The 274,342-nt window shown below is 41.0% G+C and overlaps 18 protein-coding genes across 41 annotated transcripts in view; 10 read left to right on the top strand and 8 right to left on the bottom strand.

Moving 5' to 3' along the window:
* Positions 1–3,448: 3,448 nt before the first annotated feature.
* Positions 3,449–28,252, bottom strand: clocka (clock circadian regulator a). 3 transcript variants are annotated; one of them, XM_034230065.1, is made up of 23 exons: positions 28,105–28,252; positions 19,651–19,725; positions 12,398–12,627; positions 12,203–12,294; positions 11,813–11,872; positions 11,092–11,240; positions 10,917–11,008; positions 10,274–10,363; positions 9,987–10,107; positions 9,730–9,843; positions 9,530–9,648; positions 8,679–8,761; positions 8,009–8,115; positions 7,775–7,922; positions 7,599–7,674; positions 7,361–7,502; positions 7,162–7,262; positions 6,579–6,698; positions 5,923–6,084; positions 5,600–5,803; positions 5,332–5,492; positions 4,570–4,846; positions 3,449–4,080 (listed from the first exon to the last, which is right to left on the bottom strand). In XM_034230065.1, exons 4-23 carry the CDS (start codon positions 12,220–12,222, stop codon positions 3,817–3,819), a joined length of 2,610 nt encoding a protein of 869 aa, XP_034085956.1. In that variant the 5' UTR covers positions 12,223–12,294; positions 12,398–12,627; positions 19,651–19,725; positions 28,105–28,252; the 3' UTR covers positions 3,449–3,816. The 3 variants fall into 3 exon arrangements, with proteins under 3 accessions (XP_034085956.1, XP_034085954.1, XP_034085955.1); XM_034230063.1 differs by having other exon boundaries at positions 3,817–4,080; positions 6,579–6,701; positions 7,361–7,505; XM_034230064.1 differs by having other exon boundaries at positions 3,817–4,080; positions 7,361–7,505.
* A 5,855-nt stretch (positions 28,253–34,107) lies between these two features.
* nmu (neuromedin U) lies at positions 34,108–37,613 on the bottom strand. Its single transcript, XM_034229808.1, has 8 exons — positions 37,496–37,613; positions 36,631–36,686; positions 36,499–36,546; positions 36,339–36,392; positions 36,119–36,148; positions 34,912–34,986; positions 34,241–34,294; positions 34,108–34,143 (listed from the first exon to the last, which is right to left on the bottom strand). The coding sequence occupies exons 1-8, from the start codon at positions 37,611–37,613 to the stop codon at positions 34,108–34,110; spliced, it is 471 nt and encodes a 156-aa protein (XP_034085699.1).
* A 26,128-nt stretch (positions 37,614–63,741) lies between these two features.
* On the top strand, positions 63,742–78,212 carry exoc1 (exocyst complex component 1). Of its 5 annotated transcripts, XM_034230049.1 has the most exons (20): positions 63,742–63,808; positions 68,212–68,343; positions 68,419–68,549; positions 68,664–68,823; positions 69,124–69,141; positions 69,832–70,019; positions 70,149–70,376; positions 70,662–70,794; positions 71,012–71,121; positions 73,533–73,682; positions 74,043–74,151; positions 74,794–74,838; positions 75,189–75,352; positions 75,448–75,561; positions 76,094–76,173; positions 76,308–76,536; positions 76,618–76,801; positions 76,898–77,097; positions 77,251–77,445; positions 77,755–77,907. In XM_034230049.1, exons 2-20 carry the CDS (start codon positions 68,220–68,222, stop codon positions 77,905–77,907), a joined length of 2,715 nt encoding a protein of 904 aa, XP_034085940.1. In that variant the 5' UTR covers positions 63,742–63,808; positions 68,212–68,219. The 5 variants fall into 5 exon arrangements, with proteins under 5 accessions (XP_034085940.1, XP_034085942.1, XP_034085941.1 ...); XM_034230051.1 differs by lacking the exon at positions 74,794–74,838 and having other exon boundaries at positions 77,755–78,212; XM_034230050.1 differs by lacking the exon at positions 69,124–69,141.
* Positions 78,213–78,635: 423 nt separating this feature from the next.
* cep135 (centrosomal protein 135) lies at positions 78,636–89,598 on the top strand. Of its 7 annotated transcripts, none has more exons than XM_034229939.1 (26): positions 78,636–78,892; positions 79,489–79,616; positions 79,717–79,907; positions 80,016–80,183; positions 80,581–80,722; positions 80,851–80,935; positions 81,026–81,154; positions 81,342–81,557; positions 81,641–81,706; positions 81,856–82,003; positions 82,084–82,313; positions 82,405–82,560; positions 82,642–82,779; positions 83,131–83,208; positions 83,369–83,520; positions 84,204–84,319; positions 84,440–84,594; positions 85,159–85,214; positions 85,309–85,477; positions 85,559–85,669; positions 85,769–85,954; positions 87,521–87,730; positions 87,838–88,040; positions 88,152–88,256; positions 88,795–88,932; positions 89,133–89,598. In XM_034229939.1, the coding sequence occupies exons 2-26, from the start codon at positions 79,504–79,506 to the stop codon at positions 89,176–89,178; spliced, it is 3,507 nt and encodes a 1,168-aa protein (XP_034085830.1). In that variant the 5' UTR covers positions 78,636–78,892; positions 79,489–79,503; the 3' UTR covers positions 89,179–89,598. The 7 variants fall into 7 exon arrangements, with proteins under 7 accessions (XP_034085830.1, XP_034085828.1, XP_034085827.1 ...); XM_034229937.1 differs by having other exon boundaries at positions 78,637–78,892; positions 79,502–79,616; positions 81,853–82,003; XM_034229936.1 differs by having other exon boundaries at positions 78,637–78,892; positions 81,853–82,003.
* A 10-nt stretch (positions 89,599–89,608) lies between these two features.
* chst14 (carbohydrate (N-acetylgalactosamine 4-0) sulfotransferase 14) lies at positions 89,609–92,572 on the bottom strand. Its single transcript, XM_034229943.1, has 2 exons — positions 92,140–92,572; positions 89,609–90,981 (listed from the first exon to the last, which is right to left on the bottom strand). The coding sequence occupies exons 1-2, from the start codon at positions 92,431–92,433 to the stop codon at positions 90,154–90,156; spliced, it is 1,122 nt and encodes a 373-aa protein (XP_034085834.1). The 5' UTR covers positions 92,434–92,572; the 3' UTR covers positions 89,609–90,153.
* A 1,194-nt stretch (positions 92,573–93,766) lies between these two features.
* On the top strand, positions 93,767–118,186 carry cracd (capping protein inhibiting regulator of actin dynamics). 6 transcript variants are annotated; one of them, XM_034229983.1, is made up of 10 exons: positions 93,767–93,922; positions 105,043–105,211; positions 105,458–105,590; positions 105,682–105,837; positions 107,386–107,601; positions 107,718–109,923; positions 112,221–112,271; positions 115,048–115,229; positions 115,333–115,495; positions 116,642–118,186. In XM_034229983.1, the coding sequence occupies exons 3-10, from the start codon at positions 105,549–105,551 to the stop codon at positions 116,800–116,802; spliced, it is 3,177 nt and encodes a 1,058-aa protein (XP_034085874.1). In that variant the 5' UTR covers positions 93,767–93,922; positions 105,043–105,211; positions 105,458–105,548; the 3' UTR covers positions 116,803–118,186. The 6 variants fall into 6 exon arrangements, with proteins under 6 accessions (XP_034085874.1, XP_034085875.1, XP_034085872.1 ...); XM_034229984.1 differs by lacking the exon at positions 93,767–93,922 and adding an exon at positions 96,770–96,923; XM_034229981.1 differs by lacking the exon at positions 93,767–93,922 and adding an exon at positions 101,148–101,706.
* A 65-nt stretch (positions 118,187–118,251) lies between these two features.
* aasdh (aminoadipate-semialdehyde dehydrogenase) lies at positions 118,252–125,976 on the bottom strand. Its single transcript, XM_034229988.1, has 14 exons — positions 125,493–125,976; positions 124,991–125,111; positions 124,123–124,421; positions 123,854–124,046; positions 123,542–123,783; positions 123,361–123,467; positions 123,104–123,276; positions 121,618–121,948; positions 121,421–121,533; positions 120,084–120,786; positions 119,842–120,005; positions 119,506–119,631; positions 119,284–119,415; positions 118,252–118,689 (listed from the first exon to the last, which is right to left on the bottom strand). The coding sequence occupies exons 1-14, from the start codon at positions 125,717–125,719 to the stop codon at positions 118,270–118,272; spliced, it is 3,351 nt and encodes a 1,116-aa protein (XP_034085879.1). The 5' UTR covers positions 125,720–125,976; the 3' UTR covers positions 118,252–118,269.
* Positions 125,977–126,237: 261 nt separating this feature from the next.
* Positions 126,238–131,810, top strand: si:dkeyp-117h8.4 (uncharacterized protein LOC572032 homolog). 2 transcript variants are annotated; one of them, XM_034229990.1, is made up of 10 exons: positions 126,425–126,484; positions 126,648–126,711; positions 127,293–127,359; positions 127,632–127,687; positions 127,826–127,859; positions 127,956–127,981; positions 128,068–128,140; positions 128,301–129,836; positions 129,952–129,985; positions 131,404–131,810. In XM_034229990.1, the coding sequence occupies exons 3-10, from the start codon at positions 127,347–127,349 to the stop codon at positions 131,414–131,416; spliced, it is 1,785 nt and encodes a 594-aa protein (XP_034085881.1). In that variant the 5' UTR covers positions 126,425–126,484; positions 126,648–126,711; positions 127,293–127,346; the 3' UTR covers positions 131,417–131,810. The 2 variants fall into 2 exon arrangements, with proteins under 2 accessions (XP_034085880.1, XP_034085881.1); XM_034229989.1 differs by lacking the exon at positions 127,293–127,359 and having other exon boundaries at positions 126,238–126,484.
* Positions 131,811–131,825: 15 nt separating this feature from the next.
* ppat (phosphoribosyl pyrophosphate amidotransferase) lies at positions 131,826–141,860 on the bottom strand. The gene is made up of 11 exons (XM_034229992.1): positions 141,572–141,860; positions 136,894–136,960; positions 136,279–136,485; positions 135,897–136,009; positions 135,675–135,817; positions 135,419–135,485; positions 135,178–135,329; positions 134,488–134,615; positions 134,151–134,372; positions 133,810–133,930; positions 131,826–132,936 (listed from the first exon to the last, which is right to left on the bottom strand). Exons 1-11 carry the CDS (start codon positions 141,697–141,699, stop codon positions 132,761–132,763), a joined length of 1,524 nt encoding a protein of 507 aa, XP_034085883.1. The 5' UTR covers positions 141,700–141,860; the 3' UTR covers positions 131,826–132,760.
* LOC117555197 lies at positions 137,400–141,254 on the top strand. The gene is made up of 6 exons (XM_034229991.1): positions 137,400–137,811; positions 138,030–138,500; positions 138,878–138,937; positions 139,022–139,648; positions 140,120–140,197; positions 140,511–141,254. The coding sequence occupies exons 1-6, from the start codon at positions 137,415–137,417 to the stop codon at positions 140,744–140,746; spliced, it is 1,869 nt and encodes a 622-aa protein (XP_034085882.1). The 5' UTR covers positions 137,400–137,414; the 3' UTR covers positions 140,747–141,254.
* Positions 141,861–142,089: 229 nt separating the features above from the next.
* Positions 142,090–145,347, top strand: paics (phosphoribosylaminoimidazole carboxylase, phosphoribosylaminoimidazole succinocarboxamide synthetase). Its single transcript, XM_034229993.1, has 9 exons — positions 142,090–142,371; positions 142,470–142,667; positions 143,394–143,572; positions 143,672–143,851; positions 143,965–144,078; positions 144,163–144,246; positions 144,521–144,701; positions 144,784–144,942; positions 145,025–145,347. The coding sequence occupies exons 1-9, from the start codon at positions 142,356–142,358 to the stop codon at positions 145,189–145,191; spliced, it is 1,278 nt and encodes a 425-aa protein (XP_034085884.1). The 5' UTR covers positions 142,090–142,355; the 3' UTR covers positions 145,192–145,347.
* Positions 145,348–147,328: 1,981 nt separating this feature from the next.
* Positions 147,329–154,889, bottom strand: LOC117555058 (GTP-binding protein REM 2-like). Its single transcript, XM_034229740.1, has 5 exons — positions 154,336–154,889; positions 151,645–151,954; positions 151,440–151,513; positions 149,640–149,817; positions 147,329–147,969 (listed from the first exon to the last, which is right to left on the bottom strand). The coding sequence occupies exons 1-5, from the start codon at positions 154,387–154,389 to the stop codon at positions 147,677–147,679; spliced, it is 909 nt and encodes a 302-aa protein (XP_034085631.1). The 5' UTR covers positions 154,390–154,889; the 3' UTR covers positions 147,329–147,676.
* Positions 154,890–155,678: 789 nt separating this feature from the next.
* Positions 155,679–171,363, bottom strand: nrl (neural retina leucine zipper). The gene is made up of 5 exons (XM_034229977.1): positions 171,230–171,363; positions 159,399–160,204; positions 159,022–159,306; positions 157,758–157,973; positions 155,679–157,329 (listed from the first exon to the last, which is right to left on the bottom strand). The coding sequence occupies exons 2-5, from the start codon at positions 160,011–160,013 to the stop codon at positions 157,168–157,170; spliced, it is 1,278 nt and encodes a 425-aa protein (XP_034085868.1). The 5' UTR covers positions 160,014–160,204; positions 171,230–171,363; the 3' UTR covers positions 155,679–157,167.
* An 11,805-nt stretch (positions 171,364–183,168) lies between these two features.
* On the bottom strand, positions 183,169–212,856 carry LOC117555201 (capping protein, Arp2/3 and myosin-I linker protein 3-like). Of its 4 annotated transcripts, XM_034229997.1 has the most exons (40): positions 212,748–212,856; positions 210,092–210,186; positions 207,635–207,685; positions 207,474–207,533; positions 206,092–206,213; positions 205,867–205,961; positions 205,105–205,175; positions 204,907–204,980; positions 204,753–204,828; positions 204,279–204,367; positions 203,772–203,866; positions 203,586–203,672; positions 202,960–203,069; positions 202,792–202,869; positions 202,595–202,671; positions 202,033–202,137; positions 201,820–201,889; positions 200,464–200,545; positions 200,229–200,325; positions 199,535–199,589; positions 198,897–199,069; positions 197,049–197,117; positions 196,573–196,666; positions 194,796–194,894; positions 194,590–194,709; positions 194,395–194,508; positions 193,040–193,215; positions 192,831–192,918; positions 192,268–192,387; positions 190,166–190,232; positions 189,691–189,878; positions 189,233–189,312; positions 187,356–187,535; positions 186,587–186,785; positions 185,759–186,503; positions 185,519–185,616; positions 185,242–185,368; positions 184,850–184,921; positions 184,587–184,694; positions 183,169–183,758 (listed from the first exon to the last, which is right to left on the bottom strand). In XM_034229997.1, exons 1-40 carry the CDS (start codon positions 212,803–212,805, stop codon positions 183,718–183,720), a joined length of 4,605 nt encoding a protein of 1,534 aa, XP_034085888.1. In that variant the 5' UTR covers positions 212,806–212,856; the 3' UTR covers positions 183,169–183,717. The 4 variants fall into 4 exon arrangements, with proteins under 4 accessions (XP_034085888.1, XP_034085889.1, XP_034085891.1 ...); XM_034229998.1 differs by lacking the exon at positions 184,587–184,694; XM_034230000.1 differs by lacking the exons at positions 206,092–206,213; positions 207,474–207,533; positions 207,635–207,685; positions 210,092–210,186; positions 212,748–212,856 and having other exon boundaries at positions 205,074–205,175; positions 205,867–205,949.
* A 4,584-nt stretch (positions 212,857–217,440) lies between these two features.
* Positions 217,441–222,478, top strand: LOC117555030. Its single transcript, XM_034229686.1, has 8 exons — positions 217,441–217,637; positions 218,760–218,792; positions 218,898–219,203; positions 220,180–220,485; positions 221,338–221,604; positions 221,710–221,751; positions 221,991–222,075; positions 222,189–222,478. The coding sequence occupies exons 1-8, from the start codon at positions 217,607–217,609 to the stop codon at positions 222,340–222,342; spliced, it is 1,224 nt and encodes a 407-aa protein (XP_034085577.1). The 5' UTR covers positions 217,441–217,606; the 3' UTR covers positions 222,343–222,478.
* An 18,488-nt stretch (positions 222,479–240,966) lies between these two features.
* LOC117555047 (GTPase IMAP family member 8-like) lies at positions 240,967–246,953 on the top strand. 2 transcript variants are annotated; one of them, XM_034229711.1, is made up of 6 exons: positions 240,967–241,121; positions 243,266–243,982; positions 244,169–244,864; positions 245,176–245,961; positions 246,054–246,230; positions 246,322–246,953. In XM_034229711.1, exons 1-6 carry the CDS (start codon positions 241,106–241,108, stop codon positions 246,510–246,512), a joined length of 2,583 nt encoding a protein of 860 aa, XP_034085602.1. In that variant the 5' UTR covers positions 240,967–241,105; the 3' UTR covers positions 246,513–246,953. The 2 variants fall into 2 exon arrangements, with proteins under 2 accessions (XP_034085602.1, XP_034085601.1); XM_034229710.1 differs by having other exon boundaries at positions 244,166–244,864.
* A 1,042-nt stretch (positions 246,954–247,995) lies between these two features.
* rabggta (Rab geranylgeranyltransferase subunit alpha) lies at positions 247,996–258,307 on the top strand. Its single transcript, XM_034230037.1, has 17 exons — positions 247,996–248,092; positions 248,425–248,457; positions 248,610–248,720; positions 249,349–249,473; positions 249,593–249,780; positions 249,903–250,160; positions 250,371–250,454; positions 250,582–250,664; positions 250,911–251,006; positions 252,160–252,265; positions 252,352–252,403; positions 252,481–252,569; positions 252,724–252,812; positions 254,732–254,848; positions 254,939–255,052; positions 255,211–255,298; positions 257,171–258,307. Exons 2-17 carry the CDS (start codon positions 248,455–248,457, stop codon positions 257,317–257,319), a joined length of 1,752 nt encoding a protein of 583 aa, XP_034085928.1. The 5' UTR covers positions 247,996–248,092; positions 248,425–248,454; the 3' UTR covers positions 257,320–258,307.
* A 1,839-nt stretch (positions 258,308–260,146) lies between these two features.
* The window catches only part of LOC117555187 (protein-glutamine gamma-glutamyltransferase K-like), a gene marked incomplete at its 3' end in the record, with an annotated part of 19,505 nt that continues 5,309 nt past the window's right edge, over positions 260,147–274,342 (top strand). Inside the window, 9 exon segments of one of the 2 annotated variants that reach the window (XM_034229975.1) lie at positions 260,147–260,239; positions 264,250–264,533; positions 264,611–264,802; positions 270,327–270,578; positions 271,410–271,528; positions 271,610–271,717; positions 272,187–272,364; positions 272,479–272,617; positions 273,211–273,403. In XM_034229975.1, coding sequence (XP_034085866.1) covers positions 264,251–264,533; positions 264,611–264,802; positions 270,327–270,578; positions 271,410–271,528; positions 271,610–271,717; positions 272,187–272,364; positions 272,479–272,617; positions 273,211–273,403 — 1,464 coding nt within the window. 2 annotated transcript variants of the gene reach the window in all.

The raw sequence follows: 274,342 nt of genomic DNA, 5'->3' as shown, positions 1-274,342 counted from the left end.
AGGGATCCCCTCTCTTCAGATAACAAAACATGTTTCCCACCTGTGTTTTCTAGCTTGGAAATTACCAACAAAAAATAACTAGTGTTGTCTTTTAAAAAGCTTGGGTCAATTTAAATTCCCTGCATCAAGGAAATCAACTTGATAGGCTGGAAACAAGTCTTTGCATAACCATCAACTCTCTAGTAACCAGCCCTTTCTGGGGGGAAAGGAGCTCAACAGTCTTTGTGTTAACAGTTCGTTTAGATCCTTCATGCTCGCACATTTGAAAGATGTGCCGTTACCTTCTTTAATGTCATGAGTCTATGCAAGCTCAATTAGGTTTATCCCGGTAATAGAAAAATAACTATCATCTCTTCTTTTACTGCATGTCTTATCATACATTGTGCAAAGTCTCTCACAGCCACACGTCTCATGCTAAATACTTACATTCTTGTAGGTATAGTGCCCACCTATACCACGCTCCAGAGGGCTGTTTGCACATGGAGGTTCCCTCTACATGTGGAGAACTGTTGTGTGTCTTTTTTATATATTGGATTTATACATGGATTTCAAAAAGAGGAGTGTAAAGGTTGACCTATACTCTAGCTACTGTATATGCACAGGAACAACACAGTGGAGAAAGCAGGTTTGGGAGTTGTTAGTGGGAGGTAGGTTCAGAAAAGGGGGGAAGGTTATGAATTATTTCTTTGTTTCTGAAAGGAGGGCCTTTCATTTTTCCATGGCTAAGGTTTTTTAAATGTCATGGTTCTCTCGCCTAAATAGTTGCCCTGTGATGGTTCCATGGATCATAAGTTTGCGTCTGCCATAAGCAGAGGACAACAATCATATCCTCCCTCAAACTCCCCATAGCAATATTTTTCTGTATAATACAGAGTTTTTAAATACATTTTGAAAAGTGTGTGTAAGTGTATGGAATGGGGATGCAATATTGACACGATATAGCATGTCGATGACTATAATGTAGTCTAGATCAGCTACACACTAAACATGGGCCTGCATCATTAAATACAGCTAGATATGAAATAACTTTAACCAAAAAACATGAAAGCATCTTTAAAAAAAACAATTACATAAATAATGCAAGCCAAATGTACTTGGAAATGAGTGATTAAAACTTTAAATACACAATTTACAGATAGCAACAATCTAATAATGTGAAACCCACTGGCTAACATTTGAAACAGATGACAACTTTGGAGTCAAACTAAAACATAATAATTGCAAGGCCATAATTTAGGTTAAAATATATATATATATATATATATATTTATATTACATACATATATATATTTTCTACATGTTCAAACTAAATGAGCGGGACTTCAGGGCAGTAGAAACACCAGCTGTTACATGATGAACTCAAGTTATTGGACTTCTTCCATGGTGTAATCATTATGAACACCAAATTCAAACTTCATTACACGCATGCTATGTAAGCACACATGGTATCACCAGACAACTTGGGCCAAAGGTCCAACACCGACTCTATATTTCACTGGACCAGCGACCATTAGTTGTTCTCAGCCATCTGACGGTGGACTCGGTCAGATGGTGAGGAGGCTGCCACGCCGACCTGCTTACATGCTGGTCAGCATTTTGAAATGGTAAAGTAGGAAAGAAAAATCCACCTACACAACTCCAAACAAAGTTTCTCCTCTTATGCTTGATGCGTAAACAGGCAACTGTTTGCTAAAAAAGTTCACTGTATTAACTTAATAATGTGTTGGGTTCACAGCTGGCTTCCACTGCAGCCAAGTAGCCAATTTAAACAGTGATTGCGGTTTTAGGTTAGGGTGAGTCAACATGTAGAGAATTAGCTGGAATTGAATCTGATTTCTCAAATCAAAGCCTGACTGGGAACATAAAAGCAAGGCAGATTTAATTCCAACCACTTAAAGCTGGTTTGAAGCTACAGCACTCAGGCTGCAGAAAAGAGGTTGGTGACGGTTCTCTCTCTTCCTGAGAGTGCGAGGAGTTCACAGATATGAGGGGACCTTTGAGCTGCTGCCTCACTAGAGCTAGTTAAGGGGTTTGTGATTCCTGCAGTTCCCACAGGACCGACTGGATGTTCCACGGAAAAAGGTGCAGGAGGGAGCCTGGGAGTCTGGGCTGCTCTCCTCACTCTGCTGACCCAGATAAGGGACTTAAGGCTGGATGGATGATCAGACTGCCAATTACAACACTGTTTGATCAGAGCCATGCTAACACAAATCATTTCACTCAAGCTTAGTGTGAGATTGTCAGCCTCAGGTTACCAGGTCTGACTTTCACATTTCAAATATATTTGAAGGGGTAAATATCTAGATGTTGAATTTCATTTCATTTCAAACCTTTATTTATCCAGGTGTATCCCATTGAGATCATTGATCTCTTTTTCAAGGCAGACCTGCTCAAGTAGGTTCCACATGAAACATAAAAACATAAACAGAACAACAAAAAGGACATCATACAGCATCATTACAGGCATTACAATTTACAATAACTATCCACATGAGCAGGTACCAACTGAGATTGCTCAGTTTCCAAATAAATCCATACGTACATCATATATAACTCTGAAAAGGAGGGTTCTCAGCGGAAGTGCTAAACATGAATAAATAAGAAAATAAGTGTTGTGTTGTTCAGCATTATTGTTTGCTAACATTTAGCTTAACCTTGGTAGGTTTAAGTTAATTCACACTATTTAAGTTGTATTTATTTTTTGGTGTGCAGACTTGAAGCACATCTTAAAAAGCTTTTTTAAATACTTAAAATATCCTCTATTATGAAATCTGTGAAAATACGGTTCAAGGATTAAACAAACTGTGACACAACAAGCAGCATCGGCAGTGTTGACTGTTGACACACAAACATCTCCCCGGAGAGGGGGGTCTGTGAGAATATCAGCCACTTTAAGATCTCTTTTTCTTAGAGCACTAGAATTAAAGCATATTCAAAGCTTCAAAATAACTACACATTTAATTTCATGCATCATATAAAATATTAGTTCCTTCTTTTTCATTATATTTACATCATATATTACACCTGGTGTTCTGTACAGTTCAAGTCCAATGTACACCACATTTTCAAAAATATTTTCTGACATAATTATATTCAACAAGAAAAAGAGAAAACATCCAAAACAAGGACGTCCTTGAAGCTCGACAGAAGATTCTCTGCATCACCTCAATGAACCAGAGAGCCCTGCATAACTCAATCCTGTGAGGGTCACACACACACAACACACACACCACACACACACACACACACACACCACACACACACACACACACACACACACCACACCACACACACAACACACACACACACACACACACCACACACACACCACACACACACACAACACACACACACACACACACACACACACACACACACACACACACACACACACACACACACACACACACACACACACACACACACAACACACACACACACCCACACACACACCACACACACACCACACACACACACACACACACACACACACACACACACACACACACACACACAGAGAGGGCCAGGGGAGGGTGTGAGGGGTCTGTGGCTCCCTGTTTTCTTTGAGAAAGGCCCTTGTCCCAGACCCGGTTCTCTGCAGCTCTCAGTGCTCAGATGTTGAGTGCAAACAGCATCAGATCTCTGTGGGGGGGGGGGGGGGGGGGGAGCCCATCCCATCCCATCACTTCTCAGCCTGAGGCGTGGTCTTAGTGCTCTTAGCAGGACTTCTCTTTAGCCCCCTGTCACAAAGACACCCGTCACAATGACACCCACACTTGGGTTTGGCTCAGTCCACTTCTGATTGGCTCCCCCTAGCTACTGTTGCTGCGAAGAGGAGCGGTCAGACAGACTGTCGGCCCGGTGAGGCGCCAGCTGCTGCTGATGATGATGATGATGATGATGATGATGCTGTTTATGCTGCTGTAGCTGCTTCTGTTGATGATGATGATGCTGCTGTTGTTGTTGTAACTGTTGCTGCTGTTGTTGGGGTGTGGCAGTGAAGGCACCCTGCTGCTGCAGAGGGAAGGCCGCCTGCAGGATCAACTGGGTGGACTGGTTTCCATGAAGAAGCCGAGAAGCCTTGTGTGGAAAAATGTGATTAGCGAGTTGATTGGATGGAAATTAACCTGTTTATTTAAGTGACATTTGTAATTATGGCCTTTTCTGATTCACTTGATTGTTGGTTTGTAATAAATGTTCTTAATAAATAACAAAAACACCAAATAAATTGTCCAAACAGTTACCATTAAGTATGTGTATGTTTCTACCATTTTATGGGAGTTGGTTTTTCCAAGTAAATGCAAAATGCAGATTCTGATTGGTGCGCATTTGTCTTTTTCTTCCATGCAAAGTGACATCACATGACCAGGACTTTATTTGACTGAATTCAATTATGATATGATGTGTTTGGTCCTTACCACATGTTTAAATACATTGAAACATACAAACAAGGTTGTAGCAGGCTGTATATTACTATACTGAGCTCACATAAAGGGTCTTCATCAGTCTCTGTCATTTGGAATCATTAATGTGCAAAGTTAGTTCATGTTCATTCCCCCCGAGCGTTACCTGAAGGAACTGAGTCTGCTGCAGTGGAGCCTGCCCTAGCTGCATGGCTGCGACCTGAGACTGCTGCTGTACCTGCTGCTCCTGCTCATGATGCTGCTGCTGCTGATGATGCTGCTGTAGTGGCTGCTGGGAAATGCTGATGGTCTGGGTCTGGCCCTGCTGAGGAGCGAAGGCAGTCACCACTTGGCCCATAAACATGGTTGTGGGGACCATGACGGCCCCACATGCCATCTGCCCTGCCATTAGCTTGGTGAGCAGCTGAGGACTGGCAGGAAACCTGTGGGAGACAGGAAGTGGGCAAAAGGCTGGTTAGGATCACTGAATCACATGGAAATGGTGTCAGGAGTCTTCTTGGACGAGTTATTGGAAATGTTTGGATTACAGAAGTTTGAACTATACGCAGACACCATTGAAATCCAAGTCTACTTGGCAGTATGATACTAATAATATTAGTTTAGCCAAATATTTATCTGCAACTATGCAATTTGTGGTTTAGACAGAATAAATAGACATGCAAAAAAAGAAATACAGCTGTCAACATTGGAATGTTGAGTTCAAATGTTGATGTTTCAATGTTAGGAATGAAGCTTCAAACTATTCCATTCAGCCCTAAACTAAATTGTAGAGACACAATTAAAGAGGTAGGCAGAATGGCAGTGCAATCAATGATCTTACAGTACTTAATAACAAGCTCACTTTGTGTGATGATATGAAATGTAATCATGACAGCAATGGGACCAGTTTTTAAATGAGGGTACAAACCTAATTTGAGCTGAACGGTCCTGTGCAAATGTGGCCACAGCAGGAGTGTTGGGTCCAGTATTCTGAGCCAGGCTGGTGGCAATCTGGAGCACGTTGGCTGGGCTCTGCTGAGGGATCATCATTGTGTTGTAGAGAGACGAAGGCAGTGGATTTTGTTGAGGCTGCAAAATGAGAGACGAGCGTTGAGATTGAAATACACAGAACAAGATGAAGATGTGTTGGATGTTTTTATTGGACAGCACAGGGAAAACTGTTTAGTTTGTCAGACCTGTGAGAGTGCTGTGCTCTGTTCCTGCAGCAGCATTTGTTGCTGGGGCTGAACAGCATGTTGGGTTTGAATGCTGCTCTGTAGAAGTCCTGCAGAGACCACCTGGCCCTGCATGCTGAGGGTCCCGCCCTGCTGCACAGCGCTCCCCTGGGCCATCTGAACAGAGCTGAGACTCAGTCCGCCAGCTCCTTTCGGCAAGAACATCTGAGACATGCAGAAACGATTCTTACTACAACAGCAAAATCCTCCACCCAAACCGAAAATACATTTTTAAAAGAACAACAAAAAAACAGCAAAGCAACAACACTTCTCCCCAGTCTCACCTGCAGGCTCTGGCCCTGCACTCTCTGCAGCTCGTCCTGGATCTGCCGCAGCTCGTCCTGCTGCCGCTGAATGTTGGCCTCGATCAGCCTGGTCCTCTGCTCAAGCTGCCCCTTCAGGCTATGCATGACCTCGAGCTGGCTGGAGAACTGCACCATGGCCTGCTGAAGAACAATGACACGGGACACAGAGGGAGGTTAAATGGTAACGGCTGAGGTGATTTAAATGCGTGTATCTAGCATAGCATAAGAGGAGCAATTTTAAACAGTGATTCAATGGCACCAAAATGGCACTTACAAATCATTGTCACAGATTACTGATCCAAATCCATTATACATTTGGTTTAAAAAACATTTTTAAAATCACATTTAGGTTGCAAATACATGTTAGCGACAGAGCACTAGAAATGTTATGAGGAGAAATTAAATATTTGTTACGAAATTAATTGATAATCGGAATTGGTTAATGAAATCATTTCATTGATACACAGCCCTATTTATCAGAGAAGCCCAAAGCACAACTCCACTTGACTTTTTCCTCCAGTTTTTTCTTGAATTAAACCAAAGCATACTATAAAAAGGTGCCGGAAAAGCTGTCTGACTGGCACAGAAGAATAGTTGTGAATTAAGTATTGAAACAATTGAGATAGTTATCTTACCTGCCCACTGATCTGAACTTGTTGCTGTTGTTGCTGTTGTTGCTGTTGTTGCTGTTGTTGCTGTTGTTGTGAAACCACGGATGTTGCCATGTTCTGTCCTGTAGTCTGGGAGCTCATTGACTGCTGAAATAACATACAACATAACATTAAACACCAGAAAAAAATTGGATGAAGATCATTTCAAAACAAAGCATTTGATCTCTCCCTAACGGTACGTCCACAGCGTCGCATGCTTCAACGGAGACGCTTCCCATTCACTTTGAATGGGGTGACGTCAATCTTTGCCGAACTGCATTGTGGTTCCGTCGCGTTGCTTTGCCTCCGTTGCTCGGTTCGAAATTTGAGAAAAGTTCAACTTTTCAAGCGTCGACGGAAGCGCCAGCCAATCGAATCATATGCCAGTACAAGCATTAGCCAATCAAACCGCGTGCTTGTGTGTCCGGGGCGGGAGATTCATGTGATTGGTTGTTGGTCGCCCACCAGACACGCCCACCGGCAAGCTTCAACGCGACGCTGCCGTGTGGACGTACCACGTAAATGTCCACTAATTAAAGCCCTTTTACAGACTTTGTCCTTCACTGACCTGACTGCTGATGGATGATCTTCGCACTGACGTCATCTCCACAGCACAGACAGACTGGCGCCCTGGTGTACTCCTGTCTCCCTGAAGCTTCACCTGCGATGCTGAGAGGGAAACATAAACGGGATTCTCAGGTTTAAAAAACGAGAAGGCCACCTGGTATAAACTAGTTTCAGTCACAGAGATAGTAGAGCGTGCTTACAGGCTGGGTCAGACACAGCGGTGTGCGAGGATTTGTGTGAGCTGTGAGACGAGGCCGAAGGTGACCGGCTGTGGTTGAAGCGATCCAGAGCCTCCTTCAGGCTGGTGGTGTTGAGCTGGGACTCAGACTCTGAGTCCTGGGACTGCTGTGAGGCGAGGGGGAAAGTCAGATCTGGGTCTCCATGCAAATCATTGTCACAGATTACTGATCCAAAATCAAGTAATCAATCAAGTCTCACCTTGTCTGCTGTGATCTCAGGTTGTATTTCTTCGATTCCAAGCTCTCTGCGCTGTTCTGCTCTTACTTCAGCGTAACTGTAGAACAAGGCAGTGAATGTGGTATAAAGATTATGTGTTTTTCTATTTTGTTCCCCTTTTAGAAATGTAGAAATCTCCGGGTAAATCTTTGATGTACCTTACAACAGTGTGTGTGCAGACAATAAACTCTGGTCTGGAGTTCCACTGGTGGTAGGTGATGTAGTAGTGAGTCTGAAGCCAAATCCACTGCTGCCCTTTGGTGAGGAATCGGTAGTAGCAGGACTTTCCTTTGCCATATTGCATTACTAGAGAAACACAAGGAAAGGGAGCTTGATTAAAAGCTGAAAAGAAGCTGATATATTTTAGTGATGCCTGAGAAAGATGTACTCACAGTGTTCGTGGCATTTGGCCAGTGTCTCCAGGTCATCTACATGGTAGTAGTCATATCCTGATGTACCCAGCACCTCAAATGGGAGGTAACCTATGATGGGTGGAGCTCTGGAGAAACACAGACAATGTTGTTGCAATGAATATTTGCCTAATTAAAAAATGGAGCAGAAAAATAGTCAATTTTAATTAAAATGATATGGGAATAGAAATGATATTGGAAGTGCTGGAAGTGCTAAACTACAATGGACACAATCTCAACACGGAGAATTTACATTGCTTTGAAGATTGTGAAGTGGCTTCATTGACATTTCACTACAGCATATGCATTTAATATAAGGCAAGGCAATTTTATTTATATAGCACTTTTCAGAACGTGGCGATTCAAAGTGCTTTACAAAATAAAAACAAAAAGACATTTAAGAACAAATACAGAATTAAATGGCATTTAAAAACAGGCATAAACAAAGATAATGAAATAAAATAAATAAACAAACACAGCAGGTACAGAATACATGACTAAAAGGCATACTGTAGTGTGAGTATGAGCAGCTCAATTAAAAGCAGCTTTGGAATCACTCATTGACTTTATCACAGACCTGTCGTAGGTTTTTTCTAACAGCAAAACACAGGGAAAAACAAACTGGAACAAAGATACTGTTTGATATCTGTACCTGTGGTCCAAGAAGAGAAATTTCCACTCCAAACTATGTCTGGAGGTGAATTCCTCATTTGGCTCCTCGACAGTGCACATCTCCTGTGAGGGGAAGGGGGGAATTTATTTTAACATTATTAACATGTATCTAAAAATACATGAGATAAATACTTACATTCTAAGAATGATGCACATGCAGGAAATAATGTCAGTCTAAGGATGTAGATATAAGCATTCACATTCTCCTAAAGTGCTGTGTTCATTGTTAACCAGAATTACTTACTAGCATCACAAGTTTAAATACATTTCCATTATGTCTTTCATACAGGAACCACTGTCATGATTTCAGTGCCAGAACCTTCATTCCATAATACTTTGGGGTATTGTTTAATCTTTATTCCAAACTCAATGCCACTTAATTTCGGACCAATAAACCGCAAATCAAGAGCAGCTCTTTAACTCAGTTGAACAAAAGATTTAACACAATGGGAAAGAGACCATACAGTGTTTTTCAAGTCAACAGGGGACTGCCTTTAATGGTTTACAGGAGCCCAAATGTGTTTGCATGGAGTGACTGGGCAAGGCAAGGCAAGTTTATTTATATAGCACTTTTCAACACAAGGCAATTCAAAGTGCTTTACAAAAAATGAAAGACATTAAGAAAATGGCATTTAAAATCAGTCATTAAAAAGAAAATCTAATAAAATAAACATTAAAAGAAAAAATACATGGATAAAAGTATTTGCATTGCCGGTGGTTTCTTTTCTAATTAAATTCATTAATCAATTCAAACCCTGAAGTGTGAAACTGAATGTGTTTTAACCGATGAAAGGAGAAGTGTGAAGTGGAATAACGGCTTATGATTATTACCTTGATAAACTGTGGTTTGGCCAGCCTCACAGTTGCTATCAGACACACTCCGTCTTCATAAGCAGAGTGAAGCGATCTCTGGATCACTCCTTCAAAACCGTTTCTGTCACAGTTAGGCACTGGGGACAAATAAAATAACAGAAACTTTACGACTAGGAAACACAGCCCAGAGCTCAGAAAATAATTGGAATGTAACCTACCATTATTCAGGGACTTGAAGTTTCCGATGAATTTGACATATTCGTACACAGGGGGCTCTTTGGGGTCTATTGTCCCTCGGAGCATGTGGCAACAGAACTCCAGCTGATTGTTTGCTGGAAAAAAACATCCCAGTATTAAATAGAAAGAATGAAAGGAAATAATTGACACTTGGGATGACTACATATACATTACAATTATATAATAGTTGAATAATACAAATGTAAATTCCACAATGCAAGTCAAATATTCTACTTACTTTTCAGATATTCAGGCGTCAGTGCCTCTCCCTCCATGATATGAGAGGACAGAGCCTTGTACACATCTGAATGCTCCCCCATGGGCAGGAAGTTTAGAAGGTTCTGGTCCACAAGATCCGACTGTAACACATGTAAAATATCACAAATACATCTATGAGCAGCAGTTGCTTTACACAGAAAAACTTTATTAAACAGGTGGCGCTATCGACATGTTGGCTTTGTTATAAATATTATGAAAATGTGATACAGAGTCTACGACGTTATTATTGATTTGCGTTATACTCACAGGCAAATGTTCAAGTAGGGACGTCACACTCTCAGAGGCATAAATGATATTTCCATCAGTCATAATTGCAAGAAAAAATCCATCCAACGCCTGACAGAAACAAAATGTACTCTTGAATTAGAAAAAAGGAAATTCAAAGACTACAGCATTCCACGTTTAGTTAAAGATGGGCAATAATAACAAATGATAATTTAGGATTTTACAAAGGGAATGATACCATGATGAAATCATATATACAGAGATGTCACAATACCCAACAATGTCGTCTGAAATGATAATAACAAGTGGATATTAACTCAAATTTCACAGAAAATCTGAAGTGAAAATTATTTGAAGATTGTAGCTTTTAAAACTGGACTCCATGCATGTAAACATAGTCAGGGTATAGATTGAAATATATATATTTATATATAATTTTATTTCACTTCATTTTGCAGTAAAGTTGTAAATAAAATAAAAAGTATTTAAATAACAAAGGATTATACAAAAATAGGTTTTACCATCGGATTTTCCAATAAAGAAACAATATTTAATTACCAGAAAACATGTACATATGTATATATATATATATATATATGGAATTACCAATATTGGGATAAAGGATGTTGGCCATATCGCCCAGTCATATATTTTTTTAGCTCACCTCCAACATCAGCTGAGTGAACTCTTCATTACTGAGGAAAGGAGGCTTCCAGTCCTGTCGGATCTCCGTTGACTCTGACTGAGCTGCGATCTCTGGTGGACATAAAACATTAAACAGGTTCAGCTGAAGGGTGTGATCCACAACTCTGAATCTTGATCACACACCGGCTGCTTACCCTTATGTTTGTGCAGAAAGTCGATGCTATTTTGCAAAATAGTGGACTTGTCCATCTTGCGGGTGTTGCCCGGCAACATGGTGCCCAGCTCTTTGATGAGGACATTGAACTGATCTCTGCGTTTCTTCTCAGACTTGTTACGGGACACACTGTCGGTAGAATAAGAATAAGAACACACTTTAAATGTTGTGTACCATCTTAAACTGGGGAGGATTAGGTATACGGTCAGAGGGTTTATTTAGTCATTTTAAGCAGCTTTTTGTAACCTTTGTGTAGGATATGGAAGCTGGACCGAATGACAATGTAACCAATATCTTGGTACGTTTTTGTATTTGTATTTATTGCCCTTTTATGGATGTCTGAAATGTATCACATGAAGCTCTGTTTGTCTGGTACATGTGTATCTTGTGATAGACTTGTTTTAAACTGTGATATAATGTGAACACAATAAACAGACTTAGAAAAAGAGTAAGAAGAGGTTTTGTCTTTATGTATTACAGTAGTTTGGGCATTGGTCAGAGCTACATTAGCAATGCTACCTTGTTGCGAGTGCTCTAAAATACCCCAACTGTATTTATATTGTGCAAATAAACTCTAACTACAACAACTATATTAGGAACTAAGGCCATCTGATGTATAATTACTCTATGATTTAAGATTCATGATTTAAAAAGTAACATGAAGCTTTTTTTTATCTCAACACAATCCAAAGGGATCGTACCGTTTAGCTTTGTCCTTTTCATCTTCTTCCATTAACCCATCAAAGATACTGCTGTCATCCCTGCAGAGCAAATACAACAACAGTTGAAGAAGATGCTCTTATACTCCTTCTCTATTCATCTATTCAACACTGGGTTTAAACACTAATCCTAAGTTTCATGTTAAAGCAGGAAACTGGACACAGTATCCCAAAAAGTGACTATCTAATGCGGCTGAGACAACTAGATATTTGAATTGAAATCAACCAATGGCAATTTTGATAGGCGATTGCCTTAAATCGTCATAAAGTACGAAACATCACAGATCATTTTATCTCAAAATCTGTACTGTTGATCAGAAAAAAAAGACAATAATACAAAGCCAAGCCAAATGCAGGTAACTCATAACTCACCGATCAATGCTCGAGGTCATTTTGTATCCTGTTCAGGGTCGCAGTGTTGGAGAGGGGTCTTTTAATCGTGAGGTAGACATTTGTGAAAGAATCTTGAAGGAAAATAAACAGCACACGGTAAGAACGTGCACCAGCTTCCTCTCTTCCCAGTGATTGAAAACAGTAGTAATGTCAGATTGTCAAAGTGAATCTCACCTTACTGACAGTACAGCCAGTCCTGTAAGAGGATGAGGAAGTTGCTGCTGGATGAAAGAAGGGTGTGGGTGGACACACTGTGGTGATGGGGCTGGTGGAGCTCTGTGAGTCTTGGAGGAGAGTCACTGAAAACGTCCTCAATCAGAGGGCAAACAGCCGAAAAGAAGTCTTCAATGAGCCGAGTTTTTCTTCTGCTTTGGGTGTGAGACTGGCTCATGGCACATCTGAGTCTATAAGAAAGTGTTACAAAAAACACACACGTCAGTAATAAAATACTAAAACAAGATGAATGTCCATGAGGCCAGCCATGAAAGACTGCAGAGAATCAAAGCAGAGAAAAGATTGCAGATAAAATGTGATTATTATAACCATGCCACATATATGAAGCTGTCTAATTTGGGAGGTGGTATTAACATGTTAAATAAAGTGATGAATCAGTTTGAGTGCATTTAAAAACAAAAACGAAAATGCACTTTCTTTTAAAGATGGGATGTGTGCTTTCAAGCCACATGCTCCAAAGAAATAGGGGGCAGCATTGTGTCCTCTATTACTGTCTCCATATAATATAAACCAACAGCAGGGCAGGAATAAGCATACTTCCACCAAAGTGCTGAGAAAACAACTATTGGGTACAGCCCCCATATTTTGGATAGAAACGTCAAATGTTTGTAAAATGTTAGTCTTACTGTGTTTAGAAGTCAGTTTATTTATCATTTTTTACCATAAGATCTTGGAAATACTCTGGGATAATAATAAAAATAACACATACTATATTCTGTACAGTTGGGCAGTAGAGCCACATTTTCCCATCACCGTCACCCACTTCAACTCGCAGTGGTCAGTGTAGGACGCTGTAAGAAAAGTAATGAAGCCTCATGTGATGGCTCAATGCAACTACTGATGGTGTGCATATTGCTTTTAAAGTTAAACTATTGCCTCTTGTGTATTACCCTGGATGCTGATGAGGCAGACACATAATAGCACCTATTTTAATCAGCCAAAAGGAAAACAAAACCACATCAGTCATAGATTCTGCACATCTCTGAGAGAAATGTATTCTTCCTCTCTCCTGACTCTTTGTTATTGCGCAGGTAGGCCTACAATAGATTGTCAGATTAAAATGAGAAGGCCCACTGGGTCTCTAGCATAAAATATTTGACCTATTTATTTCATAAGCCAGTTACCGCCAGAACCTGTGGGAGGGTTTTTGGCCTTTTTCTGTCTGTGAGAAAATCCCTCCTCTCAGTGTATCATGGTACACATAACACTTTTATTATTACAAATGTTTCGAATGAAATTGTATTGAAGTTTTAGCTATTTTAGGGATTTATGCTTAAGGTATAATAACTAATATATACAAATATGGAGATATATTATTTAGCGAAGTATCTGTTTAAGCCAAACAGCATAAAACACACCTGCTCTTATTGATATAACTGGCATTATAACACATTCTTGTTCAAGGTCCTAAATATACGAAACCAAGCAACTCCACACACACTCCGTTTCTCTGTGGAACTGTGTCTTTATTCGTGTTTATTGTTAATGCTTTGTTTATTTTCCTTTTTTATTATTATTTAAAAAGCACCCAAGTTTATTGTCTCAGTTTGAGAAGCAAAATAATATGTTTTAAAAAGATCTGTCAATGTGTCAATGAATGATTTGGCCTCTGAAATACTTTTTAAATGTGAATACATATTTTAATTCATAAAATATGACCAGGGATCAGTGTGTAAATTAAACCACAGTCAGCATGTATACTGTTATTTAAAAAAAAAAGTAAATGAACCTACAGTCAGGTTCAACAAAACAAGGAAAGCAGTCGTGTGTTTTAACATGAAGGAAGTATTTACACCTTCATGTTGTCTATGGTTAAAACACGCAAAGGAACAAATGACAGTAAGAGGAGGAGTAGGTTCTGTTGCAGCCCATTGACCTCCAGCTATGCAGTGTTATTTTGACTTCTGACTGCATGAGACTCTTTTCACACAAATTCAAAGGACGGGTGACTTATATGAGATGACTGTTTTGTCAAAACAAGAAACCAAATAACCTTTGCAGCAACATAGCAAAGTGAGTGGAGAGTTTCAGTACAGAGTTTTCTCTACACAGATTTACCTTCTGAACCAGAGAGTATCAGTATTTATGCATCTTGAAAAGTCAAGCTAGCTGGTAAGCAGACGGAAAAAATATAAAAAGAAACACTGGTCCTGACTGAAATGAGCGCAAAATACAAGGAGGAAGGAAAATGTTGACACTAGTGTACCAGCAGCAGCTGCAGCAGTAGCGCAGAGTGAGCGTTGTATAACTGGGTGAGCAGAGGTTGTATAACTGTGATGTCATCCTTGCTTCACTGACCTGCTGGCCCAATGACCTACTTTCTTCCTCCTCCTCCAATCTAACTTAATCACAGCTCCACAGGACAACACCTTCATGCTCTTACTAATAACACTGCGCTCCCTGGCAACCCAAATCCTTTAAAGCCACACATTTTACACAGATGGCACCTTCACAAAAGACGGCAGTATGGCATCCCACTGTCTGCATATCAGATTTCCCTATTTATTCACATTATTTACAAAAGGTGTCCTGGTGTTCCCTGAGCCTCAGCGGGCACAGGCGTCGCGGGCACAGGCGTCAAGGAAACAGCGCCAGACATGTAAACAGCCAATTTTCATTTTAAAGCCAAACATAATGTCAACCGTACAAAATGTCAACAGTACACAATGTCAACCATATAGACTAGCACAGACGTATTCAAATGAAAACAACGACACAAGTGTTTTTCACCCTGACACACATCAAATCACAGACTGAAAACACTTTTTAATAATAATGTTCCTATTGTTTACACAGTATAGTTGAAGGTCTGTTGATATTGTGTGTGCACACGTACTGAGATGTAGGGCAGCAGAGCTGTGAGGAAATGAGTCCCTCTGAAGTGGATCTGTGGCGCTGTTCATCACGCACCCGGCTGCACCCCTCCACACCCGGTGCAGAGAAGCCAGCACAGCAACAGTGTTAATGGGCAACACCATGGCAACCATCCTCACCGTGCGGAGCTAAAATAGCCTGGCTGAATTCCTGCACAGATCGCACTTCCTTCGTCATACACTGAGAACTATTACACTAAAGTTTGAAGTCTGTGCATGTAAAACAATGGCACCTCTGCATCCTCGTCATGTAAACATTAATGTGTATTTTCTGATGGAGTGGCCTGCTTTCTGCATCAATTAGACAAAACCAATCCCTCCCATTGTTATTGTATTATGAAGCAGATTCTCAGGGAGTGTTTCTAGTATTGAATTAAGAGACACTGTTAACTGAGAGAGAGTACAGCAGAGCTAAAAAATATATATATATATGTAGGCTCAGACATTCATTAAGGTGACATAACATGTACCCTGTGATGATAATCCAAATGTTTACTAAAGGACCAGTATTTAATATTCACCAGCAGGTATACAACTATTCTCATACACCACACAGGACAGGATAATATCACTGCATATTAGAAAACCTGTTTAATGTTGGAAGGAACTACTTGTTCTTAAGGCTGGACCAGCAGTTGACAATACAGATGCAGGATAAAGCCTCAAACAGCTCTTTGAAATTCATCAGGATGCATCCCTTATAACCAATATGCTGCAGTGTTTCCCCTAGGATGGAGTCATAGCAGCGGTGCTAAGGCACGTGGGCCCAGCATAATGTGAGCGCGGAGCGCGTGGAATGTTTTAGTGTGTGCACTAAAATTGTTTCTATGTGTCTGCCAGCACAAGAAAGGCTCTTGAGGCCTAGTACCAGGGCCAGTTTTAGACAATTTGCTGCCCTAGGCGAGATTTTATATATAAAGAATAAATGAAAAATCTCTACAGACAAATACACTACAAAAACAGAAACTTATTGACATACGTCAAAATGACTTCAAATTTATTCAGTATTGTATGAACATGTTTTAATTGGGGGGTGGACGTCACATCCTCCGGGGGGTCCGGGGGTATGCCCCCCGGAAGATTTTTTTGAACATTTTAAAGTAAAATGCTTCAATCTGGTGCACTTTGAGCACACAATTACTAGAGACCTGATCTAGGGGGTACAACTCTAAAACACCCATATGAAAAAGATCGGTTTACATTTTAATAATCAAATAAGTATGTGAACATAACCAATAACCTACCATAGCCAATAACAAATAAATGTAACTTATTTTAGTTGTTCATTTATATCTTATTTGACCTAGTTAACATTTATTTATTCATTCATATTTTTGTATCTCTCCAACTTTAAACGATATTTTTGGTTTACTGTCCTATAGTATACATTGGAATGATTTCAAACCTGTTTTTATTTATCCTAATAATGATAAAGGAGTGCCTTGGAAATATGTGTTTACATAATTTGTAAACACATATTTGTTTGAGACACACTGAGATAACTTAGACTAAAATTAACTATCTAAACACTCAGAGTCCTTTACCTCACTGAGCCTCTCAGTCTGACAGGAGAGCTCTCCTCCACCCTGGTTGTAGAAACATCTACTTCTTATATCTAGCACCAGATTCTAATAACAACAGCGCCGGTACCGGTGCGCCCTCTCTCTCTCTCCCTTGCTCGCTCTCTCGCTCCCACGCTCGCACTTTGGCTGTGAGCTGCAGGCGCCTGATAAGCCCAACATCCCCCACTTTCATCACTTACAGCGCCTATGTCAGAAATCGGCCCTGCCAGTACATACAGTGGCAATGTCTCAAGATTTAGCAAAAATAGCTGCGCCGCCGCTATTTGTATATAGGGGAAACACTGTGCTGCTATACCAAGCTTTTATATTATGCTGAAGCTGTCTGGTAGGGCTTGTATCACATGGTTAGCTAAATTGGTGTCATAGAAACCCTTGAGTTTCTTCATTAGTTTTCTTCTACGTCATACCCTGAAACCCGAGAGTAGGTGAAGGATTAGTGAACCTCTAAAATATCCCAGTGTTGAACAAACATTCCTAGAAAGACAAGTAACTTCAGTCGGCCGTTTACAATTTAAAATCACTAGAACATTAGACATCAATACAGCCTCTTGCAAAACATACTTGGTACACAGGTGAAGGTCAAATCCTGCCCTAAGTGTTAGGAAATATCTATGATAACTATATTCAGAGCCCCAAGTGTGGGAAATATCGAGAATTCAGATGTTTAACAGCCGGTAGGCAGAGGTCACACAAATCCACAAAAACACATGAATGAATAAATGAGTCTCACATCCTGTCTGAAGCATAATCTAGGCGTGCACATCCAGGCAGCATCTACAAAGAACATGAATATGATAGTGTTTAAAACCACATACTGCAAATCCAATCTAAATCTTCTGCATAACACCTACTAAATAAAAAATGAAACATGCCATTACCAGCCGACTAAAGTATAATCAAGCAAAAGGTACATTCTGCATCACAAGACAATATTGATCATAATGTCATTTGTGCAAGAATAGTAAATAAACAATCCCTCTTTCACTCAATTGTATATGTTTCTGTATTTTATGAAGGCAAATAGAAATGATTAAATATCTATGCGATTTCAAACACAGCCTATACATCAAATATTGTGTGTGCCTTTTTATATATGTTGTCACCTTTGCTGTAACATTGAAGAACAAATAAAGGATTTTTGTTACAGGTTCAAAGGTAGAGAAATAGGCATAGAGGTTTCCTCGTGACTAGGATGTGAGATCGACCATGGATGGTTTTAATAATGTCATGGTCACTTGCCCTTTAAGTATTAAAACCCACAACAAGCTTGTCAACAGGGCCCACCACACTGCGGTACCACCCAAACCCTCGACTGGAGGCAGCAAGCTGTGTTTCCTCTTAAAGCACACATCCACAGGCCCAACAGCACAAAATGGTCTTTGTTTTGCTTTTTCCCTCCACAGCCCACAGACAGGAATGTTTGAGGGGCTAGCAGCAGCGGTTGGCAGGGGCCCCCTCAACTGCCTCCTGTCCCAGAGGAGAAGAAAGTCGGTCAGGGGCCTCAGTCATACCGGTGCCAAGTAGGACATTTGAGTTCAGAAGGAGTACTGGCGGCAAAATAGAAGCATCATGAAGGACTACAGACACGCAGCCCTGTCAGACAGAGCCTATGTTCAAAATATATCACTGATACTGTATTTGACCACCAACACTGAATCTGGTATATTTAAAATTATATTTATGCTAAACAGCTACTCAGCTAGCCTTATATTAAGAATCAACATGTTGTCCCTACAATAAACAGTAAAACAAGTATGAACCATTAGAAACCTTAATAACTAAGGCCTTAACTTGACTTTGCGTTATATGAGTAATGGCCTTGTAGTGTCCGGGAAGACTTTGCACGATATGTATTATACTCTACAGATGAATGTGTCAAAGTTAGAATCACACTTTATTGACTGCAGCTCATCTCAGATAAAGAGAGCCCTTCCATACCGTGCCACTGCACGATCCTAAATTAAACACCATTCATCATGCATATATTTGAGTGTTGTATGTCTTGTAATAATGGACCAAGAGTCTCTTCAAATAAAGATGATGATGATGATGATGATGATGATGATGATGATGCAGAAGTAGACAGCTGATCCAGGATCTGCCTCCTCAAGAGACCCATTCAAACATGCATTGTAGTAAATATTCAAACGTGTGGTTATTATTGCTGAAACAATGAGACAGTATGACAACTAATAAATCATCAATCAAGCAAAATGCACCATTCTAGTTTCTAATGTTAGGACTTGTTGCTTTTGTCTGAACTGCAGACTAAACATATTGTTTTTGTTGTAAATCAATAATGAAAATACTTGTTGGTTACAGCCATAGTTACAATAGTGTTTTAACCTTACATTAAGAAATCATGCTACCTAATGTCCAGAATATTGTTTACACTTCTCAAGTATCATCAAAACAAGTTAGTTATATTTAATAGTAAATAATAATGTTCAAGCTGCAAATATGACTTGTGTAGAGACACTTAAGGAGCTACATTTCATAGTCTGCTGTCCATTTACACTTAAGACAAGATAAGAAAATAACTAAGCAGTAGGTTGCAGTTCACAAACATCCATTCAACCCTCACATCATATGCATCACATGCGCATTCAATTCCATTTTCATTATATTTATGTGAAACATCGGTAGACTGAAGAACAAAAATAGAACATTACTGAATTGGTGTATAACGTCCAAAAGCTCTAGATAATTATAATTATCCAAGTGTACAATCCCTTACCTTGTTTCCTTGAGTGGTGGTCAATTAAGGAACCGCTTCACCTCATGATGGATGAGTCAACTCTGAATTCTTCATCTGTTGAACGGAAAGAGAAAAGCTAGAATAGTTAAATAGTAACTAACGTGTGGCTTAAAGCGAAGACACTCACATTGTGAATCAGAACTGAAGCGTCTGGGTTACCATAAGCCTCGTACAGCACTGCAGAATAAGAGAACAGCTCTAAACACATGCACTGTCAAACACACACCCACGCACAGACTCACGCGACTCTAGGCAGTTCATTCATTAGCAACCCGAGCCCCCGGCCATCAGCTGGGAAGGACGTTTACTTCCAGGAAGCGTAAACAAGCATTTGCTCCGAGAAGTGCATTAATGTGAGGTTACTTTGTGTCATTATTGTAAAAAGGGTTGCTTAGGTGTGAGTGTACATGTGAGTGAGTGTTTCAGCAAAGGCTTTGGAAATGTAATAACTAGGGCTGTCAGTCGATTAAAATATTTAATCGCGATTAATCGCATGATTGTCCATAGTTAATCGCGATTAATCGCACATTTTTTATCTGTTCTAAATGTACCTTAGAGGAATATTTTTCAAGTTTTTAATACAAATATTCTCATGAATATTAAACACAACAACCTGGAACCTCTCTCATACAATAATACAATACAATAGGTGTGTGTGTGTGTGTGTGTGTGTGTGTGTGTGTGTGTGTGTGTGTGTGTGTGTGTGTGTGTGTGTGTGTGTGTGTGTGTGTGTGTGTGTGTGTGTGTGTGTGTGTGTGTGTGTGTGTGTGTGTGTGATGGATCGTTGGAGCTATGTGCAACTCAAGGCATATGCTCGAACGGGAGCTGCCTGGACGCTGCAATCATGTTGCACACTATCCGTGCTGAGTGTGCTGACTTTTCGTACAATGTCCCACTGTCTGGCTTCCTGCATAAAGTCAAGTGCTCGGCGCAGTTGTGGCGAAATGTCGCTCCTCTGTTTTCATTTAAACAGCTCCATATCCGTTAGCACAGCTAGCTAGCACCAGATGCTAACAACAACAATGCACGTAAGGTCTCTCGCTCGCTCGGGTCACACATACACACACCCTCCCGGTCCTCCCAACAGCCAGTCGGTGCCTGCCGGTGAGCGTGGAAGTGTGGTCTGCCACAAGCGGGCGGCAGGAGCGGGGCTGTCAGCATCAGCTTGTAGATGGTATTTTAAACTCGATGCGCTCTGAAACTACGGGGCGGCCGAGGAAAAAAAGTACACATGCGTTAATCGCGTTAAAATAATTAGTGGCGTTAATTTTTTTTTGCGTTAACGCGTTATTAACAGCCCTAGTAATAACCCTTGTACTGATAAAGAATCCATGTAAAGAATTCTATCACACTACTGAGTTAAGTCTCATCCAGTGATGATATATTGGCCTCAAATAAAAAAAAAATAATTAAAAACATTTATTGGTAGGATAAGTATCATATTCTTATGACAAACCTCTTGAATGTATTGGTATCTTTTAGTTGAATGAGTAGTAAATACCAATCACAGGTTCATGAAATGGAGCCTTTAAACTAATGTTGTTGTACAGACTTACTTCCTATTGTGTTCATAGCATGTTATCTGTATGTAAGTAAAGTTAAAATAAATTATCAATAAAAGGTTCCCTGAACTCAAAATGCATCAAATCTTTGATATGAGAGGCTGGATCTGGCAAACACATTTATGTTTTTATTGATCAATGATTTAAACAGATAAAGAAATACAATTGAAATTGTTATAAATGAATAACAAGTATTGCTAAGTAAAAGCGTTGTTGGTTAATTTCCTGTTACATTATTATTTTTGTTATATGAATGTTTTCTAGTTGACCTCGTTTATTTTGTAGGCCAAGCCACTTAATTGCAGTGACATCATGATGTTGTTTTAATGACAACTCATCACATCGTTTGGTAACACAATCAGTTGCAGCTTCCAAAACAATAAATTAATTCGCTAATGCTTAATTTGAGTACTGAGGAGCTATCAATGATGCTACAGATAAAACTGATGCAACTCTACTTTCATCCCTTTTTAGGGGAAACCCTATAGACTTGACCCAATTGTTCATCATCACAAAAGCAGAAAGCGTTATTATAAGACTTTGATTGCAAATCTACTGAATGTAGGTCAGCTTGTTCTCCATTTTTACAAGAAACAATAATACTTCTCACTGAGAGACTGTTTTTATTATCTATATTTAGGTGAGACATATTCTTTATCTTACTAACTTTATTTCTGTTTGCACATGATGGTGTTGGAACATTCATGATTTTGTATGTATGTATGTGTGTGAGCTTTTCCAATACATTACCTAATCTTTGTCCATCATGAAGAGGGTTGGCCATGAGATCAGTGAATGAATTCACTAGTTTAGATGCACGAGTGACTGGACCCTACACTCTTCCATAAGTGAGTCTAAAAGGACACGTATTAGAATAATATGTGTTTTTGGTGAAGAAAAACCACTTGTATAATATTTAGTATTATATTTTGGTTCACACTAGAAATATTTTATATTTAATTTTTCATAATTTTAGACATTTTTTTTACATTTTGAAAAAAAACGTTTAAATCATATTGTCCCAAAGATCTCCGCTATTCTGAGACCCTCACAGTATTCCAGTCCCTTTTCAAAACTCATCTCTTCTCCTCTTGTCTACGTCATAGCCCACTTCCCATCAATCCATGCCGGTTGATCAAGTTTGATAGTCCTATACCCCCCACCCTAACCTTCCCTTATATTGTAAAGCTATTTTGAGTCCTTGAAAAAAGCCCTATACAGATATAATGTATTATTATTATTATACTGACAGGTATCAGATCTTGCTGTGTAAAATAATCTTCCTGAGAGGTGTCACTTGTGATGTAGTCTGTGTGGTCTACAGTGAATGTATTCCTGACAGCCACAGATGATAAGAATCAAAGGTTCCCATAGGATCCCATAGAAAATGCATGCGGGTCATTTTTTACCCACTTATGGAAGCTTAGCAGGCCCGGACTGGCCATCGGGAGGACCGGGAGGTTTCCCGATGGCCTGGCCTGCTAAGTGGCCTGCTGGCCTGAGGATTCTTTTTTTTATGTATTGTGAACGCAACGCTGCGCAAATGTGGGTCTGACTCTGCCTCACAGAGGGTGACTGGCGGTCTACATGATGTGGCCTGCCGACATGGCCACTTTCATACAGATCATACACTAATGCCCTTGATTGGTCTCTGTGTGTCATTAAGCTCGGGAGGGTATGTGTATGTGTGGCGCGAGCGAGCGAGCGAGAGAGAGAGCGCGCGCGCACCGGTTACGTGTATTGTTGCTGTTAGTATCTGATGCTAGCTAGCTGCGCTAACGGATATAAGGAGCTGTTTCAACAACAAGGTGGAGGGAGAGTCCTCTCCTGTCAGACCGAGCGGCTGATAAATACAGCTCAGGTGAGGTTTAGATAGTTAACGTTAACGGTTTGGTCACCATTTATGTAAACACATATTTCCATTTGAGAAGGTAGTGATTAGTGAAATATGCATGAATAATACAAAACAAATGTTAACTAGGTGAAAAAAGGTAAGATAAACTTTTAAAACTTGTTGAGGGCTAAAACTAGTCTTTGCTTCTGCCTCAAAAAGGAGCAGGGGAGAGAGGAGGGAGAGGGGGGAGAGGAGGGAGACAGGAGAGGCTGATTCAGGAGCCCAGACACACTCACAACTATAAATGAACCAAAAACAAATAAATAAACAAGTTTCAGTGTTTCTAAATATTGGATATGGTATGTTATTGGTTATGGCCATGTACTTATGATTTTATGATTATTTAAATGTATACAGTTCTGTTTCATATGGGTGTAGTCTCTTTATTTCCCCCTCAAAGTGCACCAGCTTGATGCATTTAACTCCAACATTTAACAAACAAATCTTACCGGGGGAGCATGCCCCCGGACCCCCCAGAGGATTTGAGGTCCACCCCCACTTAAAATATGTTCACATGAATAGATTCCTAAATAGATTTTCACAATTTTTTAAATAGCGACCCATGTCCATATGTTTATTTTTGGGTAGTAGATTTAAACTATAGGGCTATCACTATGGGCAGCAACGCTGTAAATATTGACAAATAAATCTAGCAAAATGGCACAAAACAAAACTGGTAGTGGCCTGGCTGGGTGTTTAATTCCCGGCCTGATTTATTGTCCCAGTCCGGCCCTGAAGCTTAGGGTAGTAATACAAAAACTACAATTTCGTAAAATGTAAATTTAAAATGTGAATGGCATGATATCCAAAACATGTTTTTTGAGGAATAGCTGGAATATGAAATGATAAAAAAATGTAATTACAAAGATACTTCAAGAAAACCACCTCACCGGGTCCAAAAAGACCTACTTATGCATCTAAGGGTTAAGAGTTTCGACAAGTAATGGGACATTATTTTGATGATTTGGTTGGTGATTCAGTGCATAAGGCCACCCAAAGATATAACTGCTGAAGATCCTCTAAACTCTCAGAGAAAGGTCAATCTGACAGAAATAATCCTGTATGGATGGTAAAGGATTACTCAGCTCATGTTCCTGTCAGTGGATAACTCAATAACCTTATGCCATTAAACTATATTGGAAAAAAACACGTAAATCAACACATTTAAGGGTCATACTACAGCTGCCTTGGGTGGGAACATAAATATATAAAGCTGACAACATATTCCTTCATAACAAGAATAAATGGTCAGTAATGTCAGTTGGTCTGGAAGTGAGTGACAAGTCTGTTAACAAATCAGCTCTGTGCTGATTTGATGGGTTACTATGGTTACTACAGGCGTTTTGGGCATACGTATGTTGTATGTCAATAGATCCTTTTAAATTTAGCAACAACAAAAAAGCGAGCCATAAGTATGAACTAGATGTCTGCTAAGGCCAGATTCAGATGGTCTCACGACAAACACATTTTTCTTTCAAAAGGCAATATATCTCAACAAACAGTTAGCAGCAATTACTGTGTGAAGCAGACTGAATATTGCCAGCAGGAGATTAGTCTGTAGCCACAACAACAGGGCTCCAGTGGTGAAGGGGGCATGTTTGATTGTTGCCATGACACAGTCACATGCCGTCTATTAAATCTGCATATAATAAGTAAGGGATAATGTGCAGCGAGGCGGTCATTATGGGTAAAAGAACACCCGACAGGCAAATTAGGATCCCGATGAGGACTGCATGCAGTTTGCTTTTCAGCCAAACTGTATACAGTTAAATCGAACGGACTTCTTTGTGCAGATGTGAGCGTCCTTAACAACGGTCAATAAATCCTTGACAGCGGTCTGTCTGTTCTGGATTAACAACGTGTCACGTGTTCTGAATTGACCAATCAGAATCGAGTATTCAACTAAACTATGTAATAAAAGTAGGGATGCACCGAATATTCGGCCACCGAAAATTATCGGCCGAAAATGGTTAAAAAGGCCCTTTCGGCCGAAAGGGTTTTAGCACCGAAAAAATATCACCGAATGTCAGAACAGGCTTACGTAACGTTGGTAACCTAACGTGTTGTTGTGATGACGTAATAAAGACGCGGCGACCATGCTCGCGGCTGGCTCACAGGGGGGGGGGGGGGGGGGGGGGACATTGACCTTTGTCATCGAGATTGCCCTGAGCCTTTAACAAATCGTATTAAATAATCTGATGATAGACTGTAAACAGAATAGCTGACATTTTAACAAACTAAATAACTCAGTTACCTCTAATCATTAACCCATGTTTGTATAATGTAGTTAACTCCGTGTGTTGCTGCTAGCATACATAACACCTGACGTGGAAACGTTACTCGTGGATGGGGCTACAGAGCTGCTAGAAAGACGGTCGAACCCCGGTACATTCCTCCGTCTGCATGCGGTGCACTTTTGCTAAATGTTTAGACAAATTGCTCGTGCTTACATGCTAAACTCTTATTGCACTTATGGTAACAAGTATTCTCCACATCGAGACGGGTAAAGTTTAACCACACCTCGGAGCGCGTTCTCTCCGCCATCTCCGCAGTGTGCTCCGCTGCATGTAGCAGCTGCGTGTGTGTAAACTGCCCCGCCCCCTCGCACACAGACGGGGGAGAGATCTCGTCTGATCGAAAATACATCATAGACGCATTTGTTGTCTTTGCATATTAGAAACGAGTTGGCGACACTAAGACTGCGATATAATGTTTTTTAGCAATAATACATGACATATATAAATGTACTGTATGCATTCAAAAGTGCTGAATAAATGTTTTATGGACCCATAATAGTGATTATTATTTAAGTTAAGTTTTGCCATAATCATGTCTATTTCCATAATCAGGTAGCTGAACAACATTGGTAAAAAATGTATACATTATATATATATATTTCTATTAATCATTTTCGGCCTTTCGGCATTCGGTTTTCAGCCAACTGTTTCCTATTTTCGGTATCGGTTTCGGCCAAGAATTTCCCATTCGGTGCACCCCTAAATAAAAGGAAGAAAATGCTAAATGTAGTTAATCTGATAGTCATATTTAACAAAAAGTACTTGGAAAAGGATGTTTTGACCTTAATATTACATTATAAGGTGAAGGCAGAAAAAAAGACTCACTGTTGAGAAAGGACCAATTTATGAACATATTCTGCATTCAATAACGACCTCATGTGTGTGACGCATCATAAGCTTATTTTAAACATGACGATAAGTAACAGGGATTCAACTGCAAAAGAGTCCAGATGACTTCAGAGTCAGGGTCACGTGTCCTTAACCTCATGATAGCCGGCCCTTGCAGACTGTAGCTACAAATCCTGTGGTCTATATTAGAAAACAGGATTTCAAGGGTTATAAAGCGTGATAGCCTTCTGCTTGTAAATCTGGAATTTGAATTGTGGATGTTGCAGCACATGAAATGTCTCATTGCGATTTAAAACGGCTGCTAATTGCCAATCTTCAGCATTCATGAACAGGTCTCCAAGCTGACTAGAAATTGTTATTGTATAGACAGTCTATAGTATAGTATGGGCTGATTGTTATTTGGTAATCTGCATATTATTTTCTAGCAAGCTACAATGAAACAGTTAGTGGTAACAGTCTGCCAAACACTTTCTTCTCCTGACCTGCAGCCAGCCCCAGTGCCAGGCTGGCAGCTACATAAAAAGGTGTGAAACTATTTCTACATGAGCACTATTAGCAACAACAACTCTGAGCAATAATAAGGTATCACCAAATAAAAAATGCCTGCAAGGTATTATTATGGCCACTTTGAAAGAATGAGGTATAATAGTCATAAAATACTTAACAATTATTTCCCAAATAGGCCTACACACTTTTAGCTTAAAACCTCCACTGGGTAATGTGTAAAAGTGTCAGAAGAAACTTTTCCCTAGTACTTGCTTTAATTTACCCATAGAGAGCAATAAAGTTGATGTCTTGAGTAAATTATAAAAACATAATTTATTTGACACAAAACTAGACATTCAACATCTCAAGTTTCAATAAATGACTGTGACAAATAATTGAAAATAAACCAAATATTGTCCTGTACACCTATTTTGCTGACAATTTGGGGAAACAAGAAGCAGCCATTATTTTTTCATACACAAGAGGCAGCAGGTTCAGAAATAAAACCAATAAATCAGGCTGCATAACCATCTATTTCCTGTCATGTTCACATGTATGATCCAGGAACTATTCAGCTGCCTGACATGTAGATCAGCGACTGAGGATTTAGTGACATTGTGATCGATTTCATGTCCGTTGAATGGAAAGCAGCAGAATAGATCCGTGCGAAACCAGACTTGGTTTGAGAGAAACGCAGCTGCCACAGAGTTTGTAATTAACACCGGGGGGAAAACATTCAAAAAAGGCATTAGATGTAGAAAAATATTTTGCCGGTGAGATGTGAACGGTTTTCCAGTATGTAAAGTCACCTGAACTAAAGCCAGCCTTGAAGTGACAGAGGTGGGTTCAGCACGTCTACCGCCCCGCTGCTGCCATTGCCAGGTAACACCGGTCGGTAAACCGGGCAGTGATTGCTAGAAAGCTAACTCCGCCTAGCATTCTGACTTACGTTTATTACAGAAACATAACAACAGCTTAATACATTTGAAAAAACTTACTGCGACATGAGACACACACTGACATGGCACCTGTATCCGTGACACATTGGATAGCCGCAGTCTTTCTCCGTTTTCAGGTGTAACGTTAACGTAGCGTGCTTTCAACTCGTCTGCAACAGTCTATGACTCTAACCCACTTTTAGCTGGAGCTAGCTAGCTAACATGCAACGTTAGATAATAATGTGGGTCACCGGGCCTCTGGCCAGACTCTGTCACTAAACACACACACGCAAAGCTGTTCCCTGTGGCAGCTGTTGTGTGTCCACAATAGGCCTACACAGATTGGTTGCAGATATGAAATATTTAAAATACGCAGCGGAGTTCGCCGGTAGAGATGTCACACTTACCCCGAACAGTCTCCCCCTTCATCGGGATATCCCTGCACCCAGTGGCGCTGACTGTGCAGGGCAGGCGCACCGGGCTGGAGCTGGAGCCAAAAGGGCCGACCTACGGTCCACACTCCCCGAGAATCACACATCACATGCCCGGTTAGAGAGAGCTGGGCGACAGGTTACATTACCTGGATTGGACTCAAGCGAACTTTTAAGTGTGGTCTGTTTTTATTTGATATAGTAAAGCTTACATGTGTTTCATCAAATTGAGCCACTTGTGGAAAGGAAAATGTATTAATTGAATACCCCTTATTCAGGTCTGTAATTATACATGATAACTTGATTCTTCAATTTTACATTACAATCAATGCTATACATTTTATAAAATGTGTGTGATTTGTAGGTCATGATTATGTCTTGAAATGCACTTCTGATTTTGTTGAAAAAGTGTTAAAAATAGACTATTTCAAGTTATTCTAAGGGACAGACATGAGGGGGCCCTCTCGGTTATATTGTGTAAGCTTGGGCCCTCAGCTGAAAAACAATTGAAAACTCTAGTTTTCTTTTTAAATGTAATTTCTCACTTTTTATAATTAAAACGATTGTGAAATACCACAACTTTCTAAATCCCTTTGGAAACATTTTTATGATTAGAAGAGGCACTTAAAGGTAGGTAATTCACTTCAGAAACACTTTTTGTTATATTCCATGGAATGCCCTTAACATCCCGATAGAAATGAATAAATGATATGCTTTGACAATAAATATATACAAATATTTCATCTGTGGAAGCCGTGGTGCTGTAAAAAGCAAGTCCAATTATCTGCCTCGGCCCGCGGCAGATAATTGGATGGCCTACCTGCCTGTCAGCCTTCCTGTGCACAAACTTATCTCGTGCCCTCATTGGTCATGTGCGGGTTCGTGTGTGTTGGAGGAGAGGCTCTGTGAGGAAGTCTGAAGGAAGGGGCAGATTTTTTTCGGTTGTGCTCAAATTCTAGTTTACTCGAGCTGATTTCTCCATTCTTACCTACCCTACCTTTTAAAAACCTGTTAAACCCCAAGGTCCCCGTCAGCGGGGACCCTGTTTTTTTTTTCACGACACTGTGTCTCAGGGGATCTTAATATTTAAGAACCTATTAATGTGTTATACCAGATTAACGGAAATAATCTCAGCTAACTGACGATACAAACCATTTTTACCAAAACAAAACAAAAAACACAAGTCTCATAAGAAGCATCTAAATGACCCCTTAGCGAAAAATGCTAACGGACATTGGCACAGAACTCAAGATAAAAGTACCCTTATTCTTTCACACACACATACGGGTTTTGGGCCGAGGGCGACACCGTACTTCCGGTATCAACTATTTCACACGAGGTGCATACAGAATATCATAGTCGATTGCCTTAATCAATATAGTCAACTCTAAAATACCACATATATGCATTGGCATGATAATATTATTGTGACAAGTGGGGTATTCACCTGGTGTTTCCAGAAGATAGACGTAGATGCAGCCAAAATCGACCGAAGGCCACTTTTGAGGGTCGTAATTCCATACATTGTACATCCAACAACCCACACAGCTCTAGTTTACGCTGGTAACGACCTAGAGCACACCCCTCAAATCCAGAGATGTAACCCGAAGACATGCAGCGATTTCTTCGGTCGTTAATTCAGAAAAAAAACCTAGCGCGCTCTGCCTGGCTACATAAGCTAGCTGTTTATATTAGCATTCCCAGGATTTTTGCACCTCCAAAAAAATGGCGTCTTTATAAAAAATATATGGCGCGCGTTCGATTGTGGGTAGCTGTGACGTCACTGTGTGTGAAAGAATATTACTTATCGTAGCTGCACATACAAGATATCCGATTAAAACTGAGGTTCCACAGATTATTTAGGTATATAGTATCATCACTGAGTGATCCGAACTCGCGACAGGGAAGCAAACACAGACATCACAACACGTACCTTTACGGAGCTTAGGGAGATCGTCTCACCGTAGCTGTCAATCTGATCAAAAGACGTGCATTAAAACGAGAAAAAAAGCGGCTGAATCGGTTAATCCATAGGTTTTTAATGTCTCTGTATAAACAAATTATTTCATTTATAATCCATAATTCCATTTGTATGTAAAAATCGGAGAGCAAAAGTTAGCTGCTAATGGTAGCCACCAGAGTGGCTGCTGCTTCCGGTCTAGGATATGCGGTAGTCTAACTCACACACATTACCAAATAAGCACTATGTGGGAGTTCCCCTCGATTCCATTGGCTCTGACGGTCAGAAAGAGATGTCACATGTCAAAATCCAGCAAGGGGGGCCAGAGATATGAAAAATCCACCCAAATGGCCCCAGAAGAGGGTTTTTTTTGCTAAATCTGTCTAAAAAGGTCAAATATCACTTGTTTTGCATCAATCTTGATACAGGGTACTTATTATATGTTGTACTTTGGATTCCTAAAGCTTTTAGTCTACTAACCCATCATCCAAGGTTAGTTTTCACTATAAGTACAACATATTTTTTCGACGGACACTATAATTTACAGTTTTTTACCATGTTCAATCTGAATTTTCTTTAAAATAAAAAACATCTATATTGAATCTGACTTTTCTACATCCAACTCACAGGTTTATCATTACTTCCCTTTTAGAAGGGAAGATATGGTCATTTGTTCTGGGAATGTCATTTTCGAGCCTGAAACCTGCAAAACAGGCTCGGGGTTTAACAGGTTTAACCCCGAGCCTGTTTTTCAGCTGGATTTTGACATGTGACATATCTTTCTAACCATCAGAGCCAATGGAATCGAGGGGAACTCCCACATAGTCCTTATTTGGTAATGTGTGTGTATTAGACTGCCGCATAGCCAAGACCGGAAGCAGCAGCCACTCTGGTGGCTACCATTAGCAGCTAACTTTTGCTCTGCGATTTTTACATAAAAATGGAATTATGGATTATAAATGAAATAATTTTTTTATACAGAGACGTTAAAAACCTATGGATTGACCGATTCAGCCACGTTTTTTCTCGTTTTAATGCCATTGAACACGTATTTTGATCAGATTGACAGCTACGGTGAGACGATCTCCCTAGAAGCTCCGTATCAGTTCGGATCACTCAGTGGTGATACTATATACCTAAATAATCTGTGGAACCTCAGTTTTAATCGGATATCTTGTATGTGCAGCTACGATAAGTAATAAGGGTACTTTTATCTTGAGTTCTGTGCCAATGTCCGTTAGCATTTTTCGCTAAGGGGTCATTTAGATGCTTCTTATGAGACTTGTGTTTTGTTTTGGTAAAAATGGTTTGTATTGTCAGTTAGCTGAGATTATTTCCGTTAATCTGGTATAACATATTAATAGGTTCTTAAATATTAAGATCCCCTGACACAGTGTCGTGAAAAAAAAACCAGGGTCCCCGCCGGATTTGGGATTTTTGCATAAAGTTGTGATTTTTTAATGTATTTATTGGTGGTTTGTTTTCTGTTAGCCTTTTCAATGGTAATTCAGAATAGCTAAAGACTGTGTATGTGTTCTCTCTGCTGTGTTCAGATGAGTGTCTATGGATTAACCATCAGATTGTTTTTGTATTTTCCTCATCTCCAGCGTGGTGCTCATTACCATAGCAACAGCATAAATTGCTAAAACTGCAGTAGGCCTACTATGTATTGACCACATGGATGCAGGGAGAGATTAAAAGGCTGAAATTGTTTTTGCAGTGAATGGAAAAAGTGACACATACAATGCAAATGTAATGCCCTTATTATCTGTTACAAAGTATACTATTGTTGAGTTTTCAGTTCATTCTTTCCAGATCTGACCTCAGGTTTTTCTTAGCACCTTTGTGTAGGCCTATGTGGTGTTAAATGATTTGAATGCATCTAGTTTTACTCCTGCTGCAAGCCTCTTTTTACAATTGCAGCAAATTATTAAAGGTACTTTTGGGGCAGCAAAGCACACTTTTTTTACTTTTGTTAGCAATCAAAACGGTATGTTGTTAAATATAAAGCCCTCAAATAATGATACGATTGTATAGTGTTTTATAGTGATCTCACCCTGTAAGGATACCAAATTGACAGTGACAGACATACTTTACTATTACCCAGTTGTAACACTATATGTTTCAGTCAACAATCTTAACGTTGTTTTCAGGTGATATAAGGCACATGATTGCTCACGGAAACAATTTGGAAGATAGCGTAACTTTGTTGAATCAAGTCCAACATGAAGTGTTGCAGGCAGCGTTGTTTTATTTTACTGAGTTGGCCAGCGGAACCCATGATTTTAGCTCATTCTGTTGGAGAAAAAAAGGCCCTCAAAGGAATTTAAATGTAGGCCTGGCCTACTCTGAAAACTCTTAAAGGCATTGTTATTTGTGGCAAAAACCAAAATGTATGGCTGGAAAGTGGAAATGCAATAACTCCACCTAGAGGGGGCATTGAGAAACAGCCAAATAAAAAAATCTGTCTGTTCTGTAAAATGTTCATATGCAGTGTGGTGTTTGGTTTACTGTTTAAATATTGTATTTAACCGATCACTTGAGAAATCTACTTTTACCTCAGCATGACCTCAACAAATCCACACCCTTTGGGCTTCATCTTCTTATCATGCCTGTTAATGTGATACATTATCTAAAGGGAAAATACAACTGTTCATACATGTGAAGCTTGTCCTATATGTCAATATGTCTGAACCTGCCTTGGATTTTAATGCTTAAAAAAATGTGTATCTACTGTTAATGAAATTAATTACATATTCGGGGTAGAAAATAACAAATATTAAAAGGTTCCTCATTTCCTTTTTGCAAGGAGAAGGAAACAAAAAGAAAATGATAAATATGTGTGATTGGTCATTAAGGCTCTTCGTTTTCGTATTACGTCTCATTTAAAACAGTGTCAAATAATATTATATTCCAAATAGTTCTTATATTCTTGCTTACATTTATTTATTATGAAGGACACAAGTGTGACACAAAAAAAGGAATAAAAAAGGTGGCGTTTTTATTTTATATTGATTATGATCATTAAAACATGTGTTCATAAAATAACTGTTTGTATTACTTCAGTAAATATAACATGTCATTTAAAATAAAATGCTTTATTTTTCTTTGTAATATTCCCGATGTGTGTTTATTTGACAATATGCAAGCGTTTATGCTTGTATCTTAATTTATGCAAAATTCCTGTTGCACAAATGCAGTGAAACAGTCATATTCATAATGTGTAACGGACATGGTACACAACAACACCTGACCACATTGTAGCAGTTGTAATGCAAATGACACATGAAACACAAAAAATGATCTGGACAAATGAATAGTATTTTATTCATTTTCTTGGTGTACATTTAGACATCACTATACATCAGTGGCGGATGGCTGTGGGTAAGGTCTGGATCTCTCAGTCGTGGTGCAGCAGCTCGGGTCTCATGTTTGTTGTCTCTGTACATTATGCTTCAGACTTTAACACACATTAACACACATGGTTAGATTACAAGAATAAACACACTTCCCTAATATTTTAGTCACATAATTTAATAGTTAGCGCTCTATGTATATATCGGATCACTACTGCCATTGAGATAATAACAGGATATCGATGGCATTAAGGGATTGTCTGAAAATTACTGGGTGGTTAGGGGGCATAAACTTAGTTTTTTAAAAAAAAGATCCACCCTAACATTATTATTTTCTTTCCTTTCTTAAAATTGACGGGCTGTTTTAGAGGATTTGTTTAATCACGAACAAATAAAAAAGTCAATGTGTATGCCATGTTTTATTAAAACTGGGACAGTAGCTACTTTATATTAGCTACTAGTTGATGATGGGAGTGAGTTAAACTGAATACTGCAGTGCTGTCCTTTGCATAGACTCAATTATCCCACCTGGAAGTTATCTGTTATAAACTATGTCATTGTCATTTTCAAGCTTATTTATTTTTAAGTGATCAAATGTCATTGTAACATGTATATTTCAGTCAGCATGGTTAAGTTGCCAAAAACGATGTATTACCTTTAATTTTAATCATACTCCAATGATCGTCTTCCATTTCGTGGCTGGAAATGAATAACAAAATTGTATTGAATTTCATCATATTATCCTTTGGGAATTCGTTTTTTTTTTATTTATCTCCTGACATTAACAAGTTCATACCCGATAGAGAAAGTAACCTCTGCTCTGGATTACTCCAGGTCCCTGGACTTCACCCTGTATAGACACAAAACCCAAATAATTGAACTGGAATTAGTTCAACTTTAGTTTCAACTTTTTTTCCGTGTTACCTCAAATGTTCTCCCTACAACGTAAACATTACACATAAAACACTCACATCCAAAACAAACACTGTCCACGTTTCTCACTCACATTTCCTGTGTGTCCAATTGGTGAATGTCAGCGCTTGATAGCAATGACGAATACGTTCTCCTTTTAGATGCACTCATTTTAGACCATAATCGCTCGCAGCTTGGGAAAGAACAACTAATGTAGACTGTAGTCGTACAGAGGGTGAGTAGAGCTGCCCGCCATAACACAGCATTATTGGCTTGTAAGCAGGAAGGGGAAAACATGTAACAAACATACTTCAATGGCAATATTTGCTATTTAAGAACAATGCAGTTCCAATGTGGATGTTACCATTTTATAATTTCGATTGATCTGATCTCTCTGTATTTTCAACCAAGGAACCTATTAAGAGGTCTGAATCAAACCAGAAATTGTAAGGGATAGCACTATTTGCATACATCTTTTTGTGTGCTAATCAGTGACTTAATTTGAAAAGCAACAAAACGAGTAATGGAAAGTTAACTGATGTGGGTGGTACATACGTGCATTGAGAGTCCTCTCTCTCTTCTGATATGGAGTTGAGAAACTAGACGCAGGAGAGGGTGCAACACAGGGGTCTGACAAACACACAAACACAGATAGAGCCAGACAGCTCCGTATGGAGTCGAAAGAGGCTAAGAGATGATCTCTGTTTCATCTCCAGTAAACACAGGAAAACATGCAACTCAAAAGTACAAAAATATAAAATGCTTTCCAATGCAGCCTCAGCATCACATTCTGCATTATTCGTAAACCAGCCATGGAGCAGCATAAGACAAAATGGATTCACATTTCATTTAAGAAATATGGTTTGTGGCAATAGGAAAGTCAATGTCAATGTGGATCCTGGGGTGTTTTTATCTAGATGCACATAAATAAAAATGAAAACAATGCATGTATATATTCCAAAAATGTTTAACCATATATATGCATAATCTTTGCTTTCACTTCACAAACAGATACTACTGACAAATAAAAATATCAAGAAGGATACTTTTTAATTGTCAAAATGTACATAATATATCTAATTACCTTAATCGTTAGGGAACTTAAATACTTATTCTGAAAGTAAACAACTGCTACCACATTTTGAAGTGTTAATATTATGTTTCTGCTGTGTTCCTTTGTTTCTTAAATATTTATTCTTTAAATAAAACTTGATTTGATTTGATTTGATTTCCTTTGTTTCTTGATGTTTTCTTGACATTTCTGTGTGAACAGCCAGAGGTATACAGACCTTATTTAACTAAACATGCAGAGCACAGATCACATTTAAACCCTGAAAATGTGAAAATATTTTCATTTATTAGCTGAGGACAGTTTATGTGGGGATATCCATGTTGCAGTATTTGTCTGCATGCATTGGTGCTTTAGAGGTAAATGTTTACCTCCATCATGCAATGTGATTTGTGGAATGGTGTGCTCATGTCTTACAATAGCTCTGCGCTACATGTGGGCATTTGAAAAGTACTTGGCACACAAAAAATGCAGGAAATATATTTGTAAAACAATCTGAGGCACTTTCCTAAATCAGGCCACATACTGTGACGGTGGCGATTTGTCTATTAACTTACTTATCGCGCCCTCTGACAAGGCAGGGCCTTGTTATAGAGTAATTAAATAAAAACTGCACATACAGTGCATGACATGAAACACAAATAAGCCGACACATTTTCAGGGTTTAATTGTGTTGCTTTGTTGTTTACATACCCTTTTACTTTGTTCTTGCACTTTCATCTCCTGAAAAGACACAACATGTGTATTTTAGTTGATGTAAATCCTTGTGCTGTAGTATCTTTAGTCAAACAGTATGGACTATCATTGTTTCAATGTGCCATTTTGTATTGAATTAAAAAATAATAATAATATATAATAATGTTATATAATGACATACTGTCCCTATTAAAAGATAATCAAGTATTGAGTATACCTTTGACTTCCGAAACAGCATCAAGACACAGAGTTCTTCTAAGACACCAGATGCCTGATTCCAGAAAGAAAAAATGGCTGTTAGACAATGTTTAAATAAGTACATTAACCTTGTAATATACATGTACAAAATAAGAAAAGAATAAGAAAAACAGAATCACCCAAATCTTTATGTCTGCAGAGAGGTAGGATGAGCACGCAGCGTCTATCTGTGGAGCATCACAGAGGATGATGGACAGGCTCGCAGACAGCAAGGATAAAGAAGGAAGATAGAATAAAATGACGCTGCGTACCTGGCTGAGTAGCTGCCTCTGATCTGTTAGGGCTTGCTGAAGTTCTGCTGGAGCACCTTCAGGTTTTTTTTTACACAAAAATACAGTTATTATTATACAGCTAAAACTTCTATGTATATGAATGATCCTTACACAATACAGTACATTTACATCTGAAGGTAACAGGGATGCTATACAGCCGAAGCTTTGCTGGAATGATCAACAGAATCTCTTGTATAATTTTCAGCTTTGACATGATTGCAGTGGATGTCATATTAGCAGCGGTAAAAGCGTTACTGTAGAATATGTGAGGGAGTTAAAGTCAAACATGTTGATGTAAGAAGATAAGTCAACAGCATCACTGCGCCAAAACTGATGTTTGATCTAAAAAGCTCATATTTATATTTATGCAACTTTGACATCATGACATCTCTGTTAAAGCCCATCTAAATTAGATCCGCAACAAATAGTCTACTCATGGATTTAAATAGAAAAATAATGTCTACAAATATTTAAATACTGTATAAGTTATTTTTCATGCCAAAAATCCACTAAACAGCCTCCATTGTATATTATATAAATATATATATATTTGGGTTCTGGACATACAACAACAGCAATGATTTATAGACCAAAACAGCTTTTGAAAACATCTTGTTAACCATATTATTAGATTATTTAGTATTTGTTCAAACTAAAATGTTATTACTTATTTGATTTATTTCTGTAGTTGTGGTTTTCCAAAATTCCAAACTTACATTTGAGAAGAATAGGCAAACAATTAGATAGATAGATAGATAGATAGATAGATAGATAGATAGATAGATAGATAGATAGATAGATAGATAGATAGATACATACATACATAATGAAATAAATGACTTACACGTGCACACTGGGATGGTGAGTATGAGCAGGGCAGTGAGCGTACCGCTGGCCGTGCTGCTGACGCTGCTCGGGCTGCTGGAGGCAGAGCTCCGGCTCTGGCTCTGGAAGGTCCTCATCTCCCTCTTCCTATCTCTATCTCGCTCTCTCTGTGGCCTTTGTTGTCTGTTTTTCTGGTTGTGTGCGCTTGACTTCTTGCTCTTCTGAGAGTTTCTATCTCACGTCAGATAAATATGAAGGCTTGGGTCACACACCCCCCTCACGTGCTGACTCTTGGCTGCGTCATTAAAGCCCCCTCGCGCGTAAAAAGTGTTGAGCTTTGATCAACAGGTTGGCTGAACGTAAAAGCTTCAGTGAGCTGAGAGCGGTGATGAAGAGATAGAACATTCAGAGTAAGGTAACTTGGGACCATAACAAAGGATCAAGCAAATACATGAATTAATCATGCTAAACATCCTCATGGAACATGCTTATGTTGTTTATATCTTCACATTAGCTTTGTTCACATTTGCTTACACTACTTTTGATTTATCTTAACTTATGGCTATAAATGCAATGTGTGGTATTGAACGGTATGTTTGTTATGCTTGTTCCTTGTCTTTTAGGACTACCTGTGTTTACACCTTATGTTCACTTTTTCATTGTTTAGCTTTGATGATCAAGAAACATAATTTCATTATATAAAATATAATGTAAATCTATTACACACTTCCTTTTGTGATCGTTACGCTGTGGTTGAACCTGGGAGAGATGTTCATACAATACTGTGTTGCTGTGGTTTGTTTTGTTGCATTGCATTGTATTTTAAGTGTATGGATGTTATTTGAGGCTATTTCCCCAACTTCATGTCAGAAAAGCAGCTATACATGCAGGGCCGTTTCTAGCTTTTTGGGGGCCCTATGCAAGATGCTGTTTGGGGGCCCTAGTTTTGACTACAATGGGGGGGATTCCGAAGCCTTTAAAGGTCCCATATCATGGCCATTTCCACTGATCATAATTCCATTGTTGAGGTCTACTAGAATATATTTATATTGTGCAATTTTCCAAACTCACATTGGTTCCTCATACAGCATCTCTGTAAACTACGTGTATTCACTGAATTTCACTCTCTGCCTTTAACGGCTCGTTGTAGCTCCAATAGCTCCAGCCCCCACCCTCCCTGTGAGCACAGTGTGCTCTGATTGGTCGGGACGTTGTGAATCGAGCTGAGCTCCGTGGAGGTGTGTTTTCCTTGTTTAGCGATACACAGCGAAACACAGCCAAACTCACCCTGAGCACACACAAAGTCACAGCCGAAGTAAAAACAATAAGTGTGGCTTGATATTGAGTAAGAAAAAGGTTGATAAACGCTGAGAGAATGGGTCTGCAGAGAGAATTTCGCCACAATCCCAACTGTCTGTTATCAGCCTGCAGCCAGGGAGGAGAGATCAGCAGAGCTGCCTGCACTGAGTGTGTGAGGAAGTCCGTGGATTGGTCAATTTGGACCAATCAGTGGGGGCTTAACGTAACGGCTCCGCGGACGTAACTTAACGGCTCCACGGATTGGTCCATTTGGTTCCGGGTAACGCATGACATCATGAGTTACCCGGAAGAATCAATGGACAGTGACGTATCTCCAACGAGGCGTTTTGGGGAGGTATTTTCTGTGTTAGAGTTTTACTCGCTACAGGGTGTACTTTAAGGGTTTTGACTCTGCAGACCGTTTACATGCATAAAAACCTTCATAACACACAAGGGGACGGGTAATAACCGGAAAAGCATGACATGGGACCTTTAAGATGATCTGTGGAGATGCATCAATCTGTTACACTTTAATAGGAAAACAGGCTAATTTCACGAAAACCAAGCAATTGAAAATTACAAAAAATGATATTAAAAAGGTAAACAATAAGGCTCCTCTATGTCAATAAATGCAAGAGATGCAGCATTTTCTCAGCTGTCAGCCCAACGATGATTTGGACTTTATTACCCCAAAAACCCAAGCCACAGCTTTGCTATCATTGCAGTTTAGTCGTGTTTATATCCTACAATGGATTTGTAAGCATATAATGCTTCACCGAACACTCACAGGAGGGGGCTTGGCTGTCTGCAAATAAAGATGGCTCATTTGAATTCTCCCCAAATATATTGAGGCTGAACCTGAACTTTGAATTCTCTGCTCCCATCATAATCTTGGCGATCTTGTTAAAATTGTTAATGCAGAATTAACTGTATGTAACTGGTTTGCAGTTAATAAATTATCCCTTAATGTGGCCAAAACAAATTACATGTTATTCAATACAAAGTCTGAGAGTAGAAATGACTGCATTATACGGATTTGCAATACAGAGATAGAAAAAGTTGGTGCATGTACATTTTTAGGACTGCTTGTTGAAGAAAAACTCAATTGGAAGCACTATATAAATTATGTACAGACTAAACTGTCAAAAACAATAGGTATTTTGTATCATACTAAGAACATTCTTGAAGAAAATATACTCTTTATAACAGTCTATTTCTCCCTTACCTTTAATACTGCTCCGAAATATGGGGAAACACGTACTCAACAAATCTACAAAAAATAATAACATCCCAAAAAAAAAGTATTACGAATAGTCTGTGGTGTTGGTAAATATGAACACACAACTCCCATATTTAAAAAAACTCAATCTATTAAAATGTGTTGAGATAGTACAGCTTAAAACAGTACTGATTATGCACAACATTTTCCATAACAAAATGCCTAATAACATTCAAAAGCAGTTCCAAACCACAGCGTGAACATATGAATGTAAAAAAAGTCACTTGAAAATAAGTGTTCACAATGTTTATATGCAATTATGCATATATTATTATTATTATTATTCATTTGCCAAGTACATGTGTACCTATGTATATATTTATGCATAGTATTTTAATTTCCAAAAAAAGATAGTTGAAACTGCTATTGACATGTGCAGAAAATGACCCTATATCTAGTTTTCGTATATATATGCATTTATTGTTTTCCTGCCCTAACTTTTATTTAATTTTTTCTCTTGTTTTCTTAATTTTTTTGTACTTCATTTCTATACATTTTTGACGCAATAATGCCGCTGTATTAGGATGATGCACGGGAGGGCTACTTTCCACAAGCTATGCTTCAGCCCTCCCGCTTCTACTAATTTTGTTCATCTTTGTGTGTATGAATTCAACTTTTTGGGTTTTTCGGATGAATACAAAAAAAATACTTTCAGCTTGGGGGCCCCCTAGTGGCCGCGGGGGCCCTATGCCCCCGCATAGTCCGCATATAGGAAGAAACGGCCCTGTATACATAATATACTTATCTTGAAGGGCAATTTTGGCTCTGATTCATACTGAAGCCATATTTTTCTGATTAAGTTGTAATGGTAAAGAGTGGGGCAACAATCATACCTGTAAGATGTCCTGCTGTCATTTATACTCTTACTGTGAGCTGAGTGCAGGAAACGTGTGGGAAATCACAAAAGTAGATGTGCAACGATATGGTTATTGTCATATTAAGGACAATAATTATTTTTTATTTATACCAAAGCCATTTGAGCCACATTATAATGATCAAGGTGAAATGCAAATCTTTTAGAAACTCACACTTTCTGAATCTGAATTCTTCAAATTCAGATTCAATTTCAAAATAATATAAAAAATACTTCATCAATATGCTGTCATCCACCATGGTTGCCTAATTGTAGCACGCATAAGAAAATGAAGACAATAATGGATGTATGATGTTTCTGATTAACAGCCATGATGTATTTACCTTTACCGAACCAGGAGATTACATGTAAAAAGGGAAACCTAAATGTGTCTTTTAATTTTAATCATGCTCTTACTTTAGAAAAAAAAATGTTTCCAACTTTCAAAGCTTTGGATATTACAGATCATGAAAATTACGTGAATGTACTGATTATTTTTTCATGAAATGTGACTTTAATTTCAACTTTTGTCCATGCATTCAGACTATAATGTCAATTTAAATCACCCTTCTTATTTGAGACACTCATTAGGGATAATTATTTAACTACATTTGCTCTTAAAAATCAGGTAATGTGTTGGTCTTTGTGTGAAGCTGCTTGTGTGAGGGTTTAGATATTACTAGGCACTATAATTCCTTTAGATCTGTTACAATAGACCAGAAGACATAATACTATAACAACCCCTGATGCTTTATTCAGCTAAAGATTTACCGGAAAAATATGTGACGCATTGCATTGTGGTCCTGGAAAGGCATATTTTGTTGCTTATGCACAAATAAAACATGTTTAAATCTTGATTTATATTCTTTATTATCTGCAATGAAAGCAAAAACATCATATTCTATTACTGCACAAGACAGATTTTAAAAAGTTTCTGTGAAAACAAACTTTAATAAATAACAGTCTTGCTTTGTCTTTGGAATTCTGATATTACTTTGTTTGACAGATCATGAGCAACACAAGTGGACCGCATTGATAATCAATCAATTCCTGGGAGTCATCACACTCATCCCCACCCATGTCATCCTCCTACACTAATCTCTCTATCTTCTATAATCTTCCACTTTTCTTTATTATTATGAATGAAGGCTCAACAGTGGAGATCAGGCAATAAGCAAGAGGAACGCAAGATAGCCTATTGTTTTTGCAGTTTAGTCGAATTGTTAAGGCAATTGAGGTGTTGATATCAGTGTAACAAATGTAAACAAGACTGATGACTGATCGAAATGGTCACAATAATCTATGATAGTTAGTTACTTAAACTGTGAGATATGAAACAAAAGTATGTCCTTGTGCGACTGCTCACACATGCACTGGCATTATCTCAACTCCCAAAGGAAGCATTGAATAGATAATGGAACGCCCTTAAACATCCGTTAACATGATTCTACGAATGGCAGCTTCCCTCATTAGACCTGTCAATGAGAAAATCTGTCAAAACAAGCAATTGCACAAATTGTGTTGCATTATCAATGTTCTCCAACAGCAACAGCACAGTCACTAGCATTATGCATGGCTGTGGCTATTTGTAGCTCAAATACCTTTAATTCATCACATTTAGGCCTACATCTAAACCATCATCCAGGAGATAACTCATTCATTATATGTAAGATGTATTTGTAGCACTCATGTTGTAACAGATTCTACAGAATGCTTCACAATCCAAGTGTTGGAGATGCCTTTGCTTGGATTCTGTGTGTGGCCCTACATATCATTTACACATGTAGTGACTGATGTTTTTCTTGTCTCCTAAAAGCTCTAGAGAAAGCTCCCCTTGGTCCAACATTATTTAGAAATACTGAAATGTCGTGCCCTTTGAAGAGTTGTCATTTAATATGAGCCTGACTTGCATTTGCATGCACTACTTTAATTGGTTTGTTTGAGAGGAAACCCAAAGGCATTGAGGGAAGGTTACTGTCATGATTCACACTCTGTCGAACCTTGATGCAACAACACAGATTAAAGTCTTTGTTGTGGTTTAATTTGAGGATATTTTCAAAATCAATTAATATAAGGCTTTGATTTATTTTGTGGTTTGACAGCCTGGCTCTGTCCAAAGGTAACATTACCACACATTTTGATTGATTAATCTATTAAAAAATGTTACTGTAAAAATGTGAATTCCTAGTTTACACCGGGCTTGCTGTTTACTCCTGTTTCAAGAAATTGTGCTAAACTAGGTTAACCTAATGCTAGCAGTTTAAATGACAGATGTGATGGTCATTTTGAAATTCTCATCAAACTCACCTCAGAAGAGGTCAAAGGTCAAACTTTCGCTTAAAAAACTGGGCCCAGTGTCGTAAATTACAGAAATGTTTATCTGCAAGCTTTGACTGATGTTCATGTTTGGAAACCAAAGGAACATTAGCAGGGAGAGTAATCGATTACAATGTCACATCCTGCAACAAAGACCATTAGTTAACCTTATAAAACATGACAAGCCTCTGAGTTGATTGTTTTTCCACATTGTAGAAATCATGAAAACCAATTGTTGTGCATTTGGCTCATATGGCCACATCCTACATCCATTTCTTAATTATGTTTCCATCTTGTGCATGAAATGAAGGATGCAACCAGAACTTGAAAGTATAATATTCACTGTTAATAATAAGGAATCACGCAATAACTTCAATCGTGAAGCTATTGGGTAACATAAACCTAAATGAGATCACTGTTGTGAATCTGATCATTTTGGAATCTGCTTAAAATCTCTAGATAATAACATGTTACTCATGCAGATTGTAACAGGAATCCACTTTGAATTATATTACGTGAGTAATTGTGCAATTTTGACATATGATGTTTCACTGTAAGTATCATTGTATTATCACTGTACAATATAATATTAGATTATATCCCAGCACATTTACAATTTCCTGTGAAGACGGACTCTTGCTAAATGTAGGCAAGCATGCAGTAAGAAAACCTCTTACTCTTATGAATACTGTATGAAATGAACATGTTTAACAAAGATCCTTTCATCCCACCTGCAGTTTTTTTACAATAAACTATTTATTAAATTGTCATAAAATACTGCCTCATGGTGAACCAGGAACATTTAGTCATCTCTGAGGGTCTGAAGCCTGTTTACCCAGCTGGTTATCCAACTTTACGGAGCAAGTTTTCACACAGTCAAATGTTTGAATTGAATCCATTATATACTGAAAAAGTGATGAAGAGCCCTTTCCCCTACATTATGGAATGGAGATAAATATTATAAGTGAACGCTTTTGCTAATGTCAACTGAATCCATGAGCAGCAACGGCAGTTAAAGTTTATTTCTCAGCTAATTTCAAGTAATTTCTCTTTTTGAATTTGACTTCATCAACATTTGCAAATCATTTTGGTCATCATGCATTAATAATTGTCATCTGTCTTTATTTCCAGCCCTCACCCTAACCCTTACCTAACCCTACCCCTACTAAAAACAGACAGGAAAGCACTCCTGCAAGAGCACTCGTACATACATGCGCACACTTCAAATTACATGATTATTTTAAAACAAAATCGCACACATGATCGACCCTCCTAACAAGCAAAGAGCTTTACACTCAGCGCTGCTTGTGTAATAGCAGCTTTCATGCTTACTTCAGTTTGGATAGCTGGTGTGTTGTTCTTTGCGAGTAATTTGGCAGTAATGGAAGGCCTTACCTTGGGATGAGGTTACCAAAGTGAGTCGAGCGTCCACATAAAGTTTTCACCCAGCTGCCCACAGCTGTGTTTGTGTTTGCTTGTATTGATGCTGTCAGACATTATGACTATAATGTACTGTACCACTGAGGAAGACACGTCATAAGAGTCAACAGGAAATTCCATAACAGCGGCAGAAAGACAATAAAGTCAATTACTTTGTGAAGAGGCTTTGTGTTTACTGTTGGCTGTTTGAAAGGCTCCAAACAGCAAAAGAGACGACCTCACTATGAGTCAAAGATGCTACAGTACTTTATCAAGTCAGCCTGTACATATGCAGATGTATTCATTCCTGTGTTTATTTTTGCCATGCTGACTGTGCAACAAATATGATTCTAAAACAACACCGATGATGCCTTCTTAAAGGGCTGCCATAAATGCCATCTAGATATCAACTCAAATGTTTCTAATTTCAAACCAAAATAGAAAATGCTATCAGCCTTTAATCACCAGTGTTAATGTCAAATGTAGATTACACAGATGTAATCACCTCCCCCTGACGCTGCCCCTCCGGTGTGAAAACCCCCTTTTGTTTGCAAGTCACACCTACCGTGCATGTCACCGGGGCTCCCTCAGGGCGGATTGCCCTCCTGACACAAACATTTTATTCAGTGGGAACCGGTGGGAACACTGCTAACCTGCAATTAATACTGTATCGTCCTATCTCATTCATGCTTTGCCGTTAATCAAACAGTTTTTTCTGCAGATATATATTTTTGTGCACATATGAATCTGTTGTAAGAACACAAACGTCAGCGCTGCCTACAGACCTTTGACATTCACAAAGTATAGACAGTAAAAGCCAGAATAGCAGAAACTGTGGGTGAATCAGAATCACGACTGCTGGGCTCAGAACAGTCTCATAATACACACACACTGTAAAATATTACCATGATTTCACAATATTTAGCTGTAATATTTTACAATAAACTACTGTTTTACCACTTTACAGTCTTTACCTGTAATGTTCACAATATAATACTGTAATTTTGAATTTCACAGTGAAATCAATACAGGTACAGTTAATCACTGTGAATGCACAGGATAAATGATTACCAGGATTTCACAACATGTTACTGTATTATTTCATAGTAAAATACTGTATTCAGACCATCCTCTACTAATAACACAACAAATTAAGTGATTTTCTTGCTTTTATTGCTCTTGCTTGGCTTACTAATTTCTTTCTTTGGTGCAGATTTTACTTAAATTGAAAGGGGCACCACTGCATGTGCCTTAAAATAAACGATGCAACATATAAATCTATGTAAAATTGAAATTGTTGTCTTGGTTTATTGTTTTCAGGTGCTTCCTGGGCATTAATCCTGAGACAGGCTCGAAAGCCAAAAAGAGGCATGGCAATTCAAACCCCAGCACATTCTCCAGAAAAATTGTTGACTTCGAGTGGATTTCTGTGTAGACATGTATTAAGTGCGTGTGTGTCCTTAGAGGTTTCTCAATACTATATATAGTAATAATTTCCCCTCCTCGACTCGGTACAGTGTGTAGGTGTGTGTGTGGTACAGTGTGTAGATGCGGCGGACAGACGGGTCTCAGTTGGTTTGGTGTCCTATGCTTACTTTTAATACTTGTACAACTTTTGGCCCGTAATTTCAATTCCCCATTTCAGCGACCAGAGAGAGGGGGAGGATATATCCAGTCTCTGATTGTGTTACGTTATGATGAGAGTACTCTCATACTTGTTTGATTCTGAAATTGTATATATTTATATAAATATATGTGTGTGTATAAGTCCGCATCTGTAGCCTGTTATTGTCTATGTTATTGCACTGACAATGAATTAAAAGTAAATATATAAGTCGTCATGAATACATCTGTCCATCAGAGAGAGGGCTGCTGTGCCTCCTGTCATCATTAATGGACGTCTCTTTAAAATGACCGCTCAGAGGAGAGGAGTTCTCATTTCTCTAACCGCCTGCTGCTTCCCCTCCTCTCTCCTCCTCTCTCCTCCTCTCTTCTCCTCGGCTCCTCCGCTCGCATCTCCTGTGGGCGGGACTAAGTCTCGAGGATAGGAGTCGAGGAGGGGAGTCGAGGAGGGGAATTAGTGAAATGAAAAAGGGCCCTAGTCTGCCCCTGGCTCCGCCTCTGCCCAGGTGTTCCAAATTCCACTCAGCCGTGTATATACACTGAACAAAAATATAAACGCAACACTTTTGTTTTTGCTCCCATTTTTCATGAGATGAACTCAAAGATCTAAAACATTTTCTATATACACAAAATAACCATTTCTCTCAAATATTGTTCAAAACTCTGGAAAAATTTGTGATAGTGAGCACTTCTCCTTTGCCGAGATAATCCATCCCACCTCACAGGTGTGGCATATCAAGATGCTGATTAGACAGCATGATTATTGCACAGGTGTGCCTTAGAATGGCCACAATAAAAGGCCACTCTGAAACGTGCATTTTTGCTTTATTGGGGGGGTCTGGGGGGGTCTGAAAACCAGGCAGTATCTGGTGTGAGGGGTAGGGGTAGGGTTAGGGTTAGGGTAATGTTGTGAATTGAGTGGCCTGTGATCGTCGTCCATTACATACGCCTGCCCATACCATAAACCCACCACCACCATGGGCCACTCGATTCACAACATTACCCTAACCCTACCCCTACCCCTACCCCTCACACCAGATACTGCCTGGTTTTCACAATATTTGAGAAAAATGGTTATTTTGTGTATATAAAAAAATGTTTTAGATCTTTGAGTTCATCTCATGAAAAATGGGAGCAAAAACAAAAGTGTTGCGTTTATATTTTTGTTCAGTGTATAAAGAGAAGCTGGAGGAGACGGATGTCTCGCCTATCCTAATGCCGGGAGACACTCTCCTTAGAATACCTCTTTGCCATTTTGAGCTGTAGGCCATATTTTTGCAGATGTGTTTATGTTTAGCCTGGAGGACCTGGTAGTCCAGTTTTCGTGGCTTTATTTTGTTTCCCATAGTGTTTATAATTGATTTCTGGTTAGGGGAGGGAAGCTCTGGGTCCTACGGTCCATGGTGTGGCTGGCTCGGGTTCCCTCCTTCTGTTTGTTCCTTTTGGCCAGTCCTCCAGACCTCTTTTTGTTTCCCGTTTCGCTTGTGTGAGCAAACGGCTGATTATCAATAAATGCTCGTTACCAAGTACCGGTTATTGCGTGTATTCTTTCTTGTTGCGGGTCTCAGCACGAGCCACTACCGCGGAGTAGAGGTTGGGGCCGTAACAACATTTCCAAGACACTGTGAAATGTACTTTGCACTTCAATGGAGTAATACAAATTTAAAATGGGCATTTTCTTTGTTTTTCTTTGTTGATTGAGCTGATTGAATTGTGTAGTTATAGTAAAATCCCAGCTAACTAGTCAAATTTACAATATATTATCGTATTATTTACATTTGTATATTTACAGTAAATTACTGGCTACTGTGTTGCATTACTTTTACAGTAAAAGTGTGAAAATACAGGTAATTACTGTAATTTATGTACAGCAAGGTACCATAATACCACAGCTCTGTACTGCTATATCACAGTAATTCCATGGGCATGACAACTGTAAAGTCACAGTATGTAGTTGTACTTTTATTCTAATTTACTGTAAAATATCTATAGTAAATTACTGTGAAATATTTACATTAAATTACTGTGAAATCCATGCAACTAGTAGCCAGTAATTTACTGTAATTGTACAGCCAAACATTTTACAGTACATGCACACAGAAGGATTCACACTTGTATTTCATGATCCGCAAAAGGATTCACACTTGTATTTCCGGATCCACACTTGTGTTTTTCAATGCACACACAAATGTGTTCCGTTTCATATACATGTAAATAAAATCAAAATACTGAAAAAGGTTTTACAGATGTATTTTTGATCCTCACATATTTGTTTTCCGTTTAAAACCTCTGAACCTGCAAACACAAACCCCTTTCTGTGCACGGATCGCTGTGCATTCGTGTGTGGGTTTTTTGAGACTCCCCTGACGGTCAGCCGATTCGTACTTGTAATTTTTTCTATCTATAGCCAATCAGATGTCTCCTCAATTCTAAGCCAATCACATGAGCACGCCCCCACGCACGAGGGTAGATTTCTTGTGTTCATGACGTAGCGCTTCATGTAGGCCTACGCATTTTGCGCAGTCCGGAGCTGACAGGTCCATGGAGTCTGCCTGCAGGCGCTAATCTCAGGACACCTCCACTCTCAGTACATTGCCACTTTCCGAACAGGAAATGCACGCAAATACAAGCCTTTATATTATTAAGGTACAGCGCCACTTTCCGAAACATTGATGAATGCTTGTGTACACAAAAACGGCAGGCAAAACCGTTTTAAATGTGTGTTTCCTGTATGGCGAATACAGCTGCTTTATTTATGTCTGTATGAAGTTGTTGTGAGTGTGGAGGGAGCAGCTATAGGTTAGCTTAGCCTAATCGATCAGTGCATTACGAAGCCAGTGCTAGACAGTGAACTGTCAACGGGGGGGAGCCCCGCCGGTCATTATCGGCCTCGACCCAAAACCTGTATGTGTGTGTGAAAGAATATCTTTCTCCTCTCGTCTGGACTACTGCAATGGAGTTCTGTTCGGGGTCACCAGCAAAGCCCTGGACAGGCTCCAGTACGTCCAGAACTCTACAGCCAGGCTCCTCACCCACACTAAGCCCTGGCAACACATCACCCCTACCCTCATCCACCTTCACTGGCTCCCGGTCAAGTCACGCATCCAGTACAAACTCCTCCTGCTAACTTACAAATCTCTCCACTCCCTAGCCCCTCCATACATCTCTGACCTCCTTCAGCCCTACACCCCCTCTCGTCACCTGCGGTCCTCTGACAAAGGGCTGCTCTCCATCCAGCGCTCCAAGCTGAAAACATTTGGCAACAGAGCCTTCAGTGTCGCAGCCCCCACCCTCTGGAATTCTCTCCCCTCTGCAATCAGGATTGCAGACACTCTGGACACCTTCAAAAAACACCTCAAACACCATCTGTTCACTCAGGCCTTTGGCCTCAACTAATATACAGTACTCAGCAACCTGTTCCTGTTTTGTTTTCTTCAGCCTATGTATCTGTATGATTATTATTACTTTTTGTTGTGTTACTTCCCATTGTAAAGCGTCCTTGGGTTTCGTGAAAGGCGCTATATAAATTGAAATTATTATTAGGGCCCGAGCACGAGAGTGCTAGGACCCAACGGCGTCCTAGCACGAAGTGCAAGGATACCTATTGTTATTCGTGGAATTATTCTTATTTTTCTGCTGGCGTTTCCTGTTTTTGAGGCCTTTAGGACGCTGAAAAAGTTGTATAATTTTGCACAGATTCCAGAATCGGTGAAAACTACAATATTCTGGACTCAATGTGTTCAAATTGTCCAACATGCTCTCTAGCGCCACCTATGGCCATTTCCGTTTTTGGAAAGATGTACAAAGTCGCACCGTAACTCCAAATGACCTGAAATTTTTCACACTTACTCGGGTGGACCTGCTCTACATATAAGGTCCAAGTACCCGTAAGCTCCGCCTACTTTTTTTTTTTTTAAATTAGCATAATTTGAAAAACAGTTAAATATTCACTTAAATTTCAAATTTTGGTTTTTCAACACCAAACTCAGTATACAGTATCGCCGGAGGGTCAGACACATTATCGTAGGAAATGAGCATGTTCAGTCGATAAATGTGGCCCTCATTACTCTAAACGTGTTCGCAAAAAGGCGGGGCTTAGATAGAAATGCTCATAACTCATCAACAATGTACAAAAAAAACACACATTTTGGTGGTAATGTTCAATCTGTATTGGGGAATAGGCACAACAAGTAATTTCCATTTTGGACTATAGGGGGCGCCAAAAACATGACAAATGTATAACTCATGAACTGATGGACGAAATATATATTTTTTTTTTTAGACATACTCTGGGGATGAGTATGGACTTATATTTAAATTGTCACAACGAATGACAAATGTGGGCGTGGCCTGTACTTTTTTTTTTATGACGATGTGCTAAAATGTGTTTCGGTACGCAAAACTTGGTACACACGTCACAGCCCACGACCTTTTCAAGAATGTAAAAAAAAAACGTAATTTTTCTAAAATACTGCTCACTAGCGCCCCCTATTGTGTGGTAGTCTCATAGTTTCTCAGAACTTCACGAATTTTGGCACAGACATTCCTCATGGAATTGAAGACATATTTGTACATACATTCCATTAGCCCCGCCCCCCAACAAGTCGGCCATTTTGAAATATGTGCGTTTTTCAGCCATTTTAAGCACATTCTTGCACACTTCTCCTAGGGGAATGATCGGAACAATTCCAATCCAGGACACGTTCAGCCCCTATCCAATATGAAACTTAATTGAGAAGCACATTTTTGAAAAATTACTCGTGGAGGTCGTAAGCTAACAGCGAATACACCATTTTTGACGATTTACATGTCGCAAATTACTCCAAACTTCTCGGATATAGTTATTCCGATATTCACGAAACGCTGTATACATATTGCTATTATGATTGCACACATATTTCACATTGCCTTCCATTAGCCCCGCCCCCCAGAAAGTGGGCCATTTTGAAAAATGTGCGTTTTTCAGCCATTTTACGCACGTTCTTGCAAACTCCTCCTAGGGGAATGATCAGAAAAATTCCAATGCAGGACACGTTTAGCCCCTATCCAATAGGATACTTAATTCAGGAGCACATTTTTGAAAAATTACTCGTGGAGGTCGTAGGCTAACAGCGAATACACCATTTTTGACTATTCACATGGCGCAAATTGCTCCAAACTGGTCGCATATAGTTTTTCCGATATTCACGAAACGCTGTATACATATTGCTATTATGATTGCACACATATTTCAAATTGCCTTCCATTAGCCCCGCCCCCCATAAAGTCGGCCATTTTGAAAAATGTGCGTTTTTCTGCCATTTTACGCACGTTCTTGCAAACTCCTCCTAGGGGAATGATCAGAAAAATTCCAATGCAGGACAGGTTTAGCCCCTATCCAATAGGATACTTAATTCAGGAGCACATTTTTGAATAATTACTCGTGGAGGTCGTAGGCTAATAGCGAATATACCATTTTTGACGATTTACATGTTGCAAATTACTCCAAACTACTCGGATACAGTTGTTCCGATATTCACGAAACGCTGTATACATATTGCTATTATGATTGCACATATATTTCAAATTGCCTTCCATTAGCCCCGCCCCCCATAAAGTCGGCCATTTTGAAAAATGTGCGTTTTTCAGCCATTTTACGCACGTTCTTGCAAACTTCTCCTAGGGGAATGATCAGAACAATTCCAATGCAGGACAGGTTTAGCCCCTATCCAATAGGATACTTAATTCAGGAGCACATTTTTGAAAAATTACTCGTGGAGGTCGTAGGCTAACAGCGAATACACCATTTTTGACGATTCACATGTCACAAATTACTCCAAATTACTCCTAACTACTCGCGTATACTTTTTCCAATATTCACGAAACGCTGTATACATATTGCTATTATGATTGCACACATATTTCAAATTGCCTTCCATTAGCCCCGCCCACCAGAAAGTCGGCCATTTTGAAAAATGGCCGTTTTTCATGCATTTTAAGGACATTTCTGCAAACTCCTCATAGGGGAATGATCGGAACAATTCCAATCCAGGACAACTTCAGCGCATATCCAATGTCATGCTACATTGAGAAGTAATAGTCCTTCGCTCAAACGGGTAGCTCGTAGGCTAACGGAGAATGTACCATTTTTGACCAATTATATGTCAGATAAGCTACTGAGGCCTGCCTGTTTGCCTGGCACATCAACTCTCACACACACACACACACACACACACACACACACACACACACACACACAAACACACACACCTACTGTTAGTCCAACAACGCCCTTTGCTGGCGGCATATTCATTACAAAAGACACTCGCTAACCCTAACCCTAACCCTAATGTTTATTTGTAGATATCTCCTAAAGCCTACAAATACAGTGTGACATGTAGGCCTGTTACATTTGTTATTGAGCGATATATATTATACACACTGTTCTGCTTTCTGCACTGACCTCAGCAGCTGTTCTCACTGTAACATCACCTAACATCCAGGGGACATTTGATTAGTGAGTAAACAAACGGTAAAGGGCAGAAAGTCTGATGCACATTTGATCATCTCAAATAACTTATAATCACAACGGGAACAGTTTTCAGAGCTGTGCTTCATTTGACAGAAGTCCAGTCATGCGTCACGCCTCTTTTAAACATCACTGTTGGCTGAAATCGTCTCAGGAGAATACTTCAGTGTACCCTCGGTTATAGCTCCTCCAGAGACACTCCTCTCTCCTCTAAATCAGTGTATCCTCGGTTACGGCTCCTCCAGACAGCCTCCTCGATAATCGATCCTCGACGACCCTTTAGAGAAATTTGTTTTCCTTCGACATCCGTTTCCGGGTCGCTGCCGGAGCACCTTGGAGTCTGGGACGCGGAAATTAGAGAAATGACAAACGGCTCATTTCCCAGGACTCGCGCACGTCTGCTTGACGCCGGGACGACCTGCCGCCCTCCCCGACAGGCGCACGGACGCGAGGGCCCGCTCATCACTGCGCGCACAAGTGCGACCGCAGTTTTAATTATTATTATCTTTCACACACACATACGGGTTTTGGGCCGAGGGCGACACCGTACTTCCGGTATCCGCCATTTCACACGAGGTGCAAGCAGAATATCATAGTCTATTGCCTTAATCAATATAGTCAACTCTAAAATACCACATATATGCATTGGCATGATAATATTATTGTGACAAGTGGGGTATTCACCTGGTGTTTCCAGAAGATAGACGTAGATGCTGCCAAAATCGACCGAAGGCCACTTTCGAGGGTCGTAATTCCATACATTGTAAGGGCAATCCGACAACCCACACAGCTCTAGTTTACGCTGGTAACGACCTAGAGCACACCCCTCAAGTCCAGAGATGTAATCCAAAGACATGCAGCGATTTCTTCGGTCGTTAATTGAGAAAAAAAACCTAGTGCGCTCTGCCTGGCTACGTTAGCTAGCTGTTTATATTAGCACCTCCAGGATTTTTGCACCTCCAGAAAAATGGCGTATTTATATATATATGGCGCGCGTTGCATTGTGGGTAGCTCGTGACGTCACTGTGTGTGAAAGAATTCACTCTTAATAGTTTGATCGGTGCTCTCTATAAGGGCCGATCAGGAGAGCTGGCTCTGATCGATATGGACATAAACGCGAGTGAAGTATAACCGGACGCGAGAGAGAGATCAGCTGCTGAGTCTGACCAGGTCCGGTTACGCCTCGCCCACGGAGGCGGAGCAGCCGCAGCCGTCTTCGTTGCCCCAAACACCGCCACCCCTCAGCGGCCCGCAAGTGCCAGAGGACCTCGGCAAAACAGAGCCTGCCCAGGTATATTTAAAAAGTACCCAACTCGCCTGTACAGTGGGGTAAGGCGCTCTTTTTGCAGCTCATGGTTTCAAAATAGAGATTGGCTGGAATATTCATGTAAAAAGATGCCATCTTCTGCTATGCATGTAGACATTTCGGTTCAAGTAAGTCAGATGCCTTCACCACAACTGGCTACTACAACTGGCGCCATGCTCTTATGGCTACGTGATAAGGGACTGGGAAGGCATGAATCAAGCAAAGAGCACATAGATCCATAGATCTCTTAAATTAATGTTGCTCTCAAAATGCACCAGATTGATGCTTTTAACTTTTAACTCGGGTGGTACTTCCTCCCAGGCACGAGGATTTTGACTATGGGTGAATACTGGGGCGGCTTGTGTGGTGATTGACATTATTCACCCACGGATCTATGGGTTGTAACTAGCTTGTAACTTTGGTGACCCCGACATAAGTCTCGTTGAAGGATCCGAGCATGGTAAGTAACGCCGTTTTTTTCAAACTGCCGGAGTTTTGGGAGACATCTGCGGCTGCATGGTTCGCTCAGGCGGAGGCTCAGTTCGCCCTCCGCGGAGTGACTGACGACGCAGCACGCTATTTTCACGTCATTTTGGCGCTGGGGAGCTCCACTGCGACCCGGACGTGGGCTTTATTACATCTCCTCCTGCCCAGGATAAATATGCAACGTTCAAGGCTTTCCTGCTAAAGACTTTCGAGCTGTCACGGTCGGAACGGGCCCGACGCCTGCTCGCTATTCATAGCCTGGGGGACAACAAGCCTTCTGACCACATGGAGATGATGCTCAGCCTGCTGGGTACAGAAGAACCTAATTTTTTGTTCATAGAACTGTTTCTTCGGCACATGCCGCCGCATGTACAGACAGCGCTCGCTAACACGGCTATTACTGAGCCCCGTGCTTTGGCTGAAGAAGCAGACCGGTTCTTCCTGGCTACCCAGCGTTTTGGCCCGGAGGTGCTGGCCCCGTCACGCAGCAGCACCTTCCCTGGTACAGGCATGCCACCTAGAAGAAGCTCCGGGGCCGACGGCAGCAACTCCAGCCCTGGCCTGTGTTGTTACCATGCACGCTACGGGGCGAAAGCGAAGATGTGCCGTCCCCCCTGCACCTACAAGGTAACGGGAAACGCCAAGACCTGCTTACGGTAGTGGCCGCGAGCGTGGGCACATCCAACCTGCTCCTGTTCATCAGGGACACCCTCTCTGGTCGCAGACTACTTTGTGACACAGGAGCCCAGCGGAGCGTCCTGCCGGCTACCGTGGAGGACGCCGCAGGTAGAGGCCACGGCCCACCTTTAACGTCTGCTAACGACACCCCTATTCGCACCTATGGCACAAAGACAGTGGACCTGTGCTTCGAGGGTCAGCAGTTTAAGTGGGATTTCGTCACGGCTGACATCTCCTTCGCCCTCCTCGGCGCAGACTTCCTGTGCGCTCACGGACTGCTGGTGGACGTCAAGAACAGCCGCCTGGTGGACGCACTGACGTTTGCCTCGTTCACGTGTACCCGCGGCGAGGCGTCATACAGCGGGCTCTCCAGCTCACTCTAACAGGGCGACAAGTTCCAGCACCTTCTCAGTGAGTTTCCCGACTTGACGCAGCCCACCTTTTCCGCTGCCACTACCAAACACGGGGTAGAGCACCACATTGACACTGAAGGCCCCCCTGTCTACGCTAGGGCCCGGCGGCTCAACCCTGACATGCTGGCAGTCGCCAAGTCGGAGTTCGTCAACATGGAGCGTCTGGGCATCATCCACCGTTCAGACAGCCCTTGGGCTTCCCCGCTTCACATGGTCCCTAAATCAGCCGGTGGCTGGCGACCGTGTGGTGACTACCGCCGCCTTAACGACGCCACTACACCAGACCGCTACCCGGTCCCTCACATCCAGGACTTCTCTGCACACCTGGCGGGCAAGCTGGTTTTCTCCAAGGTGGATCTGGTGTGGGGCTACCACCAGGTTCCGGTGCACCCCTCGGACGTCCCCAAAACTGCGGTGATTACGCCGTTTGGGCTTTTCGAGTTCCTGCGTATGCTGTTAGGACTTAAGAACGCAGCTCAGTCCTTTCAGCGGCTGATGGTTTCAGCGCTCAGAGACATGCCATTCATCTTCGTCTATTTAGACGACATCCTGGTCGCCAGCTCTTCCTCCGAAGAGCACCAGGCACATCTCCGGGTCCTTTTCGCGAGGCTCAACGGCCTGATTATCAACCCGGCGAAGTGTCAGTTCGGGTTGTCCTCCATCCATTTCCTCGGGCACCTCATCAGCAAGGATGGGGCCGCCCCCCTCCCGTCAAAAGTGGAGGCCGTGTCTGCCTTTCCACGACCGCCTACAGCTCGGGCGCTCCGAGAGTTCCTCGGATGGTGACGTTTGGTGACGGCCCACACCATGCGCCCGCTGTACGAGGCCCTCAGGGACAAGTCCCCCCGGCCAGGCCATAGACTGGACGGCTGAAAAAGAGGTCGCTTTCAACGCCACCAAAGCCGCCCTGAGCGAAGCCACCATGTTGGCTCACCCGTCACACAGGGCCCCCATCGCTATCACCACCGACGCGTCTGACTACGCAGTGGGCGCGGTGCATGAACAATGGGTCGACGGCGCCTGGCAACCGCTCGCCTTTTTCAGCCGCCAGTTGACTCCCAGGGAGCGCAATTCCAGCGCTTTCGACAGAGAACTCCTTGGTCTCTATTTGGCGGTTCGCCACTTCCGTTTCCTGCTGGAAGGCCGGGAGTTTGCAACGTTCGTGGATCACAAACCTTCTGCATGTCCAAGGTAGCCGAGCCGTGGTCCGCCCGACAGCAACGCCAGCTTTCGTACATCTCCGAGTACACCACGGACATACGACACATCGCTGGCAAGGCTAACGTGGTCGCGGACTGTCTCTCCAGAGCGGTCATCGGAGCTGTGCAGCTGGGCCTCGATTACCTCCACATGGGCGCTGACATGGGCGCTGACCACGGGGTCCAGACCCTCAAGGCCTCGGTCACGGGATTACGCCTGGAGGAGGTCACGGTCGGTGACTCTGGCGCAAAGCTGTGGTGTGTCTCCACGGGCCAGCCTCGACCGCTGGTCCCTGCGGACTGGCGCCGACCTGTTTTTGAGGCGGTTCACAATCTTTCCCACCCCGGTAGGAAGCCGTCCGTGAAGTTTTTGTCGCAGAAGTTCGTGTGGCAGGGGCTTAAGAAGGACATGAGGTCCTGGGTCAACTCGTGCGTGCCCTGTCAACGGGCCAAAGTCCACCGCCATACTAGGGCCCCTTTTGAACTTTTTGCGGTTCCTGAGAGGAGGTTTGACCATGTCAATGTCGACCTCATAGGTCCGCTTCCCCCCTCTCACGGTTTCACCTACCTGTTTACGATGGTGGACAGGACGACCCGCTGGCCCGAGGCCGTTCCCCTCACCTTGACGTCAGCTTCCGACGTCGCCCGCGCTTTCATCGGCACGTGGGTGGCGCGCTTCGGGACCCCATCTGACCTCTCCTCTGACCGTGGTTCTCAGTTCACCTCGGAGCTGTGGAACGCTGTTGCTGTGGGTTTGGGGGTCAAGCTGCACCGCACCACCACATATCACCCCCAGGCTAACGGATTATGTGAGCGGTTTCACCGGTCCATGAAGGCGTCACTGCGTGCTGGCTTGACAGACGGCAACTGGGTGGATAAGCTCCCGTGGGTTATGCTCGGCCTCAGGTGTGCCCCCAAAGAAGACCTGCAGTCCTCTTCGGCGGAGCTCGTCTATGGCCAGACGCTACGGGTCCCCGGGGAATTCATTCCCACTGCCACTGTGCCCTGGTCTGTGGCCGGGCAGCGCTCCTCCCTGCTGGAGACCGCCGGGACATTCACGCCCGTCCCTACGTCGCAGCACAGCAACCCAGCTTTCCGGGTGTCCCCCGGATTACGGTCGGCGGATTTCATTTTTATTCGCCACAACGCCCACCGCGGCCCCCTTACGACGGTCCGTTCAGGGTCATACGTCACGGGGACAAGAGCCTGGTGGTGGACGTTGGTGGCAGGCCTGAGACTGTGTCCGTTGATCGGATTAAGTCTGCTCACGTGGACGTTTCCAGGCCGTTGGAGTTGGCTCTGCCCCCACGTCGGGGCCGCCCTCCCATGGCCCGCCCCCCGCCCCCTATGGGAATGCCCTCGCCCTCGTTGGCGCCCCTGCCCTCGCCTGCGGCCCCGCCCTCCTCGGCCCCTGTGGTCCGTACGCGCCGGAGTCGGGTGGTACTTCCTCCCAGGCACGAGGATTTTGACTATGGGTGAATACTGGGGGGGCTTGTGTGGTGATTGACATTATTCACCCACGGATCTATGGGTTGGGGTATTGTTCCGCACGGACATTTGAGTGAGCCGGACATCCTGTTTCCACCGGTCTTCGCTTCCCGGGCATGAAGTTGTTTACATGTGTGTTCAGATGCTAAATAAAAGTCTAGCTTGTAGACTCCCATCTCTCGGCACTACAATGTAAAACTTTTTTCTTTATTTGGATTTTATTTACATGTATATGAAACGGAACACATTTGTGTGTGCATTGAAAAACACAAGTGTGGATCCGGAAATACAAGTGTGAATCCTTTTGCGGATCATGAAATACAAGTTTGAATCCTTCTGTGTGCATGAGTGTATTATGAGACTGTTCTGAGCCCATAGAAAACACATGGCATAACATCAATGTTGAAGTAAGATAATAGTAGTGTGTGTTTGTGTTTGTGTGTGTGTGTGTGTGTGTGTGTGTGTGTGTGTGTGTGTGTGTGTGTGTGTGTGTGTGTGTGTGTGTGTGTGTGTGTGTGTGTGTGTGTGTGTGTGTGTGTGTGTGTGTGTGTGTGTGTGTGTGTGTGTGTGTGTGTGTGTGTGTGTGTGTGTGTGTGTGTGTGTGTGTGTGGGTCTGTGGGTGAGAGAGAGCATGCCTGTGTATCTTTGTGATAGAGAGTGTGTGTGTATCTGTTTTATAATATGTGTGTGGTGTACACATGTTGGGCCGGAAAACGATATTATCTTTATTGACGTAATAGGCCGAAAGCAAGAAATATAAAAATGTTGAATTGAATAACATGCAGATATTTGTTATAATATTAAATTGAACTGCATGGAAATACATGAAGGTAAGGCCAATTGAGTAATTTATGGTAAATTATTTAGCTCTTAATAATGACATTTGATAATTCTGGCTGTTTTCAAACAGACTTTTCCCGTGCAAACCTTGAAAATATGTAACTTATTTATGTTGCAGTGAATATCCATTAAAAAGTATTTCTCAAGCTATTAAAATTCTATTCAAATAAGACATTTACTGGCTGGACCACTTTAAATTCCTACAACATCTCTGGAGGCAAAATATAATATTGTTTGTTTATTTCCACATTCAAGCAATTCAACATGTTGAATTATGATATCCGTGAGCTACAATCCCAACATGATGCTATATACTTGAATAATGATATGTTTAAATAAGATATTACTGTTTGTGTTGTGTTTGGAAGCTTTTGTCACAGGAATCGGTAAACCATGAATTTGAATGTTGATGACAGACAATGTCTCATTCACCAGCTGGGAAATAAAGTAATGTATTTTTGCACAATAACTTCAACATTGACAGTGTAAGCTACCCCAAGGCGTTGTGTGCAGATCAGTTGTTAATCTGTGACTTTCTTCTTCATCAGATGTCTGATTCACTGGGCTGACATTCATTCTCAGTAGCCTCTATGGGCTTGTACTGTGCTGTAGATAGTTATCACCTTTATTGCTACAATACAACATAAATATGCAGCTAAAAAACTGTGTATAAGAACACAACACACAAAGAAGGAAAAATATAGTGGTTAGAAATATTTTATGGAATAACAATGCCATCTGGTGTCTTAAAAAGATCATGTATATGTGCAGCATGGCATGTTGAAGCATAATCTGAAATAGCCAATGTTAAAAATGTAAACCAACTTTCTTACCTCAAAACTCAAAAGAACACAAGAGTCTACATTTTAATCTTGCACTTCGCTATCCATATTTATTTTCCTCCAAAAGTCCAAATCCAAATGTATTAATTTAGAAATGCTTACGTTAAAAAAAAATGTGTTCCTCAAATTCTAAAATGTGGTTGAAGCGCTTATTTATTTGCAACCTTGAAGTTCTATAAAGATTTTCATTATAATTGATGTACACCATACAGCTGCAACCGCTGTATAATAAAGAATTTGCTAATGATATATTGTTGTTATTGACAGTAGATATTATTACCACAACAGAAATAGGGCAACGGACTTTCCTCTTTCTACGGTCAAATCAATCAAATCAAATCCAGTTTTATTTATATAGCACATTAATAAACGATTTTTGGTCAAGCCAAAGTGCTGTACATATAATAAAAATAGCCTACAGTAGAGACACTTTACAGCAAATACAACAACACAGATTGTTCAGAATATCCGTATGAGAAAAAACGACACCCTCTATCCTTAGACCCTCACATCGTACAAGGAAAAACATCCAGAGAAAACCCACAGTTTAAGGGGGAAAAATGGAAGAAACCTCAGGGAGAGCAACAGAGGAGGGATCCCTCTCCCAGGACGGACAGACGTGCAATAGATGCCGTGTGTAAATCGAAGAGATAATACATTTTACAGCATATACAGGGCCGCCTTAATGCACGGGCTGACCTGGGCTGAAGCCCAGGGGCCTACGGAGATCAGGGGCCTATCATGAGCCAATAAAAAAGTAAAAAAAATAAAAAAAATATTTCGGATGTTTTAAAAAAACATTTAAATAAACAAAGTCTTGGCTTTCAGAATATGAAACTTTTATTTCCAAAATCACACGATAAATACATTTTTGAAGCTTGTAAAGGGAAGATGACAGCTCTCACTCGCCACTCACTCCCCCTCCCTCCGGCTGAAATTATGAATGTAAGGCGTATAGTAATCATAGATAACACGGCAGGGTCCGTTACAGTTTGTTTTCATCTGGTTTCAAATAAACAAAGTCTTGGCTTTCAGAATATTAAACTTGTTTCGGCAAATTCCGATGATAAATACAACTTTGAAGCTTGTAACGGCATAATTACAAGCGGAGAACGGAGTAACTTGACGTCACAGCAGGCATAACAACAGCCGGTGTTTCTCGTGAGTGTTTTCCCCGGGAAACAAACACAATACACACAAACGCAAAAATATACACACACACACGTATACACATACACACACACACACACACACACACACACACACCAAAAGTTTGAGAGTGGCGTTCAGAAAAGGAAATTGTTGAGGGAAAAGTAGTTTCGAGACAAGCAGCTATTACAAAAAATGCCGAAGCTTACAGGTTATTTTAAACCTGTAGGCCAGGATGAGGAGGAAGGACAGATTAGTTCTGTACCGAGCGGCAGCGGTGCCGGCCGCGGGGCTTCGGAGCCAAGTAGGCCGTCTGGTTCTGATAGCGATGGAGTAGCGGGAGAGGAAAAACAGACAGGAGGGATGTTGGAGGAGATGGAGAGGACGACGAGGACTTGCTACGTGGAGGGGAGCCAACGGCAACCGGACAAATACATGAGGGAGGCCCGATACGTCACTCATCTGGAGGAGAGGACCAGGCGCGCGTAGAGCAGAGTGGAGAAGTGCGATCACAGAGCCTGCCGAGGCTATAAATGACTTTGATTTGTTGTTTAAATAGGGGGCCTACAAAACCATCAACCCCAGGGCCTGATGGCAGGTCAAGGCGGGCCTGAGCATATAGACCGAATGTTAGGAAATGCATGTGTCTGTAATAAGAAGATGAATCCACGAGGATGTCAGCTACAATCCTGTGGAAGCCATCAGGGAAGCAGCATGACGAGACCCAAGGCAGGACCGCAGAGACAGGTTCAGCCACGACCCGAAGTCCACGACTTAATCCAGAACTCAGCATAGAGGATCCAAGACACAGGACTACAGCAAGAGGATCAGCCTCGACTCCGGATCCCGGCGTAGATATAGATACAAAACAAGAAAAAATATTTGGCTGGGTTAATCGGAACAAGAGAATACACAGACACAGACAGAGAGGGAAAAGGTCATTGGATAAAAGTTATTCTTGATAACCCTCTAGAAAGATCTCATGAACTTCCCCACTCAATCTATCAAGACCCGAGCAGTTCTATTAGATATAGGATAAGAAACAGAGAGAGGGTCAGTATTATAATATGCATAATTCTTATATTATAGCACCCAGCTTGCAGTTTGCGCTTTAAAAGTAAGTTTAAAATGATATTTTTGAGTCAATTGCATGGAGGAAAGTCAGCTGATTCTGATAAATATGTGACATCACAGGACAAGTCATAATTCAAAGCCTCAACTCCTCTAAATGGTCACTTAGTAAAAATTCATGAGCTTTATTTAGTATATCACAACAAATGTATTATAAAAGGGATGAATATACAATTGTATATATACAAAAATATATTCAAACAGACGTGTGTATTAATATATACAATATTTTAGCGTCTATTAATATATGAATTAGTCATTGCCTCTGTAGGTGGATCATTGTTAGAACAAGTGGTGGCGGGGACAATTTAACATCACCATAGCAGAAGACAAATGATGTCCCTCCCCTGGGTGATGAACCTTGAGCACCTGCATGAAAAACCAATGCATAGTCCTCTGGCCCACCAATGTGTTTTTAAAATAAAGACACCCAACTAAAGGTCTTGCTGTGATGTGATTTGGAGTGAATTTGTACCTGTATGCACACAACAAGCACACAGGTATGGAGGACAGAACATGACATAAGTAACAAATAAATACAGGAATAAGAAAATACAAGCATAAATAAATGTGAAAAAAACTGAAATAAATAAATGTGGAAATAAATACAGGAATAAATAATAAACAAGAACAAATAAATAAATGTATGTATAAATACAAAAATAAAAGTCGAAAATATAGTAGGCTATTCTGTGGATACGACAACAAATAACAAATGTTTTCCATTCCTCTGAAAGTTTCAACAAGTGCACATGTCTCTAACAATATCTTTCAGTTGCTGTAATGTTTTTATTTCACTTCCTCTGACCATTCCCACTTTTATTTGGAAGCTTTGTGTCAAGTTGTACACGGTGCAAGGAGAAACACAGTGACTCTTCTCTCTTCAATACATAATTTCAAAAGCTTACAGCACCGGGAATTTCCGGCGTATTCATGTTCTGTATAAACTGTAAAGCCCCCTGAGACGAAAGTACAATTTGTGATCTTGGTCTAATTAAATAAACGTTGATTTACTTTTATTGATGTATTTGGCGCAAGAAGTACAACATGTTGTGAAAAACATGTTTGCAAACCGAACCGCTGCGGGGGTCTCCCACAGAAGATTTATTTTTTCTTTTAACATGTAAACTACGCATTCTGGTACTCTCTGACAATAAAATAAAAAGATACATTTAATTCAGGCGAACTGGCCAAACAACGTTGCCGCAATCATTTTAGAGTCAGCAGAGTAGTACATTTTCTATTAAAAGTTTACTAACATGTCCAAAATGGCACATCTTGACACTAAAGCATTGTTCTTGTTTATTATATTTCTTTGTGCAGAACATGTATAAGTTATACTTTTAAAAAGTGGTGGGGACAACATTGTCCATTTCAAAAAGTGGTAGGGAAATGTCCCCAGCTATGGTGTGTTGACAGTGTGACTGTCACATGACCGCTCCGCCTGTGAACAAGGAAGAGAGGGCGGTGCTTTGCAGAGGGCTGGTGGGCTGAGAAAACAAGGTAGTCGCTTATTATAAATATATTTACCGTTACCTGTCAAAAATACAGATAGAATACATTTTGATTTAATTAATTCACAGTTCATAATGTCGCTTATATGTTCACAACTGTCTGCCTGTTCTGTGTAACAGGCGTAAATGATGCTAAAGTAGCTAGCTCTCTCAAGCTAGCAGGGACGTTAGCAGCCAGCAAGCTAACAGTGACAGAGGACAACAAGGTGGTCCTGTGGTTGCTTCTTCATTATATAAAGTTACCATTTCCAGATGATAGCTGACTGCCTAAACGTATTTGTTACACTGTGTTGATCTGTTTTCTGACCGGTCTGCAATGTGTAATTGCACAGTGTAATATCAAGAGACTCTAGTAGCCTGTAAGCTAACAGAAGAGCTGGATGTATGATTACATCTGAACATATTTTAACTTGACATTTACATAGTCACAACGAAGATCACAATGGTTGTTCATTATGCGTCTGTTATTATGGAAACGTTATTCGTGTATCTGGATGTGTGTCTTGTAATAATGCAGGACTAGCTCTACGCTTAAATGTCCAAATGACAGTAAACAAATCTATTTTTTGTCCTTAAGTGGCTTTGGTTACCTTATACAACCAGATACAAAAATAACAGAGCTGGAAGAAGTACTCAGATTATTTACTTAAGTAAAAGTAACAATACTACAGTGTAACTCAGTTACAAGTACAAGTCCTGCATTCATAATTGTACCTAAGTAAAAAAAAAAGAAGTATCAGCAATAAAAAAATACTTCAAGTACCAAAAGTTTTCGTTTTGTAAAAATGTCAATTTTAAACACCAGATATTTATTTTAAAGGATTTTATTAAAATTATTGGTGCATTTATGTGTTAATCACTTCAATGTTGCACTTGGTAAAAGTGGAGTTTATATGATATACTTTATACACTTCTGGTTGGTTATTAATAACTTAATAAACTCCACTTGGTAAAAGTGGAGTTTATATGATATACTTTATACACTTCTGGTTGGTTATTAATAAAATCAACACATTATAATATAATATAATAGGATTACCTACAATCCTATTATATTATATTATAATGTGTTGATTTAATTAATAACCAACATCAGCAAAGTAACTACTAACTAAATATGTACAATGAATGTAGTGGAGTAAAACGTACCACATTTGCCTACAAAATGTAGTGGAGTAAAAGTGTAAAGTAGCTTTGTGAAAATACAAATGTCTAATTGTTGTACTTAGTACAGTACTCGAGTAAATGTACTTAGTTATATTACACCCCTGAAAAACAATATAGACATGAATTAGTCGGGTCTAGATTTGGCAAAACCTATAACAGTGTCTTAAAGAGTCTTTGGTTGAATCTAGTCCAGATTAGCCTTTGATCTAGAATAGATGTGAACAAACTCCCCTTTCTGCAACTTCACAAATAGAATTTAAGTTGAAATATTTGAAAGTTGGTTTCAGACAGCATTAAGGCTTTACCTAAAATGTCTTCACATACTTTCCCAACAGTAAGAGGTGCAACAAATAACGATTGGCAGTAGGGCTGCACGATATTGGAAACAACTGACATTACGATTCCCCCCCCCACCCCTGCGCTGGGACCCGAGAAAAAAAAGTGTCTTCCAATTTCCTTTTTTTTGTGATTTCCTACCTATTTAGGGTTAAAAAGACATCTTGCAATTTAGACTTTTTTTATTTTATTTTAAAATGTTACAGTATATCCACTGTAGAGGACGTCAGGACCATATTAGTTTGAAAAGACAGCCAAAATTAACAGATGGACTATGTAACGTATTATGGTTATAGAGTGATATTAATACAATAATACATTCACCTTTATTTAAAACATGAATAAGTAATTGATCTGAACATTGCTGTTTATTTGGTCAATACAAAACTAGCTTATTTTTTGGTGAATCTTTCCAGATCTTCAAAGACTTTGTAGTCAATGTAGTGGGAAAGTACCTCATTGACTCCAGTCAGCACGGGCTGTAGGGTCATCTTGACTAGTTTGATGGATGTGGTCTCCATTTGACCTGCTCATAGAAACAAAGCTTGCATTCCTGAGGCAATTCTCATTTGTCATGGCTCCACTTAAAATAAAAACAACAATAAGACATACGTGCTACTCTTGGCCCACAGAGGGCCATGTCTTTCCAGCTCGTCCCTGTCTCTATGTATCTATCTGTGCGCTCATGGAGCCTCCTGCATCTTTCCCCCCTTCTTCTTGACCCTCTTCTATCCCAGGTGTGAAATCCTCATCTCTCTCATCATCTGAGAGCTCAAAATCTTAATCTTCCTGAACTTTCTGGTACAGAAAATGTCTGCTTCAGTTCCGTCTCCTGCAACAATATTGAGTCATAAAGTCCATGAAGATAGTCCTGACGTCCACTAGAATGGACATTTATAAAAGGGCTGTTATTTGAAAACTTTAATTAATTGCTTTCAGAACTAATTATATAGTTCCTCACATGTTAATAAACAAGAATATATATGATTTTCATGGTAAAATTGACAATTATTCAACAATATTTGACTTCTCCTCCTGCTTCTATACAAATTTGTTTTTCGTATGCCAGTCATTTTGGATGAAAAGAAAGAGGAACTTCCCAGCATGCAATGTTAACCAATGACATATCACTGGAAAGACCAGGATGTCCTCTGTACAGTACACCAGGGATTGATAGAGTACCTCAAAAGAGTAAAAGGATATGCATGTTAACAAAATGTCCACTACAGTGGACATTTTAAATGGGCTGGGTCCCAGGAGGATAAATTGCGATATGAAAACATATAGGAATTGAAGAAAAGACAGTTTTTCGCCCCGCAAACCATCCTTTCTTGAACTTTAATGCTATACAATTGGTATTTTGATGTTGTATCTTTACAACATCAGGAAGATACGTCCCCAGCTGACTCAGAAAGCGACTCAGGTTCTGGTCCAGGCTCTCGTCATCTCACGCCTAGACTACTGCAACTCATGTTTTGTCCAAAGCGACTTACATACATTCAGTACTGTGGACAATCCCCACAGGAGCAATTTGGGGTGAAGTGTCTTGCCCAGGGACACAACGACATGCTGACTGCAGTGGGACTCGAACTTGCTATCCCCTGATTCGAAGTCCAGCACACTGTCCACCGAGCCACAGCCACTCCCTCCTGGCTGGTCTACCTGCATGTGCCATCCGACCTCTGCAGCTCATCCAGAATGCAGCGGCTCGTCTGGTTTTCAACCTTCCTAAATTCTCCCACACCACTCCGCTCCTCCGCTCCCTTCACTGGCTTCCGGTAACTGCTAGAATCCACTTCAAGACACTGGTACTTGCTTACCGTGCTGCGAATGGATCTGGCCCTTCCTACATCCAGGACATGGTTAAACCGTACACCCCAGCGCGTGCACTACGCTCTGCATCAGCCAAACGACTCGTTGCGCCCTCGCTGCGAGGGGGACCCAAGTTCCCATCGGCGAAAACACGTGGGTTTGCTATCCTGGCTCCAAGATGGTGGAATCAGCTCCCCATTGACATCAGGACGGCAGATAGCTTGCACATCTTCCGGCGCAAACTGAAAACTCATCTCTTTCGACTCCACTTCGAGCGTTAGAACGATTAACGAAGCACTTTTATACTAATAAAGGACTGGATTACCTAAAGCCAGTTGAGTAGCACTTGAAATGTTTGGCTCTATGAAACCTGATATACTTATATGATTCTGTTTTCTTCAAGGTTGTGTCTTCCTGGTCGAATGTACTTATTGTAAGTCGCTTTGGACAAAAGCGTCAGCTAAATGCAATGTAATGTAATGTAATGTAATGTAATGTATTTTCTTAACTATATTTAACCGGATGAAGGATTTTAGTCACGGACGTCTGGATCTTAAGTTATCAGAGCAACAAGCTGAGCTAGCTCGGTTAGCAGCGCCGAACTGCCCTGGAGAAACACATGAAAATAGTTTATTCAGTGTTTTTACCTTTAATCACCGGGTCCGTTTGCTTTGGAGATTTGATTGTGATTGGTGGTTTGCTGTCACTCACTCAAGTACCCCTGACATGAGAGCCGCGCAAGTTTTCTTTTTGTAGCAAGCAGCAAAATAATTGTAACAACATGATGTGTTTGAGTTAATTTGCCTACTTAATATCGCAAGTCCTAAAAAATAAATAAAAAATAAATGAAGAAAACATTTTGCATGCGCATATCGCGATTATCGTCACGACACGATATATCGTGCAGCCCTAATTGGTAGCATAGCAATATAAGTTAAGTTTCCCTTAACTTTACCCTTAACTGCTGAATCGGAAGCTACCTGTAACTTCAGCGCTATCAAGTGTTTATGCTCGTATGGATGGATGTATGTTCCTTATGTTCAAAATAATAAATACCTAATACTTTCTGTATGACAGCATCCACCATGACAGCCATCAAGCATGCTCTCCAGAGGGACATCTTCACACCCAACGACGAGCGTCTCCTCGGCATTGTTAATGTCTGCAAGGCAGGAAAGAAAAAGAAGAACTGCTTCTTGTGTGCGACAGGTATGAACCACACAGTTCTAAATGACAACTTAGGATATAAATAAACATTTTTAAATGATTGTTATTTTTTTCCAGTCACGACAGAGAGGCCTGTCCAGGTTAAAGTGGTTAAGGTGAAGAAATCAGACAAAGGGGACTTCTACAAACGACAGCAGACATGGGAGCTCCGGGATCTGACAGAAGTCGACGCAAAAGATGCAAGCAAGGTCGGAGAAATATTAAATCTGTCCTTTTTCCACCCATTATCTTGTTCAGCTCTCATTATGTTTCCTTCCTTCCTCATTTGTTGATCATATGCTTGCTTTTTATTCTTGGTTTAGGAAAATCCTGAGTTTGACCTTCACTTTGAGAAGGTGTACCGGTGGGTGGCCAGCAGCACAGCTGAGAAAAACTCCTTCATCTCCTGCATCTGGAAGCTGAACCAGCGATACCTGAGGAAGAAGGTGGAGTTTGTGAATGTCAGTTCTCAGCTGCTGGAAGGTGAGGAAACACTCCTTTATTACTGTGGACAACCCTGTGAGCGCATGCTTTGATTATATTTGTTTAAAGGCTTGACTCTTAAAACAATAGTGTTAAACCTTGTGTGCGTTGCTCCTGTTTGAGGTGTTCTAATTTAGCCCAGAAGTAAGAATCTTTCTTAGACTTTGGTTTGTTTTATTTATTAATGGCACGTTTTAATAAAGTATCCAACCTCGTCTCTGTATCTTGGTTTGTGGTATGGCTTTCTGTGTTAAATTCTTCTTTATTCTCACTTTTCTCTCTTAAACTTTCTCTGGCCAGAACTTCCTAAAGCGGAAGGTTGGTTGGACTTAACTTCCCCTTCCTCACTCCTCTCCATTGTTATCTCATTACCTTAAACCACCATTCTCATTAGAGACTCTCACATCCCCAAAGCTCTTTCTGTGTGAATATAAGACACTAAATACGGTTCGGCATGATTTCATTCTTCATAATCATAACGCATATCTAAGTCATGTTTACTCCACCTTTAGCTTTTTCTAAGTTTCCATTCCACCTTAATTCACAGGATTATTCACTGTCATGTGTTCTTTAATGAACTCTGTATCTAGGTTGACCGAAATGTATATTCCATATTATTTGTAACTCTTAAAGAGCACAATCCAGTGCAGTTGTCTGTTAAGTTGCTGTTTCATTAACAAAGGTCTATCAGTCTAGTTTTATCATATAAAATAAATATGGAAAAGTCTATTAAGATGATAGTAGCGATTTCAGATTGCAGCTATACTCCATCCATCCCCAGTAAAAAGTGAGTAGCTGCTGGTAAATGAGTTCCATTAATTGAAAAGGAGTTTAAAGACTCTTCTAAAAATGCTATTCACCATCACCCGATATATTTTCATCTGTAGTTGTTCTTCATGAGGTGTGTAATACCGTACGTGATGAAATATATATATATATAACAGTATGTCTTCAACTTATGATCATGAGATCTTCAACATACATTTCCATCTCTGTTTGTTGGATTAGAGTCTGTGCCGAGCGGTGAGAGTCAGAGTGTTGCCGGGGGCGATGAGGACGCTCTGGACGACTACCAGGAGCTGAGCACCCGGGAAGAGCAGGACATCGAGGGCATGATGGAGATGTGCGAGTACGCCGTCTCCAATGCTGAGGCTTTCGCTGAGCAGCTCTCCAGGGAGCTGCAGGTTCTAGACGGGGTGAGTGACGCACCTGCAAACTAAAACAGAAAGAAAATAATAAAAAGAGTTGTTGTTAATTATTAGCTTGGACAGGTACATTTACTTTTAAGAAAGTGTGTAATTGTATTAAACGTCCTCTACTTTCAGGCCAATATCCAGTCCATCATGGCGTCAGAGAAGCAGGTCAATATCCTGATGCAGCTGCTGGACGAGGCGCTGGGGGAGGTGGACACCATCGAGGGGAAGCTGAGCAGCTACGAGGAGATGCTTCAGAGCGTCAAGGAGCAGATGGACCAGATCTCACAGAGCAACCGCCTCATCCAGATCAGCAACACAAACAACGTCAAGCTGCTGGACGAGATCCAGTTCTTAGTGGTGAGGAACACTTGACTTCTTTGATTAGAGCCCATAGCTGATTTGTTGCCAGTTAGCAGAGATCCTCTCATGAAGTTTTCACCACTTTAGTCTTTAAATATGTGAATAAGGAGATATAGAGATAACAAACTACAACTACAGCTAACAAATATGAGTCTCAAATAACTGGGCGAAATATTTCCAAAAAATCATGTTTGTTACATTTGTAGGGTTGAAAATGCACTTCAATTAATATGTAATTGTTAGATTGTTAGACTGTTTTAATGAATGTCTTTCCTCATGCAGAACTACATGGACCTGTCAAAGGGACACATCAGAGCGCTGCAGGAGGGAGACCTGACCTCCCCTAAAGGCATCGAGGCCTGCATCAACGCCTCTGAAGCTCTTTCACAGTGCATGAACGTGGCCCTCAGACCAGGTTAGTTTACACTTCACTTATTCATCAACTAAATCAGCTGTTTGCCACTGTTGGTGTGAAACTCTCGGTGGTTGAAAACTTAGATTTCAATTAGCTTGATTTGTAAAATGATCCTCAGTGTTGTAACGAGCCGATTTTGATGTTGATTCCTTACAAATGCAGGTACATTTCCCCGGCCTGTAAATGGCTTTATGAAAGTGTTCCTCTCCTTCCACAGGCCACGGCAAGCTGATGGCTGTTACGCAGCAGCAGCTCCTGTTCGCTGAGCTGAGAGACACCTTCGCTCGCCGCCTCACCAATCACCTCAACAACGTGTTTGTTCACCAGGTAACCAGGCTCACTGCACTGACAAGGGACTGAACCTGTTTAAAAGCATTTAGTGTAGCTTGATTCCTTCCAAGTTATACTTTTAGGTGGTAGGTTATCTCACTAGGATATTAGGATTAACTGGGAACTTAATTAGGATATCAGATTTTTGTTTTTGTAGTTAAGAAGATAAAGTAGTATAAACTAGGTCTATCTATAACAGTAATAAGCTGCATACATACTTTTGCATCAGTATTTATAATAGTTATAATGTCTTGTATAACTAATATATCAGTTGCAAGCTCTGTAGTGCAGAATGAGTATTTTTATTTTTAGATACATTTTGCTGATCATACCTGCTGTGCAATTAAACAGGCTTTTATAAAACGTTATGGTTCTTTTGCTTTAAGTTTTTGTTTGCTTTGGCGATATCAGAGACTACAAAAGAAATGACTTAATACCTTCAAGTCAAGATATTTGACTTGTTTTTCTGAGCAACACATGGAGGAAGCAGGATTTCTCCGCAGATTTAAGAGGCGACATTTTGTCGTCTTCACAACTTGCCATTGCACCAGCCTCCTGTTCTATCCCAGGCTTTTCTCTCTCACTCTTTTTCTCTCCCCCACATTGACTTCCTGTTTAGCTCTGACTCTCTTCCTGGGCTGCCTCTTGTCATTTCCTTGTTGTGTCCCTCCTATTCTTGTCTCCTTGCTCACTTTGAATCATCCCACTCTGCTCTCTGTCTCTGTGTCAGTTCAACCACTTCAGTCACTTCAAAATGACCATCCCTCAGTTCTATAGGTCCTCCTGTCTGTCTCTTCCAGTGAGTACCTTCACAGCAACCCCCACTCGCCCCCTCTTTGCTAATGTTTGACCACGACTGACTCCCACTTACATGTCATTACCCCAGAGACCTCACGTCTTCCATATCCTAACATAGCCTATTATTTTCTGCATGGGATATGTTTCTAACTACTTAACATGTCTCATTTTATCTCAAAGCTGAAGAGGCACCGCTCGTCATTTTTCTCCTCCTTCATCAACGGCCTGCACTCAGCTGAGGGCTCTTTTTGTGTTTGGGTGCTAACTTTGCTTTGTTGCAAAAGGTCTCATATCATAAAGTGCCTGTCTGCTCTGAGTGCATGTCTTGTAGCACAAGCAGTAGCTACTGAAAAACATGAACAACAATAAGGGGAACATCAGTATGGCAGTAAGAGTTGCGCTTTCTTAAAATCTGTAATAAGTTGAGCTGTACAAGTGATCATCTATCTAAAACATCTGGTTTTGTGGTAATCTGAGGTAACATATCCAATCCCCAGATGTTTGTAGAGGGAAAGTAATTAGTGTGTTTGCGTGTGCACAGATGGAATGGGACTTAATATAAGGTTTGTCTACTCTATCCAGGGGCGGTTCTAGGGGGGGCAGGGGGGGGCCAGCCCCCCTAACACTGACTTTGGACCCCCCTGAAAAAATAAATAAAAATAAAAGTTTATGATTAAACGATTTCTTGGCTGACGGAATAGGCATAACTAACGCTATTTGTCTTTCTAGTCGGACCTATAGAGCGTAAAAACTGTAACTATAACGGCCCGTCTACACTACAGGCGTCAAAAAATGCTTTCAACGCTTCGCCCATTCATTTGAATGGGGTGACGTAGGATATTTTCAAACTTCGCCGAACTGCATTGTGGGTAGCATGGCAAGGCGTTGCAAGCATAGCGAGCGTCTATCGGCGTCAAAAGTTGAACAATGTTCAACTTTTGAGGCTCGATGCTTGCTCGAAGCTGGCGTCAGCCAATCAAATCCCGTTTTTGCAATTCCCGCCAGTACAAGCGCTAGCCAATCAAACCGCGTGCAAGCTGGGAGAGCCAGACCGCAGTTCATTTCCTCATATTCCAAACGAGAAATTACGGTAGCAAATCACCCGGTTCTTTCCGACCAGAACTATTTACCGGGATACAAACCGGAGGAACCAGGCATGGAGGGAGGTGGCAGAGACAGTGGGTGAAACTGGTAGGTTTTCACCTGTTTGGGGATTTTATATCCAGTTTACTTCGTTTTCACATTGCTATTGCTTTGTATGTCGGGGGCGGGAGATTCATGTGATTGGTTGTTGGTCGCGTTGCTCGCAAAGAATGGCCAAGCTTCAGACACGCCCAGCTTCAAGATTGTTTGATGCCTGTAGTGTAGACGGGCCGTAAGTATCTGAAATAAATATGTGTACTGAAACAAATACCAATAGCTGTATTGCATTGTTTTCTTATGCGCAATTACTTCCTACTGTCTTTGTCTTTTTCGTCCCGCATTTATTGTGCCCCCCTCAGAAAATAACTGGCCCCAGCCTGGCCCCCCCAGTCAAATTGGTCTAGAACCGCCACTGACTCTATCTCTTATTGAAAGTATTTATAATTGTGTCTCTGCTTGTTGTCCAGGGCCATGACCAGAGCTCCACCCTGTCGCAGCACACTGCCGAGATGAGCCTGCCCAAACACAGCCCGCTCCACAGAGACCTGCTGCGCTACTCCAAGCTCATGGAGTGGCTTAAGAACACCCACAGGGAGAAGTACGAGGGCCTGTCCAGGGTCAGTACTCTTCTCAGACAACATGTTTTAAGAAATTGTGAAGATACATTCATGCGCTAAATCAGAAAGTAGATAAGACGATTGATACCACAGCGTGCGTTCATTTGAATCCTTTAGATTTGTATATTGGTTGATTTAGTGACAACCCTGGAAACAGTGGTAGCAACAACTACCATTTTATAATATGCAGCTACAGTCAGGTAGCTGCTTGCTTTAGCTCCGAAGCCAAGTTCTTACTCACAAAGACATGAGCAGATCTTTTATTTAATCTTCAGCAAGAAAGCAAATATGTTGTTTCAAAATGTTGAATTATGCTTTTAAAACTGAATATTTTGTGTTTTTCTTCTAAAAAAATTGTAGACCTATGTTGACTACATGAGCAGATTATATGAACGAGAAATCAAAGACTTCTTTGAGGTGGCCAAGATAAAAATGGCGGGGACAACCAAGGAGGCCAAGGGCAAGTTTGGTAAGAGCTTTGATTCACTGCCCTGTTGGAGCGTGGGCATAAAGCATGTTTGTCTTCTGCAGTTGATGTTATTATGAGTGTTTTAGGATTTTCAAGTAACATCTGTTTTGCCTCTTTCTAAAAAAAATTGCAACATGAAGTACTCAATTACAATAACAATTTCCCAGCATCCTTAGATTATTTTGTCCATTGTACTATTTCACAGAGGTTAATGGAATATTAATGTATACAAAAAGGACCATTTCTGCTGCTCCACATCTGTTACCAGGAGCATATCTTCCCAACGTATGTGTGCTTCCAGGTGCTGAAGTCCTGCATTATGTTTTACCTTCTTATGAAATCTATTTTTTTACCTTTTTAAAAGGACCTTACATGTTGTCTTTTTAATAGAAAATGCTGAAGAGGACTCTTGGTTGAGTTTTTGTTTTTGGTAGAAGTGCTTTCAGCTTTTCTGGCTGAAAACAAAAATGTATTGTTTTCCAAAAGTTTGGCTGAGCTACAAGCATACCTAAGCCACTGCAGTGCACGTCAGCATATACGTGACTTTGTACCTCATCTAACATCTTTCCCCCCCTCTCATGCTGCATGTTGTAAGCCTAACCTGTCTCTGTCTTTGATGCCTGCCTTTCTAACTGGCTGCAGCTACGCTTCCGCGGAAAGAGAGTGCACTCAAACAGGAAACAGAAAGTAAGTATGACATTTGGATAGCTCTATTCCACTGTCTGCTTCTTGGATAGCTGCACTAAAACAAATCTTTGGCTCAAACCTTTCGCTGCCCTGATTTATATCCACATTATGCTCTGCCAACCATGATCTGTCCATGTACCTGGTTGGTTTGTGCTAAATCTTCACAATGCAGCTCATGACATATCCTGAATTCAATGCGACATGCCTACAAAAGCTAACCGTTGATGTTTTATTTGATCATTTGACTATGCAAATGATCGAATCGTGTCTTGATTGACTTTCCTAATCCTTCTGTTTGACTCTCACTGAACACATGACACTGAATCACTGTATTTGTTGTGCTGTGTTAGGCCTTCATGGCAGCTCTGGGAAACTGACAGGCTCCACCTCTAGCCTGAACAAGCTGACGGTGCAGGGCGCCAACAGCCGGCGCTCCCAGTCCTCCTCGCTGCTGGACATGGGAAACATGTCTGCCTCCGACCTGGACGTGGCCGACAGGACCAAGTTTGACAAGGTGAGATTCAGCAATTTTCATCAAACCACTCAATTAAAACGCTGTGAGTACATTAGTTTTGCATCGAGGGATAACATTTTCTTTTCTTTCTGCAGATATTTGAGCAGGTTCTCAGTGAGCTGGAGCCTCTGTGTCTTGCGGAACAAGACTTCATCAGCAAGTTCTTCAAGCTGCAGCAGCACCCGACCGTTACACCCCCTCTTGCTCAGGTAAAGTACTGGACATCAAATATACACTTTTTACCGACACACATACATGTAAATATATCTAATATGTATATATGACCTAAATATGTATATGTGTTCATTTTAATTCATTTCTTATTTTAAAGTTACTTAACTGTATATCATTTTTATTTTATCTTTAATTGTATTCATCTTTAATCTGTGTGAATCTGTGCTGTCCTGTTTTTCAATCTAACCCTGTTGCTGTTTGAACTACTGAATTTCCCCACGGGATTAATAAAAGTCCATCTTATCTTATCTTATCTTAAACATGTCATCAAAGATTGGAAATAGCTAAGGGGTCATACATTATACCACCTACTGATGTCTGGTCTTTAATAACACATGAAATTGTCTTCAATTTATGTTAGTAGCTTTACTCGGCTGTCCTGGCATTTGAGTGTTTTCTTTCCTTAGAGCATGATATAATACAGGAATTACAGGTGCAGCATCATTCGTATTTATGTGTCAGCGGATTTTTTCCTTGGTTTGTCATGTCTTGTGTATTTTTTGCCAGCCTGAAACAGAGGATACAGACGGAGGCACGCAGTCAAGAATTCCTCCCCAGGCTGAACACAGACAGTCTTTGTCATCAGAGTGAGTAGTTTCATATTGCCATTTTCACTGGTGAAAACATTATATATATTTTATATGAATTGCTCCCTTCTTCTGGTTTCACTTGTGTATTAACTCAAGTTCCTGTCTTGTTCCCTTCTTATTCGTGATTGAAGGAAAGACCTTGTGCGGCTGATGATGAATAAGATCTTCCAGAGCATCGAGACGGAGCTCAACAGTCTCATCGCTCTGGGCGATAAGATCGACAGCTTCAACTCTCTCTACATGCTGGTGAAGATGAGTCACCATGTGTGGACGGCTGAGAACGTTGACCCCGCCTCTTACCTCAGCACCACTTTAGGAAATGTGCTGGTCACTGTCAAGAGGAACTTTGACAAATGCATTGTGAGTAGAGTCTTTTGAAAGAATGGTTAAGGTCTTAATGCAGAGATATGATGCTTAATACCATCTGTCTTTTTCTCACAGTCTGGTCAGATCAGGCAGATGGAGGAGGTGAAGATATCAAAGAAAAGCAAAGTGGGCATCCTGCTTTTTGTAGCCGGGTTTGAGGAGTTTGCTGAGCTGGCTGAGACAATCTTCCGTGTTGCAGAGCGCCGAGGGGACCTGGATAAAGCTTACGTCAAACTGATCAGGGCTGTCTTCATGAACGGTGAGACCCCTGATCGCCTAATTATCGGCTTTATATAGATGATGTAATTCTTTATGGTGATGCTCAGATACAAACTTCTGAATATTATCTTTTCAGTGGAGAAGGTAGCCAATGAAAGCCAGAAAACCCCACGGGACGTTGTGATGATGGAGAATTTCCACCACATCTTCTCAACTCTGTCACGCCTAAAGATCTCCTGCCTGGAGGCAGAGAGGCGAGAGGCCAAGCACAAATACACAGACCATCTGCAGTCCTATGTGATCAACTCTCTGGGGCAGCCTCTGGAGAAACTCAATGTAATTCAAAATACCTTTTTGAGTTATCACAAAGTTTCTACATCTGCATCTATTTCTACATTTCTACAGTACTGATGTGTTGGAATTGAGCATTTACAGAGAGGTTGTATTCGATGCATCATAGTGAAACTGTGCTAAATGTCCCTCCTGCAGCATTTCTTCGAAGGAGTCGAGGCCCGTGTAGCTCAGGGTGTTCGTGAAGAGGAGGTGAGCTACCAGCTAGCCTTCAACAAACAAGAGCTGCGCAAAGTTATCAAAGAGTATCCTGGCAAAGAGGTGAAAAAGGGACTTGACAACCTCTACAAGAAGGTGGACAAACATCTGTGTGAAGAAGAAAGTCTGCTACAGGTGAGGAATCAACGTTTTATAATGGGAAATTGCTTATCTTGTCAGCGGTGTCACAATCTTCATGGTTATTCATTTAAAACGGAAAAAAAAATGCACTGCCAGACACAAAAATGAATTAGGAAATATAGAAAATAACACAAATACTTCAAACTTGATTCAGACAATAAACGCCATATTGTTACTGTGTGATCAAATCTATGTAATTAAAGGTGTACATGTGTATGTAATTCTATTGTTTTAACTGTAGGATGTGTGGATAATAAAGTTGATCTGAATCTGAAGTTTTGTACTTGATGATTTCTCCACCAGGTGGTGTGGCACTCCATGCAGGACGAGTTCATCCGTCAGTACAAGCACTTTGAAGACTTAATCGGCAGATGCTACCCTGGCTCTGGAATCACTATGGAGTTTACCATCGGGGACATGTTGGAGTACTTCTCCAGCATTGCTCAGTCTCATTAGCCTCGCTGCTATGCACTTTCACGACTGCCTCACATTGACTGATGATAAACTAGCTAGTCACTAACTCCCCGTATATACTATACTGTTTTTTTTTATTGATAAACATTTCCTTTGAGTGTGTCTGTATGTTCATGAAAGGGATTGGTGCATTGGTAAGTGGTCCAGATATCTCTGCAATGTGTGTGCCTGTTCTTCTGAGATTCATCAACTCTTCTCTTAAATACTTAATTGTTTATTATATTTGTATTGTTTCATTATGCCATATGTACATAATAAATTCGCTGCTGCTGACCCATTCAATGCTATATCGAATATGTGTCATTCTTTTTATTGTTGTTCATGTGACATTTGTGTAATGCCTAATGTAATTATGATCATTTCTACTGCAGTATTTTGTATATACCCAATATGCATACATGTTAAAGAGGCACATTTAGCTTATTTAAAATAGCTATCGTTGAAAATCCCAACATTTTCTTGTTCAAGATCCCTGTGATAATTTTAATGTAGTTTACTGCAGAATTGTTTGATTATAGATCATATCATAATCGTAGTTCAGTTTAAAAAAGGCACATTTAAAAAATAAAATATTTATCAGCTCACTTTATATTTGAATGCAAGAATTGTTTTATATATAGTCAGTCATATCCATTCAGTGCCAAACAGTCCGACTTTTACAATAAATACCCATTAACGTCCTTGTCTCCGCCCTCCATCCTGACAACGCCGGCTCACAAAACGAGCTCCCCCAAATGCTTTCACTAACTTCCATGGCGACGAATCCAAACTGGAGATCATCGGCGCTCTTTTCAAACCCCTTTACCGCGAGAACATGTTAAAACCAGAGCTGATGATTATCAAACTTTAACTTAAATACCACAAGTCTATTGCAAGTTATCGAAACAAAGATACATTTAAGTCGGTGATGTAGAAACACGTTAACGTCCGTTAAGCTAGCTGTCAGCAAAGCGGTGTCCACTACCCGGTAAGTTGTGACTCTGCTAACGCTAGCTAGGTTCATTAGTTAACATTAGCTGGTTAGTGGTTGTTGTTGTTGTTGTTGTTGTTGTTATCGCACAAGCTAGCTCAATAGCTAGTCAACCACACATAAGGCTAATGTCAGCTTATTAGCATGTAAGCTAGCTAAGTAACGTTAGCTATCAATAAATACCTGGCTAACTTTGTGAGCTTCTGTCATTTAGTTTACACTCTTATGGAACTCTTATGGATACAGAGTTGAAGAGGTGGGTTTTGAGGCGGGACAATATAAGTCCTGATAATAGTCATGGGCTGGCCTATCAAAGTACACCGACTTCAATTATATTTGTTAATCGTTATATTAATATTGTATATTCAATAGAGATACTCTAGGAGCTATATATATTTCACTGTTAATATATACATATGTACTGTTCAGTTTTGTTTATTGTTTACAGTTTATACATATTTGCTTTTTATTTTATATTTTATTCAGTTTTGAATAAATCCGCAATGCTTGTCTACATGCTGATGTAATGAAATACATTCCCAAAATGGGTTCAATATAAGTTTATCTTTATCTGAAGTTAATGTAAACGTCAGTGTCACATCACAGCCATGAACAACAATGCAGAGAGGAAGTTTGTCAATTTGAGGAAGCGTCTGGATCAGCTGGGCTACAGACACCCACTAGGAATAGAGTCACTGCCTCTAGTGGAGAAACTATTCAGGTAATACCTTTAATCCTCCTGCATTTGCTCTTTCCTTATTATCAGCCAGTCTGTAGAGGTTTATGAGATGTTCTTACATTTGTTACATGTGTTATTACAGTGACCTGGTCCACACAACTGAAAGTCTGCGCAATGCCAAACTGTCAGCGGGGAAAACTGAAAAAGAAACTCGAAACTTTGATGCTCTTCTGGAGCCATACAGGGCAGAGAATGCCCGGGCAGTCAGGGAGAACAATGAGCTGCACCTCGAACTTCTCAAGCTGAAAGAGGAGAAAGACCGTGTCAGCAGAGGTAAGCTGCGATAACCAGTTGTCCCCCTCTTCAGTACAAATTGAAACAGTTTCCCTTATCCTTCACCAGCACACACAACATTATTTGACACTATCTTGTTTGTTTTAGAACTCAAGACCCACATCAGAAAACTGGACCATCAGACATCGGACCTGAAGTTTTTAAATAATCAGTATGTGCACAAAGTTCGCTGTTTGGAGAAGGATAGCAAGGCTAAAGCTGAGCGCATCCAACAGCTGCAGGAGAAAAACATGCAAGCTGTGGTGCAGACACCAGGTAATATCAGGGATCTGACCTGAACTGGATGCATTGCTTTGAAAGTAACATATGACGTGGGTATAAAAGGGAAATCTAAAGTTAACCATAACTGAAGAATTGTATCCTTCTTTCCTCTTAAGGCAAGGCAAGGCAAGTTTATTTATATAGCACTTTTCAACACAAGGCAATTCAAAGTGCTTTACAAAAAATGAAAGAGATTAAGAAAGTGGCATTTAAAATCAGTCATTAAAAAGAAAAGCTAATAAAATAAACATTAAAAGAAAAAATACATGGATCAAAGTTACAGTGCAGTCTAAGATATGAATAGTTCAATTAAAAGCAGCGACAAAAAGAAAAGTCTTCAGCCTGGATTTAAAAGTAAGTATTTAAAAGTAACTCTTACACACACTCACAGGTGGAAAGAAGCGCAGCATCCCTTTCAGACGTCAGAGAATGCAGATTGATGATCTCATACCTTCCTCCTCTACATCTGGTTATCCTGTGTCGCAGCCTGATGATCCGTATATAGCTGACCTCCTTCTTTTGGCCGATGGAAGGTTAGTTTTTTATGTTAAAGCTGAGCTGTATTATTAAGGGAGTGGGGAGCTACTCAATGGATGTGTTGTTCGTATATACTTGCATGCTTCTTAGCGACAACCTGACTGATGGTCATTTTTATTTCTAGAATAAGTGAGTTACAAGAAGACATCATCAAAGTCAAACTGGACCTGGAAAATGCTCAGGAGTTTATTCAACACTTAAATACACAGGTAAGAAATAAAGAAAGCTGAATCATTTCCTACTATGACAAGTCAAATGTTACTAAAGACATGACGAGACTTATTTTCTTAACCCTTCAGGTGGAGGAGAGGAATAAAGAGATTGAGCGTTTGAACCGTGCTCTTCACGGAGGACGACCTCACGATGTAGTTTCTCTCGAGGCTCAGAACTTCAGCAACGAGAAACTGATTGCCCATCTTAACCTCCAGGCAAGCATTGTAGTCAAACAGGATATTTACCCTGATGTATAATGCATACAGGATATTACTAGAACATGACGTTTTCTAAGTAACTCACCTGGTTTTAAAAACATTTCCTCTATAAGAGAAGTCTGCATGGTTGCTCGTACCCACCCTCCTCTCTGCTGACTCGTAGCTGCTGCGTTGTGTTCTACAGATTGAATACCTGCAGGAGACCAACATGACATTAGAGGAAAAGGTGGCGGGTCTGCAGCAGAGGAAGAAGGATGCCTCCTGCGAAGTGGCCAATCTCTCCATAAAGAACCTGGAACTGTGTGAAGAGCTGACGCACATTGACGACCTGGCAAAGCGCCTGGAGATGGACAAAGAGCACGTGTTGGAAACTGCTGACATGGAACTGCAAGAAACGAAAGTAAGAACAGCCAGGAGGAGAGATAATATAAAAGTGTTGGATTTTCATTCTGCTTGTAAAACCTGGAAACTTTATCTCAACAGAAACACATTCAAAGGCAACAGAGCATCATTGAAGACTTGGAGGATGTCATAACAAAAACAAGAAGGGTATGTATATACACTTAATATGGTCATTTTCTGCAATACTTAATATATATTTGACATTCTTCAGTAGATCCTTAACGTTTCTATGTTACCATAAGTCTGTCCTGTTTTATTACCCAAGCTAAAGTGTTGGCAATGATTACATTTAGGAGCAGTCTGAAGGGGACTTTGAGAAAGGCCGTCTCAGAGACCAGCTGGTGGAGCTCAAAGAGCAGAATGAGAAAATGGAGGGACTGGTGAATTTCCTAGAGGAGGAAAAAATCAGGCTGCAGGACAAGATGGAGAGAATGATGGCAGCAGGTAAGCACCTGTTGAAACTGCTTATAGCAGCAATAGATTTCTTGACATAGGTGTATTACCTACCTGCTGCTGTTTTCTAGACAGAGACCTGGTGCTGGAGCTGGAGAGCATGCGAGCTAAACATGGTGTTTGTGGAAGGGAACGCTCGCCCTCGCGGCTAGATGCATTTGTCAAAAGTCTAGAGGAGGAGCGGGATTACTATCGTCAGGAGGCTGAGCGCTACAAAAGAGCCAGAGGGGCCGGGGGCCCAGATTTAAGCCCCAGTCGTAGTCCAACCCGGGGCAGGAGTCCTCAGTCCAAAGCAACGAGGGTAAGCAGTGACAATAAAAAACATGTTCACTTCTATAACAGCTTTTCAGATAATCCTCTTTTAAACTTGAATTTTAACCTCACATTTTCAGGGAGGTGTTGCTGAGACAGAACTTGTGCGTTTATTAAAGGAACGAGATGAGCTGAAGGCTGCTCTGCTGGGATTTGAGAGGCACATGGAGGACATCCAGAGCAATGTGAAGGGCCTCAGCTCTGAACGAGACCACTTCAAAAAGCTGTTTAAACAAGTGAGTTATAGAAAGTTATTATTCCACAAGCTGGACAATTTCTTTTACACTTTTAAACAACCTAATGTATTGTTCACTCAGGCTCAAGAGGACTTGAAGCTGGTTCACAGCACAGGTATGTCAGCTGATCTCTTACAACTGAAGGAGGAGGTCCAACAGGCAGAAATCAGAATCCATCAGCTGACCTCTGAAAGAGACACACTGATGGACAGATTACAGGTTAGTACAGAGTAATACCTTGCATGGTGTGCATGACTGCTCTGATGTTAACAAGTTGCAGAGTTAAGCATAGTTTTAATTTGCTAGAAGCTAGAGCTGCAAGGATTGGTCAATACATCGATAAGTCCATTGACAGAAAGCTAATTAGCTACAATTGTGATACTTGATCATTGGTCTTTTTTGATCCAAAAGAAAATCGATTGTTTCTGTAATAGTAACTTACATATCATTGGGGTTTAAACTGTTGGTCGGACAATGTAATGGTTAGATAATACTGACTTAACAGGCTCACTGTAAGCTTTACATTAGTGACACTGGAGTTTGTTGAGCCTGATTTTCTTTTTGTTGCAGGTTAGCCAGACTTCAGCTCTCACTGGCCGACAGGGAGAGGAGAGGAGGATTCTTGATCTGGAGAATGCCGTAAAGAGCGTAAGCCTGATGGGAATTTTGATAAACCTTTTCAAACACATGCTCATAATGTCTGACATACCAAAGTCCCAGAACAGTTATTAGGTGATGATTACAACTTTAACTTAGATCCTTAAATGGGTTTAATTTGCTTTATGTTTACCTGACCCATTGTGTGTAGTTGGAGCGGGAGAGACTGGAGCTGCTCTCCCAGGTGAGTCAGCTGAAGGAGAGCAGGGGGGCTGCTGAGGAGGAGCTGGAGGTCCGGTCTGCTGCTCTGGTCCAGAATGCAGAGGAGGTTTCCCATCAGAGGGCGGAGGCTAATGCTCTGAGGTTTGTGTTGAATTTCTTATGACAATGAGGTATATATGAAGTATCAAGAGTTTACCCAAATACAATTACTTTTACCTTTTTTAAAGAAGTCCAAAGTGTCACAACAATAAGGAAATGTATCTTGAATACTTTCCATTACTTTTGGATTAGCTTTATACAACATGTGCGCAAAAAGACAAATGCTGAAATGTTGCCATTATTATGTATGTAAAGCAGAAACGGGAACATCATAACATCACAATGCAAGTTCAGGACATCCAGCTGTGATTATGCTATCATCAGTGATGCCATATTTGAACCTTAAAGCAGCGGCAGTGGTGAAATTAAACTACATGCAAAAATCACAGTTTGTCCTTTATTAAAATTGCTGTACCAGAAATGTGAGACTGGGATGCATCTGGGCATTACATTTAAATCTTGATGTACTGGAAAAAAAACGGTACAGTGACATTGTTCCCCTTTTCTACATTACCTACTGAACTGGCAACATTCCCCCCACAAATGTTAGAGGCCTTTGTGTCAGCCCCATGTCCTGAATGTGTGCACATGGTCTTTGTATTTACTGAAGTGGGATACAGTTGCCTTTTTTTGTGTCTTATTATGACACCGTTCTACTCCCAAAATATATATTTTGAAATGATATTCTGAAAAGAAAGTGATCAGGGGTTGCTGTCTGTCTGCAGGCTGCTGCAGGAGCAGATGGAGCATTCTCTTTCTGAAACACAACACCGGCTGTCTGTGAAGATCAACGAGCTGCATGCTGCCCATGAGCAGATTGACAAACTGGAGGAAACAATAGGTGAGTATTAGTGGATGTTATGAGGTTCAGAATGGCCTGCCACAGTTGGTGTTGTATGTCTGTTTGGTTTTTTTCTGCGGCTGCTTCACTGTTTTGCTTGATTGTGGTTCCGCCTGACAGGAGAGCTGAGTCAGCGGGGCTCCAAGCACAAAGAGGAAGTGGCTACTCTCCAGAAGTCCATCTCTGCTCTGGATAGAGAGAAAGATGCTCTGCAAGACGAGGTGGATCAAAAGACTGAAAGGCTGGTTGTCCTCCTGGAGGAGCATTCTAAAAAGGTAGCCACCCCCAACAAACCTCATCACAACATGCCCATATTAGCAATAATCTCTCCTGTTCGAAGTGGCTATATAAAGGTCTCCCCCGGCCTAAAGCATTTCAAATGTACAGTAAGGGAGGAGGGGACAACATACAGTCCTCTTACTATGCAAACAATGATTACATATGAGGCTTTAGTAGGAGTTGTTTGTCAAATCAAGTGGGTATTTTACAAAGTTGCTGGATCTTAGTTCTGTGTTTACCCTTTTTGTTCCTGTAAGGTAAACGAAAGGAAAGTAAGTTTTGCACCAAATTAACCATACATGACATGTGACCAACTTTGAATCCTTTTTTAAGACATACATCATTTGCATGGAACCAAGTCTGTGGATTTTGTCCTCCATCATTTACATTGGATAGCATTTAAAGGAGCTCTTCACAGCCAGTATGGAACTTAGAAAATATTATAAAGTCATTTCTTCAATGCACATATTGACTAGGGAGGATTGTATGATGATAGACTTGAAAACAAATGCACATAATGTTTTAAAAGATAGAGGCTTGATTCTTTGTTATTTACACAGGAACAGACTCTTGAAGAAGTGAGACTCACAGTGACAAACATGGACAACTCACTAGCGTAAGTATTGTTGTCTCTTTCTGCATTGGTTTTAAATACAACTAAACAAGTCCCTTTTTATTTAGCTGATATTGAACATGTGATGTTGGCGCAGTCAGCTGCAGGGGGCGCTAAACAGTCGTGAGAGGGAGATAACCAGCCTGAAGAGACAGCTGGATGCCTGTCAGGAGGAGCTGGATGGACTCAGGAGAAACAAAGAAATCACGATCAGAGAGAACAGGAGGCTGCAGGAGGACCTGGCTACAATGACCAGGGAGAACCAAGTATGTAGGAAAACACACTGACGTTGTTTTGTATACAAAGAAAAGAAAGAAATAACATCAGCCACTGTTGCGTTTGTGCAGGCTGTACATATGGAGATGGAGGAGGCTCTGCATGAGAAAGATGAGCTGAAGATAAGAGTCCACTCTTACATCTCTGAGGTGTCCAGAATAGAAAAGCTGATGGCTGCAAAGGTACAAACAACACTCCTGTAGCAGATAGTTTAAGCCTTATAGTGACATCGTATACACCTTCTTCTGTCTGCTAATTGAATGTGATTGGCGGACCCTCAGGAGCAGGAGAACAGGGACCTGCTGGATCGCTTCAGGATGGCCCACTCTGACGTGGAGGAGCGGGAGCAGAAGCTGCAGCATGCTGAAGGCCAAAACAACTCCATCCGCCTGGAGCTGCTCTCCTCGGACACAGAGCGCAGACACCTCCGAGAAACTGTCGGCCACCAGGGGAGAGAAATCCAGCAGGTGAGATATAGCATGCGTAATAACAACAGCCATGCAAGGTCAACTTAAAGGGAAGAAGAGGTATACTACAATTTCTATGTATATATGGAATTGAGACACATTTGTGACCTGCTCCATCGAAATCAGTCGCATTGACCCGAAGACACATTTTGAGTTGTATACACTGTTGGAAAGAGGAGATTCCTAGCTTTTTAATGATATCAGGATTGTTGTTGTGCTCCAAATATTAAGCGAAATATGTCCCATTATATAATGACTGTCACCGAGTCATCATTTTGAGATAAAGGCCTTTTAAAGTTTCCTCTTCTCTGGAATCCATCGATCTGATTGATTGATTAGCGGAGCAAATGATCAAAATACTACGGAGGGAAGATGTTTTCGTTTGGATCACTGGTCTGGGGGAAGCTCGTGTGTGTGTATACATGTGTGTGTGTGTGTGTTTGTGTGTATTGTGTTTGTTTCCCAGGGAAAACACTCACGAGAAACACCGGCTGTTTTTACGCCTGCTGTGACGTTAAGTTACTCCGTTCTCCGCTTGTAATTATGCCGTTAAAAGCTTCAAAGCTGTATTTATCATCTGAATTTGCCAAAACAAGTTTAATATTCTGAAAGCCAAGACTTTGTTTATTTGAAATCAGATGAAAACAAACTGTAACGGACCCTGCCGTGTTATCTATGATTACTATACGCTTACATTCATAAGACCAGCCGGAGGGAGGGGGAGCAGCGCTGCGGAACAGCAGAGTGGCGAGTGAGAGGCGAGCTGTGTTCTTCCCTTTACAAGCTTCAAAAATGTATTTATCGTGTGATTTTGGAAATAAAAGTTTCATATTCTGAAAGCCAACACTTTGGTTATTTAAAATCAAACAAAACACCCGAACCCCAGAAAACTATTTTTGTACACATAGCCACGTTTATTTTGAAATGAGCCGTTGCGACTTCCGACTGATTTCGATAGAGCGGGTCACATATTTTCTTTGCGGTGTATACACGTCATAAGAATGCTCTTATACATGAATTATATCAGAAGAAAAGTGGAATATAATTAGGCAGGCAAGCTAAGTGTGGTTAAAGCGCCGGGTGATGGGAGTGGCTCGGCCGGAGACCAGACAGCCGATCAGAATCAGGTAATAAGCCCCTCAATAAAAGCATGTTGGTAACCTGGTTCTGGTCTCTCTTGCAGTAGACTGGGTCCTGGGAGGACTTCTGGGCCGCGAAACACACCTGATTAGGCCACCGCACCGCTTCGTGCCCTTTTTGGAGCTGGCTGTTTTTGTTTTGTTGGACAATAAACTTAAGTTATTAAGAATCCTGAATCCGTCTCCTTCTGTCCTGTCCTTGTTCGGGCGCCACTGTAAGCACCTCCGCTCACACCAAGGTTAAAAAGGACAGAAGGAGCCGAGCCACTCCCATCACTCCGGCAGCCGGCGCTCTAACCACACCCCGCTGCCACACTAAGATATTACGCTAGGTAGTAAACAATTCAGTGGTGGTAGTCTTCATATCACCACAGAATCAGGAACAAATGTTAAGATGAATGTTCCTTTCCATCTGCCGTTTCCCCAGCACACGCAGGCCCTGCAGGCTTACGAGGCCCAAGTGTCGTCGCTGGTGCGAGGGATGTCCCGGCTAGAGGAGGAGCTGCTCTCAGCACAGGAGGAGAAGGCCGCGCTCCTCTCTGACCTGGCATCCGTCAGGGAGCTGTGTGTCAAACTGGACTCTGGCAAGGAGCTCACTGCCCGCCAGCTCACCTCCCGGAGCATGGACCTGGAGAGGGTGAGGCCCGCTGCGGATTTATTGTTGCATCCAGGTGTAGGCTATCCGTGAAGGTGAGCAGTAGCAGATGTTTAACCTTTCTGAAAATAAACCTGTGTGTTTTCTAGGTCACAGGAGAACTGGAGGATGTTAAGTCGGACGCAGAGGTCCTGAGGAAACAGATGGCCAGTGAGAGGCTGACTGTCCGTAACCTTGAGACTCTTCTCTCCAGCAATCGGCATAAGGAGTTCCAAACCCACCTGACAGCCAGTGAGAGGGAGTCAGATATAAAGGTCCTGCGCGACAGGCTGACTCTGGCTGACTGCAAAACGTAAACAAGTCCTTTTGAATATGTTGACTTGAACTCCAAGACTTGAATCAATGCCTCTTTTATTTTACAAGCTATTGATTCTGATTTGTTTTTGTGTGTGTGTGCCCTCAGTGCGGAGCATGCCAGGGAGGTGGCGCAGCTCCGCAGCAAAGTCTCTCAGCTGCAGACGGAGATGGACGTTCTGAAAAGACAGTTGACCTCTGAGCGCTTTGAACGGTGAGCTGACTTTTCAACTGCCAGCACTTAAATATTTAATGGAGAGTACCCAAAGCTGGAAGTTTGAAACAAATTAGATCTGTCATCAGGGTTTTTATATTAGCTTTTTGACTTAGTGTATTTCAGTAAATAATGGATTCTATAGACTTGCTCTTACATAAATAGCATAACTGATGCGACAACGTTTTTTTTTACTTTGAGTAGGCTGCACAGACACATTTTTTACGCTTGATCTCTGAGCGAGCATATAAGGATATTATCAGGATGTTGGGGACACTACTGAAAGTTTTCCATTATCTGTGAAACAGCAAAAAGTGTCCTCTTGGAAACTGAACATTTCTTGATACAAGTTAGGTGACAATAAAACAGGTATACTACTTTTGGAGTATCTGGCAATAAAAGTGAAACTAATAATGATGTCCGAGCCTGAGGTGATGTTTTCAAATTGTTGTCTGAGGTTGCGGTCAGAAGAATGTAACCACAAGCCTAGGCACATATTAAACATGTAAAGATTGTCTAACTGTGGCGGTGTCAACAGAGAGCGGGCGGTTCAGGAGATGCGCCGGCAGGGTTTGTCGTTCTCCTCCCTCGACGCCTCCTCCAGCTCTCACCACACCTCTCCAGAGCGCTCCATCCTGCGGAGTCTAAGCCGCTCCACCGACAAGTCAGCAGACAAGTGAGTCTTGAAAATGAAAATGATATGGCTTTTAATAGGGCTCATTGTTTTGTGTTCGATTCTGGTAATAAGCTGGTGTTTTTCCATATTAGACGGGAAGCAATGTTCTTTGATTATAAAAAAGGAATGATGAGCCATTACAAATCTAAAAAAAAAAACCTCTTCCTTATTTCACCATTCCTCTTTCTTTCTCTTTCCAGAAGTGTGAGCTTCAAAGATTCCACAACTACAGAGGCAGACAAATAAACAACTTGATGAGTGAGTTAGAAACCACTAGAAGCTGTGAATGAATTGTGAAGGTCTTTGTAAGTAGCGGCTTTACAGTGAGTGTTCAATTTAACTTAAACTAGTGACGGTGATAACATTCAAACAGTATGTTGCTTTTTTCTATGGAAATATCCAACCACTGATTGACTCCACTTACAATACTGGATGCAGGGTCATCTCTGTCAGTATGTTACACAGTCATTGGTAAAAATGTGGATTTAGCTTCAAAACTGTTTTCCTGAAATCAATTTGGTTGTCAACGACTCCAGCGTCACACATGTAGCAAAATATGTTTTTGTTCAAGCCTGTGATTATGTGTATTATGCTTTATATTCGTGTTTTTTTCCACAATGTTTAAATTATTAAATTATTCCTAAAATAAAGAAATACAAAATCACAGAAATGTGCAGTAATGTACATCACTAAACTTCCATTTCTGTTTAATAACAGGGTAAACAGTCCAAAGTGTTGGTAAAGATGGGGGACAGATTGTGGAGGAGAGGTCGACGTAGAACGAAAACACACAAAGCTTGATTTAAACCCACCACTCAGTGAGCAAATAGTTTGTGTTTTAGCCTGCTAAACCACTGAAGGCCCACAGAAGCTGTTAACCCTTTAGCTTCTCCAATAGTGTAGAAGAAGAAAAAGCAAAGTTTGGTCTGGCAACCTTATTTACAACTGCATCAATATATACTGATTTGGTTAATTTACTGTAACAGTGCATGACAGGAACATGTTGAAATGGAACAAAGTCGGTTCATATGTTTCTTTGTCTTCAGCTAATTTCAAGCTTTAGTGGTTCTGAAGTTAAGACCAACAATCTGCGATGATATTAGAACATCTCAAGTCAAAATGTGTAACAACTATTAAAATACTGTTTCTTCCCTAGTAATACAAATAGTAAAAAATAATGCTCTATAAAAAGTTCTCTCAAAACTATGAAACATTGCACATTTAATGCCGGCAGTGTTCAGTGGTTGTGTTGGGGAGATGATAAGCAAAGAGGGAAAAGTCTAAAATGTATTTGGGCAGGAGTTCCCTCAGTAGCTTCTGTGGTAACGTGCACAGATAATAATGTAACGTCTCCGTGGTGACCGGCTTGTACCACGTTTGCCTCTCAGGGAAGCGAACATGAGGAGGCGCTCCAATGCGCTGGAGCACAAACTCAGAATCCCTTTCAAGGTGTTCATAGGAGCCGATGAAGTCATAGGACACGGCACAGGGTTGGCATAAGTTGTACACCGGCATCCAGTGCTCATTCATGCGCTCTGCGTCCGTGTCCAGCAAGTAACGGACAAACTCTGCAAACGTCACATCATCTCCTTTAACCGGCGCGTCCTTAGCGCGAGTTTTCCTGTAGCGCTTTACGATCTCCACGCCGTACTTTTTCTGGTAGGACTCGATCTCTCCAAATTTGTTCCTGTATGCAGAAAGCAAGCGCTCCATTGGCTCCCGCACAAACATGAACTTGAAGTAGTGCTTGAGGCGATATTGGATCTGCTCGGGTTTAAAAGAGGACAAAAACTGCAGGTCGCTGCGGTGGTCCATCTTGATGCTGACGTCCACACTCTCCAGAACCCCATTCAGAACCTTCAGGACCCTCTTCCAGTTGGAGCAGGCCACCTTGGGGACGTAGCAGTACAGGAAGTGGTACTGATCGTTCACCAGGATGTGCTGCAGCAGCGTCTTCCTCTGCAGGGGGGTGAGGGACATGATGCTGTGCGGCATGTTCTTCTGGCTGCACATAGACTTGATGGTCCGGTTACGGATCTCTTGAAGGATCTAAGCGTGAACACAAAACAGTGACAATTTTACAGATCAACAGCAGTTAACTAGTCAGAGTTTGTATTAGTCAGCCTGTCGAAAGAGCTGTACAACATCAAGGCATCTGAGAAAATCCCCCTGATTGTGTCATCGTGATTTCATCAAGGTAATCTCATTTTGGGCTTGTAAATGTAAAATGTTATAATACAAAGCCTGCATACAAGCTAATGATGTGGCATTTATAAGATATGGACTATAAAGTTGAATCATGGGAAAAAAACTGAATATCTTGGACTCTGCTGCCCCTTTTTAAAGTGACCAGATGTTTGAAAATGGCCAGACTAGTTAAAAAACAATATACCCACTTCTTTACACATGTAAGATCAGCGGTTTCACCAGACCAAATTGTTGCCTTTTGGTCCTCCTTTTATGGCTTGCAGGATTTTTTAAGATCACCATAAAAAGCACATGTGTTTTTGATTAGAACAATAACAAACCATAACGTTTTAGAAAAGTGTCTTATGGTTTTCCCTTTGATCACCAACTGAAATTGTTTTTTTCCCACCATGGCATCACAAACAAAAAAGCTGTGTAGAAGAGCCTTAATCCGACCTACAGTGATATTGTGCAATGTACAGTCACGAGATGAATCAAATCGCCTCAGGCAACACTAGACCTATTCACACGTCACACACTCCACCCAACAAACTTGGAAAAGGTGAAAAAAAGTGGCTTGATTAATAAAATATTTTAAAAAACTGGTACTTGTGGGTTATCTGTCCCCACTTTTTAATAGCGGGAAGCTGGCTCCTCCACATGAACTTTTTCTCAAAATAACAAACATTAATCCTAGGGGGTAGGGTTATTTAGAGAGACTGAAAAAAGCAAAAAAGTTGCGTATTTAGAGTCTGAAAAAAACAACAAGTGGCGACAGATAACCCACAAGTACCAACACACTATGTTCAATCTGCTGAACACTTCATATGGCAGTTATGTAAGTGCGAATTAAGGCAAACTAGCACTGAAGTTTAAACCGGTAACTAAAAAAAAACACTTAAATATATTGATGAGTTTTGTGTATTTTGAAAATGCAATATATATCGATGGAGGGGTACTTGAATGCTGTGAGGGTGCCTCTGTCCATAAACCTAGGGAGCCACTGCATTACATGACTACCTGCGAGTCCACGTCCTCAGCACCCGGGCTGAGCTTCCCGACCTGCCGCATGAAGTCCTGCCGCTTCCCGGCCCCCCGCGGTGGAGGTGTCTCCATGCTGCTCAGCATTCCTTTCTCTATCATGAGCAGCAGGCCTCCGGAGGCTACGATCACCAGGAAGGTAAGGACCGAAGGAAGCACCGCGGAGCTCCGGCGGACCGAGCCCGGGATCACCGTGGTCCTAAAGTTTATAACCGAGCTGTTTCGCGGTCCTCCAGACTTCTTCATCCCGAAGTCCTGCCTGCGAGGAAGCATAGTGTGTCCGGCTGGTGTGTTCAATACCTCGTAGCCTTTTAAAGTCGACGGATAACTAATGTTACTACGTGAGAAAACAAACCCTTGGTCACCTACCACGTACCCATAGTTAATTTAAAACAGGGGTAACGTTTGAGAGTAAAAAATAGCAATTTCCGTATGACCTTTCAAAATAAAATCGTGTTGAAGAGCATTTTATTTGATTAACACAAATCCCCAAAGACAAAGATTGCTTAACAATTTGTCTAGAAAACGTTGCGTGTCTGCTTCCCATAAGATTTCGTTTTATAATTGTATCTTTAACTTTGGAAACTAATGCCAAGCTAACCAGAACCATCATTTGAAGACGTCCTGTTAAAAGTTTCAAAATAAAATCCTCCCACGGTTCAGTGCCCCCTGTATTTGAATCCTTTGTTCACTTCCTGGAACCGTTTATTTATCTTCATCAACATGAAATGTGCACCAAATAAATAAAGTAAATACCTAAGTCTTTGCATGTATTAAAAAGGTCTCATCACAGTTTTCTGTTGTCATACCTGCATGTTATAGCCTGCAAGCAAGGGCTAGTCGCCTAAACTTATACCTCAGTTTTTTATTGAGAAGCTAAACCAAACTTTCAGGTTTGGAAATTACCCACCATACTGGTGATAATCAGATGTTTTCAACCGATGCAGTCAGACCTTTCATGAAGAGATTTCTAAATTAGGAAGACTGCTTTGTTTTGGATATAGAGAACTTGGGTCTGCAACACAAATGTTTACGAATCTTTATTTAATCGTTTGGTCTTTATAATGTCAGCCAGAAAGGGAAGCGCTAATAGGTTTAAATCTCCTGTTTTGTTCAACCATTAGTTCATAATCAGTTCAGTAGCCCCTGCAGTTGACAATTATATAAATTATAGAAAAGTTACCCAAATGACATTCACAGTTGACAAATATAGGCTATAGAATAGTTATTCTCGATAAATGTTGTAGGCTATTGATCGGTTAACCGAATGTGGCAGCTTTTAATATCTCTAATGGATGAAGACAACAAGACCTAAATGGAGATTCTTCTCCAGTAATTATTCATTTAAAATCTATCTCTTCCTTAAAACCATGAATTATTAAGAACACTACTCAGGTCAACCCATTTGTCAGCCAGTTGGTGTGAATTAATGTCCTCTTTGTTTGTTTTACAGTATAGCCTATATCCTCAGCTGCAACATAGTTGGATCTTTCTCATTCATCTCCTCCTTTCTTTAATTACTTCCGAAAAGCACGAGCTTACGTTAGAGTAGCGTGCTCGCATCGTGACGGGAGCTCACTGAGTCTCTGTGCCGCCGACCCTCGCTTTTCTCTCGCAGCCACACCCTCCCTTCTCCATCGGGACTGACTGTGCGTGCGTCTCTCTGTCGGGCACCCGCAGCATCAGCAACACAAAAGGGTCGGAGCTGCCGGAGTTTTACCTCAGCGCCGATCACAAAGAGGCATCGCGTTGGGAAAAAAAGGTGCTGGGATTTCCCCCTCTTTTCTTCCATATTGTATGTCTTTTATGCTGATTGTCTTCCATGTTCACGACGCTGATGACCTTGTCACATATCGCACCTCTCATCTCGCATTGACCCGATTGCATCTTCTGCTCCATCCTTCACAGATGTGTGTATGTGTGCGCGCAGGAAAGGGCTGGGACTTTCAATTTCATCCGATTTCAAATGCGCAAACGCCGATGTCAACAAGCCAAAATTGTAATTGATCGTTAGTAAATAATGCACATCAATTGAAGGCTGTATGGATTTCATATGTGTCAATATGATAAAGAAAAGGCCAGATTCTTTGTTCTCAGTGCGTCTTTTATTCTGCAATTAATACTGTAATCCCTGCGGCATGCATACACTAATCTGCCATTAACGGTTACGTATTGATCCGTGCCTTTAGGTCAGTGTTGATGTTCCACAACAGCGAACCGTGGCTTTCTCCAAATGACACACAATACAGCCTTAGAAATGCAGGATATCTGTGTCAGCTGGAGAACCATGCACAGGCCATAATATGCTGCGGGCCTGCATGTGCGAAAAATGATATTATGGCTTTATATTTCCACAGGCAATGTGAAGGCTTTTAAATCATTGCTGCATTACTGTCATCATCAGTGGACTCTTGTGCTGAGACATACAGGCAGGGGGAATAGATGGCAGTTTGCCAGAAATGAATTCATAGGCTGCTGGTGTTGGATTTATGGTGCTGGTTTGAGTCAATTGATCCGTTTCATTTTTTGATTGTCTGCCCTACAGGCAACAATGTGGTATTTTAGCTATAATCTGTGATCTTTCTATTGGTGTTTATGTGCTGATGGATTACATATTAAGACACAGAGCTGTCATCCGGGTCTGTTTTTTGCAGGAGAAATAGGGAAGAGATCTCATAGTAAAGACTACGTCACTGGTTCAAGAGTAGTGTTTTATAAAGTACTGCAATGTCCAGCTTCATATTCATCCTGAAGGTTTAGATTCTCAGATGCACTGAGCTGCAAAGTAAGTATATGTCATCACCACCCAGACGGGGTGGTGATGACACTTTTTCAGAAACATCTGTGAAGTGCTTTCGCAATGCAAGACAGCATCTATTTTCATTTAACACCCTTTGACCTCAGATAAAGCTGCAACTATGGATTTGATTTAATCACCACGAGGCAGGCAAACACTGCCTGATTCATTGTTTTCTGTGTGTTTAAATGTCAATTGATTTTCAATAGCCGCATATTTGACAACAGGAATGGAAACTCCCGGCTTGTTAAAAATAAAACGCTTACATTCAAAATTAAATGGAACTGAAATGTACTTTGTACAAAAAGTACAAGTGCTCATGTTGTGATGCATTGGCCTAATAAAATGCGTGATTATCATTTAAAACTGTGTTTTACATAGGAGCAACTATAAGCTAAAATAAATAAATGTAATGATTAAATGCTCACATCTAAAGTGTAATGATCTTATTGTTAAACACTATTTCTTAGGTATCCCACATTTATACTATATAGATTATTTTTATTTCCTACAATTTCAGTTATCTCTGCTCTTAATAATGCTCTATGCAGTATGTATTCCATTAAAATGTATGCTGATATCAAGATGTAAATGATGTCTTTAAGGCACATACCGTAGGTCACCCACATTATTCCAGTGTTTATCGTAAATAACCAGGAATTGGATCAAACCAGCAATACTGTGATGATTGCCTTTGAACGTGGTGTATGTTTCTATTTAACGTCACTGCAAAATGAAAACCCTCTACATTTAACCATGAAATAATTAAAAACTATTTATGGTATGACATATGTGAACATATTATGACCTTAATATTCTAAATGGTTTACCATATAGGGCTAGTGCTGTGGCTGCTACAGTGTCATTGAGCATAGCAGGAAGTGTTTGCTCTTGAAGTGAAGTCATTATGACTCTCTGCTTATCCTATGTGTGAATATATATGGAGGTGAATATCTTAGTGAGAGTTCGTTTATGCTGCTTATACTGGGGGTTTCTATTTCTGCACACAGTCAGTCAGAGGAGCATGCAGTCTGTCTTTGAAGTGCGATGCTGCTGTAATATAGGCAGCTTCCAGGTTAGTGAAGCCCCATCATTACCATATCCCTTTGAGGCTGCAGTGTGAATCTGCCAAAACTAGGGAGTGGGGGAGCTGTCCTTATTACACATTAACACTACGCTGATGCACACATCCAATAGAAAAATTAAAATGATATTAAGGCTGCCACAGTCAAGGAACTAAGCTATTTTGACTTGATGTTGAATGCTGTAAAATACTAATCACTGTAAGACAATGACATACATTTATGCCCCTTGTATTGATAAGCAGTTGTGGTGCACCGTTGAAGACTATTGTAATCACACATGTGCATACGCGGTTACTGTTAACCCACAATGAAAGCCTCTGTGCATCAGCCAGAGGAAATGATGAATGCCAGTCTGTTCTCCTGCACTGACTATCTGGCGGGGGAAACAAAGTGTCACTTTGTGCCTCCTCAGCACAGCAGCACTAACTAACAGACACAGGAGAACGCCCATCTCTCCTCGCTCAGCGCTCACTCTGCCTCGCTGACACACCTCCTCCCCTCTGACAGTACATGTGCTTCACTCCAACACGCGTCATGAACCCACACCGTCACCACTTCTCCAGAGTAGGCGTCTTTTAGAACTGCAATCAAATTTTAATCAATATGAGAATATTAAGGGATGTTTTCCCTGTCACTTTCTTGCACACACACACACACACACACACACACACACACACACACACACACACACACACACACACACACACACACACACACACACACACACACACACACACACACACACACACACTTGCTCACACACACAACTTTGCCTTCACTGCATCTGACACCTGACTCCAGGTAATGCCCTAGATCCACAGTGACAGCAGGCAGGTGGAACGACTCATAGATACCCTCGCACACAGAGCGCCTGCATAACGGTAAGAAAGCACTCTTATACAGAAAGTTACAAAAAATGTTAGGTAAAGCTCTCTGATGTAGGTTGACTTTAAATATAGCTGCCATTGATTCTTTGTGTATTTTTGACTGTGTGCATAACCCTTATAGGCAGCTCATGTCGTACTGTGTGATTCAGTGAAGTGTAAATATATATCTGCACTTGTGATATTCATAGTTGACATCAACCAAAAATGTATAAGCTACAGTGTTAGAGATGCTCAGGTATGAGACGACAGCCGTTCCTGTTTGTTTGCACGCTTGAGTATTGTCTCTTAACAATTGGCTAATGTGGAAAATATAACCATGGTCATGTGATACATGGTGCGTGTCACTCTGAAATCCATTGTTTCTCCACATTGTGGACAAGTGCCAAGAACACCTCACAGCAAAACGTTTGAACAAAAATAAAACGTTATATAATTTAAGGAGGTAGTGTGTATTGCCGCACTGTTGGACTGGGTCGTTTGCAGTCCTGTATTGCACTCAAAGCTAGTACTGCTGGTTGTTTAGTATCTATTAACAGGTTGTAACCCACATTTGGTGGGATGGCTTAAGGATTGGCAATGTTTGTTAGTCAAGTGGTCTACTGCTTTGGTGCAGACTGAAAAATGTCAACAACTAGAGGATGGATTACCATGCAATAGTTCATGTTTTCTGGAAGATGCATCCTACTGACGTTGGTGATGCCCTGACTTTCTCTGTAGAACAATCAGCGGGTCCACATTTTATTTTGTCAATGCGATATGCAAAGTTGTTGGGGTATACATACTTGTTCAGACCTCCCCACCTAGAACACATTCATAGCTTTGCATTGAATTGTTCACATGGAAAGTTGTGTTAAGAAAGAAAAAGAGAAAGCATGAGAGAGAAACCCTGCGTACTTTCTGTCTTCCAAATAGCTGGTCAATATTGGTGAATGTCAGCTTCTGAAAGTAACAAAAAAGGTCGAGCATAGCCCCATTATTTTAAGTCGGTTCTGCAGCCACTTGACCATCCGACAGGCGGTTCTGATGAAACATGCTGACAGCTCTCATCTTGGTAATACTCTTTTCCTCAGCTCTAACTGAAGCTGGGTCCGACATGCTGAGCTGAACGTGTTCACTGACACACATGGGGCTTTGTTTTCAGCCATGCATGAACATTAGCTGTTGGCGCTTTGCTTATGTGTTTACTATCTTTGTTCCCTTTACAATCTGAATCACGCAAAGGTGAAGGGATTTGAGTTATACAATATGTCGGTATTTTGGTATTAAAATAGGCCTCTGATGTGATTAAAATAGATACAGACCGAGTTTGTTGTCATCTCAATATCACCCAGTTGATCATTTGGAGATTCCAACGGCACGTGCAAAATCATAACGGAAATGTGCAACAATTATATAATAGTTAAAAAAACACAACAGAAAGTAAATGCTAGCAAGAATGCCAGTAGAGCAGTCTGTGATAAACAATGATAACATGGATGACTTTTAGAGTTCAACACCACACGCCGACAGACTGCTTTTATATGTTATTTTTGGTTTCACATGTAGCAGGTATGTGGAACATTTCAATTAAAATGTCAAAAGAAAATTGAATGAAATGCAATGTGTATACAGTATTTCATGTTTCATCATTAATACATTAAAATCATTTAACTGCAGAGCTGTGTAGCATTATCACAGTTCAGCCGAGGACATATTTCTCTGTTTGAATTGTTTTTTATTTAGGCATTTTAAATATTCCCTGGAGATAGACATTCCGTGGATGCTTTGGACTGTGTCCAGAGGATGCTATTTTTATGATTAAAAAAAATCCTAACTTAGAAGTGGCAGCAGCAGCTGGTGGAATCAAGGCCTTCTTTCCAATCTATCTGGATTTAGTTTTGTTCAAATAAGATATGTTTTCAGAAATAAGAACTCTCCTGATCCTTAAACAGGCTCCTGTGGCAACTACCAGCATGTCCTGACTTGCTTTACTGTCAGTACTGTCAGCAGTAGTGACTGGCTGAGATTATGATTAATCACCACACACACATGATATTAATTTTCCACATGTGTAAATGCCCAACCCTTTTGCATGGCGTGCTCCAACACTTGGTTTACTTGGAAACTCCTCCGTTGTTCTTTGTGCTGCTCAGTGCAGCTGCAGTTGAAACACCAGCAGAAACACATTCATGTGTACGCCAAGTGAACTATTTCAGTGTGTTTGTAGAGAGGAGGATTTGGTGGGAGGCTGCTCAAACTTCAGAGAAAGGTGGAGATTGGGACAAAGAGTTGATGTTGATGAGACTAGAGTCTAGACCCTAAAAGAGTGACGCAATAGTGCAGTATAGATTTCTGATAGAACATTTTAAGTGCTTCCTCATCTAACCCCTCCCCACGTCACCCCCTCATGCCATGCTAATGTTTCCCGTCGTGAGTGCAACTGACAGATCTAACAAACCCAAACTGTCTCTGTTCTGTATTTATTTCACCGTTTTCTCCCAAAGCAACAGCGGAGGCAGCATCAAGGCTCTTCTGGGTAAAACAAGCTTTGTGCAAAAGAACAGATCGATGTTCCCTAAGGTTTTACTGCAGTGGTGTGCAGCCGTCTCGAGCTGTGCAGCTGAAATAGGTAAAACACGGCTCCGCCAAGTCCGTCCGTCTGCTTTGTCAGCAAGCTACTTGTGCTGTGAGGTTATGGCACTTAACCGCTACAACACTAAGAAGCCATGCCTTTGGACGTTGTAGTTGTCTGGTGCAGAGATGTGTCACCATCCAAATGATGTTGAGCTGTTGGGTCGTTTACAGAGCGCAGCATCGTGTTATGCCGCCGCCATACTCTGATGCAGCTGTATCCTTGTCAAAGGCATCTCTCTCTGCTTCTGTAGAGCACATGGCTGCTCTTCGTGCTTTTCTCATCCCATCTCTAGCTGACCCTCAAGTCGGTCCGCTGCAGCAAACAGACTGCAAACACACTCCAGTACACAAAATAACAAGGCACACACTGACTTCTTATCACACTTGCTCAACATCAGGAATTGCAGCCAATTCCAGTAAATAAACAAAACAAGATTTCACAATATCTCTCTTTACACCAGCAGACACAATCAAATACTGTCTGTGTTCCAACGCCCGACTACCAAACATGCTTGTTCGCTCCTTGTTCTACGCTGGCAGGACAAAGAGCCTTTATTGGGTCGAGACATTTCTGAGAGAGTCTGTCCGGCTCTGTCCCCGTGAGGAAGGAAGCCCACGGCATGCTGATCCAACTGGAGACAGCCGGCCTCTCTCTGTCTCTCTCAGTACTGTCTCACGCTCTCTTTTGATTCTAACGCTGCCGGCCTTGTGGTTTCACACACATTTCCTGCTGCACATCAGAAAACCTCTGGCTCGGCCAACATGCTGCAGACAAGTGTGTGAGGAGGCAGTCTGTGCTGGTTGGTGGCAGTCCACAAAAAGTACCCTGAACGCAACACTTTTGTTTTTGCTCCCTTTTTTCATGAGATGAACTCAAAGATCTAAAACATTTTCTATATACACAAAATAACCATTTCTCTCAAATATTGTTCACAAATCTGAAAAAAGCTGTGATAGTGAGCACTTCTCCTTTGCCGAGATAATCCATCCCACCTCACAGGTGTGGCATATCAAGATGCTGATTAGACAGCATGATTATTGCACAGGTGTGCCTTAGGCTGGCCACAATAAAAGGCCACTCTGAAACGTGCAGTTTTGTTTTATTGGGGGGGTCCGAAAACCAGTCAGTATCTGGTGTGAGGGGTAGGGTTAGGGTTAGGGTAATGTTGTGAATCGAGTGGCCTGTGTTCGTCGTCCATAACATACGCCTGCCCATACCATAACCCCACCACCACTATGAGCCACTCGATTCACAACATTACCCTAACCCTAACCCTAACCCTACCCCTCACACCAGATACTGACTGGTTTTCGGACCCCCCCAATAAAGCAAAACTGCACGTTTCAGAGTGGCCTTTTATTGTGGCCAGCCTAAGGCACACCTGTGCAATAATCATGCTGTCTAATCAGCATCTTGATATGCCACACCTGTGAGGTGGGATGGATTATCTCGGCAAAGGAGAAGTGCTCACTATCACAGATTTTTTCAGATTTGTGAACAATATTTGAGAGAAATGGTTATTTTGTGTATACATTTTTTTTTTAGATCTTTGAGTTAATCTCATGAAAAATGGGAGCAAAAACAAAAGTGTTGCGTTTATATTTTTGTTCAGTGTAAATAAGAGCTGGTTTGTGTGGTTATTCCTTCCGCGGATCTCTTATCATTGGAACATGTTCAACGCCGGTGCTATTAGTTTCTTCTTTTATTGGTAATTACGGAACTTTCTGGAGCTGTATTATCTTATATGTGGAGTTGACTAATTCTGCATCAACTAGCCACAACAGAGTGGCTTCAGGGGGCTTATGTTGCTTTTAAAACAGCAGAGGCTTTATTTAGTGGTATATATGCTAAACAAATTATCCACCCCGCATGTGCTTGAATGATGCTAAGAGGGAATGGAGAGCAAATAAAAACAACAAAGTCCAACTGCAGCGACCCCCCCTCACAATGTAAACATTCAGGGTCACTTTCCTGATCTCTCATATGGCTCTGCTCAATTTTCCGCTCACACTTGAACTCTCCTGCAGTACAGACAATAACATCATCCACATGCTCACCTCCTTCTTCTCTCACCACAGCCAAGGTGTGCTGTGACCATGGCAACGGACGCCACGGAAACTAAGCACGAGATGCTTTTAGAGGTAACCGAATCGAAAGGCCCAGGTAAACAGGAAAAAATTAGTTATTTTCAGCGACATCTTAAAGAGACAGTGTGTCAAAGTGGATTCAGTGATCACATCATGAGGATTAAATGACCTCTGTCACTGTCTGTTCAATGTGTTCCATTGTCTCTTTAAGATCTGCATGGTGTGGTGATGGGTTTGATTCAGCCTTTACATGCGAGTGGTGTGCTGTGTCCACTTGACGACTTCTTTGATCTCCTTTACCTATACTTCTTTTTAGGTGATGTCTGTGCAAAAAGAAGAAAAAACACACAAAGATGTTATGTCACTTACATTTAGTGAGTGTTATGATGCTTGTTTTTATGCTAACAGGCTGCTGGCCGTTGTTTTCTATATTGAACTGACAGATATTAAAGCGTTATTTATCTTCTCATGTAACTAGAAAGCCAGAAAAGGGCATTTCCAAAAATGTTAGACCTGCTTGCATTAATATCAGAACATTGTGCTGTTGCATCGTGTGCATTTAAAAAAACAAAACATGTTTCTTTCCACTTTAAGTTGCCAGATGTTAAATATTCTCCTGAGGACCTGGGTCAAAACGCACTGCATCGCAAGCACACAGGAAGTCAGAGTTAACCTCAGTTGGTTGGGTGCTGCTCTGTAGAGTGCTGCTGCTGCTGAGTTGTCTACGCGGCAGAAAAAAATTGTCCTTTCTCGTTTCACGCATGAGTGTGTGAGCATGCCCACGGCAGTGCATTATGGGCTTGGGATCAGAGTAGAAACACTGGACGGGCACTGATGCTGGAAGAGCATTCTGCAGGGAAGCAGACCATCTGGGTCACATCAGAATATCCCCTCACATATTCTCAAAACTGCAAAGACTCCCGATTTGGGAAAAAAAAGGAAAATATTTCTACAAAAATATAAATTCATGAGAAATTTGCCAAAGATTTCTGATTAATTTCAAGTCCTTCTTTAGACATAAAGCTAAGGAAACCAATTTAAAGCTAACCCACCTTTATTAGATCTTCAATCTGATGTAAACATCAAGGTCCTAAATATGATTTACCCATGGTGAAAATTAAAATCAAAAAGGGACAAAAACATAAGAGAGAAAACAAGGAAAATATTAAAACAGTGAGGTCTCCTCGTCATCACGCTGTAATATATCTCAGAACTGATTGATTGCTGAGTGATACAAAAACTGAACTGCAGGATTTCCCAAAATGTCATGTCATTGTTTTAGACAAACGACTTATTGATGAATCAAAAGAAGAATCAATTGGTAATGAAATCAATTGTTGACTTCCAAATTCCTTATGTCTACAAATATACATTGAAGGAGACCTTAGTAAACCTTAATGTGTATTTTTGTCCAGAGTTAGATGAGTGAATTAAGACCATTATGCAGCCACCATTAGCAGCCTGTTGGCTTAGACTCGAAACAGTAAAACATATACCATTGCTTTGTCCAAAAATGGCTAAATCTACCAGCATCTCTAAAAGTGAACACCAAGCCTCTAATCTTTACAAAACAACTGTAAAAACAATACGTTATAGTTTTACTGGGTTTAGATGCTGGACTATTCCTGTGTTGGGAGCAGCACATAACGCCCCAGTAGAACCACAAATTGTTTACACATTGGATGTATGATTGAACAACAAACATATATTCATATTTATGAAGTAGTAAGAGACTCTTCTCCAAACATATGACTGTGGCTGCAAAATGAGTTTAGACATCTGTCACAACTGTATTTGTCCCAGTCTGAAATGTTGCCTTTTATACAGATACAGGGTTTTTGTGTAAAATAATTGAATATCTGGTAGACAATTGATTTCTGGTGGCGTGTGGCGCAGTGGGTTCTATGTAGGTGTTCGGATCAGGGGGTCACAGGTTCAGACCCCACTGCAGTCAGCATGTCGTTGTGTCCCATGGGCAAGACACTTCACCCCAAATTGCTCCTGTGGTGATTGTCCGCAGTATTGAGTATGTAAATCGCTTTGGATAAAAGCGTCTAACAAGTAACATGTAATGTCATTTCTATTGATTATTTGAGTGACACTCCTAGAAGACAAAAACTGTTATTTTTAATTGAACTGCTTTTCATAAAGGCGTACAACAAAATAATCCGAACAAACACTTCCCACTCTGTCCTTAAAGTCCTATGTTTGTCAGTACACAAATACATACCAAGCACTTAAAACTCTCCCACGCAAAAATATAAAGAGTTGAGACTGTACATGGGGAAATTAGTTTACTGTATCATTTCCCATGATGCCTCTGGTACAGTGAGCAGCATGCAAAGTGAAATCCCACACCAGTTGCTACTTATAGCTCTGAAAGGGATACCCACAGAGGCCTGAGAACGCCTGTCTGCACAGTGGTGTAGAGTAGCTCTGTAACCTCACCCTCTTAGTTCATGCAAGGGACCTCCATGAGTACACGGAGACAAAAACAAAACACACAGAGACTTACAAAGACACACAAACACCCTTTATTATATTTAATTTAACCAGAAGATATCTGTTTACATTTTTTCGAATGACATCATGTCAACAAATCTCTTCTTTGGAATCCCATGGAGTGATTAGAGCAATGTTTTCCCTTCAAGCAAGGGAAAGTTTAGCTTATGTGTAAGAGTTTACAACTTTCTCACTTGGAAGAGGATGAGGATATAGAAATATCATTCAAAAGTCCAAAAGTTTCATTACTTTCACGATTTCCTCATCAACCAGCACTTACAGGACTTTATTGCCGGCTGCTTTGCTTTATTGCATAGGTCAGGACAAGGTTTTTTTTTGCTAGCACATTGCACCGGAGCGATTAGCAGTGACATGTGTCATTAAGTTATAATGGGGGTTAACACCCATTAGTTTTGCATTAGATAATACACTTGTATCTCTTGGAGAGGCGTTATCTATTGAGGCGATGCAGTTAAAGTCTGATAATCAGCCACACATTTAACGTCAACTCCTTGGGGCCATGCAGACAGCTTGGATGTCGGGTTTTCACTGCTTTCCTTTCTCTCAGGACCAATCATGGATTTGGCTGTTTTCAGTCAGTGAATCAGGGATTTGTTCCCTATTTCTCTCAAGCTGCTATACTGCTGTGTGGGTGCTCCCTTTTTCTGCGTGTTGTTTATCTTTCCCACTTCTGTTTGAACACTAGTAAGTACGAGCCAAGGTTTTCTTCTCATTCCATCTGCTATTTTGATTTATTTTCTTCAAATAAAATCAATTGCATTTCATTATCCACACACACGCATACAAAAACACGCCCATAGGCACCGGCCTGCTCCTTATCTGAGGATATAAAGATTGATGATCTGATTGCATGTAGCCGTGGTTGTCATCTATTCTCTTTTACCCGCAGAGAGAAGACGACAGGGCAAATTCCAGCCCTTCAAACGACTATTCGGGAGAAAGAAGAAGAGGGAGGCCAAAGGGGGCTTTGATGGAGCAGAGCTAAAGGCCAGTTTTTCTACCGGGGAAGTGCGCAATGGAGTTGTATCTGACGATGAGGAGTCCAGTCAAAATCTGAGGTAACTACAGAGATGAAGTTTCATTTTGTGATTCTATTCTTATGTGATACATAACGAAACAAAGCTTGTCCTTTTGCCATTGTGCTATTGCTCATAAAAACTGCAATCACAGGTTTTATTAGAGCCCACACAGGAAGTTACATCATATCATTTTCTTTCACTTCCAGTAAAGGGAAAGTGTTATAAACCCATTCTGCAAGTTGTTGGCAGTAATGACACCCTGAAGACATTCTTATTCTTCCACAGGGATTTGAATCCCATCGGATCACGAGCCCTCTCACACGACAGCATCTTTATTCCAGAGGAGCCGGCGGCCGAGGCCGCTCTAGATCACAGCATGTCCCAGGAAAACGTCTCGGATAAAGTCAGGAATCTGCAGGTGGGCCTTGTGGCGGTGTGCACTCAATTGCTGAAGAGTTATTTTTCAGTCTACAACCATAACATGTTTACTTTTTCTGTTGGTCAAACAGAAGCAGATAGCACAAGGTATAAAGTTTGGCCAGAGACCTCCTTCTTTAAGGAAAAGCGAGGGAGATGAGGGAAGTTCGGATGAGGAAGAGGTCCCTCGGAGTCCTCTGAAGGTTCTGGCCCAGGTAGAAGCCGAGCCAGCAATCACAGAGCCAAAGGTAATAACTTATTAACTTATGCATTCTGATGACGATTTGGTTCAGTTTTGAAAGGAGCTCCATAGATTTAATACACCACAGTCACAGGTCACGTGGAGTACTACTGCATGTGTGGGTAAAGTTGTATACAACCTTTTGTGGCTGCAGGGGGAGCTGTGCTAAATTAGGTGTTATTAACTGTTGTCATTTATTTGATGGCGTATTGTAGATAAAAAAAGAAGCTGCGGGGAGGGAGATAACATTCAGGGAAAAGCCTTTCATATTTTCTGCGGTTAAAGGAATTAATGAAATAAAAACATGAGTACTTCCTTATTGCTAATCCAGTTGCAAAGTACAATTTGGTAAGGCCATCCAGTGCATACAAACACACAGCATCTGTAGTGTGAAGAGGTTGATCCTTTCTTTCATTTGTGACTTCAGAGAATTTATGAGTTTCTTCTTGCAAATGTACCATTTTGAACTTGGTATTCCTCGAGTACTTCCCCACCTAGCCAGACCCTTATTTGCTTTAGGCTACGTTAGCCGCTAGCATAATACACGCAAATCTTTACATATCATTGGTCACAGTTGCTTTTTGGGTAATATGTGCACAATGTGTTGATGAGGAAAAAGAAGACAATAATTACAAAAATTAAAGGTGGGGTAGGTAAGTTTGAGAAACCGGCTCGAGATACACTTTTTGTTATGTTCCATGGAATGCTCTTAACATCCCGATAGCAATGAATATCTGAAGTGCTTTGACAAAAAATCCATACAAAATGTAAGCCGTAGTACTGCAAAAAGCACGACCAACCATCTGAGCCGGCCCGGCTAAAGTAACCGGATGGCCTACCTGCCTGCAGTGTTGCCAACTCCATAGTAAGGAAAGTAGCTATTGGCTGTCCGGAAAGTCGCCAGAAGTCGCTAAATGACGCCATCGCCTAATTTGCATATCATGTAATGGCGGCTGTAGGAGAGAGCATGGTACCTCTACCATGCTCAGTACAAAAAACGTTCCCAACCCTTCAAGGTCCTTGAAGGTCGGGTCCCGCGGCTCGTTAACTGCAGAACAATACGTGAGTCTCCAAACACCAGAAAAGTCCCTAATAACACCATTATAAATCGTTAGATTAGTCGTTAGTCGCTTTTGACACAAATAAGTAGCCGGAGGGTTTGGAAAGCCGCCAAATGTAACGAGAAAATCGCCAAGTTGGCAACACTGCCTGCCTGTCAGCCTTCCATCTGTGCACACATTTATATCGTGCCGTCATTGGTCATGTGCGCGTTCGTGTGTGTTGGAGGAGGGGCTCTGTAAGGAAGTGGCAGATTTTTTCCGGTTGTGTATTTTCAAATTCTAGCGCACTCGAGCTGGTTTCTCCAAAATTACCTACCCCACCTTTAATGATCTTCAAATGTATTGAATCTAAATTGATCCTTTGTTTTGCAGTCCAAGTCTGACTGTTTAATATTATGAGTGCAATGCATTATCGGCGGAGTACTCTTTTAAGGTATTTGCACAAAGATTTAATGCATTTGAGTTTTTAATAAAATGTGTTTTTGTGACAAAAGCAGGTCCAGGGGGCTCATCAAGCCGGACCTCACAGCACCCCAGTGAAGTCAACCAGGTCCAAACGAGTTCTTCCGCCCACTGGTACCATCGAGTCCATCAATCTGGACTCTGTTCCACAGTCTGTTCCTCGCCTGGACAACACCGCTGCCAGGCATAAGCTGTCAGTCAAACCCAAAAACCAGAGGATTTCCCGCAAACACAGACGGCTTACACAGGTGAGTCTACCCACGAGTCGTCTCAGATAAGCATGTTTTGGGTTTATTCTCTGACATTTCATACCCTTTTTTGGGATTAACAAAATAGGAGCTAATGCTTTTTTCCACATTCCCAGGACCTCCAGGAAGTTGATATTCCTGGTGTGTTGCAAGAGGACTTCGAAGCAGCAGGTTTCTCCACAGACGCCCAACGCAGAGCATCTGTTGAGTCCCTAGGAAGCTTCAAGAAACAGAGACTACATGAGGAGGAGAGACAGGAGACGAGGAGGAGGAGGGACCTGGAGGAGCAGAGACTCAGACAGGAGGAGGAGGAGAGGAGGAAGAGAGCAGCAGAGGAGCTGAGGCTGCGTCAACTAGAGGAGGAGAGGTGTCGTAAACAGCACGAGGAGAAAGAGAGAAAGCTTAGAGAAGAGACGGAGAGGAGGAGGATTGAAGAGGAGAGAATAATTAGAGAGGAAGATGAAAAGAGGCGACGAGAGGAGGAAGAGCGGATGCGAAGGGAGGAGGAGGAAAGGAGGGTGCGGGAGGAGGAGAGGAGACGAATGGAGGAGCAGAGGAGGAAAGAGGAAGAGGAAGAAGCGAGGAGGCAGCAGGAGCTCGAGGCTGAGAAGAAGAGGAAGCTAAGAGAGGAGGAAGAGCAGAGGAAGAAAAAGGAGGAAGCAAAGAAGCTGAGGTTGCAGGAGATTGAAGAAAATAAAAGGTTGGAAACGGAGAGGATGAGGAAGGAGGAGGAGGAGCAGAGGAAGGCTGAGGAGGTGCGCTGGAGGGAGATGGAGGAGAGACAGAGGCCTTTCTCTTTCAAAGTTTCCTCTGGAGATAAACAGATTTTGTTCCAGAAGGTCAACCTGACGCCTGTAACGCCGACGTCCAGCTACCAGAGCGCTGCTGCAGCCGAGCGAAGAGAGAGCGCGTCCTCCTCTGAAGGACCAGAGTCCCCCAACCTGCCAACGTCTCCATTCGTCCCCCACACCGCCATCCTGGTGACGGGCGCCCAGCTCTGTGGGACGGCCGTCAATATGGACCAGATCAAAGACAGCGCCTGCAAGTCTCTGCTGGGTTTGGGAGAGGATAGGAAGGCCCAGGGAACACCACCGACCAAGAGCAAGACCTCGCCGGACCGCAAGTCTGGCAAAACCAAGTCCCTCAACGAGTCCTCACTCTCTACAGACCAGTCTGTCCTGGCAGAATGGGCGAGCATCAGATCAAAGATATTCAAGGGGGTGGAGGAGGGGAAATACGACGAACAGCAAGAACAGAGCAAGAACCAGCCTCAGCCCGGCAGCGAAGACACGCCTGCGTTCTCCCACACCAACCTCAGGAAGACCATGTCCGCCAGCGCCAAGTTCTCCATCACTCCTGCGAAGAAGAAGTTTGGAGATTCCAACAGGAACTCTGAGGTGTTTGGTGCCGAGGAAAAGGAAGCAGGAGAGGAGGGTTCTTCGCCTGAAAGCCCCATCGCAGCCTCCCCGGCCCCAAGCAGCAAACCTCAGAACAGGACGAGTAAAACCGTCCGAATCGTAGAAAGAGGGTCAGAGGAGTGTATGTTTGCCAAAGACCTCCCCTCTTTCCTGGTTCCTAGCCCTGGAGGTAAACCTGAGGCGGCAGAGTTAAAGAGCAGGGGTCGAAGTGAGACGGGGGCGTCTGAAAGTGGAGAGGAGGGAGAGGAGGGAGGCCAGGAAGGCGACGACAATCCTTCGCCATTCGGCATAAAGCTGAGGAGGACCAACTTCTCCCTCCGCTTTCACAGCGAACAGTCTGCTGAGAAAAGGAAGAAGCGCTACAGTGCTGGGGATAGCTTTGACGGCGTCCCCTCCCCGCTCACCCCCATGGAGACAGACTCTGATACCTCCTCTGTCTTTTCTGACAAATCCATTAGCCCATCATCTCCGCAGAAAGAAGGCGCGGCGAGCAAGTACTTACACGCATCTTCCTCCCCCGCTGTGCCTCGGGCGAAACCTGGAAAGTCTTCCAGCTCCAGCACACACAGCGAAGGTGAGAAAGTGCTTTCCAAGCCACCCATCTACAGAAGACCAACCACGTCACCCAAACCAAGTGGAGCCGTCCCCACCCCTCCCCCGTCGCCGCTGCCTAAGGAGGTCCATGTTGTTGACGCTGTGATTCAGAGGACAGGGGCCGCAGAATCGTCCAGCCAGGAGCAGACCCTCAGGAGTGAGGAACATTCAGCGGTGGCTCAGCTTCACCGCAGCAGCCAGAGCCAGGTCCGAGAGGAGGAGGAGCCGAAGGAGAAGAGATCCTTCTTCCCCTCAATCAACATCCCCTGGAGAGAGAAGACAGACAGGAAGGCAGAGCTCATCAAGAAAGGTCAGCGCTACTTAGATATAGCACTATAGTTCTAATCTGGAGTCCTTGGTTTTTTATTTAGCGTCTCTGCATGGCTTAAAGCAGTGTTTCTCAAAGTGTGGGGCCGCAGAGATGTGATAGGTGGGACGCGATGAACGAGAGATTATTATTATTAGGCCTTTTTTTTTTTTTTTAAATACATTTTTTGGACCTCAGGCCGGAATCGAACCTGTTCCTCATGGGCGGTAGTGGAATGTTACAGCCGGAGACTCGCAATGGCGGTGGACTTTCACTGCGGCGGTGGATGCGGTACCAGGTGCTGTGAAAGTCCACGGCCCACCTATGCCAGAGCCAGCGGCCCACCGAAGGCAGCAGCCCACTAACGGCAGCGGCCACCGGGAAAAGTCACGAATCTCCCGATGGCCAATCCGAGCCTGCTCACACACAACTGAAACCAAAATCATTTACAGACATTAGGGATCGACCGATATGGCTTTTTCAAGGCCGATACCGATTATTAGTAATCAAGGAGAGCGATAACCGATATTTGGAACCGATATACATTTGCAGTAAAATCAGAAAATCTTGGTGTCAAAATGTAGAATAACACAAACTCCAACACAACTCAACACAACTTCTTTGAAATGCATTTAAGCATATATTATGTTTAATTAACTTTTAAACATCTTACAACTGGTTTCCTCTCTGTGCCCTTTTCTTTAGTGCAGCCATCTGCAATGAGTTAGAGAGAGAGACAAGAAGTGGGGCTGCAGGCTGACATGCTTAACTAACAATAATGCTTAATTTATTATATCTGTCTATCTAGCATAAAATCCCAATAAGCTGCTAGCAACTGCAAAACACTAGTGCTAGCTAATGTTTTGCAAACTATTAAAAGTGAGGCTATTACAGTAGACCTAACGTTAGTCTAGGAGCCTCACTTCTAATATTTTGCTAAACATTTGCTAGATACATGTTGGCTAGCTAATGAGCTTCACATATCAACCTGAAAAATAGCGAGGCTCCACTCGCAGCCCCTCCCCTCCGCACCAGTTACTCCGCTGCGAGACGCTGCACGCACCCCCAACTCTGACTGACTTCCCGCGTCCCTGTGTAACTGGGAAACTGATAGAATTGGATCATAAGATCGTGGTGTTTTTGCAACTTCAGCATAGGGGATAGGGATGTTTATTGAACTTCGGTTTAACACATGTATGGCTCTGCCGCTCAGCGCTGCTGCTTGCTTCAGTCTGTGTCGGCGTTCTTTCGCACCTGCCTGTAATCTGAGAAGGTCCCGCCTCTCTGGCTGGCTCCCGCCCGGAAAATCTTCAGTAATAGCCTATCAGATAGCGCTGTGGGCGGGACATTGCTCGTGTACACAGAGTGGTGACTGCAGCCAGAGAAACGGCCGCATCAGAGCCAAAGTTTTAAATTTGATAAAAAAAAGGCCGATACCGATAATCGGTCAAATGCGGAATATCGGCCCCGATAATCGGCTTGGCCGGTTATCGGGGCCGATAACAGACATATGTAAAAATCTCTCATACACACATGTGAAGCGCTCTCTCTCTCTCTCACACACACACACACACACACACACACACACACACACACACACACACACACACACACACACACACACACACACACACACACACACACACACACACACACACACACACACACACACACAGCGTTGCAGTCGGGAAGAAAAGCAATGTGGAGCGGCACCTCACCACTTCATAAGGAGTTTAACCGTGACACTTTTCGAAATCCCGTTTGTGTCCCCCCACTTTACAAATAGGCCTATGTTTATTATTATTTTTTAACGCAAGCCGTCATCGCCACGGAGGAGCACACAGCCTCTGTGAGCGAACGAGACACAGAGAGAGAGTGATAGAGCTAGAGAGAGCACACCTTTATCTATTTAATATAGTTGTAAAAAATAAAGTAAGAAATCATTCCAATGTGTAGGACAGTAAAAAATAAATAAAAAACAGTTTAAAAGGAGAGTGATTAGTAAAATATGCATAAATAAAAAGAAAGAATGCTAACTAACACAAGATAAGAATAAACAACTTTAAATTATTTGTTATTGGTTGTGATCATATTGTAAAGATGTTTGGATTATTGAAAAGTATACAGCTCCCTTTCATCGGAGTGTTGAGAGCTGTATCCATACATTCATTTTGTGCTCAAAGTGCACCAGATTGATGCATTTAACTTCAGCATGCCCCCGGACCCCCCTAGAGGATGTGAGGTCCACCCCCCCAAATAAAGCAGGTTAAAATAATTAAATTGAATACATTTTCTTTCAGTAAACCCTGAAAACGGGTCCCACAGACCCAAACAGCACACAAAGGTTAAAGGTAAGCATATAACAATGTTAAAATGTGCTAAATATATACACTGCAAAAAAAAGAGGAGTAAAAGTAGCTCACGACTTGTTTTATTTTTTGAAAGTAGCTCTCATCCTAAAAAAGGTTGGAGATCCCTGTTATAGAACGATACATTTGACAATTTTAAGCTTGGCCTACCATTTTATTGGAGCGATGAGGAACAGGTGGGGCTTGAAAAGGCCCACCTGTTCAAAGTGGGGAATGACAGAAAAGGTTTGAGGCTAGTTTGCTATCATGGTTATATGCATATATATTTCTTGACAAAAGATAGACAAGAAAATGTCTAATGACAATGTGTGCAAGTAAAACAAATAGCAAGTATTTTATTATCGATAATAATAGTCGTTTGTTTCTTTATTCATCGTCTGGTCATAAAAATATCGGGAAATAGCCCAAAATATTCGTCCTAGTTTGTCAAAGTCCAACGTAGTGTCTTTAAATGTCTTGTTTTTTCATTCCAAAATCAAGAGATATTAAGTTTTATATGCCATAAAAAAATCCATATTTTGAAAAGCAATTTGATAATGCTAAATAAATCAATGTTTTGGCCATTTGTTCTGCCATTTTAGCCTGAAAATGTACTTTATGATTCATCAGTTTCTGAAGATCGACTAATCGTTGCAGCTCTATATTAGATGCTCGATTCTACTGTAATGTCCTTACAGTAAATATAATAACAATAATAATAGATTTATTTTGTAAGCGCTTTTACAGGTGCTCAAAGTCGCTTTACAGAAATATGTAGATACCTTAAACCAGTTAAGCCCCATGCCCCCGGTACCGGGGGCAAAACGCAACATCTTGCAAGAAACAGCGTATGAGGGCTTCTTAGGCAAGGCAAGTTTATTTATATAGCACTTTTCTGTACGCGACAATTCAAAGTGCTTTACAAAACAAATTAAAAGACTTTTTAGGAATAAATACAGTAAAAACACATTATGTAATGGCATTTTACAACAGGCATTACAAAGCAAAGATAATAAAATAATAAAAATAAACACCACAGGTATACATGTTTAAAAGGCATACTGTAGTGCGAATGTGAGCAGCTCAATTAAAAGCAGCGGCAAAGAGATATGTTTTTAGTCTCGATTTGAAAATAGTAAGCGTTTCTGCGGACGTGCATGATTTGGGTAGTTTGTTCCAGATAGTCGGGGCATAATAGCTAAATGCTGCCTCTCCATGTTTTGTTACTCTCTGAACCGATAGCAGACCCGTCCCAGAAGACCTGAGACACCTTGATGGCTCGTAATTATGTAGGTGTTCAACAATATACTTTGGTCCTAAACCATTTAGTGCTTTAAAAACTAGCAATAGTACTTTAAAATCAGTTATTGGGCCGACTGGAAGCCAGTGTAAAGATTTCAGAACCGGACTGATGTGATCCACTCTTTTAATGTTACTGAGGACTCGAGCAGCAGCGTTCTGAATCAGCTGCAGCTTTCTGATAGATGTTTTTGTCAGCCCTGTGAATACACTATTGCAGTAGTCGAGTCTACTGAAGATAAACGCATGGACAAGCTTTTCTAAATCCTGCTGTGACATTAGTTTTTTAATCCTAGATATGTTCTGCAGGTGATAGTAAGCAGACTTAATAACTGTTGTAATGTGGCTGTTAAAATTCAGGTCTGAGTCCATCCTAGATTTCTAGCTTTATTAGTTGTTTTGTAGTCTGCCGACTGAAGCTCTGCGATTACTTTTAATCAATATTAACATTGAACAAACTATGAATGTGTCATACCCACTTAACGGGAAGAAACTCAGCTATCAGACAATATTGACAATGTTTAGCTAAACGAAACACAAGGGTAATAACAAAGGCTCTGAATTAGCCCTGAGCAAAAAAATGCTAACGCGAAGCAAACACAGACATCACACAACGTAGCTTTACGGAGCAAACACGGGAGAAATGTCTTAACTTTTGCTGTTTCTTATCACAAGTTGTGTTCAATGGCATTCCAATTATAAAAACGCTGCTGAAGGTTAATCCAATGTGTCTAAAATTATTACTGATAATCCATCTTCATATTTATGTCAATAACGGAGTTTTCATATATAGCTGCTATGATAGCTACCAGAGTGTATGACAGCTTCCGGTTTTGGGCATTCTGGCTACACATCACTCTATTCACCAATGGGTAATGTTTAGATGGATTTGAGGAACTTCCCCTCGATTCCATTGGCTCTAACGGTTAAAAAGAGGTGTCAATCATCAAAATCGACCGAGGGGGGCCAGAAATATGGAAAATGCACCCAAATGACCCCAGAAGCGTTTTTTGTTTGCTAAACCTCTCTAAAAAGATAAAATGTCTCTTGTTTGGCATCAATCTTGATACAGGGTACTTATTATATGTTATAGTTTGGATTCCTAAAGCTTTTAGTCTACTATCCCATCATTCAAGGGTTTTCACTATAAGTAATGTAGTTTTTTGGACGGACACTATAATTTACATTTTATTATTATGTTCAATCTAAATTTACTTTAAAATAAAACAATTCTATATTGATTCTGACTCTTCTACATCCAACTCACAGGTTTATCATTGCTTTGAGAAAACATATTATTAATGTACCCCTTTTAGAAGTGAAGATAGGCAATTGTTCTGGGAGTGTCATTGTTCTGGGAGGCCTGAAAAACAGGCTCGGGGCTCAACTGGTTAACAATATTTAATATTTGAGAACCTTGGCTCTGATCAAATTATGTTTTGCCTCAGTAATGTATCTATCTTCCTTTGTCTTGCTGCAGAAAAACCATCCTTACAGAGCAGGCACTCACTGGACAGTTCGAAGGTCCAGGAGAAGGAGGGGCCCCTGTGGATCACACTGGCTCTGCAGAAGCAGAAGGGCTTCAGAGACCAGCAGCAGAACAGAGACGACCGCCGCAGCCACAGAGAGGCCAAACTGTCTGAGAAACAGGGCAGAGACAGTGTATGTGCCCCTGGCTAACTCTTTACACACTTTGTATTCTTTCTGACATTCAAATAGTCTTTCAATATCCGTCTGCTCATATGATCACCCATCTCTTCTGCAGGTTACGCTGGTGAGCCCCACAGAGAGCAGAGGAAGCGGCAGCACCAGTCCGTCCTCTAAACCTCAGACCCCAGAGAAGCCCAAGAGACCGGACAGCCTGCTGGGACGCTTTGAGAGGCGAGAACACCTGAAGAAAGCCAACACCTTACCCAGCTCTGTCACAGGTAAGACCTGCACGTCTAAGGATAGAAGATACATACTGCAGATATGATTATTTCAGTGAATTTTCTAAATGTATTTGGGTAACATTTTATATATTCCTATATGAAAAAATTATCCTAAAAATATTCAGATTAATCCATATTGGATAACATGTCAGCTTCAACCATAAATCAATATTTCTCCATGTTGAAACTCTTATATATTTCAACAATGTATTGATTAAAAAATAGTATATCACACAAGGATAGAGCTGCAGCAATTAGTCCATTTTGTAGATCGACAAGAATTAAGAAATCACTAATTGTTAAATGGTAACTTTTTAACTTTCACATGATAGTAAAGTGAATATTTTGTGGCTTGACGGTTGGCTTGTCCAAGTAAGAATTTAGTCAATTCTGAAGAGCACTTTGTTTTTTAAAGGTTTCTGATGTTTTAAAGACTAAATAGGCCTACGGTATATGGAAAAGATCATCGAGGCACTTATGATAATGCAGATAACACCTGCAGCTAATTCAGTTTCATTTAAAGGATGGATGGATGGATGTCATGCTTTTCTGGTTATTACCCGTCCCCTTGTGTGTTATGTGGCTTTTTCTGCATGTAAACGGTCTGCAGAGTCACAAACCCTCAAAGTACACCCTGTAGCGAGTACAACTCTAAGAAAATACCTGTCTATGCTGCCCCTGAACGCCTCGTTGGAGATTTCTCTTTTTCCATTTTCTATTTTTCCATTTTCTATTTTTCCATTCATGGGTATAGTGACGTATTTGGGTATAGTGACGTAACATTACGTCCGCGGAGCCGTTACGTTAAGTCCGCGGATTGGTTCACACACACACACACACTCAATCTTTTCTCAGCTGCAGCTCTGCCGATTTCTCAGCTTTTGAGACAGGTGTGTGTGTGTGCTCGGGCTGGGAGGGGGAGGGGGGGGTAGGAGCTCCAACAAGCCGTTTAGGACAGAGAGTGAATACACATACTATACAGAGATGCTGTATGAGAAACCAATGTGAGTTTGGAAGATTGCACAATATAAATCTATTCTAGAAATGGGAGCTTTAACTTCTTTGATAAAAGCATTGGAACGGCTTTGTGGTATGGTATAACAAAAAGATGTGTAACTACTGTCCTTGATTTTGTTGTCCCAGTTGAGATTGCAGACTCTACACCGTCGCCCCCTGCTGTCAAGGAGGTGTCAAAGCGCTTCCCCTCCAGTGACTCTCCACAGGTCTCCACGGAGCCGGCCTGGCTGGCCCTGGCCAAGAGGAAGGCCAAAGCCTGGAGCGACTGTCCTCAGATCATAAAATAACTTCCCACTGGACTCTGGCCTGCACAAAGACTGCACACTGCCCCGGACTCTAAAGAACCTGAAGTGTCACCATCACCTGACCCCCCCCCCATGAAAACCCTCCTGACTGTGAAACAAGTAAAGCCCTCCATCACCTCGTAACCCCACACACACTGGCTGGTACTATTATCATGTTAAAGTGCGCTTCACATTTAAATACTTCAATACAATCGCACAGATATATGTAAACAATTGTTGCGCGCATGCAGATTCTGTATACAAACACTAAATATGTCGCAGTCCGGGGGGCAGGAGCCAATCAAATCATGGCTGGCCATCGCAATAGCCAACCCCAATTTAGTTTTTTTATTTTGTAGCCAACTGTGTCACAATGGTTGTAAATAAATAATTTGCTCACACGTGAAAAGGTAAACACTTCTTTAGTGGAGAGGTGAAGCTCTGACATATGACAGTGTTTAATCAACAGAGGGTAACTGTCTGATTAGTTTTTTAAGGGCTACCAGTAACAATAAAACGACACGACACTGTTGGATCTGCTTTTTGACGTCTGATGGAAGTGTTACAGTTGTTGGTATTATTTATGTGAAGCAGCGGATTTATCTATGTTGAAACGATACTGCATCTTCTCTCTGAGCCTTGTTGGTCATGTACAAAAGAAGCCTTTCTTTCTCTCTTTTTCTACTCATACTGGAAACCTTAGCATAACAATTCTCACTGTGTCCGTGATGACTGTGATAGCTGTCAAAGAGGCTATTGTACAATTTTGCCATTATAAAGTAACCTTACATCTGTCATTATCACACGGTGGGTGCACCTAAACACAGCACTGAAGACCAAAAGTGTTACTGGGCATTTACAGTGAACTGCACATGATCCTCCCCACAGCTGTGTGATGATGTGGTTTGGATTTATTTTGCTTTGCTAATGAAAACAGACACAACACCTGCTTGCTGTAACATACAATTATTGTAGCTGTCCTCCCGCAACACACTAGTGTTTGTAGGCTTACGCCATCACTTCCTCGTAAATGTGATATGATCTTACGCGATATTGTAAGCATTTCCTCCTATGAAAAAAAAAGAATCCTCCAGCTTTCTCATTTCCTGCCACTCACTAAATGATCTGTATGTATGTAAGTATGAACTGTACGGAAGTCAAAGGCGTCTCCAGAGCTTCGGTCAGAAAGAGTCACTTTATCATTTTGTTTCTAACGGTCGTGGTCGTGCACAATAGTGTAGTGTACGCAGTGTTAAATGTAACGAGAAAAATGTTTGGTATTATTTGCACTTTTTTTCCCACTTAGAGATATTCATGATGACATTCCTAAAGAAACACAAAATGTTATGAATAATGTAAATTAAATACTGATGTCTGAACTGAAAAACTCATTATTTCCCTGGACTTTAATTAAGGTTGATTTCCCAAAGCACCCACTCTGACACAGATATAGAAAATCATCAGTGTTTATTATAAAAAAGTGTGCAGAAATGAATCTGTGTCTTCTTTGACAGTCAGTTTTAAACAGTACACATAGTCATTGCGGCACCCGACTACGAGGGAGTGTTCATGCAGCACCGGGGATGAAAACAGCTCCCCGGGAAGAGTGAACGAGGCCAGCTTTCCTCCGTCTTCTCCATCCAGGATCCACACTGTGCCGTCTGTGGAGGCCAGAGCCACCAGAATCCCCCTGCGGCCCCCCACAGAGCCATCGAACACACACGGACTGGAGTACACCTTCCCTGTGGTCTGGAAAGTCCAAATCAAAGAGCCGTCTGCGGCGTTCAGGCAGTAGAGGCAACCGTCATGTGATCCACACAGAACCCTCTGATGGTCCGGTGTAACGCACGGAGAAGAGAAGATGGGTCCTTTTGTTAGAAACTGCCAAACCTGCAGAGAAACACACATTGTTAAATAACTTGTTAATAATTGCAATCCTTAAAATGGATAGTAAAGATTTTTTGGGTTGGACTTCCATTAGATGGTGGTTTGATAGCCCTGCCTTTTTATCAAATTAACAATTTCAGTAAAAAAATAAAATCACTATTAATTTAAGTGAACACTATAAATATTTGTACCGCTTTACCTTGGGGAACTAAACCCATTATCTATGCTCTCTTAAAAGCCATCAGATTGCATTGAAAAATAACATTTAAATTTGCAGGACAAACAAGTTGTACAATTAAGTTTTTTGTCAAATAGGCTGGTGGATTTGAACATTTTAAATATATTGTTCAATTAAACTAATATAAATGTTTTTAAGGTGGGCATTTATTTAAGCAGGTTAATTTGATTTTCTACATTACATTGTTTTACTTTCAGCATGCAGACCACCATCTAGTGTACGTTATGCACTGACTATGGGTCAATGATGAAAAGCCCATTAAACAAAAATCTAACTATCCCTTCAGGATCTCAGTCCTGACCACACCCCTGGTCACTGGTAGTGTATAAATCGGGGGAAATAAGTGTTAGTTTCCTCACCAGAGTCCCTGTGTTGCTGACGCAGCAGATGTTTCCATCCACGGAGCCGATCAGCACGTGACCAGACGAGGCGTTTGGTGATGAGAAGAAAGGGATGTCTCTACAGTACGACCACAGGACCTCTCCACTGTCCTGGAACAGCAAAAACTAAATGCGTCAAAATGTCCTTCACCTAACAAAATGACAAAACAGTTTCCTGAAGTTTGTTATTATCTTACTCACAGGGTCAAGACAGAGGAGATGACCTCCCAGTGAAGCCACATACAGCTGTCTGAGTGACGAGTGGAGGCAGGGGGATGAAAACACAGCCCCTCCCCTACAGTGACGCCTCCAAACACACTGCTGAACCTAAAAGATAACATGAATTGAACTTAATTTATCTTCAATACAATTACAAATACATACTTTTACTTCTTAGTTATTCCCAGAGAGTTTTAAACTAACAATGAAAACAAAACAGTTGATCCTTTCTGTGTTTTTATCAGCTTTAAAACCATTTCCCCAACATGAAAGAACATGAAACAAGACACATGCCACAAAACATTTAAAGCTTCCAACCTTTGGGTCCAGGGCGTAGACGTGGCCATCATGTGAGCCCACGATCACCAGCCCTGTGAGGGGGTCCACAGCAGGACAGCTCTTCACAGCGTCTCCAGTCTTAAACATCCACCGTGTCTGTCCAGATGCAGTGCACAGGAAATACACAAAGCCATCGTAGCAACCTGGGAAAGTCCATGAAAAAACATTAAAGAATTCTAAATTAAACAGATTTACACAATATTCTGAGAGCTGGTACCGACCTATCACCACGAGGCTCCCGCAGTGAGACACAGCAGCTGAGGCTTCGATTCTGTCCCCGAGGACCCGCTCCCACAGGAGGCTCCCGGTGGTCAGGTCTAAAGCCTGGATCCTGTGCGAGTGGGAGCCGATGAACACTGTTGTTTTAACCTCCTCTGATCCTGAATCTGTTTTCTGTTGTACTAGAAGCACCGGGGAGGCGTCCACACATCTGCCTGTGTCTGAGGACCAGCTCAGACTGAGGCTCAGAAAATCCTCGCTTCCTCTATCACTCAAATCCTTTTCTCCAAGTGCTTCAGTCTGGACGTTTTTAATTGCTACTGGTTTTCTGATTTCTATAACCTCTCCTGCTCGTCGTATAACTTTAAAAGCCCATGTCCCCCCCTGCGGTCGCTCTGCTGCTGTAGACTCTGTGCGCTCTCTCTTTGCTTCCACCATAGAGGGGGCTTCAGTACGTCGTTTCTTGGCCTCAGATGTCGGTGACTGGCTCTCCTCAAGTGGCGGCAGCAGTGTTATCCTCTCAACATGGCGCAGTACGTCAGAGAATGTCCCGTCAAGAATCACCTGCAAAAGCTCCGGTGAGGTCACTCTGAAAGCAGTGAGGATGTCTTCACAGAGGTGCAGCGCCTTCAGAGAATCTCCTCCACTCAACAGGAAGTTCGATTTCTCGTCGATAGTCGGTTCTTCAGGAAGACCTAGAGTTTCCTGTTGATAGGTAGTTGAGTTTACACATACAAAAAGCAATCTGTGGTATATCAGACTTTTGCATCCTCTTTAAAAAGCTGCTCATATGTCATTAGAGGACAACCATTTATGACTCAAAAACCTAGCATGAACGATATGTTTATATTATTTTCCACGTTGACAGAGTTACATATTTTAACCAACTTTGGTAGAGATAAAAACTACTAATTCCTTTTCAGAACGTTAGAACTTTAATACCACTGTGTTTACATTACTGTTGTTTCTTTTAAAATAAAATGATAATAAAGCAGCAATAACCCTTGTTGAAACCAGGAAAACTGCATGTTTTTTCTAAAAGGGTTAACAGGAGATAATGGCTGAATCTGGATGAAAACAGTAAACATTTGAAGCCAAGACAATATATTGAAAGCCTAGTATAATAGAATTTGTAATTGTATGTTGTAATGGCATTGTGATAACATGTGGTATAATACAAATATTTAAGGTTGAGGCTTAGGTTGAACCTCTAAATGAGAATTACACACACCATAACCAAAATGTATGTTATGTGCATTAATGTGGTCAAAATGAAAAAAAGAAAAAACAAGGGTTCAATTGGAGTTATGTTGGCAAAGTATTGAAAAACAGCTCATACCTGCCACAAGGACTGCAAGCTTTGCCTGAGTTTGGTGACATCTCCCCGTGAAGACTGTAAACACCGTCTCTGTCTTTGGTATATTTTCACAAGGGCCTCCATGTCCACTTTTCCTGTGATAAACCAAACAGAAGGATAACTTAATCAGTGATGGTCATCATGGTCCTCCTCTATGTAACTGTTACTTCAATGCTCACCATGAGGGGTCAGGCACAGGGCCGGCACCTGCACCAGCATGTCGGGGACGCTGTGAGAGGGCAGCAGCAGAGACAGCTGGTTCAGGATCAGTCTGCGAAGATCTTCATCTGCACCGCCTGTCTCCCCCTGGTGGTGACTCACAGCAGAGGGGGTGTGTTCCTGAAGCTCGGCAGAGGCAGAGGGTGTTTGTTCTGGATGCTTCTGTGCAGATGTGAGCGGAGAAGCTTCTTTCTGGTCTCCAGATGTGGATGGCACGACAAAGGCGAGCAGTCGGGTGGCTTCAAACAGAGCCACAGCGCAGGCCTCCACCTGAGGCAGACCCAATATGAGCTGGAGAAGCACAGGAAAAACATGAATTCCTCGCCAGTTCTTCTCCTGAACCATTATAAAACGTGCTCTGTTTACAGTCAGATCACACCCCCTTAATTCAAACCATAACACATTTTTTATCCAGTGTTTAACAGTGTTTAAAGGTCCCATGTCATGCTTTTCTGGTTATTACCCATGTAGCTTTTTCTGCATGTAAACGGTCTGCAGAGTCACAAACTTTCAAAGTACACCCTGTAGCGAGTAAAACTCTAACACAGAAAAGACCTGTCTATGCTGCCCCAGAACGCCTTGTTGGAGATTTATCTTTTTCTTCCTGGGCACAGTGACGTATTTGGGTATAGTGACGTAACGTCCGCGGAGCCGTTACGTTAAGTCCGTGGATTGATCCAAATGGACCAATCCGCGGACTTCCTCACACGCACACACACACACAATCTTTTCTCAGCTGCAGCTCCGCAGTTTTCTCCGCCTGAGACGGCGGGACGCGGCGAGGCTGTGAGTCTGCGTGTGAGCACACACACAAACTCACAGCCAGGCTGCGGGTGTGTGTTCAGGCTGGGTTTCGCTGTGTCTCGCTGTCTCGCAGATGGCCACTGGGCTCACAGGGAGGGGGGGGGGGCAGGAGCTCCAACAAGCCGTTAAGGACAGAGAGTGAATACACATACTATACAGAGATGTTGTATGAGAAACCAATGTGAGTTTGGAAAATTGTACAATATAAATCTATTTTAGTAGACCTCAACAATGGAATTATGATCAGTAGAAATGGCCATGACATGGGAGCTTTAAATCAACTTTTTTTCTATAAAAATAAAATAGTTGAATTTAAAAAGTTGCCATAGGTTTGAGAAGACGTTGGGTTTGTTCATGTACTTGAAGAAAAATAACCCTTTCCAGGATTCTTCAACATAAAAAACACATCTGCTATAAAATATAATGCAAATACTTTATGAGTGAGGGATTGACAACCTTTATAATTTCTTATTTTCTTAGGATTTGCCTTTGATATGAGTATTTTGATGTTGCCCAATGGTGGATTTTCTACATCAACTTAAAACTTTGAGAACTATTATGACACTAAGGCAAGTTTATTTATTAAACATGAATTAATTTGTTTATTTGGACGATACAATATATACATAAAACACCTCTTACTTGTTGCAAGCTGTCCAAGTTCACCCGCTTGCCGTGGCGTTTAATCATCCTGTCTTTGCGTCCCAGGTAGTACAGCTGTGTGTCCTCAACATTCACCCAGTCTCCTGTGGCTCTCATCGTCCCGGAAACAACTGTCTGCTCATCGTCAAGGAGACACACCCTGTCCTCTCCACCTGCAGCAGGGATCATAAGGAGATGTGTTTAATTGTATTCAGAGGAATAAGATTCATAAGATTTGTCAATGAGATATTTTATACCTATGAACACCTGTCCTTCACCCTCGGTAACAATGCGGCCATGTTCGTCTCTTACTTCCAACACTGTGTCCATCAGAGGAGTCCCAAGAGGCACAAATGGCAGCACGCTGAAAGGCATGTAATGTTAAATAAAATGACTACATATAGATTAAATAAATACTTTTAATCAGAGCACACTCACGGGTTGCCAGACTGCAGTAGAGACTCTGGTATTTTGTAACAGCTGGCCCAGCAGGACACCTCTGTAATGCCGTAGATATTGTAGATGTGTGTTTTGTTGTCCTTGTGTCTCCAGTTCCTCAGCAGAGCAGGAGAGGGGCAGGCCTCTCCACCCAGAGCTAACACCCGCAGAGAGGAACCGGATGAGAAGACTTCATGTTTGAGGACATGGTGCCCAAAGCGGCCGAGCAGCGTTGGTGTGACCTGCAGAAACAAAAATACATTATAGAGGCCAGAAAGTAATCAAAGCAAAGAGCAGTTTCTTCACACTTGCCTGAAGGACAGTCGTCTTGTGATCCTTGAACAGCAGCCGAGCAAGTCGACTCTGCATTTTCTTAATCACAGACGGGATAATGAGGAGCTGAGCCCCGGAGGATAAGGCTAGGAAAATATCCACCACAGAGGGGTCAAAGGTTAGAGGCGAGGCGAGGAGAACCACATCATCTGCACTCATCTGGAACAAAGATCTGAGCCAAGAGAGCAACTTTTAATATGGATCTACAGAACAATACTTAATGGATCAATAAAGAGAGAAATACTCACTTCAGATGCAGTATATTAGGGATTATACACTTGTGTGGCACCCTCACAATCTTCGGCAGGCCAGTTGTTCCAGATGTGTGTAGGACATACGCCAGGTCTCGGTGGGCAGCCTCCTTTAACCCTGCAGCTGGAGCAGCACAGAGATCAGGCCCGTCCGCTGTCTGAGCTCCGGTGTGTTTTGGTCCCGGGTGGTGCTCAGCGACGGGAAGCAGCTTGATTTGTGTCAGGGTTAGTTTGAACTTTTGCAACTCCGCACACACCTCCACAGATATGTGTTTGGCGAGAGCGGCCTGGAATTGCTTTACAGGAGGAGGAACAAAATAGATTGATTACTCTTCAACAGATCGTGAATTTAAATGTTAATATATAATAGAGACAACTAAAGTGTGTATGTCAAGAAAGGGATTTACATGAAACATTAAAAAAGGCAATGTTTAGGCTTTAAGATACCATTTGCACTTTATTGAAACAAACTCAGAAATGGTATTGCACTTAGGCTTCAAGAGTTTTGTCCAATACCCCCCACGTTCTTTGCATATCATTTTGTTTTGATATGTATTTAAACTACACCAGTAAAGAAAAATAACAGCTAGGGGGGGGCTGGATTAAAACGTATTTCTTGGCCCTTTCGTATTGTGTCAAAATCCACTTTAAAGAGGTTAATTTTTTAAGTTTAAATTGTGCCCTAAATATGAAGATGTATCATTGTTAGCTTCTGGGTCCCTGGAATAAAGTTGTTTGGTCTGCCTACCCTGATCTTTAGAGGAACAATATTGCTGATGTATATAGATCATTATCAAGTGTTTGCACAACAAGTCATTATCACTATTGTTGTATTTGTGTTCATATTAATTAAATATTAAGTAACCTGCAGCATGTCTGTCTTCACAGCACAGTACTTGAGGCCACACTGGGTCATGACTCTGGCAGAAAGAAACCCTGGAGCCTCCGGGTCCAGCGGGACATAGGCAGCAGGAGTCTGCAGGATCCTGGCAAACAACACAAAACAATTATCATTTGCATATGTAACTGCTGCTCACCGAAGTCATTACTACGGAAGAGGATTATGGCCACATGAGAAACATTGGGATGTGACAAAAAGTCAAACAAAATTGAGTCTAGTTCTGACATTCATCTCAGAATTCTGATTTTATTCCCAGTATTCTGACTTACTGAGTTTAAGGTCAGAACATAAACATATATTTTCCTTTTGGTCATCCCAAAATAATGTTCTCATGTGGCCCACTGGCCCTTATCATATTCCGTACATTAAACATATGACATAGCACAGAGATTCATAAACTGGTTATGCTACAAACTCATTCTACTGTGTTTTGAAGGAGACTAGTACACTTAATCAATGAACTCACCCCAGAATCCAGACAGGAATAAACAAATCATCACAACAATACAGCCCAATCACTCCGGTATTGGGAGAGCAGTTCTTTTGTAGAACATGAGACAGTTCACAGGAGAGATCCAGCAGGTCTCTGTACAGCAGCACCGACACGGAGCCGCTGTCATACTTCACAGCTGGCCGGTCTGGGTGCAGAGAGGCGGCGATAGAGACCAGCTCTTGCAGCGTCCGGGCAGCCATCCTGAAAAGACCCTCAATAAATATAATACCATGTTCTGTTAGGGCCGATCCCGACAAGAACAATATCTGAAACCTATATTGTAATTCATAAATTGTTCAGTTTTAGCGAATGAGGTTTTGTTTTTGAATGAAGAGGCGTTGGGAACGTGTTATTGTTTGTCGCGTGAAGATGACGTCATGTTAAGGGCTATTTCAAATGCTTTTGTTGTTGTCGTTCATCACAGCATTAAGATATTTTCACGTATAACGATTTCTTTTAACAACAACATTTCAATCGTACTTTTTAATTGTTTGATGTTTTTCAAAAATGAGAAACAACAGTTAGGGCGCTAGACGGGCAATCATTTTGCCCTACAAATAAATGATGCGCACTAAATGTTGTTGCGTATATCACTATGTTGACACATACACACATCCCCTCCAACACATAATTTATACATACATACATTGTAAAACAATATAAATACAACGTTTCTACATAACGTTTAATTATAGTATTCAACAACGCTTTTCTGGAACGCAATTTTTCCTAGCAACAGTGAAGGCCACTCTGTCCAATCATTGGCCTCTATTTCGTGGAGAAATCATTTTGAATCTTGATTCATTTTGAGAGCTTTTTTCATCAGCTACCTTACCTTGCTGCTTTCACTACCCATCATTATCAAGAAAACGGGATTTTAAAACAACATGGACGATTTTTTTGATAAAAGACTATCTGCTAATACAGTTAACTACAAAACGTCTCTGGAACGAATCATAGAAAAGGTGTGTTGATGAGGCTTGCTATCGGGATAGCGGTGGCTACGTTACTGTTAGCATGAAGTAGCAAAGCTGACGTTAGCTTGAACTAATTTTAACTAATACTAATACTAACTTATGAAAATACTAAGAGTTTACTTAACGTTACCTCTGCAATTGCTTTTAACAGTATTCGAAGCTTCAATACCTCGAAGCGGTGCAAGAGGTGGACCTCTACAACACCAAAGCCCATAGTAAGTTGACTACACATTTATTAAGTTATACCATTGGTTCTCCCAGCGTTTTCATACTAACGAGTTTAACAGAAACCATTATAGTACAGCATTGATGACTTTTGTTACGCCAAAAGGTGTTGAGCTACATATTACTGATCATATTTACCACAAACACATTTAATAATCAGTGCTGTAAATGTACTCAAGTACTGTACATAAGTAGAATTGTGAGATATGTGTACTTTACTTGAGTTTTTCAATGTGTTGCTACTTTGTACTTTTACTCCACTACAATTATTTAACACCTTTAGTCACTTTGAATATTTGGATTAATGATGTGAGATATAAACAAAACTTAAATATAAGACTTTAGTTACACCTGGAGTAGAATTACAAGCTACCCTCCAGTATACAAAGGGATTAGCTGCACTTTTAACAGCTCTGATAAACACTTTAATGCAACAATAAGTATAATCAAAACATAGAATATATATATTATTTTGTAATGGGACAATTTGCATAATGAGTACTTTTACTTTTGGTACTTTAAGTATATGTTGATACTAAAACTTTTCTACTTTTACTTTCCTACACTCTAGTACTTTTACTTAAGTACAGGATTTGAGTACTTCTCCCACCTCCGTTAATGATGAATGATTGAACAGGGTAATTGTAAAAATCATATATCAAAATGTACAGTTTTCTGCAATGACCCTAAAAAAAAAGGTCTTTCTGTTGTAGACTTGGTATGTGATTTTGGTTGTATGTAACCTTAAGCTCTGATAATTGTTACCACTTGTCAATGTTTTTTGACTAAATTATCAATCAAGACATTTGACAGATGAATAAATAGTGAAAAGTCAGGGATTTATAATGAATTGCCATGTGGCCTGGTCTCATTGTGAATCTGTTTTGTCTTGACTCCTTGCATGATGAAGCCCTTGAATGCTACATGAAGCTGTCAAAGATAAAGCTCAACAAGCTGGATTCAAAGGTTTGGGTCGCTTTGAGCATACTCTGCACACATGACACAAAATGCAATCATCTGATTTAGGTGGCAGTTTATCCACTGTATTCAGATATTAATTATATATGTACAGCTTTTATAATGGAAAACGTATCTTCTCCTCAGAGCATAGAAGAGTTGAGAGAGGAGTCAATAAGCTGTAAGTATCCATAACTAAAACGTGAATAGCTATTTAGAGATTTTTGTAAACTGTATATTTTTTCATTTGATTACTTTCATATTACTTCCCACACAGCCCAGTACATCACAGGAACCTCTCAGGTAAATAGACCTCTGTGTTTATTGTAACAGTTAAGTCTTGACTATATTAGTATCTTTTAATGTTTTGTTTATTTTATTTTCAACAGTTAGACTTCACGTATCAAGATGGCAGGGCTGCTGCCTCCTGTTCCGTTATACACATGTCGGTGGAAGATGATGGTAAGAGCAAGAAAGCAATGGGCATTTTTTTTAAACAAACCATGGCAGATAGAGATTGTGGAAACCTTGACTTTTACTTTTAAAGGTTGTAGAAACCCTGCAATTAAAAAAAAAAAAGTATATAATTGCTGGTATTGTTTTTTGTTCCCTTCTCCTTAAGGGGTGGCTAGCAATGAAACGACTCAGCTGTCGACGGTCTCATTGGATGAGAGTCAGAGAAACATTTATTTTACAGACTTCCAGCCTGAGGACCAAGATGAAGAGCTGGACATGACCCTGAGGAATCTTGGCAGTTCTCTAGTGGAGCTGTACCCCAGCATGATCAGCCGATTAGGGCAGGCCTGCCGTCGGCAGCAGGTCTCTGATGCCGCTGACTCTGTGCTGAGGAGGTACTGCAGATGGCGAAAGCAGTCAAACAGAAGCAATCTGAACAACACCTTCAATGTCCCGCTGATATACACCAACAGAAAACCTAAAAACATGACCGACCAGATGCTGCTGGAGGAGAACACCAACAGCCCTGTGAAAAGGCAGTTCATGGTCGCTGAACCTACCCATCGGTCTCCCTTGAAGATAGTTAACAAAATTCAGTATTTGGAAGTCCAGCAGCAGTCTCCTAGGAGGGAGAGAAGAGAGCATCCCATGGTCACGATGGACTTTGGTCCTTATGAGACTTTAATGCAAACAGAGAGTTGTCTGAACGAGACCTTCGCTGTCTCTGAAGCATCCCAGCTGGAAGAACAGCCCTCCATTCACACAGTCAGTCCTTCACGACCTTGCTATCCTGCTGCAAGAGCATCTTTGGACGCGTCTCTCAGGTCTGGAAGGTATTCTCTTTCTGCACACCCACTGCAGACTGATGGCTGCTCTGTGAATGCTTCGGACCCCCCCTCTGTTAAAGAGAGACTGGACATCTACGGCTCTCCTGTCAGGAAGAGTTCCTTAGAGGCCAGGATGGTGACCGACCTCAGATCACCTCAGGCCTTTTCCAAAAGCCCCAGAGCACATGCTGTGGAAAGCTTTTCCAGAGAGCCTACCAGGCCCAGATTACTGTCCACCCCGCCACAAAAGCCAACTGTGCTATTGAGGATGCTCCACCCTCAAGACTCCCATCTTTCCCCCCACCAACAGCTGCGTTCCCCTCAGTCAGCCTCAGCAGGAGAGAGTCGCCACAGGCTCCGGAGGAACCTTTCCTACGACTCCTCCCTGCCATTATTGCAGGTCCCTTACTCCCCAAAGAAGCTCGACGAGGACTTTCTAAAGCTCTACCACAAGTTTGTCTGCCAGAACAAGTCCTCTATCTTTAATGGGATTTCCTGCCGCCTCTGTGTGAGAAGCTCTGAGGCCAGCAAAAGCTCCTCTTCCTCGGCTCTTGCAGCTCTCGCCCTGTCGCCGCACCGCTCGGTCCTGAGGAAACGCCACAGGGAGTTAAACTGGGACAGCCAGCCCCAGTCGAAACGCTACAGGGACGAGTTCTGCCCGTCCTCTCCCGGGTCCGCACGGCACGGGAAAGAGCTTCTGAGGCGCCGTCTCGCTCCGTATGAATATGAGCAGTCCCATGATGGCGTCTCCGATAGCGCCGCGAAACCCAACATGTTTCAAAGATTCAACACCCAGCAGCGCTCAGCAGAAGCACATCAGGAGACCTGGATGAGTCAGCACCGCCATGTGTCTGCAGCTGATTTGTATGACATGGGTAAGCCTGCTTTGTAAAACACATTATACTGCAGGATACTTTATTTATGTCCTGTCTGATGTTTAAATTGAGCCATTGTATTAATTTGACCCATTATTATGCTTTTTTTCTACAGGAGTTCATAGAAGAAACAATGGCTGCTCTCCCAGGTGATTGTAATGAACTCTGTACAGTGTTGTTTTTTTCTATGCAAGACCATTGCTGCCAATGTGACGAAAGAAAAAAGTTCAAGTAGGTCATACAAGAAACTTTCCTGGAATAATGACTCTGTTTTAGCTTAAAAAAATTGAATTATTTTGAGACAGCTTGCCATTCTTTGAGATAAATACTATATAATGGAGTTCAGGAACAAGTCTCATGATTTAAAGACACTTAAAGGTCCCCTATTATACTCTTTTTCAACAATATATTATAGATCTTAGATATATACAAAACATGTCTCTGAAGTGTTTGGCTCGAAATACCAAACAGATCGTGCATTGTAGCATCCCATAAACCCCTCCTATTCAGCCCTGTTCCAAAAGTGCTGATTCTGTATCTGAAGATTTAAAGGCTAATGAGCTGCAAGTGGCCACGCCCCTCTGAGAAGTGTTTGGTCTAGAAAAACTCAATGATCTGGGAGGAGATTCAGGTGATAAGGTGGGCGGGTGTTACGTTGGTTGGTTATTGGCTAACGGTTACACAACCCAAAAAAACATTGTGACATCACAAAAAGGCCAAAATCTGATCAGCTCATTTCAGACATGTTTTTATATTAATGGATCAGGTGAGAGAATCTCTTAACACAGAGGGGACACGTATGTATACATTAGACATGAAAAACTGGATTTTGAGATACTAACGGCCCGTCTACACTACAGGCATCAAAAATTCTTGAAGCTGGGCGTGTCTGAAGCTTGGCGATTTTTTGCGACCAACAACCAATCACATGAATCTCCCGCCCCCGACATACAAAGCAATAGCAATGTTAAAACGAAGTAAACTGGATATAAACTCCCCAAACAGGCGAAAACCTACCAGTTTCACCCACTGTCTCTGCCACCTCCCTCCATGCCTGGTTCCTCCGGTTTGTATCCCGGTAAATAGTTCTGGTCGTAAAGAACCGGGTGATTTGCTACCGTAATTTCTCGTTTGGAATATGAGGAAATGAACTGCGGTCTGGCTCTCCCAGCTTGCACGCGGTTTGATTGGCTAGCGCTTGTACTGGCGGGATTTGCATAAACGGGATTTGATTGGCTGATGCCAGCATCGGGAGCATCAAAAGTTGAACATTGCTCAACTTTTGATGCTCACGATGCTTGCAAAGCCATGCTCCGCTCCCCACAATGCAGTTCGGCGAAGATTCAAAATCTTCTACGTCACCCCATTCAAGTGAATGGGCGAAGCGTTGAAAGCATTTTTCGATGCCTGTAGTGTAGACGGGCCGTAAGTCATTACTTAATTTGTTTTCATTTCATCACAAGGCTTAGTTTCAAACTTGTTTCTTTTACTGGCAAAGATGGGATTACCAAGTTTGTTTTTGTGCTTCCGAGTATTGATTTGTTCTCATTACCCTCTATTTTTTCAGAAAATGGTGTTGAAAAAGGATTACTGCGGCCTGCCAAAAAAAAGAAGGAAAACCATTTTGAGGAAAGTTGCTTATGAAATATTGGTGAAAAGGAAACAAATGATCACTAAAGCTTAAAGCATTTTTCTCTCAGCGAGCCAAGGATCTTGGATCAGTAAATGCATCCGTTGAATTTTATATTTCTAAGCGTCTGTCACACGTTCATTCATTTCTCATCCAAGTTGGTGTCTGGATGTCTTGGAGATTTTAGTCAAAGCTATCTATTTTATTATGATTGTTACTCTTAGTGCTCTAAACCTTTTCATTGTTGTGCATGATACATCTATACCCGAGTTAATAACATTTCTGTTTTTTATCTATTCATTCAAATAAAATGGTCAGTCTCAAAATGCTGATTTTGAACAAAACCATAAGATTCTTTGATTTGCAGTTATTGTGTTTATTAAACTTTACATTATATTCATGCAAGTTTTAAAGTTTAGACAAAAAAATATCGAACAGTCAGACCGAAAAAGAAAAGCATGGTTCATTTCAGGCAAAAGGAGAAAGTCATAAACGTGATCAAATAAAGAGTTCTCTCTTTTGGTCATGAGCCTTGTGCACTTTTTTGACATGGAATGTGAAAACTAGTATAAAGACTTTTACGAAAAATTCATTTACATGGTAACTTTCAAAAACAAATAAAGGCATGACATGAGGGAAGTAAACAGACTAAACTGCAGCAAAGAGAGACTCAGTAGTGGAGGTTATCCAAAGTAACATTTTCAACATAAAGAAAAGTTTAGATGTGAAGGTTGTATGAGCTACTTCAGCCGGTGTATACAGAATATAACTGTCTGCATGTCCTCAGTTTGCAGAAAAGGCAAAGCATTGTACTGCTGGGGACAAAAGTATACTTTAGCCACATTATTGACAATATTTTCAACATATTACCTTGCAGTAAGACAGCCTTTTCTGAGGGGGAACTGCAGCTGTTATATGTAGTCATGTGTATGCCACAGGTTTTAGGTGGCTGAAATGCATTTTGGCTGCTGAGCAGAACATGTAATTGCTTGTCCAATTTTGGGGCATGCTGGATGCAATCAGGAAATGCACCTATCCTGTTTAAGTAACTCATACAATCTCACCTCAAAACATCCAAATTATAAGGTTAGATGACGGCATCTGAGCAGGACAATGACACTGTAGAGAAAGAATACGCTGTTTTGTCTATAATACATCTTTTAGTGTCCCAGATAGCGGTATTGAAATCCTTGAACACTTTTCCAGTCCACAGAGATTTCATTTACATGCATCAGCAGTACTAGGAGCCCGCAGTACAGCCACAGAGCTGCTGCAGTCGCTCGTCGTCATGGCGTTACCACTCCAGCTCCACCGGGTACTTCCCGGTCAGACAGGCGGTGCAGTGGCCCACTCTCTTGCCGGACGTGTTGCTGGTGCTGATCATCTCGTCCTTCTCCTTCAGGGAGGCGATTCCCTCCTGAACGGCGGACACCAGGCCCTCCACAGTGAGATACTTAACACTGGCAGCACCTACACAAACAGTTCAAGTATTTATGAGATGAACTAAAGACACAATGAGGCAGTAAAGATCAAGTGGGAAGATGGCACAAAAACTTAAAAATGTGATGTCCTGCATTCAAAACATCACTTAAAGGTGGGGTAGGTCATTTTGGAGAAACCAGCTCGAGTGCGCTAGAATTTGAAAATACACAAACGGAAAAAATCTGCCACTTCCTTACAGAGCCCCTCCTCCAACACACAGGAACGCGCACATGACCAATGAGGGCACGAGATAAGTTTGTGCACCGATGGAAGGTTGACAGGCAGGTAGGCCAGCCAGTTACTTTAGCCGGGCCGACTAAAATGATTGGTCGTGCTTTTTACAGTACTACGGCTTCCACAGATTACATTTTTTGTATCTATGCATTGTCAAAGCATTTCATATTCATTGCTATTGGGATGTTAAGAGCATTCCATGGAATATAACAAAAAGTGTTTCTGAAATAAATTACATACCCCACCTTTATCAGCAAAATGAACTTGTATGTTCCCTGTCAGTGCTTGAATATTATACATGATGCTTTTGGAATAGCATTTCTGCAGCATGCTCCTTTAGTTTTTTTTTAGCTTATGTAGGATAGTTTTTCAACACAGAACACTTCAACTATGAGTAGAAGGAAAACTTGTATCTAATATTTCCTTCTGAAATGTAAAGAACTGTGTGTGGAAGTATTAAGTTGCCGAAAATGGAAATACTCAAGTACCATGGATCTGTACTTAAGTACAGTACTTTTACAACTAGAATAATTTGGCCCTGATATAAAAACTTTGTCAAAAACCTTTTTTTTTTTAATAAATTGTACAACTTTGCCAGACAGATGTATGTGTTATATTAGTTCTTACCAATGTATCCGGCAATGTCCTGAAACTCGGGCTTGTTAGCGATGAGCTCCTCCTTGGTGGGAATATTGATGCCCATGTAGCAGGGGTATCTGATCGGTGGAGAGGCAACCCTTATGTGAACCTGTCAATGACACAATGAAAGGTCAGACTTTGGTCCGGGTGAGTTAGTTGGAAGACCCTCTTAACTTCACCTAAAGTGTTAAGCGGCATGTGCATTTCTTGTGTTTTTAAGTTTTTGCTTTTGATCATTGTCCTGCCCACAGATCAACCCCCATTAAAACATTGAGTGTGTCATATCAGCATATAGACAGGAGTGTGTGTGACATCTCAAGTCAACTCACCTCCGTCGCACCGGCCTCCTTCAGCAGTTTTATAATGGGGGAGATGGTGTTGCCTCTCACGATGGAGTCGTCAATGAGCACCACCCGCTTCCCAGCAAAATTGTCGGTCAAAGCCCCAAACTTCTTGGCAACTCCTAGCTGCCTTAAGCGGGTATTCGGTTGAATAAACGTTCTCCCGACGTAGCGGTTCTTACACAGAACCTCTACGTATGGCAGCCCAGACTGTGAGAGGGGGGAAAGAAGAGATACAAAGTGTTGTAAGGACAGATGTAAATCAGGGGGTGGGTGTAGTACAGCATTTCTTTACACAGTTTGAGCAGACAGCTTGTACACAGACCTGCTGAGCGTAGCCCAGGGCTGCAGGAGTTGCAGACTCTGGCACAGTGCTGACCACGTCTGCGTCGGTTGGAGCCTCGATAGCCAACTGACGACCACAGCGCTGTCTGACAGTGTACACCATCTGCCCTGCAGCAAAGAGGTAGGAAATACTCACTATGCAACACTTAATACACACAAAGTATTCCAATAATTGACACGAAAGTTAAATAGTTCAGACCAGAGAGGTCTGAAGCAGTTATTCATGGTCTGTGATTCAATTATTCAAAAGATTATATATATATATAACTTTTTACAAAGGCCTCATTGTTCAACATACATTTTAATTCCAAAAACTTAACAAATTGTATTTTATTTAACATACCATATTTAGAATCTGTGTTTTATTTAGCCTATGTATACCCCACAAGTTAAATCCTTTACACTTTATTTGATCTACATGATACTTACAGTAATTGAATCAGTTGTATTGTTTTATGGGTAATCTGTTTTGAGATGGCGCAGATATTTCTAATACATGTCTTATATATGTTCTTCTCTTGTGTTGTTCTTTCACATAACTAACAATATCAATGTTTTCAATATATGTCAATCTTTTTCAAAGGGCATAGGCCTACATAAGGAAGTTAGCATATTCTCTATATTTTAAGAATAAAAAACAAAAGAGAAATTGAGCTATAAATATTCAAACCTTCAAAAATAGAGTCCGGTCTGGCAAAGTAAACATATTCAAATATGCAGAAGGCGGGGGGGTCTCCCTCAGGGCGCGGGACGACACTCAGAGACTTGACTCCGTGTTTGGATATCTGCACTATCTCTCCTGGTAAGACCTCTCTGTAATACCTGAGAACCAGAAATTAAATAGAAATGGTCAAAACCCACAACACTTCTATTATAATGCAGAAGATATGACATGTGAGGCAAGAACTGACTTGGCTCCGATGGACTGGAAGCTGCAGGACTCTGATGACACGACCCAGCCCTCGGTGTCCTCCTCTCCTGCACCGGACCAGAAAAAAAGAATGACGTTAATCATCCACAACTTTACACTTCTGACCTCTGACGAAATAATGCTCTGAGCACTGATAAGCTCCTTTGATGTCCTGTGTTTATCAGTAGTAGTAGTTAGGGTATTTTTTAGGACAAACATGCAGTGTCTCTGTTGTGACGGTCACAGAATCTGAATACCTGAGTGCAGCTTAGAGACGGGAACAATCCGTCCAATGCAGAGGGGGCGATTTCCGTAAGGGTCACGCACCGCATAGATAACATCTTTGAACATCACCAGCAGTGAGTACGATGTAGGGGTCTCACTCATCAGATTTTTAATTCTAGAACAAAAACAAAAGTAAAATCGAATAGGATATTTGCTTTTGTTGCATTTATCCAGCATGGAGTCCAAACACTGACCTGGCGACCCAGTTTGGTGCGTCCCGCTCCTCCATAGGTGGAGTCAGTGCCAGCAGCTGGGTGATGAGCTCACTGTCTGAGCTGGTGGAGAGGCCCACTCCGTGACGCATGACCTACACAGCAAATTCACAATGATCGATTCAGAGAAAATATATGGATAGAGATTCAGACAATACTGTTAAACAAGTGTTATTTCACGCACATGTATTTGTTCATGTTTTAAATAAAGTTATGACACACAATAACACTGATGGATTAAATAGTTTTAAGAAACATTGTATATAAAGGCCTTGTTTTTTCCTTCAACAAAGATTTTATTTCGGTGACCTAGGAAGGGCCATTGATAAATAACAGTTTAAGTGAGTTAAGGGGCCATCCTCACCTTTCTCCGCAGGGCAAGAGCATTAACCAGCTCTCCATTGTGTGCTACTGCGATCTTGCCGTGCAGTGTATCCACCACAAAGGGCTGGCAGTTCTGCAGCTCTGAGAACCCAGTAGTTGAATAGCGAGTGTGACAAATACCCAGGTTACCAGAGCGCAGTTTCAGAAGAGCCTCTGAAGGGCAAGCAGTGCTCACTAATCCCATTCCCTAGAAAAAGAAAGACACGAGGAATAGGTGAGATGTTTTCAGTGACACAACTAACAATAAAGGTTAATAGTGTTGTGCAGCCATAATCTTGTAGAGTGGAAAGCCAGGTCACAATCTGATGGACAAACCAGCACAACCATAATCAACCAAGAAGGTCAAAATCTGGTTTTATTGCCAAGTAGGTTAACACAAACAAGAAATAGGCTTTGGTGCTTACATAAAACACAGCAAGATAAATTGTATAATAAGATAAATCATTGTCATTTTGTGTATATGTTTGTGACCATTTTTATTTACATAGCAACTTTAATGAAAAGTAGATTAAATGTTTCCTGCTTTTTTAACAATGCGAGTTGAACTCACACTGTGCTGGTTTGTTCATAAGCTTCTGATCATAACCAATGTTACCTTGTGGGTCGTGTATGTAGGCGGACTGGCTCCATTACTCACGACAAACCCGGCACTTTCCTGACCCCTGAGTAGACACAAACAATCACATGTACAATTTAAAACAGTGTAAATATATCAGTAGAAAGTCAGTTTTACAATGAATGATCCCTCAGTGTATTTTTGCAAGTCAAAACATGCTCAATTATCAACCTAAATATGAGCCTTGAGGCAAACCAAACTGGTTTTTATAAGCAAAATAAAGCAGGAGTGAGTAACCGACAAAAACAGAAACGTCTGCTTCTCCACTGTGGAGATGCCATATACGGAGAGCCGCCTTGCTGCAGATTCAGCCTGTATACCAAGCTGCTTCTCGGATTACAGTTGGTCCCGCCCCCTCGGCACACAGCTTAAGCCAGTGGTGATGCAGCTTTTCAGCATGGAGGCGTTGCTTTCAGGCTTAACCGCCTGGTTGCCTGGGGAACCGGGCAGCAGAGACAGACGGATTGGGGAAAAGAAAGCGTTTCCAGGTCAGCTCAAACATGGAGAGAGGAGCAGAGAGACAAAGAGGAGGTGATAGGGAGGTGGCAGAGGAAAAAGGCTCGGTGGAGAGGCAGTGGGGGGAGGCTGAGGTGCTGGCTCTCATGACAGTGTGGGACGAGGTGGGAGCTCAGCACGTAGCAGAGAGCAGAGCCACATTTGAGCTGATTTCAGAGCGTCTGAGGAGGCTCAGTGTTGTGCGCAGTTGGTGGGAGTGTCAGGCCAAGTGCAGGAGCCTGGGACTCCAGAGCAGGAAGCCAGACGCAGCAGCAGGCACCTCAGCAAACTACAACCCAGGAGTGGATGCAAGGCCAGAGGACAGCTGGGAGGAAGAGGAGGAAGATGTGGGTAATCAAAGAGGAATCTACCATCCCTCAGTCACTATCCCAATACAGGAAGGTAAATGTAGGATCAACCCCAACTGAAGCGCAGATGATCATGACCTCAACATTTTAGTATTTTAATCAACTGATCGATAAAACAAGCATGTCAGTCAAACTGTTGCCTGCTCTAAACATTTGAAACACAATCTAAAGTTAGATTAAAAGTAAAAAAATAATTGTGATGAATTTGTTTTTAATTAAAAAAAAGATAACCGTTTGTGGATTTGTGTACAGGTATCAAGAGTCTAATCCATCAGACTCCTTACACTGCGAGTGTGGCTGAAGAGAGCGGGCGCCACTGGACGGACGATGAGGTGCGAGCGCTGCTGTGCGTCTGGGCTGACCGGCACATTCGGGAGCGCTTGAAGTGCACGCTACGCAACAAATCCATCTTCCAGGAGATGGCTCGTCAGATGCAGAGAAACTTTGGGGTGGTACGCAACTGGAAACAATGTCGAACTAAATACAAGAACTTGAAATATGATTACAAGACTGCCAAAAGCGCTCACGCTGTTCGAGGCAGCGGCGCAGGAGGCCCGGGGAAATACATGAAGTTCTTTGATGAGGTGGAGGGAATTCTACTGGACCGGGGGCTGGAAAACGGGACCATGGAGATGCAGAAGAGGTTGTATGAGGGAGAAATTGGAGCAGAGAGGCAACAGACATCGGCCTCAGAAAGTGAAGTTGTGATTGAAATTGACGATGGTGTGTATTCAGTCTGCAGTGTAATTAGGGCTGCTCGATTATGGCAAGAATCATAATCTCGATTATTTTGGTCAATAATTGATATCACGATTATTAAAAACGATTATCCATTTACTTTGAAAACATCCATTTATTGAAAAAAAAATACGTGAACAGTATGTTTTTAACAGTTGATTACCCTGAACTTTAAGTATGATTCAACTGAAAAACCAATACAAATTAATAAAAGAAAATAGTTTTATTTAGATTATGTTGTTTTCATAATCGTTGCAAGCCAAAATCGGAATTGCGATTAAAATACGTTTAATTGAGCAGCCCTAAGTGTAATTGGTCGTATTGTAATTAAAGCTCAATTTCTCAAATGATCTTATTTTCAGATGAAAACAGTGATGATTATGATATTGATGGAGACATGGAAGCAAGATGGAGAGGAACAGGTACAGTACGCCACGTGAATAACAAGAGCAGTGAAAGTATATATGTAATCTTTTCTTTCTTTAATCGTTATCTATTCCCCCCAGATGCCCATCTTGCACTCACGGATCCGTCCAGCTCTGAGCAGTTCCACGTGGTCACGGTGTCAGACACGGGCCGAAACTGGAGTGACCAGGAGGTGCGAGCGCTCATTCAAGTCTGGTCCGATGAGCGAGTGTGCAAACAGCTGGAGAGCTCGACTAGAAAGAGAGACATCTTTGTCCAGATCTCCAACAGGTTAATGCAGCAAGGCATTGAGCGGGACTGGAAGCAGTGCCACACCAAGTACAAAAACCTCAAGTACCTTTACCGCTCCCTTCAGAGAGGGAAGGGTGAAGAAGCTGACCCTAGGCGCCTTATGAGGTTCTACGATGAGGTGGATGCCATTATGAATCGCACAAGTGATGGCTCACCACAGGAGAACACAGGAACTGCGGACCACCAGGCAGAATCAGACAGACTCACGATGTTGGGAGTCCGTGAGGAGAACAATCATGTAGATGTGTATTTGAGAAAGATGAACGCAGTGACCACAATGGCAGGAGGAACTGAGGACCGAGCATGTGGTTCTGATACGGTCTCATCTATGTGCTTCGATGTGACACCGAACCACGAAGAACTGAGGCTGCATGCACTCCAGGAGCTACGCTTTGATCAACAGCACAGATTAATGAGTGAGCCCAATATCATTAATTATTCACGTTTAGTGTCCAGATGTTTGATGTAAACATTTCACATATAGCTGTCTGCTATCAATTACCACGGACACATCATTAAACCTACAGAAGCAGAGATAGCAGCCAAAAACATTTAAGCTTTGTTTTGATTCAACATATCTTATGTATGATCTCCCAATCTTCAACCAATAAGTGGCATTTTTAAAAGGGTTGGATTACTCGAATTTCTGATAAACATTTCTGCTCAGACCAAGTGTTAACTAGATTTATTTTCCCCTACGGGCACAGCCTTGGCAATCGTTTATATTGCATGTACAAGATGAGGAAAATAAATCTTCGCAATGCCTAACCAACACAACTGTCTGCATGGCTATTTATCTTTTAAAATACATTGAAAATAGACAACAAAAAAGAGTTTGTTTTGCTAGTAAATAATGTATGGTAACTGAGAATGTATTTTGTTTGCAGGCTCTTGTGAAACGCGTGTAAAGACAGAAGTTATCTATTCAGCAAACAGAAGGATGAAGAGGAAAGCTGTGGATCAAGGTTTGAAATGTGCCTCCCTCTTTAAGTCACTTTGTATGTCGCATGATGTCCACAATTGACAGAAATCTTTGTATTTCTGATTGGGTAACATGATTTGCCGTGGAGCCACGTAATTACATTTTAGATAAGGGTACTTGTTTTGTAACTACTGACAGGACGCACAACTCATGATGGCTGTCAGACCAAAAGAAACAGAAACATTGCTCGTCCATGAGAATGTTAAATATTGTATAAGCAACACTTTAAAAAAAACAAATAACAGCATCCATATAATTCAAGGATAACAATCTGATTGTATTTGTTTCTTTTTCAGACTTCACACTCCAGACACCAGTCAAAAAACAGGTCACTGGCTGTGATAACATGGAGGCTGGATGTAAAGAAGAGCAGGATCACATCCCGATAATGAAGATCAATTCAGTCTGTTCAATAGCCTCACCTAATCCATCCCCACAGAGAGAGGTAACACCTACTCACACATGTGTTACAGTACAAAAAACATGTTGCAACCAAGGTAAACTAAAGACATTATTCTTTAACAGACTGTAGGAGTTTAAAGACACGATGCTGCTGAGCTGTGAGAAAATCAGATTATACAGTTTATTTCTGTTTTATAAGAGAGATTGTATGTCATCTTATAAAAGCTGCAACCTCTTGTCAATTAGTTTAACGACAGGAAATTATATTAAGAACTAATTGCACTAGTAATTTTTCAAGAAATGATGCCAAACCAAACATATCACATTTGATAATGTGTTGCTCTTCTGCAATTTGAGTCTACATAACTGTTTCGGACTTTTTTTTGTGGAATTTAAAAAACACTTTGAAGATATCTGTATGGGCTTGTTTTTCTTACTCTGGAATTTGTATAGACAATACATTCAACAGCAGATCACTTAATAGGTTATTTGCACATCTCCACATCCGATAGTATTTTAGTGATTCTGTTACCAAATATTTAGTTTGTGATTAACTTTATGTAGCTACTTATAGTAGATATATTACTGATCACTTTGGCTAAGTTTACTGAAGAAATGTTGACTTTTCAGTGTGGTATTGAACAAAGCCTACTTTAACTTCGATAGATCGATAGATAGATAGATAGATATACATAGTATGTGAATACACATACTATACAGAGATTCTGTTTGAGAAACCAATGTGATTTTGGAACATTGAACAATGTAAATATATTCTAGTATACCTCAACAATGGAATTATGATCAGTAGAAATGGCCATGACATGGGACCTTTAAGTTGTTTATTTAGTTTGCTGTAGCTTATAAGCTTCTTATTTTGTTTTTTAACGTAACTTTATACGGAGTGGTTTTGCATTATTTTCACATTACACACACACACCTTTCTGTAGCTTACCTGTGCTGTAGCGCCACCAGTCCCAGAGTTAGGACCTGAGCCACCTCCAGCTGTGTGGGCCACTCTCCGGCCGCCACACAGCCGAACACCCCGCACTCCTCCCCGATACCGTTATCCTCAAACTCCATCAGGCCTTCGTGAGTCTCGGTCCTCCGGTAACCGGGTGGTTAACAAGTCTCTTGCGTTTTCCTACACCAGTTCTGATAGCATTGAACGAACACGTGTACCGTTGTTTGTTAAAGCCACATGAACTCAGCTGACATTGTTGAAGCGGAATCACGAGTTGTGAATACAAACTTTGTGACAAGTAAATCACTTAGTGCAGTTTTAGCAGAAACATGCAACAGTAGCTGATATAAGATAAATCGATCACGCGATCTATCAAACACACGCGGAAACACGTGGTGTTTACATTGAGTGCCACAAACTCATCTAAATTATCGATTCTGTCGAGCGGTGGGTTGTTCTCTCTTGATAACGTTCTCTGATAAAAATCAATCTGCTTGTCAAAGAGAAAATGGGGGCAGTTTAGTGGATAAACTCCAAAAAACTTCTACTTGCAAGTATTTGGGGTTTTAGCATTTCCCCCCACGTGTTGAGCATCGCGCTGCTGTGATTGGTTGTCTTGATAAGCAAAGGGATGTGATTGGTTATCAGATTACGTACTTCCCTTCTTCTTCTGCCCGCACTCCTCTTGTTGCCTCTTCATCTTGAAACTTTTACAAGTGTAGTGTCAGTTTTCATTTTGTGTTTTCAGGACTGTCGGTTGTTGAAGAACACCACCATGGCCTCCGCATCAGGTACACTGCTACATTAAAATGGATATTTAGGAGATTGTGTTAAAATGCGCAGTGATCTAATTTGGGAATTTTTTTTCTTTTGTGTGTGTGTTTTACAGAGTTGAAGATCGGTAAAAAGCTACATGAGGGAAAGACGAAGCAGATTTTTGAACTTGAGGGTGAGTCCGGAGTGGTTCTGGTTCAGTCCAAAGACCAGATCACAGCGGGGAATGCCGTGAGGAAAGACCAGATGGAGGGAAAGGCTGCCATCGCCAACAAAACAACGAGCTCCGTGTTCAAGCTGCTGCACGATTCTGGTGAGGACACGTTTATTGAATTTGACAGATCCAGAGCCCTAGGGCTCTGGACAGATCCATTCCAAAAGTACTCTGCTGCTGCCAGGTGAAGATTGCAGCAGTTATAAGTGTCATAACATTATTCAGCCTGAGGCCATTTTCCCACGTTGAGAAATATTCTTTAGATTTGTGAGTATGAGTGCATACTTGCTTTATGATTCATTAATATATTCTCTTTTGTTAGTTCTCCCTCACATATTTCCTTATCAAATTCAAATGTTTTGAGTTTTCTGAAATGAAAATGATCCCCTCCCCCTAACAACAAACACTGATCTCGTGTCACAACCTCACAACCTATGGTCACAACTAACAACTTTGATGTGTGTGGGGCTTGTTTGACATTTGGTCAACAACAAAAAAAAGAAACCCAGATCTCCAAAATGACCCACAACTTTGCTTTAATTTAGCACTAATTTGGTAAGTGTTCCCGACATGCCACTCGTGAGTGTGGTAAAGGTTGTCTTGTGACTCGGATAATTCACCAGAACGTGACCAACCACATTTAATATTTAATTAGCGACATCACACAAACTCAAACTCTTTAAGGTACAGGCGTTTCATCTTTGTCTTTTATAAATCAACCCTAAATGGTAACATTTTGACTTGGCTTTCTTCACAGCTCTTGACACTGGAGGTCTGGCTGTGTAAATGTATGTAGCTGATTTTAATATCTACTCTTTCTTCCAGGCATTAAAACTGCCTTTGTAAGGAAGCACTCAGACACGGCGTTCATTGCCACCCACTGTGAGATGATTCCTATTGAGTGGGTATGTCGCAGAGTGGCAACTGGATCCTTCCTCAAGAGAAACCCAGGAGTAAAGGAAGGCTACCGCTTCTCCCCCCTGAAGATGGAGATGTTCTTCAAAGTGAGTCTGCCTTCAATGTGCTCCTTATGTGCTGTGGCTTGACTAATTGTTTTCACATGTCAAAACTCATCCATTTTAATATGTTGCTCTCTGCCACAGGATGATGCCGCCAATGACCCTCAGTGGTCAGAGGAGCAGCTGCTGGAGTCAAAATTCTCTCTGGCTGGGCTCACTATCGGTCAGTGCGAGGTGGACATCATGAATCGCAGCACTGTGGCCATCTTTGAGATTCTGGAGAGGTCCTGGGCCACTCAGAACTGCACGCTGGTGGATATGAAGGTATGCAGTGCAGCGCTGCCCTCTGCTGGTTATTCAGATTTCCTGTTGTGAACTCCGACTACTGAGCTCTTTTTAACTGCTTCACAATCAGGGTTTATCATTTTTGTTTATAGATCGAGTTTGGCGTGAATGTGAAGACTCAGGAGATTGTCCTCGCTGATGTGATCGACAATGATTCATGGAGGCTGTGGCTGGCTGGAGATCGGAGCCAGCAGAAGGATAAGCAGGTCAGGCCTTCTCTTTGGTATATCTATTTAATTTCGACACCTTTATGACTTTATATAAAGGCTAAAAGTTTCCCATATTACTAGGTGTACCGAGACCTGAAAGAAGTTACCCCTGAGGCGATGCAGATGGTGAAGAGAAACTTTGAGTGGGTCTCCGAAAGGGTCAAGGTACACTTAACATCCAATCTACGGAGATATCATGACAGTCTATTTGTTTACTTTTAATCAACTTAGTATAACATATCTAAACAAAGTTGATTATATTCAGGGCTGGACTGGAACAATAAGTCTGGCCAGGGATTATACAGCCAGCCTGGCCAATACCAGTTTTGTTTGGCCTTTTGCTGGTTGAACCGTCAATATTTACATTTGCTGCCCATAGTGCAGTATAAATCTTACATGGCCTTGCATGGAGCTAATGGTTGCTGTGCTGTGTCTCTAGCTGCTGCTGGAGCCCCTCGCCAGAGGCAGGGTGGTGGTTCTGATGGGCTCCACCTCCGACCTGGCTCACTGTGAAAAAATCAAGAAGGCCTGTAGCTCCTTCGGGATCCCCTGCATCCTGAGAGTCACCTCGGCACACAAAGGTCCGGATGAGACACTCCGCATCAAAGCTGAATATGAAGGTGTGTATTATTTTATGTATCTTTAAAAAAAGTAGGTATTTAGTTGCCTGTCATGTCATAATATCTGTATGCTTGTCCTCAGGTGATGGCGTACCCACGGTGTTTGTGGCCGTGGCCGGCAGGAGTAATGGCCTCGGCCCGGTGATGTCTGGAAACACTGCGTACCCAGTCATCAACTGCCCTCCTCTCACTCCAGACTGGGGTGCACAAGATGTCTGGTCATCCCTGCGTATGCCAAGTGGTGAGTATGGCACTTCCCGTCTTGAATTGTTTGTCCACATGTTAGTTTTTTCATTATAATAACCAGGCCCCTCCTCCTTCAGGTCTCGGCTGCTCGACCATCCTCTCCCCTGAGGCCGCTGCTCAGTTTGCCGCGCAGATTTTCGGGTTGACCGATCATCTGGTGTGGTGCAAGCTGAGGGCCTCCATGCTCAACACCTGGGTGTCTCTCAAGCTGGCTGACAAGAAGTTACAGGCCTGCAGCCTCTGAAAGGCTCCTTTCACCCTTGTGTTGTCTTCTTAGGCTCCACGTTCTGTCACTGATGTGTCTTTGTTTACCATGAGAAGCCACTTACAGTAGATGAAGTCTCCCTATGATTTCTCAAACGCATAAATCATTCCATTAAAGAAAGCTTCTTAATTAAAAGCTTGTGTTGTTATTTTATCCTGTTCAGACCCTCGCAAATCTGCCAAGAAAAAGCTAAATATGTCCACAGTAACTTTTGAAAATTATTTGGAAAAAACAATAGTTAAACATTTTTCAATATTCACTTGAAGTGTTTTTGGCAAACATTTATGTTTTTAGTATTCCTCCACAGGAATCATATTCCTGTGGGGGTGGATCAGAGTGGAGGAGTTTGGACTTCAGTATTTATAAAAATCTTGGCTTTGACCCTGATTGTGATTTGTGCCAAAGTATGCTTGTCTTGCCAGTTGTCAAATTATGATTTCATCTTTTTGAATAAGATGTTAAGTTGACGGCATGGTAACTTGAAGTTTGAGTTTTTTTTGGCTGTCATGAGATGCCGGGATCAAGTTCAAAATCAGCAAATATTTGTTAAAGGTTTGAAATTATACCTCTAAAAGCGGTGCAGGTGTATATCATAAGCACTGCATATGGGTTGATGCACCCATTTTTATAGCTTAAATGTCATTCATATGGTCTTATTTCATCTGCATGTTTGACATGCATAGTTTTGTTGCATGCTCTACTATCAACAGCATTGTTTTAGAAATGCAGATGACAACCAGATCTCCTTTAAATTATGTCAAAGCCCTGACAACACCCACATATACAATCTAATCTGAAAATATGGTTAGTCATATTGATACCTTGCAAGACAGGTTGTTACGACCCCCTCCACTCCACTAGAGGTCTCCGTCTTTGTGTTCTGCTGGCTGGCTCTTGTTTGTGTTTCAGGTGATCAACCTGATGAGCCACACATCTACATAAAAGGCCAACACCAAACCATACTGCCCTCTCACTCTTCTGTTGGACACGGCCGTGTCTTTGTTTCTGCACATTTTCATACCCATACATGCAATTTTTTTGCATACCCATACATGCAATCATTACTGATAACTGACTTCCACGTTTAGGTTTCTTGAAGACCTATGATCTCGGTTATAGTAAATAAATATGATTTTTGTTACACTTAACTTGTCAGGCCGTAACACAGGTGCATAACCTATGTATGAGTGGCTCTGCTAATGTCGTATAAACTAGAATAGAGAGCTGCAACTCCAGTTTATACATTTCCCCCTTTATAATTCTCATTTCAACCACATCCATGTATCTGTCATCTGCTCAGTTGTGGGACTTCAACTTGGCCACAAGAGGGAGCCTGTGTCCCATGTGGACGATGCCAAATCTTAACCTTTCAATCTGTTCCAGCAGTTTGCAGCCAAGGGAATGAGTCAGAATATCATGCCACCATTTTATTTTGTACTTCTATTATAGCACAGCTCTCCCTTTTGATAACAAATGATGGGTCTAACGACCTATGGTGTGCTAAGTCTTTGTTCACATGTGGGTGTAAGTGGGAGGATGGAAGTGCTGAGGGTAGAGTGAGATACAGATGAGTGTAGTCAAGCTGATATCTGACAAAAATCCTCTGCATTTTAATTTGGAGTTGAATTTTGTGCTTACAAATAAAATTGTACTGCATGGGAATCAGCCTTCCTATCCGTAAATCTATATGCAGCACAAGGATTAGAGGTATGGAAAAATAACTGAAATGGACATAATATGTATGTCTCAGTGATTCAATGTCTCCTTGACAACCGTAACATGGCAACAATCACTATACAATAATCTGTTTTCTCTCCTTTGCTGCTTCTCTTATTGCCACACTGAGCTCTGTAAGTCTGCATTAAATCTCTTTAATTCCCTTTCTCTCTCCTCGCTGGCATTTGATTATTTTACTGCTTACCATCCCCATGGAGACTACAATAGCTCGGTGTCAAGGAACACAACATGACTCATCAGAAAAGTCTCACCCACTAATGAGTTCTGAATGTGTGTGGTCATGATTCTAACCTGGGTTTAAGCGGTTGTTAAATTAGATTAATGCTTCATTGTCATAATAATAATGTGAACTTTGTAATAACGGAACCCATGCAGCGACTTTCTCAAGACTCAAAAAATCAATTTATTTAGCTCTCAAAGCTATCAGGGTGGTATTACAGTAAGTATCACTACTATAGTTTATTTACATGTGTTCTACCACAGTATGTTATCTTCTTCTGTATGCTGCTGCTGCTTAGTCTTGAGTACAAAATGTGTTTATCTTTCTATGGCTAAACATCATCACTAACATTATTATTTTCTCCCTCTGTTCCTCTGGATGTACATGATCTTCACTCATAACATTGTCCTGCCATCCCTCGGGCACTTTCACACATCCTCTGTTTTACTTAACACTTTCAGCTACCTCTGTAACTACTCTAACAATTTGGCTACATGCGGCGCCCAATCACAGCGCTCCCAGGTCGTGGCACGAGCGGGACTTCTGTCTCAGGAACTTTCCCACGTCTCTGTCTCGCGGGTACCGGGGCACCAGGCTGGACAGGAAACGTTTGGCACGGGAGGTTATGCTCTCACGCTGGCCTTCGCCGATCATGTCCTCCGCAGTGGTCCCGGGGGGCCACGGGGACTGGCCCCTGGCGAGCCTCACCGCACACTCCAGGAGCTCCGGGGTACGGTGGTCCAGAGAGGCAGAGATCTCCAGATACAGACAGTTGAAGAGGGCGGCGCTGGACATGGCCTCTGAGGTAAGAGAAGGGAAGGAGACGGGAGAAGAGGATGAAGCTTTCACAAACCTAAGGTGTATATTTAAGGTGACAGCTAACAATGTTCACTCAATGTACACACCTTCCGGCGCAGACTGAAAACTCATCTCTTTCGACTCCACTTCGATCGATAGAACTATTAACAAAGCACTTATATACTAATAAAGGGCTGGCTTTTCTAAAGCCAGTTGAGTAGCACTTGAAATGTTTTTGCTCTATGAAGCCTGATGTACTTATATGATTCTGTTTTCTTCAAGTTTGTATTTTGTTGGTCGAACGCACTTATTGTAAGTCGCTTTGGATAAAAGCGTCAGCTAAATGCAATGTAATGTAATGTAATGTAATATATTTTGTTAGCGTGATTTATACCAAAACACAAAATGATACCTCTTCTTCACCACCATAAAACAAACTCCAACACTAAAACAATTTAAACATACAGCGAATTTAATAAACAAGCCAACAAGGGGTAAAAAAACATCTAGTATATTTACTACTAAACTAGTAGATGTTTTTCACCTAAATTATTTAATAGCGCTCTGTAGTCATAACAAACAAAATGTCATTTGAAAAAAACAAAACATAGCCTATAAACATATAGTGCCTTATACATAATTTAAAATGTTGCTACATCTTTTATAGACTTGTTGAAAGCGGAGACTTTGACAGCAAACAAGGGGGAAGACAGTTTACTGTAAACAGTGTTAAAGGCCATGAAAATATATGTTCTTAATCAACTTTTTGCAATAGTTTGTCCCCACAAAAAAACACACTATTATCTGCCTAAATTGCAAAACATCAGCATCGTTAACATGAGATTTCTGTAATTCTGTTCTGAAATCTTCGCCCTGTCCACTTAGATCCTCACTTAATGTGGACAGGGGGCTCAGTTGGGAAAATGTGATATGAATATGAATTTAAACATTTGAATCAGAATGGCAGGACAGTTGTAGTTGCCGCCTGTTCCGAGATGTTTTCTCCATCACTAAAATCTTTCTTCGACAACATCCTGAACCTTACTCAATATAGAAATGTGTGACTCTCCTAAATGATAGGATAATCATCTTTAGTTTCAGCCTGCTGTCGGTGGCACACAAACAGAATATTAACTCTGTGATCGGATGATAGTGGCTGAAATGGACCTCGGGAATCTCTTTAAAAACGTTTAGGTGCCAAGGCTTTTACCTTTGAGGTGGGTACTATGGGTGCCTGATAAAGCTGCTTCCAGAACAGCAACGGATGTTTAACTTTGATTGTTGCTTAATTAGTAAGTCATTTTCAATAATGAAGGTAAATACTGAAGGGTTGAAGCCAAGTTTTCAGGGGCTTTAATTTGGGAGGTAATTTATAGCTGCACAGCAGTCCACTGTAAAACAGCATGAATGTGAAGATGCAGTGCACTCACAGTGAATGCTCTCCAGCTTGAACTGAAATTGCAACCCTCTCTACACTCCCACACTGTGATAAAGCTGATACGCTGACATTTACATTCTCACATATTCCACCCTAGTGTTTACAGATAAATATAAAGAGCTGAAAATGTCAACACCAACTGTGAGAATGAAAGCCACTACAGAAGAAAAACCACGATGCAGGTGAGGAAAAGGGCAATACGTTTAATAAGAAAATATGAATGGTTCCACATACCTTGAGAGGGGACCTCACGTGTGCGAACGAGGTCACTTTTATTACCCACGAGGATGATGGGAGTTTGGGGCTGAGTCTCTCTCAGGAGAAGTCGGAGTTGAGCAGTGCGGTGGAAACTACGCCTGTCAGTCACTGAAAACACCAGGACACACACCTCACACTGCAGAGCCGACAGGTCCTGAGGGACAGAGGCAGACACATTAACTCACAATACTGTAGTCGCTATTCAGTGTATCTCAATAATTGATCATTGTACTTGAGAAAACCACTCAAATTGAGTGAGCAATTACTGAAACACATTGTAAAGCAGTCAAATATGATCTCACACGACTGCCAGCAGGAATCATGTTTTTTTTCAAATAGTAAAACACTCTTGTATTACACGAATTGTATTATTGTAAAAACTGTTTGCAGAATTACAGTGGTAGTGCTGCCGACCGCTGAGTGCTCTATCTAAAATCCCTTGTGGTTTAGGGAGAAATTACTTCAGGCAGCAGCAACTGCAGAACAACTCAAATTCTTACTGACACACACAGTCATCCTCTCCAAACAAGAGAGAGAGTCAAATCCCTAAAAATAAAAATCCATGCGGGAATCCTTCATTCTGTAGACACATGATTGGACCTCAGCTTGACTTTTGTTGGAACTGCCATGGTCCATTGACTTTCCATTTATTTTTTGATTAAGTCCAGAATTGAGCACAGACCAAAAGCCCCTTTGGCACTAATGAAAGGACACAGACTTATTATGACAATTATCTAAGAAGTCTCTTTATAAGGCACCCGTTACAGTGTCTCCCACAACACATGGAGTATAGCTCATTATACAGAGAGTAACACATAGAAATCCCCACATTAAAAAGACAGATTGTGTCATGAGTAAGCAATCAGTTTGTATCACACATCAACCTAAATCATAACATGAATGCAGTAATTTAGCACATCTGCTCTGTGGGCAGCTCACACTCTCACCCTCTCTCTCTTAAATCCACACCCAGATGCCTGGGAACTGCGCTCGATGGAAAAGAGGAAAAAGTGCAAATATACCTGATAATGAGTTTTCCTCTGTCAAGCAGATGCAGCAGATTTATTGTCCTATTTTTGCCACAGCGTTTCTCTGAGCTTGGCATCAATTGCTGTTATAGTGACGTCAAGTACAATAAACAATGCAACATGCTCCAGATATAGAGTGTGAAAACATCTGAAATATACAGCAGACACAGAAATCTGTTCATGTGCAGTACCATTTCGTATTTTCACGATGTTTGCATGTAGGGCTTTAACTAATGATCCGTTTTTATTATTGATTAATATGCTGATTACTTTCAAGATGTATTGATAATAATCTTTGTCTATAAAATGTCATATATAATGCCGAATGTCCCTCATAGTTTCTCCAAATCAAAGGGGTTGTATTCTATTTGTTAGTCGACTTGTGGTTGCATCTCTAGAGTCATGGATGCTGTCAGTTTTCTTATTTGGTTTGCAATCCTGGTTCTATTTTCCTATCTTATCTCCTGATAATACAGAGATGGCTTTCAATAAAGAAAATGTGATTAGACTGGAGGAAAATAGAGTTAAGAAAACAAATCAATAAGATTCATTTTAAGCTCCTTAAAACTGTCCAAGGATTTGGTTCTTCTACCCTTCTACAAGAACGGATGTTCAGTGTGTGTATATATACAAACACTGACATATATACCACAGTGAAATGTCAAAAAGCAGCAAGCACATTGTATACAGATACATCTCAGTGTCCTAATGAGGGAGCAGGGATTGCAGGGAGTGTTGTTTGCCTCACCTGTCTCCAGTTGTCATAGATAATAATGGTGCTCTCCTCGTCATCCACAGTGACTGTGCGTACGTAACCCTCCCCTAGGGACAGGGACAGAGGCAGTTAGCTTTCACATGGGAGATGGGTGCAGTGATTTATTTGCTTACTGTGAAAGCCCTCAAGCCCCCACTGCATTATACTGCCCTGCATTAGTCAAACACACAGCACACACCTTCACAGTCCACAGACGCAGTCCTGTCCATGTCTCCAGAGAGGGCCACGGACAGGGAGGACTTCCCCACGCCGTTCTGCCCCAGCAGGGCGATCCTTAAAGGCCCATCAGGTCTGCCCTCCACAGATACAGTCGGAGTGTCCTCCAAGGCTAGGCTGAAGCTGATTGGTGAAGCAGACGGTCCAGCTGCACCTGATGTCCAATCGGCGTCATCGTGTACGGCTTCTTCTCTTCTCAGCTGATGCTTTATAGGCAGAGGAGTGCTGCCTCTGCGAACATTCGGGGCGCTGGACAGAGTCATACTGTCACACTGGAGGAGAAAGGAACATGAAGGGGCACTCTTTATATCGCATAACATTTATAGCTAGTATGTATTCAGATATGTTTCTTGTATAAGAGACAGCCAGCTCCCAAAGCACCAGTTTGCATGATGATGTGATACTCCATCTATTTAGTATTCAGCAACTCTATAAAGTCAGGGGACTTGCAGCAGAGGCGCTTGTATGGGTAAATCTCAATAGTATTTTCCAAAAGACTTTCCCTGCCTTTTAAACGCCTTCATCTGTCAAACTCCAGATCCCTGGTGGAGCCTATAAAACAGCTTCCTGTGCCTAAACCAAAATAACTCTGATGACATCATCAGGGTTTAATGACAACGCTCCTGCACAGACACTGAAGACATATTACAACTTGTTCTACAGGCTGAATAGTATTTATCTTGACGAGTAAACTGACCGTGGTCTAATATGTCCCTTTCAACCTACACAGTACTTGAGCCATGTCAGCGAGAGAGCGTGTACTATCATAGAGCCCTGGAACTGCTCACCTAAATTGAATGCAGCCATCATTAATATTCACCTGTGTTCCACTGCTTTGGCAACTAATAGATGCCTGCTTTGAAAAGTTAATATATTATTATTTTATTATATGTCTATTTACACAGAGCGACAGTTGCATTTTGGAGTCATGTTATCGTCCACCAAATATAATGTATTCTATCTCCACTCTGCTGTTGGGTCAAAAAGCAAAACCCCAATAATTAGTAAAACAATGATATGATTTCTTCCTCTCTAAAGCTGCATACAGCTGATGGAAACTACAGTCAGGTGATAGGCCTATTTCTGTGAGGGTTAAAACTAAGAACAACATCTTTCATATAACACAAAATCTTAAAATCCATTGTATTAAAAAAGAAAAATCACTCAAGCCTTTGTTTCTCCAATCAGCCAAGTCCCTACATCGAGAAACTGAATTCAATGCAGGACACCACCTTTCTCATGTCAGATTTGCCTGCTTTACTTTCCTTTTTATGAGAAAATGTAACACTGCTTTCTTTAATGATGTAACATCTTTCATACATTTGTCCCCAAAATGATGACTTAAAGCTAACATCCATCACAGAAGTGTCTATTTGCATAGTTTGACATACTTTCTGTGTATCTTTGTAGTTCTTTGGTTGCCATGCTGATGCACACACACACACAACACACACAAACACACACACACACACACACACACACACACACACACACACACACACACACACACACACACACACACACACACACACACACACACCACACACACACACCACACACACACACACACACACAACACACACACACACACACACACACACACACTATACTGTAGGCATAAGAAGACCTACTGCTCAGCCGTGTGATATAAAAACATTCAGCACAGAAAGCAGTTTGACCTGATAACCTGCACACACACACACACACACACACACACACACACACACACACACACACACACACACACACACACACACACACACACACACACACACACACACACACACACACACACACACACACACACACACTACACACACACACACACACACACACACACATACCATGTATACATCACTTCAGGGGACATTATATTGACTTACATGCATTTCCTGGAGACTTATTCTAACATTAACCATAACCAACACATGCCCAACCCTAACCCTTACCCTTACCCTAACCCTAATCATAAACCTAACCAAGTCTTCACCCTAAAATTAATGATTCCCCTCATGGGGACCTCCAATTTGTCCCCATAAGGGAAGCCAGTCCCCACGTGTGACTATGTAAACAGATTTAGGTCCCCACAAGTATAGTAATGCTAGACCACACACACACACACACACACACACACACACACACACACACACACACACACACATCACTTCACTTCACTTCATGGGACATTACATTGACGTACATGCATTTCCTGGAGACTTATCCTAACCTTAACCATAACCAACACATGCCTAACTCTTACCCTAACCCAAATCCTAAACCTAACCAAGTCCTCACCCTAAAATTAATGATTCCCCTCATGGGGACCTCCAATTTGTCTCCATAAGGGAGGCGAGTCCCCACACGTGACTGTGTAAACAGATATAGGTCCCCACAAGTATAGTAATGCTAGGCCACACACACACACACACACACACACACACACACACACACACACACACACACACACACACACACACACACACACACACACACACACACACACACTTCATTAGCACCTGATCAACCCCCTCCATTAATTGACAATCAGAATATCAGACTCCATCACATCCTAACACTTTTCACCCAATCGGATTAGCTGATTACTGAATATATTGGATGTGTTGTTTGTAGGCAGCCCCGGGCATCTCCTTACCTTGGCCGTCGTCTCCTCGAGGTTGAGCCTGTCTTCGGGCACATCTGTCGGCATCTGCAAACTGAAATCAAGCGACCGGGAATAAGGACTCCAAAACTCGCAGGACAGCCAACTCCTCGCGCCCCCTCTCACTTTATGAACCCCAGCGCGGGCAGCACGGTATGATCTCTCACCTGTCACGCGGCTCTCTACAAAGTAAGCACGCTCTCTTTCTCTTTCTTCCCTACTGCTCTCGCTCTACTTATCTCTTTCTCGCTCCCTCTCCTTCAGTTTGTATCTCTGTCTATCTCCCTCTGCTGTCTCTTCAGGTTAGGGCCCAGGTCCAGCTCTGCAAACACCAACCCTCATTCATCACGGCTCTCTCCAAAACTGACTATGACTCACTGAGACACGTTTATGCTCCTCCAGATTTCGATTGTAGGCCTATCTACAGGAGAGATGAAACCCCGAGGAGTGAGTCTGAGTGTTTGCTTCAGGTACCTGCAGCTCAGTAGTAAAAGTGGGGCAGTGCTGCAGGAAGGCAGGCAGGAAGGGAGCACTCCTGTGGAGAGATGTTCAGTGTCACGAATCTCACATTGACCTCTTGAAGAAGGAGGCGATATGAAGGAAAATGGCCACTAGGGGGCAGCATTACCCAAGTCTTCTCCTAACTAATTGGCTCTGTGTGTGTGCGTGCGTGTGTGCGGGTAGGCGCGTGTGTGACGTGTGTGTGTGTGTGTGTGTGTGTGTGTGTGTGTGTGTGTGTGTGTGTGTGTGTGTGTGTGTGTGTGTGTAAATGTTTCATTTGGGTATTTCTTTGTTAAACAGAGGCATGTCTGGTCTATCATGTCTCTACTGTTAAAGACACATGACTTCTTTCAGAGACTGGCTAATTTCCCATTTGACTAAATAAAGTAATTTCTAGTCCCTGACCCAAGAAGTGTATTTTGACATGTTTTCTGTCAAAATGTGAGTGTGGCCATGAGCTGTGGTGCGTCCCTCCCACACAAAGCCACAATAGACTCCGGCAGTGAGCAGCCAGGGCGCTATTATAGCCCTAATCCTGCTCCTATTATACAGGCCAGAGAGAGAGCGAGAGACACAGAGAGGGAGGTAGAGCTGAAGATGAGGTCATCCCAAACAGTGCACACCCAGGGTCACTGCCTCACTATAGAGGGATAGATAAAGAGTGGGATGGAGCCGGGTATGGGGGCTGCAGGGCGAGCTGCAGGGCGAGCTGGAGAGAAAAGGCCTGCAGAAGACTGACAGTGGGAGATGCTCAGATAGGTGAATAGAAAAGGAATGAGGTTAAAACATGTGTGGAAGCCGCACAAAAGCACGCCACAGTATGACAGGGATGGTAAAGTACTTTGTTTATTTCTTATGCATATGAAACCACACTACAACAGGAGCAGGAAACCATGATAACGGCCATCATTTTTGTAGTAATCTTAATTCTAATCACAATTGGGTAAAATAGTAATCTGTGGGAAAGTAAAAATACACACTAATTGAATAAAACCTGTAAAGTAAATTAAGTAGAATCAGTACATAAATAAACAATAAATACTGAATAAATAAGTGAATAAATAAAAAGAACAATTTATTTACTCTACACCCAAACAAAAATAAATAGCTCTAAATCATGAACCCTGGATTTTATGGGACAGATAAGAAGGTGTCTCCATGAAAACATTTTTTGCATTTTCTTTTTAATTTCCCTGCACCGTTGATTTTCTCTTGCATCTGTAAACCACAGTACCCGAGTCCACAGTGACCAGCTCTGTGGTGCCGCATGTTGCTGTAATTGTGTGATTGTTCCTGTTACAGAGGTGTGCAATTTTTTTCAGAAAATAACTTCCCTAGTCTGGAGGACTGGACACAGCCACACAAATCATGCCACACTCTTTTCGCCTGCTGCGGAGGGCTTCTTTCTCGCTTTCATCATATGCAGTTGCTTTAGTTAAGCACACTACTAGCTCTTTGTATGTAAAAACACATGTTTGAGAGCAAACAGCAAGTCTTTCTTGTCACTGTTAATGGCTCAATGTAGCCATTTCCAAGCAGCAAAAGTAGATTTATTTGCTAAAACACAAGAGCAATATCCCTACTATTCATTAAGCACAATCAGTGGAGGATTCCCATGACAGGTATCCTTGTACATTCTTTAATCTATGATTATTCATCTTTAAAATAAAAACAAGTCTTGGTGAGCTTATACACTTTGGTAGGCAACTGTGAAAAATTTGCTGGCAAACACAACTGCATGCCGTGGATACTTTATCCAAGCCCATACCACTCCACATCCAGCACCACTGCATTACTCAGACCTCTGCAGCTTTAGCAGCTTATTGTAAAAAAACACAACTACAGTTTGAACCACAACCACTCATTTTGAAAGTACATTGCAGCTATAATATTGCATAGATAATATTCTCAGCAGTATCAGGGACTATTGATACGTTTAAATTCAAGACAAAAGCTTTTTCAATGCACTTCTCACAGTCGTGTTTGTCCACTGTTGTATTCTTAGCCAGTTTTTGTGCAACTATCATTCACAGTGAAGTAAAAGCGTTGTCCATGAAGCAGCCTAGAGCTGAGTCTAACACTATGAGTTAGCAGTCTTATTCCCCTTTAATCACTCAATAGTGGATTTCACAGTTGTATCGCTCCAAAACTGCCTGCCAGTGTCTCTCTTTCACTTTCTCTCTCACACACAAACACACACTTACACACACACTTACATACACATCCTTGTTTTCTTCCCCAAGTCTGATTACTCATCATTGATTGCTCCATGTTGGCTGGTTTCTCATTCCTCTGTTTATTCCTTCCTCTCCCTGTGGGCTTAGCTCAGAGGAAGTAGTCAGGGGGTGGGGAAGGTGGGTTGCTGCTGCGGGTCGGTGGGGCTTCAGCTGCGATGCTGTGGTTCGTGCTGAGGAGCTTCTCGTAGCGAGCCTTGTAGGCATCTCTCTCCCTCAGCACTCGATTCAGCTCACACTGTAGCTGATCCAACTGAGGAGGAGAAAAAAAAAGGCATTTGTGCTGTTGCTAAGCCAAAGTGCAAAGATGTTCCTTTAAAATGAATGCAAGAAAGAGTCAGGAGCAGTGGCGGTTCTAGAACATTTGAAATTGGGGTGCCAGGCGGACCAAATGCAATTTTAGAGGAATAACAATGTCACCCAATTAATGTGTTTTTCTGGAACACTACAAGAACATTTTCTATTTTGAACGTATCCCTCAGGAGCTAAAAGTGGGGTAAAAAATGTCCGATGGCCACTGTCGGGGGCGTCAGAGAGGGCCACGATCACTATTGTTCAGCCATGAAGGGAATTTAGAATTGTCTAAACTTCCAGATTAAAGATGAGATCAGATTAGGATTTAAGTTTGTGGTCAGATAGCTTGGATAAAATAAAGCTGGTCAGTCATGAACAGGCATGTACCTGTTGTGTGAGCACATGTTTCTCCGACTCCAGAGCGTGGCGGTGCTGTAGGCGCTTGTATCGGCAGGACTGGGCATAGCCCCGGTTCTTCAGAGTGCGACGTTTCTGTTTCAAGCGCACCACTTCATCCTTACTCACTCCTCGCAGGTGTCGGTTCAGCTCCCGCACTGACAGGCTCACCAGCTGCTCATCAGAGAAGCGATCATTGGCCCCACACTGCCGAGCAGATGGTGAAAACACACATTCAGAATATGCTGTACTCTGATGTTAATTGGAAACAAGACAAATTATGAAAATAATTGATGAGTTAAATGAGTGTGGAATAGTTTAACCATAACTGATTGTGAGATGACTGGTGGACATGTGACGTGTTATACTGGGTGTGTGTTTGTCTGTCAGGGGGCACATTTCAGCACCACATGTCCATAATCTGTCATTTAATCTGACTAAGTGTGGTTGACAGTTATGAGGATTACACACAGCAATAATAGCAGATATTATCATAAGCTAACACCGTGCTCCACATAGAGATACACCCAGACATCTTCATCCACCGGAAAGCAGATTACAGAGTTGATTTACCAAGTAATTGAAGCATTGAAGAGGCTAGCAGCAATTGATTTGTCCTCCAATCACATTTAGCCCCTTAAAGAGTTAATTATTCATTTATAGGTTCATTAACAACTGGCTAGTGTTCATTTTAGAGATTACTTATTTAAATTAGCTTTGGAGGAACTCCCCCTAGAAACATGCAATACATAGCTTAAAACAACCTAGTTGCAAGCAGATATTGTGTTTATTAATATATTCGTGAACAACCACAACCCATACTTTGGAAAGCTAAAAGCTGGTGTATAACCAGATATTGAATTATTACAATACTAAATGTAATTATAGAAAAAAGTTATGATTGCTAACAAATACTATAAATGTTGAAGAATTGTGTTTAAATGTAAGTGTATGTATGTTTCACTGTAAATCCAAACCGTGCACTGTCAAAAACGAAATTCTTGCTTCACTTATTGTTGCCATGCAGAGAGTGATCCTCAAAGTGAGGCTCAAGATAGACACTAATAACAATGTTCTAATTTCCTAATCCTAATCCTTCACTGAACGATCCCTCTCCCTCCGCCCAGCCCTCTAATGCCACAAGTGTCACTGTTCAATTCTTTCACCTCCAAAACATCTCCCTCGTTAATCCATGAAATCATTCTGTCGAGCACAATCGTCATTATCAAGCTATTGCGGATTGATCCGTGTGTACCTGACTCATTGAGTGGTGATGATGGTGATGGCTGCCATGCATGGAGTGGTGCGAGTGGTGCTGATGATGGTGATGCTGGTGGTGATGAAGATGGGCCTGGGGGCTGAGGGGTTGTGGGTATGGAGCTGAGTTAGGAGCGTCGTTGGGGAGTGAGTTAGGGGCTGATGAGAGGAAGACGAGCGGGCGATGGCACATGTCTGTCCCTTTGGGGCAGGAGATGTCTGCACCACTGTCGCTGCTGGAGTCCCCCAGGTTGCTGCTGGAACTCTGAGAAAGACTTGGAAACTGAAGAGAGGGGGGACAATATGGAAGAAGATGTCAGTCAACTCCTTCATCAATTGGAGAACATTTAACATAAACAAATTATAAATTGTTACCTGCGAGCTGACAGCTGCAGCAGCTGAGTTCAGCAAAGCCTCCACAGCGTCCTCACAGCCCAGGAAGCCATTGACCGGCCCCCTCTCTCTCTCCCCCCGCTCTGGCACTCCCCCCAAGGCCCCCATCAAATTCGAGGGCCCCGTCACATCACCTCCAAATTGTTGCTGCAGCGCTGCCAGCCAGATCAGGTCCTCCAGCGAGGCCGATGTGGGACCCTGAGGCCCCCCGTGGGACGGGCTGCCCTCCACGTTCCCCTGAGAGCCGGAGCTGATGCCTGAGGTGAAGCTGTTAGAGAGGGAGAGGGGGAAGGAGATGGAGGAGGATGACGATGAGAGGGAGGAAGAGCCCGAAGGTGGTGGGTGGGCGTCACTGAGCGATGGCGAGGGTGGCAGCGAGTTGTAAGGGCTGGAGCTCAAACTGGAATCCTGCATAGGGTTGCTGGTGTACGGCGAGCTGGAGGGGTCTTGGGGAAGGCCAGACTTGGGAAACACACATGGAGTAGGGTGCGGAGGAGTGTCAGATTTCACCTCAAACTTGAGGAGGTCAAAGTCATTTAGGTACTCCATGGCCAGAGGACTGGGGGGGAGAGAGGGCATGGGGAGAGGAGAGGACATGCTGCTGCTCGGGGGGCCTCTGGGGGATTCACAGGGGTTTTCCGTGTGTCAGGATTGTTGGGAAGTCCACTCCTCTGCCTCAGTGCAGCTCATAGACAGAAGGAGTGGTGATTTCAGGAAGTAGACTGCTGGGTGAGTTTCCTCTGTGAGAAACTGTATGTCCCCGGGTCCTTGTCTCTGTTTCTCTTGTCCTGATGGAAAGATGGAATACAAAGAAAGGGTTTGTGATACAAGGACGAGAAGAGAAAGAACCATTGTATACGTTTTTTAGGTATAAATCTACCTAAAGACAATTTTTATGTAAAATGTTTGGAACCACTTTCTAATTTGGCACCATTTTTTAATGATGTAAGCTGTAACTGATGGCTTCATTACTTTGAATTAAAAGAGTACTATGCCGATTTAGCATAACTTAGACTGAGTTTCGATGGCCGGTTAAAAAAAATCAGTGTGGCAGAAATGCATTCTTATTACTTCAGCCTGTCCTCCTAAAAAAAATGACCATTATAGGTTGATTGTTCAGCAGTTTATTACGACTCAGAGTCACGTTTTAAAGTGTAGCACCTTTAGTGGTCGTGTAAGAAACAACATGCTCCCGTTGATTGCAAACGCTCCGGAGATTCTTTTATTCACAAATAACCCTCTCTGGAAAATCCTAAATTGTGCAATAGTTTGGCCATTAAAATACTTTTTGATTAGATTTCTAGCGAGAAGTGTATATTGTACTTTTATAATCTACGTCCATGGATGTGTAGGATCTATCGTTTGATAGATAAAGGCACAGACACACCAGGCCGATTATCGGTGTCGGTGGGCGTTAGGCCGACGATGAGCGTCGACACGCCCTACTCAGATTGGTGTGTCCCGCACCGTCGGGTCTTTTCAGCCGGGCCGACGCCTTTTCGGCCGCAGTCGGCCAAAGGCAGTCGGCGAAATAAATCACTCTGATTGGCTGTTCAGCTTAGCGAATCAGTGCATGAGAAGCGAAACGGAAGTGAGGGACCCAAACAAACTATTAAGAAGGCAAATCTGAGATTTCATTTAACTCCAGCTCTCGACACAGGTTCGGGAAAGCCCCATGAGCTTCTCGTTGTAGAGTGAAAATGGAACGCACACGCTATTTGTTGTTTGTTTATATCACACAGTCTGTTCTTCTTCTCTCCGTTATCACGCAGTCTGTCTTCCGGTTGTTGCCTCTTTTGAATAATGAATACACACTACCGCCACCTGCTGGTAAGGAGAGTTATTGCCACTCACTCATGCGCAGTTCGGACGTGCTTCTTGGCCGTCGGCTGAAGTCTTTGCGGTGTGTTCCAGTGCGACACATGGCCAAGACGCAGAGACGCGAGGCGACGCGACAGTCAGTGTCCGTCTGTGTCAGTTCTTTGTTGTCAGATTGGTGTGAAGATGATTTGAAGTCTCGCCAGGAGAACGTGTATATGCGGCAGCTTCCATGTAAAGTTAGCGTCAACCCTCACGGGGTGAAAACTGTTTTTCCGGTCTCGAAGTTTTCATAATAAAACCGGAAGTATTCCCCTCACTGTCAAATGATTACACAGTGATATCTGCATTACTCATCCTCTAAAAAACATCAGTTTATCCTTGTTAATTACACAATATTGATTGGTTTAAATTGTGTACAATGCTTTTGTGTTTTTTAACCTTCGATTCGGAGAAACAAATAGTTTTTTCGGAGTTTAGACCCTACAGAATTTCCGAAGACACTACACTACCCACAATCCCGAGCTATCGTTTGGGACTACAACACCCGCCTTGCTTTACAAACCCCGTGATTAGTCCTCAAGCTCTGTGATTGGATGTTGGAGTGGCAGTGCGACAAGGTTACGCCGAGCGTCAAACAGCTCTTTGAAATGGAATGGAACCATGGCAGACTATCCAAAACTGGACTTGTACGAGTCCAGCCCAGCCTCCCCCCCCAGAACTACACATGCTGGCTATTGTGTGTTTCGCAACATGTTCTATGGCACGTCTCTACTGGGAATTGTAGTTTTAAAAGACATTTTCGTATTTTCCACAATTAGAAGTTGCCAGTATTAAACTGTGTATACCCCTGGAGGTTTAGGGTATACGAAACACATTGGTGTTATCAAATTTAAAACATATAATTAATAAATGGGTGAAAATTGCTTGTGTCCATAATGGGCAGCATTAATATACCCACAAGACAGCTAAGGTCAGAAGAGCTTTATTTAACAGCTGGTCTTATGTCTATGACCCCTCCTGTTGTTAATTGATAAGCCTGAAACATGCACTTGTCAAGGTTCAGAGGCAAATTGTGCAAATATGGCAGTAGCCATCGATCATCTTAAGATAAGATAAGATAAGATATACTTTATTGATCCCAAGTTGGGAAATGTTTTTGTTACAGCAGCATACTACTTTGTTCTACTCCACTACAATTCAGAGGTTAACCTGGTATTTTTACTCCACTACATTTATTTTAGTTACTTTGCAGATTCTGATTAATGATGTGAAATATATACAACCCTTAAATCAGACTTTAGTTACACCTGAGTTAAATTCAGGGAAGGTGATTGTCAAGTGCCAAAATAAACTATGCAATATATTAGACATTAAGTACTTTGTCAGACTTAATATTCATCTGTTGATACGCCCAACGTTTTTTTCTTATTCAAAAGAAGACCTTAACTTAAAGTATTCTTTAATGTTTAAATAAAGCCTTATTAGTTTGTCTGTTTTGCACATCCTCCTGTGCGTCCTGCACTAAACTGTTGTATTGTAGAGATCACTACAGTATTTTCCTGATATTTTCTATTCTATATTTCTATCATTGACCTTCTGCTTTCCCCCTATTTTGTATGTAGGCTACTCTTAATATTTAAATGTTTTCATCAAATATAACATTCAACAACAAAATTCAATAACATGCTTTAACCACTAGGGGTTGCGGGTTAAAAAGCCTGTAGTCTAGTTCAGTGGTTCCCAAACTTTTTGTGCCCAAGGCACACCAAAGGACAAGTACAAATCTCAAGGCACACCTATTGTGCAAAATAACCCTTATAACACGTGTTATCACTCATATCATGTAAAATATCTGTAAATGTGCATAATTATTTACTAATGCCAAATAAAATGTGACAAAGACAACTATATTACTCATGAAATATTTATTAACGAAATATTTCAGAAATTAATTTGAAACTTTATCAAATTAGGCTTCATCAAAGCAGCAACACACTCATTTAAACCAGACAGGTCATAAAATAAAAAATGAGGCAAAGGAAACTCAGCAGAAATTCAGCACAGAGAACTGTCAATGCAAGGAAGCTGCATTGTCCATGGTCCTGAACTACAAATTATAAATGTAACATTTCAGCAATCAGCATTGAAACATGTGCTATTGTAAATATTTTGCCGACTTACAAACTCGTTACTTTACTCGCCGAGCACGTACGAACTGCGCATGCGTGAGTGGCAATAACTTTCCTTACCAGCAGGCGGCGGTAGTGTGTATTTGTCATTCAAAACAGGCAACAACCGGAAGACAGAGAAGAAGAACAGACTACGTGATATAAACAAAAAAGCATGTGTTCTTTGCAGGTGTGTGTTGAGGTTTGACGTGGATAACAGCTTCTGGCCTGGACACAGTTTGCACCTGTTAGTGTATTCTCGAACCCCGAAGGCAGGAGAGACTGAAAAGAGTCAAGGGAAGCTTATAAAAGTTAACAGCATTGAATTACACAAAAGATGCGGTGGTGTACAAAATGAAATGTGCGAGTGGAGGCGCTCTCCTCATCCGCCCGGTCAGCAGGTAGAAAGAGGTCAATCCTTGGCTTGCTCTTTCTGTTGTCATCGGAGGTCTTCTCCTATTGGCCGGCGTCGTCGGAGGCGGGTCCAATGCAATTTCTGCCTTTTTCTGTTGTTAAATTATATCATTCTGGTGTCTGTGGTTATTTAAACATTCCCTAATAAACGTTATTCAGCGGTAATAAATGATTGCTAAACCCAGTGTGCTCAGTGTACAACATCACATGTAATTTCACCTTTGATTCACGGTTTGAAAATGCAGCATTTCGCCACATGCTAATGCTAACCGGAAATGAATAATTGTCAGAATAAAAGTATTAAGTTAATAGTTAGTGAACTTCCGGTTTTTCAGAATAAAACTGATTTAAATTAAATAGTGTATTTAATTCAAATTACGCCATACCAACATTGATTTTAATTTCTAACACACCTCACCGTCACATTCCTGTCTATTCTTCGGACAAACTCAAAATAATGGGCATACCTCCACCCCTCGAAAGTTATCGCTGACTCAGCCATGTTTATGCAGCACTGCACGTGGAGATGTGGACGCGCAAATCGCGCAGATTACGTACATATAAACCTACAAAGTACTGATATAGTAAATAAAAAAATTATTATTTTTGTGTAGTTGTATATTGCAATAATAACGTATGGTTGTCACAAAATCCCACGGCACACCCGGACTTGCCTCACGGCACACAAGTGTGCCGCGGCACACCGTTTAGGAACCACTGGTCTAGTTAATAAAACATAATAATATCAGCTATTGAAATTCTGATTCCATAGATGTGTCTCCCATCACCCAAAACCCCTGACTATTCTCTCAACTCAGTATTTACATTCTTTAATTCAAAGAAAATCAGTAATATCTTTAACAACTACAAGTCCCTGTCTATCAACTGTGCACCGTTATAGTGTAAATTCAGCCTATCTACCAATTGGATCAAATATAAAAGTCAGCCGAATGAATGCTGATATTGCAAGGAGACGTATTGTGTGAAAAGAAATCGAAAATGTTGTGCAATTGCTGATATATTTATGATCCACGTCACGTATTCAGTTTCGGCAGCATTTCTTCCAGTTTGTCCAAAGGTCCTCTAATCAAGGCTCTATAAATAAAGAACTACGGCAGATATGTAATATTTAATGCAGCTGAACCGTGTATTACAATGCCGTTATGTGATGACATCCAAAGAAAAAAGCAAGAACACTCGGAATAAAGTATTATTTGATTTTTTAAAAATGTTTTCCGATTTCATATCGCATAAACACCAAATCCCGACGTGCATTGCGGCTAAAACATCAAGGATTATGGGTAGTTCGATGGTTTATCAAAACCTCTGAAAAAAGAAATGTGTCTCTCAGAATCTAAAGGGAAAAACCTATGGGAAAAACACAAAAGCAGGGACGTGCAGATACGGGCTAATGTTGCCCGGGCAACGGCCCGTTTGGCCTTTTTGGCGGACCTGCCGCTCTGGAGAGAGCGATAGTTTGTTTTTCTTTTTTCTGTTGTGGCCGAATCAACATGATAAGCCCACAAGTATTGTATTGTCTCAGATTTTGTAAACTTGATTTTGAGTTGTGTCATGGCAGTTAGGGTATAAGGGACAAACCAGGGGACTTTACTTCCTCTTGATACCGTCGGTTATTTACAAAAAAAGACCTAAATATAGCCTATTTGTTATTGTGCTTCTGTCTTTCTGTGTCTTTTAATCTGTAAACTCCCTCAACGGGGCCGCTCGCTCTCTTTTCTTGATCGCCCTCTCACGGGTGAACAGTTCACTGTCCCGCTTCATTGTAGGATTTCTGCCATGTCTCTACCACTTTAGTTTGACCATCTTTGTTATTAAGTTGTGGAATACTAAATAGATAAGTAATTAGATACCTTACCGTTATTGCATTCGGTTACTGCACTCATAAAGAATGATAAGAATAAGAATAATGCGTATTGAACTGGTTTCATTAATTAGTAGGGATGTAACAATATACCGAATATCGTGGTATCGCGATAAATAAACGTCCCAATACCGTCGTGAGACTGACAAAATCTACCGCGATTTAAAAAGAAACATGTTTTAATTGTTGTTTTTAAAACACTTTTTTTTAAAAAAAAACCTTTATTTAACCAGATGGCCCCATTGAGATCATCGATCTCTTTTCCAAGAAAGACCTGTCCAACATGGCAGCAAGTAGGTTACAACATGAACATAAAACAACAGGACACACCTAGGTACATTTACATACCTAGAGACATTGACAAGTACCAACAGTATATTTTTATCTCGCCCTGTCAATAAGCCTAAAACTCGTAAAGCAAAAACTCCCAGACATTTCAATGATCTGTACGGCAAAGTACGGTTTGGAAACTATATCATTTCCTTTTGAAGGGCATGCATAACACGGCATAACACCAGAGCCTCGCTGCGGGGAAACTTTGGCACTGTTCCGAGTTTGTTCTAATCTGTCAAAATGACAGACTGCTTTCAGATTTTTCCGTCATTGTTAAAAAAAATATTCGGTTAACGCGACCACTGCTGTCCCAGCAACATCAGTACCAAGCGAGAGAGTTTTTTCCACAGCAGGGGATATTGTAAATGCCCAAACATCCCAGCTTCTACCTGGAAATGTGGACATTCTCATATTCCTAAAAACCTGTCTGATGATGCTGAATGAGGTATAATACCTCATTCACACCAACGGTGTTTCAGGGCCGGTTCGGAGCTGGAGCTTGAAAAGCACCGGGTTTTCTTGTTCACACCGCAGCGGAGCAGCCTCTTATACCTCATTCACACCAACGGTGTTTCAGGGCCGGTTCGGAGCTGGAGCTTGAAAAGCACCGGGTTTTCCTCTTCACACTGCAGCGGAGCAGCCTCTTAGCTCCGGAATCCGGTTAGTTTCAAGTACCAAAAAATTGTCCGGCCAGAGAAAAAGCACCACATACGTCACGCTTACGTCGAGGCAGAGACACATCCATGGCAGAGACAGATCAACTCCTGAACAACAACAAAAAGCCCGCGTTTTATCCAGTTTGTACACAACGATGGAGAAACTTAACAAGAGTTTCAGTGTTTCTGCCATAGACTGTATATAAAGGTTTCTGCTCATGGTGAAGCAACGTGTCTGCGTGTTAAGGTGGAACCTGAGCATTCACGTTGATCACCTCTCATTATAACTCATTATAAATCTATAAAACTATAAATATTAAATTTTACTTCACATGTTCATTTGAGAACAGCTGTTACATACCTGGGTGAAGGTTACAGTTCATTTAAATGAAAGATACAACGTTACTCCACACTCATGGTTCAGTCCACCTTAAGAAATAAGACCGACCTCGGAAGCAGTTGTGTTTTAAAAAAACCTTTATTGACACGAGTACACTTTTTTATAAGAATATAACTAAACCACAGAAATGACTCCGGAAAAGCTGCAGATAGAGCCATAAGAAATGAATGCAACTGATTTCATCCGCGCGGTTTGGCTTTATGAAGCAGGCACGCAAACGGTTACGTCATGACGCAAACGATGACGCAACGACGCATTACCAGTCGGACTCTGGGCGGTGTGAAAAGAGCCTGAGCTAAACCGAAGAACTGGTTCTGAATCTGAAAAGCTCTAGCACGGAGCTTGAACCGGAGTTGCGTTCGTGTGAATGAGGTATTAGCTCCGGAATCCGGTTCGTTTCAAGCACCAAAAAATTGTCCGGCTAGAGCAAAAGCACCGCATACGTCACGCTTACGTCGAGGCGGGGGCAGGGGCGGGATCAACTCCTGAACAACAACAAAAAGCCGGCGTTTTATCCAGTTTGTACACAACGATGGAGAAACTTAACAAGCAGCAGTGGTCCACTGAAGAGACCAGCTACCTACTGGGAATTTGGTCTTCCGAAGAGGTACAGAGGAAGCTGGAGCACAATCGGCCATTGTTGTTGTTGTCGGTGTGAGCTGTGAGGGGTTTCCGCGCGGTTTTATGAAGCAGGCGGCAAACGGTTACGTCATGACGCAAACGATGACGCAGCACCAGTCGGACTCTGGGCGGTGTGAAAAGAGCCGGAGCTAAACCGAAGAACCGGTTCTGAACCTGAAAAGCTCTAGCACGGAGCTTGAACCGGAGTTGCGTTGGTGTGAATGAGGTATTTGTGAGTTTTACTGTCACTTTGTTTTCGACACTTTAAAATACTGCTATCCTACTAAAATGCTGTACAAATCAGATTTATTATTTAATAAAGAACATTTTTCCAAGTAACCTTTTTTTAAATTCAAAACATTTTTTTTCTTTTTTTTCTTTATTATTACATTTCGCGATAAATACCGTACCATGGACTTGTTATCGCAATATTATCGTACCGTGAGTTTTTGATATCGTTACATCCCTATTAATTAGTGAGTTTATTTAAGGCAATTAGTTAGAGGCCCTATTTTATCAGTATGTCTGGACAGCACAGCAGTTACAATGGTCTGGTCGAACTACATTATAACAGAATTGTCCCCATTTTGTATATAGTTACTAACATTAGATATTTGAATGAGATATGCAAAACAAAAAATTTCCCTGGTTTTCATTTTTAAAATCAAGTCACCGAATGCAAGTAGTCGCCTTAGCTTATTTTGTTATAAGATGTGATTTACTGTTCAATTCAGTTGATGTAATAATCGTTTGGTTTCTTTTACATTAAAAACAAGTTACAATTTTGAAAAGGTCTTTTTTTTCGGGGGGAGGCCCTTTTTCCAGTTTAGAGCAATAGCCCCGCCAAATGTCTGTGCACGTCCCTGCACAAAAGCATTGTACACAATTTAAACCAATTAATGTTGTGTAATTAACAAGGATAAACTGATGTTTTTTAGTGGATGAGTACTGCAGATATCACTGTTAAATCATTTGATCATTGGTTTTATTATGAAAACTTCGAGACCAGAAATTCTGTTTTCTACGGTGGCCCAGAAGTGTTTTCTGAAATGCTGTAGTGTTTCTGAAATGCTGTAGCGTTTTGTGAAATGCTGTTGTGTTTTGTGAAATGCTGTGTTGTCTTGCACTTCAGGGCCACCGTAGCTTTCACCCCGTGAGGGTTGACGCTAACTTTACATGGAAGCTGCCCATATACACGTTCTCCTGGCGAAACCTCAAATCATCTTCGTAATATCTATCAAACTATAGATCCTACACATCCACTGGACGTGGATTCTAAAAGTACAATATACACTTCTCGTTAGAAATCTAATCAAAAAGCATTTTAATGGCCAAACTATCCAACAATTTAGGGGTTATTTGTGAATAAACGACCCTCTGTAACGTTTGCAGTCAACGGGAGCACTAGAGGTCGAAAACTTTAAAACTAAGCGCTTGAACAAACAACCTATTTGGTCGTAATAAGGGCTTGAATAATCTACCTATTTGGTCGTATGAGTTGGAGGACTTGTTGGAAAATCAGCTGTCTACACTACCCACAATGCAACTTGATCACAGACAGTTTGGTTAGGTAGCAGAGTGTAATGCTAACTACTAATGAAGCTGCTTGCTTCGAACACAGAAGAGGTCTACGGAGGTATGGTAAGGTCGCTTTTTACTAAATCCACACATTTCAGAGTCTTAAGTGACCAACAATGCTGATGAAAGTGGCTTGAATTTAAACAACTTTTTGGGAGGAAACCATTTTAAAGCTTGCCAAGTTGCCATGCTGTAATACTCCCCAAAACCTGTGTAGACAGACTTTGATGTGTGACATGTGTGACATTCACTAATGCTTTATAGATCAGTCATAAGGAGTTAATAACTTTCTTTCCAGGTTATAGAAAACCTTCCCACAGCATAATTTTACAATGCGTATAAAATCTATTTAGGCAAAGCAAGCATTTACACTGTATTGCACTTTTTAACACAAGGCAATTCTAATACAAGTAAAAGGAAGGGGATATGCTGGAAGAATACACATTTGCAACCCAAAAGTTGTTCTTAGTGATGGCTTTTAACTTGCCATTTAGGCATTACTATTTGTCTAACCATTAATAAAGCTGTTAATTGTATTATATAAACCCTTTTATATAACCTTAATACATGTCATTGTATGTATTAAACACCTTCCTTTACACTAAAACCTTTTAAGTCTGTAGTGTTTCCTGCTAGTTCATTTTCCAACATGATTGAAATGTTATTATTCTATATTCACCGTAGGCCTACTAATGTACTATAAATGCCTTGACAAGAAGGCAATTCTGACTTTGTCGAACATGAAGTGAGACAGTGTGAGTCAGTGTGTCGGGCCTGTTAATGTGGCAGTAATCTGCACTACATTCCCCCTGCCCACCACATTATTCACACATATATGGGGCTAATGCCTGCACACTCACAAACATGTGTACTTGCAGATGCCAAAGTGTGTGCCATGTGCAGACAAATGTAAACTTCTTTTGATTCCTAAACTTTACAAATGTACTTCTTAACATATGCCATGCTTTTTCAAAAAGTGAAATGTCATCTTATGAAGGTGACAAACAATTCCACATTGCTTCTCTCTAGCCAGCAAGAATTTCTCATTTTGTATGTGAATAAAAAAATCTATTAAACAATTTGTCACAAGGGTATTTCTATGTAGAAACGATTCCTAGTTATTACGCTAATGCAATCACACACAATAGATATGACATGTAATTTTTTCTGGAAAGATCTGCCCATGAACACATAACCAACTGAAGCACAAGTATTCAAAGGGCTTTTTGACATAAAGATTCACATCTCCGAAAACAAATCCTATTATCAACTTTAATCCAGAGCCTGAGACTCTTTCATATTGTAAGGAACTCATTTCCATACAGTGGAGGGGAGAAAAAAGCTGAAAATGGTGTGTGTTGTATTCAAATGTTGGAACTTAGGAAGTTGGAAGTATGGTTTAAAATCAAAAACCTTTGTTTCACATGCAAAGCTATATGAATACAACACATGAATCAATACAGTATATAATGACTTATAGGTTACCCTGTTTTCAATTTGTTGAATAAAATAACAATTTGTCCTTTCATACACAGTTAAACAAAGTGAACAGACCAAGTATAGAATATCAATCAGTATGACACCGTGGTGACATCAAAGAGCCGTAGTGGAGCAAAGGTATTTCCTCCAACAACCCTGATTAAAGGCCCTCAAATATAAAAGTTATTAGTATTAAAATGAGCATTTTATTAAAAGTCTACCTTTGACTAACGCCTCGACTGCACAGCTCATTAGTTTGACCCCCCGTGGTTCAAAACGGATTGTAAAAGAAAGCAAACAGTGACAGGGCTCCAGGGAGGCCTCAACATGGCTCTGGACCAGAGTCACAGTAAAAAAGTTAGCCAAAAAGAGCAAAACACACACACACACACACACAGGCATGAGACAACAAAGTAGAATGACGGATGACATGAGAGTGAAAATGAATGAAATGATCTTACCGTCGGTCATAGAGATGAAGGATGGTTACGAGCTCTTTTCAACATCCCCCCACCACACACACACACACACAAATAATCAACTGACTGGTTGACTGACACGTTTGGAACGAGATACAGAGGAAACAGAGAGTGTGTATGTGTGTGTGTTCGCATGTGAGTGTGTATAGCACTCTGTCACTGAGTGCCACTGCCCCCTTTCTTTCTCTCCCCTCTGCTGCAAATCCCTGTTTGCAACAATCCCCTCCTCTCTCTCTCTCTCTCTCTCTCTCTCTCTCTCTCTCTCTCTCTCTCTCTCTCTCTCTGTCTCTCTGTCTCTCTCTCTCCCTTTCGCTCTCTTTTATCCCCACATCCATCTCTCATGGTTCACAGGCATGTTCACAGCTCTCTGACAATGTCTCTCTCTCTTTCTGTCTTTTTGTATTTATCTCTCGCTGTGTCTGTCTGTCGCTCTTTATTTTAGTTTTTCCATTATCATACAATTGTTAAATGTCGTCCCTTCCTGTTTACTTGTATCTTTTCACACACACACACACACACACACACACACACACACACACACACACACACACACACACACACACACACACACACACACACACACACACACACACACACACACACACACGTCACATGTCAGAGAGTTTACATCTTTAATTCACCTTTATGAATGAAATAATCTGAAGTAAATGATTCCAAACCTTTTGTTCTTTTATCTTTGAAGCCCTTCCATCTGTCATTCAGACAGTGACCTTTCTGAGGGCAGCAGGAAGTATTCACCCAGCTCAGAGACTTCAGTGGAGACTCAGAGGGCGTGTGGTAAAATACACACTATCGTCAAACCTGGGAATTTACACACATGCAGTCACACACACACACACACACACACACACACACACACACACACACACACACACACACACACACACACACCACACACACACACACACACACACACACACACACACACACACACACACACACACACACACACAACCACACACCACACACACACACACACCACACACACACACACACACACACACACACACACACACACACACACACACACACACACACACAGTCTTTAAACACTCTTCTCCACTAAGATGCATCGAGGTGAGAGCTCAGATTCAGTTTTTCATCAGAAATGAAAGTTTATTCTTGTGTCAAGTAGACTTGACACAAGATGGGCTGTAGACTCTGTACTGCCTCACAGTGGATGCTCACAAATACTGAACTGAGCCGATACAGTATGTCCACAGATATAAGCGCTGGGATACCAGAATAAAACCACCATCATGAAAAAATGCAGGCTGTAACGGGGATAAAAATGTATGTCCATATTTAAGAAGTCTATTGAAACTACCTGATTGAGTTTTGAAAATGGTTTCAAGCTGGTAACTTTATCTCATGTCTGTGTGAACTTTTTAATCAGTGGCAGTTTCATTTTATGTACATATACATTTATTGTACTGTACATGATGCATGAAGCATGTCAAATATGATGCATTACTTTACTATTAAGCCAGTCGGTAAAGTATCTAAATGTGGCTACGTTTTTATAGACTTCAACATTAGGGATACACTCTAATAATACAAATATATAACAATTTTAGCTGATTGTACTTCAGTGCTTTTCCTTAATTTATATTTTAAATGCAGGATTTCTACTTAAGACTACCCTTATAAAGGATTCATAAAGGGTTTATAATTAGGTTATGAATTAGGTTGTACACACTTTATTAATCATTAAGGACCATTTATAAACCAGTTCTAACATAGATCAACACAGGCTCACTATTTGGCAAGATGACTAAGCCTTATATTGGCTACTTAGCGAGAATCAACTCGGTGAACAACAGATACCAAGGATGCTGGCTGATGAAGAAGACGAAGTAAGCTAAGTAGCCAATATAAGGCTTAGCAGTACAGATAGATGTGGGCTCACTATTTGGCAAGCAACTGGTCACAGTTGCCCTGTTTATCTCATGTCTTATAAAAGCTTATTAATGATTTATAAAGTGTTCACAACCTAATTAATACATTAATTACAAACTATTTGTAAACCCTTTATAAGTCTTATTGTAAAGTGGTACCAAAGATTGTAATACTTCTTCTACTGCCTTTTTGGTGGTTAGGAGAACGCTTTTTGTAAGTGCAAGACCGCCATGTTAACTCACCATGGTCTCCCAATTGCTAATGTGTGAGTATTTATAAAAATGTGAATCTTATTATTTCTTAAATTAAAAAAAATTATATAATGAGTATTGTATACTCCGGGCCCGGGGTTTGTTTCTTCTTAGTGCATTTTAATTTAATGGAGAACACATTGTATGAGAAACATGCACCCAAAACACAATACACTAAATTATAGACATCTCAAAACTGGTTGTTGACACTCGCCTCCTTTGATGGCTTCAATTTCATAATAATACAGGACCACCTTCATTATTTCAGTGATTTCAAATTCCTCCCTGACACCATTGCTCTTCATCAAATAAACCAGTCAACATATGGGGACTGTCGGCCTGCTGACCTTCAGAAATAACTAACATGTCCTAAAAATGGAAACACATAATTGCTGTGGGTTCCCCTTTTTTGTTTGAATCTTTATGGGATGTAGTCTTGGTATCATCCACTCAGATACATCTGCAAATGGATCAGTAAAAAGAAATGTCCAACATTATGAGTAAACCAAATAGTGTTGCTACTGCTGCTGTGATTTCAATATTTCCCCAGTGGGGTTTATTTCTGTTCTTACAAATCAAAGTAGCGCCACATGTGCCTCCACACTGCCCTGCCGCTTGCAGTTTGAGTAAAAATGAGTGAATTAACTTGTCTGTGCACAGCAGAGAGAAATGCACAATACATTTGTCTCAATGTTCCCTTAAAGCTAAATGTGTTCATTCAAACTCTCTGTGTCTTTATTTGGTCTCTCTAAGGAATCAGTGAGTTTATATTGCATTTACAAATCTGATTTGAAGTGTAAACAAAACCTTAAGGGCAACCACACTCATGGAAACAGCTCAAGATGCACAAACAGGATTTGACTATTTCCCTCTGCCGTTAAACAAAAAACAATCTGATGAGCAGAGAAAATATTGAGAGATGAGGAAAATATAAGTATTTGGAGCAAAACAAGTCCTTAAAATAGGTTCTACTCTCTTTATTCGGTTTCTCTTCCCCTCTTTCTCTGTTTTAACCTCTTTATCTGTCCATCATTTGTGTTTCCGGGGAAAGCTTAGCAGCTAAACCAACAGGGCCTCCCATGAGGGTGAGGGACAAAGAGAGGGAGAGACAGAGGAACTTACCTCATACTTCATGCCTAACACACCACCAGCGCTCCTCCATCTGCAGCCACACACACTTTGGTCCCCAGCCACTTACATGCATCTCAGTGTTCCTCACATTCAGGTGGGATCAGGTTTTACAGCCTGATAATGTTCACTGCTCTTCTGCAGCCTTATTTCCAGTCCTGTATTTAAGTAATCAGCCCTTTAGTATCCCACACTGTGATTATCTTAATGGGGAGAGGTAGTGAGTAGTAGATGTGTAGGTTGTATACTGATTGCATTTATATAGTTATTTTCTATACTGTGTGGTGGATTACAATTGTTATATTATGCATTGTGCCTGGCAAAGAAAAACAGTAATTATCAAAGATTTTTAAATAATATGCTGCAAGCACCATCAACTAGATCAGTGGTTCTCAACTGGTCAGGCCTCGGGACCCACTTTTTCATTAGTCAATAGATCGCGACCCAACATTTTGAAACACTCAAATCTATTCAACAAAAAATCGTGCAGTAATTATACGCTTCAGCATACAATATTAATTAAAGTGAGCTTTTTAGAAATACTAACATATAAACACATTCTGGTACACTCTGAGAAGAAAATAAATAAATCTATTACTACCCGACATATTAATAATATGTTATGCCATTGTTTGTTTTTCACTTTGTTCTGACAGCTTGCTGCTCCTCACAGAGAAAAGAGCAAAGAGGAGATAGTCTATGTGAATTACTTTACATTTTGGGTAAGGGTAGATAGACCGGGGGTCATACTTAATGATGTGTTCATTTCTATCAGAAGTTGTACCCATGGATGTATAAAGATTAGTTCTACATCAAAGTTATTTTCCGTGGGGACTTCCGGCAACAATCTTGATGTAGAACTACTCTTTATACCGAAGACAGAAGACACGAAAAAATCAGCAAAGACGTTTTATTGAGAAGATGATCACTACGTGACAGAAGTTTTCAAAACCGTTTATGGTCTCTGGTAATTCCAGTCCAACGGCTACTTCATGCACAGCGTTGGAAAATCGGGCCTTCAAAATCGTTGAGAACCACTGAACTAGATTACATTCAATGTTGTTGTATTGGGATGGAAGCAGAAACATCTAAGACAAGATATCTCAAAACCAAAACAAATAGAAACCTACGTGTTGCTAATGGTAATATGGCTGGGTGATTTGGGTGAAGTGACCCTTCAAACTCGAGCATCTTATTGCCCAAATCCCTCAATGGAAAGCTAACCCCTCACCTTGTAAACACAATTCCATTTTATCCAGTTTTTATCCTCTGAGAAGCTCTTAGGGCAACATGGGGTCATGAAATCAGGGAAAGTCAGGACGAGACTGAACCACAAGCAGAGGTAAGATTGGAACGTTTTTTATGAAGGACACACAAAAAGAAAAAGCGAATGAAAGAGAAGACAGAGTTGAGGACAAGACTGCAGTGTGAGGACAGATGGTGTGCGGTGGAGATTCAGCCTTATCCCACATGTCTTAATCCCAAATAACTCTGATAAGCAGCAGGTTTACATGTCTCACCCCAACCAGAGTCCCTCCCTTTTTTAATGCATTGTTTTAACAATTATGGAATTATTGTTGTTGTTGGTATATATACTGTACTTTTAAATGTTTTCTAAATGTTCTGTTTCTAATGTTTCCATGAAAACTCACAACAACATTTCCTCATTCACATTCAGCCTTGTGGGATTCCTTTTTGCAACACAAGTTAAATGGATGCTTTGAGAGTTCAATCTTCTCATTGAACTCTTGGCAAAAAGAGAACAACCACGTTACCCAAAATGTCAAACTATTAGGTCTTCTGATGTGTTACATTAATATCTCTGTCCACTGTGACTTGAAACATTTCTGTAATAACAGCTGGATGCCCCACAGCTCTATGATTTTGAATTTAGATATCATTTAAAAATAATACACATAGTACGCTGTGAAGTTTTAATTACGATCAAACACTGTTACAGTCTCTTCGACTCTGCAGTAAAATGCCTCAGGGTGCATCGCTCCCTGTTGCTCATCTGACAGCCCTGCTCCCCTTTCTCCTGTTTTTATTACTCAGACATATAATCCATCATCTCAACTGTTAAGATTTAAACTGCCCATTTTATTCTGACTTTGTAGCTACAAGATTATTGATAATTTATTTTAATTCTACCCGTTACTGTGTTGTTTGTGTTTGTGTTTACCCATTCTGCCAACACGTGGTATTTCATTGTGATGGACTTATCAGGCTAATCATAGGATTAGAGCGGATTCTCCCCCTTAAACTGGTGTCAGATGAACATATACCTTCATAAACCATCTCTAATGTTAGTACCTCTATTACCTAACTACCTCCAGCCTATTACCTAGTCTATCCCCACCTCAGATCAATACACACACTCGGTGAATTAATACATATCATTAAGGAAGAATGTTCTTATATTCATGCACGTGCTGCTTCTCTGTATGTCGTCATGGTTATACATTTCATCACACTGATACAATTTCACTCACAGTATGTTTGGCATGGATCCATGAATGAATAAATATTTTGTATTTGCCTTCATCAAAGGGCAAAATGTTGTTCATAGGGCATCATCAACTGCAACCATTTTTATTCATAAAATTCATTTACAACAATAGTGTTGTTGCTCCAGGGCTGTAAATACAGACAGGCGGTTTTAATTGTCTCACTTCACATCAACACTGACACATACAACCAAACATGAAGAATTAGACGGCTTTAATCTTTAAAAAAAACACATAAAATTAGGTAAACAAGAGTGTGGCAGCAGACAGAGAGGTTAAAGGGGATGAGGAGGAGGAAGAGAGGGATGAAGGGATTAAGGTGGTCGATATTTTGGCTACTCTCCCAGACTGAGAGTTGACACAAAATCTGTTAATTCATTCCCCTCTTCCTCCTCTCTCTCTGATTCGTCTCTACACTAGTATCCTCTTGCATTTTTTATATATTTTACTGTAACAAACACCTCATATCCAACATGAATAATCACAGAGCGTTCTTGGAAAGTTTTAACAAGTCTACTGCAGAGAAAGCAGGGAACTGTTACAAATATCCATACATTTAGAGTAATGATGATCTTTAGTTAGTGAGAGGAGGCGTTAACTCGAGGCTCCTCCGCAGAGCACCTGCAGTTATGTTCAGTGCAGCTGCAACATTGTTATGCACACAGAGGACCAACTGCAGCATCTTAGATTAAATTATTCATGCTTGCTTATATGTAAATGCATGCACGTACACATGAGTGCATCAATGTGTGTTCGAGTTCTAAATGTGCCATCAATTATGTGTATTTATAGTTATCTAACAGCTTTAAATGAACATAAAGCTAAAGTACAAATGCAGTGTCGCTTTAAAAAGTAAGTTACCATTGTGTTTCAATTATATGTATATATTGTATAATTTTGTATTTATTATTATTATTATTTCGAAGACATTATAGTTTGTTGTTCTTCTTACAAACACAATGAAGGGTATATCAAGTTAAGTGTAGTTGCTTGGAGATTATGCTTTAACTTTTCTTATTGATAATGGTAATACTTACTGAAGCTTTTTTCAAATACAGTCCTATCCTCACCCACACAGTCAATATTTGCACAGACTTTGGTGATCTCCTGACTTTCCTTCCAACGCCACCATGAGGTGAATATTTGCTGAAATGATTATCTCAGAATCTTGGATGGAATATCATCGGGCCTATGGGTAAACCTGCAAAATACGAGGGAGGCTGTGGGCAAGACACTTCACCTCAAATTGCTCCTGTGGGGATTGTCCACAGTATTGAAAGTCGCTTTGGATAAAAGCGTCTAACATGTAATAATAACAATGAATAAGTCAGCTTTACTGTATTATTTCTTCCTAATTTAAAACCTCGGACACTAGACTGACTTTGAAACCAAATGTTATAATGGTGCAATGGTACATAGAATGAATGCAGACACAAACAAAGAACAACAATAATAATAATAATAATAATACATGACACTTAAATAGCGCTTTTATAGAAAAAAACTTTGTGCAGTTTACATGTCAGCATTGTAAAAAATAGTGCACATGTTAAACAAACCCGAAATTGCCTCAGCAAGCTGACCTTAACATTCAGTTCACATAATCCATACTTTATACACACTTCATGTAAAATCCCTGAATGTGTTATATAGTAAGCTGTATTTGGTCTTCCTCTTCACCTATGTCCTAACCCTGAGATAAAACACTGTTTTCTAGCAAAAAATCCAATCTGAATAGTAACAGAAATAATCATACAACTTAAAATCCATCATCAAATATCCAATTATGAAAATGCGGGGGGCTACACTTCCCCCTGACTGTAATTACATGATATAATGAGATAATCCTGATGAGCTGTGGGCAGCCGCTGTGCAGGTCGTGGGCTCATGTTGATGAGCGGACACACACCTGTGGCTTTGCCTGACGCTGTTTCCGTCCAACAAACAGACTGCGGGCCATAAGGTGACTCCAGAGCAGCGGCCCCTGTCACCCATTAGGGAGACGGTCTCCATGACGACCTGGCTGAACAGCTCGCTCATGACCTTTTGTAGACATGGTTGTAATTACATTAAATTACACTGCATCTTATAATGTCTTCATGAGTCATTACCCATGAGGCTGCTTTGTTACGAATATCATCCAGAGAGCCTGCTGTGAGGATCCACACGAAAACACACTTTCACAGCGGGTTCACGCTCCGACAGCATGGAGATGTTAAATACCTTTATTCAAGGTAAAATGTGTCTAACAGACACGTTTAGTAGTTTTACCAGGAGTAACACTTTTATTTTTCCTACAGTTATTGATCCTGGTCTCACAAGTAATTAAAGGCCTTTTCTTATGACTCACAGTGTTGTGTCTCGTCAAATGTGTTAGTTAGGTTTATGTAGGCCTAGGCCTATTATGTCTGTCATTTCATGTTTTTTCACATCTGGTCATGTCTCGTTTTCCATTTCCTGTTTTATTTTGTACTTACCTCTTGTCTTTCATTTCAGGACCTGTTTCTTCCTCTCCTTGTGTGTTTTCCCGCCATCATCAGCGTCTGCCCCTGATTGTTTCCACCTGTTCCCACTCACCTCAAGTTGAAATACTCCTGTCTCTCCCCTGTCCTGTGTCAGTTCGTCTTGTTTGTTTCCCCGAATGGTCGTGCCATGCCTCAGCTCGGAAAGGATCGCTTTCACTCATGTCAGGTTGTGTTTTGTTGTTAATTTTGTAGGCTTAAGTTTTTTTGTCATGCTTAGTTTTTTCCTCCTTGTGAGCGCTTTTTGTTTATGCCAGTACCTACTCTGTTAAGAGGGATTACCTGATCTTTAGAATAAAAAATAAATGTTGTTACATTCAAGACTTTGTCTCTGGGTCGTGCATTTGGGTTCATCAGTTTGTATCGTGACACACATTGGATCCTGCCGGAAGGAAGAGGAGAGGGTTTGGATCTCAGGATGTTTTGTGTGAGCACACTCATGCACATTTCTGCGGACTGCCTGCATCTTTTCATCGTCACGCATCTTTCTGCTCTACCCACACATGTTCTCTCTTCCCTCGGCCTTTATGTGATCATGTTGCTTGGTAACTGCAGAAGAATGATGAGAAGAGTAGGATGTGTTCGGGTGCTTCCTCTGTGATGTGATGCGTCTTCACATCAGCTGCAAATAATAAGATGTATTGTGGCCCAAATATTGGCTGAGGGAAACTTACTGTGAGTTATTTCTGTTATAATCTCATCTCCTTTTGGATAAGTGTTGTTCAGGAGTGGAAAATTCAGTTTTTACTAAAAATAATAATGCTCTTTCCTCTTTAAGAACATTTGTTGGAATGCTATTGAGCAAGGCATCTAATCTTTAAGATCAGAGCAGCACATGGTACTCTGACCTCAACGACTGTTGCAAGATAATGTGAAGCTTAATTATGCAAAATAAGAACCTATATCAAATATAACCTATACAGAAAGAAACTGAAATATAAATATATTTTCTTTATGTTTGTCTCTGTTGATAGTTTGGTTCAAACATTTGAACTCTCACTACAAAATCTAAATACTTAAAATATCAAAGCTCCAGTTTCTGCAGCTGCTTTCTTGACAATTCATCAATAACAGTGGGAACATTCATTTTGGGGAATATCAATATATATATATCACATATGAGAAGACTCACCCCTGCGAATTCAAGATTACATTTCAGGCAGAGTGGGAGTAAAAGTTAAAACCAACACTGGGGTTATACTTCACTGCACTGTTGTGAAGTTGTACAGACTGCCAACACTACCTTGTTAACTTATCATAAATCTAAATTTGAGATATTAAAATTGCTTGAGGAGAGACTTCCTCACAGCTCACAGTACGCTAAGAGTGGATGTGGGACAAGATATTAAATCATTGATTGTGGATTAATTAACAAGCACATGGAGGATGAATGGTTAAACAGCTCAATTAAACGTCACACATACAGTAGCTTCCTCATCCAAGCAGCAAGTAAATCTAAGGGGAAGAAAATGCTAAATCTAAATGTGCAAGATTCGATGGAGACAGCAATTAGTCTCAGTCTTCTGGAAAAAAATCTGCCAAGCATTTCCACAGAGGCTGATTGCTCGTCAACAAAACAATGACTTGATACAAAAACAGTCTCTTTATCGTTTACATAAACTGCAAAGATTTTCTCACTCTTGCAGTAACTCATATCTGACTCATTACAGCGTCTTTAGAAAAAAGGTCACGGCACGGTTGCTAATGACAACCTGCGAGACTGCTGCTCTTCTGAAACCGTGTGTGTTTCTGTGTGTGTGTGTGTGTGTGTGTGTGTGTGTGTGTGTGTGTGTGTGTGTGTGTGTGTGTGTGTGTGCGCACTTCTCTGTGTTGCTCTGCCTCATTCGTAGGGATCAGTCGCCCCCTGCTGTTTCTTACATTCTTTGACTACTGACTCTATGAGGTTTCCATGCCAACCAGAGAGGTGCATTTCTCTTTGTTAATTGTTTTCATAATAATTTAAGACATAAACGCAAGATATCCTGACAAAGGCTTTGACATACTGTCAACACATTGACACTGGCTCGTTGACAGTTACCATTAAGGCATTAGATTCATTTTCTTGACAATGTCGAAAAATGAATACATCTTTACAACAGGAACTGCTTTCTTATGAACGGCTGATATACACCATGTTTGGCTGGGAAAATTATTATGGGATGGGAAAAAATAGTTTACATTCAGACTAAGTATTCATTTAGCTATTTTTATATGTTTACATGTATGTGTACGTATGTGTGTGTGTGTGTGTGTCTGTGTGTGTGCGTTCTTGTGTGTGTAAGTGTGTACATGTATGTATGTACAGTATGTACAGAATGTATGTATGTCTGTATGTGTCCTCTTCACAAATACATAGGTCCATAATTGTTGGAAATTATACACGATGAATAAATCAATGAAGTTCTCTTATACAAGTACCTTTGTGTTCACATGGACAACACCTTTATAGCTGGAAGGCATGTTGAACGTTTTTGCTCTTGCTTACAATACATATTATACTTTTCACAGACTCTGGGTGTTCTGTAGAATCAGATGATCAGGGGTTTTACTCTACCAGAATGTATAAGAGAGAGGAGTCAGGTATAGCATGTGATATAGCTCTCGGTTAATTTAAATTCTAAGCCTGCAGCCTGGTACAAGGAAGAAACACCAGTCCCTCCAGTTAGTATACCAGCAATCTGTTCTCAGGTCAAATATTGTTCGATCCATCCCATATACTTTTAGCTTTTACCCTTTGGCAGACGATAAAGAGAACCACAATGCAAACCACCGTTTTAGAATATCCAATGTACCTCATCTAACATTTAAATAATGTAGCTTCAAGCAGCATTGGTTTCAATATATTCATGCCGTGCTCTGAGTGATTTTGCAATAGATTGATGATATGATGAGGGCTCATGCAATATGAATCTGGTTCTTATCACTGATTGTGTTATTTGTGCAATATGTGGTTCAGTCAGACAACTCCCATTTTAAATGTTTAGCTGCATATAGTGTGAGTTTGGCATCAAGGCTTAGGCCTCATCATTCCCCACAAATATACATCGAAAATTAGTGATGATCAAGTAACTAGCCCTGGAGCTTACAGGTGGATGCTGGGCTGGTGGTGGGGCAGACAATCAACAGCTTTGCAGAAACTGGGCCGCAGGAGTATTAGCAGGGAAGAGGGTGAGATGGCAAACTGTGCAGCTTAAATAGCGTGCCGGAAATAGGAGAATGTGTTTGGTTGGATGTATGAGAGGGTATGGCATGTCACATGTTTATCGATGCTCGAGTTGAATGATTGAACAAGCTTGCAGTCTTTGCTCCAATAATGAGGTGCTTTAATGTACTGCCACTACTGAGGCAGTGATGTGATTAAACAATATGTGACTTCTGATGTGTGCGGATTTTAAGTTTCAGGCAAATTAACCAAGAAAAATAACTTTTTTCATATAGTGAAATAGCTTTCGGACAGGTGTATTTATGTATTAGCTTCCAGCTCCTATTTTTCTGTAATATGAGAGCGATCTCATGAATCCTCTAATTGTAATATTTTATGAAAAAACACATTAATCCTGGTTGATACAATAACTGCTACAGCAAGACTGATATTTGTTTTTCCGTAAATGTTTTATTCATACAGTGAGGGTGCTCATACATAATATTTTTTTTCTCTATAAAATATATTAACTTTCAGTTCCTGAAAGCCAAACTAGATATAAATCATCAAGTTTCATCTGATAAGAAGCAACTCATTTTCAAGTGTCAACCAAGGCAATTCACTGTATCAGCAGTCAAAAATGCATTGCAGATTTAAGAAATCTGATTCTAACAAAGACATTTTTTTATTTTCTGTTTGGTAAAGCCACTATGCTCCAACACTCGGCCAACGGTCCACCAACACAAAAGACAAGGATCATTTGGGTTATCCTAAAGTAGCAAACACTGTTCAAATACTGAAGCCACAAAAAAGAGTTTTAATGTGAGAGGAAAACCAAGACGCAGTCCGAGTGTTTCAACAGAGGCTGATGCTTTATCATGTCTGTCACACATTTTCTCCCTGAACCTCCCCCTCTTCGTGTCGTTTCCTCGTTGGATTAAATGCTCCATAGTTGTCATGACAACGCTTTGGCCGGACAGCGGGTGAATTTTCCCGGGAATCACAAGAGCTCGCTGTGACTAGAGGCTGAGTCGAAGCCGTCTGTGAAATCAAACCAAGAAAATTATCATTGGCAGGGAGTCTTATCAAAAAATATCACTGAAATTGATCTATGCACGTATATTATATATATATCGAAAGAGCCAGTAACTTTGACGATTTGTTATAAATTGTAACACATTTGTTAACATTACCGGCTCTTTCAATCTTATTTTTTATAACGCTACCTTATTTTTTAACCGTGGTGTACTTGTCTGTTTATATTCTTAATAATATGCAAGTCTAATCTTTGTTTTTGTTTGTTTTATCAGTACATTGCTGCTTTGACGTTGTAAATTACCCACTGTGGGACCAATAAAGGCTTTCTGATTTTGATTATGCTATTATATTTTATATTTAATTTTGTCTGTTGAAATACATTTAATAATCATAATCCACAATAGTAACACATACCGTGGTGTTTGACAATCACACTCTTTGTCATGGAAGACACACACACACACACACACACACACACACACACACACACACACACACACACACACACACACACACACACACACACACACACACACACACACACACACACACACACACACACACACACACACACACACACACAACACACACACACACACACACACACACACACACACACACACACACACACACACACACACACACACACACACACACACACACACACACACACACACACACACACACACACACACACACACACACACACACACACACACACACACACACACACACACACACACACACACACACACACACACACACACACACACACACACACACACACACACACACACACACACACACAAATAGAAACAGAGAGACGTGTACCAGACATGTCCAGTGACTTATTTCTGTTTTGGGGTAGTCTAGGTTTTTTCACAGGGGGTTTGCGATTTGGGGGCTTCTCAACGCTATTAGGGCTTTCCCTGTCAGTGCCTGAGTTCAGTGAGGACAAAAAAACACACAAATGAACAGTTAGATACAGACGCTTTACACACAGATAAACATAAACTCTCAACTTAAATATATGTAGAAGCCTGTTTGATAACTAAGAAAAGTATTAAGTGTGATTGAGAAAATCCAAACTGTACCTGCGTCACAAGACATGGCCTTTCTGTTTCTCTGTGGTTTCACCGGTGCCTGAGGTCTTAATCCTTCTTCACCTGAACAACATGTATGAAATAAAAAAATATCGAAATCCTCTTAACAGCACTTCTAAACTCGTAATACCTTCTTTATTTCGTTCGTACAAATGAGAAGACACCAGAGAATTTCTACTTTTATGGTGTGTTATTAGCCAGACAATTTCTTGGCTGGGAGCAAATATATTGTTGAATCCAAGAAGTCACTGTGCCTGTCCAAGAAGTAACCCGATGCACAATCACTGTTAAGGCCCAACTTGCCATTTCCTCATACTAATTTCAACACAACTAGACTTTTTAGTTACACCTGTTAAAATTGTATGGATTTTCAGTGGCGTTACCTTGACTTGCAGCTCGGTCTGGTAACCCGTGCAGAGGCTTGTTGGTAGGAGGTGGGATAGGAGGGGGAGGTAGGTTCCTCTCATTGGCTGATTCTTTTGGAAATGTTACATATGGGGGCATCTTTGGCTGTTCAGGATCAGAACACAAACCATGAACAAATCAAATGAATTAAGACAAAAAGCCCTGTATACATTTGCTATACATTTACAGTAACTACTGATGGACATATTTGTTCTTTTACACTAATCAAACCATGCATGGATATAAATTACACACCTTTTCTGGGATCGGAGGAGGGTGACCCTCCGAGTCTCTTCTTTTTTCTCTCTCGTTCTTTTCCGTCTTTCCATGCTCCTCTACCTCGCCTTCCTCCTCTGTACATACAATTCAAGAAGAAATCTTTATAATCTACACTGTGAAATGTTTACACACCACGAATGCAACTGAAAACTCTTATAAAAAGCTCAAACCTCCTTTCTAACCTTCAGCACAAAAACATGTCTGACAGTGACGTACCTGGTAGAGTGTCTGCACTCTCGAGGCGGTGTCTGGTTCTCAGTTTGGACAATAAAGGTTTGCTGCTTTGTGGCGGGGGATCGGGTTTAGATAAACAGGAAGCAGCTCGACCCCCTCCTCCGCTGCTCCTCCATCCCTCTGTGAACCCTCCACCAGCGTCGGGACACATTTGCCTGTCTATGTCCTGCGTGTCCTGCTGATGCCAGTCTGGAGCTGCTGCCTCTGCGCTTTTCAGAGGATCCTTATCCTGTTTTGGCGAAGGCGTCCTGTCCGACGGGTACGGAGGTAGCGGCCTTTGAGCCAAAATAGGCATCTGCACTTGTCGCTCTGTCTTTTTGCTTCCTTGTCTGCTCTCTGTCCCCTGGTTGTCCACTTGTAAGTCTGTGGGCCTGTTCTCTGACCACAATCTGTCTATCTGTCTGCCGCCCATCCACTGCCTCTCTATCTTTCTGTCAATCTGCCGCTGGGTGTGTCTGTCAACAGTCCATTGTCTGTCCAAGTGTCTGCTCTCGGTCCAGTACCTGTCTGGTTGTCGTTCTATTGTCCTCGGCTCTCCAGGTGTTCTGTCTTGCGGCCTGCTATCAAACCGCTGTCTTTCTACGTGTTTCTCTGCTGGTTGGTCCCCTTGCCTGGCCTCTATCCACGGCTTGTCTGGGTGCAGAGTGTCTCCTGCCCTTTGTTTGTTGTCCATCCAGTACCTGTCTGACTCTGACGGATGTTCAAACACAGCGTCCACTTCAGATTTCTGTCAAAACATGAAGAGGCATGAAAACATATTATACGAGACAAAGACAGAGAAATTAATTTGGCAGGTTACACTTTCTGTACCTCTCTGGGAGAAAAGAAGCGGTGTTTGCTTCCTCCCATGCCCGGGTGAGGGATGCCCGGCACAGGTGGCGGACTTAAAACTAGAGCATTTTCCCCCTGGTGATCATTAGTTTTCCCATCAGCCCCTTCACCAGGAGATCCAGCTCTTGCAGAGGACCTCGGAGGCTGAAGGAGTGTGTATACATTCTCTGTGGCTGTCCTAAAAGTTGGAAAGACATTAAAGATGTAATTGCATTGAAATTAAATTGCATTGAAATTAAATTGCTGCTTCTTTTTCCAGATTCAAAAAATAAAACGTCAAACTCAAATGTAACAAGTTGTGAGAGCAGAATAATTAGTAAATTATCATTTTTCTTGCAGATACCAGCTATGTTGCCATCCTAATCTGTATTTGACATGCAGCGTGTTCATCTCTAATCACTTTGCTGACGGTCGGATCATGAATCTGAGCCACCGGCTGTCATAATCTGTGTTCACACGGTGGTTTCAGCATGCCTGCACTCTGACAGCTATCAGCCATCTCAACAAAGATTTGAGGGAGATTTAGAGTGATATTTGCCGGAGTATTTATGGAGTTAAATGCTGCTGACTGCTCTAATAAGAAAAGATAAGAGACCAAGTGAAGCTGGGCAGTAGAATATGGAAGGATTGTGTGAATGTATTGTAATCTAGTGAATAGGCATTGTGTTTCCGGGCCCTATTTATATTATATAGTTATATCTATTATATAGAGTGATATATAGAGTGTGTGGGTTGTGTTTGTGCATACATGAACCCTGTGGGTGCTGTGGCCACAAAGTGACATCCGTCTGAATAAACCTCTGCTTCAGACTCCGGTTCCTGATTGGACAAAGTTTGGTTGCGGTTCTTGCGAAAACCGAAGATAGCCAGCATATTTCTCCTCTTCTTCCTCCTCAGCGAGTGCGCTTTGTGCAGAGAGGACAGCTGACTGAAAGAGGTGAGAGAGGTTCAATGTCAAACAGGCTGTCTGGTAATCTATGAAAGGATGTTACTGAAGTCATACAACGATCCTGGCCGGCTCTTCGTCTGCTTTTCTTCTGGTACATCTGCAATTTGAGCGTTGCTAGGCTACATGTCTTTATGATTCATCTAAAGTGCACTTTTTTATGTCATAATAAATGACATCATATTACAGTAAAAGCACTGATTTAACCTGACGATCTGCAGTGAGGAAGGAAACAATATTATTCTGATCAATTATCCACCAAAATAAAGTGCTCCATCGTTCGCTAATGGGACACTTTGGTTCTGCGTGTTTTGGCACTTATATTTTTCCTTTCATTTGCATGATTACTGTAGGACAAAATGTACATTTACAAAGCAGGCCGATCACACATTTAACAACTTGACTTGCTGTCAGTGACAAACAACCGAAATCATCTTTAAAGATGGGTAAAAAAACACCTCTGCTTCCTGAGTCTCAGAGCCCTTTGATCAACAACATGCAGACACAAGACAACCAATCATGTCTTGTTAGCCAAATGCTCCAAACAGCCAGCTCCAGCTTCTTTAATCATCAAAGAGTGACTACATTTATGTTATGATTAAGCAAAGACGATGGACAGCAGATTCAATTGCCTCTGAATGTACGAACAGCCCTGAAGATGTGCTGAACTGAAGCTGAACCTCACGATGGGGGAACTTCAAAAACAGACAACACACAGGTCAGAGAAACACAACCTTCCTGAGATATGAGACACAACAAACTAACCATAAGCCAATTGAAATAAAGCCTCAGAAAACAAGCTGTCGGTAACTGTTTGGTTGTGGGTGTTTTTACAAGCATCATGCTAATTGAAATGTCATTGCATTAAGATTTCATAAGGAAACTGCAGAGTTAATCACGTTTAATTCTCTTTACTTAAAGGAATATGTGATTAATTCAATTCTAAATCTAGCCTGATATGATGGTTTGTATTCATTTAGATCCAGTTTATGTTGATCGGTACGGCACTAAAGGCATCAGCCAAGGTTATATCATTGTTACCTTTCCTTTGAAGCTACACCTTACACCGCCACTAGCTTTAACTGTGATCGTGTCATTTATTCTGCTCATATTATCTCCTTTTTGTGATACACTCTTATTAAATAATGTTTTATATTGATTGTTTAAAAATCCTGTTATTGTCTAATATTGTTGTTAACTATCTTTGGTAAAGATACTTAAGGTACACTACTTACTATTCCCACAGCACAATTTATAATAATTTCTTGTCACCGATACAGTGATTTCAACCACAGGTGTCCATTTAATTCAATACGCTGTGAAAGTAGTATTTCTTCCGAAGCTATATTACTGGAGCATCAAACCAAGAAGAAAAGTCGTATTCTCTTATTCTTGTATTTACTGTAATAGATTTGTGTCAGGAGATAACTCTCTTATAACAGAAGATTTGTTAAGCAGTTATTGCTGACCATCACCACGCAGCGATAACTTAAATGTGACAAAATTCTCACTTTGATGGATTCCCTGCAGTATCCTAAGAAAGTATTAAGATGTTGTAAATTAATTAAAAAAATATGATGTAAGAACTCAATCGAAAAACTTTTTTTGTTTTGTTACTCAAACACATGTACATTCAGGGGAGAGTCTTTAGGAAAGGATAATAGCAAATAAACTCTCACCTGTCAGGGAGAACTCTTTTGGTATAGAAATCTGGGAGCCCGTCATCAAGGGGGCTTATTCCTCCATTTTCACTGGAATGCTGTGCACACACAAACATAAAAACAAACTCTTTTTAGTGAGGTCAATTTACTTGCACTGGGCTTCATTGTGAATGATCTGAATTGCAATCAAACAAATGGATTATACTGGCGTCAGTGAGATGACATAATGCAATTGCAGCCATCCACTTTGTATGGATTGCCTCAGACAAAGACATGAGTCTCTGCCAGCAGGCATGAACATTAGAAAAGGGCGGAATTATGCATACACAAATAGATAGATAGATAGATAGATGGATAGATGGCATACATTACTTGTGTGTAGATAAGCTAAGACTAAGTAGTGTATGCTGGAATCATAAATGCAAAATTCACATTTCTTTAGATATCAAAAGATGCAGAGATCAAACCCTCCTTACAGTATCAGCAGGGATGTGTCCTCCTTTGTGCCTCCGCGGAGGCCTCGGCCTAACCCGTGTCACATGGTGGAGTGGCAGACCCTGTGTAGGCAGCTCCGACAGGCCCTCCCAGGATGCCGAGCGGGATAGCGGGGAGGAGTATGACGGCACCGAGGGGGGTGGAGAGGAGCTGGAGTCGTCACAGAGACCTGATAACAGGTGAAGACATTAAAGAAGATGTGAGGGCAAGACACTGAGCAGGCAGACGAGACAAGAGGTGGGAATTGTTTCGGCTTCAAGACAATTTAAAACAATCTGCTACTGCTCTGAGATTTACTGACTCAGTCTTGTCTCGGGCCAGATTAAAAGAGACATTAAAAGACTACTCAGAACAAGTTACCGGAAAGGAGGAAAAGAGTCAACAGAGAAAACACTAATGGAGTCCTGAAAGAGACAGGATGGGGTCAGAGTTGGACGGGAAAGAGGATTTACTCACTCAGCCTGGTGGAGACAGGTCGAATTCGTCTTGTTCTCGAGCTGCGCTTCTTAATGGCTATTGTATCCTGGGATAGAAAAAACGAAAGAAAGAAACAGAGAAGCTGAGGGGTAAGGCATATAACCATTAAGTGAGTAAACATGTCAAGTAGCACAAATAATACAAGCCCTCCTTCAGGACATCAGTGCTTTTGTCAGTGAAGTTAAGCTACATCAAGTCCATTTTTTAAAAACAAAGCATCAAGCGGAGCTGAAATTCAACATGTAAAAACAGTCAATATAAAATAACAAACACATACTGGGACATATAAAGGTTGGTGAATAAATAACTGCATAACTTGGGGTTTCAAGGACAGAACATATTTTGAGTGGAAGGAAACTGAATCTAAGAAGATAAATGTTTGTCTATAAAGGCTTAACTCAGTATGAGAAATTGCAAAAATAGGTTATCTGCAAATATAAACCATGGCAGATAGCTGTTTGAGTTTAGCTTTGCTAGTGGCAAAGGAGTCAGTTAGTCCACCACTTTGGTCCATATCTCAACAACTATTGGATGGATTGCTGTGAATTGTTTTCCAGATGTTCAAGGTGCAGAGGGAATGAGTCCTATTTACTTTGATAGTCCCCACACTTTTCCTGTAGCGCCACAATTCGGTTGACATTTGTGCTTTTTATGGACATTTCTCCACAATAGTAATATCAATTGTCATTTCATTTGTTGGACTTACAACTCTCCCTTTGGTGATCCTCTTATGTAATGAAGCAACATCATCAGGTCAGAATTTAAACTCAGAATTTAAACTCCAACTGGTTCCACTCTACAAGCTGAACTAGTATTGTTAACTTGGTAAACATTATATGTGTTATAGTCATAAGAGGATACAAGCCAACATTGTAAAATAGCACTTTCACCAACAGGGCTAAGAGAAGGTCATTCAAGACCACTAAAAAGGCTGATTCAGAGCACTTCCACTCCCTGAATCCCTGATTAAAAAACATTATTAACAAACCAAGGTTAATATAATAGGCTGCAGGTGGGAGACACTAGAGCTTTCCCAAATAATAAATGAGGAGATTGGACACAAATCATTTTAAACTTTGAGTTAGGGGAATTCCCGGCAGGTTTTAGAGTAGACATCAAGGAATAGAAGTAGAAGGTAATGACTGAACCTATTACTATGAAGAAAGCCTTGGGTTTATGGCAGATAGTTGAGATATCGTCAGAGAAACAGTTTACTGACATCTTGTGAATATTGAGCTGCTTGACGATAAAGATAAGGTAATTGTGAAGGATTAAAAGGCTTTCAATCAAACCACTTCTGTCTAAACTTCCAAAGGCCAGAACACGATTGAAGTGACAATACATCATCAATCCAAGTATTGTTGAAACGTCTCGAGTGGAGGTGTTGGGGCTTTTCAAATGTTGACCTTTGGTTCATCTGTCAAGAAAGTCAGTGTAATATTTCAAATGCCAGAACCCAGAGGAAAATCCATCAATACAGCCATCCATAACTGAAGCTGTGCTTTTTGGTTAGAAGTGCTGCCCAATTATATTTCTTTGGTAACCAAGCGGAGGAAAGTGGCTAGTTTAAAGAAATACACTACATTATACAGTTTTGTACATTTAACGTTTTTAAACTGTAAGTGTAAATATGCACATTGACATTGAATTGTATCTCGTTGCACTGTCCTCACTACTACCTTATTTGTGTCTATGTTTTACTGCCGTGAGAGTTGTCAAAGAAATGTCGTTGTACTTTGTATGATGACAATAAAGATATATTCTATTAAATTCTATTTAGTCGACATATTCATTGATGCATATACTGTAGGACTAAAAACAACACATTTCTAAGTCCTAACACTATCATTTAAAAAAAACTTCCACCAACAACTAGACTGTTCATGCCAGACAGAAATGGGATATTGAAGCAGGAGATAACTGATTAAGATTGTAACAATATACAAAACATATACAAAATGTGACTAAAATTTGTCTGAGGAGTTAAAATCTCAATAATGTGAAGTATTGGAATGCCACTGTACCACAGATACTATAGGACAAATGAAAAGATGGTTATATGTTTATATATTGACTCTCACTATGCTGGTGCTGAACTCCTCATCTGTTATGTCCAGAGAGTCTCTGTTTCTGTTGAACCTCCAGCCAGTCCCGTCCTCACAGGTCCCGTCCCAGCGTTTAAAATGAGACATCTGCCGATTCTGAGAAAGAAAACACTCTTCAGTCCCTTTGTCGTCTACTTAGTCTCCATGCATCCAAGATATTGCGATAAGTATTTCACTCTTGTCTCATTGATGTTAACAACTGGAGTGAAACATAATTTTTTACAGAAATTAGCAGAAAACAAGAAATCTTTTTGTAAGTTCAAAAGCACAAAGACTGCAGTCAGTGTTTGCTAGCCTGTCAAAGCAAATCAAAACACAGATGTAGGAGCTATTTTAGGCTATGAATATAATTTAATTAGTCAAGGTTGCAACAACATCATTTTTCATCTTTGGAAATTGCCAAAAATAGACCATTGTTTTTCTCTCACTATTGCTATTACTTATTGTCTATTTTTAATTTAATCTTGTACTCTTGAGCACTTTGGGCTGCATCTTTGCATGAAAAGTATCACAGAAACAGAGATTTGGTTATTATTTACCAGGGTCTTATGGGTGGCGTAGAGCTCCTGCAGGATCTGGTCAACGATGGAATTTGTAAGATAAGAAACCACAGACAGCTTCACTTCTCTGCAAAATATTGTGTTAGGGGAGAGAGATGGACGGAAAGAGGTTTGGAGAAGTGAGAAGAAATCAATAACATAGTTATGAAATTCAAACCTTTATTGCGGCGCTCCATTTTTGCTCTTACTCTAAGGCTCGGTGGATGTCCTGTGCCGCTCTCTCCATCAGAGCTGTCCGGATGGCAGAGCGAGGGATGGACACGCGCTCGGAGACGGATGATAGTGGAGGACTTAGCCTCTCTGCCGCAGAAGAAGATATAGGGCAGAGCTCACGACAAAGGGACACCATGGAGTCCACGATCACCTGCAATGGATGCCAGCGATTTTTTTTTGTTGTCAATTCATTGAACATGTTAGAAACAAAACAAACAATAATAATAATAATAATAATTATAACGAAGAGAAGCAAAATAAAAGAACGTTCAAGGTACAAAAAAAAAAAAAAAAAAAATACCTCTTCTCAAATAGTTTCCGTAAAGTTCAAAAGGGGCAAGAAGAAGCTTAAAACGTTTCTGGTCCTACCCCCTCTAGCGTACATTGTTCATGAAAATAAAAGTTTAGGTCATCGTCATCAGCATCCGTGATATTTGATTCATTGTTTTTAACAGATAATTTATTTTTACAAAACAACCAAAAACAAATAACTTTTACAACAACAATACATAGCAAGCATCACTTCACAGGTCCTGCTCAGAACCATTCAGGATTTGGTTTCTAAATAATTGTTGTAGTTTAGATAAAGTTGCACAGTATTTCAGCTCATCATTACAGTTATTCCACAGAATGATGGATGATGCAGTGGCGTAACAAGGTTGTGATTGGCCCCGGTGCAAATATTGTTTTGGCCCCCCCCCCCCCCCCCAAACATAAGTGCACGCTGATGCGCTCACACATGCACGGACATACACTCTCTCTTGTCCTTTCTCTTTTGAGCGCCGCTCTTGTGCTTTGGTTTGCTGTACATTATAAATGCAAGCTATTACATTTGTTATAATGCTGCCGAACTTGCTGCTGCTAGCTACAGTACAGTACAGGTTGATTAAACGGTTCACTCGTCACGCAAGGTATCACATGACATGAAAGGGAGCAAGGTCATTGGACAGACAAATTACAAATTAATTTAGGTTGCTTGGTTACTTTGAAGACTGTGTGAACCGGTCAATGCCATTGGGGCCTCAAAAAATAATAATAAAATAAATATATATATATTTTGTTTTTTTGCATGGGCCCCTGGCCGGCTCTGGGTAGTGCATTATCTTATGTTTTGGTTTATATTTGTTTCTGCTCTGGGCCGGCTGCACCGTCGATAGTTACGCTATACTATTGTGATGCAATGAAGTTTGGAATTTGGGTGGTTTTTTGAGATGCAGTTTCCTCTCAACATGTGTATGTTTTCTCTCCGTGTGAAAAGTCCCAGGACATTATGATCAGTAACTCATATAACGAGAGAGATCATGGTGTTGAAAGAAGCTGTTAGATCTACCTGCAGCTCTTTGTCTGCAGCTTTGGCGAGTTCTCCAGCCAGAGAGTCCAGTTTCTGCCGCACCGGCCCGTCCACAGACAGCACATGAGCCAGCTCACACAGTGAAGGGTACAGCTTAAAGAAGAGAAAACACATATTTCAATGTCTGTGTGACAGTCATGCATATAGTACGCTCACACATTTCATATCACTCACAGCGCGGGAGTTCCTGGCCTCTTTTAACACTTGTTTAGCAGCTTGAATCTCCTCCATCTCTCCGGCGCCTCGTAACACACACACCTGCTGCTGGACACGCACGCAGAGGCGCTCCATCACCTTGGAAACAGACAGGCGAGGGAGTGTTGAGAGCGCAATCATAAATAAAACACTCATAAACATACGGCAGGAGGAGGGAGTGATACCTGTTCGGAAGTGCTGGTGACCAGGCCCTGGTGCAGCCGCAGCGCCTGCCTCTGAGAGAAGCGCTGAGTCTGGTTGTTCCTCACCAGAGAGCGCTGGATCTGGGAGGCAGAAAAATGAGGAAAATAAACTGGCTACAAAAACACTAAAGAGGACAGACGGTAAAGACGAGGCGATGATGCAACAGACAGATTGTTGAGGAAATAAAGTGCAATAAAGCAGAGAAAAGGGATGCAGAGAAGAGGCTGCTGTCTCATTTTGGTTTTCAAATGTCTTTGCCCTATTTCCCCAAAACCTCTCGAGGCTGAGATGTTTGTAGAATCCATCTTACGAACCCTCTTAAAACCTTTTTTTGTAGAAATGAACACAGTTCTACAAGCAACTTCTTCCCACTTGAAGCTAACACCAGATTCTTTAAACTTCAAGTTTCTTTGCTGTTCTTTTGTTTTGGTTATCTACTTTTATTCTGATTATTGTACTGTTTATTGTAGCGTTTGAGGTTAAATGAGCACATTTCAAAGTGGGATCTGGCAAAAAGGAAAATATAATAATGAAACACTTATTACATTTACAGTCTAACAACTACAGAAATTACTGCAGCACTCATGGAGAAAGATGTAGGAAACTGGAGTTGTTCTCTTTGTATACGTTTGCGGCAGTATTACAAATAATCACAAACTGCAGATGAATTATTAACCTCCTATAGCAAAAATGTTACTTTCCTGAGGTTTCAGTTTCCATATATTTTTTTCTAAAAACAATGTGGTTTCAGTTCAAATGTGTACTTTTTCCAGCACAGTCTGCCTCCAAGCAAAACTGAATTGATCGAAGTTAACTTTCTTAAATGTACTTTAATATGAATCTTTAAGTGCAGCCAGCTATAAGCTCTGACCAATTATTGCCAATCAAGCTTCCTTTTTATAGTAAGCTGTTGTAATTATACAATTTTTTAATTATATTATTTCCAAGACTTACATTTTACTCTCTGCTGCTTGTCTCCACTTTACAGAAAGTTTCAGCTCATAGTTTAGCTGTGCCGCTGCAGTTTTACTGTTTGGGCTCCCTCTCTCTGCTCTCAGTATTGTTTTTCAGCCGCAGCAGGCAGCTATTTAACGAATAAACCCTCTATAAACCTAGTCTACAATACCTCCTCAGCGCCAAACAGCAGACAGACACATTTAGCAGAGTGCTGAATAAAACAGCAGAGCTTTTAGCAGCTAAAGAGCCAGTTATTTCCCACAGGAGTTGATAGCAACCAAAAACAGAGCCAAAAGAGATTCAATATGGGACACAATGTAATTTGATACATTGTTATTTAAAAAATAAACGATTGTAACTTCTTTGGGAAAACTTAAGATAGTTGTTGTAAAAGAAAAAACCCTCTAAACGACCCTGTACGCCCAAAAATCATCTTGAAAATCATGAGGCTGATGATCTGAGATGCTTTAGGGAAACAGGGCCTCTGTACATTTCAGACACTTACAATGTTACATGTGGAAGTGTATTGATTTCTACGACAGCAGGTGGATTACTCAAGATGGGATATCCAGCAGATTTTACATGTTGTTGTTTGAAAAAATGAATTTATTCGGATACAGTTTCTTGGTCTGAAAGAACTGGTATCTTGTCCAAAGCCATTGAAGAAAGAATGGTTCAAAAGCAAATGATTAAAAAAACGTATATAAGCTTAATCAAATCTCCCCGTTTTAGTTTATTCCGTTTCATTTAAGTTTCATTTCTGACAAGAACTGTTACAGTGGCTTGTCTCCGAATGCCAACCTTGGTCAGTGCCTGCTCTGTCCTCTCGGGCGCACTGCGGTACGCCTGACTGATGTCACTTAGGGGTAGAGGCATGTACTGCAGGATGAAGTTACTTGAAGAGGAAGCAGGAAGAGGAAGGGACAGATGAAGGGTAAAGTTATTGAAAGAGACAGTAAATGACCACAGAGAAAAAATAAAGTAGGTTACAGATTCAAGGGTTAGTTAAGGTTAATATCCCCAATGGACAGAGCTCATCCTAAAATATCCTTCCTATGCCATGCGACGAGTGAGTAATACTTTCATATTTGCAACCATATCATCCTTAGCCTAAAGGTAAGCCTGTACCATTTAGGATAGCAAAGTGGAAAGCAACAATTTTCTCCGTTGACAATGCAAATTTAAACATTCATCCACCCACCAATGTTTCAAAAGCTCTTAAAAAGAAGGAACATATATCACTGTTTCTAAATATGTTGATGTTTTAATGCTCTTACTGTTCAAGTGCTCTGGCAACATCTAGAAATCCTGCTGCGGAGGTGTTGTTGCGATCCCATGTCACACTCCTGCAGGGCAAAGTGGTGAGTTGCATGAATACAAATATTAATGCAAAGTTAATCTAACAAATAAATACTGTTGAGATCATAGTATGAAGTGAATACTTAAAAACGAAAGTTAATTATAAATCATATATGATCAATCATATTCTTGTATAAACCCATAATGAGAATGCTTCTTGACGGTTTTTGAATATGTATGTATGCTTACAATTTTTTCTGTTGCTATTTGATAACTTTGCGTTTTGAAAAGAGGGTGTTGTGAGTTTTCATAGTATGTTTAATACTTAAAACGAAAGTTAGTTATAATCAAATATAATCAATTATATTTTTGTATAACCCACAATGAAAAATACTTCATATTTTAGGTTTTTCTATAGTTACAGTATAAACAAAACAAAGTGGTTTGTTTAGGTTGAGTGTGTAAGGTCTATGATTTATGGGTGTCTCTGAAGAGAGTAGGCCGTTTTCTCCCTCTCCTCTGGCAGCAGTTCACAGGGAGGGGGGCTCCAAGCTTAAGGAGAAACACATTAGAGGCCTAAAGGGGTCATGTCCTTTTTACACTAACATGGGAAGGTGTGTCTTATGCCATAAAGCTATGGAACATGTCGGGTCATGTTTAGCCCTGTACAGTAGAAGCCATGCCCAGTTTTTCACAAATTTGGGTGTAGAGGAGGAGTTTTTTTTTTGGAGGTTTCGATCCGGTTTTTTGAGCATAAAGAGACTGGTTTTTTGAGAGAGCGCGAGAGAGAGGGGGGGAAACCCCTGGTAGACTCTCTCCCGGTAGGCTTTGTGCTTCAGAGCTGGGTTAATAGCTCTCGGTAAGTTCCTCCCACACGGGGTAAATATCTCTCGAATTTCTTGGTTGTTGGCTGAGTGGAATGATTTGATGAGAGATGTGTTTGTGAATATTATAACCCGCGACCTGTGAGGAAATCTTCCTCCGAAATATTGGCGGATAGGAATGGGTTTTTGAATGTTATACCCGCCGTCTGTGTCGGAAAAAGTGTATGAATATTATAACCCGCGACCTGTGAGGAAATCTTCCTCCGAAATATTGGCGGATAGGAATGGGTTTTTGAATGTTATACCCGCCGTCTGTGTCGGAAAAAAGGTATGAAACTGATGTGAATTGATTTGGTGAATGAAAAGTTGAATGCGCTTTTTATTGTCACCGGTCTTTTTACGAGGAAATACCTCTAAATTCTATCGGGAGAATTTTAAAATGTCACAACTGAATTGGGCAGTTGAAATTAAAACATTTTGGTAATAAATGTAAGACTGTGAATTAAAGTTTCATATTTGAACATGATCACAGCACCATTTTTTTAGTATGATTATAATGTTGTAAAGAGAGAAGGTAAAAACCCTGTATTAGTTTGGACCTATTTTTCTTCAAATAAACTGAATCCCACCTGTTGGACTGGGATAATTAAAAAGACACCTGTGCTCTCCTCTCCTGCGTAAAAGGTAAGACTGCACCCTGCCACACACACTTAGGTAGGAGCACACTCCATTTACTGATATCAAAATCCTTCGGGATCCCTTAAACAGATTAAAAAAGAGTTGTCTGAATTGAAACAGCAGTTAATTGAACCTGGTTCTTTGGGGGGTTAGGAAGAGGTGAGATCTTGCTGACGTTGGTGGATCTGAGCCAAGCAGCAAACTTACATAGACTCAATAACTTCGGTCAGGTCAATTAGTAGGTCAGAGTAATTTACCGGAATAAATTATCAGGACCTCTCTGACTCTAAACAATACACATTCTCTACATGTATTTCCCTTCACCTGAGCGAGGTGTTGATCTGCAGGGCTTTGCTCAGCATCTTGGCTCCGATGTCATCCATGTTGTTCCCGCTCAGGTCTACTTTTTTCAGGCAGGTGTTGCTGCCCAGGGCGTTAACCAGAACCGTCCCCCGAGAGCGCAGGCGCGAGTCGATAAGGGACAGAGACTGCAGAGCCTGGAGAGGAAACAAAAGGTCAGTGTGTGTGTGTATGTATGTTGGGGGGGTTGTGTAGGAATAAATAAAGTAGAGACAAATGTAACAGTGGAAAGAGAAGTGGGGCTGTGAGGTGAAAGTGTAGTGGTGAATTTACTGCGCTGTAATGTGACTGCTCGCTAACATGACTTTACATGATGTATGTATGAATTATTTACCATGAGTGTAGTGATATAGCCCCAAGGGTTACAGAAGCATTACAAAGTAATGATACAGTGTCACATCTATAGTACAGTGAAACATAATGGAAAAATGATGTGTCCAGGAATCAAATCTTAAGTCAATTATATCTTTAATATTGTTTGCCTTCCACAATGGATGGATCTTTTCTGTGTCTTTGCAGTCGGATGATTTATTATTAAGTAAAACTAGTGGTACATTTGCATCATCCAGTACGTTTTCACGATTTCCTTTGTTATCACTCACACATTCCTCCTCCTGTATGAGTTGCACCAGCTTCTGCAGGGCTTCATCCAAAACCCTGCACACAAACAGAGAGACCACTGGATGAGTTTGCGCGAGTCATTTCCTGCTGCCGGCGGGCTGTCTTCCCGAGGAGCGGCAGCCTCTTATGAAAACGGAAGTCAAATCACATGCACGTATATTTAAGCTGGCATATCTATCGCACGCGGCCTCGTGTTCACGGACACACACGTGCACACAAAAACCTGCAGCATTTCCTGTTAAATGACATGCCAAACTTTAAACTGATTCCCAAACATTACAGAATACTAATCACAATAACATATTTTGCCATGAAATGTATACTTTTATTCTGGAAGAATGAACGTCCTTGAACATTTAAACTTTTCATTGATCAGATAACACATGTTTTACCGCTGGAGAAAATGACATTGGAAAAATATAATCGTGGACATATTTTTCAAGCTCTGTGGTTGCCATTGTTTTCTTATTTGTAAAATATATCTGAGATATGACCAGTGATGGAATGGTGCATTCTGTGGCTATTAGTCTTGACGGCCGGAAATACTACTTGTGGTGTTGTCATTGTCTATATTGTCGCTGTATTGTATAATTATTTGTTTGTTTTACTTTAATAAACAAATAAATAAATAAAAATAAACCTGCAGCAAAGTGTGACACAGAGCACCGACAGCACCTGTTTTTGATGTTGAAGTTCTTGCCCAGGTGAAGGTGTTTGAGGGAGGGGTGTCTGGAGAGGGCTGGCAGTACTGTGAGCAAGTCTGCATCGAGACCTGTCATCACACATACACACACACACATATATATAGAGCACAACATGGCTTGATTCATTAACATCCCACTCAAGCCTTGCCTGCCCTAGGACAAAGAGTCAAGGTCACAGAGAGATGTAGTGAAGCGTGCCACTGTACCGTTGTCTGAGATATCCAGAGTGCCGATAGAGGAGACCCTGGGGAAGAGCTCCTGGATTACAGCAGCTCCTGCAGACCTTAGCTGGAGAGAGAGAAATACAATGTAGGAAGAGAAAGAAAGAGATAAAGGAGAACCAAATATGCCATTTTATTGTTTAAGTCTTTGGTGAGTTCTTCTGTTTCTCCACATTGAGGCAGATTTACAAATGCCTTTTTTATGTGTCTGCAATATTATGCAAATCTATCTCCTTACTGCAAGCAGTGTGAAGATTTGTTGAACGGTACGCTCTGCCTTGCCTGTGATCTGCAGCAGCTCTGCTCAGTGGTAGGGAAAACATATTTTGTTGACTCAGCGCTTTTTAAACAAATAAATATAGAAATATCCTATTAAGCTAGAGCTGTTTTAATCATCAAAGCTTTGGGTGCGCATTAACAGGAAGTGATAGGATGTTGGAAATAATTGAATAGAACTGCTTAGTAGTAAAATTGGCAAGTTAAAAAATATGCAAATTAAAAAGTATGGGGCAGTAAAACCAGGCTGCTCTCCTTAACTCACTAACTAAACTAAGTAAGTACAACCTACATCAGATTCAAAATGAAAATGTCGCTCACACATTCAGCATAGGTAAATTGAAAATTCAGCTGACATTACTCCTGTGGTCTTTTTATTTGAATAAAGTAGTTCTACAGAAATGTTTGCAATGGGGGATAATCTGAATAAAAACTCTTCCCCTTGCCAGTGAGGTGAATTAATATGAGATTAAATAAGGCCCAATAACACATTTACAAGTAGTAAATACAAGTGACTGTAGTCATTGTAGCTGTACTTTTCTCACCTATATTAAAAAAGCTTACATTCAAAACTTTAAATGCTGTATAATGAATGAAATAAATTGTACAAATTGTATCAGCTGTGAGGATCTGTGGCCTTCACTTCAGCTGTGAAAGCAGCGCCAAGCATTGTACATGTGACTTGAATGTGTCGTCCGATGTGTGACTTCAGTGTCAATCAGAGTGTGGGAACTTTGTGTTTCAGACATAGCTTAGAGCTTTGTTTTACCTCACAATTTCATTCAGACTTTATGCTTTTCTACAGCTACAAACCTTTTCATCACATTCATAAACCTGAATGTCTCGTACATTTCTTTATACAGGATACAATGAGTGACATACCAGATTCTTTGAAATGTTTTTCACAAGGTAACAATCTTATTTACTCTAGTATGAGCCCACATGATGAACTCTTGATTTTAAATACTTTATACAAGCTTAAACTGCAGTTAGATGAGGAGGAAATACGGCGCTATCCCTTTAACTTCAGCTTAGAGCCCCATGTAGATAGAGGTGAACTCTTACCTCACAGCCACTGATGTCGAGATGAAGGTCATTGATATGAGGATTGGAGGTTAACCCTGTTAGGAGAGCTCTGTGGAGACAGGAAGGACAGAAGTGAAAGACGGGGAACAGATAAGGAGCGGAAACTGCAGATATTCATGTCCTTTAATGTAGAAGGGTTTAGATAAAAGGAAACAGATCTGGATGGAGTTTGAGAGGTGACATGGCGAGTACCTCAGAACATCAGGGGGCAGCTTCATAGAGGCCATGCTGACATAAGTGAGGCTGAAGGCCGAGCTGAAGAACTGACTTAACAGCGGCAGCGTGTCCTTCACTTTCCTAGTGCATATAAAAAAAAAGACAGTGGAGATTAGGAGGGAATGAGGCCGCCACACAGAAGAGGTTAGGTCACATTGTTGACATGGTGGTTAAATACGAGAGCAGAGCTGAGAGTAGAGCACTGACACTGAATGGGAATCAGAGTGACTATTGCTTTGGAGTAAGAGGGCGGGGGAGCAAGTGGGGTCAAATGGTAGATAGCTTCTGCATAAATATTCATGAAACTTATCTATGCAGACAGCGCCAGGAGTTCTGGTTCGTTGAACAGATGAAGCACAATGTACCCACAAAGCTCATTTCTGAATTCCCATTAAGCAAGAGATGAAGATAAAGATGAAAAAAGAAAGTGGTATTGAAGGAGAATTAAAGATAAGAGCATTTACTGTGAAATAAGGATGATATATTCCCAGATTTGGATTTGCGGCTGCCTTTATTGTTTAGGTAATCTTTAACTAACCTGTGGGAGAAGGAATTTTTGGAAAGATTCAGAAAGGAAAGATCAGCGCAACACCCCCTCAGAAGAGCCCCAAATAGCTGCATGAGACACAGGGTGGAAACGGTTAATCAAGGCTGAGCATAGCGCAGAGAGAGAAATGCATTTATTTTATACGTTGCACATAAACATTGGATCATTTCCAGACATTAAATACTTACCGAGTCCACAGAGCAATCTGTGCCTGACAGATCCAAATGGACCAGGCAGTTGGGCTGAGACAAGAATAGATACAAGTTCTGGAAATAGAAAAGAGAGGAAGTCATATTAAGCATGAAAAATGGTGTATAAATATAGTTTATATTTCCACATTGGTTGTGCTTTCTGACCGAGGAATCCTCCCCCGAGAGGACCCCGGGGTTCTTGCTCAGGTCAAGGTGCAGGAGGGAGTTAGAGTATTCATCGCTGGAGCACAGAGCCTGAGAGAGAGACACTACTCCTGAGAGACGGATGAAAAGAAAGAGAGAGGGATGAGACGGGGAGGAAGTAGTACAATATTAAAAGAAGGGAAACACTCAAAACATTTTGTTCCTTTACATAATTCATACACATCTACAGCAGCGGGTATCAATGGCTGTAATGGGAAGCAGTGTCTCCCTGCTTCAATGTCATATTTAAATTCTCGGCTGGGTACAAGCTAAGAGGAGACGGTAACAGGAGGCTTGCTGCCTGCGGGGCAGCGCAAGACATCAAAAGTCAATATGGAGTCATAACAGGACCAAAACATGAAACACAGCTCTACAGGAGGGAGAATCATCTGGGGCTTTGGGGGGTTTATACTGCTGCATTTATATCTAACCAGAGCTGTTGAGTCATCCACTGCTTCAAAAAGTCTGTTACAGGCTTAATATCCCACATGTTCCACCTGATTTTGGTGAGTTGTTGAATTTTGGCAACACGTTCTGACTTTATTGAACCATTAATAGAAATAAAATGGAGAGAGGCAAGCTCAAACCTTTGGAGGTGAGCGAAGTCTTGGAAAGGTTGAGGAGACGAAGACCCTTGCTGAGGCGACACACCTGCTGAATTAAGTTGGACACTCCTGCAGCATGCATACAAAAGAACAATTAGTTAAAGAAGACATTACAACCATACTTGATGAGTTAATTAGACAACCAAAGAGAAGTGAATGTCTTTGCACCTTGGTTATCCAGAGAGTTGTGGGCCAGGTTGAGGGAGTGGATGACAGAGGAAGGGTTCTCTGAAAGAGCAGCTGACATCTTCTGTGGGAAGTCTCTGTAAAGTAAACACACACAACAATTTAAAGTGACATTGTAGAGATTTAGCATTAATCTTTCATATAGACTTCCAAAGGATAGATTTAAAAAGGAAGAGTTCCCATCTTTGCATCAGAGATATATGTTGCATGCAGATATAGTGCAAGTTCTGAAAACCTCAGACACTTCCCATAATGCAGCTTAATAGAGATGTTCATTGGAGCCGCCTGAATGGTAAATCTTCACATCTTTCAAAACCCAAAGTTTCTAAAGTAGGCTTTGTTAAAACTAGAAAGTCTCAAACCCTCTGAGATTTGTCAGACTTTAGAGAGCTTCGTTCAAAGCCCCAGACACTTCATACAACTGTTTTCACAGACTGAGTAGTTCTCCTGTGAGTTGAAAAAATCAAGAGAGGTAACAAAAAAACGTACGATTTTAACCCAGCATTCTCCAGAGTGATCTCCTCCAGACTGGATGATTTGCTGACCGTGTGCAAGACCTGCTCAGTGACCTCTGACCCCTGAAGGAAAAAGTAAACATTATAACTAAACATTGCACTTGTTTCAGCTCTACGCCACTTTTATCCAATCCAACTTTATTTATAGAGCACATTTAAACAACAGAGTTGACCAAAGTGCTGTACATCTATAAATATATAAAAAGCAGCATAAATACATTTAGACAAAACCGATAGGACAACAAAACAAATGTAAAAGCACGAGACAATAAAACCATACTTATAGCCAGAGACTGAAAAACTCTCATACACAATGTAAAAACATTTAAAAACACAACAATATAGAAAACCCCAATTTAAAAAACACAGACTGATACGTCTTATTTGTGGTCTGCAAAAGCATGGGAGAACAAGTAGTAGTTTTAATAACTCAACAGTTCATACTTACTATCCGCAGGTCTTTGCAGTACAGTTTAGTGAACCAGGTGTTGTATGCCATCGATGCAACAATAACCGCCAAATCCCTGAAATAGATCCAAACTGAAGTGAGTGAGGCGCCATATTATACAGTTTATAGTGTCTGACCGCTCTTCGTCCCTCACCTGCTCTCCAGGTGGCTGAAGTCCAGCAGGTTGAACTCTCGGCTGTCCTGGGAGTGATAGATGGTGTCCACATCCTAGGAGCAACATTACCCATGAGCCTGTTTGCTGCAGTATATGACCCCCTCATTTAGTGCACAGTGCTGTACGTAACACTCAAAAGCACTCACAGCGACACAGGCACAGTCCCACAGCTCTTACCCACTGCACTTCCTCCTTGCAGCTGATGCCATTATAGTCGCACAGAGCGGCGTATGTCTCCGAGAAGCCTCCTGAGAGGGGCAGGCATTGGAAAAACAAGAGGCAGAAATATGAATCTGAGAGGATGTGAACAGCTGCTTCCTTGAACTACAACAACAGAGAAAAGGCAGGAAAATGCACAAAGAAACATTTGTCCAAATGATCAATCTTTTATTTCTGTGACATAGCACTTTAAAAAGAGCATCTGGGACACCATTTGTGAAATTTGTGAGCCAACTTCCTCTCCAGGCTGCCAATTGTTGTGCATTTGCCCCTAATCGGTGTGTGTGTGTGTGTGTGTGTGTGTGTGTGTGTGTGTGTGTGTGTGTGTGTGTGTGTGTGTGTGTGTGTGTGTGTGTGTGTGTGGCCTAGCATTACTATACTTGTGGGGACCTAAATCTGTTTACACAGTCACATGTGGGGACTCGTCTCCCTTATGGGGACAAATTGGAGGTCCCCATGAGGGGAATTATTAATTTTAGGGTGAAGACTTGGTTAGGTTTAGGATTAGGGTAAGGTTAAGGGTTAGGGTAAGGGTAAGGGTTAGGGTTAGGCATGTGTTGGTTATGGTTAAGGTTAGGATAAGTCTCCAGGAAATGCATGTAAATCAATGTAATGTCCCCTGAAGTGATGTATACATGGTATGTGTGTGTGTGTGTGTGTGTGTGTGTGTGTGACTGCAGGTGTGTAAATTCCCAGGTTTGATGATAGTGTGTATTTTACCACACGCCCTCTGAGTCTCCACTGAAGTCTCTGAGCTGGGTGAATACTTCCTGCTGCCCTCAGAAAGGTCACTGTCTGAATGACAGATGGAAGGGCTTCAAAGATAAAAGAACAAAAGGTTTAGAATCATTTACTTCAGATTATTTCATTCATAAAGGTGAATTAAAGATACAAACTCTCTGACATGTGATCTGCTATTCAGATATTTTTTCTTGTGATACTTACGCAAAAATGGAGTTGTTGAATATTCGAGACAGAGCGTAATTAATATGGCTGACCACATGATTGAGGTGGTCACGTGACTCAAACCTCAGGGAATAGCTGGTCTTGTCAGTGTCGACGATAACCTGCACAGAAAAGGGAAGAGTAAGGGACTGTATGAGATGTATTATGGTAAGGAGGGGGTTTATCTTATATTTCACTTTATAAAAGCAACACACCGCCCATCATTACTTATATATTTTGAATCCTCCCCTTGACTTACTTTATGAAAAGTACAAAACTCTCTCTTCCTAAAGTACAGCACTGAATTTGACAAATACAAAATAATACAATCTAATACAAATTAAACCTATTTTTATTAATTGATATAGCCAATAATGAGTTTATTATAAATTGAATATAAAATAGCTATTTTGGGATTATTCAAGCAACTCTCTGTTTTAGAATAAAAATATTAAATAACAGCTCAGCTTCAAGGGGGAACTTCAAATGATCATGCAGACTATTACATTTGTATGATATGTATATAAATATGATATGTATACGGCTGTATACGATAGTTGAGTGTGATGGGGAAATCTGGCCCTAAACATTGAGATTGAATACTGATCTATATAATAATAATAATAATTCCTTACATTTATTATAGCGCTTTTCCAGATGCTCAAAGCGCTTTACAAATACACATTACACATATCATACATGCAATGGTCATGTACTGTGGACAATACCCACAGGAGCAAGTTCAGGTGAAGTGTCTTGCCCAAGGACACAACGGCTTTACAGACGCAGCAGCGGCGGGTTTCACCCCTTGATCTGATGATCATTGCACAGCGCACTGCGCCACACCGTCCATCTTCACGCCTCAAAGTCATCGAGGCGCTTTTACAAGTACACATTAGTATCATACATGTACTGTGGACAATACCCACAGGAGCAAATCCGGGTGAAGTGTCTTGCCCAAGGACACAACGGCCTGACGCAGTGGCGGCAGGAGCGGGTTTTCGAACTGGAGTTCCCCAGCACCCCCCTTGATCTGATGATCAGATGCACAGACCACTGCGCCACCCGTCCCTGGGTGCAGCTTAACGACCTGTGGTGCACACTAAAGCCATCATTTGTGACAACAAAAGCTACAATATAAACGTTTTCTTCCCTAATATGTCCCTAAGCAGTTAGTCTTGTTGCTGACACAATCAACAACAGAAGAGAAAACAGTAAAAAGGAGCCCATTGAATCTCACTACTTCGACCAGTTCTTTAAATGCCTTTTGTCATTTCTTGAAGGCCAAAGTGATGTAACCACTCTATTATACAATTGTTCACACAAACAATACACTGTGACAGTGGAGCTGAGTGCGTACAGAGTTCAGGAATATTTTTTACCTGGTGATCAGGGTGGGAATTCAAAGCTCGAATCTCCAAGAAGTTGAATGTGGATTCCACCTGTTCGGATACAGTCGACAAATTAAAGATCTCAGCTGGCAATTTGAAAGAAAAAGCTTCATACTGCACAGTGAATGGAGACAGAGAGGGGTAAGAAGTACCTTAGCGGGAGTCTTTGGAGCCAGGAAATAAAGACGCCATGTTGTGAGGACCTAAAAAAGGGGAAATAAGAAACTGTAAGTGTGACTGAAAGTTCACGGCAATTCTCCCAGGAGTTTCCATGGAAATGATGAGAGGGAACAAATTCAGTTTCATATTCATGTATTGATTCAGCTAAAAGCTCTCTGCATCAGAGATAGGTTGTCTAACATTAACGGATTGAGATAACGGCATGTTGCAACATTTTAATCACATTCTCATACTTGATGTAATTTAGTTAGCAGTACATTATGTCTCCTGTGCAAACATGATCTCATGCAATATATTAGATTTAAGTCATGCAGTGTGGCTTTGGGCTCAGCAGGCAATCATTTCTGCTCATTCAGCATCTCCCCAGATCTTTAATATCAGAATTTAAAGGAAAGGACCCCCTTTTGTCCGGAGTAAATTATGTTTTCCTTCACATCTCGATTCTGCTCCGGAGCCAGAAATGCCGGTCATGCTGGGTCAAGATGCCAAATTAGCACGTTTTGCTACATCTCTGCTAATTTGCCGTCTGCAGTCATAAGAGGCGAGCGTGGGATATTTTTTAGCGCAATTCAAAGTTGATGGGAATTTGGACCCGGCTGGTAATTTAATAGCAAACTGAGTTTGATTTTAATCTCAATCTGAAAGACCACATGCAGTTTTTCCATGCCTGTATCCACTTATTCCCAGCATGGAAACGTATGTCATGCAACTGTTGGATAAATCTGATTCTGCTCCTGATGCTTGTTCATGAGCAGAAATGTATTTTTGTTGCAAGTATATAATGAACCTTGAACCCTAAAAAAGTCTGTGTCTCTCTGCATCACGGTAAACAAAGTGCAGGGATTGTTTGGCTTTTCGCTGCTCTCCACTTCTGCCCTTGGCTCTTTTTCTTCTCCTCTTCTGCTCCGTCACTCCCAATCATTAACTCCATTCTCCTCTATGGCTCTGGTAAAAACACTCCCTCAGGACAGAGCCCCCCCTCCATGTGTCTCTCCCCAATGAAGAGTGGTAATTAAATTAGAGCTCTCCCACTCCAATGTTGTGTTTTTTGGAGAGAGGAGCTTGACACAGGCCTGTCGGAACCCCACACCGACGGCCCCACATACCCACGCAGCATGTGAGGTGTCGGAAATGAAGTCACTCAAAAATGTGTGAGAGATGGCGGGAGAGAGAGGAGGTTCTGCAATCACTACAAAGACTAACTGAAGGAATTGATTAAGACCAGATTGCATCACATTACGGGGAATTAGTTTAGAGAGCGTAAGAGTAAACAGGAGTAAATCATGCTGATGCAGCATGAGAGAGACCACACAAACATCAGGCTTTTGGCGGTGTAAAATTAAGCAAGAGGGCTGAAACAGGACAGATAGTCTAATCTTCTCTTGTTTGACGCCTGTAAGAAATCAAGATAAACTCATGCAACCTACAGTGACAGATCTCAACCTGAACAAAGCTTCGATTTAAAACCTTAACACGTTTAAGCTCAGCTTTCCTTCAAAAATGTAACCCTGCACGTTTGATCATGCTCCAATCTCTTTTCCGTCCTCTCTGCACACCCAGCAGGAGCAAGGACTCTTTCCAGTTCAGCTTTTAAGAAGAAGCAGTAAATGAGACGTGGATTAGAAAGATGTTCCCGACATGTCAAAGAAGTGTCTGAATATCAAAGACTGAACATGCAAAACTCTCCTCCTCATCACACGATGAATCATTAAAGCATCCATTGAGTCGAGGGACAACTGTGTTAAAACTACACTGACTTCCTGCCTGGGAAACGGAAAATATCTTGCTTATCCAGACTTGCTTTATTTGCTGCACTTATAGGAGTTTTCAATCAATAAAAGCTGTGGTACTGTATATACACAGTATGTTATCTGTGTGTGCTTTCATGCACAAGTCCACTTCATTCTGCAAATAAAAGCTTCCTCCTTTTAGGGTCCTATAAGACTTCTGGTCCATAATGTAAGAGCTGATTTCCCCAGATTTATCCAGATAGCTGGCTGAGCTTCACTCACTCAAAAAGAGATCTCACATCTCTGTCCCATATTCTCTGATGAAAGCACCCCAGAATCAAAGGCTGTGAGCTGCTTGGCCCCCCCACTGCCTCCACAGTAGACACGGAGGTATGCACAGCCGCTCCCACAGATACTATCCAATATTCATTCTGCCAGCAGCAGCAGCAGCAGCCATAGAAGAGAGCGGACAGTTATCATGCAATTTGTTAATGATGTGCACAATCAGAGCCTCTACCTGTGGTGTCAACACTGTGGCTGAGATCAATTAACACTCCAGATATCTGATAGCACATGGTGCAGGTATCAGACTGCTTTAAGGGCTATAGAATACATTATTCTACATCAGAAACCCAGTGTTAGTGTTAAACAGAGACCCATTAAAACCCCTCAGTGAACAGACGGAAAGCAGCAGCTTACCAGTATCCTGTCCTCTGTTTTTCCATTTTTGGCGTCAAGCTTGATTCCATAAATAAACTTGATCGATGATTTATCGATAATCTTCTTGATGCTTTCTGTGGATGAAAAAGTAGAAAAATAAAAGTTAGAAATATATGATTTGGACTAAAATAAGAAGAGATATGCTTACTGTAGTTTATCTACCTGCTGTCTGCAGATTGATTTTCATATCTCGTCATAATTGATTTCCAAGTGAATTTTTTTTTAAAAACACTACAACATATTGTATGGTGTAAAACAGGCAGTGTTTCAGGTATTAAATTACTGACCATTAACTGCAATGTATCTGGTTGGAGACCGACCAGTGATGTGGATGAATATTATTCCCCCTCTATCTTTAGCTCATTTCTTGTCATTTTACAGTCAAACTTCTAATAAAAGCCATTTAATGCTCCAAAAATAATTCAAAAGCATTCAAATGACCAATTTGGTAATTTCACATCAAATTAAATTAGTAAAAGTCAAACTGTACTCTAAATCCCCTTAACCTCGGATGTAGAGCTCTGTATTTATTTGTTTATCCAAAGGAAATGTCAATCTTATCATTTGAACAGCATTGTGGCATTTCAGATGATACAATAATCAAATTAACTCTTGTGTCTGATTTGATCCTGATGATTTTAAATACGTTACAAACCTCTTCCATGCAATACAATTCAATCTGCATGTTACTCTGAATTGAACAACAATGACCAACATTTGGTGGGAACAAATCTGGATTGTATGGCTGGCACACAGATTGACTTAAGAAATACAACAGTTATGTTCTTCTGTATCACTCAATGAGTTATGCCCAGTGCATCCACAGATATACTCTATATCTAACAAAACTATTCACAACATGCTTTAGTGTCATTTTCTTCCTAATGAGAGCAAATGACACATAGGAGCAACAGTGTTTATGATTCACTGAGAGCTGTTCCTGTCAAACAGCATCACTGTCAGTGCTGTGACCCCTAACCTATACGGCACAAGCACTGCCTGTCGTGCCACAGGAAGAGTCTCACCCGGGTGGGACCACACGGCAGTGACACATCACAGACACATATAGTCGCTAGCAGGAACTATGATTCAGCCTCTCCATTACTGAGGCTGCACAGCTTTCCAGACTGATGGGTTTATGAGAAAATCAATACTAAAGCCAAGACGCTGGGCTTTGTTAGTGGTGTTGATACAGTCACACTGGAGAGAAAGGCTACTTTTCCCCTTGTTTCAGCAGTGTTTATCCATCTTTAGGTGCACATAACTCTTATATATTAAACCTCCTACTCCACTACATTTGTCTATAATATAATAGAAGAAGATTTTACAAAACAAAATATTACATTGATAATAATTGTATAATCTCATATTATAGACACTGACAGGGTCCATTGTGCTACAAAAATGGAAACACAATACATATACTTAACACTCTTGTACTTTTTGAAGTTATGACTTTAATTTAAAAAAAAGTTATTGTAGTATTACTTCTTTTAGATCATAAGTAAAAATAAGAATACCTTTCCTCTTTTCAAAAGTATATTACAGTAGGTGGTATGTTACAAGACAGATTGGGCGTACTCTCCGAGCCTAAAAAAGAAATTACATTTGCTGTAAAATGACAAGGACCACAAGATTAGTTAATACAGTTAATCTGATTAAATCTGAAACAGAATAAAGGCTACACTCTAATAATAATCTATCCAGATCTGAACTCAGGTCATATTCAGGTTGTTTAGGGCCCCCATCAGTGCTCCTCCTGTCAGTCAGTGCAGTAGGTGCACGAGGAGGAGGTGCAGCCGCCCGGCAGGTGACTGAAGGAGGAGGCATGGACCCCAGTGGATTAATCATCATCACAGTGGCCTAATAGAGCCATTAGGAGTAATTAACGCAGCAGTAGAGTCATTGATACCCACGAGCATGTGTTCAGTGTGTGTGTGTGCGTGTGCGTTGCTGTGCTGTGCTGTGACTTTGGCATGTGTAAACTGTTGCTGTTTGAGATAAAAATCCTAAATATTTGTGCATTCTGTCGCGGGTTGGTTTAGCTTATGCATTTTTGTTGGCAAGATACAGTGAACATCTGCCTCCATCAGTCCCTCTCTGTTCACTTTCGCACGCACGCAATCACTAGCCTATAGCACTCTGGCTGATTAGGCAGCAGAAAAACAAAGATAAAACACTCCAGGTGTGAGGTTTACAGAGGGAATCCTATTCTGAGACAGGTTTCTTGGTAAAAAAACAAAAAAAAACGTGCAACATTTAAATCGCTTTGAAACCAGTACACACCATAATTCCCACAACGCCCCTTTTCCTCTCTGGCCTAAGGCTGGGCTTTTCAATACCTGATTTTCCTCGAGGGGGCACATGTAAAACAAGCTATAGCTCCCCTTCACTGTAAATTATTCATCTGCACAATAACTGATTGCACCATGAAGGACAAAGCCGGCCCGGAAAACCACAGGACGGAATGTAAAGGTGTAGCTCCTCACTATCCTCCAATGCGTCTGCTCGGTTTGCAGACGCGCGGAGAAAAAGCATCCCAACATAACGCAGACACGCCGAGGGTGTCCGCGGTTACAACCTGCAACAAGACACAACACGGAGCCAAAATAACCGGGCAGCAGTCGTTACCCACCTGTGATTTCTTTGCTCACACTCACGAAACCAAAAGCAGTGATCTCTTTAGAAGCCATGTCTGATCCTCTCTCCTATTGCAACCCCTCCTCCTCCCTCCTCCTCCTCTCTCCTCTCTCTCTCTCTCTCCTCTCTCTCTCTCTCTCTCTATCTCTATCCTCTCTCTCTCTCTCTCTCTCTCTCTCTCTCTCTCTCTCTCTCTCTCTCTCTCTCTCTCTCTCTCTCTCTCTCTCTCTCTCTCTCTCTCTATCTCTCTCTTCTCTCTCTCTCTCGGAAATTGACAAAAGGGATGGTCTCTCTCCCAGGCATTCCAGCAGAGCATCCGACTGCCCGACGCGCTTCCTGGAAGAAACCCTGTGAATGTAGAGAGGCTGGATGTGGGAGCGACGGGAGGTGGAGGGAGGGGCAGAGTGATGAGGAGTGGGCGGGGATCCGAACGATAATGAGCAAGCTGTGGTTACCTGGGAATAAGACAGATGCTGTGTTCGTATTTGAATATAATGAACAACATTTATAATCAATCGTATGGCCTGCATTATTCTTTTAAATAAGTGTACAAAATGTCATGACCCTCCATCCAATTGTTGTTGTGACTCATTCAAAATATTCTAACCTCGTGCCAGGAAATTCACAAAGTAAATAGAGTATATCATTTGGAAACCCTGAATGCCTATCCAGACCTGATGATGGTGTTAGCAGATAATTCAGAGGAGGACCAACATCATTGGAATTGGCAATTGATTCGTCTTAACCAAAGTGGTGAAGAGACTTAAAAACACAGTGAATGACGCATGCCGCATGGACTGGGGTTTCATTCCCTTACCAAAACGTAACCCTTAGATGAATAAGTGGGTCTTTCTTGACCCGGTGAGGTGGTTTTCTTAGAGTATCTTTGTAATTAGGCTACATTTTTTTTATCATTTCATATTCCAGCTATTCCTCAAAAAACATGTTTTGGCAACACATCCTCACTCCCAGGTCGGCCTATGTTGACGTTATGTCAAGTCCCCTGTGTCGGCTTTTTCCAACGCAAGGGGGGGGGGCCTTAGGGTCCATTTTCAGCTTTCCGGGATGTCCATATGCTTCTATGGACGCTCATGGAAGCACGGCATTCGTTTGTGTCGGCTGGCAATGTGAGCGTCCATGCTCATTGGATAACGGAGAATTGTACACATTGTACATTGTAAGTATTCCCCTTACTGTCGATTGATTTTACAGTGATATCTGCACTACTCATCAACTAAAAAACACCAGATTATCCTTGTTAATTACACAACATTGATTGGTTTAAATTGTGTGCAATGTTTTTGTATTTTTCCCCTTCGATTCGGAGAAACAAATATTTTTTCGGAGTAAAGGATGGCAGAAGACACTACACTACCCAGAATCCCCAGCTATCGTTTGGACTACACCATGTGCTCTGTTTGACGTCACGTGATCTTCAAATTTCTCCCTGCAGAAAAAAAAACATGGCCGAACTTCGTTTTATTCTCGGTGGAAAATGCCTATTTTAAAGTTAGTTTGGCCATTAAAATGCGTTTTGATGTCATTTGATGCGAGAAATATGAGTTGTTATTTCAGATTATGTGTGCAGTGGATGTACATGATCTTTAGTTTGCTAGTTATTACGAAGATTACTTCAGGAAATTGCGTCCATAACGTTTTCATGGTTACCAAGGTGGTTGCTAGGGACGCTGCTATCGATATGATTTATGTTATGTTGTGTAACTGTTTAATGGTGTTATCTTTATTGCTACCCCCTTCCTCGTCAATGTATAGTGTTGGTCCACAGCGCAAACATATTAGTTTAACAAAATCCGCATCTAAAGATAGCCTACGTTATTTTCCCCTGTGCAATTCCAGTCTCACATCTCAGAGCACATCGTCATTAACAAATACCGGAAACAGACCGAAAACATTTTTTTTTTTTAAATAATACTTTATTCCGAGTGTGCTTGCATTTCTCTTTGAAAGTCATCAGATAACGGCATTGTAATACACGGTTCGGCTGCATTAAATATTACATATCTGCCGTAGTTCTGTATTTATAGAGCCCTGATGAGAAGACTTCTAGACAAACATGAGGAACTGAAAACGTGACGTGGATCATAAATATATCAGCCATTAAACAACATCTTACATTTCTTTTCACACAATACGTCTCCTTGCAGTATCAACACTAATTCGGCTGACTTTTATATTTAATCCAATTGGTAGATAGGCTGTATTTACACCATAAAGGTGCACAGCTGATATAAAGGGACACCTAGTGGTTAAAGCATGTTATTGAATTTCATTAATTTTATTATTAGATATTAATAGGATCCCTATAAAGTATATTCATTACTCGTTATTCTCTACTAATAGTTAATTAAAGACTGTATATAATGACTATTTTGCACATCCCTTTCAAGATTTCAAGATTTTCTAAGGTTTATTGACATATCATATAGGCCTACACAACTATGGTGTAGTTATGCATTGAATGAAAAACTTGGGTCGCAGGTTCCTCAATAGTGCATTACAAGACATCTATCAATATTTGTGCATACCTCCAGCAATGTTAACTATGTTGAAGCACTTATTTTAACTGATATTATACATAATGTATTATACTCTTATAAGATGTATGTAGATATTTCATCTCCGGCCTTGTCAGGTATTGAACAATCAATAAATAAAGAACACAGAATTTGTGTGATTATACTAAATGATTTACAAATAAACACCACTGCATATTTAACTGTTACACATGCTGATGTAACGCAAATGTTCCAACTTGGGATCAATAAAGTATATCTTATCTTAAGCCGATGGCTACTGCCATATTTGCAAAATGTGCCTCTAAACCTTGACAAGTGCATGTTTCAGGCTTATCAATTAATGTAATGTAATGTAATGTTATCAATTAACAACAGGGGTCACAAACATAAGACCAGCTGTTAAATAAAGCTCTTCTGACCTTAGCTGGCATGTGTGTATATATATATATTAATGCTACCCATTATGGGCACAAGCAATTTTCACCCATTTATTAATTATATGTTTTAAATGTGAATGTTTCCTATCCCCTAAACCTCCATGGATTTACACAGTTTAATACTGGCAACTTCTTATTATGGGAAATACGAAAACGTCTTTTAAAACTACAACTCCCAGTAGAGACGTGCCATAGATAGAGAACATGTTGCGAAACAGAATAGCCAGCATGTGTAGTTCTGGGGACGGGGTGGGGGAGGGCGGGACGCGGTGGACCCGTTCAAATCCAGTTTTGGACAGTCTGCCGTGGTTCCATCCCATTTCAAGTGCTGTTCGAGGCTCGGCGTAACCCTCGGAGCACACTCTCCAATCACAGAGCTTGAGGACTATCACGGGGTTTGTCAAACAGAGCACATGGTGTAGTCCAAACGATAGCTGGGGATTCTGGGTATCTGCCATCCTTTACTCCGAAAAAATATTTGTTTCTCCGAATCGAAGGGGAAAAATACAAAAGCATTGCACACAATTTAAACCAATCAATGTTGTGTAATTAACAAGGATAATCTGGTGTTTTTTAGTCGATGAGTAGTGCAGATATTACTGTAAAATCAATCGACAGTAAGGGGAATACTTACTTCCGGGTGTACAATTCTCCGTTAACCAATGAGAATGGACGCTCACATTGCCTTTAAGGGCAGTCGACACAAACGAATGCGTGCTTCCATGAGCGTCCATAGAAGCATATGGACATCCCGGAAAGCTAAAAATGGACGCTAAGGGCCCCCCCTTGCGTTGAAAATGGACGCTAAGGTCCCCCCCCTTGCGTTGGAAAAAAGCCAACACAGGGGACTTGACATAACGTCAACATAGGCCGACCTGGGAGTGAGGATGTGTTGGTTTTGGATATCATGCCATTCAAATTTTTAATTTACAGTTTATACATTTTAAGAGATTTTTGTTTTTGTACTACTACCGCAAGCTTCCATAAGTGGGTCAAAAATGATGCATTTTCTTTGGAATTTCGTTTTTTTCTCATAATGTAAAATAAAATTCTAAATAGTGAAAATTTAAATATAAAATATTTATTGTGTGAACCAAAATATAATACTAAATATTATACAAGTGCATTTTCTTAACCAAAATGACAAAAATGGCATAAAAACACATATTATTCTAATACGGGTCCTTTTTGACCCACTTATGGAAGGTCCAGTCACTCGTGCATCTAAGGTTAATCTAATTGTAGTTGATTGAACTCAACTAAATTAAGTTAAAAAGCACCCTGAACACAAAATGGGCATCAGCTCCAAGTATTGGAAAGCAGTTCAACTTCTTTATTTCTAATATGCATAACAATTGACATAAAGGCTGTCAATGACAATCTTTAGTCCCAGGCTTAAACGGGATGTACAGTAGCATCATAATAAGAGACTAAAGTAATTAGCAGGTCACATTTACTGTTTGTGCAACACAGGATTGGATTACAGGGATATCAGAGAGGCAGACCTTTTTTACAAAAAAAAACTGTAAAACTGCATGTCAAATGTAAATTGGTTTTATTGCAGTTTGGGATCATACATCTACTTTTGCGCCTGACCCTGGTTTATGTTGTCTAATGGCTCCGCCTGTTAACAGCTAGCCAGAGGAAGGAAATGTCTCCACCAAGATGACCATCTCTGTCTGTGGTTTACTTTGATAGTCAGTCGAAACTCCCCAGAGGAGAGACTATTATTTTCGGTCTCAAAGCCTCTAAAATAAAAATGCCTGTGGAAAAACTGACTATGGAATTCTGAAACAAACAGCATTTTAAGAAATCATTATTTTTGTACTTTTTATGAAGTCACATCGGAACTGCACTTCAGATTTCGGACAGGTGACAGAATGAACATCCTCCTAACCTCCTCACTGCTGGGTGAGTGTCTGATTTACACACACCTGCCTCTTTTTAATCCAGTGAATGGCTGCACTAGACTGGCATCCACTGGGAATAATACAAATAGATATATTTTATATTCGATTAAAGAAAATCTTCTACTGGTGGACAGTAGAAAATGTCTGCAACAGCTGCCAGAGAAGTGCTGACTTCGAGCCAAAGCCGTACTCTATCATTTGATGCAGATATCTGTCTCTCAGATAGTTTTGCAGGGTAATACATTTTACTGGGTTGCTGTTAGTCTGCAGGTTTGAGTTTCAGACAGTGCTAAATTAAAATTATGTGCACAAGACAGACTCAGGATAGGGCTAATGGAAATGATTTGGACAGGAATGCAAAGTCACTGTGTTTCCTTTTCTATTCTTGAAAGGCATTATGTTGAAAAACGGACTCTAGTGTAGGTTTCACTGTGTGTGTGTGTGTGTGTGTGTGTGTGTGTGTGTGTGTGTGTGTGTGTGTGTGTGTGTGTGTGTGTGTGTGTGTGTGTGTGTGTGGTGTGTGTGTGTGTGTGTGTGTGTGTGTGTGTGTGTGTGTGTTGTGTGTGTGTGTGTGTGTGTGTGTGTGTGTGTGTGTATGGGTATGGGTAACTAACAGGATGATACAGCAAATGTGTTTACATTCTCTCTGTTCCCATGGGGATGTATACTGTCTAAACAGTCTCATTAAGGCATAGGAAGCTCTCCCCTCTGTCTCACTGTGTGGCAGCACTGCCTTGGAGTGTGTGTTCGTGTTTGATGTGAGGAATGTAGCTCGGTGTGTTTGTGTCAAATATGTATATATTGTTGTTATTTCTAAGAAACAAAAGTTGGATTCTGCCCGTAGAGATGAACTGTGTTGAAACTCTACTTAATACTGTCTTAGTTATATAATCCAAAGTAATCAGTGGACCATAGCCCACTATCTGGCGTGCCGCCATGTGAAAACAAACCATCTGAGCTGCCTGTGGCGTTCCTGTTAATACATTTTACTCCTGATTGGCAGAACACACTGAAGACTACAAATACTGTACCCAAAATGCCACTACTCTACAGGAACAAGCTGTGGTAGCATATGAGGACATAAGGAGAAGTATATGTGTGAAATAATGTCTCTGTATTTCAGGTGCAGTTGTTCTCCAAGCTGCTACAGCTGCAGGTAGTGGCTGAAACAAAGAGTGTGCACCTGTCACACACACTTACAGTATATTCGGCACATGCATGGAACAGAAAAGACTATAATTGAGTTTCCGTCCTTCTGCAGAGACTCTGAAGGTCAGCGTGTATGTGTGGCCTCCGGGGTCAAACGTCTACCTTGGTGAGTGCGTGTTGCTGCAGTGCTCAGTGGAGTCAAACTCCAGCTTTGTGTGGAGCTATGGGTGGTTAAAGCACAGCCCACATGCTGATCCTCCGACCCCAAACCCCAGGCACCTGGTCTTAGGGGACAGCTACTCCATCACCGCAGTAACGAGGGAGGACACCGGCAGCTACCAGTGCCAAGCCAGGCGATGGGACAGCAACAGCTCTTCAGTGGAGTTCCTCAGCCAGACGGCCACACTCAGTGTGTCAGGTGAGCAGCAGCTACACCCTCTGCAGCGAGGCGTCCAGTTTCCCCTGTACACACGAGAGAGGAAAGGACTTACTTCTAATGCAGCAACGCATATTTACAGTTACTGACACATTTTACATTTTGACTTAAGACGGCGCTAAAGAAACTGAGGGAATCAGTTAATGCAATTAATCACAAGGGGAACATCAACATCTCTACCAAATGTTGTAGCAACCCATCCACTAGCGGTTGAGGCAATTCACTTAAATCCATAATGTAAACTTCATGATGGCACTACTGAAAAAGTCAAGGAATCTTGACTCATCCTCTGGTGGCCATGAATGTCTCAAACTTGCATGGTGCAATAATAATAATAATAATAATAATAATAATAATAATACATGGGACTTATATAGTGCTTTTCTTTTGCTTATTTTTTTCTTTCTTTTTAGCGCAATGGTTGTTAAAATATTTCAAGTGGTAAACCGACCCAATTTAATGGCCTCTAGAGCCATTCTACTAATATGGCAAAAAATTGCTTGAATATAATAAGTTTCGTCTTTTAAAAACTGAATACAAATTATTAGAAAATGATGTGTTCTGAAATAAACATAACATTGAGTTTCAGGTTAAAGGGGCATTATATCCTTTGAATTAATGACAGAAGTAAAGCAGCAATGAAACTGATATCTCAGTACACATCTGCTTCTTCTATCTACAGTGTTGCTGCTATAGAGTGAGTTTCAGATTACTAGGTACTTTTAATCTCTACATTTTACCTGTAGACTAGTTTTGCAATGACATATACATACACTGTTGTTGTGTGACACTTTACAGCAATGTAATTATATTGATTATGGTCCCATGTGATTTAGCATTTTTTTGTGTTCAGACACATTTATCAATCCTAAAGATAAAACCATTTGCTAACTCCTCCAGTATGAAACAACTGCATCTCTGATTGTCTGCTTCTCCTCTGTCCATCTCTCTCCTCCAGAGCTGCCTTCAGCCTCACTCCTGACCCTGACTCCCAGCACCAGACAGTTTTTCAGAGAGGAACGTTTCACTGTGCAGTGCCCCGTGTCTCAGACTAACTCCTCAGGCTGGAGGCTGAAGCGCTTCCCTCCCATCTCTGGAGTGAGGCCCAGAGTCTCCCACACTGACCCGTATTCACTACCAGGGGGTGCTGTTAGTGTGGGCAGGTCTGACCGGTTTGAGTTCACTGCAGACAGCGGGAACAGTGGACTGTACTGGTGTCAGGGGGCCAAGGGCCGCAGCAACGCAGTCTACATCACAGTGAGCTGTAAGTCTTCCGTAAAAGTGATGTGAAGGACACCAGGGGACAGACTGGGTGAAAAAACTCTCTGAAGGGGTTAAATGTGCTGTGTGAATAACTGTAAAACATAATAACTAGGAAAGTGCACCAGGTGTTTCTGCAACGACCACCGTTGAAATAATAGAAATGGCAATTGTCTAACCCTTGTCTAAAAGCATCTCCCACACACATCTTAGGCAAAAGACACAGCCTTTCATTCTAGTCTATGAAGCTGGCTGCACATCACTGCATGCTTGTGTTACAGCTGCGTCATATTTACTGTAAGTATTTATTTTAGCAAACTAGTTGTGGTGAAATTCTTGAAACAATGAACCAGAACAAAGGGAGCACAAAGGAGAGCTTGGAAGTGATGTCAGACACTGTCCTGTTATTGTCTGAAGAAGAGATTGTTTTATGGTGTTTTAAGTTGTGGTTAAAAAGGCCCGTTTTATCACCCAGAGAGAATGTTAAAGCCTCAAGGCCCCTTGTACCTGCCCAACAGAGAGAGGAAAAGAGAGACAACATCCAGTATGAATAAACCATACGACTTCAATGTTAACCTTTCCAGCTGCTCAGCCACCTTCTCTCTCTATATGCATCAGTGTTGTAGTGTACTCCTGAAATAACACTGGTATGCATATCAGGAAAGGGAGAAATCCTAATCCCTAAAATGACAAAAGATTCCAAACTAAAGCAGTTGTTGATCACTTGCAGCCCCTATCAGCTTAAGAAGAGTGAGGAGTTAGCATTCAACAAATACAGACAAACACATAAAACTGTGAGGAGTTATAGTGAAAGAATATGTCTGTTAACTATGTCCACCATCGTCCCATTTCACAGATGGCACCATCATCTTGAAGACTCCTGCCTTCCCTGTTTTTGAGGGTGATAAAGTGGTCTTGGTTTGTCAGTACTGGGTAGGCAATCACAGTAAAACAACCTTCTTTAAAAACGGAGCAGAAAACTTCACTTCCCCCGGTTCAGACAGAGTAATAAAGATGACTTTAGAGAATGTGACACAGGAAGATGAAGGCTTCTACAAGTGTGCGTCCCAGGACAGAACGATGGAGAGTCCAGAGGCTTGGTTACCAGTGAGTCCACACCGAGGTCAGCTGAATGGCTCAATGCATTTGATTAAGACATTTCTTATTCTGCTTAGTGTTTTATCTGTTAAAGCTGCCATGGTGAATAATATCAATTGCTGTCTTCTAGGCAATTTCACATCAACAGACGAGAGAGCCGCTTCCAATAGTGGTAACATGATTTTGTATAGTTCATACATTCATTTACTAGTTCTGGAAGGAATAATCAATGATAATAATTACTGTAAAATCAAGTTATTCGTTAACAAGGGGTTATTAGATGACAAAAACATTTTTTAATCTGTACTATAACAAAAGCATTTATACTATGAATCTGTGTACCAGTGATGTAGTTCCTGGTATGATCGTGTTACTGTCGGAAAAAAACGTTGTATCTATTCTCTTCATCAGGCTCCGGGAAATGGGTCATTGTTTCATGTGGAGTTCTTCTTCTTTTCCTCATTCCTGTAACCGTTTGGTTGCTCCATCACTACAGGTTAGTTTAAAAAATCTTCAGCTCACTTAACTTCATACTTCCTACTGTGAGTTTGTCATCAGACGTTTAGACAATTCTTCACTAATTATTGACTTTGTATGATGGCACCAAAGGTTTTGCACCTGTAGGTGTTGGCCGTTTTCCAAAGAGCGACTACAAGCTGTGGAGCTTCCTGCAACCAAGCAGGACGTGACGGAGGTGCAGTGGGACCTGTCCTGGATGGAGATGTCCAATTTGTTGGATAAACAGTTATTTCCTGGAACTTAATGAATCCCGCTTGAAGCATATAAACAAAATACTAAATTAAAGGTCCCATTTCATGGCCATTTCTACTGATCATATTTCCATTGTTGAGGTCTACTAGAATAGATTTACATTGTGCAATTTTCCAAAATCACATTGGTTTCTCATACAGCATCTCTGTATAGTATCTGTATTCACCAGGTATTCACTCTCTGTCCTAAACGGCTTGTTGGAGCTCCTGCCCCCCCTCACTCACAGCCGAAGTAAAAACAATAACGGCCCGTCCACACAGCGGCGTGCGTTGAAGCTTCCAACGCTTCTGCCCATTCACTTTGAATGGGGTGACGTCACTTTTAGCCGAACTGCATCGTGGGAAGCGACGCGGAGCGTTGCTGGCGTGGCTCGCTGCAAAAGTTGAGCAATGCTCAACTTTTGACGCCTCGGCAGAAGCGTCAGCCAATCGAATCATATGCCAGTACAAGCTCTATCCAATCAAACCGCTGCTTGTGTGTCAGGGGCGGGAGATTCATGTGATTGGTTGTTGGTCGAGTGTCAGACACGCCCGCCGGCAAGCGTCAACGCACGCCGCTGTGTGGACGGGCCGTGAGAAAAAGGTTTATAACGCTGTGAGAATGGGAATGCGGAGAGCATTTCTCCACGATCCCAACCCGTCTATTACCAGCGTTCAGGGAGCTCTATGCAAGTCAATGGGGACTCCCTGTTAGTTAGCCAAGGGATCCTGGTGTGTGAGGTGCTCCGCAGATTGGTCCATTTGGGCCAATCCGGTCATTTGTTGTTGATTTGGGTGTATCACACCGTACGTCACAGAACCCAGGAAGAAAACAATGGAAAATGAGAAATCTCCAACGAGGCGTTTTGGGGCAGCATAGACAGGTATTTTCTGTGTTAGAGTTTTACTCGCTACAGGGTGTACTTTGAGGGTTTTTGACTCTGCAGACCGTTTACATGCATAAACACCTTCATAACACACAAGGGGACGGGTAATAACCGCAACCTGATCTCACCAGAATGCGTGACTCCACCACGACTCCTTAACACCGCATTGCGTGGTGGAGTCACAAACTTTGCTACATTTACGTGTATGCACCACGCAAACAACCATTGCGCATTCACACCGCAGTACTTTTCCCACAAAGGTTCATGAGAACTTAGTTCATGAAAACTCTTTAGTTCTCATGAACTAAGTACAGATCGCGTTAGTTCCGGCATTTTTTGGTGTGAACGCAACATTTCGGAACTATATCTAAAGTGGGAAAAGTACTGCGGCGTGAACGCGCCTAATGGAAAGTGAATGAGGCTCCTTTGTCGTGGTGCACACACGCATTTCTTCAATTTCCAGCAGTGAGCTTTAATTCTATAAAACTTTTTAAAATCTACTTTATAGCTTGTAGTAGGCCTAACTCACGGGAGGCTTCTTGTATTTTATTTGTATTCATAATAATTTGTATTTTTCGTCAGAATGTATTATGGCAACCCTGTCTCCTAAAAATTACGTTCCCACAGAACTAAACTGCATTCTCAATTACGTTTAGCAAAAAAACTATTTTCTCCCACATTACGTTCGTTATGAACGTATCTCAAATACGTTTATTTTCTACATATCTTTGCCATTTATTGTCTTGCTTATAATAATGATAATAGTCATTTATAAATATCATTTTAGAGCACACATTTGAAATCAGTAGGCGAGGCTGTAATTTCGCCAGCTGTTACTCTCATGAGCAAGGCAGAAAATATTAGTTTTAACATGCCAAAAAGCTGCTGTGTCGTTTATTGCACATCAAACATTCAAACAAATCCAGAGTTATGTGTTTCTGTACTTCCTCTAGAAGAAAGGACAGTAACAGAAGATCTCTTTTCACACAATACGTCTCCTTGCAGTATCAACACTAATTCGGCTGACTTATTTGATCCAATTGCTAGATAGGCTATATTTACACCATAACGGTGCACAGCTGATAGAAAGGGATTTTTTTGTAATTTATAAAGATATTATTATTTACTACCTTTCCAACTCCTCATCATAGGCGGAGTTTGACATTTGCGCTTGGGGGGGCAAACCTTTTTTACTGACGTCAGTACACAGTCCCAACTATTGCGTGGGGTGCTACGGATACAGTAGCAATAAAGCCAGCGCTCACCGCACTGAGTATGACTTTTCCACATACGAACGCAACTCGTCCCGTTATGCACGCCTCATGCCCGCACACTCATATGGAAGGGGCGGTCTCTCCCCCCAACAACAGTGCATTACATAACTGTAAAACGTATCATAACTGTGCACATCTTATACTGATTTGATAACTACTATATCCCTTGGTTACTTGAACACGCTACAATATTATTAACCAGTGTCCTAGCTTAGTGCAGAAGTAGACGCATTATTTTACGTTCCGCATATCCACTATCCCCTCAGGTGACAGCTGTGCAGTTATGTCGTCCTCAACAGTGGCGGCGCTAGGGGGTGGCTACTTGGGCTCAAGCCCCGGATGTTTTCTGAAAAGCCCCGGATGTTTCACTTAAAAAAAAAAATATATATATAATTTAATTTTTTTAAATTTTATAACGTCTCGGGAGTAATGTGCAGTACCGGAGTCCACCAGAGAGGCAGCCACTGTGGGACATTAGCCTGCGTACAGCGTAGCCTGCCCGGAAGAAGAAGTGATCCTTCCTAGTGCCTGACGAGTTTTAAGCTAATAGCATATACAGTTATGGATATTAGAAAGTTATTGTCATCGAAGCAGCCGGCGCCACAAGCTGCAGCAGCAGCAGTATCAGCAGCTGACAACAATGTCATCACCAGCAGTCAAGAAATGGATGATGTTTCAGGTTTGTTAATCTAATGGTGATATCTGCCCTCTGGCTGACTGAGTAAGAAGTGAAAAAGAGTGATGTAACGTTAATGTTATAGCTAGTAAACATGGAGTAACCACACTAAGTATACCCTTATATGTTAGTATGTATACAGAACATGACTAAATATTATCCTAAAATGTAACGTTAACCCTTCATAACTCAGTCTACTTTTAAGACACTAAAATAACGTATTCCAATTTTTATTTTGTTTTCACACGTGGAATTATACCGGCTCTCGTTTCAGTACACATAACAACAGAACTGACAGGCAACCCTCTGAATCAGACTCCGATTGGCTGTGACTGCATCCACTCAGAGTGTCCGATTCAGAAACGTGACTCTTACACTCTTTACGCCACAAACAAAGATGGTGGATGAGAATAGATCTATAAAACGATAATCAATGCGCCAGAATCAAGGTGAGACTATCCGCATCCTTTAAAACTCTACGCACATTCGTTACACCTTAATAAGTAAACGACTAATTGAGTGAGTTAAGGCATTAGTTTGCTTCATTAAAGGGTGTTAATGAGTGTTCTCCAGTGCCTTTTGTCCGCTTTAAGGTGTTATTAAGGTAGGGTTAATGTTGCTCTCAAAGTGCACCAGATTGATGCTTTCAACTTCAATATTTAAAATAAAATCTTCCCGGGGGAGCATGCCCCCGGACCCCCCGAGAGGAGGCGACGACCCCCCTAAAGGATGTTCGGTCCACCCCCCACTTGTAAAAAAATAGCACTGTACCCCTGCACCCCCTACAACCCCCCCCCCCCCCCCCCCCCCCAACCCAACGACTCCTGGGCTAAGCCCCGGATCTCCTACAATCCTAAATCCGCCTCTGGTCCTCAATGTGAAGAACAGCAAGTGAGGAAAATCTTGTTCCTCCCATCGTTGACCGCAGCCAGTTCCGAATTCTCCTCATTGCAGAAAAACTTCTCTCTGAGGTGGCAGATCCGATAGGAGTCAGTGCCAACTGGAGCATCTTGTATACATTTGGATGAATCAATAAAACACAAAAAACGCTCCTTGATGTCAAGCTGCTCTGCATATCTTAAACACACTGATAATTGTTCCATTTTGCAAGACCTGGCCTCATCTGAAATTATAGAAAAAAATCCAGTATCCTGCACTTTCTCTACAATTTCTGCACAAACTAGGCTAAGTTAGCGCATATGTCAATGACTTCGTTCTGGAAATCTGGGCTAGTCGCATTGAAATAGTTGGACTGCATGTTTTTAAAAGCAGAATCATACTTGGAGAAGAAGCCACAAACCTCAAGAAAATTCCCACGCAACTCTGACTCGCTTCCCTCCCGATGCCCACGAAAAGGCAATCCGAGTTTGGACAACAGCCTCACAATATCAACAATTTTGCACAAATAAGATCTGTTCTTCTCAAGAGAATCTTCGTGGCTTCGGGAAAGTTTAGCTGCAATAGATCCAGAAGACGCAGTCACTTTATAGTTATCCCATTTAACCATGCAGTTCAGATGGGCCTGGGAGTGTGCATGTTTCTCCAGTTTGCTGCTTAGTTTTTTTTCCAGTCACTCAGGCCCTTTCTAAAGGAATCCTCCACACCGCTGTCAGTCTGGAAGTTGCAGCATGAAAAACAGAAAACGGCATCCATTCGTACTGAATATTCCAGCCAGGGATAGTTCTTATAATAGTACGTGGAAAATTATCGTTTTGTTTTCCCAATCATTTTTTAGGGGAATTCGGATAAAGTAGGCTGCTTGGGACAGCTGTGTTTTTCCCCAAGATCATCATGACCCATTGACAGCCCCGGCACCCGTGGTCTCCCTGCTGTGGGGTTAATGACGTTAGCTGGTCCTGCTAATCCAGAACTCTCCGCTGTGGGGCTAACGTTATCTGGTTTAGCTAATCCAGAGCTGCTTGTTCGTGTGTCTGCCACTTCACATTCTGATGGCTGCTGGTTGGTAAGGTTAGGCTCAGTCGGTGGCTCTTCTGTTGTTGAAGCTTTTACAAGACGAAATTGGACGTTTTAAAAATCGCTGAATATCCATTACTGCTAATTCTTGTAATACAATAGCTGAATTATTTGTATACAAAAAAAAGCGAGGGAACTTGTGTCCTTAACCTCACACGTCACACACACACAAACGTCACAACATGCGACTGCTCAAAAATGAAATTATTTCAAACAAAACATGATATTATTCAGATTTGTATTGTAACAATCATTTTATTACATCTATTAAAATATTGATATACGAAATATTTGTATTGGAACAGTTTTAGACTTAGTAATGCAGTAACATATTTCAGCCACCAGGGGGGGCAATGCCCCCCCTGCCCCCCCGCAAAATCCGCCTATGCTCCTCATGCAGTTGACTGTTACAGGTCTATACAGGTTCATGGTACAATGCACAAGCTTCAAATCGAGAGACTGAAACTGTATTTTCCTTTACCGTTCTGTTTTAATTTCACAATAAAGTTAATAGTCATATTATGTTTGATATTATTATGTTTTATTAACTACACCACTGGTTTTTTAACCCGCACCGCCTAGCGGTTAAAGCACGTTATTGAATTTTGTTGTTGAATAAGTTTTATTTGATGAAAACATTTAAATATTAAGAGTAGCCTACATACACAATTGGGGGAAAGTAGAAGGCATGATAGAAATATAGAATAGAAAATATCAAGAAGATACTGTAGTGACCTCTACAATAAAACAGTTTAGTGCAGGACATCCAAAGATATTAACAGGAGGATGTGCAAAACAGACAAACTAATAAGGCTTTATTTAAACATTAAAGAATACTTTAAGTTAAGGTCTTCTTTTGAATAAGAAAAAAACGTTGGGGGTATCCACAGATAAATATGAAGTCTGACAAAGTACTTAACGTCCAATATATTGCATAGTTTATTTTGGCACTTGACAATCACCTTCCCTGAATTTGACTCAGGTGTAACTAAAGTCTGATTTAAGGGTTGTTTATATTTCACATCATTAATCAGAATCTGCAAAGAAACTAAAATAAATGTAGTGGAGAAAAACTACCAGGTGAACCTTGACAAGTGCATGTTTCAGGCTTATCAATGAACAACAGGAGGGGTCACAGACATAAGACCCGCTATTAAATAAAGCTCTTCTGACCTTAGCTGTCATGTGGGTATATATTAATGCTGCCCATTATGGACACAAGCAATTTTCACCCATTTATTAATTATATGTTTTAAATTTGATAACACCACTGTGTTTCCCATCCCCTAAACCTCCAGGGCTGTACACAGTTGAATACTGGCAACTTCTAATAATGGGAAATACGAAAACGTCTACAATTCCCAGTAGAGACGTGCCATAGAACCGCATAGAACATGTTGCGAAACACAATTAGCCAGCATGTGTAGTTCTGGGGGGTGGGGCTGGACCCGTTCGAGTCCAGTTTTGGTGGCATAACCTTGGCGCACTGCCACTCCAACATCCAATCCAAGCACAGATAATCACGGGGTTTGTCAAGCAAAGCAGATGCTGTAGTCCCAAACGATAGCTGAGGATTATAGGCAGGGGCGCCGCCAGGGATTTTGGGCCCAATGAAAATATAATTCATTGGGCCCCACCACCAGGCACAGGCCACGCCAACCAAGCACAATGCTGTAACCACACCTCCAGAACCCAACCGACTCATTTATGCTTTAAAGGGGACCTATCATGCAAAATGCACTTGTTTACGTCTTTTATACATGCATATGTGTCCCTGGTGTGTCAGGGAACTCACCAAGTGTCAGAAAACACAACCCTCTCTCTTTTCCTCCATACCCAAATCTCTAAAAATGGGGCTGCAACGGATCTGATACAGACTGATACAGATTTGAAATTGTTCTGACGTCAGAAACGGGGTGCTCCACCTATATGGGCAACTCTCCACCTATCAGGGGAATGAGAGGTTGCCGTGGCATGGTAACATGACCGTGCCTCGCCCCCCTGCAAAAGGAGGGAGGCGTGGTCAGCTGCAGCTCATGCAAAGACAGGGGTGGAGGAGAGCAAATAGGGTGTAGTCTGTTAATTGTAAATAATTACACCCATTCCTGGATAAAACACACCAGCTTCATTCTTCTACTACTTATTTTACTTCTTCTTCTTCTCCTTCTTCTTACATGTAATTGGCCGCGAAATTTTGAATGAAGAACTCGTTTCTGTGTGAACCTTTATATATACAGTCTATGCCGGTGTGAACTCATTCCACAGTATGACCACAAAAGTGTTTTAAACCAGGTAGGCCTACGTTTTTATTATTTATGTTCTATATCGCTAAGTGTGTGATTACACATGTTACGTATTATAATATTTATTATAGGCTACTGTATTGGTGCCGGTGCATTAAGACCACCTCTAGTGTCGGATTTTGGAAAATGGATTTTGAATTTTCTCATGGCAGGGACTTTACTTCCTCTTGACACCGTCGGTTATTTACCAAAAAACACCTAAATATACTTGTTATTGTGCTTCTGTCTTTCTGTGTCTTTCCATCTGCTCCGTAAACTCCTATTAAACATCCATGGTAAACTCCCTCACCCTCTCTCTCTTTTCTTGATCGCCCTCTCACGGGAGAACACTTCACTGCCCCGCTTCATTGTAGGATTTCTGCCATGTCTCTACCACTTTTGGAATACTAAATAAATTAGTAATTAGATACCTTACCGTTACTGCGCTCATGAAGAATGATAAGAATAAGAATAATGCGTATTGAATTGTTTTCATTAACTAGTACGTTTATTTAAGGTAATTATAGAAGCCCTATTTTATCAGTATGTCTGCACAGCAGTTACAATTGTCAAACTACATTGAATTGTCACCATCTTTTCTTTAATAGTTACTAACATTAGATATTTGAATGAGATATGGACCGCAAAACAAAAAAAGTCCCTGGTTTTCATTTTAAAAAATCAAGTCACCGAATGCAAGTAGTTGCCTTAGCTTATATTGTTATGAGATGATGATAATGTGAATTACTGTTCAAATTAGTTAATGTAATAATCGTGTTGGTCTTGTATTTTTTTTCGGGAGGGAGGCCCTTTTTCCATTTTAGAGCAAGCCCCTCCAAATGTCTGTGCACATCCCTGGCAGTAAGTAAGGGGTGGGAATTATAAGCGTTTGCTTCCTCCTGCTCCCTTTCGGACACATATGATTTATTATTATTATGAATAATAACAATTCATTCACCGATGCCAGGAAGGATTCTTGCCTAGCCTCTGAAGGACCTGACTCGGAAGGACATGTCCTACCAAGGAAGGACATGTCCTACCAAGGACGCGTGCTTGGTAGCACATGTCTTCCGAGTCACTTGCTTCAGAAGCTAGGCAAGAGTCCTTCCTAACCTCGGAAAACGAAGAATTGTGGAACAGGCTAACAGGTGTGCAGGTGTGTGTCATAAATGGAGCGCGATTTCCGCCAAATATTTGGAAATTGGTCCGTGCACAAAGCATTGTGGGGTCTACACATTCGCAGCCTCGAAATGTCTCGTTACGAAGTACGCCGGCCTCGGTAGAATTCCAAGTATGCTGGACATTGGAACAGTCCTTCGGCGGCACTCGATGACATAGTATGCTTGAAATGGTGGCTCTGTATAAAACACACACAGACTAGAAAACCATGCAATAATGAACAATTAAAATACATTGCCATGTGACATATGTTTTACATAAGCTTGAACTGATGCTCCTCTCGAGCTCTGTTCCTAAATATCTATAGACCACCCAAATACTGTGCAAGCTTTTTTGATGACTTTACTGAACTGCTGTCTATAGTGTGCATTGACTTTGACCGTCTAGTCATTGTTGGTGATTTTAACATCCATGTTGACAACCCCCAGGACAGAGGGGCAAAATAACTATTTTGTGTTCTTGATAGCTATGGACTGACTCAGCATGTGACGGAGCCCACACACAATAAGGGGCACACTCTGGACTTAATTATCTCAAAGGGTCTGAATATCTCTAAGGTTGTGGTGACTGATGTTGCACTCTCTGACCATTCCTGTGTTTTCTTTGAGAGCTCTATTTCTGTTCACAAAAATGTTCAAAAAGAGGTAACCACAAAGCGATATTTAACTGAAAATACTAGGGAAATGTTTACTCAGAATTTTTCTTCCACACTTGCCCCTGCTAACATCTCAGTAAATGAGCTAGTAGATCATTTTAATTCAAAAATTAAAAATGTTATAGATGCCATTGCTCCACCTAAGGTAAAGGAAGTGTCTGGCAAGAAAATATCTCCATGGAGAAAGGCCATGAGCGTGAAAACAGGAAAAAGAGAATGTCGAAAAGCTGAACGCAGGTGGCGAAAAACAAATCTCCAGGTTCACTTTGAAATCTATAAAGAGAGACTTGGCCTTTATAATTTGGAATTGAAAAACGCACGACAATCGTTCTTCTCTGACATCATTACCAGAAACAAAAACAACACACGTGCCTTGTTTGCTACCGTCAACAGACTAACTAACCAGTGTCAGTAGCCTCTGAATTTCGATCCACCAGGGTGTGCAATGATTTTTGCCTCCTTTTTCACTGACAAAATTCAGAAAATCAGACAAGCAGTCAGTGCCTCTTGTTGAGATCTTCATATGAAGTGAATACTTAAAACGAAAGTTAATTGAGATCATGGTATGAAGTGAATACTTAAAAAACGAAAGTTAATTATAAATCATACATGATCAATCATATTCTTGTATAAACCCATAATGAGAATGCTTCTTGACGGTTTTTTGAATATGTATCTATGCTTACAATTTTTTCTGTTGCTATTTTGATAACTTTGCGTTTTGAAAAGAGGGTGTTGTGAGTTTTCATAGTATGTTTAATACTTAAAAACGAAAGTTAGTTATAATCAAATATAATCAATTATATTCTTGTATAACCCACAATGAAAATGCTTCATATTTTAGGTTTTCTATAGTTACAGTATAAACAAAACAAAGTGGTATGTTTAGGTTGAGTTTTCTTCCTCTCCTCTGGCAGCAGTCCACAGGGGGGGGGGGGGGGGGGGGCTTCACACTAAGGAGACACATTAAGAGGCCAAAGAGAGTTCATGTCCTTTTCACCCTAACATGAGAGGAGGAGTTTTGTTTTTTTGGGTTTTCGATCCAGTTTTTTTAGCATAAAGAGACTGGTTTTTTGAGAGAGCCCGGGAGAGGGGGGGTGACCCCTGGTAGACTCTCTCCCGGTAGGCTGTGTGCTTCAGAGCTGGGTAACTAGCTCTCGGTATTTGGTTCTGTCAGACGGGGTAAATATCTCTCGATTTTCTTGGTTGTTGGCTGAGTGGAATGATTTGATGGGTATGTGTTTTTGAATATTCTAACCGCAACCTGTAAGGATCTTCCTTCGAACTCTTGGCGGATGGGTATGTGTTTTTGACAGGTTAATCCGCCGTCTGTGTCGGAAGATGTGTTTGGGAATATTATAACCGCAACCTGTAAGGATCTTCCTTCGAACTCTTGGCGGATGGGTATGTGTTTTTGACAGGTTAATCCGCCGTCTGTGTCGGAAGATGTGTTTGGGAATATTATAACCGCAACCTGTAAGGATCTTCCTTCGAACTCTTGGCGGATGGGTATGTGTTTTTGAATATTATAACCGCAACCTGTAAGGATCTTCCTTCGAACTCTTGGCGGATGGGTATGTGTTTTTTTAAAGTGTTAATCCGCCGTCTGTGTCGGAAAAAAAACGGTATGGAACTGATGTGAATTAATTGATGAATGGAAAGTTGAATGCGCTTTTTATTGTCACCGGTCTTTTTACGAGGAAATACCTCTAAATTCTATCGGGAGAATTTTAAAATGTCACAACTGAAATGGGCAGTTGAAATTAAAACATTTTGGTAATAAATGTAAGACTGTGAATTAAAGTTTCATTTGAACATGATCACAGCACGGTGTGTTTTGTTAGTATGATTATAATGTTGTGAGAGAGAAGGAAAAAACCCTGTATTAGTTTGGACCTATTTTTCTTCAAATAAACTGACTCCCACCTGTTGGATTGGGATCCTTTAAAAGACACCTGTGCCCTCCTCTCCTGCGTCAAAGGTAAGATTGCACCCTGCCACACACACTTAGGTAGGAGCACACTCCATTTACTGATATCAAAATCCTTCGGGATCGCTTAAACAGATTAAAAGAGAGTTGTCTGAATTGAAACAGCAGTTAATTGAACCTGGTTCTTCGGGGGGGGTTAGGAAGAGGTGAGATCTTGCTGACGTTGGTGGATCTGAGCCACGCAGCAAACTTACATAGACTCAATAATCTTCGGAAAGGTCAATTAGGAGGTCAGAATAATTTACCGGAATAAATTATCAGGACCTCTCATACTCTAAACATGGCGCCCAACGTGGGGCTCTGTGAAAAATAATATTTTTACAGAGTCAAAATTCAAGAACCAAAACGACCTAGTGAAAAAAGTCGAGGAATACAAATCAGCGAAATACAGGCTGAAAGTCTTGTTAAAATACCTACCCCAAATCCTAGAATATATATAATTAAACCTGAAAGTGTAGTAATTTAAGTTAATACTATTGCACCGGACTGAGGGTTATATTATATCGGATATAGCTGTCTGATTAAAGAAGCTAAAGAAGGTTCATTTTCCCCTAGTCAAATTGAGAAGCCTGTGGTCCCTTTAACACAGGTTTAGGTGGCTAAAGTGAAGTCAGCCGTAGGAGCACTGCTCAGTACTTGTCCAATTACTTTGAAACTTATAGGTAGGACTTGACCAAGAGCTGCGGTTTGAACTTTTGTGTTAAAACATAACGTGGGGAAGAGTTAATGGGAGATTTAATAAAGATAAACATAGGTCTAAAGGTACCTATGCTGTTTAAAAAATTCGAAGCTCGGTAAATAAAACTCTTAGCTGAGGTACCCGCATGTACTAACTGAATCCAGAAAGAGAACTTAGAACCAAGTGACGGTATAGTCGGACTGTACACCCGGCGAGAGTAAAGCCTAGGAACTTGCATGTGTATAAAAGAGTGAACTTGAACCCTTTAATACATTTTTGTGTTGTTTTTTAAAACAAACAAACAAAAATAAATGGCGGACGAGGTTAGAACGCAGTTTTTAATGACTCGGAGCCAACCACACAGGGGGGATACACAGAAGCAAAATCCGGAGCTTCTGCCCGCCCTGGTCAGCTTAGCCCAGACCCACGGGCGTACCGCGACCAAAATACGTTTCCTGTCAGACTACCGTTTGACAGAGAGCAACAAGCAGGTGGTATAATGTTTGAGACCCTATCTCCACCATACAGGGATAAAAGCTCAAAAATGGCCATTTAGGAGTATCCCATCTACTACTCCTAGAAAGAAAAAAAAACACATTGTTAGACATGATATTCAGGAAAAAGGAATGTTGGAAATAAATAATGTCAAATATTGAAAATCCTAAAACTGGATCAACAAACCATGTTAATAAACCCTGCTAATAGGAAGCTAAAACATGCAGGAGAAATAGCAGTAGCTCTGGCAAAGAGAATAGGTCCTAGCATGCAAGCACAGTGTGATAATATGATAAGGACTATTACACTGTCAGAAGGCGATGTGGTGATCAGATGACCCACAAATACCGGTTGTTTTGAATGTACTTTTAAGAAAAAAAACCTATGTGGGAACTATCAGCAGATATCAAGTCCCAAAAATATCTTCAAAACTAATATGAGAAAGTTTTGCGAAGCTAAAGCTCAAATACTTTACCAAAATCAACTAAACTATTTACTTTTGACCCCTGTTTGGGAATGGGATTTTCCATTACACAACGGAAAACTCAATTCAAGCCTTAAAGAACGCTTTAAGGACAAGTCAATGAGAGTTAAATGTGGTGCTATGTTTCTCATGAAGGAGAATGCACTTTTGGAAAAAAAGTCTCCTCTTTTCTCTGCTCCCAAGGTGCTGCAGAAAACACGCAGCACACAGGGTCAAAGACAGGCGTGACCTCTGGAGGGGAAGAAAATCTGAGCAGACCACGAAAGACCATTAAAAGTTTTATGGCCTCAGCACAGAGGAAGATCTGGAGATTTTAAGGAACTCTACCAGGCTACCCACCCCCACCCCAGCACAAGGGAAATAGTGTTCCTCTCACCAATGAATAAATCAACTCTTAACCAAGTCGGATCTAAAATAGACATAGCTCCAGTTGTTAAGAAAAGAGGGAGATTCAAAAAATTATCTTAACACCAGAACAATAATATCAAATATCAAAAACCAAAATAGTATGTTGAGACCCATTCTCAGAAACTAACAATGTGGAGATAAGGAACCAGGGTGATAGAAAATCTGTGTTATTCATGTCCATGACTTGATCAGGAACAGAGGAAAAATTATCTCCTGAAGAGAAGCATCTTGCACTTGCATTCAGATTCTATCCAGCCCTGAGGGAAATGTCTCAAGGTACCAAAATGTGCATATACACTCTTTATTTTCCAATATCTGAAGCTACTAAACAAACTGTTTAGGGAGCAAAAACAATGATGAGTAGATGAAGAAAATGGAAGATGATAATGTCTGATCCAGATGTGGGGTGCAGAGGACCTCAGGAAGTAAGCCACAAAGGGAAACATTGAAACCCTTACAGAAAACCGCTACTCCACAGATAACACTGTTTACAGAGGGGAGTTTGCGGAAAGGTGACCAAGCAGCCACTTGGGCCTTTATAATGAAAACTAATTCAGGTGAAGTACTTTGCAAGCAAAAGGGTGCAATACCAGGTACAGCCTGCTGAGGAAAAGGCCATTTTTGAGGGACTTCCTTTTGCTAAAAAAGGAAAAATAGCACACATCCATATTATTACTGATAGTGATTATTATTAAAAAGCGGGTAAAGAAGAGCTTAATAATTGGGAACAAAGGCAGTTCAGAAATGTGAAAGGTGAAGCGCTTACACCCCATCTATTGAGGGTCTTATTGCAGAGTTAAAAGCAGGCATGTAGAATGGAATCATGTCCGTAGCCATACAGATAAGATATCATTTGACTATCAGGGTTTGACTGTCAGTAGCCTCTGAATTTCGATCCACCAGGGTGTGCAATGATTTTTGCCTCCTTTTTCACTGACAAAATTCAGAAAATCAGACAAGCAGTCAGTGCCTCTTGTTGAGATCTTCATATGAAGTGAATACTTAAAACGAAAGTTAATTGAGATCATGGTATGAAGTGAATACTTAAAAAACGAAAGTTAATTATAAATCATACATGATCAATCATATTCTTGTATAAACCCATAATGAGAATGCTTCTTGACGGTTTTTGAATATGTATCTATGCTTACAATTTTTTCTGTTGCTATTTTGATAACTTTGCGTTTTGAAAAGAGGGTGTTGTGAGTTTTCATAGTATGTTTAATACTTAAAAACGAAAGTTAGTTATAATCAAATATAATCAATTATATTCTTGTATAACCCACAATGAAAATGCTTCATATTTTAGGTTTTCTATAGTTACAGTATAAACAAAACAAAGTGGTATGTTTAGGTTGAGTTTTCTTCCTCTCCTCTGGCAGCAGTCCACAGGGGGGGGGGGGGGGGGGGCTTCACACTAAGGAGACACATTAAGAGGCCAAAGAGAGTTCATGTCCTTTTCACCCTAACATGAGAGGAGGAGTTTTGTTTTTTTGGGTTTTCGATCCAGTTTTTTTAGCATAAAGAGACTGGTTTTTTGAGAGAGCGCGGGAGAGGGGGGGTGACCCCTGGTAGACTCTCTCCCGGTAGGCTGTGTGCTTCAGAGCTGGGTAACTAGCTCTCGGTATTTGGTTCTGTCAGACGGGGTAAATATCTCTCGATTTTCTTGGTTGTTGGCTGAGTGGAATGATTTGATGGGTATGTGTTTTTGAATATTCTAACCGCAACCTGTAAGGATCTTCCTTCGAACTCTTGGCGGATGGGTATGTGTTTTTGACAGGTTAATCCGCCGTCTGTGTCGGAAGATGTGTTTGGAAATATTATAACCGCAACCTGTAAGGATCTTCCTTCGAACTCTTGGCGGATGGGTATGTGTTTTTGACAGGTTAATCCGCCGTCTGTGTCGGAAGATGTGTTTGGGAATATTATAACCGCAACCTGTAAGGATCTTCCTTCGAACTCTTGGCGGATGGGTAGGCTATGTGTTTTTGAATATTATAACCGCAACCTGTAAGGATCTTCCTTCGAACTCTTGGCGGATGGGTATGTGTTTTTTTTAAGTGTTAATCCGCCGTCTGTGTCGGAAAAAAAACGGTATGGAACTGATGTGAATTAATTGATGAATGGAAAGTTGAATGCGCTTTTTATTGTCACCGGTCTTTTTACGAGGAAATACCTCTAAATTCTATCGGGAGAATTTTAAAATGTCACAACTGAAATGGGCAGTTGAAATTAAAACATTTTGGTAATAAATGTAAGACTGTGAATTAAAGTTTCATTTGAACATGATCACAGCACGGTGTTTTTTGTTAGTATGATTATAATGTTGTGAGAGAGAAGGAAAAAACCCTGTATTAGTTTGGACCTATTTTTCTTCAAATAAACTGACTCCCACCCTGGTAGACTCTCTCCCGGTAGGCTGTGTGCTTCAGAGCTGGGTAACTAGCTCTCGGTATTTGGTTCTGTCAGACGGGGTAAATATCTCTCGATTTTCTTGGTTGTTGGCTGAGTGGAATGATTTGATGGGTATGTGTTTTTGAATATTCTAACCGCAACCTGTAAGGATCTTCCTTCGAACTCTTGGCGGATGGGTATGTGTTTTTGACAGGTTAATCCGCCGTCTGTGTCGGAAGATGTGTTTGGGAATATTATAACCGCAACCTGTAAGGATCTTCCTTCGAACTCTTGGCGGATGGGTAGGCTATGTGTTTTTGAATATTATAACCGCAACCTGTAAGGATCTTCCTTCGAACTCTTGGCGGATGGGTATGTGTTTTTTTTAAGTGTTAATCCGCCGTCTGTGTCGGAAAAAAACGGTATGGAACTGATGTGAATTAATTGATGAATGGAAAGTTGAATGCGCTTTTTATTGTCACCGGTCTTTTTACGAGGAAATACCTCTAAATTCTATCGGGAGAATTTTAAAATGTCACAACTGAAATGGGCAGTTGAAATTAAAACATTTTGGTAATAAATGTAAGACTGTGAATTAAAGTTTCATTTGAACATGATCACAGCACGGTGTTTTTTGTTAGTATGATTATAATGTTGTGAGAGAGAAGGAAAAAACCCTGTATTAGTTTGGACCTATTTTTCTTCAAATAAACTGACTCCCACCTGTTGGATTGGGATCCTTTAAAAGACACCTGTGCCCTCCTCTCCTGCGTCAAAGGTAAGATTGCACCCTGCCACACACACTTAGGTAGGAGCACACTCCATTTACTGATATCAAAATCCTTCGGGATCGCTTAAACAGATTAAAAGAGAGTTGTCTGAATTGAAACAGCAGTTAATTGAACCTGGTTCTTCGGGGGGGTTAGGAAGAGGTGAGATCTTGCTGACGTTGGTGGATCTGAGCCACGCAGCAAACTTACATAGACTCAATAATCTTCGGAAAGGTCAATTAGGAGGTCAGAATAATTTACCGGAATAAATTATCAGGACCTCTCATACTCTAAACACTCTGCATCAGGAACAGCAAATGTGTTGTCTCTGTGTCCACTTAACATCAATTCAAACACCATGACACAATTCCATCAGATTAATGATAAAAACCTAGAGGACATTATACAACTTCTGAAATCCTCCTGCTGCCTTGATATTATTCCAACAGGATTTTTTAAAGATGTTTTGCCTTGCATGGCCTCAGATCTACGTCATATAGTAAACAAATCTCTTCACTCAGGTATTTTTCCACAGGCCCTGAAAACTGCAGTCATTAAACCGCTCTTAAAAAAGAATAATCTAGATGCTTCAGTAATGAACAATTACAGGCCCATATCAAACCTCCCATTTCTAGGTAAAATCATTGAAAAAGTTGTTTTTCAACAGTTGAGTAATTTCTTGCATTTAAATAACTGTTTCGATGTGTTCCAGTCAGGCTTTCGTCCAAACCACAGCACTGAGACTGCTCTTGTAAAGGTCTTCAATGACATCCACTTAAACACAGACAGTGGCAGAACTTCAGTGTTAGTATTATTAGATCTCAGTGCTGCGTTTGACACTGTTGACCACAGCATATTACTAGACCGACTGGAAAACTGGGTGGGACTTTCGGAAACAGTTCTAAATTGGTTTGAATCCTACTTAAAGGACAGAAACAACTTTGTTTCTATAGGTAAATACACATCTGAGTTGACAAATATGACATGTGGGGTTCCTCAAGGCTCCATCTTGGGGCCTCTTCTCTTTAACATCTACATGCTACCACTGGCTCAGATAATAAAAAACAACAAAATAAGTTACCATAGCTATGCAGATGACACACACATTTACGTAACAATTTCACCAGGAGACTATGCTCCAATTCAAACACTGAGTAAGTGCATTGAACAAATCAATGACTGGATGTGTCAGAACTTTCTCCAATTAAACAAAGATAAAACTGAGGTAATGGTTTTTGGAGCCAAGGCAGAACGTTTAAAAGTTAGCGCTGAGCTTCAGTCTGCAATGTTCAAAACAACAGATAAAGCCAGAAATCTAGGTGTAGTCATGGACTCTGACCTGAGTTTCAACAGTCACATTAAAACAGTTACTAAATCAGCCTACTATCACCTAAAGAACATATCTAGGATTAAAAGACTAATGTTACAGCAGGATTTGGAAAAACTTGTCCATGCTTTTATCTTCAGTAGACTCGACTACTGTAATGGTGTCTTCACAGGTCTCACTAAAAAATCTATTAGGAAGCTGCAGCTGATTCAGAACGCCGCTGCTCGAGTCCTCACTAACACTAAGAAAGTGGATCACATCACTCCTGTTCTGAAGTCTTTACACTGGCTTCCTGTGTGTCAAAGAATAGATTTCAAAATACTGCTGCTGATTTATAAAGCACTGAATGGTTTAGGCCCAAAATACATTTCTGACCTCCTGCTAAATTATGAACCATCCAGATCTCTCAGGTCTTCAGGGACTGGTCAGCTTTCTGTCCCCAGAGTCAGAACTAAACATGGTAAAGCAGCGTTTAGTTATTATGCTCCAAATATCTGGAGCAAACTCCCAGAAACCTGCAGGTCCGCTGCAACTCTGACTACTTTTAAATCCAGGCTGAAGACTTTTCTTTTTGTCGCTGCTTTTAATTGAACTATTCATATCTTAGACTGCACTGTAACTTTTATCCATGTACTTTTTCTTTTAATGTTTAATTGAACTATTCATATCTTAGACTGCACTGTAACTTTTATCCATGTATTTTTTCTTTTAATGTTTATTTTATTAGCTTTTCTTTTTAATGACTGATTTTAAATGCCATTTTCTTAATGTCTTTCATTTTTTGTAAAGCACTTTGAATTGCCTTGTGTTGAAAAGTGCTATATAAATAAACTTGCCTTGCCTTGCCTTGCCTTGATGCAAAGTAACACAGGTGTGGTTTATTTGGCTCAGCACTTTTTTCTTGCTTGCAATGTTTAATTTGTCTTCTCACTTACATACATTGTCCTAAGACTTCCCTAAATAAGTCTGACACCAAATGTTCTAAAAGCACGTTATCTTCTAAAGAACGTGTTACCAATGTAATACTTGTGTGATGTGATCACATGTTCAGACCGGTTCAGACACGTCATGAGTTATTCAACATGAGAAAACCAGTTAGGCCACATAGATTGTTCTTGGGTGATAAGGTGAGGTGTTGTGTTGACTCACACAGTCAGTCCAGGCTTTGCAGCAGGCTGTTCAACTTGACTAATTGTCCGGTTTCTTACATGTTTTCCTGAGGACCGACTTCATCTATTGACCTCTGCAGAGCCTTGTGTTCAGTTGATGTCAACTCTACGATAAAAGGAGAAAAGCAGTACAAATGGAGAACGATCTTGGTGAGTAATTCAGACAGTAATGAAGACAAATGTTGCTGCTGTTTCTTCAAAATGCAAGGACTTAAAGTAGGCTACTTCAATAGTTAGAAGGACTTGACATGTTGTTTGAATTGAATTTGTATCGAAAGTATATTCTTCTTTATGTTATTTATATTATGTTAAGCAGATCTATTTTGACGTCAAATCAGCTTGTTCAAGAGATTAGTGAGCAAAAAGCGTTCACTTTGAATTTCTAACATATCAGTTCATAATAAATAATGTAAAAAATAATAATATCTGCAAAACTTTGAGAAAAACAACTCAACTGAAACAATGCAACATGTGGCACGATGCCAAATAAAACCAGTTAGATCTCAATCTTGTTTGCCAGTAAGTTAACTCCCATCTAGTTATAATAATAGTCTTTCCGTAACATGTTCCTGTACTGAGTCATAAGTTAAATAACACCTGTAGAACTTGATACTTTTGTGAAATGTAGCCTTTTTAATTGTTATTGGTGCTGCGATAGAAAGTAAAAAATGTAGATGAATAGAATTTTTTTTATATTTACATTGTGCAATACTCAAAACATTTCCTGGCTTCTAGTATTGCCGCTTTCTCAAGAAAACCCTCATGAAAACAACTTTATATCTGACACATTGCTTCCTTGGGTCCTTAGAAATACAAATTCCTTAGTTGCATCCCCGACGGAATAGGGAAGTAAGCTCTAACCAGCATGCCGTTTGGAAGGGACAGTATTTATTAGTCTCATCTAAAAGTACAACACATTGCATGAATAACTACGTCCAGTTGATCTAAAGAGCTCTGACTCAACACTGCACAACTTTAGGTCATTTCTAGGTAAAATCATAGAAAAAGGTTTTTTCAACAGTTGAGTAATTTCTTGCATTTAAACAACTGGACGTTGGATGTGTTCCAGTCAGGATTTCGTCCAAACCACAGCACTGAGACTGCTCTTGTAAAGGTCTTTAATGACATCCACTTAAACACAGACAGTGGCAGAACTTCAGTGTTAGTATTATTAGATCTCAGTGCTGCGTTTGACACTGTTGACCACAACATATTGCTAGACCGACTGGAAAACCGGGTGGGACTTTTCATCAACAGTTCTAAATTGGTTTGAATCCTATACAGTGTGTACCCTCCAATTGTGAAGTCAATCACACCCATAGAGTTTCCTTTTCTCAATCTGGTCCCCTAAAAAGTTGCATTTCCAGACAAATACACTGCAATTGTCAAATGACATTTAATAACTACTTCGTTATTTTGTTGCCCAAACTTTATATATAACCAAGTTGTTATGTGTTTTCTTGTTTAGTTTTCCTACTTAAAAAAATAACCCAGTTTGTCAAAACTGTCACTGCAATCCGGGAAACAAAATACATTTCTATTTTCTATTTTTTTTAGATTTGGTTAAATATATATAGATTTAAACTGATGGACAACAAAAAAAGAACTTGTATTATATTGTAGTTCAATATGATACAATGATAGCATCTGGATGTCAAGCTAAATCACCATAAAACAGATAATATAGTTTGTACCCTGAAAAAAGAGTTATGTTATTTTGTTGAGCTCCACCACATCACAAAAGCCCTTTGATTTTGCCTAGTCACTTCTTACATTTTCAGTATCGGTTGCATTTTTTTCACCAAGAGTCACTTAGCATAGCAAGTGACGAAGAGAGATCGTGTGTCATTGTCATCGGATTGTGTTGATCTCTTTCCTTTTAGCTCTTTTCAATTTGCCTCAAAATGAATTGTTATAGTCCAGTGTCATTATAAAAATAGTTTGTCTCACTTTACTCCTATTCTTCAGACTCCATCACCTAAATGAAAGGGATACAAGTTGTTAAAAATAACTCTCCCATAAAGTCCCTGACAAACAACACAAGCACGAGTTCATCAGATAATTCCTCTTTGTTCAGTCATCTAAAGCTAAAATGATCTGTTCTCCTACTCAGTGTGAGGAAATCTGCTGTCATACATTTGTGAATGTTTTTAAGCCAATTTGATCATCACCAAATGCATTATCATCAAGCCCAGGAAGATGTTTCACAAATAAATCAAAAATGATACATTTTGTCAAATCTTCTTTCTCTATTTCATTACTTCTTGTCCAAAAACATGTCCTTTGTCTTTCAGTGGAGAGAGAGAGCATCACCCTGTCGGAGGTCAGACTTGTCCTGATTGGTGAAAGATGGGCTGGCAAGAGCTCCTCTGGCAACACCATACTGAGAAATGACAGGTTTGAGTGTGGCCGAACCAGAACTGCTCAGTCTGAAATGAGGCATGAAGTGGTCGAGGGCAGGGAGCTCATCGTGGTCGATGTTCCAGGATGGAGCAGCTCCCTCTCCCTCTCTGAGATCCCAGAGGGGGACAAGCAACGATTTAAACTCAACGCATCCAAATGTCCGCCCGGACCAAATACTTTTCTCCTTGTTATTCCCATTGACACTGCTGTTTCTGCGATGACGAAGAAGACCGTGGAGGAGCACATGAAGCTACTGGGAGAGCGGGTTTGGAAACACACCATGGTGCTGTTCACCTGTGGGAATTACCTGGGGGGGAAGACCATAGAGCAGCACATAGAGAGTGAAGGAGAGTCACTCATGTGGTTAATAGAAAGATGCAAGAACAGGTACCATGTGTTTGAGAACAAGGATAAGAGTTTATCTCAGGTGACACGGCTGCTGGAGAAGGTAGATGAGATGGTGTGGCAAAACAAAGGCAGGTTCTACGAGGTAGACGAGCAGACCTTACACATCATTGAAAAGAAACATCGAGAAGTGGCTGAAAGGGCAAAACAGAGAGCGAGGCGGTCCGAAGAACAAAGACAACAGATGAAAGCACTCATTGCAGGTTAATATCACTGTTTGTCCACTCGAACAAATACTTTCTGTATTTAATTTTCCTGTATTTGCCTAATTTTATCAATTCATATGTAATCAATGTATTGATGGATTTTGTTAATACATATGTTAATACTCTGACCGTTTTTTAAGTAGCTGTGAAAGTTCAATAATCTTTGTTTTTCTCAAACAGAAGAGATGAAAACCATCCCTAAACTCCGGATGGTTCTCTTGGGAAGCCGAGGCGTTGGGAAAACCTCAGTAGGGAACACCATTTTGGGAATCAAAGAGCAAGAAGATGGAAAAAGAACGGCACACTCGGTGGGCCGACAGGGTTTTGTGGGTGAAACTGAAATAGCCCTTGTTGACACTCCAGGTTGGTGGAAAGGCTTCCCTGAGTGTGACACCCCTGAAGCGATCAAAGAAGAAGTGATACGCAGCCCGTCCCTGTGCCTCCCTGGGCCTCAGGTCTTCCTGCTGGTGATAGACGCAGATGCATCCTTCAATGGAAAACACTTAGATGCCGTGAAATCACACATGGAGCTCCTCGGAGAAGAAGTGTGGAGACACACTATTGTAGTTTTCACCAGAGGAGACTGGCTGGGAACACACACCATAGAAGAGTATATCGAAGGGGAGGGAGAGGCGTTGCAGTCGCTGGTTGAACAATGTGGAAACAGATATCATGTCATTGATAACAAGAATGCAGATGATGGTACCCAAATCACAGAGCTCCTGAATAAAATCACTGAGACCTTGGCTGGAAATGGTTGTGACCATTTTGTCCCAGATGAGAAGATATTTGATGCCATTGAAGAGAAGAGAATGAAAGTGAAAGAAGGAGCAAAACTGAGGCAAAGTCAAGTTAAGGCCCAAAGAAGATTGTGCAAAGGTAAGGTTCACTGTCAGAGAAGTTTCCAGACTCAGAGAGTGAGTAGAAATCAGGGGTGGACACAATTACAGAGATCCAAATAATGAGGCATTGTTGTTAGCATGTTAGTATGCTGGCCTTAGCATTCAGGTCACTGCTGGGAGCACCTTTAGCTCAAAAATGTGCTGTAGTGTGATGGACTCCAAGTCATCATTTCTAAATGTTGCCACATTACTGTTTACTGCAGGGCTACTGATTTCTGATACAGGAACAAATCTGTTGATTAGTCTTGTGTGCATGTGGTTTTTAGCCTGCATTTCTTTTCTTCTCAGAATCCAGTAAAGAATTACATGCGCTGACTTTTCTGATGCTGGGTCAGAAGACATTTGGAAAGAGTGCAACAGGAAATACCCTCCTGCGTAGAGAAGTGTTTCCCACCTGTCAGAATGAGTTCTGTCAGGTGGAGCAAGGGGAAGTTGATGCCAGAGCGGTCACAGTGGTCGACACCCCGGGGTGGTGGAAGGATCCCTCCAAATCCACAGAAGAGATGGACAAAGAAATAGTCCGAGGTCTGACTCTGAGCCCATCACCATCAGGCTTTCATGCTGTTCTGCTGGTTGTCCCTTTGGACCTGACGTTCAGAGAAGCTCAGCGGGCCGCCCTGGAGGAACACATGAAGCTCCTTGATGTCAGCGTCTGGAAACACACCATGGTGCTGTTCACATACGGAGACAAACTAGCAGATCAATCCATTGAGGAGCACATTGAGAGCGAGCACGAGGCGCTACGCTGGTTAATAGACAAGTGTGAGAACAGATACCACGTTGTGAACAACTTGAAGAAAAGTGATATGAGCCAAGTTACTCAGCTGTTTGAGAAGGTAGAGGAGATGGTGGCAGGGAACAGTCGACAGCTCTTCTGTCCTGAGATGAGCGAAATCTACTTAAACATAGATGACAAATTCAAGAGGATGCAGCTCAAAAATGTGCTGAAGCAGCGACTGGCTGAGGAGTACAAGAGGAGAGAGCTGGAGATGATGACAAGCTTCAAGAAAACACTCCTCGAGCTGCAAGCTCAGATCGGAGACAGTGCAACAGGCACTAAATCTAAGTCGCTGAGTGAGTATCACGCTACGATTGGGGATGATCAATATTTTTTCATAGTGTGAATATATTGTTGTTTAACCTTTTGTTTTGATGATAATTCCTAGTTGGTGACAGGACCAAACTCAAAGTCAAGGGTATTGGTCAGAAGAAGAAAGATGGAAAGGACAAGGAGGAAAACATAAACTCAAAGATCAGCCAGGAAATTGAAAGGCTGAATAACGACATAAAAAATAAATCTTCAGATCTTCGCCTGAGCAGCCTCGACTACCTGTTCCCAACCTGTAAGTCCAAAAAGGAGATCTTTATTTTTTAGCATTCAAAGTAGCACTGAGCAAGACTTCACAGTCAAATTGTGTTTTGTTTAATTTACAGTTAAAGGAGAGTCTACGACAGACAGGAAAACGTCCTCCAGCCAATTTGAGGACGTCCTAGGTTGGCTGGCATCAGTTGAGATTGGCACAAATGAGGAGAACCAGTTGACCCTCAACTTCTCTCAGACGTCCGGATACAGATCTGTGGTGCCGCACAATGGCTTGGAGTTTGACACAGACGAATACCCCTGAATGTTTTATGTGATTATTTTAGGTTTCATTTTTTACACAGATTGATTGACTTACTGTTTATATTAATAATAAGTTATATGTATATATTTGTACAATATACAAAATGCACCTTACAATTAAACATTCCTATCATTAAACTGCACCATATTTGCTATAGTCCGTCTTGGTGATTCATAAACGCCTGTCTTCACAACATTACATCTAGTTATATGATGAGCTAGACTATTGTGATGGACAAATGTGTCCAAAACTTTATTTTGGCACAATAAAGTTATGTAATGTGAAGGGCTGGCAATATTTAAACTGTATGACTATATTTGTATTCCAGTTACAGAATTCCTCCACAGAGATGATAAACTTCAGCACTCAATGTAATTTTTCACCTGTATTTTGAAAACAAACATTAAATCTTTGGCATGTAATGCCACATGGTGATTGCAATACTCTAATTTATTAGTTTCACACATTAGATATGACGTCAGAACTATAATGTGTTTAGATGTAGATTGAGTACATCATGTACCATAACTGTGTACACACAAATTACTTCTTCAACAGCATTAAATAATTATGTTTTTAATTCCTTATGAATGAAACACCGCCTGTGCAGTTACATTTATAACAAGACAAACTAGCTTGAGAACCAGACACACACACACACACACACACACACACACACACACACACACACACACACACACACACACACACACACACACACACACACACACACACACACACACACACACACACACACACACACACACACACACACACACACACACACACACACACACACACACACACACACACACACACACGGAGTTCAGTAAACACTTCGACTACTGAGCCACAGCCACCACAATAAAATGACCCTGGACAGTTTCTGGCCTTAATTGCTATAGTTTCAAACCCTTCTCAAATGATGATGTTCATTTTAAACTGATAAATAATAAGCTAAGTGTGGTTAACCATGCAGACATACTGTAGGCCAACTGTAAATGCTGTGATGTAAGAAGTACTCAGATAATATAAATATAAATACTACAGTGTAATAATACCCTGTTAGGAAATGTATATAAAAGTACCAAAAGTACTTACTGTGCATAATGTCACATATATAACTGGATTATTTTTGTATACATTATTGTGTTTAGCTGGTAAAGGTGGAGCTACTTTTAATGACCTTACAGTATATACTGCTGCTGGATATTTTAACCTGTAATTATATATCATATTTTATTTATTATATTTATAATTAGTTTTAGCTAATAATTTGAAGTAACTTAATAAATACTCAAGTGAAGTAAAAGTTCCCCAACATCTTAAGTACAGTACTTGAGTTAATATACTTTACTAACACCACTGTGTAAATAAATGTCCACATTTCAACATGTCTACCCTGCTGTTTAATGTTTTCTCCACTAGACAGCGACAAAACCCCGCTGTCAAGAAAATACTCTCTCTGACGTCACTTTCATGGGACGGAAGTTAAGAATTGTAGTCGTTAGGAACCCTGACATGACAAATCAAACTGCATTTTGAAATACATACAACCAGCCAAGTAAACACAATAACAGGTAGGTGTTTTTTTGGTTAAACTATGCGGCGTTCAGTGTTTTCCTGTAATGAACATATTTGATTCTGTCGTTGGTGGCTGTTATTCTGTGGTGGTTTGAATGAGCCCAGCCCAATGTTGTTGACTGAACACGGAGCTAATAAGCAAGCTAACTGCAGTCATATAGCTGTTTATATTCAGTGTTTAAACCTTATAGAGGGCTAAATATATTGACACAGATGATCAGTTAGCGGCTGAGCGTCTGTGTAAGTTTGTCACATCTCTGTGTGTCTGTCATGTAAATGTTACTGAGGCCTAACCCTGAATGCTACTCTGCATTTCCATCATAAACAGATCTTTGGGTCTCTAGCACCAACAGGAAGGATGGTAAGATATGTTTTATTTGGACATGTTTGTGCGTTCACTGCTTTGGTACAGCGCTTATGTTGTACATGCGATGAATTATTTATCATTACTCTAACCTAGAAGATTTAACTGTACTTACCTCATCTTCCTCCCCATTGCTGTGCTTTTGACAGCATGGTCGAGTGAAGGTTAAATCTACAGCCCAGCAGGAAGAGGAGAAAAGAAAAGAGAGAGAGAAGAAACTGAAGATATACGTGGCTGCACGAGATGCCTGTTTTTCCAAGGTTTTTCAGAAAGCCTCATTTATAGCATAGTAGTATACAGTATGTTTGACATGATAAGGCTATTCATTTACTATAAAATTGTTGGTCTGAACAACTTTAATGAAAAACAACAATGAATTGTTCCTTTTAAAATGTTCTACCTGTGTAGTTTAACCCCAGTATAGCTTGCCATCCCACCATTGCACCCGGTTACATGTTCTTCATTACCATGAGCATGCATTTTAGTTTTGTTCACACACAACATCCTGTTGCCGTAAATGCTCACTAGAGCACAACATTTGCATTACGAAATCAAACACATCCGACAGATTTAATAACTTATGAAAACTGCAGTGCAATGCTATTATGGGAAATACTGAGCCTTTAAAAAAATGAAATGGGCTTCAGACCGAGAGCTACTGAAAAGATAGGTAAGTTAGAAAGAATAGACAGATGTAAGAATAAAGAAAGACAAAGGCCTTATCCATTATGTGAAAGACTCCATGTGACTTCAATGTGGAGCATTAAACCAGAAGTGATGCTTATTAAATAGTTTCACTAAGCAGCACCTTATTATTAGTTTTATTTTGTCTTTTTACTCATTTCTTGTCCTTTGTATTTGCCTTCCTCTCTTCACCCTGTATGACAGAGGAAGGAGGGTATCTTCGACGATGAAGCTCTGCAGATTTCCCAGCAGCTCCTGTCTTCCAATCCTGACTTTGCAACCCTCTGGAACTACAGGAGAGAGATCCTAATGCACCTGGAGACTGTGAAGTGAGATCATAACCATGTATCCTATTATCTGAATATTTACAGTAAAAAACGTTTTGAATGGAAAGCCATCAGAGATTTGACAGGAGAATGATGTCTTTGTTTCTTGATATCCGCTCCAGGGAAGAGGATGAAGTGCAAAAGATTTATGTGGCTGAGCTCTCTTTTCTGGAGTCGTGCCTCAAAGTGAACCCAAAGTCCTACGGCAGCTGGCATCACCGTTGGTGGGTCTCAACCCGCCTGCCCAAACCGGACTGGGCCAGAGAGCTGAACCTGTGTGATCGCTGCCTGAGCCTGGACGACCGAAACTGTGAGTAAAGGAGGATGATGACATTGTTAAAATCTGGTTAATTGAGCTTTTTATTTTTATTTATCTAAGCCTGATATTAACCTGCACTCTTTCCATCTATGTCTCACACCTTATTTGACCAGTCCATTGCTGGGATTACCGCCGGATGGTTGTGAAGATGTCCGGTGTGCCCGTGGATCAGGAGTTGGCCTTCACCGATCGTTTGATTGGCTCCAACTTCTCCAACTACTCCAGCTGGCATTACCGCAGCACCCTGCTGCCGCTGCTCCACCCAGAATCCCCTGAGCCCACATCACCGTGCCACAAGCCCCCCCAATCCTCCACTCCGCCATCTCCCCAAATCCTCTCCCACCGCGTCTGTGAAGAGCAGCTCCTGAAAGGTGAACTTAACAACAATTTTGCAAGTGAATGACAAGGGTTTGAAGTCAGCAATACCTATTAACAACCAACAGGGGGCAGACTAAGGCTTCACATTGGCTGTAAATTATAGAACTTTTACGAAAATAAATATTGCAAAATTACTTCTGTTTTAAATACAGCTCATTAAGCATGTAACAGGAAGCATCTTACTACGCCCATTTTGTTTTCAGAGTATGAGCTTGTACAAAATGCTTTCTTCACCGACCCCAACGACCAGAGTGCTTGGTTCTACTATCGCTGGTTGCTCGGCAGAGGTATGTTAATCTGCATTTGTTTTTCATATGCACATGAAGTACATAACGTTTTTTTGTGTATGAAATATTTACTGTGCTATAATACAATAATATAATTTGTACGAACAATGTTTTTTCTTTTTAACAGCTGAACGTGAAGAGATGATAAGCTGTGTGTATGTGTGTCGGGATGAAGAGAGAGTGGCAGTCGCCTTCTCTGGGCCCGTCAATGTGAGTATCTTCACTTCATACATATTTCCACATGTTTCCAAAAACATTACACGTTAAGTGACTCCTTAGGTCCTCTCTAGCCTCTTTAGACCCCTTGAGAAACTCATATGGCCAAATGTGTTCTTTTTGCATTTTTTTATTTTTGATATGTAGCAGAATGTATAAAATGCAGTGCAAATATAGGAGACTTTGATATAGTCTCCATGGTTATCTGAGCCACCTGTCTTCTTCCCTCCGCTCTGTTAGGCGCAGGCTTGCGGCCTGCTGCTGGTCCTGGACGGTTTGCCCCAGAGAGTGGAGTGGAGGAGCGTCCACCCGCGCTTTAAACACAGCCCGGTCTGGGTATCCTTTCCATTGGCTGGTCATGCCCCAGACATTATATTTGACTGTCACTGTGTGCTGCTGATTGAGCAGTAAACCAGTTTAACATTCTGTTCTCATCATTCTTTAAGATAAGATATACTTTATCTTTACATCCAGCATGCTGATAAAACCCTGTGGTATGTGCGGAATGAGAAGGAGAAAAAGTTTGATCACCAAGGAAGGAATTCATTTAATTTCAAATTTCAAACCTTTATTTATCCAGGTGTATCCCTTGAGATCATTGATCTCTTTTTCAACCTGCTAATGTCATTGTGAGTGCAGTAGCACCTCTCGTCCTGGCTTTTAAAGCTTTTCTATCTTGTCAGGGCACAGTGACACAGACGAAACCACATGTGGTCTGAAAGAGAGCTTATAAAGATGCAGTCAGAAGAAAGTAACTCTGACTGAGCATCCTGTGAAGTGGGCTCGCCATAAACAGTAGTTTCATTTCAAACCGGTCAAATTGACTAGACAGCATTAAACAAAAGACTGTTATAATTGTGTCTTTTAGAAAAAACATATTTTTAAAGATCATTTCCAAATAACTTGGAATAGTGGGTGTTGTGAATATTTGTAGAAAACACCCAACTCAGGTTCTTCATCAGTAGATGCATGCTCAGCTGTCCTGGAAATTGATCTGTTAACATGCGAGCCAAGAAGCTGTTATTATATACATATTAGATATACATACATATTCATCTTTATTGAGTCAACCATATTTATGTTCATTTATAATCCCATGTTATTAGCATATTGATGAGCGCAGGTGCAGCGGAGACACTTTTCATTCTGGTGACTCCCCCAGGATGTATATTCAGCATTATCTGATTATTTTATCTTAAAATGTGTATTTTAATTCTGTTTTCTTTTTAACTTAATTCCAAACGCGTAATGCTCTCTCAGTGATAGAATTTACTGGTCTGTGCAAACTTAATTTAATTGATTAAAGCCCGGTTTCTCCAATTTACTGTTTTGTTATTCCATCAAGGATGTCGTTTTGTCACACTGCCCAGCGCTGCCTGCTGCATTGGCATGGAAATGAGCCAGGGACTCATTATGAGGGTCTGGGTGGGTTCCATCTATCTCTTTCCCTTGCGGAGTAAATTATCAATTTTGTTTAACACCTGCTAAGATCTGTGATTTTCCTCCTGGAACGATAAGCGACATCCCGAATGAACACAACCTGACTGTGCACTGGACTGAGAAACCCACTCACAGAGACTGTGCTCTGTACACAGGTGATGCATCCCATGATTGTTTTACATGTCATGCTCTGTTAGGGTTCTGTTCTTCCTCGAGCCTCATTACACTTTAACTTCCACAGGTCGATCTGAGAGTTGGTGTCGGGACTCGGCTACGGATCAGGAACTTTTCAGGTATTGTTTCACCACAACAAAGCACATTGTGTGAGTCTTTCAAATGAGTAAAACTGGGTGTGTTCTTCTTTCTGTAGGAGTGAACTCTCAGTAGAGAAGACCTCAGTGTTGCAGTCAGAGCTGCAATCTTGCAACCAGCTACAAGAACTGGAGCCACTTAATAAATGTAAATGATTTAAATGCATCATATATGGTTCTTTACTCTTTACCGAACCAAATCACCATCGCCACAGACACTCAAATCACAAAAAACACACATGCTGAGGTTTGCTGATAGTGATGTTTTCTCCAGCCTTGAAACCCTCTGCTTGCCTTGGCAGGGTGCTTGTTGACCATTATCCTCCTGATGAGGGCGCTAGATCCTCTGGGATATGAGAAGGAGACACTGGCTCATTTCCAAACTCTGAAAGTGAGTACCAATCAATGACACTCAACACAAAATAGGTCACAGACTGAGTAGGCTTGAATATTTCACCTCCTCCTTTCCCTCACTCGCGTCCCTTCCTTGCGTCTTAGCTCCGCCTCCGTAAGACGCGATATAATTATAACAATATTAATAATTGATGGATTCATTTCCTTATGGTATTTGATCTTGTTTCAGATCAACTTTTGTATTAGATGTTGTTATTTCATTTGTCCTACAGAAGTGAGACAAAAATCACTAAAATATGTATTAAATATGCCACCCGTATTTGTATATATCCTAAATGTTTGACGTGCTGTGGGTCTACCACACATGCATCAAAAACCACAAGTAAGAACTGTTAGTTATAATTTTATAATAAAAACATTATTATTGAATTTGTAAGTATATTACACACACTTTAATGTTTTTATAGAGTATGATCTCCTCATTCGTTTAAGAGATTTAATATATTTTACTCTTAATGGAGCACTTTAAACATTTAATGACTGATCCTCCTTTAACGCAGTGGTTCTCAAACTTTTTCTGTCAGGCCCCCCCTTTGGAGAAAAAAAAAAATTAGTCAGGCTCAGTGAGGCACCAGAGATTTCTTTTGGGGGTGCTGTGGGGTAGCTTGACGTTTCATAGAGGGTGCTCAAACATTTAGGGTTTCCCATTAATGTACCGGGCACTACAGTGGAACTCTCTACTGCAACAACCCCCACGCAGATACACAATGTTCCCGCGACTGTTACAATGAAGGCTCGATAATCAGCTCACGGCATATAAGTGTAAGCAGGGGTCAAGTGCTATTTTTACAGGTGGTGTGTGGACCTCACATAGGGGGGTCCGGGGGTAAGCTCCCCCGGGAAGATTTATTTTTAAATATTGAAGTTAAAAGCATCAATCTGGTGCACTTTGAGAGCAACATTAAGAGATCTATGGATACCTCTCTCAACACCCATATGAAACAGAACTGTTAACAGATTTACTTTTTCTTTATGGATATTTTACAAATCACCTTTTTAAACTTTATTCTTTTTTTTACTGTCATATAGTATTTCATACCTGTTTTTCATTTATTCTCTTATTTTTGTATAACTATAATGATCATATAAACGTGTGCCTCGGAAATAATTGTTTACATTAATGGTGACCAAAACATTTGAGACCCACTGAGATAACAATGAGAGTCCTTTAGCTCACTGAGTCTCTCAGTCTGACAGGAGAGGACACTCCTCCACTTTGTTGTTGAAAAAACTCCTTATATCTGTTAGCGTAGCTCGCTAGCACCAGAAGCTAACAACAACGATCTCCGGTACCGGTGCGCTCTCTCTCGCGCGCACACAAAATGGCTCGTTCCACACACACACACACACACACACACACACACACACACACACACACACACACACACACACAGAGAGCCAAGCTTTAATGAAACACAGAGACCCAGACGTAATAGTACTGCATCATATTATTTTTGAATCAATCATTTTTCAAATTATAATTTTATTTTTTTTATCTTTTTTTTTTTTTTATAACCATTTTTCCTCCTGGTCTCTCGCGCCCCCCTGGCATGCCTCTGCGCCCCCCAGGGGCGGCGCGCCCCCCACTTTGAGGACCACTGCTTTAACAGTAAGATCAGCTGCAGTGAGCAGAGGCTGTGAAGGTGGGGGCGAGGCTTTTATACACGAGTAGTGAAAACACTTCCGCGTAGTCTGCTCTCGTGTATCCTCCCTTTCGTCTCCTCTGGAAGCCTCCTCCCTCACCCCTCCTCGACTCCTCCGTGTGCATTTCAGCAATTGGGACTTCCTTCAACATGGCGTGTCTTGATCGATTTCCGGGTCAAGTCCCGGAGGAGGGGGAGAGAGGAGTCGAGGAGGGACATTGAGATGAACCTAGTGTTTTTTTTTGTTCTTCAGGAAGTGGATTCCATGCGCTCTGCATATTACAGCGACCTGTGCAGCAAGTTTATGATTGAAAACACCATCCTGAAAATGGAATATGCTGAAGTGCGCGTCTTCAGTATTTCTGACAAGGTGAGTGGTGAATTGTGAAAAAGTCAATTAAAATGAGCCAATAGTGAAGTGCTTATAATTAGTCATTTTTTTCCTTTTTGTTTCTAACAGAATCTGACCACTTTGTGCCACCTGGACCAGCTGTTATTGGTTACCCACATCAATCTGTCCTCCAATCAGTTGCAGCGGCTGCCTCCTCAGTTCGCCATGTTGCAGTGCCTGGAGGTGACAAAGCTCCAATTCAAAACCTATTCTATGTCCAAGACGGGCAGTGTGTCTTTTCGTCTTTTCTGTCTCCCACTATTGTTATTTGACAGTTGAAAAGATACATACTGAGAACTTAAATTCTGCAGCATATTTCACTAAAATGTTCTTGCTTTCAGGTCTTGGAGGCTGACAATAACTCTATAGAAAATCTGGAAGGAGTTTATCATCTTCCCAAGCTGGAGGAAGTCATCTTGAAGAATAACAGTATCCTTAAATCTTACCTGAAAAACATCCTGTTCTATATCGGAGTTATTCCTGTAGAATAACTGTCATAGAGATACATTTATATTATATCGCTATACATTACATGTTACTTGTTAGACGCCTGTACCCAAAGTGACTTACTGTACATGCACTCAATACTGTGGGCAATCCCCACAGGAGGGGGGTGAAGGGTCTTGCCCAAGGACACAACAACATGCTGACTACAGTGGGCATTGAACCAGTGATTCAAGGCTTTATTGTCATGTGTGTCAGTAGCTACAGTGTAGATATGGCAATGAAAAACTTAAGTTACAGGCTCCCCCAACAAAGCAACATGAATATATATATATATATCAGGGTTTCCGTTAGCCGGTAATTACCGGTTTTTAGCTGGTAAAATGTAATAAAAACCGGTAAATTCAAAACTTGCCGGTCAAAATGTCCGATGCTCCTATCGATTGCCCGCCGGTCATTATCGGCCAATATTCACTCTTAATAGTTTGATCGGTGCTCTCTATAAAGGCCGATCAGGAGAGCTGGATCTGATCGATATGGACATAAACGCGAGTGAAGTATAACCGGACACGAGAGAGAGATCAGATCAGCTGCTCCATAATCACCTGAAGCCCCGCCCACTGTTTAGTGCGCTGCATGAGAAACTAACGGGCTGCCAGGAGAGAGAGGGAGAGGCAGGGAGAGGCAGGGAGAGGCAGGGAGAGGCAGGGAGAGGATCCGTTTCTCCCGTGTTATTCTTCTTAAATTAATGTAAACTTTTGAATAATGTACTTCATCTACTACAAGTAGTTTCTTTGAATGTAATAATTATGTTGTTTGTGGAATCATTTATTGAAAAATGAATCTGAATTTTTCGATCTGTTACGATTATAAACTGAAGCAATATAAAAATGAGCCCCAATAACTGAGTTTTAAACACCAGCATATCTGGTCATAGTCCGGTGATTACCTGCTAACGGAAACTCTGCTACACAACTCTTATTATTATTATAGAAACATGACCGGTAAGTTTCAAATTTGTCCGGTAAAATAAATTCTGTTCGGACATTTGACCGGCGAGAAAAAATCCTAGCGGAAACCCTGATATATATATATATAGGACATAAAACAAATAAAATAGTGCAAGAAGAGTCTATATTGCACAAGTAAATGGATCATGATATATAGATAAATAATTTGAATGTTTATGGATTCAGTGCTCCACTGATCCGAAGATCAATGCATTAACCCACTGAGACACAGCCTCCCATATATGTCTAATAATATTTATAATACTCCCCTCATAGTGTACACTTGACTCAGCGCACGGCTCTTAGCTGAAAAACAGCTTGGTAGAGAGTGCGAGCAGCTGAGGTTGTGTGAATAGTGCCACGTAAAACACTACACTCAAGGATGGAGTTTCCTAAGTTCAGAAAATTGCAGGCTCTTCCGTTTCAATGCATGAATAATTTGTTTTCACATGGAACGTTGTTAGGCCATCGGGTAAATAAAATCAGTGCAATAATTTCACAGAGCTTACGGCATCATTAAAAGGGGAAGAGACACATTAGCAGCACATCCTCACCTGCACCTTCTTCTCCTTCACGCTTCACTTCCCCTGATACACTCCAGAGGAATTAATGCAGTATACAGGTTGTGACACTGAGGCTATACTCAAGATCTGGTTTTGTAACCCTTTCAGTGCCTACCTTCTGATGCAAATGTAGGCCTCCGGGTTTTATATTTAGAATAATTAATTAATTAATATCCCAGTGTCATATTTAACATGTGGATCTCAGTGTTTGGAAAATGTACGCCCTATCTCCTTCTCTTCACTGCAGCCCACAGGAATGCTTTTTCTTTAACCCACATGCACAGAAATCTCTTCATTGTCAGATCTTCAGCCGCTGGCCTCCTGCCCCAAGCTAAAGCGCCTTGATCTCCGTGGCAACCCTGTAACTCAGACGGCCGACGTGGAGTCGAAGCTGGCAGAGTTGCTGCCCTCAGTCACAGACCTCCTGCTCTGATCAGACGTGGGCAGGACTCACTGCCATCACCATCAGCGCTGCCGTTCAAATGTCCCTCGGTCTCTGCCGTGTTTGTTTGTGAAAGAGAAAGTGGGTGTTTTTCGTCTGTCTTGTGACTCTGTTTGTTCCCCTCGTTTCGGGAGACTGTCAATCATCCTGATCCCTGAGGCTCTGAAGCCTGATGCCTCTGGGCAGAAGTCAGAAACCTTTAACACAAACGTTTTCAAAGTCTGAGACTGTCCAGACAAAGCTTGGAAAAAGGCTGCCCCTCACCCCACCTTAGTTACACTCAATTCCTGCATGCATATGAGATAATGATTACGTTATCTGAGCCAATAGACACTTAACAATTGAGCCAAAACAGCCCGATATGTCTGTTGGACAAACATTTTAAACTACATCAAATACATAAGAAGGTCATAAAGCATTTATTCGTTTCTGACTCTGGGTACGGGGGGAAACAGTAAAACTACTGTTTCTCTGAACTATCTGTTTAACTAAATCAAACATTTAGGCAATTTTATGTGATCTTATTTTCAAAACTAATGTAATAGTATTTCACAACCACTAATTGAGCCTTCACTTGCCTCTCTTCAAAAGCTTCCATTCAAACACGTCAAACAATATGTCTAGATCTGTCAGTGTGAGTGATTGGGTAAGTGTGTATTAACCAATGTTGCATTTCTATGTGCGTGCGTATGGATATCCTTATTACAACAGAACCAATGCATGCAGTAACCCTCATCATGGAGTACATTGAGTTTATATGGATTGGCATGCAGCAATGCTGGCTTATTGCTTCTATAAGCTTACAAATGGTTATATAAGAAAAATATGCGTGTAACTAATTATCACCGCATCGCATAGTTCTCACACGTTTTTTGAAGGGTTGTATAAAGCATTTCATATATGACACTATACTGTTGCACAGTGTAAGTCACAGATCCAGTAATAAATCTGCACACATTGTGTCACTGCCTTCCAAAAAGCTTCTTTGTATTATTTTCTGTTATCAGAGAAAATGTAATATCTGATGCACAGACCTTCCTGAATGCACCTTTATCCCCCAAGCCATTCACACATGAGGTTTACCTTTTTCATTTGAGTAATCTGCCGTATCGATTGATGTTTGTTTTACTCTGATGTGATAGGTTGCCTAAGCAGACCCTTCAGGTAGAAACTGTCCTATGGGAACGTGTGAACCAAAACAAGCAAACTTGATCAAATTTGAAAAATACTGCAACTTATTGCGGGTTCATTAATTGTTCAAGTATTTATTTAAAAACCACGGTGAATGTTAAGCGCTATTGCAACCTCATGGTGGAACTAGAAGGAAAACTGGATCATCAAAGAAAATAGTTTTCATCCTGATAAAACATGACTGTAGCAAATTGCATGGTAATCCACTCTGTAGTAGTGAGAACACTTTACTTGAAACTGGACATATCAACCTGATGGCAGTGCTAAAAGACATGACTGTGGGTCACCAAAGTCAGTAGGCTTTTATCCTCTGTGTACCGTAAATATCTGTAAAAGTGTAAATGATCAACCAACAGAAAGGCATGCTCATCAAAGAGTCACAGTTAAAAACTGATCAATGTATGCTTTTTAAGAGAAATAAACAGGTAAAATATGTACAGTGAGGTCTCTGGTAGAAGGTCTAAAGTCCTTCCTTTTGTTGATTATTATTATTATTATATCCGGTGCCTTGGCACGGAACACGTCTGTTCGGGGACTTAAACCGACGACCCTACAGCTCCCAGTCCAAGCCCCCTGCTGACTGAGCCACTGCCGGAGTTGCACAATCACAAAGTTGAGAAATTGAGAGAAAACCAACTCAACCAGTCCGTGTGGATAACTCAGTCATCATCTTGCATCACTCCGTGTCATACCTTGCTAAGAACAAGGAGTGGATCCTCCCACACGGTGAGTGGGCAAACGATCATTTGTAGGCATTTTGGAACCATCAGAGTATGAAAAGCAGGTGTGATGAATATCAATTATGGCTGAATTCCATTCAGATGTTTTAATCCTGGTATTGTGCATGCTGGCTGAGTCATACTTTTTCTTTCCTCTTCCTTGTATGACGAGTGAAATTTCTTCTAAGAAAAACACCAATATGATTTAATATTTAGATATATACAACCCTCTTTTTTCATCTCCTTTCGAATGTTGAACTAAGTTACCTTAATTACCTGAATATAGTCTGGTATGGCCTAGATACTACTAAATGAGTGAATACATCTATACATTCAAAATGAGACTGGTGTACACGCCTCATTAGGATTGCATCCAAAACTATTGCTAATAATAATAAATGGTTTACTTTTCTAACCCCCTCACATGATCAAGGCAAATGTTTGCCTTTATTGTTTGCAAAAGAAAAATGGAGAGAATCACTATTTGTTGAAATGTTTAAAGTAGGCCTACACAAAAAAGAAGCCAACACATTGACCATCCTGCTATGATCATTTGATTGTAATATCCATTCAATTGTCATTTATTAGTATGGATTAGTAAATAGTTATTGTAATGTCGGAAATACTTTATCATTAGGAATAGCCATTGATAGGTAGCATACAGTTTTCCAGAGTGCCCTTACCAACATTAATACACAAGCCTAAGTAGAAACTGTTAACCAGATTATGGAAAAGTGTGCTAATATTCACTAGAATGAGTTTTGACTTACATTTCAAAAGAGGCGGCTCTTTACTCTCTCTCTCTCTCTTGTAAATGTAACCGTTTCAGTTGTTTCTTTTGGCAAAAATATCTGACTGCTGTTGGTGCTGCAGGAAGGCGTGCCCTCACTCTATTACTTAAAGGAGGTCTGAACTCGTAGTCTGTCAAACACAAAGACACGGCGCACAGAAGATTTCCTCCTCCAGTCTGCTTTGTCTCATTTCATCTGCCTCTGAACTGAGTGAGTTTGAACGAGCTGTTTCACAGGTATCTCTCTCTATATACAGCCATCTGGTCTTTGATTTATGACTTTATGTTGTTAACGATAACTTACTTTCAAACTTTTCTCCTGAGCAGTCTACTCTCAGATACAATGCCAAAAATAATGTGCTTTTATATCAAGAAAAGGAGACAGGTCATAACAAAATGTGCATTATTATGTCTTTGCTGTCTAGATTATGCAAACAATAGTCTAAAAGAGTGCCATCTCATGCATGATTTAAAAGACTGTATTTTTAATGTTCATCTGTTTTCCTGAATGGATTTGGATTTTGGATATTATAAATATTATTCATTTATTTTGCACTTTGTGTCTGGAAGGGTTGTTTTTCCTCACATACAGTACATAATATTATATCTGCTGTGACGCCCTGCAACATAGAGCTGTCAAACATCTGCCACAAATCTGTGGTTCATGTCTAATCATGTAAAGCAAAGCATGCTCATACTAAAGCAACAGTAGGCTACTGTGTAAAGGAATGCATCACATGAACTTGGCTTAGTTTCAAATACAACTGGGTGTGTGTTCAAATTGAACTCTGAATGCTTTTATTCTGACGTCACACGAGAACGTCCCTTTGTGTTCCTTGTTTTGGTTGGAAATGACTGACCCCCCCAGGCCCCGTTGCATCAGGTCATGAGTGTAGCAGAGGGATGCTTACTGGATCTCCACCCTCCTGGAGGAAATTGTTAACCAGCGATGAATAGCACATTGGTATTTTCTGCTGCTAAAATCATGGGAGTGACCTAAGACCTACTTTATTTAACATTTGATCAGAATTTCCCCATCTGCACATGCAGGCACCCAAACATGTGCCAGGCCCAGAGGGAAGTCGTCTCTGAGTAGTTTGAATGTAATACGTAGGATGATGAAGCGATAAATCTCATATCATTAGCAGGTTCAGCTGTCGGTCGTCTTATCGTCCACAACATGTCGCTCTAATTTCTGCACAGCTTGGTGAGAGTTGTATCTCCTCGTCTCACTGTGTTAGTTTACAGTGCATTGCAAACATTTCATAGTTCATTTATCCCATTAATGGATGCAGTGAGAAGGTTTTGTTGATTTGTGTGGGTGTGTTTCTGTTTTTGCAATCTAAGTGTAACCTCAAACATATGGACCTCAATTCCACACATTCTTCCTCCTCTACCCACATTATATCTTTTGGCACTGAGGCAGGTGCTGCGGTGGATTTCATCGTCATTTACTAAAGCAGTTTGGGAGGGCCCACCCTGCAGTAAACTTTCACCCACCCACTGAGGTTTCCAAAATCTATGTGGAGACTTGCAGATAGAGTATAAAAGTCCCTGTCCCATCTGCTTTATTGAATGCAATTTGGAGTTAGCAAACTGTGTTTAACTAACGGAATATACAGTAGTTGACATTGACATACTAAACAATGACGACATGTTTAGTATTACCTCACACATTACAGTTCTTTAAGGTTTCAGTCCTCCCTCTTTGCTGCATTTGGCCACACCTTAACTTCCAGAAGAACCTAAAATCAGCTGTGATTGATTACTATGATTAATTATTACTGTAGTAAATGTTGTTGTAATTACAATATAATTAGACGTTTGATTTTTCCATGGTTCACGCCAATTTCAGATTTAAACGTGTTTGGCAACGTGTGTGATCACTTGGAAAATGTGCTGCAAATATATAGCCTTTTGTAATTGTTAAGTATGAATTGGGAAAGAGTTCATGGTTTTACGAAAATTGTGTTTTGTGTGAAAATGTGTTTTGTGTGAAAGCAGTTAAAAAGTAATTCACAGTTTGGTCCACATGGACTTTAGTTTTGCTCACAGTGTGAAGAGTTTTTAAAATCCATGATAGCAAAATCAACAATGTGAAATGTAACATTGTGCTGCTCTGAAAGAAGAAACTACTCAAAGCTGAAACATGCGAACGAACACACGATCATCGATGTAGTAGGCGTGTTTATCAGGTTGTTATAGATTTACTTTATGCACATTGTTTTGTTAAGCTTCTTCTGGGCTTGTCTGTAAATATGACGCACTATCCTGAGCTGCAGGAGGAGGAGGAGCTCCCACACCTACAAGTCTGTCTGGGATTTAGTGTTCTGTCTTAACTTCATTGGCATAAGAATAAAGAGTGAAGTCATTGACAGTCCCACTATTGCTTCATCGGAGTCTGTTTGGTAACCACATAACAATCACTGTTGCCAAGCTAGGGAATCTAAAGTGAGTTTTTGAAAGGTTTCAGTGGCTTTGTAGCTTTTTCTTGAAGCTATAATTTCTGCTAGAAAGTAAAATCAGAAGGAAGTGAGCTAAGGCTCAGGAAAATGGGTGTAGGGAGAAAGTAAGATGGAAATAGGTTGGATTTGAATCACTGTGCCGTGAAGTTTAGCAGAATTCATGTGCAGATTCTTCAAAGAAATGTGACGCTTATCTTTGGTGGCAAAGCATAGTGTTTTGGTCGTTAAACACAGAAATTACATTTGTTTAATGGCACAGTTGTGAATCAAAGCACATTCTCACCCCCAGGAGGCTTTCACTAATTTAATAAATCAGATAATGTAATATTAAGCATCAGTGAATCAGCTCAGGATTAATCCTGAGAGAAAGAAGCCTTTCTGTCTAATGCCATGTGACGTAACTTCGTCACTGTGAACTGACGGCTTCGGGCCTCGTAACTCAGCACTTTAGTGAACAGTTTTGCACTTTATTAGCGTGATTGCACAGTACCGTTTGGCATGGCATATTTGCACATTTTATGTAATTTATACTAATTATTGAGATAGTATTTATTAAAGGATTAAACCGTATTGATTGAAATGTCGTCTGGCAGGTGCTGGTCGGGTCCTCGGCTCCGCCTGACAAGATAGGGGAGTTAGCGAGAGCGCCGAAAGTGCTTATGCTGGGTTAGAATGACAGCGGTTAAGAATAATCTGGGTGCACATAATATGTGGGGGTGGAGACATCATAGCGTTAAGTGGCAGTAATTGTTCAAGTGCTGAATGCGTTTAGTTGGGTTTGTATGTGTGTACTTCTGTTCAGTTATAAGTTTGTGTTTGAAAAGTGTTCCCCCTCCCGTTATGTCTGTTGCTGATTGTGTGCACCTGGTGCCCTGTGTTGTCTCCTCCCCCCTCACCTGTGTCTTGTTGTGCTGATTAGAGTGTGTGTATTTAGGCTCTGTTTCCCTGTCTGTTGAGGAGGCAGGGACTGTGGGTGAGATCCTGGTGGCTGCAGGCTGGGCTCACGTGAACAGCAGCAGGATTGAGGCTGTGTGTGTAATGTGTTCATGTTTTAATAAATGCCCACACCGGGTTGTATTTTTGGACGTTCTGCCTCTGCCTCCTTGCTTGGTCGGGCCGCTCAATTGTCAGCATCACATGGCATTAGGGATTATTATCTGTGTGTACGCAGATCAAATAAACAAATAAGCATAGTTGTATGATTTGTTCTCTGTTTAGCAGCAGAAATAGTGGATACATGACTATGTATGTGTTGTTCGTACTGAACAAGTGATCTTTATCATTCAAATCAGCAATGATCAGCTTCTTATGGGTTACATAATTATCATGTCAGACCAGTCATTTCAGTTTTACGTATTTATTTGTATCAATACCTTTTAGTGAAATGAACAGATGAGGGATATTAATATGACACTATAACAATACTTGAATACAAATATATATTTTCTGTGTCTAAAAAGATCAAAGATTCCCAACCTGGGGTACTTAGGGGTAATACTGCACTTGCTAATGTATACTAGAAAACCCCCCCACAATAAATCACCAATTTGATAAATACAAGAAGAAATCCAGATTGGATAACAACAAAACCCTTATATCTAATAATCTATCATATCTGTAATCTGTCAAAAATACAAGGAGTAGTAAAAAAATACCTTAAGAACTTCACTCATATGTGGTGTTGTCTTTAATGAAATGGATGCATATTCAATGACAAAGCTTTAGATTTCCTCATTGTGTTTTACCTTTTTCTCAGGATGCCTGTATCGACGCGATCAATCAGAGACCGGTCTGCAGTGGGTCGGTTTCCTATTGTCACGTTTGGATTTGGGGAGGACACAGAGGAAGAAAAGGAAGCCTCAGAGGAAGACAATTCTGAGCAGGGAAATGCAGGCCAGACATGGCTGCGTAAAATCTGCCCGTGCTGCTGTCCCCAGCGAGATGACGTCGACATTACAGACACTTTGATTACAGTAACTGATGACCTGGATAAAGGGACAGACGATAAGAAGCCTGATGCTGGTGACAGCGAGCTTGATGGTAACTTATTTATTAAACAAAGTAAATACCAGCAGTGAGATGGACTCCACTCTTAAACAACTGTTCTTGTTTTGCAGAACTCCTCCTCAATGTGAAATCAATAGACCTGATGAAAGGCAAATCAGGGGAGAACCGCACACAGCACCACACCGACCTCTACCAAAGTGACGCCTTTATTATTCGCAGAGGACAGAATTTCCATATGTGGATTACTCTGTCTCGACCCTTTGACCCCAGCACTGACAAACTTCACCTCGATCTTAAAACAGGTTAGTCCGCGTTCTAGAAAGAAACCATGTACTGTTTGCTAATTGGAGATTTGAACACTGTAGTTCACTTTTACGACCCATAAAGTGTCCTTTGTTTTATGGTTATACATAGAAATAAGAAAATGTAAAGATAGACTTTCCCATCAACAAAATACATGAGTCCATTTTATACAGCAACAGTTCAGTCAGACAACTCACGTGTTTCTTTAACATGTTTATTAGAAGCAGCATATAGTTGAGTTTGGCGACTAGGCTCGGGCATCATCACTCCATAGATATACATAGCACGATGAGTGATGATCAGGGGCAGACTGGGGGGAAAAAGTGGCCCGGGGATTAATTGACAGACAGGCCTGTATCGGCCGGCCGGTGACGAAAGTATGTTACTTAACAAAAAACCCTATGCATTTTATGTTATTTTGGACCATTATTCATATAGTAATCACATTACCTGAGCCTTTGAGTTGCCTAGAGCACAATAGTTACAGCATCATATTTAGTGATTTTAATGTTAAAAGATCATTGATGCAATAACATTTGGACCCAATTTGCCTGACTTGACACATGGAATAAAACATGGGCGTAGGCAGCATCCTCAATGTGGGTGAGACAATTTAACAGGGGGTGTGGGCAGGTGGTGGCCCTAACCTCCTCTAGGGGGGTCCGGGGGCATGCTCCCCCGGGAAGATTTTTTTTTAAATGTTGAAGTTAAATGCATCAATCTGGTGCACACACTCCAGGGAGTGGCCGGATCACTTACAAATGTGGGCCGGTAGGATTTAGGCAAAAAAACGAAAAAAAAAAAAACCAAGCCTACAGGTGGAAGCTGCACTCTAAAAACAAATGCCTTGGCTCAACAAAGAAAATCAACGCAACAGTTGCATCAATGTTTATTGAGTTAAGACAACTTCTAATGAAATTGTCTCAAAGCAACAAAGTTATTTGAGTTAGGGGAGAAGGCTTTTCCTCTACAATCAGAGGTGTTTCTAATTACCACTAATAATTGGTATTATAAACACAAGTTTTGAAGTTGATTACTCAAAAGATTAAGTTGTTCCGACTAGTTTTACCACATGATTTAAAAGGAATTTTAAGTTGTATGTACTTAATTACTATCATTGTGAACACATGTTTTTAAGTTGACAACCATTTATAAATTAATTTGCTCCAAATATATTGTTTTCAATAGTTTTTTTCTTAGCTTTTTCATGTTTTTGCCTTTAAAGAAAGAAATTAATTGATTCCACAACAAAAATATTAGGCAATTCACTTTTTATTTTGAAATGCAGTTGTTTATTTCAACACATGATGTTTCAATCAGGAGAGAATTCATTTTGTTTGAACATTTATTGGCACATGCCATACAGTATGATAAGGTGCATGAACACCTGAAATCACAGCTGACTGCAGGAGAGAGGAGAACCATTTTATAGTTTGTTTGCAGCACGTTGATTGGCTGCTGGAGAATGAGGTGAAATGTAATAGGTTAAAGAGAACGCCTGTGATGAGCTGATTATATGCAGCTGCGGAGTGAATGTATATACACCCAGTCTTCCTGAAAGAACTTGCGCTGAGCTTCATTTAAATCTTGAAAAATGTAAATTGCACCACAAATAATAAATAAACACATTAGCCATATTACCATGGCAAATGGGGACACAGCTAATAAATGCTGCCATCACATCGAAGTTAGAGGCCTTTGCATATTTAAAACCAGTGCCAAATATGTAAAATCTGTAAAGTTTTTGTAAAACTACAGAAACAAACTCTCAATGGCCACCAATCTGCAGATCACACACATCCATTTTACAAAAGATGTATCAAAGATGTTTGCACTGCCGACAGTCATTATTTCAAACAGTATGAACACATTTAACGCAGAATGCTTGCTCATTCATTTGTTTCCCTCGACCACGATGGTTGCCATCGTATGGTCAGATCCTGGGGTGGACCGGTCACTGATGAAGGCGATATTCATGTCCTTTTGAAGCACATTCAATAATAGGTTAGCGCATAAGAGATAATGAATTAGGTAATTGCATTCTTTTTAAACTCTTAGCTAATTCAGAGCCATTATTACCAGCTGCTAAAGCAACGCTGGTATTGTTTTCACCTATTGAGTCTGCATGTGTGTGTCATCATGGCAATGTGGTCCTGAAGACACACAGAGGTGCTTTTGAGTACTTTGCCTAGTGTTTAAATGCATGTGGACAGATTTTGTCAATCCCAACCGTGCAAGTTTTAGTGTATCTTCTCATCTTTTTTGCAGGTTCCATACAATATGTGAACTGGTTAAGTGAAGAGCAGAAGCCACTTTTCAAATGTTACACAATCCTTTTCCCATGCCATTGCTGTCAACACCTATCCATGCTGAACGTTGCTAAGATATTATTGATTGGGGTGTGGCCAAAAGTGCAATATGCTTCAAAATGTAACTGACACTGTTTTTACACTGTGCCCGTGGATTTTATTTTATTTCAAGATTTTTTAATTACGTCGCTAAACTCCTTGAAAAGGTCCTCTTCCTTGTCTCCAAGGTACACGACAAGGCAGCGGATGGCTATAGTTCTTTGCATACTTCAATTACATTGTGCTATTTTTGAAAAAGGAAAAAAAGAGAAATTACCTAAATTAATATATTCTGAATGGGTGACTGCCAACAACTTGCATTTCAATGACAACTCTAAATAACGATCCTACCTCAAGAAGCATGTCCTTGATCTGCTTCACCGAGATTCATTTTTAACAAAAAGCGATATCACAATAGTAACCAAAGTATTTTTACACTCACATTAGCCTCTACTAGGGGGGGCGGTGGTGGCGAAGTCGATAGGGACTTGGCTTGGCAACTGGAAGGTCACCAGTTCAAGTCCCAGCAAGACCAAGTGCTACCGAGGTGTCCCTGAGCAAGGCACCGTTCCCTACACTGCTCCCTGGGTGCCGTTCAAAATGGCAGCACACTGCTCCTAACACTAGGAAGGGTCAAATGCAGAGAAACAATTTCCCCACGGGGATTAATAAAGTATATCAATATCAACTACTTTGTATCCTCTCACAGAACTATTCACAGTTCAAAGGCTGCTAATTTTGGTCAAACAGCAATTTGCCTATACAGTGCAACTACAAGGCTATCTACTGTATTTGAATGACAAATGGTGGTGGTGCAGCAAGCAGCAGCGACGTAGAAGTAGCTGCAGCAATAGCAGCAGTAAGCAATGCATGGAGAGATATCTGGCAGGTTAAATAGGGCGGCATATTAAGGAGACTCTGTTTGGTTGGTTGCAGAGTAGCAAGGGGCGTTATGTATGAATGCAGCATAAGTGCTCGAGTTGACTGCCTGAACTAGCTCGCAGGCTTCACCCCATTTATGAATACTAATTTGCTAGATATAGATTTCCCACATGAATGGCCTCTGATCTAGGAAGGCCAAGTGTGAAACTGGATGGAGGCAGTCCAGCCTGACTCTCGTGGAAACCTCTGCCGAGCTGCACATGATAATTAAGACCTCCCTCTTTATAGCAGTCAAAGTGTAAAGAGGATGGTGACGGTTTTAGAGCTCCAGGAGGAAACTAAATGAAGCAAGAAGTTTGAGGTTTAAACCGGTAATTTGGCTCCTTGTGTGTGTATTCAGATTATGTAGCATTTGTGTGTGAGATGGATAGATTAGGAGGGAGAGTGAGAGGGAGTGAGAGCTTTTTGGTTACTATTGCTATGGTAACAGTTGCTATGCTCCAGGGGAGAGAGTTTTTTTTACGAATGCCGAGTCGAGTCTTACTCTAACTAAAAATCCAGTCTGCAGACAATTTACCATTGATGCTGGCACACCAACTGCCTCTGTCTCTGCTGTCTCTCTCTATGTCTTTATGTCGAGAGGATGCAGACCAATATAGATCCTACAATTATAGATATAACACAAGTGAAGCTTGCAGAGAAGAATTACCCCGTCTCATTTACAGAGACTGTGAATCCATGAGAGGAAATCGTATTTTACCCCATGTACATTCCTTAACACTGAGGAAACATGCAAGGTTTAAAGAATGGTAGCTTTTTTGCTAATAAAGTATCCAAAATAATGGCAGTTATTTATTCTAATTTGTATCAAAGTTTTTTTACAAGCTGTTGTTGCAAGTCAAGCCAAGTCTGTTTAAATAGCACCTTTCAACACAAAGGTTGCTTCAGTATATTGCTTCAAGCAGGAATTCAGGCTGTTGTTACCCGTGCCTTTGCACCCCTGCTGCACAGACAGCCTCCATTCAATTATGAAAAACTATCTGCAGGTCTTCACACATCCTTTGGGTTCACCCTCTAGGGAATGGGATGTATTCAGTATAAAGTTCATGGAAATGTTGCTATTATTTTGATATTGCTTATGCACATGTAGAAAGCAAAGCGGAGGAAAGCGCCAACAAAAGTACCACAGTGATTCACAGTTTTACAATGGTTGTTTCATTCCTTTCCTTCAAGGCAGCTGCAGATTCCTATTTTCACACACAACCAGTTGTCAGTCTTTACAAATGAAATCTTGAAATTGTATCATAGTTAAGACACGTGTAAGCCAAAAAAGACCAAGGCCACACCCAGTGAGGAAAGAGATAACAATCAGGGAGAGTTGTGAGTTTTCCTTACTCCCTTTAGAGGTGAATTTCTTAAACATAGAAAACACAGGGCCCATTAAAGATTTGAGTGTTTCTCTTTAAACCCAGAATGCAGATCCCCGCCTTAAACATTAGCATTGTTCATGCCAGTGCAGGAACTGCAGCCAAACTGCTGCCAAGGATAACTGTTTGTAGCACAGCTGCACTGCTATTATAACGTTTATGTGTGCGTGTATGTGTGTGCATATGCATAAATCATGAAGCTCATCTGGAATCTTTGTATAGACTCCGTTTACCTAACAAGGTAGGAATGCAGGTGTGGTTAAGATTGAGCGAGGCCTATTGAGGTGAAAAAAACTTTTTTTTTTGGGCATGGCATGAACACTAGTTTCCACCAACACAGTCTCACAGCATTTCGTGTTATAGTCATGAAATTAATCTATTGATTCGTGTTCACCAACACGATTTCTCCATTTTTTTCGTGTCATACAGAACAATATTAAAAGCAATGTAAATAATAACAATAAGAAGGAAAAACAGATTAAAAAAAATACAGATGTCAGTATTCTGAGGCTCTGAGCCATTTCTTTTCCTCACGGACGGCAAAAAACTCCGACATTATACAATTTAAAATAAAAGGGTTAGGCTTAGGGAAAGATATTGAGTAAGACATTTTTTTTACGAACCACACAGCTTCTGGTCTTCCAAGACCCGACTGGACAAAAATATGTGGTGCAGATACGACACATATTACCAATAGAAATACATTACTTTTAAAATCGTTCCGTGTGACACGAAAAAAAGGGGGAAATCGTGTAAGGTGAACACGAATCAATAGATTAGATTAATTTCGTGACTATAACACGAAATGCCGTGAGACTGGGTTGTTTCCATATGCTTCATTGACATGTCTTCTTTTCCTTTCTCAGGGCCGCTGCCAACAGTGTCAAAAGGAACCCATGTAATTGTCCCTTTGGTGGAGGAGTTGGAGGGCAATCGTTGGGAGGCTTCTATTGTGAGTCAGGACGACAAAAGGATGAAGCTGTCTGTGAATTCTCTCCCCACGGCGCTCATTGGCCGATATCAAATAATAGTGGAGACGCATTGTGCAAATGGCCAGGCAGTTTCTACACATGACCCTGCTAATGACATCCTTATGCTGTTCAACCCCTGGTGTGAAGGTAAATATGGGATTACAAAAATAAAGCATCTAAGACACACATGGTATATGTTTGTCAGGTTAATATACTACAACGGGTATTAAAACTAGCAGAAAGACATTACAATACAGTCATATAACCATGAAGTAAAGGTATACAATGTTATTTAGTTTGTTTAAGAGGTGCTTATTGGTTGATTTTGTGAAATGCTGGTTTAGTTGTTTCCCAGTTTAAGTCTTTATACTAAGCTATGCTAATAGACTAGCCTAATACAGTTATGTGAAATATGTTGCCATAATACATTTAATTAAAGTCAACGGTTCAGTTTTTTCAGTGTATTTAACAGACAGACAGACCATAATCTTCTCATCTCACTATTCATATGAAAGCAAACACCTCTACGTTCCCAATATGTCTAACTATTCCTCTAAGAAAAAACCCAACCAAGAAGAACAAAAGGGTTTTTTATGCCATTTACTCTGAAATACATAATAGGACAATTTCAGCCTCAATAAATTCCCCTGTCGGGCTTTTGATCTTGACATGGCTACAACAGTGTTAATTTTTTAAGAAATGTCTACTCTCTGATTGTCTACACATTATCGTGAATACTACTGGACCTGTCTGCCAATAATTATTTTGTCCACTTTTATGACTACATGTTCTTGTTCTGTCAATGACTGCTGGCAAATGGCTAGACTAAAGAAAAGCCTCTCTTACAGTAGATCTGCACTCTCCTAAGTGCTTTTTGTTCTAGTTTAAATGTCTAAGTTACATTTAAAAATCATATACAATTGTGAGATGTATACACAAATCTAAAGTTATTGATACTTTGTACTTGTTCACTGTCAGATGACACAGTGTTCATGGATGCTGAAGACGAGAGGCAGGAATATGTCCTGAATGATATCGGAAAAATCTACTATGGCACCATGGATCAAATTGGAGTGCGGACCTGGGACTATGGACAGGTGAGGGGGTTGTTCGATCTTTAAGTGTTTTGTTAATAGACTAAGCAGTAGAAACCTAATTGCTCTCTTTTTCGCTTTCAGTTCCAAGATGGGATTCTTGCTGCTTGTATCTTTGTCCTGGAAAAGAGTGGAACTCCTCCGTCAGGGTGGGGAGACCCGATTAATGTGGTGCGAGTAGTCTCAGCCATGGTGAGACTGCGTTTACTCTTTTTAACTATTGAAAAGTTCTAACATAGTTTTCATACATCAACACAGGCTCACTATTTGGCAAGATGACTAAGCCTTATATTAGCTACTTAGTTAGAGAGAATCAACTCGGTGAACAACAGATACCAAGGATGCTGGCTGATGAAGAAGACGAAGTAAGCTAAGTAGCCAATATAAGACTTAGCAGTACAGATACATGTGGGCTCACTATTTGGCAAGCAACCGGTCACAGTTGCCCTGTTTATGTCATGTCTTATAAAAGCTTATTCGTGATTTATAAAGTGTTCACAACCTAATTAATAAATAAATTACAAACTATTCGTAAACCCTTTATAAGGGTAGTCTTATTGTAAAGTGATACTAAACAATCTGAAGTGTTACTGTGTTCATGTTCCTGCCAAATGGAAAACTTGGTTTAAAAAAATAACAACTCAATATTTCACTTATCCAGATCAACTCCCCAGATGACCTAGGTGTCGTGGAAGGAGACTGGTCCGGAAACTATTTGGCTGGGACTAGTCCAACAGTTTGGAGTGGAAGTGTGGAAATCCTGAAGGAATATCATAAAAACAATGGAAACCCTGTTAAGTATGGCCAATGCTGGGTCTTTGCTGGAGTATTCACCACAGGTGAGCGGACAGTTTTTCTTTTCCTATCACAATTTCATGAGACGTGTTTGTGTATGTGTGTAACAGACAGGGAGATTCAAACAGATATTGACGACTGGTGCTGTATATTTTCAGTCTTACGCTGTTTAGGCATTCCCGGTCGAACTGTGACCAACTTCAGCTCAGCTCATGACACAGACGTCTCCTTGACAACAGACGTATACCTGGACGAGAGCCTGGAGCCTATGGAGCTCCTCAATGCTGACTCTATCTGGTATGTCCTGTCACCATCACTGTGATGCTGCCTCATCTTGGCAGGTTTCACTCTGTAGTTTAAACCAGCACTTGGTAACCTTTTCTTAGAAGTAATTTGTTGTGATATTTGCTAAAACGATATCCTGACACTAGAGCAAGTGACAAATAATATGTGAACAAAAACGTCATTCCCCCTTCCACAATGTTACTAAAAATGTTTATGGTAATTGTAAGATTTCACTGTGTCAAATTAAATCAACAAACAGGACCAATGAGTCTGTTTCTCAATGTTGTGAACTCCGATCTAAATGGCAAACTGCTGATCCAATATCAAAACAAGGTTTCTATATAGTTTATTTCTTACTTGTTAAATGTTGCCACAGTGTACTGTGAAGCTGTAAATGAAAGTTTGTACCCCACATGTTGAAAACAGTCAAGTGAAAACTAGGCACCGCCAACGGGCTGTAACCAAAATGTCTTATTTTACCTGATTATTTCTAAGATCTGTCTCATGAACTCAGTGCCAGTTCCAACAAATACGACAAAAGTTATTTTTATTAAATTAGCCAAATGTAGATTTATGAAGCCTGACCTTTAAGTATTTTTATGAAGGAACTTCCATGTGTGGAACGATGCCTGGATGGCGCGTCCAGACTTGCCTGCAGGCAACGGAGGCTGGCAAGCTGTGGACGCCACGCCTCAGGAGACGAGTCAGGGCACCTTCCGCTGCGGCCCGGCGTCTCTCACTGCAGTACGCAATGGACAGGTCTTCCTGAAACATGACATCCCATTTGTGTTCGCTGAGGTTTGTGGAATATATCTTTTACTTTGGGAGCAGTGTGTAGGATTAAGGGGGATTTATTAATAGATGGGAAATATTATATTCCTGATTATGTGTTCATTAGTGTTAATTCACCTGGAACTAAGAATAGGTGTGTTTTTCATTGGTTTACCTCTAGATAGTAGATCCCTTTTCCAGAGTCTGTCATGTTGCAGCACCATGTTTAGTTACCCAGAATGGACGAACCAAACACTGACCTCAGAGAGGGCTTTTCGTGTTTTACGTTACCTGAAGGCCATCGTAGGTTCACCGACCCATTTAAAGGGGTATTTACAATCTGCAACCTCAGAGCTGGTTACAATCTGCAACCTCAGAGTTAGATGCCACTCATTTCTAGAGGAGCACCCTAGATATTCTGTCTGCACTTCCATAAAGTTCAGTTTTCCCTAGCATACTTAACCTACATGAGTGCTGTAGGTTAAACATCTGATATTTCCGTTGTTGTTTCATGTTGACAGATTATCAGTGTTGGGTGTAACGCGTTACAAAAGTAACAGAGGTTACAGTAATGTATTACTTTTGCTTGTAACGAAGTAATGTAATGCATTACTTAATGAAATGTAGGTAATATACTACCGTTACAATTCTCAGTAACGCAGTTACAACCCATTTTAACCCGCAATTAAATGGGGGACGGGGGTCTCCCGCAACATCTTGCAAGAAACAGCGTCTGAGGGCTGATGTGTCATACCCACTTAACGGGAAGAAACTCAGCTACCTGACAATATGAAACATTTTTTTACCAAACAAAACACAAGTCTAACATCGAGCCTCTGAATTAGCACTAAACAAAAGAATGCTAACGCACTTAGCACATAACTCACGTTAGCGATCTTGTATACTTCATCGGATCTGCACAAACAAGATATCATCTGAAAGCTGAGATTCCACAGATTCCAATGG

The sequence above is a fragment of the Gymnodraco acuticeps genome, unplaced genomic scaffold (assembly GCF_902827175.1).
Source record: "Gymnodraco acuticeps unplaced genomic scaffold, fGymAcu1.1, whole genome shotgun sequence".
Lineage (NCBI taxonomy): Eukaryota > Metazoa > Chordata > Actinopteri > Perciformes > Bathydraconidae > Gymnodraco > Gymnodraco acuticeps.
Note: the sequence above shows the minus strand (reverse complement) of the source record. Positions and strands in the feature narration are given on the sequence as shown.

Bases quoted from the DNA above. Each gene is read 5' to 3' on its own strand.
- clocka (XM_034230063.1), bottom strand. From the start codon at position 12,222: ATGACCTCGAGCATTGATCG. The intron at 8,762-9,529 runs GTAATAATCATA...TTCCCCTCACAG, and splicing joins CCAAACCACAGTTTATCAAG to GAGATGTGCACTGTCGAGGA. The intron at 7,506-7,598 runs GTGAGACTTGAT...CTCGCCTCACAG, and splicing joins CTGAGATCACAGCAGACAAG to CAGTCCCAGGACTCAGAGTC.
- nmu (XM_034229808.1), bottom strand. From the start codon at position 37,613: ATGAGGACCTTCCAGAGCCAGAGCCGGAGCTCTGCCTCCAGCAGCCCG. The intron at 36,393-36,498 runs GTGATTCTGTTT...TTCTGGAATCAG, and splicing joins CTGCAGACATAAAGATTTGG to GCATCTGGTGTCTTAGAAGA. The intron at 34,295-34,911 runs GTATGTACCACC...GTGTCTATACAG, and splicing joins AGAGAGGACTCTCAATGCAC to GGTGAAGTCCAGGGACCTGG.
- exoc1 (XM_034230048.1), top strand. From the start codon at position 68,220: ATGACAGCCATCAAGCATGCTCTCCAGAGGGACATCTTCACACCCAAC. The intron at 70,020-70,148 runs GTGAGTGACGCA...CTCTACTTTCAG, and splicing joins AGCTGCAGGTTCTAGACGGG to GCCAATATCCAGTCCATCAT. The intron at 76,174-76,307 runs GTGAGTAGTTTC...TCGTGATTGAAG, and splicing joins AGACAGTCTTTGTCATCAGA to GAAAGACCTTGTGCGGCTGA.
- cep135 (XM_034229937.1), top strand. From the start codon at position 79,504: ATGAACAACAATGCAGAGAGGAAGTTTGTCAATTTGAGGAAGCGTCTG. The intron at 82,004-82,083 runs GTAAGCACCTGT...GCTGTTTTCTAG, and splicing joins GGAGAGAATGATGGCAGCAG to ACAGAGACCTGGTGCTGGAG. The intron at 88,257-88,794 runs GTGAGCTGACTT...CGGTGTCAACAG, and splicing joins ACCTCTGAGCGCTTTGAACG to AGAGCGGGCGGTTCAGGAGA.
- chst14 (XM_034229943.1), bottom strand. From the start codon at position 92,433: ATGCTTCCTCGCAGGCAGGACTTCGGGATGAAGAAGTCTGGAGGACCG. The intron at 90,982-92,139 runs GTAGTCATGTAA...GTTCACGCTTAG, and splicing joins CTGAGGACGTGGACTCGCAG to ATCCTTCAAGAGATCCGTAA.
- cracd (XM_034229981.1), top strand. From the start codon at position 101,640: ATGGCAACGGACGCCACGGAAACTAAGCACGAGATGCTTTTAGAGGTA. The intron at 105,212-105,457 runs GTAACTACAGAG...ATTCTTCCACAG, and splicing joins GAGTCCAGTCAAAATCTGAG to GGATTTGAATCCCATCGGAT. The intron at 115,230-115,332 runs GTATGTGCCCCT...TCTCTTCTGCAG, and splicing joins AGAAACAGGGCAGAGACAGT to GTTACGCTGGTGAGCCCCAC.
- aasdh (XM_034229988.1), bottom strand. From the start codon at position 125,719: ATGGCTGCCCGGACGCTGCAAGAGCTGGTCTCTATCGCCGCCTCTCTG. The intron at 120,787-121,420 runs GTATGAGCTGTT...ACCTATCAACAG, and splicing joins GCTTGCAGTCCTTGTGGCAG to GAAACTCTAGGTCTTCCTGA. The intron at 119,632-119,841 runs GTTGGAAGCTTT...GTTATCTTTTAG, and splicing joins TCTACGCCCTGGACCCAAAG to GTTCAGCAGTGTGTTTGGAG.
- si:dkeyp-117h8.4 (XM_034229989.1), top strand. From the start codon at position 126,407: ATGGACGATTTTTTTGATAAAAGACTATCTGCTAATACAGTTAACTAC. The intron at 127,860-127,955 runs GTAAGTATCCAT...CTTCCCACACAG, and splicing joins GAGAGAGGAGTCAATAAGCT to CCCAGTACATCACAGGAACC. The intron at 128,141-128,300 runs GTAAGAGCAAGA...CTTCTCCTTAAG, and splicing joins CATGTCGGTGGAAGATGATG to GGGTGGCTAGCAATGAAACG.
- LOC117555197 (XM_034229991.1), top strand. From the start codon at position 137,415: ATGGAGAGAGGAGCAGAGAGACAAAGAGGAGGTGATAGGGAGGTGGCA. The intron at 138,938-139,021 runs GTACAGTACGCC...TATTCCCCCCAG, and splicing joins AGCAAGATGGAGAGGAACAG to ATGCCCATCTTGCACTCACG. The intron at 140,198-140,510 runs GTTTGAAATGTG...TTTCTTTTTCAG, and splicing joins GAGGAAAGCTGTGGATCAAG to ACTTCACACTCCAGACACCA.
- ppat (XM_034229992.1), bottom strand. From the start codon at position 141,699: ATGGAGTTTGAGGATAACGGTATCGGGGAGGAGTGCGGGGTGTTCGGC. The intron at 136,961-141,571 runs GTAAGCTACAGA...GTGTCTACTCAG, and splicing joins CTGGTGGCGCTACAGCACAG to GGGTCAGGAAAGTGCCGGGT. The intron at 135,330-135,418 runs GTCAGTTCTTGC...TCTGGTTCTCAG, and splicing joins TTCCAGTCCATCGGAGCCAA to GTATTACAGAGAGGTCTTAC.
- paics (XM_034229993.1), top strand. The intron at 143,573-143,671 runs GTGAGTCTGCCT...TCTCTGCCACAG, and splicing joins AGATGGAGATGTTCTTCAAA to GATGATGCCGCCAATGACCC. The intron at 144,702-144,783 runs GTGTGTATTATT...GCTTGTCCTCAG, and splicing joins CATCAAAGCTGAATATGAAG to GTGATGGCGTACCCACGGTG.
- LOC117555058 (XM_034229740.1), bottom strand. From the start codon at position 154,389: ATGCCGACAGATGTGCCCGAAGACAGGCTCAACCTCGAGGAGACGACG. The intron at 151,955-154,335 runs GTAAGGAGATGC...TTTCTCCTCCAG, and splicing joins TCGAGGAGACGACGGCCAAG to TGTGACAGTATGACTCTGTC. The intron at 147,970-149,639 runs GTATGTGGAACC...CTCTTACCTCAG, and splicing joins ACGTGAGGTCCCCTCTCAAG to AGGCCATGTCCAGCGCCGCC.
- nrl (XM_034229977.1), bottom strand. From the start codon at position 160,013: ATGTCCTCTCCTCTCCCCATGCCCTCTCTCCCCCCCAGTCCTCTGGCC. The intron at 159,307-159,398 runs GTAACAATTTAT...CCCTCTCTTCAG, and splicing joins CTGCAGCTGTCAGCTCGCAG to TTTCCAAGTCTTTCTCAGAG. The intron at 157,330-157,757 runs GTACATGCCTGT...TCTCCTCCTCAG, and splicing joins AACATGTGCTCACACAACAG to TTGGATCAGCTACAGTGTGA.
- LOC117555201 (XM_034229997.1), bottom strand. From the start codon at position 212,805: ATGGCTTCTAAAGAGATCACTGCTTTTGGTTTCGTGAGTGTGAGCAAA. The intron at 189,879-190,165 runs GTGAGTAAATCC...ACCTGTTATCAG, and splicing joins ACCTGTCTCCACCAGGCTGA to GTCTCTGTGACGACTCCAGC. The intron at 187,536-189,232 runs GTGAGAGTTTAT...CACCTCTTTCAG, and splicing joins AAAAGAGTTCTCCCTGACAG to TCAGCTGTCCTCTCTGCACA.
- LOC117555030 (XM_034229686.1), top strand. From the start codon at position 217,607: ATGAACATCCTCCTAACCTCCTCACTGCTGG. The intron at 217,638-218,759 runs GTGAGTGTCTGA...TCTGTATTTCAG, and splicing joins CCTAACCTCCTCACTGCTGG to GTGCAGTTGTTCTCCAAGCT. The intron at 221,605-221,709 runs GTCAGCTGAATG...GCTGTCTTCTAG, and splicing joins ACCAGTGAGTCCACACCGAG to GCAATTTCACATCAACAGAC.
- LOC117555047 (XM_034229710.1), top strand. The intron at 243,983-244,165 runs GTTAATATCACT...TTTCTCAAACAG, and splicing joins GATGAAAGCACTCATTGCAG to AAGAGATGAAAACCATCCCT. The intron at 245,962-246,053 runs GTGAGTATCACG...GATAATTCCTAG, and splicing joins CACTAAATCTAAGTCGCTGA to TTGGTGACAGGACCAAACTC.
- rabggta (XM_034230037.1), top strand. The intron at 250,161-250,370 runs GTGAACTTAACA...TTTTGTTTTCAG, and splicing joins TGAAGAGCAGCTCCTGAAAG to AGTATGAGCTTGTACAAAAT. The intron at 255,299-257,170 runs GTATCCTTAAAT...CCACATGCACAG, and splicing joins AGTCATCTTGAAGAATAACA to AAATCTCTTCATTGTCAGAT.